The 288358-nt window shown below is 34.4% G+C and overlaps 6 protein-coding genes, 1 long non-coding RNA gene, 1 other non-coding gene and 1 pseudogene across 8 annotated transcripts; 6 read left to right on the forward strand and 3 right to left on the reverse strand.

The window, feature by feature from the left end:
- Nucleotides 1-32697: 32697 nt before the first annotated feature.
- On the reverse strand, nucleotides 32698-34600 carry LOC139867057 (pentatricopeptide repeat-containing protein At5g61370, mitochondrial-like). The gene has a single exon (XM_071855383.1). It carries the CDS (start codon nucleotides 34212-34214, stop codon nucleotides 32721-32723), a length of 1494 nt encoding a protein of 497 aa, XP_071711484.1. The 5' UTR covers nucleotides 34215-34600; the 3' UTR covers nucleotides 32698-32720.
- A 13465-nt stretch (nucleotides 34601-48065) lies between these two features.
- On the forward strand, nucleotides 48066-49942 carry LOC139866335 (probable xyloglucan 6-xylosyltransferase 3). The gene is given in 2 exon segments (XM_071854550.1): nucleotides 48066-48401; nucleotides 48403-49942. Coding segments are annotated over 2 exon segments (1344 nt in total). The 5' UTR covers nucleotides 48066-48375; the 3' UTR covers nucleotides 49721-49942.
- Nucleotides 49943-51485: 1543 nt separating this feature from the next.
- On the reverse strand, nucleotides 51486-60110 carry LOC139866330 (formin-like protein 20). Its single transcript, XM_071854546.1, has 17 exons — nucleotides 59617-60110; nucleotides 58322-59025; nucleotides 57278-57493; nucleotides 55220-57174; nucleotides 54956-55079; nucleotides 54724-54795; nucleotides 54472-54570; nucleotides 54295-54336; nucleotides 54089-54169; nucleotides 53928-53978; nucleotides 53759-53840; nucleotides 53419-53513; nucleotides 52937-53008; nucleotides 52712-52828; nucleotides 52556-52624; nucleotides 52384-52450; nucleotides 51486-52237 (listed from the first exon to the last, which is right to left on the reverse strand). The coding sequence occupies exons 1-17, from the start codon at nucleotides 59687-59689 to the stop codon at nucleotides 52086-52088; spliced, it is 4071 nt and encodes a 1356-aa protein (XP_071710647.1). The 5' UTR covers nucleotides 59690-60110; the 3' UTR covers nucleotides 51486-52085.
- Nucleotides 60111-66960: 6850 nt separating this feature from the next.
- LOC139865802 (uncharacterized) lies at nucleotides 66961-68108 on the forward strand. Its single transcript, XR_011765110.1, has 3 exons — nucleotides 66961-67285; nucleotides 67529-67574; nucleotides 68045-68108. It is a non-coding gene; the product is annotated as an uncharacterized lncRNA (long non-coding RNA).
- Nucleotides 68109-68936: 828 nt separating this feature from the next.
- On the forward strand, nucleotides 68937-70327 carry LOC139868111 (endo-1,4-beta-xylanase 5-like). Its single transcript, XM_071856447.1, has 5 exons — nucleotides 68937-68987; nucleotides 69100-69163; nucleotides 69261-69325; nucleotides 69512-69670; nucleotides 70055-70327. The coding sequence occupies exons 1-5, from the start codon at nucleotides 68937-68939 to the stop codon at nucleotides 70325-70327; spliced, it is 612 nt and encodes a 203-aa protein (XP_071712548.1).
- Nucleotides 70328-88707: 18380 nt separating this feature from the next.
- Nucleotides 88708-237659, forward strand: LOC139868113 (uncharacterized). The gene is made up of 3 exons (XM_071856448.1): nucleotides 88708-88944; nucleotides 168124-169782; nucleotides 237621-237659. The coding sequence occupies exons 1-3, from the start codon at nucleotides 88708-88710 to the stop codon at nucleotides 237657-237659; spliced, it is 1935 nt and encodes a 644-aa protein (XP_071712549.1).
- On the forward strand, nucleotides 106233-106339 carry LOC139869756 (small nucleolar RNA R71). The gene has a single exon (XR_011766337.1). It is a non-coding gene; the product is annotated as a small nucleolar RNA R71 (small nucleolar RNA).
- A 9339-nt stretch (nucleotides 237660-246998) lies between the features above and the next one.
- Nucleotides 246999-247628, reverse strand: LOC139868114 (uncharacterized). Its single transcript, XM_071856449.1, has 2 exons — nucleotides 247521-247628; nucleotides 246999-247415 (listed from the first exon to the last, which is right to left on the reverse strand). The coding sequence occupies exons 1-2, from the start codon at nucleotides 247626-247628 to the stop codon at nucleotides 246999-247001; spliced, it is 525 nt and encodes a 174-aa protein (XP_071712550.1).
- A 901-nt stretch (nucleotides 247629-248529) lies between these two features.
- On the forward strand, nucleotides 248530-248643 carry LOC139869522 (small nucleolar RNA R71; annotated as a pseudogene).
- The last annotated feature ends 39715 nt before the right edge of the window (nucleotides 248644-288358 follow it).

Here is a 288358-nt window from a genome sequence, read left to right on the forward strand (position 1 = left end):
GAAAGCTCCGATCTAGGAAGAAGAAGCTCGGTTCCCACCAAGCTCGAGAGTTAAAGTTGTTCATCACGTTCTTGGCTATGTTTTGGTAGTATTGGTAAGCTCTAACTTCGAATTTAATTGTTAAGATTCTTGTTCATAATTAGGGTTTGAGCTAGTTTGAGTTATAAACCCCATTTCTCATGAATTTGGGGGTTTTGCTTTATGTATTGTGTAAGTAAACCCGGTTATTGTGGGCTTAGGGTTGAGGATGAATTTGGTCATGGTTTGGGTGTTAAATCACTAGATTGTAAGTGTGTTAGTGTTTAGATGTTCATAAGAACTTGTTTGTATGACCAAATGGGTGTTAACCTTGATTTGGTGTCAAACTAAGTTATGGGTCAAGATTTGATGAATCGAGTGTTTAAATGATTGAATCAAGTGTTAATTGGTGTTTTGGAAAGTAATCACTAGCCGTTAGTGATTTTGGGCGTTTTTGGGACTTATGTCAAAATGAGTTGACTTTGATTGGGTCAAATTTGGTAATGGCACTAGTTTTGGCCAAATGGATGTTTAAACTTTTGTATTAAGTATTAAATGATGTTTTTGAAGGTAATTACTCGCGAGAAGTAATTTTGGGTTAAAGTGATATTTTAACATAAGTCAAAGGTAGTCAAAAGCAATATGGGTCACTATTGCACGTGTTGGAGTTTTGGTGTATTTGGCTTTTGAAATGATTACTACCTAAGTAGCAATTTAATGTTAAGACCTAGGTTTGGTCTAATTGGTGTAAAGTATGATTTAGGTTAAATTGTACTTTGTTGTGTTGGTTTGAATTACCACCCGAAGTGGTAATTGGTTTGTGTCCATTAGGTGATTAAATGGGCGGGATTTGGCGAGCAAGGTGTGATCCCTCGGCTAAGGGATGTTTGTGTCGAGTTCTCTTTTAGAGAATGGCTATTTATGTGTATATTGTACCTATGTGTGATATAGGTGGTTACTTGCTCGGATTTGAGGACGAAGATCATGTTGTACATGACTTGTGCGGGCATTCCAAGGTGAGTGGAATAATTATGCGTGTACGTATATAATGTATTTATTTGTGTAGTATGAATGTGGCATTGTCGCGGTGTTTAAGACACCACATTCTAAGTAACGAGTAGTATTGTCGCGGTGTTTAAGACACTACTCATGGTTGATTGACATGTGGTAGTGTCGCGGTGTTTAAGACGCCACATTGTCATGGGAGTGGAATTGTCGCGGTGTTTAAGACACCACTCATTGTTTTGATTGACGTGTGGATTCGTCGCGGTGTTTAAGACGCCACATTGTCATGGGAGTGGAATTGTCGTGGTGTTTAAGACACCACTCATTGTTTTGATTGACGTGTGGATTCGTCGCGGTGTTTAAGACGCCACGTTGTCATGAGGGTGAATTAGTCGCGGTGTTTAAGACATCACCCGGGGGAATTAGTGATTACGCGGTGTTTAAGTAACACTAATGGATGTTATGAACTCCGGCGGTCTTTCGAGTACCGTTCCCTTGTATGATCGGGTAACCATGGTTATGTGTTGTAGTTTTAGCATATTAAATTGTGAACTATATGCTTTTGGCGATGCTAGCTTATTGTGAATTGCGGATATTTAGTATGCATTGTGATTGCATGTTTGTTGAGTTGCTAGCTCGTATGCGGTATTTGTGTAAGTGTTTACAAGTAAGTAGATTATATATGTATTTGTATAATTATTGCATTCACTAAGCGTTAAGCTTACCCCTCTCGTTGTTTACCTTTTTACAGGTACTGTTGAAATGTCCCGTTCTTATTGATTAAAAACGTTCCATATTAATTGATTTCGTTGCGAGGTTTTGACCTCTATATGAGACGTTTTTCAAAGACTGCATTCATTTTAAAACAAACCATAACCTTTGTTTCATCAATAAAGGTTTAAAAAGCTTTATGTAGATTACCAAATAATGATAATCTAAAATATCATGTTTACACACGACCATTACATAATGGTTTACAATACAAATATGTTACAACAAAATAAGTTTCTTGAATGCAGTTTTTACACAATATCATACAAGCATGGACTCCAAATCTCGTCCTTATTTAAGTATGCGATAGCGGAAGCTCTTAATAATCACCTGAGAATAAACATGCTTAAAACGTCAACAAAAATGTTGGTGAGTTATAGGTTTAACCTATATATATCAAATCGTAACAATAGACCACAAGATTTCATATTTCAATACACATCCCATACATAGAGATAAAAATCATTCATATGGTGAACACCTGGTAACCGACATTAACAAGATGCATATATAAGAATATCCCCATCATTCCGGGACACCCTTCGGATATGATATAAATTTCGAAGTACTAAAGCATCCGGTACTTTGGATGGGGTTTGTTAGGCCCAATAGATCTATCTTTAGGATTCGCGTCAATTAGGGTGTCTGTTCCCAAATTCTTAGATTACCAGACTTAATAAAAAGGGGCATATTCGATTTCGATAATTCAACCATAGAATGTAGTTTCACGTACTTGTGTCTATTTTGTAAATCATTTATAAAACTTGCATGTATTCTCATCCCAAAAATATTAGATTTTAAAAGTGGGACTATAACTCACTTTCACAGATTTTTACTTCGTCGGGAAGTAAGACTTGGCCACTGGTTGATTCACGAACCTATAACAATATATACATATATATCAAAGTATGTTCAAAATATATTTACAACACTTTTAATATATTTTGATGTTTTAAGTTTATTAAGTCAGCTGTCCTCGTTAGTAACCTACAATTAGTTGTCCACAGTTAGATGTACAGAAATAAATCGATAAATATTATCTTGAATCAATCCACGACCCAGTGTATACGTATCTCAGTATTGATCACAACTCAAACTATATATATTTTGGAATCAACCTCAACCCTGTATAGCTAACTCCAACATTCACATATAGAGTGTCTATGGTTGTTCCGAAATATATATAGATGTGTCGACATGATAGGTCGAAACATTGTATACGTGTCTATGGTATCTCAAGATTACATAATATACAATACAAGTTGATTAAGTTATGGTTGGAATAGATTTGTTACCAATTTTCACGTAGCTAAAATGAGAAAAATTATCCAATCTTGTTTTACCCATAACTTCTTCATTTTAAATCCGTTTTGAGTGAATCAAATTGATATGGTTTCATATTGAAATTTATTTTATGAATCTAAACAGAAAAAGTATAGGTTTATAGTTGGAAAAATAAGTTACAAGTCATTTTTGTAAAGGTAGTCATTTCAGTCGAAAGAACGACGTCTAGATGACCATTTTAGAAAACATACTTCCACTTTGAGTTTAACCATAATTTTTGGATATAGTTTCATGTTCATAATAAAAATCATTTTCTCAGAATAACAACTTTTAAATCAAAGTTTATCATAGTTTTTAATTAACTAACCCAAAACAGCCCGCGGTGTTACTACGACGGCGTAAATCCGGCTTTACGGTGTTTTTCGTGTTTCCAGGTTTTAAATCATTAAGTTAGCATATCATATAGATATAGAACATGTGTTTAGTTAATTTTAAAAGTCAAGTTAGAAGGATTAACTTTTGTTTGCGAACAAGTTTAGAATTAACTAAACTATGTTCTAGTGATTACGAGTTTAAACCTTCGAATAAGATAGTTTTATATATATGAATCGAATGATGTTATGAACATCATTACTACCTCAAGTTTAGTAGGTAAACCTACTAGAAGTGACAAGAAATGATCTAGATTCAAAGGATCTTGGATGGCTTGAAAGTTCTTGAAGTAGGATCATGACACAAAAACAAGTTCAAGTAAGATTTTTACTCGAATTAAGATAGTTTATAGTTATAGAAATTGAATCAAAGTTTGAATATGAATATTACCTTGAATAAGAAAGATAACCTACTGTATATAACAAAGGTTTCTTGATCTTAGATGATTACTTGGAATGGATTAGAAAGCTTGGAAGTAAATTAGTAAACTTGAAGGGATTTTTGAAGTGTTCTTGAAGTGTTCTTCCTATGATGATTATAGCTTGATTCTTGAAGTGATTTTTGATGAATATGATGATTAACTACTGGAAAAATACGTTCATAATAGTGTGTGTGTATTGAGAGAGAATTAGAAAGAGAATTGGAAGTGAAATGGAGTGAATGATGAGTGGTAATTGGTGAGTGGTGAGTGGGGTTAAAAGGAGTTCTAGTTAGTTGACTAGCTCACGGTAGAAGTTAAAATTGATTAGTCATACATGACATAATCAAGAGTGGAATCCCATGCTAGTTCCTATTGGTATATACCCATAGTAAGTACGTTTTGAAGCTGTGTATAATACGGGTAAGAATACGACTAGAATTCTTGATGAAAGAAAAGAATGGGAAAGTAACTGTAACCATTTTCGTTAAGTATGAGTGTTTTGATATATGTCTTGAAGTCTTCCAAAAGTATTTTAATACATCTAAATACACTACATGTATATACATTTTAACTGAGTCGTTAAGTCATCGTTAGTCGTTACATGTAAGTGTTGTTTTGAAACCTTTAAGTTAACGATCTCAATTAATGTTGTTAACCCATTGTTTATTATATCTAATGAGATGTTAAATTATTATATTATCATGATATTATGATATATTAATATATCTTAATATGATATATATACATTTAAATGTCGTTACAACGATAATCGTTACATATATGTCTCGTTTCGAAATCCTTAAGTTAGTAGTCTTGTTTTTATGTATATAACTCATTGTTAATATACTTATGGAGATACTTACTTATCATAATCTCATGTTAACCATATGTATATCCATATATATATATCGTCATGTCGTTTTTACAAGTTTTAACGTTCGTGAATCGCCGGTCAACTTGGGTGGTCAATTGTCTATATGAAACATATTTCAATTAATCAAGTCTTAACAAGTTTGATTGCTTAACATGTTGGAAACATTTAATCATGTAAATATCAATCTCAATTAATATATATAAACATGGAAAAGTTCGGGTCACTACAGTACCTACCCGTTAAATAAATTTCGTCCCGAAATTTTAAGCTGTTGAAGGTGTTGACGAATCTTCTGGAAATAGATGTGGGTATTTCTTCTTTATCTGATCTTCACGCTCCCAGGTGAACTCGGGTCCTCTACGAGCATTCCATCGAACCTTAACAATTGGTATCTTATTTTGCTTAAGTCTTTTAACCTCACGATCCATTATTTCGACGGGTTCTTAGATGAATTGGAGTTTTTCGTTGATTTGGATTTCATCTAACGGAATAGTGAGATCTTCTTTAGCAAAACATTTCTTCAAATTCGAGACGTGGAAAGTGTTATGTACAGCCGTGAGTTGTTGAGGTAACTCAAGTCGGTAAGCTACTGGTCCGACACGATCAATAATCTTGAATGGTCCAATATACCTTAGATTTAATTTCCCTCGTTTACCAAATCGAACAACGCCTTTCCAAGGTGCAACTTTAAGCATGACCATCTCTCCAATTTCAAATTCTATATCTTTTCTTTTAATGTCAGCGTAGCTCTTTTGTCGACTTTGGACGGTTTTCAACCGTTGTTGAATTTGGATGATCTTCTCGATAGTTTCTTGTATAATCTCCGGACCCGTAATCTGTCTATCCCCCACTTCACTCCAACAAATCGGAGACCTGCACTTTCTACCATAAAGTGCTTCAAACGGCGCCATCTCAATGCTTGAATGGTAGCTGTTGTTGTAGGAAAATTCTGCTAACTGTAGATGTTGATCCCAATTGTTTCCGAAATCAATAACACATGCTCGTAGCATGTCTTCAAGCGTTTGTATCGTCCTTTCGCTCTGCCCATCTGTTTGTGGATGATAGGCAGTACTCATGTCTAGACGAGTTCCTAATGCTTGCTGTAATGTCTGCCAGAATCTTGAAATAAATCTGCCATCCCTATCAGAGATAATAGAGATTGGTATTCCATGTCTGGAGACGACTTCCTTCAAATACAGTCGTGCTAACTTCTCCATCTTGTCATCTTCTCTTATTGGTAGGAAGTGTGCTGATTTGGTGAGACGATCAACTATTACCCAAATAGTATCAAAACCACTTGCAGTCCTTGGCAATTTAGTGATGAAATCCATGGTAATGTTTTCCCATTTCCATTCCGGGATTTCGGGTTGTTGAAGTAGACCTGATGGTTTCTGATGCTCAGCTTTGACCTTAGAACACGTCAAACATTCTCCTACGTATTTAGCAACATCGGCTTTCATACCCGGCCACCAAAAATGTTTCTTGAGATCCTTGTACATCTTCCCCGTTCCAGGATGTATTGAGTATCTGGTTTTATGAGCTTCTCTAAGTACCATTTCTCTCATATCTCCAAATTTTGGTACCCAAATCCTTTCAGCCCTATACCGGGTTCCGTCTTCCCGAATATTAAGATGCTTCTCCGATCCTTTGGGTATTTCATCCTTTAAATTTCCCTCTTTTAAAACTCCTTGTTGTGCCTCCTTTATTTGAGTAGTAATGTTATTATGAATCATTATATTCATAGATTTTACTCGAATGGGTTCTCTATCCTTCCTGCTCAAGGCATCGGCTACCACATTTGCCTTCCCCGGGTGGTAACGAATCTCAAAGTCGTAATCATTCAATAATTCAATCCACCTACGCTGCCTCATATTCAGTTATTTCTGATTAAATATGTGTTGAAGACTTTTGTGGTCGGTATATATAATACTTTTGACCCCATATAAGTAGTGCCTCCAAGTCTTTAATGCAAAAACAACCGCGCCTAATTCCAAATCATGCGTCGTATAATTTTGTTCGTGAATCTTCAATTGTCTAGACGCATAAGCAATCACCTTCGTTCGTTGCATTAATACACAACCGAGACCTTGCTTTGATGCATCACAATAAATCACAAAATCATCATTCCCTTCAGGCAATGACAATATAGGTGCCGTAGTTAGCTTTTTATTCAATAACTGAAACGCTTTCTCTTGTTCATCATTCCATTCAAATTTCTTCCCTTTATGCGTTAATGCAGTCAAGGGTTTTGCTATTCTGGAAAAGTCTTGGATGAACCTTCTGTAGTAACCAGCTAGTCCTAAAAACTGGCGTATGTGTTTCGGAGTTTTCGGGGTTTCCCACTTTTCAACAGTTTCTATCTTTGCCGGATCCACCTTAATACCTTCTTTGTTCACTATGTGACCGAGGAATTGAACTTCTTCCAACCAAAATGCACACTTTGAAAACTTAGCGTACAATTCTTCCTTCCTCAATACTTCTAACACCTTTCTCAAATGTTCACCGTGTTCTTGGTCATTCTTTGAGTAAATAAGTATGTCATCAATGAAAACAATGACAAACTTGTCAAGGTATGGTCCACACACTCAGTTCATAAGGTCCATGAACACAGCTGGTGCATTAGTTAAACCAAACGGCATGACCATAAACTCGTAATGACCGTAACGTGTTCTGAAAGCAGTCTTTGGAATATCATCTTCTTTCACCCGCATTTGATGATACCCGAAACGTAAGTCAATCTTTGAATAAACAGACGAGCCTTGTAGTTGATCAAATAAGTCGTCGATTCTCGGTAGTGGGTAGCGGTTCTTGATGGTAAGTTTGTTCAACTCTCGGTAGTCGATACACAACCTGAATGTACCATCTTTCTTCTTGACAAACAAAACAGGAGCTTCCCACGGGGATGTGCTTGGTCGAATGAAACCACGCTCTAAAAGTTCTTGTAATTGGCTTTGCAGTTCTTTCATCTCGCTGGGTGCGAGTCTGTAAGGAGCACGAGCTATTGGTGCAGCTCCTGGTACAAGATCTATTTGAAATTCAACGGATCGATGTGGGGGTAATCCCGGTAATTCTTTCGGAAATACATCGGGAAATTCTTTTGCAATGGGAACATCATTGATACTCTTTTCTTCAGTTTGTACTTTCTCGACGTGTGCTAGAACAGCATAGCAACCTTTTCTTATTAGTTTTTGTGCCTTCAAATTACTAATAAGATGTAGCTTCGTGTTGCCCTTTTCTCCGTACACCATTAAGGGTTTTCCTTTTTCTCATATAATGCGAATTGCATTTTTGTAACAAACGATCTCTACTTTCACTTCTTTCAACCAGTCCATACCGATTATCACATCAAAACTCCCTAACTCTACTGGTATCAAATCAATCTTAAATGTTTCGCTAACCAGTTTAATTTCTCGATTCCGACATATATTATCTGCTGAAATTAATTTACCATTTGCTAATTTGTGTAAAAATTTACAATCCAAAGGCGTCAATGGACAACTTAATTTAGCACAAAAATCTCTACTCATATAGCTTCTATCCGCACCCGAATCAAATAAAACGTAAGCAGATTTATTGTCAATAAGAAACGTACCCGTAACAAGCTCCGGGTCTTCCTGTGCCTCTGCCGCATTAATATTGAAAACTCTTCCGCGGCCTTGTCCATTCCTGTTCTCCTGGTTCGGGCAATTTCTAATAATGTGGCCTGGTTTTCCACATTTATAACAAACTACATTGGCATAACTTGCTCCGACACTACTTGCCCCGTCATTACTCGTTCCGACACCATTTGTTCCTTTCGTTCTATTAACCCCTGGTCCGTAGACCTCACACTTCGCCACGCTATGACCATTTCTTTTACACTTGTTGCAAAATTTGGTGCAGAACCCCGAGTGACACTTTTCACACCTTTGGCATAGCTGCTTCTGATTGTTGTTGTTGTTGCGGTTATTATTGTTGTTGGGATGATTGTTGTAGTTGTTGTTGTTGTTGTTGTTGTTGTTGGGCCGTTTGTTGTAGTTGCGATTGATGTTGCGATTGTTGGGATAATTGTTGCGATTATTGTTGTAATTGCTGTTGTTGTTGTTGTATTGGTGATTCTTATCACCGTTTTCCTCCCACTTTCTTTTGACTTGCTTCACATTGGCCTCTTCAGCAGTCTGTTCTTTAATTCTTTCTTCAATCTGGTTCACTAGTTTGTGAGCCATTCTACATGCCTGTTGTATGGAGGCGGGCTCGTGTGAACTTATATTTTCTTGGATTCTTTCCGGTAATCCTTTCACAAACGCGTCGATCTTCTCTTCCTCATCTTCGAATGCTCCCGGACACAATAGGCACAATTCTGTGAATCGTCTTTTGTACGTGGTAATATCAAATCCTTGGGTTCGTAACCCTCTAAGTTCTGTCTTGAGCTTATTGACCTCGGTTCTGGGACGGTACTTCTCGTTCATCAAGTGCTTGAATGCTGACCACGGTAGTGCGTACGTATCGTCTTGTCCCACTTGCTCTAGATAGGTATTCCACCATGTTAACGCAGAACCTGTAAAGGTATGCGTAGCGTACTTTACTTTGTCCTCTTCAGTACACTTACTTATGGCAAACACCGATTCGACCTTCTCGGTCCACCATTTCAATCTGATCGGTCCTTCGGTTCCATCAAATTCCAAAGGTTTGCAGGCAGTGAATTCTTTGTAGGTGCATCCTACACGATTTCCTGTACTGCTAGATCCAAGGTTATTGTTGGTATGTAGCGCAGCCTGTACTGCGGCTATGTTTGAAGCTAGAAAAGTACGGAATTCCTCTTCATTCATATTCACGGTGTGTCGAGTAGTCGGTGCCATTTCCTTCAAGATAGTCAAATGGAACAAGTAATTCATACAGAATATTAAGAGTAGTTAATAGTATTTCGTAGCATAATATGACCTCATTTATAAAAGCTTTTTCTTCATATTAGCGTTTTATAAGTTTAAATTCGGGTAGTACCTACCCGTTAAGTTCATACTTAGTAGCTAATATACAATTCAACTACTACAATTCTATATGAAAAACTGATTATAATAATATTTCGCGTTCAAACTTTTATACAATATTTTACAAACTTACAATACCGCTTATTTTACATAAAGCATGAAATATAGCACACAATAACTTTGATACAAGATAGTTGTGAAGATAATTCTAGCTAGTACACAAGTCGTTCAGCAAAGGCAATAAAGACACGTAATTCATACGTCCAGAAACAAGTCATGCATTCTGGTTTTACTAGGACTACTTCCCATCCTTGGTCTTGTGGAACATAACCGTTATGGCCGTTGATAAGACAGCGTGTTGTAACGTCGTCAAAGGGACGAGGGTTACGTAATGTCCAACAGTCCCGTAACAATCTAAAAACCTCATTTCTTACCCCAATTACCGACTCCGTCACTTGTGGGAATGTTTTGTTTAATAGTTGTAGGCCGATGTTCTTGTTCTCACTTTGGTGAGAAGAGAACATTACTAATCTGTAAGCATAACATGCTTCTTTATGTTGCATGTTAGCCGCTTTTTCTAAATCACGAAGTCCAATATTCGGATATATTGAGTCAAAATAATTTCTTAACCCATTGTGTAAAATAGCATTTGGGTTCCCCGCAATATATGCGTCAAAGTAAACACATCGTAACTTATGGATTTCCCAATGTGATATCCCCCATCTTTCGAACGAAAGCCTTTTATAAACCAAGGCATACTTGGAACGTTCTTCGAATGTCTTACAAACTGATCTCGCCTTAAATAGTTGTGCCGAAGAATTCTGACCGACTCTAGATAAGATTTCATCAATCATGTCTCCGGGTAGGTCTCTTAAAATATTGGGTTGTCTATCCATTTTGTGTTTTTATACTGTAAAATAGACAAGAGTTAGATTCATAAAAAAAATACTTATTAATACAAGAAATTTTTACATATATCATAAAGCATAAGCACACTATATTACATATATTACACCACACGAATACAACTATCTTATTCCGACTCGCTTGTTTCTTCTTCTTCGGTTTTGGTTGGTTTTGCCAAGTTTCTAGGGATATATGATGTTCCCCTAATACGAGCCGTCGTTTTCCACATTGGTTTAGAAAAACCTGGTGGTTTAGAGGTTCCCGGGTCATTGTTACAACTTAAGGACTTCGGGGGTTGACGATACATATAAAGTTCATCGGGGTTGAAATTAGATTTCTCTATTTTTATGCCCTTTCCCTTATTATTTTCTTTTGCCTTTTTAAATTCAGTTGGGGTAATTTCTATAACATCATCGGAATTCTCGTCGGAATCCGATTCATCGGAGAATTGGTAATCCTCCCAATATTTTGCTTCCTTAGCGGAAACACCATTGACCATAATTAACCTTGGTCGGTTGGTTGAGGATTTTCTTTTACTCAACCGTTTTATTATTTCCCCCACCGGTTCTATTTCTTCATCCGGTTCCGATTCTTCTTCCGGTTCCGATTCTTCTTCTGGTTCCGACTCTTCTTCCGGTTCCTCTTCGGGAACTTGTGAATCAGTCTACGAATCATTCCAATTTATATTTGACTCTTCATTATTATTAGGTGAGTCAATGGGACTTGTTCTAGAGGTAGACATCTATCACATAATATCAAACGCGTTAAGAGATTAATATATCACATAATATTCACATGTTAAAAATATATAGTTTCCAACAAAATTTGTTAAGCAATCATTTTTCAAGTAAACACGGTCGAAGTCCAGACTCACTAATGCATCCTAACAAACTCGATAAGACACACTAATGCAAAATTCTGGTTCTCTAAGACCAACGCTCTGATACCAACTGAAATGTCCCGTTCTTATTGATTAAAAACGTTCCATATTAATTGATTTCGTTGCGAGGTTTTGACCTCTATATGAGACGTTTTTCAAAGACTGCATTCATTTTAAAACAAACCATAACCTTTGTTTCATCAATAAAGGTTTAAAAAGCTTTATGTAGATTATCAAATAATGATAATCTAAAATATCCTGTTTACACACGACCATTACATAATGGTTTACAATACAAATATGTTACAACAAAATAAGTTTCTTGAATGCAGTTTTTACACAATATCATACAAGCATGGACTCCAAATCTCGTCCTTATTTAAGTATGCGATAGCGGAAGCTCTTAATAATCACCTGAGAATAAACATGCTTAAAACGTCAACAAAAATGTTGGTGAGTTATAGGTTTAACCTATATATATCAAATCGTAACAATAGACCACAAGATTTCATATTTCAATACACATCCCATACATAGAGATAAAAATCATTCATATGGTGAACACCTGGTAACCGACATTAACAAGATGCATATATAAGAATATCCCCATCATTCCGGGACACCCTTCGGATATGATATAAATTTCGAAGTACTAAAGCATCCGGTACTTTGGATGGAGTTTGTTAGGCCCAATAGATCTATCTTTAGGATTCGCGTCAATTAGGGTGTCTGTTCCCAAATTCTTAGATTACCAGACTTAATAAAAAGGGGCATATTCGATTTCGATAATTCAACCATAGAATGTAGTTTCACGTACTTGTGTCTATTTTGTAAATCATTTATAAAACCTGCATGTATTCTCATCCCAAAAATATTAGATTTTAAAAGTGGGACTATAACTCACTTTCACAGATTTTTACTTCGTCGAGAAGTAAGACTTGGCCACTGGTTGATTCACGAACCTATAACAATATATACATATATATCAAAGTATGTTCAAAATATATTTATAACACTTTTAATATATTTTGATGTTTTAAGTTTATTAAGTCAGCTGTCCTCGTTAGTAACCTACAATTAGTTGTCCACAGTTAGATGTACAGAAATAAATCGATAAATATTTTCTTGAATCAATCCACGACCCAGTGTATACGTATCTCAGTATTGATCACAACTCAAACTATATATATTTTGGAATCAACCTCAACCCTGTATAGCTAACTCCAACATTCACATATAGAGTGTCTATGGTTGTTCCGAAATATATATAGATGTGTCGACATGATAGGTCGAAACATTGTATACGTGTCTATGGTATCTCAAGATTACATAATATACAATACAAGTTGATTAAGTTATGGTTGGAATAGATTTGTTACCAATTTTCACGTAGCTAAAATGAGAAAAATTATCCAATCTTGTTTTACCCATAACTTCTTCATTTTAAATCCGTTTTGAGTGAATCAAATTGCTATGGTTTCATATTGAACTCTATTTTATGAATCTAAACAGAAAAAGTATAGGTTTATAGTCGGAAAAATAAGTTACAAGTCGTTTTTGTAAAGGTAGTCATTTCAGTCGAAAGAACGACGTCTAGATGACCATTTTAGAAAACATACTTCCACTTTGAGTTTAACCATAATTTTTGGATATAGTTTCATGTTCATAATAAAAATCATTTTCTCAGAATAACAACTTTTAAATCAAAGTTTATCATAGTTTTTAATTAACTAACCCAAAACAGCCAGCGGTGTTACTACGACGGCGTAAATCCGGTTTTACGGTGTTTTTCGTGTTTCCAGGTTTTAAATCATTAAGTTAGCATATCATATAGATATAGAACATGTGTTTAGTTAATTTTAAAAGTCAAGTTAGAAGGATTAACTTTTGTTTGCGAACAAGTTTAGAATTAACTAAACTATGTTCTAGTGATTACGAGTTTAAACCTTCGAATAAGATAGTTTTATATATATGAATCGAATGATGTTATGAACATCATTACTACCTCAAGTTTAGTAGGTAAACCTACTAGAAGTGACAAGAAATGATCTAGCTTCAAAGGATCTTGGATGGCTTGAAAGTTCTTGAAGTAGGATCATGACACAAAAACAAGTTCAAGTAAGATTTTTACTCGAATTAAGATAGTTTATAGTTATAGAAATTGAATCAAAGTTTGAATATGAATATTACCTTGAATAAGAAAGATAACCTACTGTATATAACAAAGGTTTCTTGATCTTAGATGATTACTTGGAATGGATTAGAAAGCTTGGAAGTAAATTAGTAAACTTGAAGGGATTTTTGAAGTGTTCTTGAAGTGTTCTTCCTATGATGATTATAGCTTGATTCTTGAAGTGATTTTTGATGAAGATGATGATTAACTACTGGAAAAATACGTTCATAATAGTGTGTGTGTATTGAGAGAGAATTAGAAAGAGAATTGGAAGTGAAATGGAGTGAATGATGAGTGGTAATTGGTGAGTGGTGAGTGGGGTTAAAAGGAGTTCTAGTTAGTTGACTAGCTCACGGTAGAAGTTAAAATTGATTAGTCATACATGACATAATCAAGAGTGGAATCCCATGCTAGTTCCTATTGGTATATACCCATAGTAAGTACGTTTTGAAGCTGTGTATAATACGGGTAAGAATACGACTAGAATTCTTGATGAAAGAAAAGAATGGGAAAGTAACTGTAACCATTTTCGTTAAGTATGAGTGTTTTGATATATGTCTTGAAGTCTTCCAAAAGTATTTTAATACATCTAAATACACTACATGTATATACATTTTAACTGAGTCGTTAAGTCATCGTTAGTCGTTACATGTAAGTGTTGTTTTGAAACCTTTAAGTTAACGATCTCAATTAATGTTGTTAACCCATTGTTTATTATATCTAATGAGATGTTAAATTATTATATTATCATGATATTATGATATATTAATATATCTTAATATGATATATATACATTTAAATGTCGTTACAACGATAATCGTTACATATATGTCTCGTTTCGAAATCCTTAAGTTAGTAGTCTTGTTTTTATGTATATAACTCATTGTTAATATACTTATGGAGATACTTACTTATCATAATCTCATGTTAACCATATGTATATCCATATATATATATATATATATATATATCGTCATGTCGTTTTTACAAGTTTTAACGTTCGTGAATCGCCGGTCAACTTGGGTGGTCAATTGTCTATATGAAACATATTTCAATTAATCAAGTCTTAACAAGTTTGATTGCTTAACATGTTGGAAACATTTAATCATGTAAATATCAATCTCAATTAATATATATAAACATGGAAAAGTTCGGGTCACTACAACTGTGTTATGAAGTTAGCTAGTTGTTAGACTAGTTGCGTAGGAGCACTTGGGCTCGATGGGGTAGTTATTGGACATTGGACACGGATTGGGGATTTGGTAGATCCTCGGGATTATGCTCTTGGTATCGGGTTGGGCTATTGTGTCTTAACCGTGGTGTTGTGTAAATGTTTCGAGGTCGTATTGTTTGGTTGTGTTGAGTCAAACCTTGTATGTGAAATACATTCTCGTAAGGATGTATGATGTCATTTGTAAACCAAGAGTCGAGATAAAAAGTTAACGTGCTATTATGATAAATTGTATTCGGTTAAATTATTTGAAATGGTTTATGTAAAGTGGATATTTAATGGGACCTATCTTATAAAAAAAAATGTACTCCGTTTTTGGATAAACGGATTGGGGTTGTTACAAGTGGTATCAGAGCATAGTCTAAGGGAATTAGGTGACCTTGGAATAGGTGCCTAGTCTTAGACTTTTGACGGATGTGCGTTATTTGCGGGACTTGTAGGAATACGGGTTGGATTGAGATTTGTTAGTGCCTTAGAGTAGGTGACTAACTAGGACTTGTTTTTGTCCAAAGTGTGATTATGTGGAGCCTTATTTCGTGTGTAAATTAGTGCCTTAGATTACTAGTGCCTAATGTAAGTAGGCGAACTTGGACGTTGTTTTAGTAATAGTCACCTAGGATGTAGGTTGACTTATGGGTGCGGTGTACTTGTGTGCATTTATTATTATATTGTATATAGGTGTATATATACAGGTATCTTTTGTGCGGTATCCTAGGGATGAATCTATTGGAGAGATTTGTATGTTTGGCGGTTTTGAGTGATCAAGTTCATGGTAAGGACTTTGGTCATTCGGGTACTAGGAGTTATCGCGTGTTATTTTGTGTGAATGTTGCGTCAGTCCGGGTAAAGTACCTTGCGTGACCATGTGGAAATGGTAAGGTACGCATTTGTAATAATGACCGATCACCATTATTACGAAAGTGTATCTTGACACTAAGCATGACATGACAAGTACCGAACGGAGGAAACGTGGCATGGTTGGGGTAGAATCGGGATGAGTGAGGAATCTTTTTATGGTTCCTAGGTTATAGTTGTCTCGGGTGATGTGCTTGTTGTCACATCGAGTTCCTTGCGAGTCGAGAAGTGTTACGGTGGATTCGTTTAGCTAAGTGAGTGAGCCAACTCACGAGTTTGGTGCGTGCTTAGTCACCCTAAGTAGTGGGTGCATTATTGAGATTGTGACTAGTTGTAGTTACCCATTGTAACTGGGATGACGGAATTACGCTTGCGTGCGTGCGACGAGGACTTGAATTCCGTAATGGAATGCGACAAGTCTAATGATTGTAGTTTTGGGTTACACTCGGTAGAGTGTGTAGTTAGAGAATCGTGTAAGGATTCTAGTTGTGAGTCGCCTTGGAATTGGCGAATAGGGGAGTCTTTAGGTCATTAAACTCATGTGAGTGGGACCCATATGACAATGGTTGCGTTAGTGTGTTGTGGATTAATGGGGTAACATTCCTAATGAAATATCCCTTGTAGTAGTGATTTTTAACGAGGTGTGAAAGGATGTAAGACTTGGTGTTTCCAAGCATCTCCTTAGTGATTGGATGAAAGGTTTCGTTAGGTTATGTTGTTTTGGCCTTGTGAAAAATTGCGGGTAGCGTGTGATTGCTAGTAGTTTTTGATGAGACAATAACCTGTAAGGTTTGTCGAGTAGGTATGACTTCGGGTCATTGTTGTGGAAAGATGGGTGACATCGGGTGTATGGAACCCAAAGATCGAGTTCCTAAATTTCGGTAGATTGTGGTGGGAGTCTGCATGACACTGCGTTAGGTGCCTCCTTATACTTGCTAGTGTAAGGTCAAACTCCGGTAGCGGTGTGATCACTTTGTGCTTAGGGTTCCCGTGAGATACCCTTGGAAGCAGCAGAGATTACAATAGTGATCGATGGGTGATAGTAATTCGGTGGTTCCGAAAGTCAAAGTTAGAGAGAATTGCGGTAAATACTTCCTACGAAGTGGCGGATGAGCGAATCTGGTTGCTCTTGTGATAGACGGGTGAAGATGACCGGCGAGCCGGTGACGGACTTAATGTTCGGTTAAGACCGAAGGTTATGATGAAGTGTTGATATTGCGGTCGATGCAATTATTGTGTCGGATTGTTCACTCTTCTCTATGAGAGTGAGAATTTGTTGGTAAAGGTTCGTTGAGTGGAAGGTCGGGTGATCTCGACTGAGATGCACGACTGATTTATTGGAGTGACGTATGTTTAGGCATAGAGACGTATGTGGGACTTTGGTGGAGTTCGCTTTGCGAACGATTAAGGCAGTCAATTGTGATTTGTGGTATGAAGGTGCGAAGTCGTCGCGTGTACGACATCTCTGGTAATTTTGTATGAAGGCTCTGAGAACCTAAAGTGAATTTGCAGTAATTCGGTGTTTATGATTAGTGATGAGAATGATCGTGCGTGTTGTGGAATGGTAATTCTGCGGGATGTTATCAACTTTGCGGTAAGAATGTGGAGCTAAATCCTAAGTGGGGGAGTTTTTACTGTCGCCCGAGGAAGCTCCGGTGGTGTTATGAATAAAGAAGTGTTAGAGTGTACCGTGCTAAGCCTCAATAGGTATTTGGAGTTCCTAACGAGGAAGTGTGACGGGTTGTTAATGTCGACTCGAGATCGTGCGTTACGACTGTGAGTTATAATTTCGGAATTTTAAGTGTAGAGTTGTGATGATGGGATCGGATGAAATGTAAGTCTTTTTAAGCAAGGTGGTCGTGTAGTACCAAAGTGCGGTGTGAGACCAAATGCGAAGCTTGAAATCTCGGAGTGAGAGAATGAAGTTGTCGTTGCGGGTGCTCTCATAATGTAAATCTGGGTTGCTATGAAACCCGGATAGTACTATTGAGTAGGTACATGTTAGTATTGTGGTGTTTGTTGTATTTTCCCTGTCGGGAAACGTGATCGTGGAAGTTGTCAGTGGATTATTCCACTTTATGGACGAATGTGAGGCGGGGAATGTCGGTCCTGATTGTCACACATCGATACACGCAGATGTTGTTTGTTTGCGAGGGTGTGTTCCCTAGTGATGTGACCCGTTAGTTGCATTAAAATGTCGAGACCATCCTTAACGGACGGTCTAGGTTGGAGGATTCACCCGGCATTGGTGAATATTTTTGTAGGTCGTGCGGCGAATTGCGAGTTTGTTGTGGTGATAATTCGCTATTGACAGGATTCTAGTACATGAATAGCTTCCATGCTAGTATTAGGAAGCCGTATTGTATGAGCGTGTTGTAGGGTTTAGGGGGAAATCCGGTGTCGAGTGTTGACGTATTGTTTAGCACGTGGTGTATTATTGTTGTCCTGGATTAATCCAGGGACTGATGGTCGTGTGCGGATCGTTTGATGGGAAAGTTGGTGTCCCTAGTGTGATTATTTGGTGATACTAAAATTTCTTTATTGAAGGAATGACCCGGTGGTGGAGACGGGGAAAGTTACTTCTTGATTCAGAGAACATTCTCGATTGGATGGTTTGCGGGTCGTTGATGTACAGAGGTTTGACACGGCATTAATCCTTCTCGATTTAGATTAACGCAATACTTGGTTCACGGCGTAGTGAATTTAGTAGATCGCGTTGGGTGTTATAGTTGTGGATGTAGCTTGTTGCGAGTTGTAGCCGATAGAATTTGAAAGAATGTATGGTGTTTACCGTATGTCCTAAGTGGGCATTTTGGGTGTTGAGTGTACGAGATACCATTTGTTGCGATAATGCACGCTAATGGTTATTAGCGTGTGGTGAGACATTCGGGTTAATGGGAATCGTTGTGGACATCGAGTTTGGATATGTGTCGGAGGACTATAGAGTGTAGGTTCGGATTGGTTAAGTGACTAGGATCACGAGGACGTGATCGAATTTAAGTGGGGGAGAGTTGTAACACCCCGTTTTTCTAAACATGACGCTTGTGCCGTCCTACGGAGCCCAAGAGTGAGTATTTGATAGTTTGGATGTAATGAGTTGACCACGTTGGACTTTGGAATGTTTCAAAAGTGTATAATGATTAAAGTTGGAGGATTCGGGTTTTAAAGTGTTTATCACGCAAATCGTGTTACTTTTCTACATTTTGGAGCCCGTATGTTATCGTGGGTTATATAGGTTGTGGGTATAAGTTCGAATGGTTTAAAGTGCAAGAAAATGTCCAAAATTGAAGTTTGGAATGTGTGAGGCGCGCTAGAAAGGGTGTGAGGCGCGCACGCATGAAGAAAAAGCGGACAGTCAAAAATTACACTAGGTGCGCGGGGCGCACTTTCATGTGCGCGGCTCACAGAATTTACACTTGGTGCGCGGGGCGCGCATTATAGTGTGCGCGGCTCGCACAAATTACACTTGGTGCGCGGGGCGCATATTAAAGTGTGCGCGGCGCGCACACCCCTGTATCAGCATACTTTGTATTTTTTTTTAAAGTTTTTGAAGGTGTTTTGGTCCTTTCACTTTGGGGTCGGGTTTTTGGCCACAAAACTGACCCAAGGCTCACTAGGAGCTCATTTCTTATCCACAAACACTCCCAACATATTCTAGTGAGAGAGGGTGATTTTTAGTGTGAGAAAGCTCCGATCTAGGAAGAAGAAGCTCGGTTCTCACCAAAGCTCGAGAGTTAAAGTTGTTCATCGCGTTCTTGGCTACGTTTTGGTAGTATTGGTAAGCTCTAACTCCGAATTTAATTGTTAAGATTCTTGTTCATAATTAGGGTTTGAGCTAGTTTGGGTTATAAACCCCATTTCTCATGAATTTGGGGGTTTTGCTTTATGTATTGTGTAAGTAAACCCGATTATTGTGGGCTTAGGGTTGAGGATGAATTTGGTCATGGTTTGGGTGTTAAATCACTAGATTGTAAGTGTGTTAGTGTTTAGATGTTCATAAGAACTTGTTTGTATGACCAAATGGGTGTTAACCTTGATTTGGTGTCAAACTAAGTTATGGGTCAAGATTTGATGAATCGAGTGTTTAAATGATTGAATCAAGTGTTAATTGGCGTTTTGGAAAGTAATCACTAGCCGTTAGTGATTTTGGGCGTTTTTGGGACTTATGTCAAAATGAGTTGACTTTGATTGGGTCAAATTTGGTAATGGCACTAGTTTTGGCCAGCTACCTCAACTAGTACAGCCACCGTCTCACATACTGTAACGCAGTAGTTGTATTAGAATCTAGTGCTCTCTGATCATAAAGAACAGCCCTAGTCTTATATACTGACTACCCACTTCTAGTATTGGAATCCGTTGCTTAACTATTTCTTGGTAACAGGCAAATCCAAACGTGCAAGAGCTGGCTCCAAGCAAACCACGGGGGGAATTGCACCAGTCTCAACTGCTGCTCCTGCAAAGGATGTGGCTATGGAACCTGGTGCGTTTCTAGACCATACAGCAGAAAATTCTAACATAATTAAAAATCTTTTATCTGCTGACTTGAAAAATGAATGTGGAGTTCAAGGTATAACCCTGGCTCCCAAGCTGACTGGTTTTAAAACTAGTGTTAAGAAGAGTAGCAACCCATACTCTTCTAGCCAGACACTTCCACATTTTTTAAATTTGAACTTAATGTTATATCCTCTGATGTCAGTATAATCAGCAGAGCACATACCTGACCCCCAAAGAAAACTTGAGCTGGCTCTTCATCGTGTTGAACCAGCTCAGGATACTGCACAGCCATTATGTTACTCGGATCATGCTAAGAATCTCACTCCTACATCATTACCAGCCAGAACTCTTACACTATCTGGGTCAACATGTGTCGCCAATGAGTCAGCAGAGTCACAGCTGTACTTACAGACACCTTATTCTGTCTCATTCGAAGGGCTGACCAAATCACCAGTCTGTCCTCAGAGACCAACAACAGATGCAATTGTTGAGTCAAATTTATTTGGTTCTACAGTTGTTAACATAAACTGTTCCATTGTTTCAGTTCTTAGCAGGGTAGATGAACAGGCAGAGGGGGAGCAAGTTAAAGATGATATTATTTCTACTGAGCAGATTGCTGCCTCTGCTACTGGTATTGGTGCTACTGTTTCTCCTACTGGTGGTGCTGATGCTAGTACTGTTGCTTCTACAGCTGCTGGTAATACTGCTCCCAGTATTGTTGCTTCCACTACTACACCTGAAGTGGAAGATGAAATCATAGTGGATCCTCCTGTTCTTAAAAAGGTAATTGACAATATTGTCAAGGATGTTCTACTTGATGAACCTGTCACTGAACCAAAGGGAGACATTACGTCTGCTGCTGCTAGCGATGCACAAAATGTTATCATGGAAGCTGGTACAAGTGCTACTTTTCCATCTGATGTTATCATGGAAGCTGGTACAAGTGCTACTTTTCCATCTGATGTTATCCTGGATGCTGGTAAAAGTGCTACTTTTCCATCAGATTCTGGTTCACAGGGTGATACTGTTCTGGAGGGTCTTGATTTTGTTAATGCTGGCTATGTTGGCTATGTTCCCACAAAGCCAACGGTGGATACTGATCCTACTACTGGAGATGCTGCTTCTTCACCTACTGCACAGTTACTTACCGATGCTACTGGTTCTACGGAACCCGTTATGGATGTTGGTACCTCTGCTATTGCCACTACTGCCTCTTCTCAGGCTACTGTTTCTGCTGAGAAAAAACCCTATGTGTGCCAGGTGCCAGATCCTGATGAAGTTGTCCCTAACTTCATCTATCGGGGAGCATCTATCACTCCCAGAGTTGCTCTGCTGGTGGATCAGCTAACTTTTGATCCTCAAACTGCCATAGTCTCAGCCAGCAAATTGCCTCGCGAGGAGCTGACTGAACTATTGTCTCAGCTTGATCGACCAGCTAGAGAAGAAGTTTATGAGAGGCTGGCTACTTTAGAACAGATAAACGAGCAGCCATTTTATCATTATTTTGGCATGGCTCCAGCTGCTTCCCCATGGCCTGGTACATGGAGGCCTCTCAAATTCATCAGAGATCCCTCTACTGGTAAATACGTTATGCAGAATATTCCTGATTCATCAGCTTCTTCCTCATCATCTTCTTCTTCTGATGGTGATGCTGATAAAGGTACTGGTAAGGACGAACCAGCCATTCATGATAATGTGACTGGTTCCAAAGACAAACCAGTGGATCTCACAGATGATGCTGATCTTCATGCTGACAAGGATACTAGTGGTTCTAAACCTTCGGGTGAAGGTAAAAATGATGGTGATCATGGTGACGAGTCAGATCATGACCTTCCACCTCCACCACCCCACGGAAGTACTCCCGTGTCAGCTGCTTCTGACCAGCCCTCAACCAGCTATCTTAAATTTAATGCTGATGAGGTGGCTGATATTTCCACCTTCGCTGTGCTTAGGACACTCAGAGAAGTTACACCAGATCTACAAAACACCATTCGCACTGCTATTGATGATAGTGTAACCCAAGCCATCCGGAACGCTGGGCAAGTCACCTCTTCGAATATTGAGGCCCAGCTAGGACAAATTCGTGCTTTTGCTGATCTGGCTGTATCAGCCATTGTCAAGCAAATGGAGGGGGAGGAGGAATTAAAGCAGCGAATCCTTTCTCACAATGAGTACATGGAGGACATTGCTAACCTTAAAGCTGATTTGGAGGCTGTCAATCGCAGAATCCTGTTTCTTAATGAAGAAAATGCTGCTCTACATGAGAGATTGGAATCGCAGGAACAACAAATGGCTAACATGATTCCTGTCTCTGCCTACGTTCAAATGGTGGAGAATATGCAACGCCTGGCTGCTCTACAGGGTGATGTTAGGGCTATGGTTGAACAGATGGCCATGGGTGTTGCAAGGAATGAAGTTAGATCCTCCAACCTTCTCCTTAGACAATTTGGTGTGGATCCTGGTGCCCATCTTACTCCTGAAGTTGCTGATTGGAACAATTTTCCTTTCTCTGTTCCCAACTCAGATAGTGACCTTGATGCACGGGTCTCCCCTGTTCCCTCTCCTGCCCCTGCTGATGACAAAAAGGGGAGAAGAAGAAATCTAAAAGGAAATCTAAAAAGAGAAAACAATCAGAGGGGGAGCATGAGCATGAAAAGGCTCCTAAACAACCAAGGAGGGATGGTGATGGTGATGGTGATGGTCAAGACTCTGGCACTAAGCCCAGCAACGCTCATACTGAAACTGGTGTACAGGCAGCTGGTGGATCTCAACCCAGTGAGTCTGTCACATCAGTGGATGATATTGGTTCTGGCAGTAAGCCCAGTGATGTTTCTGATATGGCTGTTGCTAAAGCTCTTCTTGTCTCTCAGTCTATTGAAAGGAAAATGAAAAGAAAACTTGAGAGATATCAGAAGAGACAGCAAGACTTAAATGATGCCTTCAATGTCAAATGGGATGCCTATGTTGCTCTTAAACGCCACAGAATTGATCATAGGAGATGGCTGACCCAACAAAAGAAGGACATTGATGATGATCTGACTGCCATTGATCTATACAAAAAGGAAGCACGAAAAAGAAATGTCAAGTTCATGATCAAATACGACAAAAAGAGGGCAAAGTTGTATGCTGAGCGTGCAGACAGAATTAAACGAATGACTCCAGAAGAAATGAAAGATTATCTTGCATCTACTGGGTCAGGGGGAGGAGTTAGAGCTGATATTTTTATGAAATGGTTAGATGCTGTGTTAGAAACCAGCTCATCTCCTCGACCAACATCCACTGCTCAGCCAGCTACACAGCAACAACCAGCAGAAACAATCAATCTTGACGATGATGATACTCAGGGGGAGCATCTTGCTATTGTTCCCTATCTGTCTCCACAAGAACCAGTATCAACACAAGAACCATCAGCTGAACCCAAGCCTATTGACAAACAAAGGGTGAAATCCACTCCAAGGGATAACCAGCCCCTCAGGAAAGGACCCCTATTTGAGGCAGCTGATGAAGATACTGTGACAGATGTGCCAGTTGATACTAATCAATCAGCTGGTACTGAAGACTCAGCAAGGAGTGCTGAGAAAGAAGACCCAGCCGGAAGTGTGCTGCTGGGTGACACAAGCGTTGAAGACCCAGCCAAGGTGGTTGAGCTGGGTGCTAAACCAGATGATGATACGGTTGATCCTGCTGACTTTACTGTCTGGGGTAGAGAAGATCACTTATTTGTTCAATCTCCTATCTCTCCTCGGACCCTCACTTATTTTAAAAGAACAAAGGATAACCGTGTCAATCAATTCTCAGTAAGTTCATCTGGCATAGATGAATCAAACATGTATCCTCCATCTTCCCCAAAACGTCATGGTAAACACAGAACCTGGGAAGATGATTCAGTTGCCCATAGTGAGCCGAATCTTTTCAGAATGAATCCAGATGAAAGAGAAGCTTACAGGCTGGAGATCACTGTTCCAGAATTGCTTGAGCAAAGACAAGCAGAGCTTAATGAAAGAATACGCCAAGTCAGATTGCTGCATCATCCTCTTGATCAGCCACTCTACATCGCTGCCTTGAACTTTGGCGTTGATATTGGTGTATATTTGAATAACAGTGGTCGAAAGCTCTCCACTGATAAGGAGAAAGCTCAATTTCATGAAGCTCATCAGCTGGGTATGGATCTGAAAGAGTATCGGGTTGCTCTAAGAACTGAAGATGGAAGAAAAATGATTGAAGCAGTCAGATCTCTAAAAATTAGCCACACTGATTATCTGCTAGGCTTAGTGGCAGAACAGCAAAGAAAAGAGGCTGCTGATGCTGAACTTACTGAGAGATTAAGGCTTCAGGAAATAGAAGACAAGTTGGCTGCCGATAAAAAGGAAGAGGCTGAGTCTCTCAAACTAATTCAAGCCATTGTCAAAGAACAGGATAAGGCACTTGATGAGAAGGAAGCTGCTGAGAAAGCACCTGCTACTTCTCCTATAAAACCTGTCAGTACTATTGAAGTTCCTGATCATTATTACAGGAGCAGATATGGTGATGTAATGAATAGAAGATCAAATCCCAGCAGGATCATCAAAGTGAACAGAGGGTCAAAAAGAGCCTTCAACGTTTTAAGGGAGAATAATGTTCAAGAAAGGATTAACTATGATGAGTTAAGATCCCTTGGATTTAGTGAATGGATGGAGATACAGGAGTATTTTATTGGCAAAGGTGATAGTGCCATCAAAAAGACAATTAAATCTGAACTCCAACAGCTCTTCAACAAAGCCACGAAGTTTGGGAATGCACCAGCAGTAGATGTAGAAGAGGTTCTTTCTCAAAAATTTAAAAGACATCAATCTACTGGTGAAGGACCAACCGGAAAGGGCCCCATCATTCTACCTCCTTTTATCCCTGTTTTTGACCCTGCTGAGATACCTATTCTGTTCTATGAATCCATTGAGAATCAAACAGGAGGAGCTATCTGAAGAAGAACGGGACAAAGATAAAGATAGATAGTCTCCTATATGCTTAAATTGTATCTTTTGTCTAACTCACTTTTCATTCTATTATCACTGTATTTAATGTATATATCCTGTTGTAATGAAAGTGAAATGAGTTTATCTTCAAAATCATATCGAATTATAAGATATAGATAACTCAGCAAAAGATCCCAAAACAAACTTAAAAGGGACAATCTCACTGCATATTCTGATTTGTTCCCTTGTTGCTGGCTTTAGTGTTTTCTATATGTCATAGGTTTTGTCATCATCAAATAGGGGGAGATTGTTGAGTCCCCAAAATAATTAAGGATTTAATTATGACAAAACTGTAGTTTATTTACACTAAAATGTTATGTGCAGCCAGCACAAGTTTGTTTATGTACTGTCAGCTAATATAGCTGTGTCGAGTGTGTAGTATGCTGGCTAATCTACCAGCACAAGGTAGAATGTATTCTTCGAATCAGCACAGGATGAGTACTCAGCTAATTAAGAATATCAAGTGTCTCAGCACATGAAGAACCAGTAGATCTGGATAGCAGCATACAACACAAGACAACCATGCTCCATTACAAGCATGGTAGTTTCCCAGAGTGGTCTACATCAACGCACTATTCAACAGAAGTCGAAGACAAAGTTGAACAGAAAAGGACAGGAGTCGGCGGCTGACAAGTGACCTTACAAGACCACGTGGGAATGCAGAAGTGGAACGCATGTGCAGACATGTGTTATACTTTATTCATACCTAGGGAACACAACATTCCATTTGTTTAAAACAAATGGTAGTGCCAAACCGAATTGGTGTGTTCCTGCAAATAGCTACGTAAGAGGAAAGAAGGAGAGCACACCTTCTGACACAATTGTCCCCACAAGTACAAGGCATCCTATGTACTAGTGGACAATAGATTAATTACACGGACAATAGGACTACTATATAATTGTTGTATTCACTGTTGTATCAACTAGTGGTGTGGGTTTTATTATTTAGAGTCCTAAACGTGTAATAGCTTTTAGTTTACCTCTTAGCTATAATCTAGGTAATCTGTATCAACCAACTATCATTCCGCCAAGGATAGTTGTGATTCTTTGTGATTCAATCAATAAAGAATAACCGTTGGAAATTACCTGTGACTCTATCTAATTTGCATGCTTGAATACATAATCGAGTTTAACTGTTTAGTTAATTGAAAAGAATTTGTATTCACCCCCCCTCTACAATACTCCTGTTGTTATTAAGGGACCAACAGGTATGCTCATGGGTGAGATTACGAAGTTGTGAGGCGAAATGGAGGGGGAGGTCTCCACTATTCACCAAAGCCTCGTGGATTTGCAAACCAACATGAACTATTGTTTGAGATTCATGGCTAGTGGGGGTGGAAACACTGGATGCAATGCTCCGAAGGTGGACGTTCCCAAGCCATCACCGTTCATGGGGAAGCGGGAAGCCCGAGCAGTTGATGATTTTATATGGGAGATGGAACAATACTTGGAGGGAGTCAACATAGTGGATGATGCAATGAAGATCAAGACGGCAACCCGTTACCTGAAGGATACCGCAGCATTATGGTGGCGTCGTCGATATGGAGATATCAAGAAAGGTACGGTTACTATTGATACTTGGGATGATTTCCTTACTGAACTTAAGAATCAATTCTACCCAAAGAATGCTCAAAAGGATGCGATGAGTCGTCTACGTAAATTACATCATTCCGGGACAATTCGGGAGTTTATTAAAGAATTCACGAACCTTAGCCTGGAGGTCCCAGATATTCCCGATGATATTCTTCTCTTCTATTTTCTCGATGGTTTGCAACCTTGGGCTAAAACGGAGCTGGAGAGACAAGGAGTCCAAGACCTTGCCACCGCAATTGCTCAAGCGGAGGCACTAGTCGACCATGCTAATAGGAAAGATTCGTTCAAGTCAAAAGATAAGAAGGTGAGCCATGAGAAAGGTGGGGGAGATAAGCCCTCCCAATCAAAGAATGATAATACACGTAAGCCACCAACCGGGAAGAATAAGAGCATAAAAACTTTTTACAAGAATGATGGATGTTTCATATGTGATGGACCACATAGAGCCCGAGATTGTCCGAAGAAAGCTAGCCTTCATGCTATGGAGGCTCAAAAGGAGGGTTGTCAAGATGAGGAGCGGTGCATGGGATCAATGCATATCCTCAACGCAATCAAGGCCAAGACGGAGATACCCAAGGTAGTGGCTAAAGGACTCCAATTCGTAGATATTAACATTTGTGGAGATCGGGTACGAGCTTTGGTGGATACTGGAGCAACTCATAACTTTATCTCCACCGATGAAGCCAAAAGGCTAGGACTCAAGGAAACAAAAGAGAGTGGCATGATGAAGACGGTGAACACGAGTGCCAAACCGATTAGTGGGGTGGCTAAAGATGTGCAAGTGAAGATTGGAGAATGGGAAGGAACGATTGATCTATCGGTCGTGCCTATAGACGACTTCAAGTTAGTACTTGGGATGGAGTTCCTAGATAAGGTACGCGGTTTCCCTATACCGTTCGCTAACTCACTGTGTATCTTGGATGGTGAGAAGACTTGTATGGTGTCAACCGAACGTGGAAGCAAGAGTGCATCCAAGTCACTTTCGGCCATGCAATTTAAGAAGGGGTACAACAAGAATGAGACATGCTATTTAGCGGTAGCAAAGCAAGAGACGGTCGAAGATAAGGGAAAACTAGAGGTACCCAAGGAAATTGAGAAGGTCCTTGATGAGTTCAAGGATGTCATGCCCAAGGAGTTACCAAAGAAGTTACCACCTAGGAGGGAGGTTGACCATGTGATCGAGTTGGAGCCGGGATCAAAACCACCTTCCAAAGCCCCATACCGAATGCCACCACCCGAGTTAGAGGAGTTGCGAAGACAACTCAAGGAGTTGCTGGATGCGGGATACATCCGACCGTCAAAATCCCCGTATGGTGCTACGGTGCTATTTCAAAGAAAGAAGGATGGGTCCTTGCGGATGTGTATAGATTACCGGGCACTCAACAAGGTAACTATCAAGAACAAATACCCAATCCCACTTATTGCTGATTTGTTCGATCAACTTGGGAAGGCGAGATACTTCTCCAAGTTAGACTTGAGATCGGGATATTATCAAGTCTGAATTACCGAAGGAGATGAGGCTAAGACCACATGCGTGACGAGGTATGGCGCTTATGAATTCCTAGTCATGCCCTTTGGTTTAACCAATGCCCCTGCCACATTTTGTACTTTGATGAACAAATTATTCCACCCGTTCCTCGACAAGTTTGTCGTGGTGTACTTGGATGACATAGTCGTGTATAGCGACACCATGGAAGATCATGTGAGGCACTTGAAGCAAGTATTCCAAGTACTAAGGGACAATGAGTTGTATGTGAAGCTAGAAAAATGTTCATTCGGATTAGAGGAGGTGGATTTTCTTGGACATAGAATTAAAAATGGGAAGTTACTCATGGACGGGGCTAAGGTCAAGGCAATTCAAGAGTGGGAGGCACCAACGAAGGTGACTGATTTACGATCTTTCCTTGGTTTAGTAAACTACTATCGTCGTTTTATCAAGGGATACTCGGCGAAAGCGGCTCCATTGACAGAATTGTTAAAGAAGAATAAAGCTTGGTTGTGGGATGAGAAATGTCAAGCAGCATTCGAGGCGTTGAAAGGAGCTGTCATGGAAGAACCGGTGTTGAGACTTCCGGATGTGACCATTCCGTTTGAGTTACACACAGACGCGTCGGACTTTGCTATTGGAGGAGTTCTAATGCAAGAAGGTCACCCAATCGCGTTCGAAAGTCGAAAACTTAACGAGGCGGAAAGGAAGTACACTGTGCAAGAGAAAGAGATGATAGCGATTATTCATTGTTTGAGGACGTGCAGGCATTATCTTTTGGGATCAAGGTTCGTGATCAAGACGGATAATGTGGCAATTAGTTATTTTCAAACCCAAAAGAAGTTGAGTCCCAAACAAGCTCGTTGGCAAGACTTATTAGCCGAATTTGACTATGTGTTGGAGTATAAGCCTGGGAAAGCCAATGTGGTAGCTGATGCCCTAAGTCGTAAGGCGGAGTTTGCAGCGATCACAAAACCACAATTCTTCCTTCAAGATCGTATAAAGGAGGGATTAGAGCATGATCCTATAGCCAAAAACCTTGTTGGATTGGCTCGAGATAGGAAAACGCGAAGGTTTTGGCTCAAGGGTGATCTATTATTCACCAAAGGAGACCGGATATATGTGCCTAAGTGGGGTGATCTTAGACGGACAATCTTGAAGGAGTGTCATGATTCAAAGTGGGCTGGTCATCCAGGTATCAAGAGGACGCTGGCATTAGTAGAAGGCACTTATTATTGGCCAAGGATGGAAGACGACGTAGAGACGTACGTGCGGACATGCCTAATATGCCAACAAGACAAGATAGAGCAACACCAACCAGGAGGACTATTACAGCCGCTACCTACACCGAAAGGACCATGGGAGAGTGTTTCCATGGATTTCATTACTTGCTTACCCAAGTCGGAAGGGTGTGGGAGTATTATAGTCGTGGTAGACCGGTTTTCTAAGTATGGTACCTTCATAGCCGCATCATCCGAAGTTACCGCAGATGAAACCGCAAAACTATTTTTCAAGAATGTGGTGAAGTATTGGGGGATACCGCATGTGATAGTAAGTGATCGAGATCCGAGGTTCACGGGGCGTTTTTGGACGGAGTTGTTCAAGATCATGGGGACAGACTTGAATTTCTCCACGAGTTTTCATCCCCAAACGGATGGACAGACGGAAATGGTGAATGCACTATTGGAGCTCTATCTTCGACACTATGTAAGTGCAAATCAACATGATTGGGCTAAGCTTCTTGATATTGCTCAGTTCTCTTATAACATGCAAAGGAGTGAGTCCACGGGGAAGAGTCCTTTTGAGTTGGTGACAGGACGCCAACCTTTGACCCCGAATGCTTTGGCCGCTTCATATGATGGAAGCAGCCCAGCCGCTTATAGAACGATGAAGGAGTGGCACGAACAAGCCGACTTGGCGCGAGCATCACTAGATAAGGCGGCCAAGAAAATGAAGAAATGGGCGGATGAGAAAAGACGACATGTTGAGTTCAAAGTTGGGGACCAAGTGATGGTGACGCTTTTACCTCAACAATTCAAAACATTTAGGAAGGTGCACAAAGGATTGATCCGGAGATATGAAGGCCCATTCTCGGTAATTGGACGTGTTGGGAACGTATCTTATCGAGTTCAACTACCGCCCAAGTTAAAGATTCATCCAGTCTTCCACGTAAGTTTTCTAAAATCTTATCATGGGGACGAGGAAGACCCAGAACGAGGAGTTTCCAAACGAGCACCAATGGCAGTTGCGACTTCGTTCGATCGTGAAGTGGAAGATATCTTGTTGCATCGAACGGTACGGAGACGAGGTGTGCCGAGCTATAGAGAATACCTAGTTAAGTGGCGTAACTTGCCCGATAGTGAAGCAAGCTGGGAAGCCGAAGACTTATTGTGGCAGTTCACAGACAAAATCAAGAAGTATCACGAGGATCACACGACGAGGACGTCGCGAGCTTAGGTGGGGGAGAATGTCACAACCCAATAAGTTTGTGGCCCAATCCACTAAGATTATGACCCAATTAAGAGTTTTAACCCAAGAACCTCATGGAAGGCCCAAGAACATCATGGAAGCTCCCTAGAACTTTCCCATGAGTTCTTCCATGGAATGTTATGGAACGTTCATGGAAATATCTATCTCCATGTATATACTTGAAGTTTCTAGTACTTAGATCATAACCATTGATTTAGATTAATCTTAGCCATCCATTTTGTGTTAGGAGTAGTATAAATAGGGGTGGTCTCATTTGACACACCACACCTCAAATCTCAAACATTCTCTCTTGTAAAGCATTCTCAAGCAATATAAGTATTTTCTTCAATTCCACTTGTTCTATAATATTTTCTCTTTTGGTTACTTGAATCATTATAAGGTCCGAGTAAGGCTGACTTAGTAGAGACTAAGTGTCGCACGTGAGCTTATTGAGATAAGTCCGTGACAATAAGTAGAACAAAATTATTACGGAGTATATATTATGTAACTTGATCATTGTGAACTTTTTATTCCTTTAACTAGTTTTATGAGCTCGTTCGTTAAATGGAAATTGTAAATATCACTTTTTAAAATCGTTAATATTCACGACAATCGTAAATGTTATTGATCAAATTTAGACCATAATTAGAAACATTAAAACGTATATAAAATTGAATCGTTACATAATAATCCTCTATATAAGAGCTTGTGGAAGAGCCTGTGCTTTGTGAAGTATTTTTATATTAAATAAGAAATTATTATTAAACATTCTCGTATACTAGCATCTTTTATTTTTTATGTAAAAAGAGGGTTTTTGAAAATTAATTTTAAAATTAAGTTCAATTAGCAATTCACTATTTAATTTTTCTTAACAAATATATACTTAGATATTTAAATTTAATTGATCCAAATATATTTGTAAATATTATATTATCTTCGAGTTCTATTTAAATTAAAGTGAGTACACATATTTATTTTATTTATTTTTTTCAAGAATTTGTATATATGTGTTTATCTAAAAATAACGTCCAATCAGTGACGAATCCAGGATGAAAATGTTATAGGGTCCCAATTGTTTTTCAAAGATAATTATATTTGAAGAGCACTTTAGTAGTTGTTTTACTTTCAAAAACGTCATAAATTTCAAAAATATATGATATTCTATAGTTAAATTTTGCAGTGTAGAATTTAATTTAAAGTGTGCATGGTATAGAAAAATTTCCACAAAAAGTAAGGTCATAGGACCCCACCCCCAATGATCTAAGTTCGCCCATGCGTCCAATACTTGATGATTTGAATTACTCAATATCCATTTTATTTATCTACCACTAATATATATTGTATTTGAATTTGAATTTGATATTGTTGAGCAACAAAATATGGTCTTGATGATTGACTCAATGATCAATTCATCTAGATACCCTTATCTTTGACTCCAGAGAGCTGCAAAACATATGTTGATGTGTTTATTACCTTTGTTCAGGGATATAATAATGCATTAAAAAGTAAAAAAGATCGAGTAAACAAGTTTACAAATTACAAATAACAAACCTGGCATAAAGTATATCATTAATAATATAAAATTTAATAATTAGGAAACCTAGAGTAACTTGCATCTGATATGAGTCGAACTAATTGAGCATGTGCAAAGTGTATGAGGTTCACGTGACTTCAAGAGCATGAGATACTATCATAACAGAAACACAATGACATCATAACTGATCTTGTTAGTGCAGCTGCTATTAGTCATATTGGTAGTTACAGGTCGCTTATGTTAACTATATATCTATGCAGTCAAAAGTACATAAAACTAAAAACAGACGATGAATATATGGACGTATACACTTACAAATCAAGCCGAAGATCCTTTCTTTTTGTTTATCTTCTTAAGTACCGTAAACTTTCGACCTTCCTTTTTAACGATGAATAACTTCTTACCCTTCTTCACATTTATACTCGGCTTCAATTTTTCTGCATTCTTTCGTTTTGGGTTTTCCGTTTCCAAGATGCTAACTTTATTTACCATTTTTCTCGTTGGCTTAAAAACCTCGGTGTTCAAAGGATTCAAAACGTCAATTGAGCATTCAAGTTTGAGTCCCATGGCTTTTGCCTCATCCCAAAGCTCTCTCCCCTTTTCAAACTCGCCATTCGCGCAAAGTTTCGGTATCAGCAAATCATAAACCGTTTCATACCCACCTAACGAGCTTTTCTTCATTAAATCAAACAACTCAAGAGCATAATTTACCCTCTCGACCCCACACAGAACACCAATCAAATCATAGTAAAACTTCCGTTCAGGGACTAAACCGTCTTCAACCATCTTGTCAACCATTTGCTTACCTTTACCAAATCGTCCCGTCAAATACAAAACTCGCGCCACAAGATAATAACTCACCCAATCAGGACAACGCCCTGTTTTCTTCATCGTATTCAAAATCTGAATCGATTCTTTAACCCTTCTAGTTCTACCTAAGCACGATAAAAGTATATTGTAACTTACACTAGTTGGTTCAATTGCATACGTTCTCATTTCAATCATTACATTCAACGCTTCGGGAACAAGCCCAGAAGGATTAGACTTCAAGTTTTTCATACAAACACATTTTAAAAACGTGTTATAACAAAAAAGATCGGGACTGATTCCCGCACCTTTCATGTCCTTCAAGAGTCGTCTCGATTCTTTAACGTTCTCTTGCATACACCACCCGTGAAGTAAATTTCTATAAATTATAAGTTTTACATTCAAGATTTTATCTTTATGATGATAAACGACTCCCTCGGCTCTTTTAACATGCCCTTTTCCGCACAAAGCAGAAACTATGGCAGTAACCGTTGTACCATCATGTGGACACCTTAATTTATCTAAGTTCTTAAATATCCCTAATGCTTCATCTACTCTACCAAGTTTGACTAAAGTCTCAACTACAGTACTAAAAGTCGAGCTCTCCATCGCTCTGTTTTCTCTACCAAGTTTTGCGATTAGCATGTCCAATGCTAAAAAATCCTTCTTCTCTGCAAACACTCTAATAGCATGGTTATAATCTTTGTCATCAAGTCGAACATCAACGTGTTTTTCAGACCATAAAAAGAATCTAAGCAAGCGCCTTGTAGGTGCTACTTTCTTACTTGATTCAAGCACTTGAGTAACGAGTGACGAACAGCAAGAAACATCGAGCTTGTTAAGACTTACTTCTAAGTCATCTAAACTGCCAATCCCATTTGTAACGACATCGCACAACTTTTCAACATCACTTATTGGCTGAGATGTTGAGTAGTAAGATGATGGAAAACGCTTTGCTTTTAAGGTACCAATATTTGGCCACTTGAATTGCAGTAAAGACTTCATGTCCTTTAAAGAGAAAGCGCGCGAACAAGCATAGTCAGATGCTCATTATTCTTTGAAGCATTTCATCGAACACGTGGTGTGCAACAATTAACTTCAAAAATCTTTACCTATGAGGCACTTTAACCAGGAAGTTGAAAAAGTCCGGTGACAGAATTAACGAAAATTGTAATGAAATGAAAGAAACTGGCGCTTCAATCCTGCAACAGTTGCATTAGCAGCAGGCAAGCACCACGGTATGTATCTATTCCAACTCAGTTTACATGTACATAACATAAGGTAATCAAGTTTTATACCCTAAAAAAGGAAAGGGGACCCTTATTATCAACTAGAATAAACAAGTTACTGTAGTTTTTCTATGTCGGTACTGCTTCAGGATGGTAAAACCTCTTTTTCCAAACAAAAAAGGTAAAACCTCTTTTACCTCTTTTTCCATTTCTAAGAAATAGAAAATAGAAATCTGTAGTCTAACATCAATTCAAAGAGTAGTACTAACCAAGGTTGGAGAATTCGAATCTCGGGTAGATCTCGTTTGGACTTTTTTTTGGGAGATCTCGGTATCTCGGAATAATCTCGGGGAGATCTCGGACGTTGACTTCGTTAACTTTATAGTTTTCTTGATAAAAATATACATAAAAACATAAATATGTGTATATTTATATACGTTTTTATGAGATTTTAGAAAAATATCCAAGAAATAAGCGAGAAAATCTTAGAAATTACGAATTTTACAAGAAAATCTTACAATTTAGCAAGAAAATCCGAGAAATCGTGGCTTTGACTAAGTTTGACCCCGTTGATCAAGAAATATCGGGAGATGAATATCTCGTCTCGGTTGCCTTCTAAAAACGAGATCTCGGGGGAGATCTCGGGAGATTTACAACACTGGTACTAACCGAGCACTTTTGGTGCCACGGTATTTCAAAAGGTTAAAAAATCCACCTTTATTTGCCGAAAAGACGAAAACTATATAACCGAGCCCTTTTTCCCGGAAAAAAAAAAAAACTAAACGAAGATTACAAGCTAAAAGTGACCCGGCTCACGAGAACAAAACGCACCTAACAAGTTAAACAAACTAACCAAAGAAAACATAATCATGAGCAAAGACGCTAAAAGCCAAACCTAAAAAAAAAAAAAACAACAACAACGAAACATAGGAGAATACAACAAAACAACAAGCTAACTAACCAAAACAACCAAACCAACTAACTAATTAACGGATTACATCACCACCGACTTACCCTTGTAAGACTTGGAACCCGGATAGCAGTCGAACCATCACCCTAGTTGCCAATGTTGCCGATGATCAGGTTGAACGAGTACGTCAACACATTAGCCGAAGGATCCTGATGAGCGGGCCCGACGACGGCAATATCAAACCCTGTCTCGCTAACCCCTCAAAAAAACTGATTATCTCCTCTTCATTCGGAGGAAGATCAACCGTCTTTTTGCAAAATAAGTTTTAAAACGTTTAACCGACAACTAAATCATCGACATTATCCCGCATCTGAAACGAGACACCCTTAGCTTTCTTGTCCCTTATCTGAACCGTCTTCCTAGCTCCTCTTTTTATCGAAGACACTTTTGCCACAGAAGCCTGGAAGTTCTTGTTATGAGCGGAACCCTCCACTGTAGCCAACCCTCCATTTAACCCATGTTCGACAGCTCCTTCACCGTCACCAATCGGATTCCCAACATCACCAATATCCTCTTGTAGCAATATATCTCGGTTCATAGATAAAACTCACTCCGATGATAAACCATCATTAACCAAACGGTTAAAAAGAATTGGATCATTCAATTCGTTAGCATTTGAATAGACCAAAGCGACCTCAAGTAATTCATGTATGTGTTTTACTGATTGAGATTCAATGAAAACGAAAAGTGAACCTGCATTCCTAATGGATACTAAACAGCTTACAACAAATGTAGCATCGTCGAAATGGTTAGCAATAGTCGAATAATAGTCGAAGCATTATTCTCCGGCAAATAAGCAATCGGAACACCCCGGGTCATTAAAAAATCCACTTTTATAGGGAAATATTTGGACACCTCTAAGGGTCATAGAGTTACTTTCTTCATATTTCAGTTTTCAATGTGATTATTTTATTATTACGATTTTTAAATAGTAGATAGTAGATTATTATTTAAGACTAGGAAGCAATGTCCGTGCGTTGCACGACTTGTCTCAAATTTTACTATTTTGAAATTCGTGTTCTGAATGGTTAGAGTCATGACGGAAGTTGGTTGAAAACATATTAACCTTGAAGTGAAAGTTGATGTTGGTCTCATTATGCAAGTAGTCAAGTAGAATTTTGTGCATATGTTTTGTTTGCCACTATAGAAATCTGCACATTCGGGACATATGTACTAACCATGAAACTATATATAAATAAAAGTTTACTAAAGGTGGTTAAATGGGTTAACAAATAATGCCAAAATACATTATAAAACTTGCATATTGTAGTACGATTCATAATATTAAACCATATATTACATTTACAATTTACCACTAAATTTTTGAAGGTCTTTCTTTATGACTTCATATGTGACAATAAGTAGATACATAATAATTGGAGTAAATAATAAAACTTCTAATATAAACATGACCCGTTACGTATTATTACACCACACAATATAAAACTCGTGAATAGAATAAAATTGGAGATTCATAACATTGAATAACAATTGATATAAAATTAACAATTATTTATTAATTATTATAATAAAGATATGTAACACCACCAAGAGTAGTAACTTTATAAAGTTTTCAATAATTGTTATCTTTTTATTTTCCTTAATTTAACTTTAGTTATAAACATTCATTCATAATAAGTATATTTTATATGTCATAAATTATATGATTAGTTTCAATCTTTTCATTTTCCTTATCATAATTTTGTCATTAATTTAAAATTAAACTATGACATAAATAATAACAATAGTTTCAAACTTTTTATTATTCGTATTTACATTTATAGTTATTGTTGCATATATATATATATATATATATATATATATATATATATATATATATATATATATATATATATATATATATATATATATATATATATATATATATGTATGTATATATGTATATGTATATATATACACATATATATATATATATACATATATATATATATAGGGGCAGGATCAATGGGGAAGTAACCAATCGGGGGGAAGCAAAAAAAAATTCGTTTTTTTTGGAATTTTTTTTTCCGGCATCAAGATCACACGAAAATATGAACATTTAGAAGAGAAACTTCGTGATGAATGTTATTATTTAGGCGGGAAAATGATCGATAAAAATAACATTCAAGATAATATTGTTCGTGAAGAATATGAACGTTTTTTTCTTCTTCATGTTTTGTGAAATAAAATTTAGCCCGATTTAGAGTTTAGAGTTTAGAGTTTAGGGTTTGGTGTTTTGGGTTTATTCCATAAACCTAAAACACCAAACCCTAAACCCTAAATTCTAAATCGTTAGTGTTAAAAACTCAATCTAAATCCTAAATCTAAACCCTAAACCCTAAATTTCTAAACCCTAATATCTAAACCCTATAAACCCTAATATCTAAACCCCAATAGCTAAAACCTCAGCATACGCTCGAAAAACACGATAATTGTTATATATTACTTCTTCGAGCATTTTCCAGCCAAAATAAAAACATTTATCACAAAGTGTTTCTACTAAATGTTCATATTTTCATCCCATCTATAATGTTCGTGAATAAGGTTTTTTCAAAAAACAAAAAAAAAAAGTTTTTGCTTCCCCCCGCTTCCCCCCGATTGGTTACTTCCCTCTTGATCCTACCACTATATATATATATATATATATATATATATATATATGGATTTTAATTAAAATAACATGATCTATATATTTACATGGATAAAAAAACATTACACCTATAATAATCATACTTATGCAAATTATAACTAAAATGTAACAATAATAAAAAATTATAATTATTATTATTAATCATAATCGTAATCATATTTATGAATTGTAGTCATAATAATATCATTGCATATATATATATATATATATATATATATATATATATATATATATATATATATATATATATATATATATATATATATATAATAAAATTATTTATATAAATTAATTAAATAAACATTATCTATATATCTACATGTATAAAAACGTTACACCTATAATAATCATATAGTTATATGAATTATAACTAAAATGTAATAATAATAATAATAAAAATAATAATTGTAATCATATTCATAATAATAGTTATAAATTATAATCATAATAGTAATCATAATCCTAATTATTAATCATATAAGTTATACAAATATACAATATAATAATCATAATAGTAACATTAAAAATAAATCTTCGAATGAATCGATCAAACATAAAGTCAACCACGTTTCTTCTTGCCTTGTCCGCGGTTTACAATATTTTGAAATTGGTGTGTCTTCGATACCTACAAAAACAAACAAATATATATATATATATATATATATATATATATATATACACACACGGACATTTCTTCTTCTTTCCATCTTTAAAAAATCGAGAATACAACATTAGTAATATAGTGTGCTCTTTTGTATGATTGATATGTAAAAATGAAATGGAGATGACATATTTATAGGTTAAAAAAATAACTTACGTTACTTAGAAGATGAAAGGTTTATAAATTTATTGTTCATTAATTAATTGAAATTTATTTATAACGTTTATTTAATGTGGTCTTTATTTGTTTTACCTTTTTACCATAATAATTTTTAACCTTTTTTACCCGTCTATTAATTACATGGAAATTTTATTGAGCGTATTTAATACACCATACTTATAGTTCTAGGACTCAATTACTATATATATATATATATATATATATATATATATATATATATATATATATATATATATATATATATATATATAGTGTTTAACAAGGCAATTATAAAAATCAATTAACTACTCCCTCCGTCACAAATCTATTGTCTCCAGATAAAAAATACATAATTTAAGAAAAAGTACCTGACACATGTACTTTTCTATCCACTTTCCAGTTTTACCTCTTATTTTTTACCCATCTTTTTATCTTACATTTATGAAGTAGGGGTACAAAAGAAATTTATCACATTATTCTTTTTCATTTATGGAAGTGGGTAATTAATTTGGGACATTCATAAAAGGAATAGTGGATAATAGATATGGGACGGAGGGAGTACGAATCAGGAATTTCTAATAGGACAAATTCCATTAAAAGGTAAATTCTTTACCTCAAATCCTATTTTAGGTAATCTACGTTTATTTTGAAGTTTAAATGATTGTTTTATCAAATGTTAATCAAAAAGAGGAGAGGAGTATCGTTACTTTTGAATTAGAACTCCGTAAAAAAAAAATTAACGATACTCCATTATTTTAAGTAAATCATATGCAAGCCTGATCATTGGCGCTTATCTGGGGATATGAAAGACCTCGTGCATGATGATTCTTACGAAATAGATATTTACTTAATTTCCTTTAAGTTCGTATAATGATTAATTTCCTTTAAGTTCGTATAATGACCGTAAAAGATTAATGGCACAAGTATGTGTCAATTATCTGGCTTGCATATGTTCGTTAATTAGTTTTGAATGTGTTTCAATTAAGATTTAGGTGTTACTAAATTTGATAAAAGTGTAGTGTTTGAAATGTTGAAACAATTATGGTATGGATGTACTTATATTGCAGTATACAATACACTGGAGTTACATTATGGTTGGTTTCACCATCCGTGGTATATAAATAAGTAGCACATATGTTAAGCTCAGAATTGGTATTTTCGGTTAAATTATTTAACATTCATTGGTGTTAGGATTCGAGGGTATGGATCTTTGGTCAACAGATAAAAACTTGCAGCTTGTAAGATGATTCTCTGCACTTCAATGAGAATGATCAAAAGTTGAAGAATAACACTTATTTCTTCCGTTATTAACGTAAGACGTCGATGACTGTTTTTAGATTCAAGCAAAAGGAAGGGGAAATTGTGAGTTATAACTTATAAGTTAGTATAAGACCGCCGTTGGTTTCTCTGGTGACACCGCCGCTTCATGAATCCACCGATTAACACCTCTGGTAATCTGTAATCTTCGTACTAGATCTAATTTATTTTAGTTTTCTGCACTACTCTTCTCTGTTTGTCCCACCGTCGTATCTGTTTTTCATCATGTTCAATATTCCTGTGTCCCCATTCACCCCCAAACACCAAAACCCTAAATCGCACCACATACCTGCAACTTCCAGTACTAGCCAACACATCACTTACAGACCGATCAATGAGGGTATATGGGTCGAGGTTAACCGTAACAAACAGCAATCATCCCCTAAAAACCCTAACCCTACACCTCCCAAAAACCCTAACCCTAATTCGCAAAATGTGAAGAACAACCTAAACCGAAACTCCCACAACACTAGACCTAATATCCCAAGATTCAATACCTCTTCCCATCAGATTTACAACAATTTCAAACACAAGGAATCATCCATTAACCTTATCAAACGTTTTGGAAACCCTAACCACGTTTTGGATAACCCTAGCAACCATCGCACCCCTAAAACGGATAACTCTAGCAACCATCGCACCCCTAAAACGATAAATAAGGAACGAATAACATCTTACCTTTTCCACAATTTTCCTGATGAGTGGCGTTCTATAGACTTTTGGGATATATTTAAAAAATATGGAAACATTCATGAGGTATACATCCCAAAGAAGACTCTAAAAAGCGGAAGGAAATTTGGTTTCGTTAGATTCATTGATGTGCCCGATTATCACAAAGACTCTCTTGCAAGAAGACTTAGTCTCATCGTGGTTGGCGATTATATGCTCAAGGTTTATAAGGCTCATGATCCAATCGACAAGAATCATGTTGTGAAACAAAAATCTACTAAAACAGCACCTTATACCAATTCGTCTGCAGCTTTCACTTCACAGGTTGATGACAGGAACTTTCTGGATGTGATTCTTAACAGGCAGGCCACGAAAAACAACATTCCGTCGATCAAGGTAAACTCTAACGCTGAACTTATCCAAATCCTTGGTCAAGCCGTCATCGCTAAGGTAAAAGATCTCGAATATTTAGAATACTTTAATGAAATCTGTGAAAGTGAAAACTTTGGTGGTTTTACAATTAAATATTTGGGGGGTCATGATATTATGCTCATATTTGACGAATCTGAACCGGCTCTCGACTTGATTAATAACTCGGAACACCCTCTTTGGAAATGGCTTGAGGATATTAACCCTTGGGACCCTGAAGTTTATAAATCTTCGGGGCGTTTAGCATATGTCAACATTTTCGGGGTTCCTATTACGTGTTGGTTGGAATCTACTTTTATAGATATTGCAAAGAATTGGGGTGACGTTATTGAAACGATTAATTGTTCCATCACCAACGAAAACAACCAAGATCTCTCACATGGTTCGGTTATCATCAAAACAAGTGATTTCTCCCCGATAAACGGTCAAGCTATTATCAACCCCGGGGACACCAATCAAACCACTGTTTATATCAATGAAGTACAAAATTTTTCTATGTTTAATCTTTACGGAGATTTAGACGACTCATCAAATTGGGATGATGATAGTTTATCGGATGACCAAATTTCGGACGAAGAATCTCATCTTGATTGTGATAACTTTGTTGAAGGTAAGAATAATTTGAATAATCATACATCCTATCACTTCCCCGGTCAATCACATAACGCAAATTCACCCGAAAAACACACGTCTACCAACTCCTCCAAACGAATGGATACCGTACCACTTCAACAAAAAATAGATACCCCACCAAAACAGACATCCAACCTCTCGACATCCATCAATAACGAATACATACAAGATCCCTCAACCCCCATCCATACTCCAAATTCTGGATACTTATCACATAATCACAAACCATCAAGTGAACCCGAAACACATGAACCACCCCCTATACCTATTTTTTCTGATCACGATGAAACGTGCAATCCCCATAATCTAACAGTCGACGCCGAGTCTGTTTATTCTGAAGCTGATACAGACTGTAGCGAAGCTGTTAATGTACCAGAACATGTAACCGATGCAGGTCAATCTCACCTTGGTCCATCAACCTCTAATCCTATCAATCATGGGCCATTTGATTCTCCACAGCCCAATGCTAATGAGCCCAACAACCCTGGTCAAACTTCTAACATCATCGAACATATGCAGTCTGATGTCTCGGCTGGTTTTGATCAAACTACTCCAAAAGGTTGCGAGATACAATCCTCTTCTTACCCTTTAATACATGAGAATACCGCACCAATGGATACTGTTCAAGGTTCAATCGCCCCCCTCTCAACCCTCCAACCTAACTCCCCGTTAAATTTTATGCCCGCACCAAATGACACACAACAAGCAAACTCCGATCCATTCGAGCTTGATGCATTACTTTTCTCCGACAACGTTAAAGCTAAAAAGAAAAAAAGCGTCAACATCGGAACCAATCGCACCAAAACTTCAACGCACGCGTCCACCACCTTTAAAAGGGTTAGCAGAGACGATACTTCCAAAATCCCACGAGACCCCCCCCATGAAACCGAAAAAACTAGACCAAGATCCAATATGCTCTACATTAAACATCTTGCGAGAAGCGGACAAAAACTAAGAATCTCACACTTGGCTAAACGTTGTAAACCCTCATCTATGGTCGGGGGCATCTCATCACACTCTACTAGAGGGATCTCAAACGAACCATTACGCGCCAAAAACACCAGTAAAGCAGGACCCTCCAATAGTAACAGTTTGGATACGAACGAATTCGGAAAAAGTATCGGGATCCGACGCAACATCCAGTGATTTCACCATCCGCTTGCATCGTTTACTGTAAGTTTTTTCTATTTTTCTATTATGTGTACAATCTCTTTAAATATTCGGGGAATTGGACAAACGGGTAAAATAAGCTGGCTCAAACGAATCTGTAATAATGAAAGACCATCGATTTTAGGACTTCAAGAAACCAAATGCGGGCAATCTAGTGAAAACACTATTGAATCTTTCTGGGGAAATTCCGACTTTAAATTCGTCCAAAAGGATTCGGTTGGTGCATCCGGTGGTATCCTAACTATTTGGGATACCAACGTCTTTTCTTTTAAATACGCTATCGAGGGGGAATTTTTCCTTGCAATCTGTGGATCATGGGCGGGTTATGACTCAGATATTTCTCTCATTAACGTATATGGCCCTCACTCCAGTCCTAAAAAGCGAAGATTTTGGACCGAACTTACATCTCTCACCAACTCCCTCACCATCCCCCAAATTATTTTTGGTGATTTTAACGAAGTCCGAAACATATCTGAACGTATGAACACAGAATATAACCAACATTGGGCAGATAATTTCAATAATTTCATTAATAACGCGGGTTTAATTGATCTCCCTTTGGGGGGAAAAAGATTTACAAGAATATGTGAGAAAACAATGAAATTTAGTAAATTAGATCGTTTTCTTGTCTCCGATAGCATATTCACACTTTGGCCTAACACATCTTCCAAAACCCTCGATCGCGATCTCTCTGACCATTGTCCCATCGTCCTTAGAAACAACCCATTTGACTCTGGCCCTAAACCTATACGTGTATTCGACACATGGCTAAACCTTAATGATGCCGACACCGTCATAGAACGTGCTTGGTCGATTCCTCTTTCTGGTAATAGACCTGATTGCATCTTCCGTAATAAACTAAAAAATGTCAAATTTGAACTTAAAAAACATAGCATACAACTTGACAACATTGATTCACAAATTCGCGAACATCAAACCGAATGTAATAACTGGGAACACATTGCGGAAACCAGACCACTACTCGAATCGGAAAAACAAAAATGGATTGAAGAAAAAAAGCAATACCTTGATAAAGAAAAAAAGAAAACTAATATGCTTAAACAAAAATCACGAATTAAATGGACACTCGAGGGTGATGAAAACTCAAAATACTTCCACAACTGCATTAAGCGCCGAACATGTAAAAATAACATCCATGGTCTATCAATAAACGGTACATGGTCCGAAGATCCTACCATTATAAAACAGGAAACATTCTCATACTTTAACAACCTCTTTAAATCTAAACACCTTCGTGATGAATGCCCTTTCGATAACGATCCACACCTCGACTATATCACCTCTTTAGACAATCAAATATTAGAATCTAAATTCAGCGAAAAAGAAATATGGGAAGCTATTTCTAATTGTGATAGTTCAAAGGCACCTGGTCCTGACGGTTTTAATATGAAATTCTTTAAAAAACACTGGGAACTGATCAAAAACGACCTCATAAAATCTCTAGATTGGTTCTGGGATAATTCGGAAATATCCAAAGGATGCAACGCCTCTTTCTTCACCTTAATCCCGAAAAAACCTAATCCTATCGGTCTGCACGAATATCGTCCAATATGCCTAATAAGTAGCTACTATAAAATCCTCACGAAAATTCTCTCCAACCGTCTAGCCAAAGTCATTCATAAAGTCATAGGCTCCGAACAAACCGCCTTCCTCAAGGGCCGCAATATCTTAGATAGCGTACTAATTGCTAACGAAATAATCGATGAATTAAAACGTAAAAAACAAAAAGGCCTAATTTTCAAAGTTGATTTCGAAAAGGCATTTGATTGCATCGAATGGGATTTTCTCTTCAATACCATGCATTTCATGGGCTTTGGCCCTAAATGGATTAGCTTCATTCGTGCATGCCTCTCATCTTCATCCATCTCCATACTAATCAACGGCTCCCCCACAAGAGAATTCACCCCTGAACGGGGAATTCGACAAGGTGATCCCATATCGCCGTTTCTTTTTATCATCGTCGCCGAAGGTCTTAATATCCTCGTCAAAAGAGCACTTTCCAATGGTCATCTGCAAGGCTTAAAAATCGGCCATGACAACCTTGTCATCACACATCTCCAATATGCGGATGATACGATATTCTTTGGTGAGTGGAATAAAAGAAATGCCAAAAATATTTCTAAACTCTTAAAGTGCTTCGAAAACATTTCAGGACTCAAAGTCAATTTTCGCAAAAGTAAACTTTATGGTATTGGAACATCCATCACTGAAACCGAACTAATGGCTAGCTACATAAATTGCTCCGCGGGTTCTACCCCGTTCTCTTATCTCGGCCTCCCTATTGGTGTACCGACATCCCACGCATCTTCTTGGCAACCAATTGTCGAAAAATTCGACAAGAGACTCTCAGATTGGGCTGCCAAATCCATCTCCTTCGGGGGTCGCCTTACGATCATCAAATCCATCCTTAGTAGTATTCCACTATACTACTTCTCACTATTCTATGCACCTACCGATATCCTTAAGATACTTGAATCTAAAAGACGTAAATTTTTCTGGGGAGGTTCTTCAAATGATAACAAAATTAATTGGATTAAATGGGATCAGATTATCTTACCATACGAAAATGGGGGTTTGAATGTGGGGTCTCTTTTTGCTAAAAACATATCACTTCTTTGTAAATGGTGGTGGAGGTTCAAAAATGAACATAATGCTCTATGGGTAAAAATTATAAAAAGTATTTATGGGGCGGGAGGGGGGTTGGATACTAATGTTTTATGCAGGAATATTTCAGGTCGCACCATTTGGAAGGAGATTATCAAGGCCGGAAAAGCTGCGGACAAGTTAGGAACTCACTTCACAACATCAATTTCAAAGCGCATCGGTAATGGCACCTCGATTAGTTTCTGGCACGATATATGGATCGGATCCGATAACCTCAAATCTCTCTTCCATAGACTTTACATGTTGGAATCTCAAAAAGAAGCATCTGTTGCCGACAGAATATCGTATGATAATTCCAAGTCTATTGGAATCTGGGATTGGTCCCGTCCACCTAGCGGCCGGGCATTGGATGATCTGACGGAACTCAACAATTTAATATCATCCGTGTGTATCACAGATCGCCCCGATGCATGGAAATTCACCCTCGACGCCTCTGGCATATTCACTACATCATCATTATCAAATCTGATCAATGCACTCAAATACGGTATCCATTCTCGAAACATTGATATACCTCGCAACAAATTCGTCCCACAAAAAGTCTTCATTTTTACTTGGAGGGTCATACAGCTAAAGATACCTGCTAGAAGTGAACTAGATAAAAAAGGAATTGATCTACACACCATCCTATGTCCCTTATGCGAACATCATATCGAATCCATTGAACACGCGCTGATCACTTGCCCTAAGGTTTCCTCAATCTGGACACAAATACTTGACTGGTGGAATCAAAATAACTATTCAATTTCCGACATAAACGGGGCCATCATCTCCGATCAAGGTTTCCCACAAAACGCCTTTGGATCATCTTTATGGCTTGCCACCAAATGGATAGCATGCTATATTATATGGAAACATAGAAACTTAAAAGTCTTTTCAAATAAAATGTGGAACCCTGCTATGATCATCTCCGAAATTCAATCGCAAAGCTATAGCTGGATCTCAACCCGAACACGGAAGAAAAATCCTATTGAATGGCACCAATGGCTCTTAAACCCTTCGTTTTACTCGGTTCCATCTCCAAATCGCGTGGGAATTGGCTAATTCGAATCCCCAGAAATCGGGTAGTGCCGGAGTTTTTTTCTTTAGCTTATGTGGGTAGATTAAATGGGTTGGTGTTTTGTCAACTTTGTCGCCGCTTGATCGGTACGGTTGCATCCTCCTTCCCCGCTTGTCTCTATCAAGTTCGTTCCCTCATTTTGCTAAGAAGGCTTCGATGCTCCCGATTCCTACTTCAATTGTTTATATTCCAATATGTCCATTCGCTCCGTTATTGTTCATACATTGTATAGGTTGAATGTAGGGCCTTGTAACGATACATTCTATAAGTTATAATAATACTTTTTGCTTTTCAAAAAAAAAAAAAAAAAAAAATAAGTTAGTATAAGACAAATTAGGGACACTTCTTCAAACATTTGATTCGCGGCGTATAGATAACATCATTCATATTGAATTCCCCCTTGTAGGAGTGACAAGTAGCATTCAAATTAAACAAATGATTAAGGTGATACCGAGTACTTTATAAGGAATGTAATCTATGTGATTGCTGAAAATTGAAATTTTTTGTGCTGAAAATAATTTTTTTTGGTCATTGAGTTTATAATGTTGATATATTAATCGAAAAAAATCTATAAAATCTAGGAAAATCTTATCTGGAATCACAATTCAGATAAGGATCGAGTCAGAAAGTCGCAATAATTTGCGAATGACGATGTGGACCTTGCGTGGCCAGACATTCGCAATTCGCAAACTCATTCGCAATTCTCAAAATGACTTGCGAATTATGAGGTTGTTGTGACAACTTATTTTTTCGGGTGAATTATTATAGAATGTTTTGAAACATATAGTTTTAGTTAATATATTTTTAATATTATTGTGCTTAAAACATCAAATTAAGTTTACCAAACAATAAATTGAACATTAGCTAGACAAACATTAATTTATACTATCAGTCCATATTTAACAATCCATCTGTTTTAAGTGGGATGTGAGTATTGATGTGGATGTTTGGGTAATTTATGAAAACCTTAATTATTGCCTTAACCTTTTGCACTTTTGTAATTGGGCTTCATGTCCATTGATGCTCAATCTGCCAGCTGTCCAAAACCAACACAGTCAAAAGTCAGAACACCAGTTGAGTTGAGTTAGGTTACCAAGAAGCTGCGCAACTACATGAAAGATTTACGCGTTTACCGTCGTAACAAACCGATTTATCAAAAATCTAAATTTTTAAATCAATTTATCAATTTCCGATTCAATCACCAAAACAAAAATCACACCCAACTTGGGTGTGACCCATGCATACAAGTCACCTTTGGGTAACACTGTTCAGTATAAAACTATAAACCCAATTTACACGCACTGACACACCACAAAACACACACATAACAGTCGGTGGTGCTACTTCTTGCATCGAACATCTTACTCTCACCCACGTTCTGATTTATTGTAATCTATAATTTACACCCATTAAAAAAGATTAAATCTTTGCCATGACCCAATCACTATTTTCTTGATTTCATTACATTACTTATTGGGGTTTACAATAACCACATAAAAATCTAACCTTTTTTGTTTTTTACTTCAAATAATTAATGGGTCAAGAAGGAGCTCAAAAAAGATGGTACTTCAACACTACCTACTTCCACCGCCGCCAATGGTGGTGTCCGGAGCAGCCGGTCACTCCTGCGCGGCGGCAGCGGCAACCGTCAGATCCATAAAACACTCAACAATATCAAGATCACAATTCTATGTGGGTTAGTTACTATTCTTGTCCTACGTGGCACTATTGGTTTTGGTTCACTTTCTTATGAAAATGATTTAGAAACCCAAGCTATGATTGAAGAAACGAATCGGATCATAGCTGAGATCCGATCCGATTCGGATCCGGATGATCCTGAAGATGGTCAAAGTCAAACCACAATTAATCTTAATGATACTTACTCAATTGGTGCAAAGATCTCAAATTGGGATGAAGAAAGAAATTTGTGGCTTAGTAGAAATCAAGATTTCCCAAATATTGTTAATGGTAAAGCTAGAATCTTGCTTGTTACTGGGTCACCACCAAACCCTTGTGATAATGCTATTGGTGATCATTATTTATTGAAGTCAATTAAGAATAAAATTGATTATTGTAGAATTCATGGTATTGAAATTGTGTATAATATGGCTCATTTAGATAAAGAATTAGCAGGTTATTGGGCGAAATTGCCTTTAATTCGCAGGTTAATGTTATCGCATCCTGAAGTCGAATGGATTTGGTGGATGGATAGTGATGCATTGTTTACTGATATGGTATTCGAGTTGCCATTATCGAAATACAAGAATCATAATATGGTTATTCATGGGTACCCTGATTTGTTATTCAATGAAAAATCTTGGATTGCTTTAAATACCGGTAGTTTTTTGTTTCGAAATTGTCAATGGTCGTTGGATTTGCTCGATGTTTGGGCGCCAATGGGGCCAAAAGGGCCGGTTCGTGAAGAAGCAGGGAAGATTTTGACGGCTAATTTAAAAGGGCGGCCTGCATTCGAAGCGGATGATCAATCGGCTTTGATATATTTGTTAATTACGAAAAGCGAGTGGATGGAAAAGGTTTTTGTTGAAAATCAGTATTTTCTACACGGGTATTGGGTTGGGTTGGTTGATAGATATGAAGAAATGATGGAGAAATATCATCCGGGTTTGGGCGATGAAAGATGGCCTTTTGTGACCCATTTTGTTGGTTGTAAGCCTTGTGGAAGTTATGGTGATTACCCTGTTCAAAGGTGTTTGAGTAGCATGGAACGAGCGTTTAATTTTGCGGATAATCAAGTTTTGAAGTTGTATGGGTTTAGACATAGGGGACTTTTAAGCCCTAAGATTAAGAGGATTAGAAATGAGACTGTGAATCCATTGCAGTTTGTAGATCAGTTTGATATTCGGCATTCGGCTAAGTGACTACTACCAACTGAACCATCAGATGATGATGATGATCAGTAGTTAATGTGGGGTTTTTATTTTTGAACAAGTTATAGGTTTAATTTATTTTTGATTATTATTACCACTGTATTTGATTTGGTTCAAAGCAATGTAGAATTCTTTTGTTGAAAGTTACTATGAAATTTTTGGGATAGTTGGAGTAATCCAATTAAATCCATCAGTGAACTTATAATCATATGCAATTTTGTTGGTATATCTTTCATTTTTGGATGTTACAAGGTTATATTAATGATGTTTGGATGTTTTAATGATGTACCAAATGATTTTTGGATGTTAAACATCAGTGGATCTAATAGAGGATAATGCTTGCTGAAATTTTATGATCTTTTTTGGCAACCATAATAAAGGAGTTGTTAAAGATGATAACTGTACTAGGTCATAAAGAAGGAACGGTTTAAAAAGGTAAGGGTGTTTCGTTTGGTTTGCAGGATAATGGTTACGACTTAGACTTTGGCGAAGCTGTACAAAACTTGTTTTGTGAGAAGCCATGTTGACTACCAAAGTTGCGAGGGAAATGTTGGTTTGTTCGAAGGTCTAACAAGGCGGGGGTTGATTCCTCCTCCACTAGGCACCTTCGTCGGTGATGGTTTGTCAAATGTGTTGACGTATTCTTTTAATCCGGTCATTATCAAAAAGGTTGTTGGCTCGGGTTCTACATACGATTCCAAATCTTGCAAAGGTAAATCGGCGTTCAAATAATTCGGCGTCGGATGGTGGTTCGGTTGGTTTGTTTGTTGGATTCGTTTTGTTTTGTTTTGTTTCTTTTGTCTCGATGTTGTCTCGATGTATTGGTTGGTTTTAAATAGTTAGCGTTTCGGCTCAAGCTTGGTTTGTTTAGTTTTGTTTCCTGTGATTGTTAGGTTTTGGTTTGATGTCTTGAGCTAGCTGCTTATTGTTTGTATCTTTTTTAGTTCTTTCCTTTTTTCAAGAAAATGACTCATTTATATAGTATTCGTTTTTCAGAACAAAAATCAATTCAACTGTATCATATAAATATACTAAAAGTTATGAACTTGATACTTTTCACGATGAAAACCCCCAACTTCGGGGGTTTTCGGTAATTTGACATTTTTTTTATTTTGAATTTTTTTCACTACTTCTTTTTCACTTCCTTTTCATTCGATTATTTTTTAAACGTCCAATTAACCGACCGCTAACCAATCAAAACCACCAACCGTTAACCGATCAAAATCACCCGCAACGAAGGGCAAGATTATTTTCCTCGTTACAACTAAAGACAAAGAAACTAGTGAACTGTCCTAACAGTACTTATTGTTAATACTATTGGGCTACTTCCTGTATTACCAACTCATTTTAGAGTAGAGCAACATATGAATTTATTTGTTGGAACACGTTATTGGGCTAAGTTATCGTCCTAACTATAACCACTGCAGCCCAAAAACGGTTGATGATCTTTGTGTGCAGCTAGTGTTGGCCATAGTATTAAATCCTATTCATTATGCTACATATGGTAGTAATGATGTTTGTTCTTGCTTTCCAATCATACACTCCTTAAGAGTTCAACACGTTCAATTTAAGTATATAAAACGCTTAAGTTTTGGGATTGATCGTAGTCAAGGACTCAGGGTTCAGGTTTTAAGGAATACATAAAACCTTTGACCAACCAAGTCCATGAAAGTTAAGACCAGTTGCCCACCTACAAACTTATACAGCCAGATATACACTTGAAACATTTTAGTGATACATAAATGAATACCAGTAAACAAAAGTGCAACAACAAACACTCTCTCATTCTAAAATTAACAAAACGTGCCTAAATCTGCAATTTATCTCACTTTTTGTTACAACAAAATACAATAACAGTTCACCTGCTCCGAAATTCCTAATGTCTACACCTCTACCTCCTACTATTATTTACAACAAATTTTGCAATCAGTTTCTTGTCAAAAAATCTAAGGTAACCAACTTCTAATATTACAAAGAGAATAATCAAATATCAATGATATAGCTAAACTAAGGGGTTAGAGATGTATATACACGGTTAATGACTATACTCTACATTGTTAGTATAACGCCAGCTCTGGGTCCATTATTTCAAAGACCGAACCCCAATCTGATTTATCACCTTAAGTACAAATTAAGGTCAAATCAGTTTAACACATATTTGGATGAACTTTTAAACACTGAAACCGCATCTTCACCTGTGTATGTATTTACATTCAAGCCATTTGTTAGCGCTTTGCGGTGTGCTTGCAGTCACGGTTTTTTCGGTTCACTTAACTTGTAGCTGTGGCTAGCATCGGGATTGCTTGCATTGACCCGACAATTTGACTTGATCATATGACAACGGGTTCCGTTCAGCCTATTTCTCACCTTTCTTTGTCAAGTTTATACCCTTTGCTTTCTCCATTTCAAGCTCTTTTTGAGCTTTCTTTTTTTCTAGTTCTGCCTGTTTAGAATTCTCTTCATGAGCTTTTCGAAAGAGCCTCACAAAGTTTAACAGAGTCTGAGTCACTGCATAACCATATAGCCAAAATCAAAATATGGCCCATTTAATGGAAGGGTTATAATTGCCCAAATGTGCATACACAAACAAGAAACAACTGAATTTGAAAGAGAAAAAAAATAAGATGTTACGTGAGTGTGTTCTTGATATTTACCTTGTTCGAAAGGGCAACGAGCAGGGTCTTCCCCAAAATATAGGGCTAATGCATCAGCATTTCTACCCTGCAATACAAACAAGTAAAATATTTTTAAAGAAACGAAAGACAACCAAAAAGCAAACTTTGGATGATAATGTAAATACTGAGCATCAATTAAAAGGTTTCTTACCACCACAGAATATAAATTTGTTACAGACATGACTTCTGACTCTGCGAAACCGATGAACTCGTTCAACGTCTAAAAAGAAGAGACCAATAATAAATCATCTGAATCGAATATTTAAGAAAGTAAAAATGAAAAAAATGGAGTAAAATATTTACTTACCTTGTGAAAAACTTCAGATACAGGGCCATCATTTTCAGAAGCAGTTAGTTCCTGCTTAACCTTTTCCAGTCCTTTAATAATGGCTTGCATCTCTTCTGCTAAAGATTTCAATTGTATCTGCAAAAAAAAGGTGTTAAATTTATCTTTTTTTTTTTCCAACCATTTTATGTACCAAAAAAAAATGGTGACTTGGTTCCCGATTTAGTAGAGGATTGTGAACCGAACCTTGGTTGCAGGCTCTAGGCTAACAAGATCCACGTGAAAATCTAAAAGGGCTGGCGACTTATTGGCAAGAACCTGTAAATACAGTGATCGTTTACTTGACTTTTCTCAAAAAGCAAAGCTTATAAACATCAATAAACTGTTATAAAAGTTGGCCGAATCAGCCGACGTATCGGTTTTGGGGACTAGCCCGTCCCAACTTGCCCAAAAACGCCTTAGAAGTCGGTCAACGCTAAAAAGTCAGGTCAAAGTCAGTGAAAGTCGGGCAGAGTCACGTCTGAGTCGGTCAAAGTTAGGTCAAAAGTTATATATTTTTTTAGAATTAGATTTTGTGCCATATCTATGTTTGAAATATTTATGTTTTGTGTAAGATATATTAATGTGTAATATATATACAAAAAGTCAACTTTGGTCAACGACCAACTCGTCCCCGACTCGCAACTTTAACAACCTTGCAGCAATAGTAACAAAAAAGGGACTTGTACCTTGCAGAGATAATGCATTAAAGTCATTTTGCTGTTTGAAGCCCGTGTGTCGGTGAGTTTCAGTAGACTGTCCAACTTAAACCCCACAGCAGAACCTGCATATATTATGTATAGATTGAACTTGTACTTTACTAACCGTTTAAAATGTATGCCAAAAGTTTTAAACTTTTCTAATAATTCAACAACTAAACAGGAAGTGAGGAAGTGAGGAAGTGACATACTTTAAGGTTGAGAAAAGTGCACAAATGACGTATTATAGAGAAAGCATGCAAATTTGTTTACAAAAATTGAGCATAAGAACTATGAATCATCATTAGATATTCAAAAATTATATTTGTACCTCTAGCGGTTCCTTGATTTAAAGTGTTCCCTAAATACAAGATTCTCTTCATAATTTCCTTCAACTTGACAGACGTTCGGACCTATTACCAGCAAAAAAAAAGATGGGATAAGGTAATAGAATAATTAACTAAAGAATCGAAACAGCATTAAGTTGTATATTATAGTACCTCGTCACATGCCGAGTTTACGGTGTTTAAACTTTTCTTAAACTCTGTAAGCTGAAAAGATTGTCAAAATGAGATAAATAAATATAAATATAAACAAAATAGACGAAAGAAATGACATTAAAATGTGAGTAGAACACTTGAATCTAAATGTTAAATCTTACCTGAGTGTTGAATTGAATTTTGAAGAGAAAACACCGTAACTTCGATTCTACACGTGGCACCTTCATGAGCTCCAGGAAAAACTGGGAGATATATTCAAACAAATACAAGATATATGTCACATAAATATTAAAATATAGCAAATAAAAAGTCCCATAATTTTATAAAATACTTAACAAGGCGGGGTAAAAGATAAAATAATGTCTACCTGTTCACACTTGCCTAACATCTCCTTGTCACCTGTATAATTCTGAACAGTTGCAACGCAGAGCATTAATACAAGGTTTTTTTTAAAGCTTAATTTATTTAAAATTGTTGATTGCATTAAACTGCATCTTTCTGACCCAACAAAAAACAAATACAGATGTAGTAAGTATAGTTTTACCTTGAGAAGCTCCATCTCTTCTTTAGTAGGACAGAACTTGATAAGATTTTCTACTTGATCTGCATCTAAGATCGATTCATCCATAGCTAAAGCTGCAGCCTGTACATGTCAAATTGAATTGCTTTTATTCAACTTAATTGAATGACAATGACAATAAACATAATAATATTTGAGGAATTGAACTGATAGGAACGGCATAATGTTGCAAGAAAATAATAAATTAATTCAAAACCAGTCAAGATGTTATGTTACCATCATGTCAGGAAGAGGCATCTTAACCTTAGTGAGCATGATTTCAGTGTTGTTGGCCCTCCTTAGATCAACCTAATAAACAAATTTGCAATACCAAAAAGGTAATGTCAATATAAAATATAAACAAAAGGATATTCTTCAACTTTGGTAATGTATGCCAATTATCTGGTAGAAATAATAGAAATTTCAAGGATAATATTCATAGATTGCAGGCTAATTTAAGTTGCATTACCAAGTGGATTTTCTCAGTTTTTGAACCGGTAGACTTGCGTCGCCCTCCTGCTTTAGAAGTATCTTTCTTTGGGACAATGGCAGAAAAGAGTGTTTCAAGTTCTGACACATCAAAATCTGGTGCACTGCAATTCAGTAATAATGTAATAATATTATACATTATACATACATTATATAAAGAAAAAGGCAAACAAAAGAAAGGAATTAATTACATACATATTGTATATAAAAATATATATGCAAAATGCTGAAGAAAGTGTAATACCTTTGGGGTTCTCCAGGTCTTTGTAATTCTTCCCACAAGCTTCCTTGCAATGCTCGTGTAACTTTGCTCCAATGAAGCGGCTTTAAATTGGCTCTTCGGGGTGCTGGTGCTGCAGCGGGACGCACCAGTCCTCGACCCCGAGGTGGAGGAGGCCCAAAACTTGGAGGTCCAGGTGCACGAGGTCCCCCTGGAGGTGGTGGTGGGCCAACACCTGGAGGTCTTGGTGGTCCAGGTGGTGGTGGAGGTCCGGGTGCACGCACACCAGTTGGAGGTGGTGGTGGTGGTGGTCCGGGTGCACGAGGTCCGGGCGGAGGTGGCGGGGGTGGTCCAGGAGGTCGGCCACCAGGTGGAGGTGGCGGTGGTGGAGGTGATGGTCCGGGTGCTCTGCCTCCGGGTGGTGGTGGCGGAGGCGGTGGTCCGGGTGCTCTGCCTCCGGGTGGTGGTGGCGGAGGCGGTGGTCCGGGTGATCGGGTTCCAGGTGGCGGTGGAGGTGGAGGCGGCGGTCCAGGTGCTCGGCCTCCGGGAGGTGGTGGTGGAGGCGGCGGTGTTCGACCTCCTGGTGGTGGTGGCGGAGGTGGCGTTGTTCGAACTCCTGGTGGCAGTGGCGGTGGCGGCGGTGTTCGACCTCCTGGTGGTGGTGGTGGTGGAGGAGGCGGTGTTCGACCTCCTGGTGGTGGTGGTGGTGGTGGTGGTGGTGGAGGAGGAGGAGGAAGTAAAGTTCCTTGTGAAGGAGGTGGTAGATTAGATGGAGCATCATACATTAAAGGAGATGTCGAACCTACTGATGCAGGTGGGGCTCTGTACATAGGAGGTGGCGGTGGTGGTGGAGGCGGTGGTGCACTGATCCTTTGTGGTGGAGGTGGCGGTGGAGGTGGTGGTGGAGCTCCGTACCTTAAAGGTGGGGGCGGGGGTGGAGGAGGAGGAACAGCTGAGATTGCATGCATTGGCGGTGGTGGTGGAGATTGGGCAGCATACATTGGAGGAGGTGGTGGAGGTGGTGGCGGAGGTGGAGAATACGAGGCTACATGCACTGAAGGAGATTTAATTGCATGAGGTATAGTTGCATACGTTAGAGGCGGTGGCGGTGGAGGCGGCGGCGGCGGCGGTGGCGGCGGTGGAGTAGACGGGGAAACGTATACTGGAGGTGGTGGGGTGGGAGGTGGCGGCAGAGGAGACGGGGAAGTATCCTTTGGAGGTGCAGGCGGTGATGATGGTGGCGGTGATGGTGACGGTGGTGACGTCGGGGGCAGCGGCAGTGTAGCCTTGCTGGTAGTTTTTTCAAGTGGAGGAAAAGGCGGCTTAACTTTTGCAGATTTTTCATCCAATTTAGTAACAAAAGAATCTAAAGGCTTAACAGATGACAAAGATGATTTCGAAGGTACTGAATCAGCCACTTGAGACACTTGTTTCCTCGTTGCACTCTCTGCTTTATTTGTTGTACCTTCAACCGACTTCTTCTCATCCTTCGATTGTGCTAAAACCGGAGGCGCACTATTATACCTTGCATACGGATATTGAACATGCAATGAATTCGTATACGACCCTTTATTAGGCGGTATCCATTTCGACACCACATTCGGTTTCGCAACTCTTACATTCGTCCCAATTTCCGGCTTACCTTTTTGTTTTGAAGGATTTTGATTTTTTTTACTCAATTTCTTGCCATTAGTTTCTTCTTTTTCTTGTTTATTACTATTCATCTCTTCCAATTCCTTTTTAACAATAATAATATCATCTTCATTGGCAACTAGCTTCAAACCACCATTAACATGTTTCAATTCATTAGAATAAGCCTTCGGTTCAAGTTCATCCGATGAGTCTTCACTCGCGTTACTAAAAATCTCTTCGACCTCGAAAAACTCTTCGTGTGTAGGACTACCCGTTTCATTCCCGTCTTCGAATTCTTCTTCTGTGGTGATTATAGATGGTAAAGCATCAGCATCCGAAAAACGTACCTGATACATATACGAGTACACATTCAACTTCCAGAAATTCATAAAAAAAAAAAAAAAAAATTACAATTTTTAACCAAACAAAAAATAAAAAATTGACGGCTACCTCGGCTTTGAAGTTTTTGGGCATCTGGTCACGTACATCCCACATGACGTCAACGTCATCGCGTGTCAACATTAGTACACTGCTTCGCACAAATGTTGTGTGAAACATTACTCTAAATATCATTTCCTCCTTTACATGATCCAAGTGTACGCATTCGAGAACGATATCCCCTTGAACGCGGTGATGAATATCTATTTTTACAAATTCACACTCTTCCTGCATCACAAAATTAATTTTTTATGTATGTATAAAACAAACTCTGCTTATGATTATTTAGGGGTCAAATAAACAGAAATGGAATATTAGTTTTGAGGATAATAAGTTAATAACCACTCTTTTTATCTGAAAGATTTTTACTCGCGTCTCAAAACATATACTGTATAGTATCTTTTTTACTTCCACAAAAATGTCATTTTTTATCACTACAAAACTATTTACTTGAATAATCAGTATTTGTCCTATTTTTCACAATAAACTTTGGTACTAATTACATGAATAATCAGAAGAACCTGAAATAAAACATGAACAACCGATTATCCAGTTACAGCAATTTTGAACAGTAAAAAGCACTTGAAATTGTCAAAACACTATATTTTACAGTCCTAACTATCAAAGATGGCTATTATTTAAAATAGTAATCACATTACACACATATATTCCACTTCTGTAAAAGAAAGCCGACCCCACGTTGGTTCGAGGACTAGCGTGTCCCGGCTCGCCCAAAAACGCCTTAAAAGTCGGTCAACGCTAAACAGTCGGGTCAAAGTCTAGCTGAGTCGGGCTGAGTCGGTCAAAATCAAAGTTAGGACAAAAATTTTATATTTTTAAAATTAGTTTTTGTGCCATAAATATATGTTTGACATATTTACGTCTTATGTTTGATATATTTATGTGTATTATATATATGTTTAATTTATTTATTATTAAAGTCAACATTGGTCAACGCCACTCATCCCCAACTCACAACTTTTACAACCTTGATATATTCCCTAAGAGGGAAAGCAGGTCTCTTTAGCTTTCTTAACTTTAAGGTAGAAAACTTACCGGTTGATAGAAGCGTGCTTGTTTTTTTGTTTTTGCCGACGAGAATAAAAGCTTTGAGCTCCTATTCGCGCTTGATGAAGACGAATCTTGCCCGTAAACCCGAACCACGGGTCGACAACCCGTTTCGCCAAATACAGGGAGGAATCTAAGTATAATACAATCCATAGCTAAAGGCGTATCTGAAGGCGGCCAATCAGAACCTAAGTTTCTTCTAGATATATACTGAAGATACCTTAACTGAGAAGGTTGAGGATTTAACGGTGTTAAAAGATGAAGTAACTCTTTAGGAGCTTGTTTATACACCATTTCAAGAGTCTTTTGTTCACCATTATATTGTTTTCTAAACAACAAAAGAGCTGCAAGCATAAACGCAAGAACCGGCCACCCGCCCCGTTCACAATGCATTAAAAGCACGTTTTGTTGACCCGCTAACGACAGCCAACTTTCACTAGATCTTAAAAAATGGTGGATCATTTCTAGTGGTAGCATCGGACACCCTTCGTATTGACGAGGGTACTCCATAACCGTCATATCGAATTGAGATAATATGTCTGAAATTTGGGTCCTTTTTTCACCGTCTCTAAAGTTGAAAACCATGAAAGAAGAATCGGGATAGTAGTCCTGAAGTTCAGCCACAATGCCACCCATATAAATCTTGTACTCATCTTCTTCAAGTACTTCAGTTGAGAAACAGCAATCAAAAACTGCAAATTATACTCACAACCGTCACACGTAATCAGCACAATCCGCTAATACCACTTCACAAATCCTAAACATTTCAAGCACTTCACATATCGTGACAGTTAATCTAGCATATAGGGGTACAAATTCAGAAACCTAATAAACCAAAGTTCCAGTTTCTCGTACATTACATCGATGAATATTAATGTGTTAATCAAATGTCAATAATATGGCACTACCTAATTAGGGATAAAATTCTCCTGATTGACTTCTACAATCTACAGGTACGCGCAAATTCGATCCCTAACCTAATATCTAACACCCAATCTACTTCACATTATCACCAAATGTATCAAATGCTCATAACATTTTTTTTTTTTTTTTTTCATAATATTCTAATTCTAATTAGCATAATTCCCCCAAATTCAAGTCCAATTTAGTCAACAATTTCTCAAAACAGCTAAAAATGTAACTGAACTAAAGTCTAATGACAGTCAAATTAACACATCCTAAATAACAGCTCAAAATTTCAAACCAGTTAACTAAAATTCAGGAAATAATAAAGTATTACCTTCAAAATTATGTGTTACAAATTAAAACAATAGCTTACATACCGTAAACCCTCTCGGAGATCTCAAGCAACCGATCCGGCGGCTTCCGGTAAAAGAAACGTTTGAACAGCGCCATCTAATGGCGCTGTTACACTCCTGAACCGGATCCAAAATTTTGATCTCTAGTCAATTTATTTCAACCAAATGTTGACTAAATAAATTATAACCTAGATCGAATTATCCGTTGATACTAAGGTACACACCTACCAATCTGATGACGAACAACTGTTGAATTTGAATAATTAAAGTTGTACTGATGAATTGGATCCCTAATTTATGTTGAATTTAAATTAGGTTGTAATTTAGGTAAGTTGATTAAAAAATAAATGAATGTGTAGTTTGTTGTTTGTAGTTAAAGAGATATGGTTTGGGGGGAAGAGGAAACGGAGATCAAAAGAAGGCATGTGAATTTTCTGCGCATTTTGATGATTTAGTAGAATAGAATTCACATGGACAGAAAAAGTGTTGAAAAAGGAAACATGAATTTTAGACTCGAAGTTTTTAGACCAAATTCATAATAAAATGGATCATCAATGCAAAATATTGTGATTTGTGATTGTTTTGTTAGAAACTGTTTTGAGTATGTTGTTGTCAAAGGGGTTACGAAATTTTTTTCGTGCTTGGATTATTGTATACGTACGTACGATTAGTGTTGTCCAATAGCTTCGTTTATTTTTCATTTTTTTCATAGATCTTATTCTTATTATATCTTATATCTTATATCTTATTTATACGCGTTTATAGACGTTTATACTGCATACTACAGTATTTATTTTTATGAAGACATAGAATACAATAATTTATTATTTTGTCTGCCAACTCACAGACTTAGAAATATGTATCTAACTGTTGCAGATGTGATTAAGTTATTTTGCAAACATAAAAACAAACAGTCGTCACTATTTAGCATACAAACCTTTAGGTCACATCTTCTTTATAAGTATGGTTCGCACATCTTCAGACAAAAACATCTTAACAAACAACACCTTAGTCTACGATTTCTTTCGTTTAATCGTTCCGTTCATTCAAATTCAAAAGTTTAGAAGCAATATCTAAAACCAACCGAACCAATGTCCATCACGTGATTAAGGATATGATTTTCGATTTAGCCGAATTTCAGAAGTTCAATACCAAAAATCGAATATTGAATTCAATTTTGTTCATCTAAATCGATTATTAAATTGATGTTGATTTTTAAACGGATTTCACATAATATTATGTAAATTATGTACTAGGTATATGTTATAATTCTAAAAAGAGAAAGTTACACCATTAGTCCTTAATGTTTGTTCAAAGTTTCATGAATCGAACGGTATTTATTTGACGTGGATGACCATAATGTTTGATGTTGAGGCGCTGGTCGCTCGATGTAACACATGTTATTTACCACATTGTTAGTGTCCATCACGTGATGGTTTTTTAGTCATTTACGTATGTAACAGATGTTATTTACTGATGCGATAAATCTGACCATTATATTATGAAACAAAACTAACAACTAAATATTATCACACCACATGCAACTAGTCTTGATCGTTCAGTAATAGGTAATGGTAAGTCCAGTTCGATCCTCAAGTAATAGTGTAATTAAAATTGAATTACAATTAATTAAATTGTGTAAAAAGGGGGTTTTTTCAAAGATGGTTTGATAATCTAAAAACGCGTGATGAAGTGAAACAAATAAGCAGTGGTAAAAGGCAGTGTTCGCTCATTTGATTTCCCTCGACGTGGATTGCATGACAATTAAATCGATTATATTCTTGAAAATGTATATAGTCTTATGACTAATGTCTACTGGCCAATAATCATGAAACCTCAACTAGCAAGAATCAATCAACACTCATCAATCTTTCCTTGTCAATCAAACTATTCCCGTCTAATGATCGTGAGATTCAACCAAGTTCTACTCTCGTAAAACCACAAACCACATCGGTCTCCTAAATACATTTACACAATTATAAAGACCTTAATACCAACCAATCACCAATTACACTTAAACACCGATCTCTCATAAATACTTATGTAATTGTTTATATCACCAGAGGTGTTGGACCATGCAAACTCTGTCATCAACTTCACCTCCAAACCTTCTAAAGTTTGGGTGTAAAATGGTATAGTTTAAAGTAACACGCTACCTTTTCTCTGACTTGTGAATCGTGAACCTACTTTCACAAAATACAATTTCTTCTCCGATCTACATTTCCATCAACTGTCTTTCATTTACTCCATTAAAGGTTAATCCTTTCTTTTATCTGTAACTGTGTAACACCCCGAATTTCTAATGCATCAGAAAATGTTCCTGAAAGTGTCAGTAAATGTGTGCACCAGAAAGCGCCACTAAAAGTCAATTTACATCAGAATCAGAATCTGTCAACTTCAGTCCCTGAACTTCTAAGAACTGGTATCATTGCGTTTTAAGTGGGTATATCGCGTTCCAGTCTGTCGCGGAACGCGACAGACATTACCAAAATGCGACAGGCTTAAATCTTGAGTCCTGGTCACTTCATCACGTTTCATTATGGTTGTCGCGTTTGGGGTGTCGTGAAACGCGACCCGTAGTCGCGAAACGCGACATTTGTGCAGAATGTCCATTTTGAACTCGTTTTTGGGTTTAAAATGGAGGTATTTGTGTCTTTTCACTTGGGGGACGGGTTATATGCTTGAGATCAGTTCCAAATCTTATCTCTAACTCATATCTCACACACACAAACACTCCCAACCATTTTAGAGAGATAAACCCAATTGTAGAGAGAGAGAGAGAGAGAGAGAGAGAGAGAGAGAGCTTGGTTTGAGGTGGAAGAAGGTGAAATCACTCCAAGGTCCAAGTGTTAAAGTTGTTCATCTCGTTCTTGGCTACGTTTTGATAGTGTTGGTAAGTCCTAACTCCGAATTTCATTATTTGATTTGATATTCAAAGTTAGGGTTTGAACTTGATTTGTTGAGAAACTCATTTAAACTCATGAAGTGAGTTTAGTGATGCTAGTAATCGAGTTTTATAGTGTCGTTGGTGGATCTTGGGTTGGTTGATGTTTTGGTCAAGTTTAAGGCTTGTAAAATGGGTTAAATCACTAGGTTTAGCGATTATGGAAGTATTGAAACCCATTTGGGTGTATATGGTTGACTGATGTTGTTCGAGGTGTAGTACGAAATACTATTATTTTTACTACGATATACTATTAAATACGATACAATTTTACACAAGTTATTTATTTATTGAATGGATATACCTAAACCTTGCTACAACACTTATAGGCAGTGTACCTAATCGTAGAGTAATGTAGTTTTTAGTAAGTCCGGTTCGTTCCACAGGGAGCTAGCTGAGTTTAACGCTATATATATTTTAAACTATATTTGTATAAATATATATATATATATATAAGTAATATAGTAGTATTATTATTATAAAAGGGGGTTTTTACCGTTTAATGACCGGTTTGTCGCTTTTCCGTCTTAAGTCACAATTAAAACCTAATGTAAAATATTAAATAAAAATACAACTTAATTTAAAGCGTAAAGTAAATTACGATAAATAAAAATGCGATAAAATAAAAGTACGATAAATAAAATGACGGTAAATAAATAAAATGACGGTAAATAAAATGACGGTAAATAAAAGTACGAAAAGATATAAATTAAAGGAATTATGCTTATTTAAACTTCCGTAATCATGATGTTTGACGTGTTGATTTTAATTTATTACCATGGGTTAATTGTCCTTTGTCCTGGATTATTCGATATGTCCATCTGGTTTTGTCCATAATAGTCCATCGGTCATAATTATAAAGTGCGAGAGTCTTCGCCAAATTAACCTTATACCCGAAGTCAAATATTTCAACTAATTGGGGATTCGAACTGTAACAAGGTCTTAATACTTTGTTTAATGAATACACCAGGTTATCGACTGCGTGTAATCCAAGTTTTTAATACTTTGTTAACAATTACACCAATTACCCTTGAATGTAATCCACTCCTGTTTTAATGAGTCCAGTGACTATTAATCCATTCCCGTGTCCGGTCAAATGAATAATTATTAGTATTTATAGATATTCCGCCCACCGTATCCAGTCAAGCTTATGTGGTTATATATAAACACGTCAAATTATAAATCTCTATATTAAATCAACGAGATATCATTTAATTAATATAAAGCCCATTAGTAGCCCATAGTCCAATTTCCACAAGTGTCGGTCTTTTGTCCAAACCCCAATTATGGTCCAAAACCCAATAACCCAATCTTAATATTTAGTCCAACATCACGATTACTTCGGCTTAAATAAGCATAATAATAATTTAGCTACGAGACATTAATTTAAAAAGGCTGAACATAACTTACAATGAGTATTAATCGCGTAGTGTTACACAGACATAATTTCGACTTACAAACTTAAAACATTCGCCACTATAACCTTATTATTATTATTAACTTAATATTAAAATTAAAATTATAATTAATATATATATATATATATATATATATATATATATATATATATATATATATATATATATATATATATATATATATATATATATATATATATATTGAGAGAGTAAGAGATAAGATTGAATATGGTGTGTGTAACTTGTCACACCCCCAAATAGGGCCTGGGGTATTTGTGACTAATTATATCAAATCATAGTTGTATAAACGAGAACGACTCTATATGAGACGTTTTACTGAGTTTTGCAGCGGAAGATAAATAGATTACATTGTATTTAGAACATTAATTGTCTTTAATTGATATGATATGTAATGAAGACTCCAAGCATAGCAAGCAATCATCATTAAAGCAGCAGATATACAGCGGAAGCATTATTTAAGTACCTGAGAATAAACATGCTTTAAAAAGTCAACACGAGGTTGAGTGAGTTCATAAGTTTGTCATAAATAATGATTTCAGTAATAGATATAGACCACAAGATTTAGTTTAAAGTTGATTGATACCCATCATATCAATCTAAAAAGAGTTGCTGTAGTTTGTAATATCGCGACTAAACAGAATTTTACCCCGAGACACCTTGAACAGTCAGTGTCAGTTTGAATCATTATTATGTAACCAAAGACCAGAGGTCAAATGATTAGAGACGTTACTCTCAATAATGCTATTCATAATAATTAAGTTTGCGTTCACCAAGCAATTAACGATATTACGGCAGGGATTTAGCATGACAAAGCACGTACTCAGCATAAAAGTTTGAGTACTTGTGTCTAACGTAAAACAGTTATAAAAGTTGCGCATGTATTCTCAGCCCAAAAATATATATAAAATGGGAGCAGATGAACTCACGATACGATAGTTTGTAGTAATTATGCGTTTGATGGCACTGAACAAGTGTAGGGTTGTCCACAAAATCACGAACCTATATCAATTATTTATATATTAACACATATATTGAACATATAATGTTAATCAAACCAGTTTGTGTATAATATATTACTTATAGTAATATATTTGTTATTTCAATTATATATGTTTATATATATATGTATGTTATTTTTATATGTTATTTGAAAATAGTACATTAAATATATTTATTATAATTAATTAAGCAGTGTTCATTATAAAAATATAAATATAGTTCTGTTGTAGGTTTTAAATATATTTTTATACAACGAGTATTTATTTAGTAAAATAATATTAATAAGTATAAATATAAAGTTGTATCTTTTTACGATAATAATAATAATAACCTAAATGAATTTTTAATTATAATTTTAATAACAATGTTAATTTTTAATAAAATGATAGTTTTATTAGAAATGATAATTTTGATAACTTTAATTAAAGTGATACTTTTTAATTATAACTATGTTTTAAATATTAATGTTTATAATAACTTTAACATTAGTAGTAGTAATAATATATAAAAAGGTATATTTGATTACGATAATACTTTTAATGATAATACTAATAATAATAATAATAATAATAATAACAAATGATCCTTAATTCTTATTTTAGTAATAATAATAATAATAATAATAATAATAATAATAATAATAATAATAATAATAATAATGATGATGATGATTTTAAAGAGAAAACTACCTCAAAAAGCTTTTCATAAAAAAAATTGCCATGGACGGGACTCGAACTCGCGACCTCTCGCTAAACACAAAACACCCCACACCACTCCACTGCTGACTGTTTTTCTGATTAGAACTCCACTTAATTATATATATATATCCCGTAATACGTCTGTTTCTATTTCTTTATTCTTCTAAATCACAAGATCGGCCAGACTTTAATCTAATTCATAATTTCGAATTACCAAATCGATTTAGGATTTTAAATTAAATTATAAATAACATGAGTTTAGTTAAATCAAACAACAAAACAATAAAAAAATAATAAAAAAAATCAACTGCTGCTGTTGCTTACGGTTAAAAAAATATATAATGATTTTGAGATTGAGAATGTTTTAGCTTGTGAATCCTACATGAAATAGGTTGCAAATCGTTTATAGAAACTATCTGAATCATTAATTTTAACAGAAACTTTAAAACAATTACGAATTTCGCAAAGAACAACTCGGTTGACTTTTTTTTATAAGCTTTGACTCAAAAATTCGAACTCGATAGGAAAAATTGGAATTTGAGATTTTGTAGATAGTTTAGGTATTTGATTTCCAACATATCTGCATTTAAGAATTTTACAATTTGATTCGTAATCGAATTATGGACAAAAAGGAGCTCGTACAGAGTATATCGAGCCTTTATTTATTTTGCGGTTTTTATTTTCAATTTTCATAGACCTGCAACCATTATATAATACTAACGATGTTGTAATTCGAACGTGTAAAGCAGTGATTTTTATTGTTTAATGATAATGGGTTGATGAGGAGGAAATCACGAATCATAAAATAAATAAAAATATAGCAGATAAAAAAAATAATCACGATGTATAAAAGCTGATCACGATGAGTTTAATAAAATTTATAATCAGTTAGTGTCATAACCTAACTGAATCCACTTATACTTAATTTAATATTGGTATTTAATTAATAATAATAATAATAATAATAATTAATAATATTAATACTAATACTAATAAATAATTATTATATCTATCTATATCTATATTATACATTAAAAAAGAAAATACTAATTGAGATATATTAAAATATCAACTTCTAATCTAGACAATTGAATCTAAAAAAAGACAACCATTACCCCTAACTAATCACCATTAAATCTAATCTAATTATAAGCTTATAACCGATCCTTAATCACTTTTATTCCCTCAATACCCCCATTAAAAAAACGCGGCCTAATTAGATTAAAGAAGCAGATTAAAAACACGCATTAGAGATGGATCTCTAATTACGCCTCTTCTGCGACCATCATCTTCAAAAATCGAAGGCGAGAATCACTACTGAACAAGGTCAGCGGGTTGATTTCCATCGTATCAATCGTTATTGTATAAGGATAGCGGGTAGATTTTTCATGATTAATCAATTGCTAAATGATCATCGAAGGTAAGAATCACTATCGAACAAAGTTTTTCTCAATGTACATTGATCATAAATCACGAGCAGAAATCAGGATCGATTCATCATCGATCATAATTCAGGAACGATTCATCAGAAATCGAATCAGATTAGGTTTGCCAAGAAATTAGCGTTCACAAAAGATGTTCACATATAGAGATAAAGCTTGGTAAAGGAAGAGGTTCGTTCTCTTTTGAATTTGGATTTGTTTATGCGTTTTTAAATTTTGATGTTGTTGAATTCTTATTTTAATTAATTGAGTGCTATGCTTCACTGATTCTTTCTACCATTTGTTGAATTTGATGATTGTTTTAAGCTATAATTTATGTTTATCTCTGGTACCCACCAACTGTGCGATGAAATCCTTCAAAGAAAAATGTGTGTTATAAACCACTACTCCGTATAATTTATATTTATGTTTCAGGTTTTACGCACTACGGGATTGTTATCTGTTAAGTAACATTTCACAGGTAATGTTGGTCTGTCCTTTTTTTAACTTTTTGATTATGTTTATCTTTTTATAAGTCTATTTGTTTCAATAGCTGCGTTAGTTTGTTTCTTAAAATCTCAGTTTTGTGTATATTTATTCGATACAGATTATTTTTTTTATGTGTTGTTCATGAATGTCGTTATTTCAGGTATTACATACTACACGGTTTTTTGGTAAGTTTTTATATTTGTTACTTGATTTTTATAATTGCTTTTTTGATATATATGATGATATTGTCGAATGTTTTAATTTACGTTTTTCATTTTTGTTGGACTCGGAACCTTCAGTTTACTATGTTATGCGATTGTTTAAGGCTGCGTTTTGAGTTTTATGTTATGCGATTGTTTATGTGATCGTATTATATCTTTACAAAACACCAATGACACACACTTTTGTTCATTTTTCTCTCATTACAAATTCTTTTCTTAAGAATCTTGTGTCGAATTTCAGATTCCAAGCGTCAAGGTTTTTTTAGGTTTCAAAGAGTTCGTCACTGCTATGGTATGCAGGTATGTCTGATTCATTACATGTTTTATTCTTATTTTGACAGTCTTCGTGTTACTATCTCTCCCAAATCTTATGCCACCCTTTTATTTTGATAACAGTTGCTCTCTCTCGCACAAGCTGGACATGAATTGTAAAGTTTCATTAATTGTATTTCTTATTTTCAGGTTTGGGTTTGGCTGATGCCAATGTGATTAATTTCCATTCAATATTTGACAACTGGTAGGAAGGTGTCGTCAAGGCTAATGAAAGAATGAAAACTCTGAATAGAATACATACAGAACTAACAAACTGCTTTGTTAATTACAAGGTCAGAACAACAACTACTGTTAGTTCTTTCTAGAGGTAATGGTCAGATCTGGGCTTAGACTGAAATGAGTCACTCTTTTGTATCGGTTGAAACAACCCGGACTTTGATGTTGGTCTCTGCTTTCCGTTATGTAAATATAGTTGCTTGCTTTGAATGGGTCAATTTTATTATTGCACTGATTACACATGTCCATAAAGCGGTCCATGTGTCAGCACTTGTTCCTGTTAATAAGTTATGCTTTTCGCTTGCTCAAAACCTTGCCAAACTTACTATATATATAGATGGTGTGTGAGTGTGTATGAAGTGCATATGTGAAGCTTATTTCCTTTATCTTTTTATGTCACATGTATAACCGTTTAAAATTTTGACACTACGTAGGCCTTTATTGATGTTGTGAGAAGGGAGATTTCATCTGTATAAGAGAGTAAGTTATATAATAATCTTCCTATCTATATCTATATCTATATTCTATATTCTATATTCTATATTATATATTAAAAGAAAAGACAAATTGAGATACATTTAATCATGGCTATCTTCATCAATGGCTATCTTCATCCAGCACCAAGACATCATCATGTTAGACCCATCACTTACCGGTAAAGTTTGAAATTTCTTTTATTTTTTTAATACATGACAATTAAAGATCAGGGTTTTGTTAATGTTAGAGTAATTCTAATATTATTCGGAGGGCTTGGTTAAGGAGAGTATTTTAAGAGGGTTTTTGGGTCTGAATTACCCATTAGTTTGCACAGGTTAAAGATGGTTTCTTGGACTCTATCTCTCTTTTCTTCTTTTTTTTTTTTTTTTTTTTTTTTTGTTGCAAATTTTTTTTTCCATATGCATGAGCAGCAGCCATTAAAAGAATATATTCAGTCATGAGAAGATATCCGGGTCAAGTAATTGTGTGGGATGTTGTAAATGAGAATTTACATTTTAACTTTTTTGAAAGTAAACTTGGATGAACAGCTTCGGCGAAATTTTATAAAACTGTTAGGGTTCTTGATAGAAATGCTGCTTTGTTCTTGAATGATTTTAATGGTCTCTAATCGCCTGGGGACCGTGTGTCGTCCCCCGATAGTTACTTATGGAAAATTAAACAGATTCGGGCAGAGGTTTATAACGTGCCATTATCAATCGGGGTAGAAGGTCACTTCAGTAAATGTAACATACCTTATATGAGATCTGCCATTGATAAACTTGCAACTTCAGGACTGCCTATTTGGTTAACTGAAGAAGATGTTCATTATGGCCCAAATCAGGTATCGATTCGTTTTCGTTTTATTTATTACTTCATACACATGAAGTATATATGCATAATTAGACAACATTTCATGGATGATCCCTGTGGTTTGTATCAGATTACACTCATGGCCCATGTGTTTATTTCGTCAATGATGAATCCTGTGATTTGCACTTGAATCGCAGGTGGTCCTTGTCCCTAACGTTCTCACGGACCATCCGTGAGCGTTAAAGGATATAGACATGGACCACCAGAGATTTAAGTGCAAAACCACATGACCATTATTAACGGAAGAAAGCACACAGACATGGGTGTAATCCGATACAAACTACGGGGACCATCCGTGAAATTTTGTTGCATAATTATCATAGATTAGCCCTTAAATCATGAATGTGAATAACAGGCAACAATATTGGAGCAAGTTATAAGAGAAGCTCATGCACATCCATCAGTAAATGGGATAGTTTTATGGTCTGCTTGGGATTCAAAAGGTTGTTACCGAATGTGTTTAACCGATAACAATTTCCGTAATTTCCCAACTGGCGACGTTGTGGATAAGATACTTCGCGAGTTTTTTGGTGCAGTTATTAAAGCCACCACTGACGTTCGTGGTTTTTACAAAACTTCGCTAACTCATGGAGATTATGAAGTTACTGTTCCAGATTTAGATATTTAGTTATTTACCAATCTAGAAAATATGTGAAATCTCCTATAATGCCTCAGTTTTTGAAGGTTGAAGCATTGAACTCTTTCTGAAGAGATCTTACATTTTAAAATAGTAGCTTGAGAATATTAATATAACTACCATTTTTTGTAGTTATTTAGTTGTAATAATTTCAAGCGTAGATTTTTCATATCTTAAATGTAATCGCATCTTGATTATGAATCATAATTATAGTTGACTAAACATTAGTACTTCGTTTCGCCTTGACTATCACATCATTCATTTTATATCAACTGATGAACTTATTCGTAAACTATTGAATAAATCATATGTGAGTAATGTTTACACTAAGATATGTATTATACTTTAATGTGTGTTTCATTGCGGCTCTACAGATCGAGAATTATAAAGTTTGTATTTTGGACATTATATGCAACGTATAATCATTTACTGGAATTATTGCAAGTTCCCAGCTCTAACTTTGAATTGGTTTAGATACTAATTGCTACTTTGCTTTAGCATTAAATGTTGTTCTTTGTATTTTGGAGTATTATGAAAGTCATAGGTAATTGGTAGTGCAAACTAAAAGATAGGGAAAATTGTGAATTGCGGTGGCACTTGCAGACTGAGATGCAAGTGAAATGTCCTACTGAAGATAATAGTAAAGATTTGCAATTTATTGTTCAATTGATTTTTTTATTTTTTTTTGGTTAAAATATTCTTGTCCGAAAATTACCCCTTTTTATGTTTTAAAACGCATATTCAATCGTGAATTTTTGGAGGTTGATATTTTTATCACTAATATATCAATATCAATATACTATAAACTATATGATGTTTTCCATACTATATGATGTTTTCCAGGTAAAAGCTTTAGACTTCACAACTTTGGACCGAAGCTCACTAACTCAGTCAGTTTCATTTACTAAACAAAACAAAAATGAACTACATTTACACGTTAGGCTAGGGCCCGAACCCGGGCAACTAAGGTTGAAATAGAAATTGTCAAATAACGAAGACTCAAAAACATAAATTTTTTGTTTATTTGTAAGATTCATACCAGTAAAAGTAGGAAATCAATGAGATTTGAGAACTGTGTACCATCAAAGATAATTCTTGAATAATTATATTTTATATAGTATTATACATAGAATCAATTACAAAACAGAAAAAGACAAAAAAAAGTTACTATTCCATTAGGCTAAATTCGCAATTAAATCAAAATTGAAGGGTAGTTTGATTTACGATTTTTTTAGTGAATAAATAAAAAGGAAATGTAATGAAATATTAAAATGGAAGTTCGCCTCATTGGTTTGTTGTTGGGTTTGCTGGTCTGCAAGTCATGAGTTCAAAACTAGCTTTACCTTTTTTTTTTTTTTTTTTTGGTGGGCTACAGCAATTGGGCCAGCGTAGCGGGCTGACCCAATTGCTTGTTTGGATCAAATAAGCTTTCAGATTAATAACCGAATACTTTAATGCTCATTTTATAGATGATTGACTTAACCTAACAAATACCATATAAAATATAATTATTCTGACAATTCAATTTTTGATTCGTCCCTAAAAAAACCCGCGAATTCGCGGGTCTTAAGCTAGTTAATAATAATAATAATAATACTTTTAATATTATGAATAATAATAAAAATAATAATAACACTAGTAATAACAAAAATAATGCTAATAAAAAAAATGATGTTGATAATAATAATGATATTTATAATAATTTTAATAATTTTAGTAATTATGACAATACTAATAATATTAATAATGATATTAATATACTAACAATAATAATAATAATATTAATTTAATTCTCAATCATAATAATAATGATATTAATATTATTAATATTGATATTAATATATTAATTATGTGTATCAAATATATTATTATTGAAAATAATAATATTGATATAAATGTTAAGATTTATAATAATAATGAAGGTAATAATAATATGATTATAACAACTATGATTTAACTTGTAATTTGATATATTAATATTGCAAGTTATTATTTATATATTAGGTATATATTACATATTTATTTATAACAATTGTTCGTGAATCGTCGGAATTACATAAAAGTTAGATTTAAATTTTGTCGGAAATTTCCGGGTTGTTATAGTACCTACCCGTTAAAAGAAATTTCGTCACGAAATTTTAGTTGTTGCCATCAGTCGGCGTTGTTTATAAATAGGTGAGGATATTTTCGTTTTATTTTGTTTTCACGTTTCCAGGTATACTCGGGGCCTTACGTGAATTCCAACGAATAGAATATTGTTTTGTTTCGAGCGTTTAAATCTTACGATCCATAAATTTTAAGCAAGTACATTTTATTATTAATGCGGAGGTTATCTAAGGGATTTAACAAGAGTGTCATTGATTAGGTTTTCTCATAAAGAGATGATTACGCTATACAAGCATTTCAATGTACATGAAATGTGTTATGAATAATAGTGAGCTTATTTAAACCTTGAGCGTTTATGCCACAATATTAGGGTAGACAAAATAGAGAGGAGTTCGTGAAAATCACAGTTATGAAATTTGATAGAGATCGTCTTTGTTGACAACAAGAAGGGTGAATATGATTTGAAGAATAGAGTTTTATCAATATTGGGTAATATGAATGAAACGATTCGATTATAGGAAGAGTATAAACGAAGCTATCACAAAAGAGTGAAATGAGGAAATTAAATGTTCGCCTTAACTTTTGACATAGCTAAAGTTGATTTCTGGAATTCAAGGGATTTAAAGAAATCTTCGAAATCTTTATAAGATTTGATTCTCCGGTAATTAAGGAAATTAGGATTTTCTTTGATTAAATGCGGTGAATTGTCTCGATTGATGTGTCTGGAATTTTTGCTATAAATTAACTTCTTCCGTTTCATTATTTTCACCACTTCTATACTTTCTTCCTCAATTCATACTTCCAAAGGATTTGTTAATATGCTTAATCCAGTTCTTGTTCTTGACCTTATATTGGTTATCGCCACAATCATCCTTCTTTTACAACTCCCACCAGAGGAGTCTGTTTACTTCTATTATGCTCTAGGATTTATTGTGTTTTTAGTTCTCCCGTGTCTTTATATTTCTATACGCATTGATATACACGGTTTGTAATTTTGGTGTTTTTATCGGGCTTTATATTTTCCCTTATATGTCGAAGCTTCATGCTTTTGTAAAGCAAGTAATGGTCCAGAATTCGTAGGTATGGAGTTTCGAATGATCATAATATACAAAGTAGAAAGGAAAGGTAATAGCACGATTTGATTTGTCAAATTACCAGAATATCCAGAAAAGACCGAATCATCAAGAAAAATAATTTCTTGATATGTTTAGAGGTTAAATAGAATGAAAGAGTTATGTAACATGGCAAATGATGATTATAAAGTCTATGAATCATCATCTTACATTAAAAATTTAGCATGACTTACTATAATATAATCACGTTGGCCTGACGTCATTATATTATTCTAACTCATGCTTCAATTCCCAACACTACTTCAAATCATTCATAATTTAAATTTTGAATTTTACAGAATATAGAAACTTAAACAGTTTCCTTTATGATGTAATAAAGATATCGCAAAGAGATAATTAATTGCGTACAAGAATCGTTATGAAGATATCTTCAGAAATATTGAGGATATTTATAACGAAAGATACGATGATATCTTAGAATTTCTAAGATCGAATGATAATGAGGAGAATTCTTCTGTAAGAATTTAGAATGCGTAAAGAGATTACATGTCTTCTGTAATTTCCATCAGAAATCGAATCATCTGGATTCCTTGAGTATAGGTTTAGTCCTTGTGATTTGTCTACAGCCTCCTTCATGGGTACCAAGTTTTCTTTTGAGCTTCTCCATTGTACCATTCTTTATTATCAAGCTTTTGGTCATTAAGACTCTCTACAGCTTTTGCTGCTTCGTCAGCATTCTCAAAGTTTAACGAATCTGAATAATTGGTTATAGTTCTAAGGTGTTTTCAAGGATTTTGAATTTGATCGTTGAACGCAGGATGTAACCTGTCAACGAATCTAACGGTTGACGAAGAAATGTTGTACATTTCAAAAGTAATGAATGATAATTTCGGTGGTTTGATGTGATAATTCATCACAGAATACGAATGAATATAATTCATGAGAATCAGAATTGAAGAATGTACAATGTAACATATTAATGTGAGATATAAATATTTCTCGGGTATTACCTACCCGTTAAAATATTTTCACAATTAACAGTTTGTACAAAAGAGTTTTAATTACAGTTTTTATGAAAATATACGTACATATATATTTTCCTTCAGATGTAATCATGGATTTAATGAGTTAATATAATATTAAACTCATTTGATTTACAGTTGAAACGAGAATGAATAATCTCCAAAACCTTAGAGATTTCATAATTGTCGCGAAATATTTCGCTAATGAAGTTATGAATCAATACATTCGTCGTTACTCTTGATTTATTATGAAATGAAGTTTATTGTGCTGAAGCAGTGATTAACAATTGTTAAATCATTAACGAAGGGTGTACATCATAGCATATTAGTGATATGAATTAACCAAGTAGTACTTACTAGTTAAGATTCACACGTAATAGCTTAGTACGACAAGATTTATTATTGTTCCAAATCATATATATATAAAGTATACATATATAATTCTTCACGAAGAATGAGCCAATACATCTTAACTCATTATTGCTAATATTCCTTGGTATCTTTGGGGCGTATGATGTTGATATTCGAGGTACCGAGTGTGATGTTGAGGCGTGGGATGCGGATGTTGTTGTTGGTGGTGATGATGGTACTGGTGGTGCTGGTTATGCTGCTGGTGCTGCTGATGCTTGTAGAATTCGCACCATATTCTCCAGAGCCACCACTCGTGCGCGAAGCTCGTTGACTTCTTCTACTATTCCGAGATGATTGGCGATTGGAATAAGGGGATGAATAAGATCTAGAATTTTAGATATTATATATTCGTGACGGGATACCCTGGAAAGAAGAGAGAAAATGGTGTTTCGGACTGGTTCGCCGGTAAGTGCTTCAGGTTCTTCGCCAAGAGGCGAATTCGCTTGGTGGAAGGGATCACCTTCTTCTTGCCTCCATTGATTGAGTCGACTACGAACCCATCCCTAATTCATCCAGAATAGATGGTGGCTGATTGGTTCGTTTATTCCGGTTACGCTGCCATTGGAGCTCGAGGAGTTCGAGGAATCCATATTATGTGTTTGGAATAGGGTTTGATATGAAATGGGTGTTGGATACTGAATGATATATTCGTCTCCTTGAATACGTATATATAGCAAAAAGATTTCCGTAATTTACAGAGGAAATTTAGGAATAGTATTTAGACAAAGTCTATTGGAATAGATATGATAAGATATGATGTGTCTATACTCCATTCATGTAATAATGGCAGTATGACGTGTCGAGATTTAAAAATGATAAGTATGTAATCAGATAAACTTTCGATTAAAGACTTTCAATTCGCAATGGCCTATTCAGGTCTAGGGGCTTGAGCTATAGGATCTTTTAAATCGGTAATCCAAACCCTTCCATTCTAGAGTTTCATAGATGCCACTAATCAAGAAAATTCAATGATAAAAAATAACGAGAATGCAAAGATTTTGAAAGTAATGAATATGAATAGTAGAGATTTCAAGAATCATGGTTAACATTTCATGTAATACATATGTAATACACAAAACCATGATAGATGACAAAGGAATGTCGAGAATTTCAGAGATCATGGTGTCGTATTTAAATGTGGTGGCAGAATTGGATAGTACTTAGGAAAATGAGCAGAGTTCTTAGATTGGCTTGACATTCTAAGATAAGTAAAGTTTCTAAAGTATAGTGTAACATTTAACAATTAAAGGCAACAATTAATGGCACTACGGTCAGGGAAAGTTGTAGTCCTACATTGCTAAGGTACCTAATTGTATAAGGCATACATAAAATGTAATCCTAGTTCTCTACAACAACCTGGCTCTGATACCAATCTGTCACACCCCCAAATAGGGCCTGGGGTATTTGTGACTAATTATATCAAATCATAGTTGTATAAACGAGAACGACTCTATATGAGACGTTTTACTGAGTTTTACAGCGGAAGATAAAATAGATTACATTGTATTTAGAACATTAATTGCCTTTAATTGATATGATGTGTAATGAAGACTCCAAGCAAAGCAAGCAATCATTATCAAAGTAGCAGATATACAGTGGAAGCAATATTTAAGTACCTGAGAATAAATATGCTTTAAAAAGTCAACACGAGGTTGAGTGAGTTCATAAGTTTGTCATAAATAATGATTTCAGTAATAGATATAGACCACAAGATTTAGTTTAAAGTTGATTGATACCCATCATATCAATCTAAAAAGAGTTGCCGTAGTTTGTAATATCGCGACTAAATAGAATTTTATCCCGAGACACCTTGAACAGTCAGTGTCAGTTTGAATCATTATTATGTAACCAAAGACCAGAGGTCAAATGATTAGAGATGTTACTCTCAATAGCGCTATTCATAATAACTAAGTTTGCGTTCACCAAGCAATTAACGATATTACGGCAGAGATTTAGCATGACAAAGCACATATTCTGCATAAAAGTTTGAATACTTGTGTCTAACGTAAAATAGTTATAAAAGTTGCGCATGTATTCTTAGCCCAAAAATATATATAAAAAGGGAGCAGATGAACTCACGATACGATACGATAGTTTGTAGTAATTATGCGTTTAATGGCACTGAACAAGTGTAGGGTTGTCCACGAAATCACGAACCTATATCAATTATTTATATATTAACACGTATATTGAACATATAATGTTAATCAAACTTTGTGTATAATATATTACTTATAGTAATATATTTGTTATTTCAATTATATATGTTTATATATATATGTATGTTATTTTTATATGTTATTTGAAAATAGTACATTAAATATATTTATTATAATTAATTAAGCAGTGTTCATTATAAAAATATAAATATAGTTCTGTTGTAGGTTTTGAATATATTTTATACAACGAGTATTTATTTAGTAAAATAATATTAATAAGTATAAATATAAAGTTGTATCTTTTTACGATAATAATAATAATAACCTAAATGAATTTTTAATTATAATTTTAATAACAATGTTAATTTTTAATAAAATGATAGTTTTATTAGAAATGATAATTTTGATAACTTTAATTAAAGTGATACTTTTTAATTATAACTATGTTTTAAATATTAATGTTTATAATAACTTTAACATTAGTAGTAGTAATAATATCGATAATATTCTTGTGCATCGTTGACTTGTAATTTTACATCCGTTGCTTCGCGCGTTGATAGTTGGTTCATGTCCCGGTTTCGAATTTTCGAACGTCCTTTCGTACGATTTAATATCGTGTACTTTGCGTTTTGCGGCTTGTACTCTTGTAATTTTTGGACGTTTCTCAGCAATAATTTGAACCACTTGGATTGTACTTTGTACTTTTTAGCATTTTGGTCGTTTGCGTCTTCAAATCGTCGAATTTGTCTTTTGTCTTCACCTTTTATTATTTAAACAAATATTACTTGTAAATAGAACAATTGCAACTAAAAGCTTGTCTTTCTTGAAGGATAATGCTATGAAATATATGTCCGTTTTTAGAAATATTCCCATACTTGAGCGTTGCTTTTCCTCAAGCAATATAGAACTTGAATATAAACTTTACTAGAATCACTTCTTTATTCTTCACACTTTGTACATCAGTGATTTTGATACGGCGGTATGAACAATGATAGTAACATTGTGGTTTACAGTCCCAAATGACTATAAAAATTTAGATCCTTAAGGAAATTGGATCTTTATAAAAACATTTGATCTTTTGAAAATTCAATCTAGTTTTTACCCTAGATAAGTTTTCCGGAATAACCCTTCAGCGGTGTTCGCTAATTGTTTTTGTGGGTTTCAGATTTGAAAATTTTAGCTCAAAACTTGTGGTTTTGTGTCACCCACTTGCTAACCTTGTATTAGGAAAGCAACACGTCAAGTATACTTGCTCCGTATATTACCTTTCAGTAAACTACCGTCCGGTTGTAAAGGAAAGCGTTGAACAAGCAACTGTTAAGGCAATATCTAATGACATGCTTTTGATTATAGTCCACAACGTGTCGGATGCAATTACTATCCTTTGTAGGAGCAATAGTAAAGATCACCCTATAGTTTTTCGGTCTGGCACAAGGTCCTGTATTCGACCATGCTATGCAACCACCGTTCTTACGATTGACACCCATTTGGTTCAGGTGACCTAATGAATTCCAGGTGAATTCCTAGGATTTTAATCTCAATGGTAATGAACGCATTGAAAATGGGTTTTCAGAAAACAAATCGGTTTGTAATTTGATCAAAATATTTTCTCGTTCAAGCTCGAGTTTAGATATCATCGAATTCCATGAGTTTGAATTCTCAATCTTTAAGTTCAATCTCAAGGATTGAGTAATATCAGACTTAAAAGCTGATTTTTAATCTTTAAGGAGATTATCCTTTCTGGGGATCTGATTCATTAGTCTTATAAGCTAATTTGCACGGTGCCCCCCATTGTACGAGACCGATCCTCTCATGGTTAGGATAAGTCTGACCACTTGGCGACCCTGTTTGATGCTGAGGTCCTTGGATTTCCAGCTTATTTTCGAGAAAACTTTTCAAGGTTTTTCGTAGACTCTACAACTGGTCTGGACGACAACTTCCTGACCTAAATCAAGAAGCGCGTGTATTTTTCTCGGAAGACTTTACTTCCTTTTAAATTTTATATTACAATAAACTGGGTAAAACTGATTAATATCGTCCAAAACAAAAGTATCTTCAATTATTTGTACAAAAATATGTGATATATGTTCTAAATAACTTGATAAATTTTTCCCACACTTGGCTTTTATTTTTCTTTCTTTGCCTTTTTATTCTCTTCTATTCCATTTTAAATGAATTCAAGCGTTTTGGGTTATTTCTCAATTTATGTCCTTTCCGAGGTAACAATAATTTCGGTGTTAACACCTAGTTTTATCGTTCATAAATATGTATAAACATGATTTTGAGTTCATTTAGTTGAAATTTTTTTAAAATTTTTTACTAGAAGTGGGTAGTCAGTATATAAGACTAGGGCTGTTCTTTATTATCAGAGAGCACTAGATTCTAATACAACTACTGCGTTACTAGTAAAGTTTAACGGTGGCTATTAAACCAAGTGTATAAGTCAAATTTTTAAAACCGAAAGAATTTAATCCCTTCTCACACTTAAGATCTTGCAATGCCCTCATTTGCAAGAAATCAGTAACAATTTAAATTATTGAGGGTGATTAGCGTAGGAAAATGATTAAATTTTACCAAAGTTTCCAAACATATTGTTGTTTGTTTGAATGATAAATGGTGCACTTCATTTGTTCATTCCTACAGTTGTTATTTCACATATATTTTGCATCTTGTCGTCAAAATTAGTTGCTTTTGCTGAACTTAATGTCACTCTTTGAAAATGCGTTATTTTACCCTGTTGTGTACATGAGATAAAATACATACAATACCAATATAAACATGCATGGTATTTTGAAATGGGACTTAATATCCCACTTTCAAATTATAAAAATGAAATATTAGTACAAAATAATAAAAATGTTAAACATTACATAAAAGTATCAAAATGTTAAATGTTTAACATAAATAGATAAAAATAATAAAAGATAAGAAATCACCAATGGAACACTATTGATTTGGATAGGGATTCCAATTCATATCATCGCTCGGGTTCCATGATTGGTGATAGGTGTCCTGGTAGGCTTAATTGGGGTCATACAGGTCAAAGGATGGTCGCATGTTGGGCTGTTGTGGTGGATAAAAAGCAGGCCGAGTCGGGATGTAGTTATTTGGTACCTGATATGATAGTTGGCTCATGATTTGGTGCTGATGAACTTTCCAGCTATCGTGTTGGCGTCGCCTGGAGTGCTCATACTCATCCGCGGCTCTCCACTGCTCATACTGATGATGCCTAGTCTGGTTATTCATTTCCACCTCATCTACATGCTGGAAGACATCAGTACAACTATCCCTAATGACATCCCTAATGTCATCTGCTTCCTCCATCTCCTCATCCGAACCCCTCTCTACCTGTGGATGGTTGCCCTGATATGGTATTGGCATATTGTGCCTCCATTTTAGTACCTTTGCACCTTGATAAACCTGCAAACCTATAGTATCGGTTTGTTCTTCAACCACCATCATTGGACCCATGTGTTCCTTATCTACACCTAAATACTCTCCAATGAGAGTAACAAAAATGTCTCCTACTGTTATTTCCCCGTCCTGTATTCCTTCCACAACTTTGTACAAATAAAACCCAACACAGTAGGGGATATTAACAAAGCCTCTAGTGTCTCGAATGCACTTAAGGTAGAATAAATCGTTTAGGGTCACTTTCTCCTTTTTTCTACCTCTTTGTGTAATCGAGTTTGCTAAAAATATATGTATTATACGGAGCTCTGCTTTATTAATATCTAAATAGGAGTGTCTTCCACCTCGCGTAAAAACATTAAAATTTGACATACTCCTCCATATGGCGTTAGCGTCAAAATCTCTATCTACCCTCTCACCTTGATAAATTAAAGCTGTACAATCAGGTGATAATAATTCATCGGGGGTGTAAATCTGTAAAGCTCTAGCCATGTCTATCATAGACATCCTGTACATCCTACCTCCAAGTAAAAATCTAAGAAAAGTCTTATCGTCTAACCTATCTACATCCTTATTTAAGGCTATAGTACTCATTAGCTCAACACACCACTCCTTATATACAGGCCTACGAGTGGTAAATAAACGTTCCCAATCAGGAAATGAAGAGTTGCCATACCTTTGGATTAGTAATAGCCTAACTGAGTTAGCTAGGTTGACCCTTTCCAAAGGCTCCCAATCTATTACCCTTGGTACTTCCATATTTTTGGTACAAAAGCTTAAATTTGTTACGTTGGTACGTTGTGTAATCTCTCCAGCTTCTATCAAACCTTAGATTGGGATGTAACTCCTGTTCATGAATTCTTGAGTGTTCTATTACATGGTGAACGGAAAATATTATGTAGACAATAAAAAATTGTGGTTCTGGTTCATAGTATGGCACATGTTTATCACAATGTTGTTGTTGTTCAGGTTGTGGTTCCGGTTGCGGTTCTTGATCAGGTTCTTGTTCAGGTTATTGTTCATGTTGTCTAGACGATGATGCACCGTTCGTATCTGTATTTCTCTGCAAAACACATTTAACACAAAATTTGTGCATCCAAATATGTATTAGTGTTAGCAAAATAACAAATTAAATCAATTTCAATAACATGTTTAATCCATATTAAACTTATATTCATTTTCATATTTTTATCAATTCTACAATTTTTCAAATAAGCATATATGAAAAGGTATACAAAGTTCATAAGCATTCAACTCAAATAACATGTTAAAATAACCATTACTAGCAATTAAACAAGTTTCAAATGGCAATTACATCAATTTTATCAAGTTCATGAATTTTAGACTTAAAAAGTCCACTTTGATGTTCAAAAATCATGTTTAGGATCAAAGTTTGGATCATTTAGCTACCTAAACATATTACACTACTTAATTTAGCAATAATTCATAACAAAAATCGGCCATAACCTGTTTATATCAAAAAGCCCCAAATTACTCAAGAACACAAACCCTAAATTTCTAAAAATTTTGAAGTTTAAAGCTTCAAATCATGATAAATAGCATCAATCTAGGTTATACAAGCATAATATACTAAAAATTTAACTCTAATTAAGCTAGAAATCATCAAAATTAAATTAGGACAATTAATTATAATTATCACAAAAATTAGGAAATTTATGAGTTTAGGGGTGAAATTTTTACTTTTTTGCTTCCCCATCTGAAGAAAGGCATATTTATAGCGGATTATAGCAACAAATTTCGGGAATTTTAGTGAAAAATGGTAAAATTTGAGAGTGTTTTTGAGAGTGTTCGTGTATTTGTGTGAGACAGAGAACCAGCTCGTGGCCTTTTATTCCTGACCAGTTTCAGGCCACCATGCGATCGCATGGTTTTTCTGGGTAAACCCCATGCGATCGCATGGGGTCTATTTTTTTTTTTTATAAATCTTTAACTAATAAAAATAAATAATTAATTAATTTTAAAATTTTGTGTTCCTTGATATTTAGAATGAGGTCGTTTCGGTACGTTTACCTAGTTTGTCCCTCGCCAAAATTTTAAAATTTTCAATTTCAAAAAGATTGTTTTAAAAGCAAAGATTTTTGAGTTTTTAACGTTTTTGGCATACTTTAGATCAATAAAAAAAAATAATGATAATAAAATTTCTCGTCCCTCCCTTGGGTAAAGCAATTTCGGTTCAACGACTTAGTCTTCAACTCACGACGAATTTTAAATATCAAAATTTTAACTTAATGAAATAAAGTAAATTTTTGTTTTTAAATTCACACCAAACTTAAATTTTAAAATGCATAAAATTTCATATAAATATTATTAATATTTATATACATTAATTTTACAAACTTATATTTAAAAACAGGGTAAAAATAAAATAAAAATCTTTTTGGTCTTTTATCCCACTTTAATCAATCAAATATTTACAAAAATATACGTCCCTCTTTTGGGTAAAGTAATTTCGGCTATATTACCTAATTTTATCCTGACGAATTTCTGAAATATTTTGGATTAATTGATTAAAGATATTTATACCTTATGAATAAACGGTAAATTTTGCAGTGATGCATTAAATTTTTGTATGATATCAATAATTTCGGTTTCGCATACCTAATTTTATTGAATATCAATTTAATACTTTATAGCGAATGATTCAGTGTTTATTATCAAAAGGTTAAAAGCAATAAATAAAAATAAAATAAAAATTGTGCATACTTACCTATGAGATAGAATTCTCAGAGACCTGCTTTAGCTGACTCATAGGAGAGTCGTTCGATTTGGTTCTCCATAGCTACATAGGCGTAACCTCAATTTTTCAATAACTTTTCTTCTAAACATATGAACGGTCCTTCTCTGCATAGAGTAACGAACTCGGTATTGGAATGTGTCTGATTGTTCGAACATTTCTCTTCATGTGACCATTTTCCGCATTTATGACATCTTTCAAGGTGTCGTGCTCTTCTTTTTGTTGCGGATTTTGATTATCCTTTACCAAAATATATCTTATTATGATTGTTCCTGAGTTCTTTTCTTACTTCGTCCATTTTGCCTCTTATGAATGATACCAGTTTACTCGGGAAGATGTTATTATTACATTTAGTAATCGTAGCATGTAGTAGTAGACCATGGTTCAAATCAAAGGAATTCTTCATCTCGTAAAACCTAAAAGAAATAAAAATTCAGAAAGGAGGGAGAAGACTAGTTCTTTAGGGTCTGCTAGGGAAAGACCATTCGGATTCCATTCTCGAGAACTACACGAAAACAGAAAATCTAACCCTAGACATCATTATATTATCCTTTAAAACATTTGAATCTCCCTACACTTAGTTAGCTGTGGTATCGAAATTGTGATTAACTTCATTATTAACTTCAATTGGAACATCAACAACTTGCATATCTCTGACTTTTGCTTCAAGCCATTTGTTGATTTCCTCTGTAACATTCACAAATTCAATTAACATCGCCTTTTCTTTAGGCAACAAATTGGATACTAATCGGTTACATAACTTAAAGTTCCCCTTAATCCTAGCATCTCGAATCCGTTTATAAAGTTTCTTCATTGAACTGTTAAAAACGGGTCCATCTAATTTTGTATCAACAACGGAGTTCTTTGTTATCGGGTCATCATTAGGTGTTTCTTCATCTTCCCCACACTTAGGCGTTTTTATTGGTTCAACAGTTTTGGTTGGTGGAGATCTAAACTTTCGGTTCACAAAGGTGACCGATTTATCACCATGCCTAAGTGTCATTCTACCTTCTCTTACATCAAAGAACGCCTCGGTGGTTGCTAAAAATTTGTGACCTAAAATTAGAGGAATATCAAGATCTTCCTCCATATTAATAACTATGAAGTTTGCAGCGAAGGTCAAACTTCCCACTTTAACAAGTAAATTGTTGGCTATTCCAACCGTGTGTTTAATGGTTTGATCAAATAATTGAACACATATTCTGGTTGGTCTTAATTTACCTACACCTAATCTTTTGTATAAGGAAAGAGGCATAACATTTGCACTCGCTCCTAAATCTGCGAGCCCATTATACATAGCACCATCATTAAGCAAGAAAGAAATGATAAATTCACCTGGGTCTCCTACTTTAGTAAGTAGAGTTGGTTTGTTAACCTTTTTCGGGTGATCTTTTCTTGGTTCTTTCACTTCTACTTGAACTTCTTGTTCACATTTTTCTTCGTTTCTTGGAATGGGAGGTTTATATAGAAATTCTTCTTCATCACTCCAATTTGAAGCCTCTCCGTCTTCCAATTTTGGCTTTTCATATGTCGTTGACAACATATTTATGATTTCATTCTGAGAGTTTTCTTGGGTGGTGAAATTATTATTAACTTCATTGTCAATTTCCATCGGATCATGTTTGTAATGTTTAACTCTATGACCATTAACTTTAAATTCAATCCCATTTGAATTTATTAACTCTATTGTTCCGTATGGGAAAAATCTTTTGACTATGAATAGTCCAGACCATCTTGATTTCAACTTTCTAGGAAATAGCTTGAATCGTGAATTGATAATAAGAACTCTATCTCCTTCCTTAAATTCTTTTGAACTTCTGATTCTTTTATCATGCCATTTCTTCGTCCTTTCCTTATAGATTAACAAATTTTCATATGCATCATGTCTTACTTCTTCTAATTCGTTTAGTTGACTTAATCGTAGATGTCCGGCTTCATGTAAATCAAGATTACATGTCTTCAAAGCCCAAAATACTTTGTGCTCAATTTCTACTGAAAGGTGACATGCTTTTCTGTAAACGAGTTTAAAAGGTGTGGTTCCAATTGGAGTTTTGTAGGCTGTTCTAAAAGCCCAGAGTGCATCCTCCAATTTCATGGACCATTCCTTCGGATTTGATCCTACAGTTTTCTCTAGAATACGTTTTAAAGCTCGATTAGTATTTTCAACTTGTCCACTTGTTTGTGGATGATAAGCGGTGGAGATTTTATGAGTTACTCCATATCTTTTGAGAACTTTCTCAAGTTGATTATTACAAAAATGAGTACCCCGATCACTTATTAAAGCTTTCGGTGTTCCGAACCTTGTAAAAAGACGTTTTAAGAAGTTGACTACAACTCGTGCATCATTAGTTGAGAGAACTTGTGCTTCCGCCTATTTAGATACATAATCAATGGCAACGAGAATGTAGAGATTATTATGAGATTTTGGAAATGGTATAACGACCCTCATTTTTCCATTTTATATTTTTCCTTGTTAAATGCCCAAACAATATAATTAAACTAAACGATTAAACTTTAATCAATAATTGTTAAGCGTTTAAAAATTATAAAACGTATAATTAACTTTGTGTGATAAACGACAAGTTAATAAAAGATAAAAAAGGGTTAATAAACCTTTGTGAACAAAATAAATAACCTTAAACTTTGTACATTTAAATAATTAAACTTGGATAATTAGGGAACCATTTAAGCTAAACAAAAGTACAAGGTTTAAAACGAAAATGTTCCACCTCCCTTCACAAAACCCTAGCCGAATTTAGGGCAAGGGAAAAGACCCTTTTGCCCCTCCAAATTTCGGCTCCCTTAAGCCTCTTTACCCCCTCTTCAAGTTTAACTTGTTCCCTAAGTAAACCTAACCCTAACCCTAATTCTAGAATAATTCTAACACTCCTATAAATAGAGGCCTAACCTAAACCTTTTCATTGTACCAAATCACAACAACAATTCTCTCCCAAAAATCTCTCTCCCTCCCTCTTGTTTTCTGCCAAAACCGAAACTATCATCATCATTACCATCGAAAATCATCAACAATCTTCAAGGGTTTTCCAAGTGATCTTCAAGCGTTCTTCGTGTTCTCCAAGAATCTTCAAGGTGTTCTTCAAATTTTTCAAGGCTTTGATCTTCAATCTTCACCGTGTTCATCTTTTCTTTGTTAGTCATCTTCGAATCTTCAAAGGTATAAACATAAACCCTAAACTATTTACCTAAACTTTGTTCAATTCATATTCATGATTATAACTCATTCATAAACATAAATATAAACACACATAGATCTATATATACATGAAAAAGAAAAAAAAAATATATGTATGTATGTCGACTAGAAAAAAAATAGAAAAAGGAAAGTTTGATCTTTAAAACTTAGAAGATTAGATAAAGATTTGTTTGTGTTTAATTAAGGAAACAAAATAACTAAATATATATAAATATACATATCGACATATATATATATATATATATATATATATATATATATATATATATATATATATATATATATATATATATATATATATATATATATGCATGTAAAAATATATTTATATATATACATATATATACGAGTTATATATACATATACATATTAAAACCCTAAACCCTAATTACACCTAAACTATATTACTTTAATTAAAACCCTAACACTACTTTTAACCCTAATCATTACTACATTAATTAAAACCCTAAACCTAACCCTAATTATTAAAAACCCTAATTTATTAAACCCTAATTTATTAAATCCTAGGACATTAATTAAACCCTAGACATTTATTACAAACCCTAATTATTAAAATACTACTTTAATTAATTAACCCTAATTAATTAATGAAACCCTAATATTACTTATACTATTATTTAACATATATACCCTATTACTATAACTAACACTTATAACCTACTACTTATATTATAACACATAAAAACATTTTTGGATATGTATTAGAGATGTATAGATCTTTGAACTTTCTTGACGAATGGTTTCTACGAAACTCTAGGCGGAAGGGTTTGGATTTTCCGATTTAAAGGATCCTATAGCTCAAGCCCCTAGACCTAAAATGGCCATTCGAACGGAAAGGGGTGATTGGAAGCTTATCTAGTACGGCAAGTATCCTAAAATGGAAAACACTCTTAAAGTAGAAACTTTCTAGTTATAGAAACTTACTAAAATAAGGAACCTACTAAAAGTGAAAACATTCTAAAAATAGAAACTTACTAGGAAAGAAAACTTAGTAAAACGAACTATACTTAAAACACTATCATACTTAAACATCTACTTAAACTTGGGCAAAAACACTTACTACTCTTAAATGTCAATAGGTTGACTTTTCTGCTCACTCATCCAACTTTTTATTCCGAGGAATAACTCTCTCTCTCTACTTACTAAGGTGAACTTCATAGCCCCACTTTCTATTGTGCACAACTTATTTACTTTTACTTGAGGTGAGACACATGCTGTTTTTACATTTTACAATTTAGACACAAGTACCAAACTGTTAAACTATGCTATACCCAGCTATGTCTGACTAAGTCCCTACAATGATATTTTTAATTGCTCGTTGATTGCATGCTTAATTATTGGGGGTAGGCCTATCGGGAGTAACGTCCCCGATACATTTGACTAAGTCATTGTATTACTTAATAATGAAATTAAACCGACAAGTATAAACTACAACTTGTCTTTGGGGCAAACTTGAACGTTTAGTCTAAATATCACGCACTGGCATAACTTTTTGATCCTGCGAGATCAACTTTAAAGATCTTTGTGATCTCCTTTAACAACTAAAGATCTGTGTGATCTACTTATGAAAACAAAAATCTTGTGGTCTAAAAACAACGATAACTACTTTTGTTAAACCTATGATTTCACTCAACCTTTTTTGGTTGACACTTTAGCATGTTTTATCTTAGGTGCTGTTTGATTTAAGCTTTCTTTCTTACTGCTTATGTGATACTACTTGGACATAGGATCAAGAGATATCGCATTATTTACTTTTGCATTTGAACATTTACATTATTGTTACTTTCATCATTGTAACGACATTTCATTTTCCGCTGCGTACTCTCAATAAAGATAATTTTATCATTTAGTATTGTTCTCGTTTATTATAATATGTTGGTTTGTTTGATATTAGTAACGTTTCTTCCAGAACCTATCTGGAGGACGTTGCAGAGTGGTATCAGAGCATAACCAGGCTGTTATAGAGAACCAGGATTGAATTTTTATGTGTGCCTTACTTGCTAGCTAGGGTGCCTTAGCAATCTAGAAAACTATAACCTTTCCTGCCTTAGACTTTAAAGCACTTAGGATTTCCTTTAATCTTAAAACTTATGCTTTAACATCCTTATCCTAAAAACTAATCATATCTCTTTCCTAATGACTAGGATGTCAAGCTTTAACAGAATAAACGAAACTACTCTTTTCAAACCAAGCGAAATAATGAATCTTTTCAAGCCAACCAAAAAAGATACTGCAAGTTCATCCACTGAAAGACCAGTCCAAAGCCCACCTTATGGCTATGGTGGTCCTTCCTCACCAAATACTAGCCTAAATACTATTCTAAATTCACATGGGCCTTCTGAATACTATCTAACTCCGAGAAGTAAAGGCAAGGAGAAACGTCTTGAAGAAACCGGCCCGTCAAAGAAAAGATCCCGAACCCCTTCCTACGATGAGGTTGATGCCAAGTACGAGATCATGAATCTGCAAAAAACTACCGATGGCCTAATTCGCCATATTGCAAGGATCAATATTCAAATGAAGGAAAAAGACCTAGCGATCAAGAAGCTCATGGAGGAAAATGCTGAGCTAAAGAAAGAGATAAAGATGGTGAAGTATGAAAGTGATAGAAATGCCCGATGGGGGAAGCAGTCCCTCTCCTACCTAAGAGAAGATGTTGACCTTAGATTGAAGATAGAGGAAAACTGCGTGAATAATCAACTTTCTATAAGGGACCACAAGTACCATGTAATCAACGATGGTGTTTCTAATCTTTATGATAATCTCGAGTTCCTGCATGAGAAACAAAAGGCGAAGAATGAGAAAGTTGAGAAGTTTATGAAGAAGGTTGAGGACGAGAAGAAGAAATATGAAGACTACTTCAATCTTAATATTTCTTAGTTATTTTTCCAATTTCTTATTTATGTAAAGGCTATGCCTTAAACTATTCCTATTTCCAACTCGTGTAATAAAGGCTTATTTAATGCCTCATTCATAATAAAAAGCGTTTCGTTTATATCATATTCATCTTTATCTCGCTCAAAATTTTTCAAAACTTATGACCTATCGGATTTATCAAACTCTATACACCCTTATGTAGTGAAGAATCATGGTTCGTCCAACTGCACCAACCCTTACCACGATGTTTCTCGTCTGACTACGTCCATTTCCTAACTTTCACAACTTCCATAACTTTCAAAGATATGAAAGTTGACCAAGTCTATAAAGACTACAACTTAAAACTAGCCAACCATAGCTCGACAAGTTCGTAACTGTTCTCATAGATGACATTTCGATCTGCTCCAAGAGTGAGAAAGAACATGAGCAACATTTGCAAATTCATTCTTGAACTCTTAAGAAAAAGAACTACTCTAAAACTTTTCCAAGAGAAAGTTTTGGCTTAAAACAGACATATTGTTGATCCAGCTAAGATTACTGCTATCCTTAAAATCATAATTGATCACATATCCTGACCTCATGGGGTGATATTGAAATGGAAATATGAATTAGTGAAATATAATGACGGTGGCCAACGTGATTATATTACGATAATTCATAAAGATATTCCAATATCATTACATATGGAATAGAAAGTAAATCAAGGAAAATTCTCAAGCTATCTGCTCAAAACCCAAATGCAAGGGCATGAAGGGTGAAAAATGATCATCTCAATATTTGTAGATATACGAAAAACTCATCAAACTATCTATCTATCTCATACTCATTTAACAACCTGGATGTGAACAGTCTTACGTTCATTTATCCTAAATGAATATCTCCTGATCATTGATACTTAATTATCACTTGTTACATCCAAATCCTCTCTGCTATTACACTTTTGGTGTAAATTTTCATATGACTTTCAAAAACCCATATCATTTGGACCCTCAAACGTCGATATCACAAACACCATGTTCGCTATTACATTTTCTATGTCGAGGTGGTAAATTTGAAGAATAGAATCTCCATACATGTATCGTTTTGACTATCATAGTCAAGAAACTTCTGCACTCGTGCATTTACTTATAGTAGACAACTTGGCACCATGCAAGTAATGGTGTCATACTCAAACCATAATCGATCATTGTCAACTCGAATATCAAAGGTGAAATACACTATCTCAAGTTGTGGCTTGAGCTAAACTCATCACATCTGAAAAACTGCTGTAACAATTGAAATGATTCCATCATACTTTAACGTATCCTCCTCTCGGGCCAATTAAGGCTGAATTCAAACGATCATTACATAGTTGAAAGTCACTGCGTTAGTATTTATTTATACTTGTCTATGCGACTGCCAGATTATTCATGCCGAGTTCTCGAACTCTCACTATCACTCGAACGACTCAAAGTTGCAAATCTTATTTGAAGTTCTTTCATATATAACTCTAAATCCGAGGGATTTACTCAATTGATGATGATCACATTATCATCCTTCTTACTTCAATGCTAACATTCTGAGTCCAAAGACTCATGCCCTGATAAAAGTCAATTCATTAATTTCACTACCTCAAAACAATTATTTCACAATTATCCCCTGGAATTTTTAAATCTTCAATTAATTTTTCTCAAGCAAATAAACTCTTAAATACAAGTACCCAGTTTTTCCAAAGATTTCTTACACGAGTCCTTATTTTTAAACTATCTCGGAATTTATAAAAATGATTTTTCACTTATGCGATTTATAAAATCTTATACATAAATTTAACTTTACGTACTTTGACTAGTACATATCAAATTATACTTTCGCTTCTACAAATCTCCACTTTGATTAAATCAAAATTACTTTACGTAACCCTAGTTTTACTATGGACATCATTTCGTCACCTTCTCTAAAATTACATTCACTAATTATATAAACACTTTCGCATTTTTATCAAGTTACCTTTGTTTTATCAAATTAAACATTCTTTTAATCAACTATTTTTTCGTATTGTTCAAATTATTTCACGTAAAATAGTACGTGTTGTACGTAACTCAAGTTTTACTAATAGCTCCGTTTCGTTTATATTACATCAAACATCGCAACTTTTTGAAAATTCCTTTGGTTGTTATTAAAACTTTCGTATTATTCTCCAATGTATTTGGATCACCTTTATTCTCATTCTCCGTGCAAGCACGAAACATATCTCTCTACAAACGTCATCTCTTCCTTGCTGTGTTAGTCATTAAGAAGTTTCTACTTCCGGTATTTCACGGCTAAACCACGACGCTCTCGTAAACATTAAATCTATGATCTTTCGAACAAGGAAGCAGAGGTTCCTTCATGATAGAAACAATATATTATAGACAATGATTCACATCTATTCGAATCCGTGTTTAAACTCGTAAGTAAATCATAGACTGACTCGCCATTTGTGCGAAAACACTTTTCCTACTCTAAAGGAGTTACCCTAAACATTTATGAGGACACTCTACCCATTTCTTCCTTCTTGGATTACAACTAGATGATACTCTAGTCAAATTTTAAATTATGGTTCGACATAAAACTAAAACCATAAATCTTAAAGCTACATCCTGAAACTATTACTAACGGCAAGTTCTCATGTATACTGAACGATTTCTTTCATTAAATCCTGAGGACAATGAACCCTCAACTAACATCTCATTTGTCTATTAGACATCACTTGAAAACTAAAGGTATTATGGTTACCATTCGAAACTTGAAGCTGGTATTATCTCCAACAAACACCAGCCACACATCAAACTACGTAACTGAAATCTCTACGTACTTCATTCTATTTATCTGCCCTACTATTATGGCATGAACACTCAAGACTTTAATGAGCTCAACGACACATTTAATGCTGGTATAGCATCATCTTTCCTTTTAAAGGAAAACTAGTCAAACGACACTCTTGTTATTCCTTGGAAAATCTCCACATTTAATGCACTTTGTAAACGACCTATTAAGGTTAAGGATCATGAGATCAAACGTGTAAATAAAATAATATACTTATTGTTAACACTCATTGGAGTTCAAGAAAGGGCCCCGATTGTACCATTGAACGTGAAAATCAAACTCTATTGTTAAAATCCATTGGGATTCGCGTAGCAGCCCTAATTTACATGGGAACGCAGAAACCAAATGATACGGAAATACTTCCATCTCTTCTCAACTGCTGATGCAAATGAGAGCTCTACTTAAAACTTCGGGACGAAGTTTCTAATAACAGGGAGGTACTATAACGACCCTCATTTTTCCATTTTATATTTTTCCTTGTTAAATGCCCAAACAATATAATTAAACTTAACGATTAAACTTTAATCAATAATTGTTAAGCGTTTAAAAATTATAAAACGTATAATTAACTTTGTGTGATAAACGACAAGTTAATAAAAGATAAAAAAAGGGTTAATAAACCTTTGTGAACAAAATAAATAACCTTAAACTTTGTACATTTAAATAATTAAACTTGGATAATTAGGGAACCATTTAAGCTAAACAAAAGTACAAGGTTTAAAACGAAAATGTTCCACCTCCCTTCACAAAACCCTAGCCGAATTTAGGGCAAGGGAAAAGACCCTTTTGCCCCTCCAAATTTTGGCTCCCTTAAGCCTCTTTACCCCCTCTTCAAGTTTAACTTGTTCCCTAAGTAAACCTAACCCTAACCCTAATTCTAGAATAATCCTAACACTCCTATAAATAGAGGCCTAACCTAAACATTTTCATTGTACCAAATCACAACAACAATTCTCTCCCAAAAATCTCTCTCCCTCCCTCTTGTTTTCGGCCAAAACCGAAACCATCATCATCATTACCATCGAAAATCATCAACAATCTTCAAGGGTTTTCCAAGTGATCTTCAAGCGTTCTTCGTGTCTCCAAGAATCTTCAAGGTGTTCTTCAAGTTTTTCAAGGCTTTGATCTTCAATCTTCATCGTGTTCATCTTTTCTTTGTTAGTCATCTTCGAATCTTCAAAGGTATAAACATAAACCCTAAACTATTGACCTAATCTTTGATTTTGTTCAATTCATATTCATTATTATAACTCATTCATAAACATAAACATAAACACACCTAGATCTATATATACATGAAAAAGAAAAAAAAATATATGTATGTATGTATGTCGACTAGAAAAAAAAAGAAAGGAAAGTTTGATCTTTAAAACCTAGAAGATTAGATAAAGATTTGTTTGTGTTTAATTAAGGAAACAAAATAACTACATATATATACATATACATATCGACATATATATATATATATATATATATATATATATATATATATATATATATATATATATATATATATAATATACGAGTTATATATACATATACATATTAAAACCCTAAACCCTAATTACACCTAAACTATATTACTTTAATTAAAACCCTAACACTACTTTTAACCCTAATCATTACATAATCCTTACTACATTAATTAAAATCCTAAACCTAACCCTAATTATTAAAAACCCTAATTTATTAAACCCTAATTTATTAAACCCTAGGACATTAATTAAACCCTAGACATTTATTACAAACCCTAATCATTAAAATACTACTTTAATTAATTAACCCTAATTAATTAATGAAACCCTAATATTACTTATACTATTATTTAACATATATACCCTATTACTATAACTAACACTTATAACCTACTACTTATATTATAACACATAAAAACATTTTTGGATATGTATTAGAGATGTATAGATCTTCGAACTTTCTTGACGAATGGTTTCTACGAAACTCTAGGCGGAAGAGTTTGGATTTTTCGATTTAAAGGATCCTATAGCTCAAGTCCCTAGACCTGAAATGGCCATTCGAAGGGAAAGGGGTGATTGGAAGCTTATCTAGTACGGCAAGTATCCTAAAATGGAAAACACTCTTAAAGTAGAAACTTTCTAGTTATAGAAACTTACTAAAATAAGGAACCTACTAAAAGTGGAAACTTTCTAAAAATAGAAACTTACTAGGAAAGGAAACTTAGTAAAACGAACTATACTTAAAACACTATCATACTTAAACATCTACTTAAACTTGGGCAAAAACACTTACCACTCTTAAATGTCAATAGGTTAACTTTTCTGCTCACTCATCCAACTTTTTATTCCGAGGAATAACTCTCTCTCTCTCTCTCTCTCTCTCTCTCTCTCTCTCTAAATACTAAGGTGAAATTCATAGCCCCACTTTCTATTGTGCACAACTTATTTACTTTTACTTGGGGTGAGACACATGCTGTTTTTACATTTTACAATTTAGACACAAGTACCAAACTATTAAACTATGCTATACCCGGCTATGTCCGACTAAGTCCCTACAGTGATATTTTTAATTGCTCGTTGATTGCATGCTTAATTATTGGGGGTAGGCCTATCGGGAGTAACGTCCCCGATACATTTGACTAAGTCATTGTATTACTTAATAATGAAATTAAACCGACAAGTATAAACTACAATTTGTCTTTGGGGCAAACTTGAATGTTTAGTCTAAATATCACGCACTGGCATAACTTTTTGATCCTGCGAGATCAACTCTAAAGATCTTTGTGATCTCCTTTAACAACTAAAGATCTGTGTGACCTACTTATGAAAACAAAAATCTTGTGGTATAAAAACAACGATAACTACTTTTGTTAAACCTATGATTTCATTCAACCTTTTTTGGTTGACACTTTAGCATGTTTTGTCTCAGGTGCTGTTTGATTCAAGCTTTCTTTCTTACTGCTTATGAGATGCTACTTGGACATAGGATCAAGATATATCGCATTATTTACTTTTGCATTTGAACATTTACATTATTATTACTTTCATCATTGTAACGACATTTCATTTTCCGCTGCGTACTCTCAATAAAGATAATTTTATCATTTAGTATTGTTCTCGTTTATTATAATATGTTGGTTTGTTTGATATTAGTAACGTTTCTTCCAGACCCTATCTGGAGGACGTTACAGAGTGGTATCAGAGCATAACCATGCTGTTATAGAGAACCAGGATTGCATTTTTATGTGTGCCTTACTTGCTAGCTATGGTGCCTTAGCAATCTAGGAAACTATAACCTTTCCTGCCTTAGACTTTAAAGCACTTAGGATTTCCTTTAATCTTAAAACTTATGCTTTGACATCCTTATCCTAAAAACTAATCATATCTCTTTCCTAATGACTAGGATGTCAAGATTTAACCGAACAAACGAAACTACTCTTTTCAAACCAAGCGAAATAATGAATCTTTTCAAGCCAACCGAAAAAGATACTGCAAGTTCATCCACTGAAAGACCAGTCCAAAGCCCACCTTATGGCTATGGTGGTCCTTCCTCACCAAATACTTGCCCAAATACTATTCTAAATTCACATGGGTCTTCTGAATACTATCCAACTCCGAGAAGTAAAGGCAAGGAGAAACGTCTTGAAGAAACTGGCCCGTCAAAGAAAAGATCCCGAACCCCTTCCTACGATGATGTTGATGCCAAGTACGAGATCACGAATCTGCGAAAAACTACCGATGGCCTAATTCGCCATATTGCAAGGATCAATGTTCAAATGAAGGAAAAAGACCTAGCGATCAAGAAGCTCATGGAGGAAAATGCTGAGCTAAAGAAAGAGATAAAGATGGTGAAGTATGAAAGTGATAGAAATGCCCGATGGGGGAAGCAGTCCCTCTCCTATTTAAGAGAAGATGTTGACCTTAGATTGAAGATGGAGGAAAACCGCGTGAATAATCAACTTTCTATAAGGGACCACAAGTACCATGTAATCAACGATGGTGTTTCTAATCTTTATGATAATCTCGAGTTCCAGCATGAGAAACAAAAGGCGAAGAATGAGAAAGTTGAGAAGTTTATGAAGAAGGTTGAGGACGAGAAGAAGAAATATGAAGACTACTTCAATCTTAATATTTCCTAGTTATTTTTCCAATTTCTTATTTATGTAAAGGCTATGCCTTAAACTATTCCTATTTCCAACTCGTGTAATAAAGGCTTATTTAATGCCTCATTCATAATAAAAAGCGTTTCGTTTATATCATATTCATCTTTATCTCGCTCAAAATTTTTCAAAACTTATGACCTATCGGATTTATCAAACTCTATACACCCTTATGTAGTGAAGAATCATGGTTCGTCCAACTGCACCAACCCTTACCACGATGTTTCTCGTCTGACTACGTCCATTTCCTAGCTTTCACAACTTCCATAACTTTCAAAGATATGAAAGTTGACCAAGTCTATAAAGACTGCAACTTAAAACTAGCCAACCATAGCTCGACAAGTTCGTAACTGTTCTCATGGATGACATTTCGATCTGCTCTAAGAGTGAGAAAGAACATGAGCAACATTTGCAAATTCATTCTTGAACTCTTAAGAAAAAGAACAACTCTAAAACTTTTCCAAGTGCAAGTTTTGGCTTAAAACCGACATATTGTTGATCCTGCTAAGATTACTGCTATCCTTAAAATCATCATTAATCACATATCCTGACCTCATGGGGTGATATTGAAATGGAAATATGAATTAGTGAAATATAATGACGGTGGTTATATTACGATAATTCATAAAGATATTCCAATATCATTACATATGGAATAGAAAGTAAATCAAGGAAAATTCTCAAGCTATCTACTCAAAACCCAAATGCAAGGGCATGAAGGGTGAAAAATTATCATCTCAATATTTGTAGATATACGAAAAACTCATCAAACTATCTATCTATCTCATACTAATTTAACAACCTGGATGTGAACAATCTTACATTCATTTATCCTAAATGAATATCTCCTGATAATTGATACTTAATTATCACTTGTTACATCCAAATCCTCTCTGCTATTACACTTTTGGTGTAAATTTTCATATGACTTTCAAAAACCCATATCATTTGGACCCTCAAACGTCGATATCACAAACACCATGTTCGCTATTACATTTTCTATGTCGAGGTGGTAAATTTGAAGAATAGAATCTCCATACGTGTATCGTTTTGACTATCATAGTCAAGAAACTTCTGCACTCATGCATTTACTTATAGTAGACAACTTGGCACCATGCAAGTAATGGTGTCATACTCAAACCATAATCGATCATTGTCAACTCGAATATTAAAGGTGAAATACACTATCTCAAGTTATGGCTTGAGCTAAACTCATCACATCTGAAAAACTGCTGTAACAATTGAAATGATTCCATCATACTTTAACGTATCCTCCTCTCGGGCCAATTAAGGCTGAATTCAAACGATCATTACATAGTTGAAAGTCACTGCATTAGTATTTATTTATACTTGTCTATGCGACTGCCAGATTATTCATGCCGAGTTCTCGAACTCTCACTATCACTCGAACGACTCAAAGTTGCAAATCTTATTTGAAGTTCTTTCATATATAACTCTAAATCCGAGGGATTTACTCAATTGATGATGATCACATTATCATCCTTCTTACTTCAATGCTAACATTCTGAGTCCAAAGACTCATGCCCTGATAAAAGTCAATTCATTAATTTCACTACCTCGAAACAATTATTTCACATTTATCCCCTGGAATTTTTAAATCTTCAATCAATTTTTCTCAAGCAAATAAACTCTTAAATACAAGTACCCTGTTTTTCCAAAGATTTCTTACACGAGTCCTTATTTTAAACTATCTCGGAATTTATAAAAATGATTTTTCACTTATGCGATTTATAAAATCTTATACATAAATTTAACTTTACGTACTTTGACTAGTACATATCAAATTATACTTTCGCTTCTACAAATCTCCACTTTGATTAAATCAAAATTACTTTACGTAACCCTAGTTTTACTATGGACATCATTTCATCACCTTCTCTAAAATTACATTCACTAATTATATAAACACTTTCGCATTTTTATCAAGTTACCTTTGTTTTATCAAATTAAACATTCTTTTAATCAACTATTTTTTCGTATTGTTCAAATTATTTCACGTAAAATAGTACGTGTTGTACATAATTCAAGTTTTACTAATAGCCCCGTTTCGTTTATATTACATCAAACATCGCAACTTTTTGAAAATTCCTTTGGTTGTTATTAAAACTTTCGTATTATTCTCCAATGTATTTGGATCACCTTTATTCTCATTCTCCGTGCAAGCACGAAACATATCTCTCTACAAACGTCATCTCTTCCTTGCTGTGTTAGTCATTAAGAAGTTTCTACTTCCGGTATTTCACGGCTAAACCACGACGCTCTCGTAAACATTAAATCTATGATCTTTCGAACAAGGAAGCAGAGGTTCCTTCATGATAGAAACAATATATTATAGACAATGATTCACATTTATTCGAATCCGTGTTTAAACTCGTAAGTAAATCATAGACTGACTCGCCATTTGTGCGAAAACACTTTTCCTACTCTAAAGGAGTTACCCTAAACATTTATGAGGACACTCTACCCATTTCTTCCTTCTTGGAATACAACTAGATGATACTCTAGTCAAATTTTAAATTATGGTTCGACATAAAACTAAAACCATAAATCTTAAAGCTACATCCTGAAACTATTACTAACGGCAAGTTCTCATGTATACTGAACGATTTCTTTCATTAAATCATGAGGACAATGAACCCTCAAATAACATCTCATTTGTCTATTAGACATCACTTGAAAACTAAAGATATTATGGTTACCATTCGAAACTTGAAGCTGGTATTATCTCCAACAAACATCAGCCACACATCAAACTACGTAACTGAAATCTCTACGTACTTCATTCTATTTATCTGCCCTACTATTATGGCATGAACACTCAAGACTTTAATGAGCTCAACGACACATTTAATGCTGGTATAGCATCATCTTTCCTTTTAAAGGAAAACTAGTCACACGACACTCTTGTTATTCCTTGGAAAATCTTCGCATTTAATGCACTTTGTAAACGACCTATTAAGGTTAAGGATCATGAGATCAAACGTGTAAATAAAATAATATACTTATTGTTAACACTCATTGGAGTTCAAGAAAGGGCCCCGATTGTACCAGGGAATGTGAAAATCAAACTCTATTGTTAAAATCCATTGGGATTCGCGTAGCAGCCCTAAATTACATGGGAACGCAAAAACCAAATGATACGGAAATACTTCCATCTCTTCTCAACTGCTGATGCAAACGAGAGCTCTACTTAAAACTTCGAGACGAAGTTTCTAATAACGGGGAGGTACTATAACGACCCTCATTTTTCCATTTTATATTGTTCCTTGTTAAATGCCCAAACAATATAATTAAACTTAACGATTAAACTTTAATCAATAATTGTTAAGCGTTTAAAAATTATAAAACGTATAATTAATTTTGTGTGATAAACGACAAGTTAATAAAAGATAAAAATAAAGGGTTAATAAACCTTTGTGAACAAAATAAATAACCTTAAACTTTGTACATTTAAACAATTAAACTTGGATAATTAGGGAAAGATTTAAGCAAAACAAAAGTACAAGGTTTAAAATGAAAATGTTCTACCTCCCTTCACAAAACCCTAGCCGAATTTAGGGCAAGGGAAAAGACCCTTTTGCCCCTCCAAATTTTAGCTCCCTTAAGCCTCTTTACCCCCTCTTCAAGTTTATCTTGTTCCCTAAGTAAACCTAACCCTAACCCTAATTCTAGAATAATCCTAACACTCCTATAAATAGAGGCCTAACCTAAACCTTTTCATTGTACCAAATCACAACAACAATTCTCTCCTAAAAATCTCTCTCCCTCCCTCTTGTTTTCGGCCAAAACCGAAACCATCATCATCATCACCATCGAAAATCATCAACAATCTTCAAGGGTTTTCCAAGTGATCTTCAAGCATTCTTCGTGTTCTTCAAGAATCTTCAAGGTGTTCTTCAAGTTTTTAAGGCTTTGATCTTCAATCTTCATCGTGTTCATCTTTTCTTTGTTAGTCATCTTCGAATCTTCAAAGGTATAAACATAAACCCTAAACTATTTACCTAATTTTTGATTTTGTTCAATTCATATTCATGATTATAACTCATTCATAAACATAAACATAAACACTCCTAGATCTATATATACATGAAAAAGAAAAAAAAAATATATGTATGTATGTATGTCGACTAGAAAAAAAGAAAGGAAAGTTTGATCTTTAAAACCTAGAAGATCAGATAAAGATTTGTTTGTGTTTAATTAAGGAAACAAAATAACTACATATATATACATATACATATCGATATATATATATATATATATATATATATATATATATATATATATATATACATACATATATATATATATATATACGAGTTATATATACATATACATATTAAAACCCTAAACCCTAATTACACCTAAAATATATTACTTTAATTAAAACCCTAACACTACTTTTAACCCTAATCATTACCTAATCATTACTTCATTAATTAAAACCCTAAACCTAACCCTAATTATTAAAAACCCTAATTTATTAAACCCTAATTTATTAAACCCTAGGACATTAATTAAACCCTAGACATTTATTACAAACCCTAATCATTAAAATACTACTTTAATTAATTAACCCTAATTAATTAATGAAACCCTAATATTACTTATACTATTATTTAACATATATACCCTATTACTATAACTAACACTTATAACCTACTACTTATATTATAACACATAAAAACATTTTTGGATATGTATTAGAGATGTATAGATCTTCGAACTTTCTTGACGAATGGTTTCTACGAAACTCTAGGCGGAAGAGTTTGGATTTTTCGATTTAAAGGATCCTATAGCTCAAGTCCCTAGACCTGAAATGGCCATTCGAAGGGAAAGGGGTGATTGGAAGCTTATCTAGTATGGCAAGTATCCTAAAATGGAAAACACTCTTAAAGTAGAAACTTTCTAGTTATAGAAACTTACTAAAATAAGGAACCTACTAAAAGTGGAAACTTTCTAAAAATAGAAACTTACTAGGAAAGGAAACTTAGTAAAACGAACTATACTTAAAATACTATCATACTTAAACATCTACTTAAACTTGGGCAAAAACACTTACTACTCTTAAATGTCAATAGGTTGACTTTTCTGCTCACTCATCCAACTTTTTATTCCGAGGAATAACTCTCTCTCTCTCTCTAAATACTAAGGTGAACTTCATAGCCCCACTTTCTATTGTGCACAACTTATTTACTTTTACTTGGGGTGAGACACATGCTGTTTTTACATTTTACAATCTAGACACAAGTACCAAACTGTTAAACTATGCTATACCCAGCTATGTCCGACTAAGTCCCTACAGTGATATTTTTAATTGCTCGTTGATTGCATGCTTAATTATTGGGGGTAGGCCTATTGGGAGTAACGTCCCCTATACATTTGACTAAGTCATTGTATTACTTAATAATGAAATTAAACCGATAAGTATAAACTACAACTTGTCTTTGGGGCAAACTTGAACGTTTAGTCTAAATATCACGCACTGGCATAACTTTTTGATCCTGCGAGATCAACTCTAAAGATCTTTGTGATCTCCTTTAACAACTAAAGATCTGTGTGATCTACTTATGAAAACGAAAATCTTGTGGTCTAAAAACAACGATAACTACTTTTGTTAAACCTATGATTTCACTCAACCTTTTTTGGTTGACACTTTAGCATGTTTTGTCTCAGGTGCTGTTTGATTCAAGCTTTCTTTCTTACTGCTTATGTGATGCTACTTAGACATAGGATCAAGAGATACACATTATTTACTTTTGCATTTGAACATTTACATTATTGTTACTTCCATCATTGTAACGACATTTCATTTTCCGCTGCGTACTCTCAATAAAGATAATTTTATCATTTAGTATTGTTCTTGTTTATTATAATATGGTGGTTTGTTTGATATTAGTAACATTTCTTCCAGACCCTATCTGGAGGACGTTACAAATGGACCCATAAAGTCAATACCCCAAAGGTCAAATACTTCACATACTTGAATGACATTTTGTGGCATTTCATCACGTTGACTTATTTTTACAGCCCTTTGACATGCATCACAGGATTTACAAAGAAGGTGTGAGTCTTTGAAAATTGTAGGAAATAGAATCCAGCATCGTAGACTTTCCTTGCTGTAAGTTGAGGCCTATAATTCCCTCCTGTTGGTCCTGTGTGACAATTGTTTAAGATTTGACTAGCTTCATCCCCGAATACACATCGGCTTATTATTCCATCGGGACAACTTTTAAACAAATGTGGATCTTCCCAGAAATAGTGTTTTATATCACTAAAGAATTTCTTTCGTTTTTGGTACGACAACCCTTTTTCAAGGAATCTACATACTAAGTAGTTTGCATAGTCTGCAAACCATGCAATTTCATTATAATCGATTTTCAATAGATATTCGTCAGGAAAGTTCTCTTGTTTGGCCGGTTCATTTAGAACTTCTAATTCGGAATTTTCAAGGCGAGAAAGATGATCAGCGGCGAGATTTTCTGCTCCCTTTTTGTCTCGAATTTCAATATCGAACTCTTATAAGAGTAAGATCCAACGGATTAATCGTGGTTTGGCATCTTGTTTTGAAAATAGGTATCTAAGAGCAGAATGGTCGGTATAGACCACCATTTTAGCTAGAACGAGATATGAATGAAATTTGTCAAAAGCAAAGACAATAGCAAGGAGTTCTTTTTCAGTAGTTGTATAGTTCGTTTGTGCTCCTTGTAATGTGTTACTACCGTAATAGATAGGTTGAAATCGTTTTTCAATCCTTTGACCTAAAATGGCTCCCATTGCAAAATTACTTGCATCGCACATGAGTTCAAATGGTAGATTTCAATTTGGAGTTATCATGATCGGCGCATTAGTGAGTTTTTCTTTAAGAATATTAAAAGATTTGATGCATTCATCTGAAAAGATGAATGGAGCATCCTTTTCTAGGAGTTTATTCATAGGAGTGGCAATTTTAGGAAAGTCTTTTATGAAACGTCGGTAAAAACCGGCATGCCCTAGAAAACTCCTAACTCCTCTAACATTGGTGGGATGTGGAAGTTTAGCAATTACATCTGCTTTAGCTCTATCCACTTCAATTCCTTCCTTTGAAATTTTATGACCAAGAACGATGCCTTCTCTAACCATGAAATGGCATTTCTCCCAATTAAGAACTAGATTTGATTGCTCGCATCTAATAAGCATTCGTTCAAGATTAACTAGAAATGTTTCAAAAGTATCACCGAAGACTGAAAAGTCATCCATGAAAACTTCCACGCATTCTTCTATCATGTCGTGAAAAATCGCCATCATGCACCTTTGAAAGGTTGCAGGGGCGTTGCATAGTCCAAATGGCATGTGTTTGTAAGCAAAAGTACCATAAGGGCACGTGAAGGTGGTTTTCTCTTGGTCTTCGGGTGCGATTGGAATTTGAAAGTATCCGGAGAAACCGTCAAGAAAACAATAGTAACTGTTTCCGGCTAATCTTTCCAACATTTGATTAATGAAAGGTAAAGGAAAGTGATCTTTTCTGGTAGCGTCATTTAATTTTCTATAATCAATACAAACACGCCATCCCGTTACAGTCCTATTAGGAATAAGCTTATCTTTTTCATTTGTGATGACAGTCATGCCACCCTTCTTAGGTACACATTGAACTGGGCTTACCCATGGACTATCAGAGATTGTATAAATTAAACCTGCATTTAGCAGTTTAATTATTTCTTTCTTAACAACATCTTGCATATTAGGATTTAGTCTTCGTTGGCGTTGCACATATGTTTTATGACCTTCTTCCATAAGAATTTTATGTGTGTAATACGAAGGACTTATGCCTTTAATGTCATGAATCTTCCATGTAATAGCTGGTTTATGAGCTTTTAGCACAGAAATGAGTTGAGATTTTTCATTTTCCGTAAGAGAAGATGATATTATTACAGGTAATTCAGATTCACCATGTAAATAAGCATATTCCAAATGGTTTGGAAGTGGCTTTAACTCTAATATCGGTGGTTCTTCTATCGATGATTTGTATCGATATCTGTCTTCCTCTTTTAGTACTTGAAGTTCTTCTTTTGTTGGTTCGTATTCATTAGCCATAAGTGTAGCTGACATTTCAGCTTCATCAATTGGTTCAGTTCCTTCTCCTAAAGAACATTCTCATGTTCCTTGTAATTCTGAAAATTCTTGTAACAATTCTGCATGTGAATCTATAGTTTGAATATAATAACATGTATCATCTGCAGATTGCGGTTGTTGCATGGCTCTATTAACAGAAAAGGTAACACTCTCGTCCTCTATACTTAAGGTCAATTTCTTACCAAACACGTCTATTATTGCTTTAGCCGTGTTTAAGAATGGTCTTCCTAATATGAGAGGAACTCGAGAATCTTCTTCCATGTCCAGAATAACAAAGTCTACTGGAAATACTAAAGTACCAACTTTAACTAGCATGTTTTCCATTATCCCTCTAGGATATTTTACTGATCGATCGGCTAGTTGTATGCTTATTCGTGTTGGTTTCAATTCTCCAAGGTCTAGTTTAGCCTATAATGAATATGGCATTAGATTTATACTAGCACATAAGTCTGCCAGTGCTTCTATTGAACTAAGACTACCCAAAAAATATGAAATTGTGAAACTTCCTGGATCAGAGAGTTTTTCTGGTAGCTTATTCAACAGCACTGCAGAACAATTAGCATTTATTGTAACAGCCGAGAGTTCTTCCATTTTCTTTCTATTCGTGATAAGATCTTTCAGGAATTTAGCATATCTTGGCATTCCTGAAATCACATCAATGAAAGGAAGATTGACATTTATTTGTTTAAACATATCCAAGAATTTGGATTGCTCGGCTTCAAGTCTTACTTTTCTCATTTTACTCGGGTAAGGAAGCGGTGGTTGGTATGGTTTAACATAAGGCTTTGCCTTAACTGTGTTATCTTCATTAACCTTTTTAACTACCGGTTCTTTTTCCTTATCTTGCTGAGATTGTGGTGCCTGTGTAGTAGGAATAGAGTCATCAGAAATTACAGGCATTTCAGGTGGTTTGAGTGTAATACCACTTCTTGTGGTAATGGCTTTAGCTGTTTTATTTTGGGAGTTATTATTTGTATCGCTAGGTAGACTCCCTGGTTTTCTTTCTCCAATTAATCTGGCTAGGTTACTCACTTCTTGTTCCAGATTTTGAATAGAAGCTTGTTGATTTCTAAATGCTTGAGCATTTAGTTCATTGGTTTGTTTCTGAGATGTGAAAAACTGCGTTTGAGATTCAACTAGCTTCGACATCATGTCTTCTAAATTTGGCTTTTTATCATCGGTTTGTGGTGGTTTATTTTGAAAAATAGGTCTTTGCTGGTTGTAAGTATTGTTAGATACTTGTTGATTACTAGGACCTTGTTGGTTGTTGTATGGAACATTTCGGTTATAATTCTGATTGTAGTTTGGTCTTGGCGGTTGATAATTATTCTGATAATTATTTCCAGGCCTTTGGTTCATGTATGAAACATTCTCTCTTTGTTCCATTGTTTGTTCAATGCTGAGATAATCTTTTGTCAAATGTGGTCCTCCACACTGCTCACAACTAATTCGTATTGCGTGAATATCCTTAGTCATCTTTTCCATTCGTCTCTCGAAAGCATCTAACTTTGCGGAAATGGAATCAAAGTCATGGCTAGAATCAGCTCTAGCCGCTTTAGATGATCTAACAATGTCTTTTTCTTGATGCCACTCATGTGAGTGGGAGGCTGTGTTATCAATAATTTTGTAAGCTTCAGTTGCGGTTTTCTTCATAATGGAACCAGTTGTTATGTCGATGTCTTTTCGTGTAGTAATGTCGCATCCTTGGTAGAATATTTGTACTATTTGATAAGTGTCTAAACCATGTTGAGGACATCCTCTCAACAACTTTCCGAATCTTGTCCATGCCTCATATAGAGTTTCATTTGGCTTCTGTGTGAACGTAACAATTTCTCCTTGAAGTCTCACGGCTTTGGATGCCGGAAAGAATCTTTTAAGAAATTTCTCAACTAAGACATCCCATGTATCAATCGCCCCTTCAGGTAACGATTCTAACCAATCTTTGGCTTCTCCCTTTTAAGTCCAGGGAAATAACATGAGATAGATTTGTTCATCCTCAACTTCTCTGTTTTTAAATAAAGTACAGATCCTATTAAAGGTACGGAGATCTTCGTTTGGATCTTCCTTCGGCGTACCACTAAATTGGCATTGATTAGTTACCATGTGTAGGATTTGTCCTTTGATTTCATAATCTGGCGCATTAATATCCGGTTGAGTAATTGCACGACCTTGGCCCGTGCGTGTGGCTCTCATTCGATCTTCCATACTTAGAGGTTCCTGATTTTCCATGATTGAAATTGTTTAATCTGAATCACTAGGGGATTCTGATTTAATGGTTTCTTCCTCGACAATATATGGATGAGTGATTTGTGGTTCAGGAGGAATAATTAGTGGTTCAGGATCTCTGAATTGTCCTTGAATATCCTCCGGGTTCTCAATTGTGAGGTCGGTTTCAAAAAATGGATTATCGAAAATTTGAATTGGAGTACTTGGTCGACTAGATGACGATTCTAAAGAAAAATCAATGGCGACAATATTTGCAAGATGTCTTGATCGAGTTACAGGTGGTGAACGTATGAAAGGTGGTGAACGTTTTGCTCGGTGCATTCACTGAATATCCTATTAGTTATAAAAAAAATAAAAAATTATATAAGTTATCAAATTAATAGACTTTTCTGATTTTGCCCACGTTTCGAATAGCCAATTGATGCAGCAGGTAGCCAAGACCCTTTAAATCGGAAGCCCACAACTCACCACTAACAAATCCAACTATTACTACGAACCAAAAAATTTTGGATGTCTATCAATTTAACCGCTTAAAATAATTTTTCGTCAAAATTTTGAAGATAAAATCTATGTCCTAAAAACTAGAGCGTCGAGAAATAAGAGGAAGAAAAAGAGTGCGTCGAAAAATGTCGAAAAATAATAATAAGAAAGTAAAGCGTCGAAACTTAAAAGTTTAAAAACTAAATATTAAAAATTGTGTCTAAAGGAATTAAAGCTTAAAAGGAATTCTATATCTAAAACAGCAATAACTTAATTAGACACTAAAATCTATTTAAAACTAAAGCGATAAGTGACGTTGTAAAATTCTAAAGCGCCTAAATCTTAATCTAAAGAAAAAGCACTTAAGGGATTTTACGGCAAAGCCTAAAAATCTAGAAATATAAATTAACTAAGGCAAAAACTAAGTTTAAAACTAATTACGAATGAAAAATATACAATATACGAATAAACGATTAAAAAGATATAAATATAAAAAGAAACTAAATTGATAAAAAATACAATTTTATAAAAATATTAATTTTATCTTAGTATTATATAAAAGTATTAATTTATGTAGTTAATAAAACTAATTAAATCTTAAAACTTAAAATACAAATTTAATTAAAACTAAAACTAATTAATATTTAATTAAAACCCTAAATAACTAATTAATAATAATAATAATAATAATAAACCGTAACCCTAATCCGTACGTCAGAGGTACCAGGTCTGTCACATCACCTCATGCGATTGTATGAGGTTGTGATCGAATTCCATGCGTTCGTATGGAGTTGGTTACCAGGCCTGGATTGATTGGGCTGCTATAGTTTCGGCCCGTATACTAATTTTAATTATTTTTTTTTTGAGTTTAATATATATAAAATATAAATATAAACTTATTAGTTTTATAAAAAATATTACTTATTAGTTTTATAATTGATAATGCTAAAAACGAACACATATTTCATAGCATTATCCTTCAAGAAAGACAAGCTTTTAGTTGCAATTGTTCTATTTACAAGTGATATTCGTTTAAAAAATAAAAGGTGAAGACAAAAGACAGATTCGACGATTTGAAGACGCAAACGACCAAAATGCTAAAGAGTACAAAGTACAATCCAAGTGGTTCAATTTATTGATGAGAAACGTCTCAAAATTACAAGAGTACAAGCCGCAAAATGCAAAGTACAAGATATTAAATCGTACGCAAGGACGTTCGAAAATCCGGAATCGGGACATGAACGAACTATCAACGCACGACGCAACGGAGCTAAAATTACAAGTCAACTATGCACACGAATATAATATAGTATATAAATAATTCTATAAATTATTTATATATTATATTTATATTAAAAACCGTCGGCAAATAAGAAAACAAAAGTACCTGAGCTGTAAAAGGGGGCCATGCGATCACATGGCCTGGAGGCACAAAAACCATGCGATCGCATGGCAGTAAAGTTGTGGTCAGGTCTATAAATTGCAACAAATTCTGGCCGATTTACACACACCATATCATATATCTTACTCTCTCTCAATATATTTATATTTATAATTTTAATTTTAATTTTAAGTTAATAATAATAAGGTTATAGTGGCGAATGTTTTAAGTTTGTAAGTCGAAATTCTGTCCTTGTAAAACTACGCGATTAATACTCATTGTAAGTTATGTTCAACCTTTTTAAATTAATGTCTCGTAGCTAAGTTATTATTATGCTTATTTAAATCGAAGTAATCGTGATGTTGGGCTAAATATTAAAGACGGGGTTATTGGACTTTGTACCATAATTGGGGTTTGGATAAAAGATCGACACTTATGGAAATTAGACTATGGGCTATTAATGGGCTTTATATTAACTAAATGATACCTCGTTAATTTAATATAAAGGTTACAATTTGACGTATCTATATATAACCACATACGCTTAATCGGGTACGGTGGGCGGGATATTTATAAATACGAATTATTGTTCATTTGACCGGACACGGGGATGGATTAATAGTCATTGGACTCATTAAAACAGGGGTGGATTACATTCAAGGGTAATTGGTGTAATTGTTAACAAAGTATTAAAACCTTGGATTACACGCAGTCGATAACCTGGTGTATTCATTAAACAAAGTATTAAGACCTTGTTACAGTTCGAATCCCCAATTAGTTGGAATATTTTACTTCGGATAATAAGATTAATTTGACGAAGACTCTCGCACTTTATAATTATGACCAATGGACTATTATGGACAAAACCAGATGGACATATCGAATAATTCAGGACAAAGGACAATTAACCCATGGTAATAAATTAAAATCAACACGTCGAATATCATGATTACGGAAGTTTAAATAAGCATAATTCCTTTAATTTATATCTCATCGCACTTTTATTTACTGTCATTTTATTTATTGAACTTTTAATTAGCGTACTTTTAATTATCGCATTTTTATTTATCGTCATTTACTTTACGCTTTAAATTAAGTTATATTTATATTTAATATTTTACATTAGGTTTTAATTGTGACTTAAGACATAAAATCGACAAACCGGTCATTGAACGGTAAAACCCCCTTTTAATAATAATACTACTTATATATATATATATATATATATATATATATATATATATATATATTTATATACAAATATAGTTTAAAATATAATATAGCATTAAATTTAGTTGTTTCCCTGTGGAACGAACGAGACTTACTAAAAACTACACTACTCTACGATTAGGTACACTGCTTATAAGTGTTGTAGCAAGGTTTAGGTATATCCATTCTATAAATAAATAAATAACTTGTGTAAAATTGTAGCGTATTTAATAGTATCTCGCAATAAAAATATAACTATTTCGTATACACCTCGCATAACATCAAGTATTTTTGGCGCCGCTGCCGGGGAACTTCAACAACGCCGAAAGCAAAACGCTATATATATATATATATATATATATATATATATATATATATATATATATATATATATATATATATATATATATATAATATTAGTTTTTAAGCTATTTTTGTAAAAATATAATTTTATATAAGTTTTAAAATACAAAAATATAAAAGAAAAATTATTTCTATTTAATTTAAAAAGTTTATATTTTTATTTTTCTTTTGTTAAAAATTAAAACTAATAAGTAATTTTTTAAAAAAATATAAGTTTTTATTACATATTTTTTTATATATAAATTTAAAAATAGAAAAAAATAAATTAAAAGTATTCGGGCCAAGTACTGTAGAAGCCCAAACAAACAGGCCTGAAATCCGAAGCCATGCGATCGCATGGTCCAGGAGCATAAAACTAATGCGACCGCATGAGGGCTTCTAACATGTCTGATACATGGTACGTTAGGATCAGGGTTAGTTTAATTTAATTATTATTATTATTATTAACCTAATTATGGTTATATTTAATATAATTAGTTTTTAGTTTTATTTAATTTGTATTTTTAAGTTTCAAATTAGTTTTATTATTTATAAAATTAATACTTTTATAAAATAATAATATAAAAATAATATTTTTATAAAATTGTAATTTTATCATTTTTTTAGTATTTTTATAAATTGTATTTTTTTTAAACATTTAATTTGTAATATTTATCGTTCGTAATTAGTTCGTAACTTAGTATTTTTCCGTAGTTAATTTATATTTCTATATTTTTAAGCTTTGCCGTAAAATTCCTTAAGTACTTTTTCTTTAGAATAAGATTTAGACGCTTTAGAATTTTACGACGTTACTTATCGCTTTAGTTTTAAATAAATTTTAGTGCCTATTAAGTTATTGCCGTTTTAGATATAGAATTCCTTTAAGCTTTAATACCTTTAGACGCAAATTTTTAATATTTAGTTTTTAGACTTTTAAGTTTCGACGCTTTACTTTCTTATTATTATTTTTTGACTTTTATTTTTCGACGCTTATTTTTTGACCTCTTATTTTTCGACGCGCTTTTCTTTTTCATTTCGACGCTCTAGTTTTTAGGACATAGATTATATCTTCTTTAAATTTCGACGAAAAAATTATTTTAAGCAGTTAAATTGATAGACATCCAAAATTTTCTGGTTCGTAGTAATAGTTGGATTTGTTAGTGGCGAGTTGTAAAGGGTCCTGGCTACCTGCTGCATCTATTGGCTATTCGAAACGTGGGTAAAATCAGAAAAGTCTATTAATTTGATAACTTATATAATTTTTATCTTTTATAACTAATAGGATATTCAGTGAATGCACCGAGCAAAACGTTCACCACCTTTCATACGTTCACCACCTGTAACTCGATCAAGACATCTAGCCAACATTGTCGCCATTGATTTTTCTTTAGAATCGTCATCTAGTCGACCAAGTACTCCAATTCAAATTTTCGATAATCCATTTTTTGAACCCGACCTCATAATTGAGAATCCGGAGGATATTCAGGGACAATTCAGAGATCCTGAACCACTAATCATTCCTCCTGAACCACAAATTACTCATCCAGAGATTGTCGAGGAAGAAACCATTAAGTCAGAATCCTCTAGTGATTCAGATTCAACAAATTCAATCATGAAAAATCTGGAACCTCTAAGTATGGAAGACCGAATGAGGGCTAAACGCACTGGCCAAGGTCATGCCATTACTCAACCAGACATTAATGCGCCAGATTATGAAATCAAAGGACAAATCCTACACATGGTAACTAATCAATGCCAATTTAGTGATGCGCCGAAGGAAGATCCAAACGAACATCTTCGTACCTTTAATATGATCTGTACTCTATTCAAAATCAGAGAAGTTGAGGATGAACAGATCTATCTCATGTTATTTCCCTGGACTTTAAAGGGAGAAACCAAAGATTGGTTAGAATCGTTACCTGAAGGGGAGATTGATACATGGGATGTCTTAGTTGAAAAATTTCTTAAACAATTCTTTCCAGCATCTAAAGCTGTGAGACTTCAAGGAAAAATTGTTACGTTCACGCAAAAGCCAAATGAAACTCTATATGAGGCGTGGACAAGATTTGGAAAGTTGTTGAGAGGATGTCCTCAACATGGTTTAGACACTTATCAAATAGTATAAATACTCTACCAAGGATGCGATATTACTATACGAAAAGACATAGATATAGCAGCTGGTGGTTCCATTATGAAGAAAACCACAACTGAAGCTTACAAAATTATTGATAACACTGCTTCCCACTCACATGAGTGGCATCAAGAAAAAGACATCGTTAGATCATCTAAAGCGGCTAGAGCCGATTCTAGCCATGACTTTGATTCCATTTCTGCAAAGTTAGATGCTTTCGAGAGACGAATGGAAAAGATGACTAAAGATATTCACACTATACGAATTAGTTGTGAGCAGTGTGGAGGACCACATTTGACAAAAGATTGTCTCAGTATTGAACAAACAATGGAACAACGAGAGAATGTTTCATACATGAACCAAAGGCCTGGAAATAATTATCAAAGTTATTATCAACCGCCAAGACCAAACTACAATCAGAATTATAACCGAAATGTTCCATACAACAACCAACAAGGTCCTAGTAATCAACAAGTATCTAACAATACTTACAACCAGCAAAGACCTATTTTTCAAAATAAACCACCACAAACCGATGATAAAAAGCCAAATTTAGAAGACATGATGTCGAAGCTAGTTGAATCTCAAACTCAGTTTTTCACATCTCAGAAACAAACCAATGAACAAAATGCTCAAGCATTTAGAAATCAACAAGCTTCTATTCAAAATCTGGAACAAGAAGTGAGTAATCTAGCCAGATTAATTGGAGAAAGAAACCCAGGGAGTCTACCTAGCGATACAAATACTAACTCCCAAAATGAAACAGCTAAAGCCATTACCACAAGAAGTGGTATTACACTCAAATCACCTGAAATGCCTGTAATTTCTGATGACTTTATTCCTACAACACAGGCACCACAGCCTGAACAAGATAAGGAATTAGAACCGGTAGTTGAAAAGGTTAATGAAGATAACACAGTTAAGGCTAAACCTTATGTTAAACCACACCAACCACCACTTCCTTACCCAAATAAAATGAGAAAAGAAAGACTTGAAGCCGAGCAATCCAAATTTTTGGATATGTTTAAACAAATAAATGTAAATCTTCCTTTCATTGATGTGATTTCAGGAATGCCTAGATATGCTAAATTTCTGAAAGATCTACTCAGAAATAGAAAGAAAATGGAAGAACTTTCGGCTGTCACAATGAATGCTAATTGTTCTGCAGTGCTGTTGAATAAACTACCAGAAAAACTCTCTGATCCAGGAAGTTTCACAATTCCATGTTTTCTGGGTAGTCTTAGTTCAATAGAAGCATTGGCAGACTTAGGTGCTAGTATAAATTTAATGCCGTATTCACTATACGCTAAACTAGACCTTGGAGAATTGAAACCAACACGAATAAGCATACAACTAGCCGATCGATCAGTAAAATATCCTAGAGGGATAATGGAGAACATGCTAGTTAAAGTTGGTACTTTAGTATTTCGAGTAGATTTTGTTATTCTGGACATGGAAGAAGATTCTCGAGTTCCTCTCATACTAGGAAGACCATTCTTAAACACGGCTAAAGCAATAATAGACGTGTTCGGTAAGAAACTGACCCTAAGTATAGAAGACGAGAGTGTTACCTATTCTGTTGATAGAGCTATGCAACAACCACAATCTGCAGATGATACATGTTATTATATTCAAACTATAGATTCACATGCAGAATTGTTAGAAGAATTTCCAGAATTACAAGGAACAGGAGAATGTTCTTTAGGAGAAGGAACTCAACCAATTGATGAAGCTGAAATATTAGCTACACTTATGGCTAATGATTACGAACCAACAACAGAAGAACTTCAAATGCTAAAAGAAGAAGACAGATATCGATACAAATCATCGATAGAAGAACCACTGACATTAGAGTTAAAGCCACTTCCAAACCATTTGGAATACGCTTATTTACATGGTGAATCTGAATTACCTGTAATAATATCGTCTTCTCTTATGGAAAATGAAAAATCTCAACTCATTTCTGTGCTAAAAGCTCATAAACCAGCTATTGCATGGAAAATTCATGACATTAAAGGCATAAGTCCTTCGTATTGCACACATAAAATTCTTATGGAAGAAGGTCATAAAACCTATGTGCAACGCCAACGAAGGCTAAATCCTAATATGAAAGATGTTGTTAAGAAAGAAATTATTAAACTGCTAGATGTTGGTTTAATTTATCCAATCTCTGATAGTCCATGGGTAAGCCCAGTTCAATGCGTACCTAAGAAGGGTGGCATAACTGTCATCACAAATGAAAAAGATGAGCTTATTCCTACAAGGACTGTAAAAGGATGGCGTGTCTGTGTTGATTATAGAAAATTAAATGACGCCACCAGAAAAGATCACTTTCCCTTACCTTTCATTAATCAAATGTTGGAAAGGATAGCCGGGAATAGTTACTATTATTTTCTTGACGGTTTCTCCGGATACTTTCAAATTCTAATCGCACCGAGGACCAAGAGAAAACCACATTCACGTGCCCTTATGGTACTTTTACTTACAAACGCATGCCATTTGGACTTTGCAACGCCCCTGCAACCTTTCAAAGGTGCATGATGGCGATTTTTCTCGACATGATAGAAGAATGCATGGAAGTTTTCATGGATGACTTTTCAGTCTTCGGTGATACATTTGAATCATGTCTAGTTAATCTTGAATGAATGCTTATTAGATGCGAGCAATCAAATCTAGTTCTTAATTGGGAGAAATGCCATTTCATGGTTAAAGAAGGCATCGTTCTTGGTCATAAAATTTCAAAGGAAGGAATTGAAGTGGATAGAGCTAAAGTAGATGTAATTGCTAAACTTCCACATCCCACCAATGTTAGAGGAGTTAAGAGTTTTCTAGGGCATGCCAGTTTTTACCGATGTTTCATAAAAGATTTTTCTAAAATTGCCACTCCTATGAATAAACTCCTAGAAAAGGATGCTCCATTCATCTTTTCGGATGGATGCATAAAATCTTTTAATATTCTTTAAGAAAAACTCACTAATGCGCCGATCATGATAACTCCAAATTGAAATTTACCATTTGAACTCATGTGCGATGCAAGTGATTTTGCAATGGGAGCCGTTTTAGGACAAAGGATTGAAAAACGATTTCAACCTATTTATTACGCTAGTAAGACGTTATAAGGAGCACAAACGAATTACACAACTACTGAAAAAGAACTCCTTGCTATTGTCTTTGCTTTTGACAAATTTCGTTCATATCTCGTTCTAGCTAAAACGGTGGTCTATACCGACCATTCTGCTCTTAGATACCTATTTTCAAAACAAGATGCCAAACCACGATTAATCTGTTGGATCTTACTCTTACAAGAGTTCGATATTGAGATCCGAGACAAAAAAGGAGCAGAAAATCTCGCCGCTGATCATCTTTCTCGTCTTGAAAATCCCGAATTAGAAGTTCTAAATGAATCGGCTATACAAGACAACTTTCCTGATGAATGTCTTTTGATGATCGATTATAATGAAATTCCATGGTGTGCAGACTATGTAAACTACTTAGTATGTGGATTCCTTGAAAAAGGGTTGTCGTACCAAAAATGAAAGAATTTCTTTAGTGATATAAAACACTATTTTTGGGAAGATCCACATTTATTTAAAAGTTGTCCCGATGGAAAAATACATCGATGAGTATTCGGAGATGAAGCTAGTCAAATCTTAAACCATTGTCACATAGAACCAACAGGAGGGCATTATGGGCCTCAACTCACAGCAAGGAAAGTCTATGATAATTGTAGTGACCCGAACTTTTCCATGTTTATATATATTAATTGAGATTGATATTTACATGATTAAATGTTTCCAACATGTTAAGCAATCAAACTTGTTAAGACTTGATTAATTGAAATATGTTTCATATAGACAATTGACCACCCAAGTTGACCGGCGATTCACGAACGTTAAAACTTGTAAAAACGACATGACGATGTATATATGGATATACATATGGTTAACATGAGATTATGATAAGTAAGTATCCCCATAAGTATATTAACAATGAGTTATATACATATAAACAAGACTACTAACTTAAGGATTTCGAAACGAGACATATATGTAACGATTATCATTGTAACGAAATTTAAATGTATATATATATATCATATTAAGATATATTAATATATCATGATATCATGATAATATAATAATTTAACATCTCATTAGATATAATAAACAATGGGTTAACAACATTAATTGAGATCGTTAACTTAAAGGTTTCAAAACAACACTTACATGTAACGACTAACGATGACTTAACGACTCAGTTAAAATGTATATACATGTAGTGTATTTAGATGTATTAAAATACTTTTGGAAGACTTCAAGACATATATCAAAACACTCATACTTAACGAAAATGGTTACAGTTACTTTCCCATTCTTTTCTTTCATCAAGAATTCTAGTCGTATTTTTACCCGTATTATACACAGCTTCAAAACGTACTTACTATGGGTATATACCAATAGGAACTAGCATGGGATTCCACTCTTGATTATTTCATGTATGACTAATCAATTTTAACTTCTACCATGAGCTAGTCAACTAACTAGAACTCCTTTTAACCCCACTCACCACTCACCAATTACCACTCATCATTCACTCCATTTCACTTCCAATTCTCTTTCTAATTCTCTCTCAACACACCCACACTATTATGAACGTATTTTTCCAGTAGTTAATCATCATCTTCATCAAAAATCACTTCAAGAATCAAGCTATAATAATCATAGGAAGAACACTTCAAGAACACTTCAAAAATCCCTTCAAGTTTACTAATTTACTTCCAAGCTTTCTAATCCATTCCAAGTAATCATCTAAGATCAAGAAACCTTTGTTATATACAGTAGGTTATCTTTCTTATTCAAGGTAATATTCATATTCAAACTTTGATACAATTTCTATAACTATAAACTATCTTAATTCGAGTAAAAATCTTACTTGAACTTGTTTTTGTGTCATGATCCTACTTCAAGAACTTTCAAGCCATCTAAGATCCTTTGAAGCTAGATCATTTCTTGTCACTTCCAGTAGGTTTACCTACTAAACTTGAGGTAGTAATGATGTTCATAACATCATTCAATTCATATATATAAAACTATCTTATTCGAAGGTTTAAACTCGTAATCACTAGAACATAGTTTAGTTAATTCTAAACTTGTTCGCAAACAAAAGTTAATCCTTCTAACTTGACTTTTAAAATTAACTAAACACATGTTCTATATCTATATGATATGCTAACTTAATGATTTAAAACCTGGAAACACGAAAAACACCGTAAAACCGGATTTACGCCGTCGTAGTAACACCGCGGGCTGTTTTGGGTTAGTTAATTAAAAACTATGATAAACTTTGATTTAAAAGTTTTTATTCTGAGAAAATAATTTTTATTATGAACATGAAACTATATCCAAAAATTATGGTTAAACTCAAAGTGGAATTATGTTTTCTAAAATGGTCATCTAGACGTCGTTCTTTCGACTGAAATGACTACCTTTACAAAAACGACTTGTAACTTATTTTTCCGACTATAAACCTATACTTTTTCTGTTTAGATTCATAAAATAGAGTTCAATATGAAACCATAGCAATTTGATTCACTCAAAACGGATTTAAAATGAAGAAGTTATGGGTAAAACAAGATTGGATAATTTTTCTCATTTTAGCTACGTGAAAATTGGTAACAAATCTATTCCAACCATAACTTAATCAACTTGTATTGTATATTATGTAATCTTGAGATACCATAGACACGTATACAATGTTTCGACCTATCATGTCGACACATCTATATATATTTCGGAACAACCATAGACACTCTATATGTGAATGTTGGAGTTAGCTATACAGGGTTGAGGTTGATTCCAAAATATATATAGTTTGAGTTGTGATCAATACTGAGATACGTATACAATGGGTCGTGGATTGATTCAAGATAATATTTATCGATTTATTTCTGTACATCTAACTGTGGACAACTAGTTGTAGGTTACTAACGAGGACAGCTGACTTAATAAAATTAAAACATCAAAATATATTAAAAGTGTTGTAAATATATTTTGAACATACTTTAATATATATGTATATATTGTTATAGGTTCTTGAATCAACAGTGGCCAAGTCTTACTTCTCGACGAAGTAAAAATCTGTGAAAGTGAGTTATAGTCCCACTTTTAAAATCTAATATTTTTGGGATGAGAATACATGCAGGTTTTATAAATGATTTACAAATAGACACAAGTACGTGAAACTACATTCTATGGTTGAATTATCGAAATCGAATATGCCCCTTTTTATTAAGTCTGGTAATCTAAGAATTAGGGATCAGACACCCTAATTGACACGAATCCTAAAGATAGATCTATTGGGCCTAACAAACCCCATCCAAAGTACCGGATGCTTTAGTACTTCGAAATTTATATCATATCCGAAGGGTGTCCCGGAATGATGGGGATATTCTTATATATGCATCTTGTTAATGTCGGTTACCAGGTGTTCACCATATGAATGATTTTTATCTCTATGTATGGGATGTGTATTGAAATATGAAATCTTGTGGTCTATTATTATGATTTGATATATATAGGTTAAACCTATAACTCACCAACATTTTTGTTGACGTTTTAAGCATGTTTATTCTCAGGTGATTATTAAGAGCTTCCGCTGTCGCATACTTAAATAAGGACGAGATTTGGAGTCCATGCTTGTATGATATTGTGTAAAAACTGCATTCAAGAAACTTATTTTGTTGTAACATATTTGTATTGTAAACCATTATGTAATGGTCGTGTGTAAACAGGATATTTTAGATTATCATTATTTGATAATCTACGTAAAGTTTTTTTAAAACCTTTATCTATGAAATAAAGGTTATGGTTTGTTTTAAAAATGAATGCAGTCTTTGAAAAACGTCTCATATAGAGGTCAAAACCTCGCAACGAAATCAATTAATATGGAACGTTTTTAATCAATAAGAACGGGACATTTCAGTTGGTATCCGAGCATTGGTCTTAGAGAACCAGAATTTTGCATTAGTGTGTCTTATCGAGTTTGTTAGGATGCATTAGTGAGTCTGGACTTCGACCGTGTTTACTTGAAAAATGATTGCTTAACAAATTTTGTTGGAAATTATATATTTTTAACATGTGAATATTATGTGATATATTAATCTCTTAACGCGTTTGATATTATGTGATAGATGTCTACCTCTAGAACAAGTCCCATTGACTCACCTAATAATAATGAAGAGTCAAATGTAAATTGGAATGATTCGTGGACTGATTCACAAGTTCCCGAAGAGGAACCAGAAGAAGAGTCGGAACCGGAAGAAGAATCAGAACCGGAAGAGGAGGAACCGGATGAAGAAATAGAACCGGTGGGGGAAATAATAAAACGGCTAAGTAAAAGAAAATCCTCAACCAATCGACCAAGGTTAATTATGGTCAATGGTGTTTTCGCCAAGGAGGCAAAATATTGGGAGGATTACCAATTCTCTGATGAATCGGATTCCGACGAGAATTCCGATGATGTTATAGAAATTACCCCAATTGAATTTAAAAAGGCAAAAGAAAATAATAAGAGAAAGGGCATAAAAATAGAGAAATCTAATTCCAACCCCGATGAACTTTATATGTATCGTCAACCCCCGAAGTCCTTAAGTTGTAACAATGACCCGGGAACCTCTAAACCACCAGGTTTTTCTAAACCAATGTGGAAAATTACGGCTCGTATTAGGGGAACATCATATATCCCTAGAAACTTGGCAAAATGAACCAAAACCGAAGAAGAAGAAACAAGCGAGTCGGAATAAGATAGTTGTATTCGTGTGGTGTAATATATGTAATATAGTGTGCTTATGCTTTATGATATATGTAAAAATTGCTTGTATTAATATGTATTTTTTTTATGAATCTAACTCTTGTCTATTTTACAGTATAAAAACACAAAATGGATAGACAACCCAATATTTTAAGAGACCTACCCGGAGACATGATTGATGAAATCTTGTCTAGAGTCGGTCAGAATTCTTCGGCATAACTATTTAAGGCGAGATCAGTTTGTAAGACATTCGAAGAACGTTCCAAGAATGCCTTGGTTTATAAAAGGCTTTCGTTCGAAAGATGGGGGATATCACATTGGGAAATCCATAAGTTACGATGTGTTTACTTTGACGCATATATTGCGGGGAACCCAAATGCTATTTTACGCAATGGGTTAAGAAATTATTTTGACTCAATATATCCGAATATTGGACTTCTTGATTTAGAAAAAGCGGCTAACATGCAACATAAAGAAGCATGTTATGCTTACGGATTAGTAATGTTCGCTTCTCACCAAAGTGAGAACAAGAACATCGGCCTACAACTATTAAACAAAACGTTCCCACACGTGATGGAGTCGGTAATTGGGGTAAGAAATGAGGTTTTTAGATTGTTACGGGACTGTTGGACATTACGTAACCCTTGTCCCTTTGACGACATTACAACACGCTGTCTTATCAACGGCCATAACGGTTATGTTCTACAAGACCAAGGATGGGAAGTAGTCCTAGTAAAATCAGAATGCATGACTTATTTCTGGACGTATGAATTACGTGTCTTTATTGCCTTTGCTGAACGACTTGTGTACTAGCTAGAATTATCTTCACAACTATCTTGTATCAAAGTTATTGTGTGCTATATTTCATGCTTTATGTAAAATAAGCGGTATTGTAAGTTTGTAAAATATTGTATAAAAGTTTGAACGCGAAATATTATTATAATCAGTTTTTCATATAGAATTGTAGTAGCTGAATTGTATATTAGCTATTAAGTATGAACTTAACGGGTTGGTACTACCCGAATTTAAACTTATAAAACGCTAATATGAAGAAAAAGCTTTTATAAATGAGTTCATATTATGCTACGAAATACTATTAACTACTCTTAATATTCTGTATGATTAACTTGTTCCATTTGACTATTTTGAAGGAAATGGCACCGACTACTCGACACACCGTGAATATGAATGAAGAGGAATTCCGTACTTTTCTAGCTTCAAACATAGCCGCAGTACAGGCTGTGCTACATACCAACAATAACCTTGGATCTAGCAGTACAGGAAATCGTGTAGATGCACCTACAAAGAATTCACTGCCTGCAAACCTTTGGAATTTGATGGAACCGAAGGACCGATCGGATTGAAACGGTGGACCGAGAAGGTCGAATCGGTGTTTGCCATAAGTAAGTGTACTGAAGAGGACAAAGTGAAGTACGCTACGCATACCTTCACAGGTTCTGCGTTAACATGGTGGAATACCTATCTAGAGCAAGTGGGACAAGACGATGCGTACGCACTACCGTGGTCAGCATTCAAGCACTTGATGAACGAGAAGTACCGTCTCAGAACCGAGGTCAATAAGCTCAAGACAGAACTTAGAGGGTTATGAATCCAAGGATTTGATATTACCACGTACGAAAGACGATTCACAGAATTGTGCCTATTGTGTCCTGGAGCATTCGAAGATGAAGAAGAGAAGATCGACGCGTTTGTGAAAGGATTACCGGAAAGAATCCAAGAAGATATAAGTTCACACGAGCCCGCCTCCATACAACAGGCATGTAGAATGGCTCACAAACTATTGAACCAAATTGAAGAAAGAATTAAAGAACAGACTGCTGAAGAGGCCAATGTGAAGCAAGTCAAAAGAAAGTGGGAGGAAAACGGTGATATGAATCACCAATACAACAACAACAGCAATTACAATAATAATCGCAACAATTATCCCAACAATCGCAATGTCAATCGCAACTACAACAAACGGCCCAACAACAACAACAACAACAACAACAACAACAGCAACTACAACAATTATCCCAACAACAATAATAACCGCAACAACAACAACAATAAGAAGCAGCTATGCCAAAGGTGTGAAAAGTATCACTCGGGGTTCTGCACCAAATTTTGCAACAAGTGTAAAAGAAATGGCCATAGCGCGGCGAAATGTGAGGTCTACGGACCAGGGGTTAATAGAACGAAAGGAACAAATGGTGTCGGAACGAGTAATGGCAGAGCAAGTAGTGTCGGAGCAAGTTATGCCAATGTAGTTTGTTATAAATGTGGAAAACCGGGCCACATTATTAGAAATTGCCCGAACCAGGAGAACACGAATGGACAAGGCCGCGGAAGAGTTTTCAATATTAATGCGGCAGAGGCACAGGAAGACCCGGAGCTTGTTACGGGTACGTTTCTTATTGACAATAAATCTGCTTATGTTTTATTTGATTCGGGTGCGGATAGAAGCTATATGAGTAGAGATTTTTGTGCTAAATTAAGTTGTCCATTGACGCCTTTGGATAGTAAATTTTTACTCGAATTAGCAAATGGTAAATTAATTTTAGCAGATAATATATGTCGGAATCGAGAAATTAAACTGGTTAGCGAAACATTTAAGATTGACTTGATACCAGTAGAGTTAGGAAGTTTTGATGTGATAATCGGTATGGACTGGTTGAAAGAAGTGAAAGCAGAGATAGTTTGTTACAAAAATGTAATTCGGATTATACGAGAAAAAGGAAAACCCTTAATGGTGTACGGAGAAAAGGGCAACACGAAGCTACATCTTATTAGTAATTTGAAGGCACAAAAACTAATAAGAAAAGGTTGCTATGCTGTTCTAGCACACGTCGAGAAAGTACAAACTGATGAAAAGAGCATCAATGATGTTCCCGTAGAAAAAGAATTTCCCGATGTATTTCCGAAAGAATTACCGGGATTACCCCCACATCGATCCGTTGAATTTCAAATAGATCTTGTACCAGGAGCTGCACCAATAGCTCGTGCTCCTTACAGACTCGCACCCAGTGAGATGAAAGAACTGCAAAGCCAATTACAAGAACTTGTAGAGCATGGTTTCATTCGACCAAGCACATCACCGTGGGGAGCTCCTGTTTTGTTTGTCAAGAAGAAAGATGGTACATTCAGGTTGTGTATCGACTACCGAGAGTTGAACAAACTTACCATCAAGAACCGCTACCCACTACCGAGAATCGACGACTTATTTAATCAACTACAAGGCTCTTCTGTTTATTCAAAGATTGACTTACGTTCCGGGTATCATCAAATGCGGGTGAAAGAAGATGATATTCCAAAGACTGCTTTCAGAACACGTTACGGTCATTATGAGTTTATGGTCATGCCGTTTGGTTTAACTAATGCACCAGCTGTGTTCATGGACCTTATGAACCGAGTGTGTGGACCATACCTTGACAAGTTTGTCATTGTTTTCATTGATGACATACTTATTTACTCAAAGAATGACCAAGAACACGGTGAACATTTGAGAAAAGTGTTAGAAGTATTGAGGAAGGAAAAATTGTACGCTAAATTTTCAAAGTGTGCATTTTGGTTGGAAGAAGTTCAATTCCTCGGTCACATAGTGAACAAAAAAGGTATTAAGGTGGATCCGGAAAAGATAGAAACTGTTGAAAAGTGGGAAACCCCGAAAACTCTGAAACACATACGCCAGTTTTTAGGACTAGCTGGTTACTACAGAAGGTTCATCCAAGACTTTTCCAGAATAGCAAAACCCTTGACTGCATTAACGCATAAAGGGAAGAAATTTGAATGGAAGGATGAACAAGAGAAAGCGTTTCAGTTATTGAAGAAAAAGCTAACTACGGCACCTATATTGTCATTGCCTGAAGGGAATGATGATTTTGTGATTTATTATGACGCATCAAAGCAAGGTCTCGGTTGTGTATTAATGCAACGAACGAAGGTGATTGCTTATGCGTCTAGACAATTGAAGATTCACGAGCAAAATTATACGACGCATGATTTGGAATTAGGCGCGGTTGTTTTTGCATTAAAGACTTGGAGGCACTACTTATATGGGGTCAAAAGTATTATATATACCGACTACAAAAGTCTTCAACACATATTTAATCAGAAACAACTGAATATGAGGCAGCGTAGGTGGATTGAATTGTTGAATGATTACGACTTTGAGATCCGTTACCACCCGGGGAAGGCAAATGTGGTAGCCGATGCCTTAAGCAGGAAGGACAGATAACCCATTCGAGTAAAATCTATGAATATAATGATTCATAATAACCTTACTACTCAAATAAAGGAGGCGCAACAAGGAGTTTTAAAAGAGGGAAATTTAAAGGATGAAATACCCAAAGGATCGGAGCAGCATCTTAATATTCGGGAAGACGGAACCCGGTATAGGGCTGAAAGGATTTGGGTACCAAAATTTGGAGATATGAGAGAAATGGTACTTAGAGAAGCTCATAAAACCAGATACTCAATACATCCTGGAACGGGGAAGATGTACAAGGATCTCAAGAAACATTTTTGATGGCCGGGTATGAAAGCCGATGTTGCTAAATATGTAGGAGAATGTTTGGCGTGTTCTAAGGTCAAAGCTGAGCATCAGAAACCATCAGGTCTACTTCAACAACCCGAAATCCCAGAATGGAAATGGGAAAACATTACCATGGATTTCATCACTAAATTGCCAAGGACTGCAAGTGGTTTTGATACTATTTGGGTAATAGTTGATCGTCTCACCAAATCAGCACACTTCCTTCCAATAAGAGAAGATGACAAGATGGAGAAGTTAGCACGACTGTATTTGAAGGAAGTCGTCTCCAGACATGGAATACCAATCTCTATTATCTCTGATAGGGATGACAGATTTATTTCAAGATTCTGGCAGACATTACAGCAAGCATTAGGAACTCGTCTAGACATGAGTACTGCCTATCATCCACAAACTGATGGGCAGAGCGAAAGGACGATACAAACGCTTGAAGACATGCTACGAGCATGTGTTATTGATTTCGGAAACAGTTGGGATCGACATCTACCGTTAGCAGAATTTTCCTACAACAACAGCTACTATTCAAGCATTGAGATGGCGCCGTTTGAAGCACTTTATGGTAGAAAGTGCAGGTCTCCGATTTGTTGGAGTGAAGTGGGGGATAGACAGATTACGGGTCCGGAGATTATACAAGAAACTACCGAGAAGATCATCCAAATTCAACAACGGTTGAAAACCGCCCAAAGTCGACAAAAGAGCTACGCTGACATTAAAAGAAAAGATATAGAATTTGAAATTGGAGAGATGGTCATGCTTAAATTTGCACCTTGGAAAGGCGTTGTTCGATTTGGTAAACGAGGGAAATTAAATCCAAGGTATATTGGACCATTCAAGATTATTGATCGTGTCAGACCAGTAGCTTACCGACTTGAGTTACCTCAACAACTCGCGGCTGTACATAACACTTTCCACGTCTCGAATTTGAAGAAATGTTTTGCTAAAGAAGATCTCACTATTCCGTTAGATGAAATCCAAATCAACGAAAAACTCCAATTCATCGAAGAACCCGTCGAAATAATGGATCTTGAGGTTAAAAGACTTAAGCAAAACAAGATACCAATTATTAAGGTTCGATGGAATGTTCGTAGAGGACCCGAGTTCACCTGGGAGCATGAAGATCAGATGAAGAAGAAATACCCGCATCTATTTCCAGAAGATTCGTTAACACATTCAACAGCTTAAAATTTCGGGACGAAATTTATTTAACGGGTAGGTACTGTAGTGACCTGAACTTTTCCATGTTTATATATATTAATTGAGATTGATATTTACATGATTAAATGTTTCCAACATGTTAAGCAATCAAACTTTTTAAGACTTGATTAATTGAAATATGTTTCATATAGACAATTGACCACCCAAGTTGACCGGCGATTCACGAACGTTAAAACTTGTAAAAACGACATGATGATATATATATGGATATACATATGGTTAAAATGAGATTATGATAAGTAAGTATCCCCATAAGTATATTAACAATGAGTTATATACATATAAACAAGACTACTAACTTAAGGATTTCGAAACGAGACATATATGTAACGATTATCATTGTAACGACATTTAAATGTATATATATCATATTAAGATATATTAATATATCATGATATCATGATAATATAATAATTTAACATCTCATTAGATATAATAAACAATGGGTTAACAACATTAATTGAGATCGTTAACTTAAAGGTTTCAAAACAACACTTACATGTAACGACTAACGATGACTTAACGACTAAGTTAAAATGTATATACATGTAGTGTATTTAGATGTATTAAAATACTTTTGGAAGACTTCAAGACATATATCAAAACACTCATACTTAACGAAAATGGTTACAGTTACTTTCCCATTCTTTTCTTTCATCAAGAATTCCAGTCGTATTTTTACCCGTATTATACACAGCTTCAAAACGTACTTACTATGGGTATATACCAATAGGAACTAGCATGGGATTCCACTCTTGATTATGTCATGTATGACTAATCAATTTTAACTTCTACCATGAGCTAGTCAACTAACTAGAACTCCTTTTAACCCCACTCACCACTCACCAATTACCACTCATCATTCACTCCATTTCACTTCCAATTCTCTTTCTAATTCTCTCTCAACACACCCACACTATTATGAACGTATTTTTCCAGTAGTTAATCATCATCTTCATCAAAAATCACTTCAAGAATCAAGCTATAATCATCATAGGAAGAACACTTCAAGAACACTTCAAAAATCCCTTCAAGTTTACTAATTTACTTCCAAGCTTTCTAATCCATTCCAAGTAATCATCTAAGATCAAGAAACCTTTGTTATATACAGTAGGTTATCTTTCTTATTCAAGGTAATATTCATATTCAAACTTTGATTCAATTTCTATAACTATAAACTATCTTAATTCGAGTAAAAATCTTACTTGAACTTGTTTTTGTGTCATGATCCTACTTCAAGAACTTTCAAGCCATCCAAGATCCTTTGAAGCTAGATCATTTCTTGTCACTTCCAGTAGGTTTACCTACTAAACTTTAGGTAGTAATGATGTTCATAACATCATTCGATTCATATATATAAAACTATCTTATTCGAAGGTTTAAACTCGTAATCACTAGAACATAGTTTAGTTAATTCTAAACTTGTTCGCAAACAAAAGTTAATCCTTCTAACTTGACTTTTAAAATTAACTAAACACATGTTCTATATCTATATGATATGCTAACTTAATGATTTAAAACCTGGAAACACGAAAAACACCGTAAAACTGGATTTACGCCGTCGTAGTAACACCGCGGGCTGTTTTGGGTTAGTTAATTAAAAACTATGATAAACTTTGATTTAAAAGTTGTTATTCTGAGAAAATGATTTTTATTATGAACATGAAACTATATCCAAAAATTATGGTTAAACTCAAAGTGGAATTATGTTTTCTAAAATGGTCATCTAGACGTCGTTCTTTCGACTGAAATGACTACCTTTACAAAAACGACTTGTAACTTATTTTTCTGACTATAAACCTATACTTTTTCTATTTAGATTCATAAAATAGAGTTCAATATGAAACCATAGCAGTTTGATTCACTCAAAACGGATTTAAAATGAAGAAGTTATGGGTAAAACAAGATTGGATAATTTTTCTCATTTTAGCTACGTGAAAATTGGTAACAAATCTATTCCAACCATAACTTAATCAACTTGTATTGTATATTATGTAATCTTGAGATACCATAGACACGTATACAATGTTTCGACCTATCATGTCGACACATCTATATATATTTCGGAACAACCATAGACACTCTATATGTGAATGTTGGAGTTAGCTATACAGGGTTGAGGTTGATTCTAAAATATATATAGTTTGAGTTGTGATCAATACTGAGATACGTATACAATGGTTCGTGGATTGATTCAAGATAATATTTATCGATTTATTTCTGTACATCTAACTGTGGACAACTAGTTGTAGGTTACTAATGAGGACAGCAGACTTAATAAACTTAAAACATCAAAATATATTAAAAGTGTTGTAAATATATTTTGAACATACTTTAATATATATGTATATATTGTTATAGGTTCTTGAATCAACAGTGGCCAAGTCTTACTTCTCGACGAAGTAAAAATCTATGAAAGTGAGTTATAGTCCCACTTTTAAAATCTAATATTTTTGGGATGAGAATACATGCAGGTTTTATAAATGATTTACAAAATAGACACAAGTACGTGAAACTACATTCTATGGTTGAATTATCGAAATCGAATATGCCCCTTTTTATTAAGTCTGGTAATCTAAGAATTAGGGAACAGACACCCTAATTGACGCGAATCCTAAAGATAGATCTATTGGGCCTAACAAACCCCATCCAAAGTACCGGATGCTTTAGTACTTCGAAATTTATATCATATCCGAAGGGTGTCCCGGAATGATGGGGATATTCTTATATATGCATCTTGTTAATGTCGGTTACCAGGTGTTCACCATATGAATGATTTTTATCTCTATGTATGGGATGTGTATTGAAATATGAAATCTTGTGGTCTATTATTATGATTTGATATATATAGGTTAAACCTCTAACTCACCAACATTTTTGTTGACGTTTTAAGCATGTTTATTCTCAGGTGATTATTAAGAGCTTCTGCTGTCGCATACTTAAATAAGGACGAGATTTGGAGTCCATGCTTGTATGATATTGTGTAAAAACTGCATTCAAGAAACTTATTTTGTTGTAACATATTTGTATTGTAAACCATTATGTAATGGTCGTGTGTAAACAGGATATTTTAGATTATCATTATTTGATAATCTACGTAAAGTTTTTTTAAAATCTTTATCTATAAAATAAAGGTTATGGTTTGTTTTAAAAATGAATGCAGTCTTTGAAAAACGTCTCATATAGAGGTCAAAACCTCGCAACGAAATCAATTAATATGGAACGTTTTTAATCAATAAGAACGGGACATTTCAATAATGCTAAAAACGAACATATATTTCATAGCATTATTCCTCAAGAAAGACAAGCTTTTAGTTGCAATTGTTTTATTTACAAGTGATATGCGTTTAAATAATAAAAGGTAAAGACAAAAGACAGATTCGACGAATTGAAGACGCAAACGACCAAAAAGCTCAAAAGTATAAAATACAATCAAAGAGGTTCCAATTATTGATAAGAAACGTCTCGAAATTACAAGAGTACAAGATTCAAAACGCAAAGTACAAGATATAAAATAGTACGCAAGGACGTTCGAAAATTCGGAACCGGGACCAGAGTCAACTCTCAACGCTCGACGCAACGGACTAAAAATTACAAGTTAACTATGTATATAAATATAATATAATATATAATTAATTATATAAATTATATATATATTATATTATATAATAACCGTCGGCAGACTAAGATCCAATTTGGAGTGAGCTGGAATTTCAAACTCCGCGACTCGCGGAGTTTGAAGAGCAAACATGCCGCGAGTCGCGGAGCCCCAAATTTAGAAACTGCCTATAAAGCTCGCGCATTCTGATTGTAAAAAAACCAACATATATATCCATCCATCTATCTAAACGTAATATTTATATTTATAATTTATATTTTAATTTTAATCCTAATAATAAGGGTATGTTAGCGAATGTTGTAAGGGTGTAAGTCAAAATTTTGTCCGTGTAACGCTACGCTATTTTTAATCATTGTAAGTTATGTTCAACCTTTTTAATTTAATGTCTCGTAGCTAAGTTATTATTATGCTTATTTAATCTGAAGTAATCATGATGTTGGGCTAATTACTAAAATTGGGTAATTGGGCTTTGTACCATAATTGGGGTTTGGACAAAAGAACGACACTTGTGGAAATTAGACTATGGGCTATTAATGGGCTTTATATTTGTTTAACTAAATGATAGTTTGTTAATGTTAATATAAAGATTTACAATTGGGCGTCCGTATAAATTACCATATACACTCGATCAGACACGATGGGCGGGGTATTTATGTGTACGAATAATCGTTCATTTAACCGGACACGGGAATGGATTAATAGCCACTAGAATAATTAAAACAAGGGTGAAATTATGTACAAGGACACTTGGTATAATTGATAACAAAATATTAAAACCTTGGGTTACACTTAGTCGACATCCTGGTGTAATTATTAAACAAAGTATTAAAATCTTGTTACAGTTTAAGTCCCCAATTAGTTGGAATATTTAACTTCGGGTATAAGGATAATTTGACGAGGACACTCGCACTTTATATTTATGACTGATGGACTGTTATGGACAAAAACCAGACGGACATATTAAATAATCCAGGACAAAGGACAATTAACCCATGGGCATAAAACTAAAATCAACACGTCAAACATCATGGTTACGGAAGTTTAAATAAGAATAATTCTTTTATTTCATATTTAATTTCCTTTATTTTATATTTAATTGCACTTCTAATTATCGCATTTTTATTGTTATTGTATTTAATTGCACTTTTAATTATCGTACTTTTTAATTATTGCAAGTTTATTTTATCGCACTTTTATTATTCGCAATTTCATTATCGTTATTTACTTTACGCTTTAAATTAAGTCTTGTATTTATTTATTATTTTACATTTGGTTTTAACTGCGACTAAAGTTTTAAAATCGACAAGCCGGTCATTAAACGGTAAAAACCCCCCCTTTATAATAATAATATTACTTATATATATATTTGTATTTTTATAAAAGTAAACTAATATAGCGTTAAGCTTTGTTTAAAGATTTTCCCTGTGGAACGAACCGCCTTACTAAAAACTACACTACTGTACGATTAGGTATACTGCCTATAAGTGTTGTAGCAAGGTTTAAGTATATCCATTCTCTAAATAAATAAATATCTTGTGTAAAATTGTATCGTATTTAATAGTATTTCCTGCTAAAATATAAAGCTATTTTATATACACCTCGCATAACTATCAAGTATTTTTGGCGCCGCTACCGGGGATTGAACCCGGGTCACCCGCGTGACAGGCGGGAATACTTACCACTATACTACAACCTACTCCACAAGAACCACAACCTAATCAAGATAAGGAAAAAGAACTGGTAGTTGAAAAGGTTAATGAAGATAACACAATTAAGGATAAACCTTATGTTAAACCATACCAACCACCACTTCCTTACCCGAGTAAAATGAAGAAAGAGAAACTTGAAGCCGAGCAATCCAAATTCTTGGATATGTTTAAACAGATAAATGTAAATCTTCCTTTCATTGATGTGATTTCAGGAATGCCTAGATATGCTAAATTCTTGAAAGATCTAATCTCAAATAGAAAGAAAAAGGAAGAACTCTCGGCTGTTACCATGAATGCTAATTGTTCAGCAGTGCTATTGAATAAGATACCAGAAAAACTATCTGATCCAGGAAGTTTCACAATTCCATGTTTTCTGGGTAGTCTTAGTTCAATAGAAGCATTGGCAGACTTAGGTGCTAGTATAAATCTAATGCCATATTCACTATACGCTAAACTAGATCTTGGAGAATTGAAACCAACCAGAATAAGCATACAACTAGCCGATAGATCAATAAAATATCCTAGAGGGATAATGGAGAACATGCTAGTTAAAGTTGGTACTTTAGTATTTCCAGTAGATTTTGTTGTTCTGGACATGGAAGAAGATTCTCAAGTTCCTCTCATATTAGGAAGACCATTCTTAAACACGACTAAAGCAATGATAGACGTGTTCGGTAAGAAATTGACCCTAAGTATAGAGGATGAGAGTGTTACCTTTTCAGTTGATAGAGCAATGCAACAACCACAATCTGCAGATGATACATGTTATTATATTCAAACTATAGATGCACATGCAGAATTATTAGAAGAATTTCCAGAATTACAAGGAACAGAAGAATGTTCTTTAGGAGAAGGTAATGAACCAATTGATGAAGTTGAAATGTTAACTACACTTATAGCTAATGGATATGAACCAATAACAGAAGAAATTCAAATGCTAAAAGAAGAAGACAGATATCGATATAAATCATCGATAGAAGAACCACCGAAATTAGAGTTAAAGCCACTTCCAAACCATTTGGAATACGCTTATTTACATGGTGAATCTGAATTACCTGTAATAATATCGTCTTCTCTTACTGAAAATGAGAAATCACAACTCATTTCTGTGTTAAAAGCTCATAAACCAGCCATTGCATGGAAGATTCATGATATTAAAGGAATACGTCCTTCGTATTGCACACATAAAATCCTTATGGAAGAAGGTCATAAAACGTATGTGCAACGCCAACGAAGACTAAATCCTAATATGCAAGATGTAGTTAAGAAAGAGATTATTAAACTGCTAGATGCAGGTCTAATTTATCCAATCTCTGATAGTCCATGGGTAAGCCCAGTTCAATGCGTGCCTAAGAAGGGTGGCATGACTGTCATTACAAATGAGAAAAATGAGCTTATTCCTACTAGGACTGTAACAGGATGGCGTGTATGTATTGATTATAGAAAATTAAATGACGCCACCAGAAAAGATCACTTTCCCTTACCTTTCATAGATCAAATGTTGGAAAGATTAGCCGGAAATAGTTACTATTGTTTTCTAGATGGATTTTCCGGATATTTTCAAATTCCAATAGCACCCGAGGACCAAGAGAAAACCACATTCACGTGCCCTTATGGTACTTTTGCTTACAAACGCATGCCATTTGGACTTTGCAACGCCCCTGCAACCTTTCAAAGGTGTATGATGGCGATTTTTCATGACATGATAGAAGAATGCATGGAAGTTTTCATGGATGACTTTTCAGTCTTCGGTGATACATTTGAAACATGTCTAGCTAATCTTAAACGAATGCTTATTAGATGCGAACAATCAAATCTAGTACTTAATTGGGAGAAATGCCATTTCATGGTTAAAGAGGGCATCGTTCTTGGTCATAAAATTTCAAAAGAAGGAATTGAAGTGGATAGAGCTAAAGTAGATGTAATTGCTAAACTTCCACATCCCACCAATGTTAGAGGAGTTAGGAGTTTTCTAGGGCATGCCGGTTTTTACCGACGTTTCATAAAAGATTTTTCTAAAATTACCACTCCTATGAATAAACTCCTAGAAAAGGATGCTCCATTCATCTTTTCAGATGAATGTATCAAATCTTTTAATATTCTTAAAGAGAAACTCACTAATGCGCCGATCATGATAACACCAAATTGGAATCTACCATTTGAACTAATGTGCAATGCAAGTGATTTTGCAATGGGAGCCGTTTTAGGACAAAGGATTGAAAAACGATTTCAACCTATATATTATGCTAGTAAGATGTTACAAGGAGCACAAACGAACTATACAACTACTGAAAAAGAACTCCTTGCTATTGTCTTTGCTTTTGACAAATTTCGATCATATCTCGTTCTAGCAAAAACGGTGGTCTATACCGACCATTCTGCTCTTAGATACCTATTTTCAAAACAAGATGCTAAACCAAGATTAATCCGTTGGATCTTACTCTTACAAGAGTTTGATATTGAAATCCGAGATAAAAGAGGAGCAGAAAATCTCGCCGCTGATCATCTTTCTCGTCTTGAAAATCCCGAATTAGAAGTTCTAAATGAATCGGCCATGCAAGACAACTTTCCTGATGAATATCTATTGAAGATAGATTATAAAGAAATTCCATGGTTTGCAGACTATGCAAACTACTTAGTTTGTGGATTCCTTGAAAAAGGATTATCGTACCAAAGACGAAAGAAATTCTTCAGTGATATAAAACACTATTTTTGGGAAGATCCACATTTGTTTAAAAGTTGTTGATGATGTAGCGTGAGGGTACGAAATAGTATTATTTTTACTAGGAAATACTACAAAATATGACACAAGTTTTATTAATTTACGGATGGGATATACCTAAACCTTGCTACAACACTATAGGCAGTGTACCTAATCGTAGAGTAGTGTAGTTTTTAGTAAGTCCGGTTCGTTCCACAGGGAGCTGGTGATACTTACTATATTTTTAATAACTATATTTATACAAAATATATATAATTATATAAGTAGTAATATTATTATAAAAGGGGGGTTTTACCGTTTAATGACCGGTTTGTCGATTCTATATTTTAAGCGTAAAGATAAATGACGATAATTAAAGTGCGTAAAATAATGACAATAAATAAAATGACAGTAAATAAAATTGCGAGTAATAAAATGACAGTAAATAAAGATACGATGAGAAATATAATAAAAGAATTATGCTTATTTAAACTTCCGTAATCATGATGTTTGACGTGTTGATTTTAATTTATTACCATGGGTTAATTGTCCTTTGTCCTGGTTTATTTGATACGTCTATCTGGTTTTTGTCCATAATAGTCCATCGGTCATAAATATAAAGTGCGAGTATCCTCGTCAAATTACCCTTATACCCGAAGTCAAATATTCCAACTGATTAAGGATTTAAACTGTGACGCAGTTATCACTTCTGTCAACAATTACATCAGTTATCACTGTATGTAATCCACCCCTGTTTTAATTAGTTTATGAATATTAATTCATCCACTTGATCAGAATGAATAATCAATTACCCAACCCAATTGATTAATTAAATGATTATAACAGATTCCATATGAACATCACTAAATAGGACAACCATAATCATTATTAATTATTAGGTTAATTAATTTGAAGATAGGTTCGACAGACTCCAATGAGTTGTCACTCAATTAGACAATACCCCCCATCTATTAATAGCCCATAGTTCAATTTCCACAAGTGTCGTTCTTTTGTTCAAACCCCAATTATGGTACAAAGCTCAATTACCCAATTTTAGTAATTAGCCCAACATCATGATTACTTCATTTTAAATAAGCATAATAACGACTTAGCTACGAGACATTAATGTAAAAAGGTTGAACATAACTTACAATGATTAAAAATAGCGTAGCGTTACACGGACAGAATTTCGACTTACACACTCAAACGATCTCTATCATAAATCTTATTATTATCATAATTTAAAATTAAAATTAAGATTATTGTTATATCTGATTACATTAACATTATGATAGAGAATTATCAATATAGATATTGATATTTGATATAGAAAAATAAGAAAAAAAAGATAGAAAGAAAAAAAGATCGAAAAAATATCTTCTACATTTCATCGTTACATATCATTCGTTTTATAGGTGAAATTATAAATTGAATTTTCATTTACGACCCCTGAACTATGCTCAATTAACAACTTTTTATTATTTAATATTATTCTTATTATGAATTATTTAAATATTATATTTTATTCTTGTGCATAGTTCACTTGTAATTTTTACACCGTTGCGTCGAGCGTTGAGAGTTGGTTCATGCCTCGGTTCTGGATTTTCGAACGTCCTTTCGTATAATTTAATATCTTGTACTTTGCGTTTTGTAACTTGTACTCTTGTCATTTTTAGACGTTCTTCATCAATAATTTGAACCTTTTTGACTGTATCTTGTACTTTTGAGCTTTTTGGACGTTTTGGTCTTTCAAATCTTCGTTTTTGTCTTTAAATCTTCATTTTCGAGCGATTTGCGTCTTTCGTCTTCGCACTTATTTATTTAACTATTACAACTAAAAATAAGGAAATTACATTTAAAAACTTTACATATTGGAACGATATTGCTACTAAATATATGTTCATTTGGAGCACTATCAAATATCCCCACACTTGAGCGTTGCTTGTCCTCAAGCAATACAGAACTTAAAATAAAAACATACATGAATCACTTTTTTATTCATCACATTTTGTATATCAGTGATTTTGATATAGCGGTATAAACAATGACAGTAATGATGGTTAAAGGTGGGTGTGTCATCCACAGTTGCCTCGGGTTTAGGTCAACGACACTTGCAATCAAATAGCCGATTTACTTTCGGTTTCCAAAGCAAAGTGCACATTTGAAAGGTGGTTTACAGTCCCACATGACTATTAAAATGTAGATCCTTAAGGAAATTGGATCTTTATGAAAACATTTGATCTTTTTGAAAATTTAATCTAGCTTTTACCCTAGATAAGTTTTCCGGAATAACCCTTCACCGGTGTTTGCAAAATATTTTTGTGGGTTGTGTGGGTTTCAGATTTGAAACTTTTAGCTCAACACTTGTGGTTTTGTGTTACCCACTTGCTAACCTTGTATTAGGAAAGCAACACGTCCAGTTTACTTGTCCCGTATATTACCTTTCGGCAAACTACCGTCCGGTTGTAAAGGAAAGCGATGAACAAGAAACTGTTAAGGCAATGTCCCGTGACATGCAGTTGATTATGGTCTTATTAACGTGTCGGATGCTAGAACTATCCTTGGTAGGAGCGATAGTAAAGATCATCCTATAATTTTTCGGTCTGGCACAAGGTCCTGTCTCCGACCATGCTATGCAACCACCGTTCTTACGGTTGACACCCGATTTGGTTCAGGTGACCTAACGAATTCCAGGTGAATTCCTAGGATTTTACGTTCAATGGTAATGAACGCATTGAAAATGGGTTTTCAGAAAACAAATCGGTTTGTATTTTTGATCAAAATATTTTCTCGTTCAAGCTCGAGTTTAGATATCATTGAATTCCATGAGTTTGAATTCTCAATCTTTAAGGTCAATCTCTAGGATTGAGTAATATCAGTCTTAAAAGCTGATTTTTAATCTTTAAGGAGATTATCCTTTCTGGGGATCTGATTCATTAGTCTTATCAAGCTAATTTTCACGGTGCCTCCCCATTGTACGAGATAAATCCTTCTCATGGTTAGGATAAATCTGACCACATGGCGACCCTGTTTGATGCTGAGGTCCGTGGATTTCCTGCTGATTTTAGAGATGACTTTTCTAGATTTTTCGTCAACCTACAGCTGGTCTGGACGACAACTTCTTGACCTAAATCAAGAAGCGCGTGTCTTTTTCGGAAGACTTTACTTCCTTTTAATGATGGAATTGATTCATCGTGTAGATCCATCTTTCTTTCAAATGTATTACAGTAAACCGGGTAAAACTGATTAGTATCGTCCAAAGCAAAAGTACCTGCAATAATCTTGTACAAAAATATGTGATATTTGTTTTAAATTGAATAACTTGGTACATTCTTCCCACACTTAGTTTCTTTCTTTGCCTTTTTATTTTCTTTTATTTCATTTTAAATGAATTCAAGCGTTTTAGGGTGTTTCTCAATTTATGTCCTTTCCGAGGTAACGATAATTTCGGTATTATCACCTAGTTTTCACCGTTCATAAATATGTATAAACATGATTTTGACTTCATTTAATTGAAAATTTTTCAAATTTTCACAAAATTTGGCAAATAAACTAAGTGTAAACCCGAGAGAATTTATAACCCTTCCCCACACTTAAGATCATGCAATGCCCTCATTTGCATGAAATCAGACTATAATTTAAATTCATGAGGGTGATTAGCGTAGAAAAGTGATTAAAAATACCGAGTTTGTAATTACAAAGCTCGTCGAATGATAGATGGCGCCTCATCGTTCATTCCTTCATTTGTTATATCATATTTGTTGTTTTGCGTCTTGTCGTCAAAATTAGTACCTTTTGCTTAACTTTAATGACAGTCTTTGAAAGTGCATTGTTTTACTCTATTTTGTACATAAGATAAAATACAAACATATATATATATATGTATATATATTTTTGAAGTTTGGTTTATAACCCCACTTTTCAAAAATTTATAAAGTATAATATTTTTGGCATACTTTAAATCAATAAAATTAAAAATAATGATAACAAAATTTGTCGCCTCGCCCTCGGGTAAAGTAATTTCGGCTCTATGACCTAGTCTTCAACTTACGACGAATTTTATAAATCATTTTTTTTTTTTTCAACTTAATGAAATAAAGTAAATTTTGTTTTTAAATATCACACAAAACTTAAAAGCATATTAATTTCATATAAAACCTAAAAAAACAAAAATTCAGAATGGGGGGAGAAAACTAGTTCTTTAGTGTCTGCTAGCGGAAAAGACCAATCGGATTCCATTCTCGGAACTACACGAGAACAGAACAACTAACTCTAGATAACATTTTCTTAGAACATTTGAATCTCCCCACACTTAGGTAGCTGTGGTGTCGAAATTGTGATTAACTTCATCGTCAATTTCTTTTGGTCCATAATCAACTTGCCTATCTGTGACTTTTTCTTTAAGCCAGTGCCCGGCTTCTTCCGTAATATCCCAAAATTCAACTAGTTTCGCCTTTTCTTTAGGCGACAGATTGGATACTAACCGGTTACATAACTTAAAGTTCCCCTTACTTCTAGCATCGATAGCCCGTTTAAAAAGTTTCTTCATTGAACTGTTAATAACGGGGTCATTTAATTTCGTATCAACAACGGGGTTCTTTGTTATCAGGTCATCATTAGGTGTTACTTCATTTTCCCCACACTTAGGCGTTTTATTATTATTAAGCACTACCGTTGGAGTTGGTAAAACAACATGGTTATTACCAATCGTTTTTATTGGTTCAACGGCTTTGGTTGGTGGAGGTTTAGATTTTCGAATCATAAAGGTGATCGATTTGTCACCACTTTTAAGTGTCATTCTTCCATTTCCTACATCAAATAACGCCCCGGTGGACGCTAAGAATGGTCGACCTAAAATTAGAGGAATGTTTGGGTCTTCTTCTATGTCTATGACAATGAATTCGACTAGAAACGTTAAATTGCCTACTTGAATGGGTAGGTTGTCAGCAATTCCAACTGGGTGCTTAATGGTTTGATCAAAGAGTCGAACACTCATATCCGTTGGAGTTAACTCACCTACACCTAATCTCTTATATAAGGAAAGAGGCATAACACTCACACTTGCACCTAAATCTGCTAGTGCATCATACATGACACAATCACTAAGTAGACAAGGAACAATAAATTCACCCGGATCACCTACCCTAGGTGGAGGTTTTGGTGGAACTGTCTTCACCGGGTTTATATTTACGGCTTTTGTTTCTTGCACTTTTTTATTCTTTTTCTTCTTCTTCTTTCCAGAGGTATCACAATCTTTATTACCTATTACTTGCTCATACTCAACTCCTTTTCTTGGAAACGGGATGGGTGGTCTGTATGGTGCCACCACTGGCTTTACATACTCTGGTGGTGGTGGTGTAACTTCTTCATTTTTATTCTCATCTAAAACCTTCCCATCTTCCGGAGCTGGTTTTTCAGAATTTGTTGAAACCATGTTAACATTCTCATTCCGAGGATTTACTTCAGTATTACTCGGTAGCTTTCCTTGTTCCCTCTCACTCATCATGCTAGCAAGAGTACCTACGTGTTTTTCTAGATTCAAAATGGAAGCTTGTTGAGTTCTTAATGACTGATCAAACCTCTCGTTCGTTTGGGTTTGAGATGTAATGAATTGTGTTTGAGATTCAATCAGCTTTGCCATCATTTCTTCTAGATTTGGCTTTTTCTCTTCGGGTTGTTGTGGTGGTTTATACAAGCTAGGTCTTTGTTGATTGAAAGTGTTGTTTTGAGTTGGTTGGTTATTCGGACCTTGTTGGTTATACCAGTTATTTTCGGGTCCTTTTGGATTGTAAAGAATGTTTTGATTTCGATTTAAGTTTAGCCTTGGCGGTTGATAATTATTTTGATAATTATTTCCCGGCCTTTGGTTCATATAGGAAACATTCTCTCGTTGTTCCATCGTTGGTTCAATGTGACAATCTTTCAATAAGTGTGGTCCACCGCATTGCTCACAACTGATTCGTATTGCGTGAATATCTTTATTCATCTTTTCCATTCGTCTTTCGAAAGCATCTATTTTTGCGGAAACGGAATCAAAGTCAGGGCTAGAATCGGCTCTAGCCGCTTTAGATGATCGAAAGATATCTTTTTCTTGGTGCCACTCATGCGAGTGGGAGGCTGTGTTATCAATAATTTTGTAAGCTTCAGTTGCGGTTTTCTTCATAATGGATCCACCAGCGGTTATGTCGATGTCTTTTCGTGTGGCGATGTCTACGCCTTTATAGAAGATTTGTACTATTTGAAAAGTATCTAATCCGTGTTGAGGACATCCTCTCAACATCCTTCCGAATCTTGTCCACGCCTCATATAATGTTTCATTTGGATTTTGCGCGAACGTAACAATTTCTCCTTGAAGTCTCACGGCTTTGGATGCCGGAAAGAATCGTTTAAGAAATTTTTCAACTAAAACATCCCATGTATCAATCGCCCCTTCAGGTAACGATTCTAACCAATCTTTGGCTTCTCCCTTTAAAGTCCAGGGAAATAACATGAGATAGATCTGCTCATCTTCCACTTCTCGGATTTTGAATAGTGTACAAATTCTTTTAAACGTACGAAGGTGTTCGTTAGGATCTTCATTCGGTGCACCACTGAATTGGCATTGGTTAGTTACCATGTGTAGAATTTGTCCTTTGATTTCATAATCTGGCGCATTAACTTCTGGTTTAATAATGGCATGACCTTGGCCCGTGCGTGTGGCTCTCATTCGTTCTTCCATACTTAGAGGTTCTAGATTTTCCATGATTGGATTTGTTGTATCCGAATCACTAGAGGATTCTGATTTAACGGTTTGGTGTTCAGGATCTTGGAATTGTCCTTTTATATCTTCCGGGTTCTTAGTTGTGAAATCGGGTTCAAAAGATGGATTATCGGAAATTTGAATTGGAGTACTTGGTCGACTAGATGACGATTCTAAAGAAAAATCAACGGCGACAATATTGGCTAGATGTCTTGATCGAGTTACAGGCGGTGAACGTATGAAAGGTGGTGAACGTTTTGCTCGGTGCATTCACTGAATATCCTATTAGTTTTTAAAAAGGAAAGAAAAATTATAATAAGTTATCCAACCAATAGACTTTTCTGATTTTGCCCACGTTTCGAATAGCCAAAAGATGCAGCAGAGGGGCAGGATTCGTTTGGTCTCAATATAATTGAGGACTGTTTGGCTCCAATAACCCGGTCCACGTACAAATCCAACTATTACTACGAACCAGAAAATTTTGATGTCTATCAATTTAACCACTTAAAATAAATTTTCGTAATTTTAAGAAATTTAGAGAAGAAGTAGAAAAAAATTCTAAGTCCTAAAAACTAGAATGGCGAGAAATAAGAAAGAAATAGATTGCGCGTCGAAAAATGTCGAAAAATAAAAGGTCGAAAAATAGGCGTCGAAAAATAAAAATAAGAAAGTAGTGCGAAATACGGCGTCGTAAAATTCTAAAGCACCTAAAACTTAGTCTAAGGAATAAGCACTTAAGGGATTTTACGGCAAAGCCTAAAAATTCTAGAAGTAAAAATAACTATGGCAAAACTAAACTTAATACTAAAAGTTGCGACTATAGTCTAAAAATCTAAAGGTAATAAAACTAAAAAAAACATTTTTTTTTTATAGACAAAATTTTAAAAATATATATATATTTTTTTTTTTTAAAAATTTTTTTTTTTTTTTTTTTTTTTTTTTTACGTTTTTTTTTTTTTTTTTTTTTTTTTTTTTTTTACGTTTTTGTTTTTTTTTTTTTTTTTTACGTTTTTTTTTTTTTTTTTTTTTTTTTTTTTTAAATTTTTTTTTTTTTAAAAAAAAAAACGATTTTTTTTTTTACAAATTTTTTTTTTTTTTTTTTTTTTTTTTTTATTAAAAAACGATTTTTTTTTACAAATTAATAATTTTTTTATAATTATAATTTTTTCTTAAAACTTTTTTTTTTTTTTTTTTTTTTTTTAATTCATTTACTATTCATGAATAGTAAATGAAAATAAATTAATTAATTTACTATTCACATGAAAGCGACATGATAGCAATTATTAATTATAAGTTACATAATATACCCCTGAAGTATTTAATAAATACGACTTTTTTTTTTAAAAATTTACGTAAAGATTCTTAAATATTTTTATATTATTATATTCTATTTCAATATTATTATATTATTATATTCTATTTCAATATTATTATAATTAAAAATATAGCGTTTTAGCGCTCCCCGGCAGCGGCGCCAAAAACTTGTTGATGTAGCGTGAGGGTACGAAATAGTATTATTTTTACTAGGAAATACTACAAAATATGACACAAGTTTTATTAATTTACGGATGGGATATACCTAAACCTTGCTACAACACTATAGGCAGTGTACCTAATCGTAGAGTAGTGTAGTTTTTAGTAAGTCCGGTTCGTTCCACAGGGAGCTGGTGATACTTACTATATTTTTAATAACTATATTTATACAAAATATATATAATTATATAAGTAGTAATATTATTATAAAAGGGGGGTTTTACCGTTTAATGACCGGTTTGTCGATTCTATATTTTAAGCGTAAAGATAAATGACGATAATTAAAGTGCGTAAAATAATGACAATAAATAAAATGACAGTAAATAAAATTGCGAGTAATAAAATGACAGTAAATAAAGATACGATGAGAAATATAATAAAAGAATTATGCTTATTTAAACTTCCGTAATCATGATGTTTGACGTGTTGATTTTAATTTATTACCATGGGTTAATTGTCCTTTGTCCTGGTTTATTTGATACGTCTATCTGGTTTTTGTCCATAATAGTCCATCGGTCATAAATATAAAGTGCGAGTATCCTCGTCAAATTACCCTTATACCCGAAGTCAAATATTCCAACTGATTAAGGATTTAAACTGTGACGCAGTTATCACTTCTGTCAACAATTACATCAGTTATCACTGTATGTAATCCACCCCTGTTTTAATTAGTTTATGAATATTAATTCATCCACTTGATCAGAATGAATAATCAATTACCCAACCCAATTGATTAATTAAATGATTATAACAGATTCCATATGAACATCACTAAATAGGACAACCATAATCATTATTAATTATTAGGTTAATTAATTTGAAGATAGGTTCGACAGACTCCAATGAGTTGTCACTCAATTAGACAATACCCCCCCATCTATTAATAGCCCATAGTTCAATTTCCACAAGTGTCGTTCTTTTGTTCAAACCCCAATTATGGTACAAAGCTCAATTACCCAATTTTAGTAATTAGCCCAACATCATGATTACTTCATTTTAAATAAGCATAATAACGACTTAGCTACGAGACATTAATGTAAAAAGGTTGAACATAACTTACAATGATTAAAAATAGCGTAGCGTTACACGGACAGAATTTCGACTTACACACTCAAACGATCTCTATCATAAATCTTATTATTATCATAATTTAAAATTAAAATTAAGATTATTGTTATATCTGATTACATTAACATTATGATAGAGAATTATCAATATAGATATTGATATTTGATATAGAAAAATAAGAAAAAAAAGATAGAAAGAAAAAAAGATCGAAAAAATATCTTCTACATTTCATCGTTACATATCATTCGTTTTATAGGTGAAATTATAAATTGAATTTTCATTTACGACCCCTGAACTATGCTCAATTAACAACTTTTTATTATTTAATATTATTCTTATTATGAATTATTTAAATATTATATTTTATTCTTGTGCATAGTTCATTTGGAGCACTATCAGTTGTCCAGATGGAATAATACGCCAATGTGTATTCGGAGATGAAGCCAGTAAAATATTAAACCATTGTCACACAGGACCAACAGGAGGGCATTATGGGCCTCAACTAACAGCAAGAAAAGTTTATGATGCTGGATTCTATTGGCCTACAATTTACAAAGACTCACACCTTCTTTGCAAATCCTGTGATGCTTGTCAAAGGGCCGGAAAAATAAGTCAACGTGATGAAATGCCACCAAATGTCATACAAGTATGTGAAGTATTTGACATTTGGGGTATTGACTTTATGGGTCCATTTCCAAAATCTCATAATAATCTATATATTCTCGTAGCCATTGATTATGTATCTAAATGGGCGGAAGCACAAGCTCTCCCAACTAACGATGCACGAGTTGTAGTCAACTTTTTAAAACGTCTTTTTGCAAGGTTTGGAACACCGAAAGCTTTAATAAGTGATCGGGGTACTCATTTCTGTAATAATCAACTTGAGAAAGTTCTTAAAAGATATGGAGTAACTCATAAAATCTCCACCGCATATCATCCACAAACAAGTGGACAAGTTGAAAATACCAACCGAGCTTTAAAACGTATTCTAGAGAAAACTGTAGGATCAAATTCGAAGGAATGGTCCATTAAATTGGAGGATGCACTCTGGGCTTTTAGAACAGCCTACAAAACTCCAATTGGAACCACACCTTTTAGACTTGTTTATGGAAAAGCATGTCATCTTCCAGTAGAAATTGAACACAAAGCATTTTGGGCTTTGAAGACATGTAATCTTGATATACATGAAGCTGGACGTCTACGATTAAGTCAACTAAACGAATTAGAAGAGTTAAGACATGAAGCATACGAAAATTCATTAATCTATAAAGAAAAAACGAAGAAATGGCATGATAAAAGAATCAGAAGTTTAAAAGAATTTAAAGAAGGAGACAGAGTTCTTCTTTTCAATTCACGATTCAAGCTATTTCCTGGAAAATTGAAATCAAGATGGTCTGGACCATTCATAGTCAAAAGAGTTTTCCCATACAGAACGATAGAATTAATAAATTCAAATGGGATTGAATTTAAAGTTAATGGTCACAGAGTTAAACATTACATACATGGTCCGATGGAAGAAGACAATGAAGTTAATCACAATTTCGATACCACAGCTAACTAAATATAGGGAGTTTATGTATTTCTGTTAGAATTAGATTGTCTGTTTTAGTGTAGTTCTCGAAAATGGAACCCGAACGATCTTTCCCTAGCAGACCCTAAAGAACTAGCCTTCTCCCCCCATTCTGAATTTTTATTTTTTTTAGGAAATGAAGGCTGCCTGTGAACTAAACCATGGTCTAATGCTACACGCTTTGATCACTAAACGTAATAATGACACACTACCAAGTGAAATAGTATCAGTAATCAGAGAAAGATTGGACGGAGTAAGAAAAGAATCCAGATGCGAAGATAATAAGTTACAATTTGGTAAAGGAAAATCAAAATCCGCAGCGAAAAGAAGAACACGACACCTAGAAAGATGTCACAAATGCGGAAAATGGTCACATGGAGGTAAATGTTCAAATAATCAAACCTATTCAAACACCGAATTTGTTACTTTATGCAGAGACGGACCGTTCATATGTTTAGAAGAAAAAACACTGAATGCTCGAGGTTATGCCTATGTAGCCATGGAAAACCAATTAAACCGACTATCTTATGAATGGGATAGATCATATAACTAAGAAATCTATTTCACAGGTATGTTTGTACAGTTTTTATTTTTTTTATTTTTATTTTTAACCTTTTGATAATAAACGCTAATTTGTTCGCTATAAAGTATTAAATTGGTATTGAATAAAATTAGGTTTGGCGACCGAAATTATTGATATCATTCAAAAATTTATTACATCACTGCGAAATTTAACGTTTATTCTTAAGGTATAAATATCTTTAATCAATCAACCCAAAATATTTCAAAAATTCGTCATGAGTTAAATTAGATCTTGGAACCGAAATTACTTTACCGAAAAGAGGGGCGCATATTTTTGATAATATTTGATTGATTAAAGTGGGATAAAAAGCCAAAAAGATTTTTAATTTTATTTTTACCATGTTTTTAAAATTTATATATAAATCTTAAATTAATATTGTAAACTTTGTAAAATCAATATATTTAAAATTGTAAATATTTGAAAAATTAATATAAGTTTGGTGTGAATTTATAATATGAATTTTTAAATTAAATTTGGTGTGAATTTTTAATTTTTAAAATATGAATTTTATTTTTATGCATTTTAAATTGTAAGTTTGGTGTGAATTTTTAATATTAATTTTGAATTTTATATTTAAATTGTGTGAATTTAAAAACAAAAATTTACTTTATCTCATTAAGTTAAAAATATGATTTTTAAAATTCGTCGTAAGTTGAAGACTAGGTCTTTGAACCGAAATTGCTTTACCCAAGGGAGGGACGAGAACTTTTATTATCATTATTTTTAATCTTATTGAATTAAAGTATGCCAAAAACATTTAAAAAACCCCAAAAATCTTAGCTTTTAAAACAATCGCTACAAAAAGACAAATTTTAAAATTTTGTTGAAGGACGGACTAGGACATCAATCCGAAACGACCTCGTCCTAAATAACAAGGGAAACAAAATTTTAAAATTAATTACTTAATTGTTTTAATTAGTATAAGATGTTAAAAAAAAAAATATACAAACTCCGCGACTCGCGGAGTTTGAAGGTTCAAACACCGCGACTCGCGGAGGGACCAAAACCCAGAAAAAAAATAAAACGTAAAGAGCAGTTCATTTGCACACCACAACACAAATAAAACCCGAAAATACTGCGCAAAAACCCGAGAAAACACCCCCAAAATCACAATTTTTAACCGTTAATCATCAAATCTTTTACTAAAATCATGTTGAGAAGGATGCTATCAAGGAATTACTCAAGAAAAACGTTAAATTTCTACACCTAAACACCATTTAATCCGAAAATTAGTGTTCTTGAGCAATTTTTTCCCCAATTTGATTTTGATGCTTTTTAGTGTAATTATGCTTAAATTGTTTATGTATTATGCTTGTATAACCTAGATTGATGCTATTTAACATGATTAGAAGCCTTAAACTTCAAATTTTGAGTAATCTAGGGTTTGTGTTCTTCAGCAAATTTGGGGCTTTTTGATATAAACAGGTTATGGCCGATTTTTGTCATGAATTGTTGCTAAATTAAGTGTAACATGTTTAGGTAGTTAAATGATCCAAACTTTGAGCCTAAACATGATTTTGAGAATTAAAGTGGACTTTTTCAAGTCTAAAATTCATGAACTTGATTTTTGAGAGATAATGCCATTTGAAACTTGTTTAATTGCTAGTAATGATTATTTTGACATGTTATTTGAGTTGAATGCTTATGAACTTGACGAACATTTTCGTATATGCTTATTTGAAAAAATGTAGATTTGATAAAAATATGAAAATGAGCTTAAGTTTGATATAAATTGATCATGTCATTGTAATTATTTTGATTGATGATTTTGCTGACACTAATGCATATTTGGATGCATAAAAATTGTGTTTGATGTGTTTTGCAGACTGAAAGGGGTGAATCTTCATCCCAAACTCGCAATGCTCCTGCTGAGAATGCGGAACAACAGGAGGTGGATAGCTACTACAAACAAGATATACCTCATCCAGTCATGACATTTTCTGATATGCACTTGGAAGATTTGCACCCGAACCTGAGATTTGACAGACTTTGGATAGATTATCCAAAATACTAAAGGGGTTTGCATACTCTTCATTCTAAAGTTGTTGAGGTACCTAGGGTCATAGAATGGGGACCATTAGAAGCTGTAGAATTGGCTGGGCCAATTAGGGAATTACTTGCACAGAGGTATGGTAATTCTACTTTTAACGACTGGGTACGTTTATTCACCATGCGTAGACCTGTATATAAAGTATGGTGTGAAGAATTGTTGTGTAGTATAGAATTAAATGATCGGGTAGCTAGTTTAACCGATCGATCTTTTATTAGATTTTTGTTAGGAGGTTCGATGCGCCACATTTCTTTACTAGACATGGCTCAGGCTTTACGTATATATACGCCTGAGGAGTTAGCATCTGCCGATTGTAGAGGGTTGATACTAAATGGTAGAAAGATAGATGAAAATTTTGATACACATGGTGTATGGAGTCAAATGACAAGCCATCACCGATTTAAAGGGGGAAATTACTCTTATTTGGATATAGATAGAGCTGAATTAAGAGTAATTCATAGGTTTTTAGCTAATTCGATTACACAAAGAGGTAAGAACAAGGAAAAGGTAAATGAACAGGATTTGTTTTACCATATGTGTATTCGAGACCCACAAAGCACTGTAAGTATACCTTATTGTGTGGGTTATTATTTATCAGCTATGGTTAGGGGAATGAGACCGCATAGCATAATAGGAGGTGGTATATTTATTACTTTGATTGCTGAATATCTCGGTGTGGATATAATTCGGGGGGGATTATTAGTCGAAGAACCAGAACCCCGCGATACAATAGGTTTAAATGTATACCATGGTGCGAAAGTTTTGAAGAGGCAAAATAACGCCGCAGTACAATACCATGGTAGACATCCACAGGTTGAGAGAAACCAACAGCAAGGTAATGTAGGAGGGGGAAATGAAATGCAAGAAATGCAAAGGTTTATAGCTTCACAGGAGTACGAAAATGCTAGACATAGAGCATTTGAAGATTGGCAGGTTCATCAAAACCAAATCATAGCTTATTGCCAACATATAGGTAGAAACTATATTCCTACTACAATGCCCATATTCCCTCCCTGGTCTATAGAGATTCAACCACCGTATCCTACGTATAACCCAGCCGAAGCATTTTATAGCACCTATGGTTATGCATGGAACCCCTACTGGTATCAGTATCATCCCTAGTCTACTTAGTTTTATTTATTTTGTAATTTGTAATGTTGATACGTTTAATACTTATGTTAATATTGTAATAGTTTTTATAATTTTCTAACTTTTATTCTTAGATTTTAATAATTTTTGAATGTGGGGTAATATACCAAACTTCAAAAATATGTATATATGTTTGCAGTTTATCTTATGTACACAACAGGGTAAAACAACGCATTTTCAAAGACTGGCATTAAGTTCAGCAAAAGCAACTAATTTTGACGACAAGATGCAAAATATATGTGAAATAACAACAATACGGAATGAACGAATGATATGCACCATTTATCATTCAGCAAGCAAACACAAATATGTTTGGAAACTTTGGTAAAATTTAATCATTTTCACACAAATCACCCTCAATAATTTAAATTGTTACTGATTTCTTGCAAATGAGGGCATTGCAAGATCTTAAGTGTGGGAAGGGGTTAAATTCTTTCGGATTTTTAAAATTTTTATCTTAAACACTTGGTTACCATTAAAAATACTAGTAACGTAGTAGTTGTATTAGAATCTAGTGCTCTCTGATGATAAAGAACAGCCCTAGTCTTATATACTGACTACCCAATTCTAGTAAAATTTTTCAAAATTTTCAATTAAATGAACTCAAAATCATGTTTATACATATTTATGAACGATAAAACTAGGTGTTAACACCGAAATTATTGTTACCTCAGAAAGGACATAAATTGAGAAACAAACCAAAATGTTAAAATTCATTTAAAATGGAATAGAGGACAATAAAAAGGAAAATAAAAGCCAAGTGTGGGAAAATTCTCCAAGATATTCAAAACATATGTCACATATTTTTGTACAAATAACTGAAAATACTTTTGCTTTGGACTAAATTAACTGTTTTACCCAATGAAAGAAAAGAAGAGATGGATCTACACGATGAATCAATTCCATCATTAAAAGGAAGTAAAGTCTTCCGAAAAAGAAAGGCGCTTCTTGATTTAGGTCAGGAAGTTGTCGTCCAGACCAGCTGTAGGTTGACGAAAAATCTAGAAAAGTCATCACTAAAATCAGCAGGAAATCCACGAACCTCAGCATTAAACAGGGTCGCCAAGTGGTCAGATTTATCCTAACCATGAGAAGGATTTATCTCGTACAATGGGGGGGGCACCATGCAAATTAGCTGGATAAGACTAATGAATCAAATCCCCAGAAAGGATAATCTCCTTAAAAGATCAAAAATCAGCTTTTAAGCCTGATATTACTCAATCCTTGAGATTGACCTTAAAGATTGAGAATTACAAACTCATGGAATTCAATGATATCTAAACTCGAGCCTGAACGAGAAAATATTTTGATCAAAATTACAAACCGATTTATTTTCTAAAAACCTATTTTCAATGCGTTCATTACCATTGAACGTAAAATCCTAGGAATTCACCTGAAATTCATTAGGTCATCTGAACCAAATCGGGTGTCAACCGTAAGAACGGTGGTTGCATAGCATGGTTAAAGACAGGACCTTGTGCCAGACCGAAAAATCATAAGGGTGAGCTTTACTATTGCTCCTACCAAGGATAGTAATTGCGTCCGACACGTTATAGACCATAATTAAAAGCATGTCAGGGGACATTGCCTTAACAGTTGCTTGTTCAACACTTTCCTTTACAACCGGACGGTAGTTTACCGAAAGGTAATATACGGGACAAGTAAACTGGACGTGTTGCTTTCCAAATACAAGGTTAGCAAGTGGGTGACACAAAACCATAAGTTTTGAGCTAAAATTTCCAAATCTGAAACCCACCAAACCCACAAAAATATTTTGCAAACACCGGTGAAGGGTTATTCCGGAAAACTTATCTAGGGTAAAAACTAGATTTAATTTTCAAAAGATCAAATGTTTTCATAAAGATCCAATTTCCTTAATAGATCTAAATTTTTATAGTCATGTGGGACTGTAAACCATATCGTTACTACCATTGTTTATACCACCGTATAGAAATCACTGAAGTACAAAGTGTGAAGAATAAAGAAGTGATTCTAGTATTTCAAGATGATATTGCTTGAGGACAAGCAACGCTCAAGTGTGGGAATATTTGATAATGCTAAAAACCAACATATATTTCAAAGGTGCATGATGGCGATTTTTCACGACATGATAGAAGAATGCATGGAAGTTTTCATGGATGACTTTTCAGTCTTCGGTGATACATTTGAATCATGTCTAGTTAATCTTGAATGAATGCTTATTAGATGCGAGCAATCAAATCTAGTTCTTAATTGGGAGAAATGCCATTTCATGGTTAAAGAAGGCATCGTTCTTGGTCATAAAATTTCAAAGGAAGGAATTGAAGTGGATAGAGCTAAAGTAGATGTAATTGCTAAACTTCCACATCCCACCAATGTTAGAGGAGTTAAGAGTTTTCTAGGGCATGCCATTTTTTACCGATGTTTCATAAAAGATTTTTCTAAAATTGCCACTCCTATGAATAAACTCCTAGAAAAGGATGCTCCATTCATCTTTTCGGATGAATGCATAAAATCTTTTAATATTCTTTAAGAAAAACTCACTAATGCGCCGATCATGATAACTCCAAATTGAAATTTACCATTTGAACTCATGTGCGATGCAAGTGATTTTGCAATGGGAGCCGTTTTAGGACAAAGGATTGAAAAACGATTTCAACCTATTTATTACGCTAGTAAGACGTTATAAGGAGCACAAACGAATTACACAACTACTGAAAAATAACTCCTTGCTATTGTCTTTGCTTTTGACAAATTTCGTTCATATCTCGTTCTAGCTAAAACGGTGGTCTATACCGACCATTCTGCTCTTAGATACCTATTTTCAAAACAAGATGCCAAACCACGATTAATCTGTTGGATCTTACTCTTACAAGAGTTCGATATTGAGATCCAAGACAAAAAAGGAGCAGAAAATCTCGCCGCTGATCATCTTTCTCGTCTTGAAAATCCCGAATTAGAAGTTCTAAATGAATCGGCTATACAAGACAACTTTCCTGATGAATGTCTTTTGATGATCGATTATAATGAAATTCCATGGTGTGCAGACTATGTAAACTACTTAGTATGTGGATTCCTTGAAAAAGGGTTGTCGTACCAAAAATGAAAGAATTTCTTTAGTGATATAAAACACTATTTTTGGGAAGATCCACATTTATTTAAAAGTTGTCCCGATGGAAAAATACGTCGATGTGTATTCGGAGATGAAGCTAGTCAAATCTTAAACCATTGTCACATAGAACCAACAGGAGGGCATTATGGGCCTCAACTCACAGCAAGGAAAGTCTATGATAATGCTAAAAACGAACATATATTTCATAGCATTATTCCTCAAGAAAGACAAGCTTTTAGTTGCAATTGTTCTATTTACAAGTGATATTCGTTTAAATAATAAAAGGTAAAGACAAAAGACAGATTCGACGAATTGAAGACGCAAACGACCAAAAAGCTCAAAAGTACAAAATACAATCAAAGAGGTTCCAATTATTGATAAGAAACGTCTCGAAATTACAAGAGTACAAGATTCAAAACGCAAAGTACGAGATATAAAATAGTACGCAAGGACGTTCGAAAATTCGGAACCGGGACCAGAGTCAACTCTCAACGCTCGACGCAACGGACTAAAAATTACAAGTTAACTATGTATATAAATATAATATAATATATAATTAATTATATAAATTATATATATATATATTATATTATATAATAAACCGTCGGCAGACTAAGATCCAATTTGGAGTGAGCTGGAATTTGAAACTCCGCGACTCGCGGAGTTTGAAGAGCAAAAATTCCGCGAGTCGCGGAGCCCCAAATTTAGAAACTGCCTATAAAGCTCGCGCATTCTGATCGTAAAAAAACCAACATATATATCCATCCATCTATCTAAACGTAATATTTATATTTATAATTTATATATTAATTTTAATTTTAATTTTAATCCTAATAATAAGGGTATGTTAGCGAATGTTGTAAGGGTGTAAGTCGAAATTCTGTCCGTGTAACGCTACGCTATTTTTAATCATTGTAAGTTATGTTCAACCTTTTTAATTTAATGTTTCGTAGCTAAGTTATTATTATGCTTATTTAATCCGAAGTAATCATGATGTTGGGCTAATTACTAAAATTGGGTAATTGGGCTTTGTACCATAATTGGGGTTTGGACAAAAGAACGACACTTGTGGAAATTAGACTATGGGCTATTAATGGGCTTTATATTTGTTTAACTAAATGATAGTTTGTTAATGTTAATATAAAGATTTACAATTGGGCGTCCCTATAAATTACCATATACACTCGATCGGACACGATGGGCGGGGTATTTATGTGTACGAATAATCGTTCATTTAACCGGACACGGGAATGGATTAATAGCCACTAGAATAATTAAAACAGGGGTGAAATTATGTACAAGGACACTTGGTATAATTGATAACAAAATATTAAAACCTTGGGTTACACTCAGTCGACATCCTGGTGTAATTATTAAACAAAGTATTAAAATCTTGTTACAGTTTAAGTCCCCAAATAGTTGGAATATTTAACTTCGGGTATAAGGATAATTTGACGAGGACACTCGCACTTTATATTTATGACTGATGGACTGTTATGGACAAAAACCAGATGGACATATTAAATAATCCAGGACAAAGGACAATTAACCCATGGGCATAAAACTAAAATCAACACGTCAAACATCATGGTTACGGAAGTTTAAATAAGCATAATTCTTTTATTTCATATTTAATTTCCTTTATTTTATATTTAATTGCACTTCTAATTATCGCATTTTTATTGTTATTGTATTTAATTGCACTTTTAATTATCGTACTTTTTAATTATCGCAAGTTTATTTTATCGCACTTTTATTATTCGCAATTTCATTATCGTTATTTACTTTACGCTTTAAATTAAGTCTTGTATTTATTTATTATTTTACATTTGGTTTTAACTGCGACTAAAGTTTTAAAATCGACAAACCGGTCATTAAACGGTAAAAACCCCCCCTTTATAATAATAATATTACTTATATATATATATTTGTATTTTTATAAAAGTAAACTAATATAGCGTTAAGCTTTGTTTAAAGATTTTCCCTGTGGAACGAACCAGACTTACTAAAAACTACACTACTGTACGATTAGGTACACTACTTATAAGTGTTGTAGCAAGGTTTAAGTATATCCATTCTCTAAATAAATAAATATCTTGTGTAAAATTGTATCGTATTTAATAGTATTTCCTGCTAAAATATAAAGCTATTTTATATATACCTCGCATAACTATCAGTCTACGATGCTGGATTTTATTGGCTTGCAATTTTCAAAGACGCACACCTTCTTTGTAAATCCTGTGATGCTTGTCAAAGGGAAGGAAAAATAAGTCAGCGTGATAAAATGCCACAAAATGTTATTCAAGTATGTGAAGTATTTGACATTTGGGGTATTGACTTTATGGATCCATTTCCAAATTCTCATAATAATCTCTACATTCTCGTTGCCATTGATTATGTATCTAAATGGGCGGAAGCACAAGCTCTCCCAACTAACGATACACGAGTTGTAGTCAACTTTTTAAAACATCTTTTTGCTAGGTTCGGAACACCGAAAGCTTTAATAAGTGATCGAGGTACTCATTTTTGTAATAATCAACTTGAGAAAGTTCTCAAAAGATATGGAGTAACTCATAAAATCTCAACCGCTTATCATCCATAAACAAGTGGACAAGTTGAAAATACCAACCGAGCATTAAAACGTATTCTAGAAAAAATCGTAGGATCAAATCCGAAGGAATGGTCCATGAAATTGGAGGATGCACTCTGGGCTTTTAGAACAGCCTACAAAACTCCAATTGGAACCACACCTTTTAAACTCGTTTACGGAAAGTAGAAATTGAGCACAAAGCATTTTGGGCTTTGAAGACATGTAATCTTGATTTGCATGAAGCCGGACGTCTACGGTTAAGTCAATTAAACGAATTAGAAGAATTAAGACATGAAGCATATGAAAATTCGTTAATCTATAAAGAAAAAACGAAGAAATGACATGATAAAAGAATCAGAAGTTCAAAAGAATTTAAAGAAGGAGATAGAGTTCTTCTTTTCGATTCACGATTCAAGCTATTTCCTGGAAAATTGAAATCAAGATGGTCTGGACCATTCATAGTCAAAAGAGTTTTTCTATATGGAACAATAGAGTTGATAAATTCAAATGGGATTGAAATTAAAGTTAATGGTCACAGAGTTAAACATTACATACACGGTCCAATAAAAGTTAACAATGAAGTCAATCATAATTTCACCACCCAAGAAAACCCTCCGAATGAAAACATAAATATGTTATCAACAACATATGAAAAACCAAAATTGGAAGACGGGGAAGCTTCAAATTAGAGTGATGAAGAAGAATTCCTATACAAACCTCCCATTCCAAGAAACGAAGAAAAATGTGAACAAGAAGTTCAAGTAGAAGTGAAAGAACCAAGAAAAGATCACCCGAAATAGGTTAACAAACCAACTCTACTTACTAAAGTAGGAGACCTAGGTGAATTTATCATTTCTTGCTTGCTTAATGATGGTGCTATGTATAATGGACTCGCAGATTTAGGAGCAAGTGCAAATGTTATGCCTCTTTTCTTATACAAAAGATTAGGTATGGGTAAATTAAGACCAACCAGCATATGTGTTCAATTATTTGACCAAACCATTAAACACCCGGTTGGAATAGCCAAGAATTTAATTATTATTATTATTATTAACCTAATTTTGGTTATATTTAATATAATTAGTTTTTAGTTTTATTTAATTTGTATTTTTAAGTTTCAAATTAGTTTTATTATTTATAAAATTAATACTTTTATAAAATAATAATATAAAAATAATATTTTTATAAAATTGTAATTTTATCATTTTTTTAGTATTTTTATAAATTGTATTTTTTTAAACATTTAATTTGTAATATTTATCGTTCGTAATTAGTTCGTAACTTAGTATTTTGCCGTAGTTAATTTATATTTCTATATTTTTAAGCTTTGCCGTAAAATTCCTTAAGTACTTTTTCTTTAGAATAAGATTTAGACGCTTTAGAATTTTACGACGTTACTTATCGCTTTAGTTTTAAATAAATTTTAGTGCCTATTAAGTTATTGCCGTTTTAGATATAGAATTCCTTTAAGCTTTAATACCTTTAGACGCAAATTTTTAATATTTAGTTTTTAGACTTTTAAGTTTCGACGCTTTACTTTCTTATTATTATTTTTTGACTTTTATTTTTCGACGCTTATTTTTTGACCTCTTATTTTTCGACGCGCTTTTCTTTTTCATTTCGACGCTCTAGTTTTTAGGACATAGATTATATCTTCTTTAAATTTCGACGAAAAAATTATTTTAAGCGGTTAAATTGATAGACATCCAAAATTTTCTGGTTCGTAGTAATAGTTGGATTTGTTAGTGGCGAGTTGTAAAGGGTCCTGGCTACCTGCTGCATCTATTGGCTATTCGAAACGTGGGTAAAATCAGAAAAGTCTATTAATTTGATAACTTATATAATTTTTATCTTTTATAACTAATAGGATATTCAATGAATGCACCGAGCAAAACGTTCACCACCTTTCATACGTTCACCACCTGTAACTCGATCAAGACATCTAGCCAACATTGTCGCCATTGATTTTTCTTTAGAATCGTCATCTAGTCGACCAAGTACTCCAATTCAAATTTTCGATAATCCATTTTTTGAACCCGACCTCATAATTGAGAATCCGGAGGATATTCAGGGACAATTCAGAGATCCTGAACCACTAATCATTCCTCCTGAACCACAAATTACTCATCCAGAGATTGTCGAGGAAGAAACCATTAAGTCAGAATCCTCTAGTGATTCAGATTCAACAAATTCAATCATGGAAAATCTGGAACCTCTAAGTATGGAAGACCGAATGAGGGCTAAACGCACTGGCCAAGGTCATGCCATTACTCAACCAGACATTAATGCGCCAGATTATGAAATCAAAGGACAAATCCTACACATGGTAACTAATCAATGCCAATTTAGTGATGCGCCAAAGGAAGATCCAAACGAACATCTTCGTACCTTTAATATGATCTGTACTCTATTCAAAATCAGAGAAGTTGAGGATGAACAGATCTATCTCATGCTATTTCCCTGGACTTTAAAGGGAGAAGCCAAAGATTGGTTAGAATCGTTACCTGAAGGGGAGATTGATACATGGGATGTCTTAGTTGAAAAATTTCTTAAACAATTCTTTCCAACATCTAAAGCTGTGAGACTTCAAGGAGAAATTGTTACGTTCACGCAAAAGCCAAATGAAACTCTATATGAGGCGTGGACAAGATTTGGAAAGTTGTTGAGAGGATGTCCTCAACATGGTTTAGACACTTATCAAATAGTACAAATATTCTACCAAGGATGCGATATTACTATACGAAAAGACATAGATATAGCAGCTGGTGGTTCCATTATGAAGAAAACCGCAACTGAAGCTTACAAAATTATTGATAACACTGCTTCCCACTCACATGAGTGGCATCAAGAAAAAGACATCGTTAGATCATCTAAAGCGGCTAGAGCCGATTCTAGCCATGACTTTGATTCCATTTATGCAAAGTTAGATACTTTCGAGAGACGAATGGAAAAGATGACTAAAGATATTCACGCTATACGAATTAGTTGTGAGCAGTGTGGAGGACCACATTTGACAAAAGATTGTCTCAGTATTGAACAAGCAATGGAACAACGAGAGAATGTTTCATACATGAACCAAAGGCCTGGAAATAATTATCAAAGTTATTATCAATCGCCAAGACCAAACTACAATCAGAATTATAACCGAAATGTTCCATACAACAAACCAACAAGGTCCTAGTAATCAACAAGTATCTAACAATTCTTACAACCAGCAAAGACCTATTTTTCAAAATAAACCACCACAAATCGATGATAAAAAGCCAAATTTAGAAGACATGATGTCGAAGCTAGTTGAATCTCAAACTCAGTTTTTCACATCTCAGAAACAAACCAATGAACAAAATGCTCAAGCATTTAGAAATCAACAAGCTTCTATTCAAAATCTGGAACAAGAAGTGAGTAACCTAGCCATATTAATTGGAGAAAGAAACCCAGGGAGTCTACCTAGCGATACAAATACTAACTCCCAAAATGAAACAGCTAAAGCCATTACCACAAGAAGTGGTATTACACTCAAATCACCTGAAATGCCTGTAATTTCTAATGACTCTATTCCTACTACACAGGCACCACAGCCTGAACAAGAGAAGGAATTAGAACCGGTAGTTGAAAAGGTTAATGAAGATAACACAGTTAAGGCTAAACCTTATGTTAAACCATACCAACCACCACTTCCTTACCCAAGTAAAATGAGAAAAGAAAGACTTGAAGCCGAGCAATCCAAATTTTTGGATATGTTTAAACAAATAAATGTAAATCTTCCTTTCATTGATGTGATTTCAGGAATGCCTAGATATGCTAAATTTCTGAAAGATCTAATCACAAATAGAAAGAAAATGGAAGAACTTTCGGCTGTCACAATGAATGCTAATTGTTCTGCAGTGCTGTTGAATAAACTACCAGAAAAACTCTCTGATCCAGGAAGTTTCACAATTCCATGTTTTCTGGGTAGTCTTAGTTCAATAGAAGCATTGGCAGACTTAGATGCTAGTATAAATTTAATGCCGTATTCACTATACGCTAAACTAGACCTTGGAGAATTGAAACCAACACGAATAAGCATACAACTAGCCGATCGATCAGTAAAATATCCTAGAGGGATAATGGAGAACATGCTAGTTAAAGTTGGTACTTTAGTATTTCGAGTAGATTTTGTTATTCTGGACATGGAAGAAGATTATCGAGTTCCTCTCATACTAGGAAGACCATTCTTAAACACGACTAAAGCAATAATAGACGTGTTCGGTAAGAAACTGACCCTAAGTATAGAGGACGAGAGTGTTACCTATTCTGTTGATAGAGCTATGCAACAACCACAATCTGCAGATGATACATGTTATTATATTCAAACTATAGATTCACATGCAGAATTGTTAGAAGAATTTCCAGAATTACAAGGAACAGGAGAATGTTCTTTAGGAGAAGGAACTCAACCAATTGATGAAGCTGAAATATTATCTACACTTATGGCTAATGATTACGAACCAACAACAGAAGAACTTCAAATGCTAAAAGAAGAAGACAGATATCGATACAAATCATCGATAGAAGAACCACCGACATTAGAGTTAAAGCCACTTCTAGACCATTTGGAATACGCTTATTTACATGGTGAATCTAAATTACCTGTAATAATATCGTCTTCTCTTATGGAAAATGAAAAATCTCAACTCATTTCTGTGCTAAAAGCTCATAAACCAGCTATTGCATGGAAAATTCATGACATTAAAGGCATAAGTCCTTCGTATTGCACACATAAAATTCTTATCGAAGAAGGTCATAAAACCTATGTGCAACGCCAACGAAGGCTAAATCCTAATATGCAAGATGTTGTTAAGAAAGAAATTATTAAACTGCTAGATGTTGGTTTAATTTATCCAATCTCTGATAGTCCATGGGTAAGCCCAGTTCAATGCGTACCTAAGAAGGGTGGCATGACTGTCATCACAAATGAAAAAGATGAGCTTATTCCTACTAGGACTGTAAAAGGATGGTGTGTCTGTATTGATTATAGAAAATTAAATGGCTCCACCAGAAAAGATCACTTTCCCTTACCTTTCATTAATCAAATGTTGGAAAGGATAGCCGGGAATAGTTACTATTATTTTCTTGACGGTTTCTTCGGATACTTTCAAATTCCAATCGCACCCGAGGACCAAGAAAAAACCACATTCACGTGCCCTTATGGTACTTTTACTTACAAACGCATGTCATTTGGTCTTTGCAACGCCCCTGCAACCTTTCAAAGGTGCATGATGGCGATTTTTCACGACATGATAGAAGAATGCATGGAAGTTTTCATGGATGACTTTTCAGTCTTCGGTGATACATTTGAATCATGTCTAGTTAATCTTGAATGAATGCTTATTAGATGCGAGCAATCAAATCTAGTTCTTAATTGGGAGAAATGCCATTTCATGGTTAAAGAAGGCATCGTTCTTGGTCATAAAATTTCAAAGGAAGGAATTGAAGTGGATAGAGCTAAAGTAGATGTAATTGCTAAACTTCCACATCCCACCAATGTTAGAGGAGTTAAGAGTTTTCTAGGGCATACCAGTTTTTACCGATGTTTCATAAAAGATTTTTCTAAAATTGCCACTCCTATGAATAAACTCCTAGAAAAGGATGCTCCATTCATCTTTTCGGATGAATGCATAAAATCTTTTAATATTCTTTAAGAAAAACTCACTAATGCGCCGATCATGATAACTCCAAATTGAAATTTACCATTTGAACTCATGTGCGATGCAAGTGATTTTGCAATGGGAGCCGTTTTAGGACAAAGGATTAAAAAATGATTTCAACCTATTTATTACGCTAGTAAGACGTTATAAGGAGCACAAACGAATTACACAACTACTGAAAAAGAACTCCTTGCTATTGTCTTTGCTTTTGACAAATTTCGTTCATATCTCGTTCTAGCTAAAACGGTGGTCTATACCGACCATTCTGCTCTTAGATACCTATTTTCAAAACAAGATGCCAAACCACGATTAATCTGTTGGATCTTACTCTTACAAGAGTTCGATATTGAGATCCGAGACAAAAAAGGAGCAGAAAATCTCGCCGCTGATCATCTTTCTCGTCTTGAAAATCCCGAATTAGAAGTTCTAAATGAATCGACTATACAAGACAACTTTCCTGATGAATGTCTTTTGATGATCGATTATAATGAAATTCCATGGTGTGCAGACTTTGTAAACTACTTAGTATGTGGATTCCTTGAAAAAGGGTTGTCGTACCAAAAATGAAAGAATTTCTTTAGTGATATAAAACACAATTTTTGGGAAGATCCACATTTATTTAAAAGTTGTCCCGATGGAAAATTATGTCGATGTGTATTCGGAGATGAAGCTAGTCAAATCTTAAACCATTGTCACACAGAAACAACAGGAGGGCATTATGGGCCTAAACTCACAGCAAGGAAAGTCTACGATGCTGGATTTTATTAGCCTGCAATTTTCAAAGACGCACACCTTCTTTGTAAATCCTGTGATGCTTGTCAAAGGGAAGGAAAAATAAGTCAGCGTGATAAAATATCACAAAATGTCATTCAAGTATGTGAAGTATTTGACATTTGGGGTATTGACTTTAAGGATCCATTTCCAAAATCTCATAATAATCTCTACATTCTCGTTGCCATTGATTATGTATCTAAATGGGCGGAAGCACAAGTTCTCCCAACTAACGATACACGAGTTGTAGTCAACTTTTTAAAATGTCTTTTTGCTAGGTTCGGAACACCGAAAGCTTTAATAAGTAATCGAGGTACTCATTTTTGTAATAATCAACTTGAGAAAGTTCTCAAAAGATATGAAGTAACTCATAAAATCTCAACCGCTTATCATCCACAAACAAGTGGACAAGTTGAAAATACCAACCGAGCATTAAAACGTATTCTAGAAAAAACCGTAGGATCAAATCCGAAGGAATGGTCCATGAAATTGGAGGATGCACTCTGGGCTTTTAGAACAGCCTACAAAACTCCAATTGGAACCACACCTTTTAAACTCGTTTACGGAAAGTAGAAATTGAGCACAAAGCATTTTGGGCTTTGAAGACATGTAATCTTGATTTGCATGAAGCCGGACGTCTACGGTTAAGTCAATTAAATGAATTAGAAGAATTAAGACATGAAGCATATGAAAATTCGTTAATCTATAAAGAAAGAACGAAGAAATGACATGATAAAAGAATCAGAAGTTCAAAAGAATTTAAAGAAGGAGATATAGTTCTTCTTTTCAATTCACGATTCAAGCTATTTCCTGGAAAATTGAAATCAAGATGGTCTGGACCATTCATAGTCAAAAGAGTTTTTCCATATGGAACAATAGAGTTGATAAATTCAAATGGGATTGAATTTAAAGTTAATGGTCACAGAGTTAAACATTACATACACGGTCCAATGAAAGTTGACAATGAAGTCAATCATAATTTCACCACCCAAGAAAACCCTCCGAATGAAAACATAAATATGTTATCAACAACATATGAAAAACCAAAATTGGAAGACGGGGAAGCTTCAAATTGGAGTGATGAAGAAGAATTCCTATACAAACCTCCCATTCCAAGAAATGAAGAAAAATGTGAACAAGAAGTTCAAGTAGAAGTGAAAGAACCAAGAAAAGATCACCCGAAATAGGTTAACAAACCAACTCTACTTACTAAAGTAGGAGACCTAGGTGAATTTATCATTTCTTGCTTGCTTAATGATGGTGCTATGTATAATGGACTCACGGATTTAGGAGCAAGTGCAAATGTTATGCCTCTTTCCTTATACAAAAGATTAGGTATGGGTAAATTAAGACCAACCAGCATATGTGTTCAATTATTTGACCAAACCATTAAATACCCGGTTGGAATAGCCAAGAATTTACTTGTTAAAGTGGGAAGTTTGACCTTTTTTACAAACTTCATAGTTATTAATATGGAGAAAGACCTTGATATTCCTCTAATTTTAGGTCGCCCATTTTTAGCAACCACCGAAGCATTCATTGATGTAAGAGAAGGTAGAATGATACTTAGGGATGGTGACAAATCGGTTACCTTTGTGAACCAAAAGTTTAGATCTCCACCAACCAAAACTGTTGAACCCATAAAAATGCCTATGTGTGGGAAAGATGAAGAAACACCTAATGATAACCCGATAACAAAGAACCTCGTTATTGATATGAAATTAGATGAACCCGTTTTCAACAGTTTAACGAAGAAACTTTATAAACAGATTCAAGATGTTAGGATTAAGGGGCACTTTAAGTTATGTAACCGATTAGTATCCAATTTGTCGCCTAAAGAAAAGGTGATGTTAATTGAATTTTTGAATGTTACAGAGGAAATCAACAAATGGCTTGAAGCAAAAGTCAGAGATATGCAAGTTGTTGATGTTCCAATTGAAGTTAATAATGAAGTTAATCACAATTTCGATACCTCAGCTAGCTAAATGTGGGGAGATTCAAATGTTTTAAAGGATAATATGAATTTCTGTCTAGAGTTAGATTTTTCTATTTTCGTGTAGTTCTCGAGAATGGAATCCGAATGGTCTTTCCCTAGCAGACCCTAAAGAACTAGTCTTCTCCCTCCATTCTGAATTTTTATTTTTTTTAGGTTTTACAAGATGAAGAATTCCTTTGATTTGAACCATGGTCTACTACTACACGCTTTGATTACTAAACGTAATAATGACACACTCCCGAGTGAAGTGGTATAATTCATAAGAGGAAAAATGGACGAAGTGAGAAAAGAACTCAGGAAAGATCATCATAAGAAAGGAAAATCAAAATCCGCAACAAAAAGAAGAGCACGACACCTTGAAAGATGTCATAAATGCGGAAAATGGTCACACGAAGGTAAATATTCAAACAATCAAATATATTCAAATACCGAATTTGTTACTCTATGCAGAGAAGGACCGTTCATATGTTTAGAAGAAAAGTTATTGAAAAATTGAGGCCACGCCTATGTAGCTATGGAAAACCAAATCACACGACTCTCCTATGAGTCAACTAAAGCAGGTCTTTGAGAATTCTATCTCACAGGTAGGTATGTACAGTTTTTATTTATTGCTTTTAACCTTTTGATAATAAACACTGAATCGTTCGCTATAAAGTATTAAATTGATATTCAATAAAATTAGGAATGCGAAACCGAAATTATTGATATCATACAAAAATTTAATTCATCACTGCGAAATTTTCCGTTTATTCATAAGGTATAAATATCTTTAATCAATCAATCCAAAATATTTTAAAAATTCGTCAGGAGTAAAACTAGGTAAAATAGCCGAAATTACTTTACCCAAATGAGGGACGTATATTTTTGGTAATATTTGATTGATTAAAGTGGGATAAAAGACCAAAAAGATTTTAATTTTATTTTTACCATGTTTTTAAAATTAATATTGTAAATTTTTAAAATCAATATATTTAAGTTTGTAAATATTTAAAAAAATCTAATATTTTTAATATAAGTTTGTAAAATTAATATATATAAATATTAATAATATTTATATGAAATCTTATGCATTTTAAATTTAAGTTTGGTGTGAATTTAAAAACAAAAATTTACTTTATTTCATTAAGTTAAAAAATTGATTTCAAAAATTCGTCGTAAGTTGAAGACTAGGTCGATGAACCGAAATTGCTTTACCCGAGGGTGGGACGAGAAATTTTGCTATCATTATTTTTAATCTTATTGATTTAAAGTATGCCAAAAACATTAAAAAACCCAAAAATCTTTGCTTTTAAAACAATCGCTTTAAAAATGACAAATTTTAAAATTTTGTCGAGGGACGAACTAGGTAAACTTACCGAAACGACCCCAGTCTAAAAAGAAACAAAATTTTAAAATAAATTAATTAATTGTTTTATTAGTTGAAGTTTTTTATTTATTTAAAAAAAATAAAAAAAATAATAAAAAATAAAACCTACACCCCATGCGATCGCATGGGGTCTACACTATAAACTCATGCGGTCGTATGGGTTAGAAAAGCTGGACAGAATAAAAAAAACCCCAGTCGACTGCATCTGTCTCCACTTATACACACACAAACACGCAAATACTCTCAAATCCCTCTCAAAAATCTTCAATTTTTCATCAAATCACTCGAAATTTCGTGCTACAAATCACTCTAAACATGCCTTTTCTTGGAATTGGAAGGAAGAAGATATCAAAATTCACTCCTAAACTCTTTAATTCATATTATTAGTGTTCTTGAGCTAAAGTTTACCTAATTTAATTTTGATAATTTCTAGTGTAATTAGAGTTAAATTGTTAGTATATTATGCTTGTATAACCTAGATTGATGCTATTTGTTATGATTTGAAGCCTTAAACTTCAAAATTTTTAGAAATCTAGGGTTTGTGTTCTTGAGCAATTTGGGGCTTTTTGATATAAACAGGTTATGGACGATTTTTGTTATGGATTATTGCTAAATTAAGTAGTGTGACATGTTTAGGTAGCTAAATGATCAAAACTTTGATCCTAAACATGATATTTGAGCATCAAAGTGGACTTTTTAAGTCTAAAATTAACGAACTTGATTATTTTGATATAAATGCCATTTGAAACTTGTTTAATTGCTAGTAATGATTATTTTGACATGTTATTTGAGTTGAATGCTTATGAACTTTGTATGCATTTTCATATGTGCTTATTTGAAAAATTGTAGAATTGATAAAAATATGAAAATGAGTATAAGTTTAATATGGATTAAACATGTTATTGTAATTGTTTTAATTTGTTATTTTGCTAACACTAATGCATATTTGGATGCACAAATTTTGTGTTTAATGTGTTTTGCATAGAAATACAGATACGGACGGTGCATCATCGTCTAGACGACCTGAACAAGAACCTGATCCGGAAACACAGCTAGAGATGCAATATCACGAACCGGAGTAACAACAGGAACAATAACAACAACATTATGATCAACACATGCCATACTATGAGCCGGAGCCACAATTTTTTACCGCCTACGTAGTATTTCCCGTTCACCATGTAATAGAACACTCGAGAATTCATGAACAGGAGTTACACCCCAATCTAAGGTTTGATAGAAGTTGGAGAGATTACCCGACGTACCAAAGTAACAAATTTAAGCTTTGGACCAAAAATGTAGAAGTACCAAGGGTAATAGATGGGGAGCCTTTGGAAAGGGTTCACCTGGCTAACCCAGTTAGGCAGCATCTAATCCAAAGGTATGACAGCTCTTCTTTTACTGATTGGGAACGTTTATTTACCACTCGTAGGCCTGTATATAAGGAGTGGTGTGTTGAGCTAATGAGTACCGTAGCCTTAAATAAGAATGTAGATAGGTTAGACGATAAGAGTTTTCTTAGGATTTTACTTGGAGGTAGGATGTACAGTGTAGCGACCCAACAAAATCGTCATTGACGGCGCCATCTACTTAGGTCCCGTTACGTGGTCATATGTCTTTAAAACAACGTTTGACCCAAAATATGTCGCATTCATTTCAAATGTAAGGATGTTTCAAGTTTACAAAAGTAGTTCAACGACTATTTACATTATAACGTTTAAAGTACAAATGAAACCTATGCGACACAAAGTAAAGTAAGTCAACAGACGCCCATATATGCATGTATACTCGACATCCAAGCAAGTATCAAAAAGAGTGCGGAAGCATGTATCACATAGCGTTCAAGGACCTGAGAAAACATATAGAAAACTGTCAACGAAAAACGTTGGTGAAATCATAGGTGTATTAGTAAACGTTATATTTGAACCACAAGATTTAATATAGTTGATTATCCAAATAGTTTGCAGTCCAAAGTTATTGTTTATATCACGAGCACCCAATTATCAAGACTTAACTGTTTTGTACCCTGTTACGTAGTGTTAGAACATACACTATACTCGAAAATATATTTCATCCGCTAACGGTAGCGAACCGTCCGAATGAGGCTCGTCAAGCCCATGTGATCACATAATATAAGTTCACATTTACACCCTGCAAGTGTAACTAATGATAATTGAATTGAGGCTTTTTGTTCAAACTCGCACGTGGAATGTTTGATTTCGTACTTGTGTTCAAAGTATAAAAGTATGATACGTATATGTTTCTCATCCCATAGTTTAAAGCGTAAAAGTTGTTGAAAAGGTGGGACTATGATCTCACCTTGAGTGCACGAGTAAAATAAGGTACTTCACTAAGTAACGTGTGCAAGAACGGATGCTAGTCTTGACCTAAACAAGTAGGTCGTGTCAATAACGGTAAACACGATTGGTCAAAGATGTTCAATTAGTCCTATGGGTCATTACGACTCGATTATATAGCATGTGAATCAAGTTGGCAAGTTTCATGCAAGAATCAAGTATACAAGAAGATTGGAACGGTTTAAACAAGTATTTGGTTAAGTTTGACTAAAAGTCAAACTTGGTCAAAGTCAAAGTCAACGGGGTCGGGTCAGGTATCCGACAATTTTTCTTCAATTAGTAATCATATATAAACATGTTGGCCAAGTTTCATGTTAATCGGAGTTGCGAGTAAGCGGGGATGAATTTGTGAAAACAAAAAATAAGTTGGTCTACGTTTTCAGCACAGGAGCGACGCACCAAAACCAGGAGCGGCGCTCTTGAGGACCAGAAGCGGCGCTCTTGTTTTCAGGAGCGGCGCTCCTGATGTCTGATGAAAAACTCCACAAAAATGCCTACCAGGAGCGGCGCTCTTAGTTCAGGAGCGTCGCTCCTGTACCTGGGAAATGCTGTTTCTGAGTTTTATCAAGTGCACGGACCAAACTTCAAACAAGCATAACTCATGAACCGTAAACATTCAAAACAAGTATCTTATATCATTGGAAAGGTATTTCGACATTCATCAAACAAGTTCATCATTTACCACAACAAAAACCTCGTCGAATGATCGTTAAATGTTCATAATCAAAGGTTCAAGTTCTAAAAATGCATTTCATGATTTGGGCAACCAATTTACATGTATGATATGCTGTTTCGAAGGTAATTAAACATACAATACAACTAAACACTTACTAACAACATCTCATGTCATTCAAGGAATCAAAAGTTCATTTTAAAGTTCATCAAACCTTAACCCAAAATCACAAAATCAATAATCATGTTTATGAAGTTTTCTCAATCAACCTACACATCAAATTGAAGCTAATGATGCTAGTAACACATTTAATACATGAACTTTTAACATCTAACAACATTTAATCATCCAAAATCCAAGATTAAACACACCCATTTGATAAGTTCATGCTAGTTACTCAAAACAACGAAATCGAACATACAAATCATATATTCATGTTAGACTTGAGCCACAGACACTAACTAACACTTTTATAAGTCAAAAACATCAAGAACAAGAAATCTAGTGATTTTATAAAGTTACCCAAAATTGATGAAATCGGTATACAATCGATGAGGAAGTTGCAAGGATTCCAAAAATGTAATTTGTTTTCCCTGACCCTTAAATTTCTCTTCTCCATAACCTAACTTTTCTGTAGCCAACCTTACTGTAAAATTTCTATTTGGTTTTCATAACTTAAACTTTTATGCTGTTTGTCTTTTTTTTACGCCTTTACAACCTGTGCTTTCCCCGTATTACGAGTAATATTTTTGTAGCTATAGTATATTAAGTTTCCATCTAATAGATTTTTTATAAATTTATTAAGTATTTTCCATTGGGTATAAATTCTTCTTATATATACATATATATATATATATTTTTTTCCTTTCTTTCTCTCCTATTTGACTATATTGGATTATATATTATTCTTATATTGATATACCGCCTAGTTGTAATTTATATTATAGTATAACTTACATTTATATATCCCTTTTTAGTTCTAAATATTATAATTTACAATTTATACGAATTTATCTTATTCATATTGTTTAGCTTGTACTTGGTCATCTTTTTAGTGCACAAAGTAATATAGATCCTTCACATAGTTATGGTCACTTGAGGTCATGTTCTCCTGTTTTAGGGGCGGGTAGGCCTAGAGGGGTTAGAGGAGGTTGTAGGGTAGCCACCGTTGGTAGGATTAGAGTGGGTAGTTGGAATATAGGAACCTTGACTGGTAAGAGGATTGAGCTCGTTGATACCTTCCTTAAGAGTAAGGTAGACATAGTGTGTGTTCAAGAGACTAGATGGAAGGGTGAAGAGGCGATAGAGATTCAGGACTATAAGTTGTGGTACTCGGGTTCTAGGATAGCACGGAACGGGGTAGGTATCTTTTTAGGAAAACTACATAAAGATAACGTTGTTGACGTGGGCAGGTTTAGCGATAGGATTATGTCGGTTAGTTTAATTATTAAGGAGGAGACTTTCACGGTCATTAGTGCATACACACCTCATGCGGGTTTAGGTGATGCGGAAAAGAAGAGTTTTTGGGAATTGTTAGATGAGGTGGTGAGGGGGTGCCCAGCCGACCATCGACTGATTATAGGTGGTGATCTGAATGGACATATAGGAGTGGAGGCAGAAGGTTATGAGGGAGCCCATGGTGGCTTTGGGTTTGGTCCTAGAAATGAAGAGGGGCGCTCAATTCTTGAGTTTGCCATTGCCCACGAGTTGGTGGTAGCAAACTCTTTCTTCAAGAAGAGGGATGCTCAGTTAGCCACATTCCATAGCGGGGGTCGCAGCACCCAGATTGACTTTTTGCTTCTTCGTAAAGGGGAACTTAGGACATGTAGGGACTGTAAGGTCCTTCCAGCTTTGACGTGCTCCTCCCAGCACAGATTGCTGGTCATGGACCTAGTCACTAGGGGAAGAGTTGGCAGGAGGGCTAGGGCTGTACAACTTAGAATCCTTTGGAAGAACCTCTATGGAGCAAATGCGGAGACTTTTAGAGCGATTGTTGTTAATAGATTGAGTGTAGAAGAGGATTACGTTGCCCCTACGGACGTAGACCAGATATGGAATCGCATGGCGTCCACTATCAGAGATGTGGCAAAAGAGACCTTAGGAGTGGCTATAGGGACATCGAGAGCCCATAAGAGTAGAAGAGAGTCGTGGTGGCTTAGTGACGATGTCCAATCGAAAGTCGCGTTAAAGCAGACGAGGTTTAGGGAGCTCATTACTCTTGGAGAAGGGACACCTGAAAAGAGAACTAGGGTAGAAGAAAGATATAAAGAAGCTAGAAGAGAAGCTAAGAAGGCCATAGCAATTGCAAAAGACAAAGCATATGAAGACTTATATAGAAAACTAGACTCTAAAGAGGGAGCTAATGACATATATAGGATAGCCAAAGCTAGGGAGCGAGGAAGGAGGAACTTAGGTAACATCAAATATATCAAGGATGTAGCAGGGCAAAGTATAGTGAGAGAAGACCTTATTAGGAAAAGATGGGAAGAATATTTTGCATCCCTTTTCGGTAGGGGAAGACCAGAGCGGAATGGTGAACCCCACGAGGTTCAGGAGTTTCAAAACAACTGTTTCTGCACGAGGATTAATCAGGAGGAAGTTAGATTGGCCCTACGAAAGATGGGGAGAAACAAAGCAGTAGGACCAGACAAAATTCCGATTGAGGCGTGGAAGTTCCTAGGAGGTGACGGGGTTAGATGGTTGACAAACCTTTTCAACACGACGTTTAGAAGTGCAAATATGCCTATGGAATGGAGACTCAGTGAGGTTATTCCCATTTACAAGAACAAGAGAGATGCGCAATTATGTAGTAACTATAGAGGTATAAAGTTACTCAGTCATACTATGAAGCTTTGGGAAAGAGTGATCGAGATGAGGCTCAGACGCGAGACAAAGGTTTCAGAGAACCAATTCGGCTTCATGCCAGGACGCTCGTCGATGGAAGCGATTCACATAGTTAGAAGCCTTATGGAGAAGTATAGGGAAAAGCAAAAGAACCTACACATGGCGTTCTTAGACTTGGAAAAAGCTTATGACTGTGTCCCGCGTGCGCTGATTTGGAAGACTCTTAATGCTAGGGGAGTCCCAAGTAGATATATAAGATCTATTAGAGATATGTACGAGGGGGCGAAGACTCTTGTACGTACGACGGTAGGAAACACAGAGTTTTTCCCGGTAGAGGCTGGTTTACATCAGGGATCTGCCCTTAGCCCTTATCTTTTCGCTTTGATCCTAGACGAGTTGACTCATAGGATACAAGACAACATCCCATGGTGCCTGATTTTTGCCGACTATATTGTATTAGTTTCGGATTCTCAGGATGAGCTTAACAGGAGGCTAGAGCAATGGAGGATCGCCTTAGAATCAAATGGCCTTCGGATTAGCAGACTTAAATCGGAGTACCTTAGATGCGATTTCAAGGGGGGCGAAGAGGAACACGATGATATAGTGGATATCAGAATTGGGGATCAGATTCTACCCCCGCAAGAGTCCTTTAGATATTTAGGCTCGATGCTTCACATTTTGGGAAGGATAGATGAAGATGTGACGCATCGTATACGAGTAGGATGGTTGAAGTGGAGGGCTGCGAAAGGGGTGTTGTGCGACAAGAAGGTCCAACTTAAACTGAAAGGTAAATTCTTTAAGGTGGCAATTAGACCAGCCATGTTGTACGGATCAGAGTGTTGGCCAATGACGAAGGCCCAAGAGAGGAGGATGGAGGTGGCAGAAATGAGGATGCTTAGATGGACGTGTGGTAAGACCATGCTAGATATGATACCAAATGGAGTGTTTAGGGAGAAATTGGAAGTTGGGAACATCATCAACAAACTTAGGGAAGGACGACTTAGATGGTTTGGGCATGTTAGGAGGCGCCCACTTTTAGCCCCAGTTAGGAGAGTCGAGACCCTCGCCGTTGGCGGCGTAAGGAGAAGGGGTAGACCTAGACGTAGGATGGAGGATAGATTAAAGCTTGACATGAAAGAGCTCCTACTGACGGAGGACATGACTTCTGATAGGAGCCTGTGGAGGAGTAGAATTAGAATTATTGAGTAGGTTTTTTTTTTTTTTTTTTTTTTCATTGTGTTAGTTACTTTTATTATACAACTACATATATAACTATAACCAGATATTCAATAACCACACTATTTATACCCCTACATGGTTTATATGCCTTTGTATCTATGTATATGTTTTTAGGCTATATATATGTACCGATGTATATGTTTGTATCTATATATATATCTAAGTGCATGTATTGGTGTATGTATGTTTGTCTGTCTTGTATCTGTACCTAGGTATATATATCTACGAATGTATCTATATGTATTTATGTTTAAGCATGAGTTTTTTTTTTTTCATGCTTTCGTGTGGTATATATATATATCGGTGTGTGTGTGTCTGTGTGGGTGGGTATATATATATATATATATGTATATGTATATGTATATGTATATGTATATGTATATGTATATGTATATGTATATGTATATGTATGTGTATATATTTTGTTTGTCTGTATGTCTACCTGAAATTAATGGTTATGTGCACTATTTTATTCATGCTCTTTGCCCTACTGTTGTGCATTACTGCTATATGTGTCCCCTTTATGGTTACTGTGTATGGTTGCTTCTTGCTAGGTGCTCATTACTCGTACAGGCACGTATCATTTGCCCTCTCTATTTCGTTCTTATGAGCTCTTCGGGCCGGAGGTCCTTTAGGAAGCAATCTCTTTTGCGCTAGAGTAGAGGGAGGGACGACCTTATCTAGGCGCGGGTTCTATACCCGCGGGTGGAGTAGTGACTTCCTTCTAATCTAGGGTACGAGGAATGATTGTCTACACTCACCTCCCCCATACCCCATGATGTGGTAGCGTGGGGGTACGTGATAGTACTATATTTTACTACGAAATACGTTACAATTTACACAAGTTTTAATTATTTATTTACAAATGGGATATACCTAAACCTTGCTACAACACTATAGGCAGTATACCTAATCGTACAGTAGTGTAGTTTTTAGTAAGTCCGGTTCGTTCCACATGGAGCGGGCTTATTGCACACTATATTTTTTAAACAATTATATTTGTACAAAATATATTATATTAATAATATATAAAAGGGGGTTTACCGTTTAATGACCGGTTTGTCGATTTTATATTTTAAGCGAAGCGTAAAGTAAATGACGATATTTAACCAATATAAAATAAATAACAATAATTAAAATGACAATAAATAAAAGTACGAGGAAATATGAAATAAAATATATTATGCTTATTTAAACTTCCGTAACTATGATATTTGACGTTTTGATTTTAATTTATTGTCCTGGGTTAATTGTCCTTTGTCCTGGATGTATTTGAAACCTATCTGGTTTTTGTCCACAATAGTTCATCGATCATAATTATAAAATGCTCGGCAAATTTAACCTTATGCCCGAAGTCAAATATTCCAACTAACTGGGGATTCGAACTGTAACAAGGTCTTAATACTTTGTTTAATGAATACACCAGGTTATCGACTGTGTGTAATCCAAGGTTTTAATACTTTGTTAACAATTACACCAATTACCCTTGAATGTAATCCACCCCTGTTTTAATGAGTCCATTGACTATTAATCCATCCCCGTGTCCGGTCAAATGAACAATTATTAGTATTTATAGATATCCCGCCCATCGTGTCCGATCGAGCGTATGTGGTTATTTATATCTAGGTCAAATTGTAAATCTCTATATTAATTTAATGAGGTATCATTTAGTTAATATAAATCCCATTAATAGCCCATAGTCTAATTTCCACAAGTGTCGTTCTTTTGTCCAAACCCCAATTATGGTACAAAGCCCAATAACCCCATCTTTAATATTTAGCCCAACATCATAATTACTTCGGCTCAAATAAGCATAATAATAACTTAGTTACGAGACATTAATTTAAAAAGGAGAACATAACTTACATTGAGTATTTATCGCGTAGTGTTACACGGACAGAATTTCGACTTCAAAAACCCGTAAAATAACCTTTACATAACCCAAACTAATCTAATATAAAACTATCCTATACTATATATATATATATATATATATATATATATATATATATATATATATATATATATATATATATATATATATATATATTATATATTACAGAGTATTATTATTATTATGTATATATATATTTTTTTAAAATTGCAGAAGCTCGTGGCCTTTTATAGGCATTTTGGAATCTGGCTGCTCCGCGAGTCGTGGCCTTCAAACTCCGCGAGTCGTGGAGTTTGATTTTTCAGCTCACAATTTTTTGGATCTTAGCTTGTCGACATAATTTATATATAAATATAAAATATAAATAATTAATATAATTATTTATATATTATATTATATTCTTGTGCATAGTAGACTTGTAATTTTTAGTCCGTTGCGTCGGGCGTTGATAGTTGACTCATGTCCCGGTTCCGGATTTTCGAACGTCCTTTCGTATAATTTAATATCTTGTACTTTGCGTTCCGCAACTTGTACTTTTGTCATTTTTAGACGTTTCTTATCAATAAATTGAACCACTTGGATTGTATCTTGTACATTTGAGCTTTTTGGTCATTTGCATCTTCAAATCGTCGTTTTCGCCTTTTGTCTTCGCACTTATTTAATATAAACGATTACAACTTAAAATAGGAAAATTACAACTAAATAATTTACATGTTGGGAGGATATTGCTACTAAATATATGTTCATTTGGAGCACTATCAAATATCCCCACACTTGAATGTTGCTTGTCCTCAAGCAATACAGAACTTGAAATATAATACATCACACGAATCACTTCTTTATTCTTCACACTTTATACATTAGTGATTTTGAGATGGCGGTATGAACAATAGTAATAACGATGTGGTTTACAGTCCCACATGACTATAAAAATTTAGATCCTTTAGGAAATTAGATCTTTATGAAAACATTTGATCTTTTGAAAATTCATTCTAGCTTTTATCCTAGATAAGTTTTCCGGAATAACCCTTCACCGGTGTTTGCAAAATGTTTTTGTGGGTTTTGTGGGTTTCAGATTTGAAAATTTTAGCTCAAAACTTATGGTTTTGTGTCACCCACTTGCTAACCTTGTATTAGAAAAGCAACACGTCCAGTATACTTGCTCCGTATATTACCTTTCGGTAAACTACCGTCCGGTTGTAAAGGAAAGCGATGAACAAGAAACTGTTAAGGCAATGTCTAATGACATGCATTTGATTATGGTCCAAAACGTGTCGGATGCTATTACTATCCTTTGTAGGAGCAATAGTAAGATCATCCTATAATTTTTCGGTCTGGCACAAGGTCATGTCTCCGACCATGCTATGCAACCACCGTTCTTACGGTTGACACCCGATTTGGTTCAGGTGACCTAATGAATTCCAGGTGAATTCCTAGGATTTTACGTTCAATGGTAATGAACGCATTTAAAATGGGTTTTCAGAAAACAAATCGGTTTGTAATTTTGATCAAAATATTTTCTCGTTCAAGCTTGAGTTTAGATATCATTGAATTCCATGAGTTTGAATTCTCAATCTTTAAGGTCAATCTCAATGATTGAGTAATATCAGTCTTAAAAGCTGATTTTTAATCTTTAAGGAGATTATCCTTTCTGGGGATCTGATTCATTAGTCTTATCAAGCTAATTTGCACGGTGCCCCCCATTGTACGAGATAAATCCTTCTCATGGTTAGGATAAATCTGACCACTTGGCGACCCTGTTTCATGCTGAGGTCCGTGGATTTCCTGCTGATTTTAGAGATGACTTTTCTAGATTTTTCGTCAACCTACAGCTGGTCTGGACAACAACTTCCTGACCTAAATCAAGAAGCGCGTTTCTTTTTCGGAAGACTTTACTTCCTTTTAATGATGGAATTGATTCATTGTGTAGATCCATCTTTTCTTTCAAATGTATTACAGTAAATCGGGTAAAACTGTCAATTTAGTCCAAAACAAAAGCACCTGCAATAACTTTACAGAAACATGTGATAGATAGTTTTTAATTGAATAACTTGGTACATTCTCCCCACACTTGGCTTTTTTCATGCGTCTTTTTATATCTTAATAAATAAATTCAAGCGTTTTAGGGTGTTTCTCAATTTATGTCCTTTCCGAGGTAACGATAATTTCGGTATTAACACCTAATTTTTACCGTTCATAAATATATATAAACATGATTTTAAATTCATTTAGTTGAAATTTTTTCAAATTTTCATAAAATTTGGCGTATAAACCCGAGAGAATTTATAACCCTTCCCCACACTTGAGATCATGCAATGCCCTCATTTGCATGAAATCAGACTCTAATTATAAATTCATGAGGGTGATTAGTGTAGAAAAGTGATTGAAAATACCCAGTTTGTAATTACAAAGCTCGTCAAATGATAGATGGCGCGCCTCATCGTTCATTCCTTCTTGTTTTATCACCTATGTTTTTTTTTCCTTCAAAAATGGTTGCTTTTCTGAACTGTTTGCTAATCTTTAAAAATGCGTTTTTTACCCTAATTTATTATGCATGTTTATTAACGAGTTATGCACTAACCCGAACCCCTAATTTAACGTTAAGTGGGGTTAAACTTCTCCACACTTAGCTGACGACATGTGAAGTCGGTAGAATAAGTTCCACGAATTAAAATAGTGAGCCAGTTATTTACATCTCGGGTGGTGTATAATATATCAATGGGTTTAAAGTTTAGACTCACCCGATCGTCACTACTTAATTCTTTTTTAAGTGTAGCTTTTAGTAAATGGATATGTCTCTTTTCTGGTTCTTGGTCAAATGGATCGATATACACCGACATACATATTATAGGGTGGACAATTCCTAACATTTCCTTCCGATCATTCTCGGGATAAAAGTTTTCACCTCTATTACCCAATTGGGTAAAATCCGAGGTGTCAATATCTATTACAGCTCGTAGTTCATCTTTGGTAGATGACTCGTCTATTGAGAATATTGGGTTGGAAGGTTGTGTAATGGTGAAGTTCGGTTTGGCCTCGGGGGTAAAATTTTCAACGTTATCGTTTTCTCAAGAGTACCAATTTGTCACCCTTACTTCTTCTTCATCATCCATTGATGGATTGATGATTTCGTCGGTAGAGGCTAATGTGTCATTATGTTGTGAAATTGGTAAGACTGAATAAAAAGTATCATCGGGATAGTTGGTGATTTCGGAGCTCTCGAATTCATCAAAATTCGATGATATGAGATTTTCTTGTACAATACTCCTCAGATCAATAGGTGTGTAGTCTGATAGAGTTTCAGCTTGCCAGTTTACAAACTCTCTCATTTGTTCATTTTGAGCATTGAGTTCTTCGAGTTTGATTTTCATATTGTCTAATAAATTTTCAGACACGTAATTTTCCTCGTCTACTGGTTGTTGAGTTTGGAAATATTCTTGGGAATAATCCCAATTTGAATTGTATTCTTCATAATCATTCCATTCAGGTTTCGTGGGTGCGTAATTTTCCATAGGAACCTAATAATAACATTCCCATGTTGAGTGATAATCTCTACAGATTTCACAACCAGTTATTGTTTCGTCATTCGTGATCCAAGATTGACCGAACGAATTGTCATCAACACTCGGTTGAGAGTATTGATTTCGTAAGTCGTAAAGAGTTTCCAAAATATCTTCGAGACTTTTCATAATGCGCTTATTACCAAATTTTAATTATCCTATTAGTTATAAATATAAAAATTATATAAGTTATCAAATTAATAGACTTTTCTGCTTTTGCCCACGTTTCGAATAGCCAATAGATGCAGCAGGGAGCTAGAACCCTTTAAATCGGAAGCTCACAACTCAGCCACTAACAAATCCAACTATTACTACGAAGCAGAAAATTTGGATGTCTATCAATTTAACCACTTAAAATAAATTTTCGTTTGGAATTATTAGAGAAGAAGTAGAGAAAATTTCGAAGTCCTAAAACTAGCGTGGCGAGAAATAAGAAAGAAAAAGAAGCGCGTCGAAAAATATCGAGAAATAAAAATAAGAAAGTAGCGCGTCGTGACTTAAAAGGCACTAAAATTTTAAAATCGTCGCAAAATTCTAAATCACCTAAATCTTAGTCTAAAGAAATAGCACTTAAGGGATTTTACGGCAAAGCCTAAAAATCTAAAAATAAAAATACTACGGCAAAACTAAATTTAAAATTAACTACGAACGATAAAAATATTACGGTTACACTAAATAAAAGGATACAAAATATAAAAATAAAAAGTGATAAAATTACTTATTTTTATAAAAATATTATTTTTATATTTATTTTATAAAAGTATTAATTTATATATATAAATAAAACTAATTAAAATTTAAAATACAATTTAATTAAAAATTAAAACTAATTATATTAAACTAATAAAGTAATTAGGGTTTAAAAATAATAATAAATAATATTACTTCGTAATTAAAGCGAAAATAGGGTTTCTGTCAGCGCGTCAGGGCGGCTTCGCGAGTCGTGGTGTTTTAAGCCTGCAAACTCCGCGAGTCGTGGAGTTTTCATTTTCGGTTTTTTTTATATTGTTTTTCTAAAAATATATATAAATATATTTATACAAAAATAAATTAAAAATATAGAGTTTCGCCGACTTCCCCGGCTGTGGCGCCAAAAACTTAATGTGGAAGCGTGGGGGTACGTGATAGTACTATATTTTACTAAGAAATACGTTACAATTTACACAAGTTTTAATTATTTATTTACAAATGGGATATACCTAAACCATGCTACAACACTATAGGCAGTGTACCTAATCGTACAGTAGTGTAGTTTTTAGTAAGTTCGGTTCGTTCCACAGGGAGCGGGCTTATTGCACACTATATTTTTTAAACAATTATATTTGTACAAAATATATTATATTAATAATATATAAAAGGGGGTTTACCGTTTAATGACCGGTTTATCGATTTTATATTTTAAGCGAAGCGTAAAGTAAATGACGATATTTAACCAATATAAAATAAATAACAATAATTAAAATGATAATAAATAAAAATACGAGGAAATATGAAATAAAATATATTATGCTTATTTAAACTTCCGTAACTATGATATTTGACGTTTTGATTTTAATTTATTATCCTGGGTTAATTGTCCTTTGTCCTGGATGTATTTGAAACCTATCTGGTTTTTGTCCACAATAGTTCATCGATCATAATTATAAAATGCTCGGCAAATTTAACCTTATGCCCGAAGTCAAATATTCCAACTAACTGGGGATTCGAACTGTAACAAGGTCTTAATACTTTGTTTAATGAATACACCAGGTTATCGACTGTGTGTAATCCAAAGTTTTAATACTTTGTTAACAATTACACCAATTACCCTTGAATGTAATCCACCCCTGTTTTAATGAGTCCATTGACTATTAATCCATCCCCGTGTCCGGTCAAATGAACAATTATTAGTATTTATAGATATCCCGCCCATCGTGTCCGATCGAGCGTATGTGGTTATTTATATCTATGTTAAATTGTAAATCTCTATATTAATTTAATGAGGTATCATTTAGTTAATATAAATCCCATTAATAGCCCATAGTCTAATTTCCATAAGTGTCGTTCTTTTGTCCAAACCCCAATTATGGTACAAAGCCCAATAACCCCATCTTTAATATTTAGCCCAACATCATAATTACTTCGGCTCAAATAAGCATAATAATAACTTAGTTACGAGACATTAATTTAAAAAGGAGAACATAACTTATATTGAGTATTTATCGCGTAGTGTTACACGGACAGAATTTCGACTTCAAAAACCCGTAAAATAACCTTTACATAACCCAAACTAATCTAATATAAAACTAACCTATACTATATATATATATATATATATATATATATATATATATATATATATATATATATATATATATATATATATATATATATATATATATATATTTATTATATATTACAGAGTATTATTATTATTATGTATATATATATTTTTTTAAAACTGCAGAAGCTCGTGGCCTTTTATAGGCATTTTGGAATCAGGCTGCTCCGCGAGTCGTGGAGTTTTTGGCCTTCAAACTCCGCGAGTCGTGGAGTTTGATTTTTCAGCTCACAATTTTTTGGACTTAGCTTGTCGACATAATTTATATATAAATATAAAATATAAATAATTAATATAATTATTTATATAATATATTATATTCTTGTGCATAGTAGACTTGTAATTTTTAGTCCGTTGCGTTGGGCGTTGATAGTTGACTCACGTCCCGGTTCCGGATTTTCGAACGTCCTTTCGTATAATTTAATATCTTGTACTTTGCGTTCCGTAACTTGTACTTTTGTCATTTTTAGACGTTTCTTATCAATAAATTGAATCACTTGGATTGTATCTTGTACATTTGAGCTTTTTGGTCATTTGCGTCTTCAAATCGTCGTTTTTGCCTTTTGTCTTCGCACTTATTTAATCTAAACGATTACAACTTAAAATAGGACAATTACAACTAAATAATTTACATGTTAGGAGGATATTGCTACTAAATATATGTTCATTTGGAGCACTATCACCCCACTTTCGTTGGATTGGGTATTGTTGTTGTGATGAATCTTTGGATTGGTGTTTGAGAGAATTTAGTGAAAGTATTAAAGAAAATGGAAATGAAATGGATAATGAAAGGAGGTGGGTGTTGACTAGTCCATCTAGTCACATCTTTGATCAATTGGCAAAACTAGTCCCTCGAGTTCGGTTGCGGGTGCGTGAATTACCTAAACGAGATAATTTAGAAACGCGTATTAACGAAAGGTGTTATAATTATATAATGGACTTTAGAATAATTAAACAGAAAGTAAATGGAAAAAGGCGAGATGTTACATTACCTACTCCTTAAAAGAAATTTCGTCCAGAAATTTAAGTAAGCATAGTGGTCGTTGTTTCTTCCTCGAGATCTTGCGTTTCCAAATCCGTGAATAAATGAGGGTATTTCCTTTGCATTTGATCTTGTCTTTCCCAAGTAAACTCGGGTCCCCTTTTGGCATTCCAACGGACTTTAACGATAGGGATTCTACTTTGTTTTAGTGTCTTGATGGAGGTGTCCACAATTTCAACCGGTTCCTCCACAAAATGAAGTTTGTCATCAATAGTAAGCTCCTCGAGAGGGATGACGACATCGGGTTCGGCAAGACACTTCTTCAAGTTTGACACATGAAAGGTAGGGAGAACGGAGCTCAATTGAGGCGGGAGATCTAAACGATAAGCAACGGTTCCAACACGCTCCAAGATTTCGAAAGGACCAATATACCGCGGATTTAGCTTCCCGCGTTTCCCAAAACGGATTACACCTTTCCAAGGTGCAACTTTTAACATTACGCGCTCACCGACTTGAAATTCAAGGTCGTTGCGTCTTTTGTCGGTATAGCTATTTTGACGACTCCGGGCCGTCCTAAGCCTATCTCAAATTTGAACGATCTTCTCGGTTGTTTCATGAATGAGTTCGGGTCCGGTGATTTGTGCGTCGCCAACTTCGGCCCAACAAAGAGGAGAACGACATTTTCGGCCATATAACGCTTCAAAAGGTGCGGCTTTAATACTCGCGTGGTAACTATTGTTGTAAGAGAATTCGGCGAGAGGTAAGTGCTTGTCCCAAGCTTTTACAAAATGGACAACACAAGCTCGTAACATGTCTTCCAAGGTTTGGATTGTGCGTTCGCTTTTTCCATCGGTCTCCTTCATGCCGATGAAATGTGCGGATTTGGTAAGACGGTCAACAATAACCCAAATAGTATCATAACCGCCCACCGTCTTTGGTAGCTTGGTGATAAAATCCATCGTTATCCTTTCCCACTTCCATTGTGGGATCTCGGGTTGTTGAAGTAGTCCGGACGGTCTTTGATGTTCGGCTTTGACTTTGGAGCAAGTTAGGCACTTTCCAACATAAGTAGCAACGTCCCTCTTAATGTTCGGCCACCAATATTGTTCCTTGAGGTCGTGGTACATCTTATTGGCACTGGGGTGGATCGAATATATTGACTTATGGGCTTCGTCTAAAATAAGGCTTCGTAGGTCTCCCTAACTAGGTACCCAAATTCTTCCGTCGAAATATCGGAGTCCGGTTTCTTTAACTTCAAATCGAGAGGTGAGGACGTTCAAGTATTCAAGAGAGATGTTTTCATCCTTGAGAGCCTCATCTTGGGCTACACGAATTTGACTATTAAGGTTGGTGTGGATGGTGATGTTTAAGGCTCGGACACGTAGAGGCACCATTCTTTCCTTTCAACTTAAGGCATCGGCTACTACATTCGCTTTCCCGGGATGGTAACGAAGTTCACAATCGTAGTCGTTCAAAGTTTCAATCCACCTTCGTTGTCTCATGTTTAGTTGTTTTTGATCGAAGATGTGTTGGAGGCTTTGTGATCGGTGAAGATAGTACTCTTGGTTCCATAAAGGTAGTGTCTCCACATTTTAAGTGCAAAGACAACGACTCCGAGTTCGAGATCATGTGTCGTATAGTTTCGTTCATGAATTTTCAATTGTCGAGAGGCATAAGCAATGGCTTTCTTTTGTTGCATCAATACACACCTAAAACCATGTTTCAAGGTGTAGTGACCCGAACTTTTCCATGTTTATATATATTAATTGAGATGATATTTACATGATTAAATGTTTCCAACATGTTAAGCAATCAAACTTGTTAAGACTTGATTAATTGAAATATGTTTCATATAGACAATTGACCACCCAAGTTGACCGGTGATTCACGAACGTTAAAACTTGTAAAAACTATATGATGACATATATATGGATATATATATAGTTAACATGATACTATGATAAGTAAACATATCATTAAGTATATTAACAATGAACTACATATGTAAAAACAAGACTACTAACTTAATGATTTTTATACGACACATATATGTAACGATTATTGTTGTAAAGATATTTAATGTATATATATCATATTAGGAGATATTCATACATGATAATATCATGATAATATAATAATTTAAAATCACATTTGATATTATAAACATTGGGTTAACAACATTTAACAAGATCGTTAACCTAAAGGTTTCAAAACAACACTTACATGTAACGACTAACGATGACTTAACGACTCAGTTAAAATGTATATACTTGTAGTGTTTTAATATGTATTTATACACTTTTGAAAGACTTCAATACACTTATCAAAATACTTCTACTTAACAAAAATGCTTACAATTACATCCTCGTTCAGTTTCATCAACAATTCTACTCGTATGCACCCGTATTCGTACTCGTACAATACACAGCTTTTAGATGTATGTACTATTGGTATATACACTCCAATGATCAGCTATTAGCAGCCCATGTGAGTCACCTAACACATGTGGGAACCATCATTTGACAACTAGCATGAAATATCTCATAAAATTACAAAAATATGAGTAATCATTCATGACTTATTTACATGAAAACAAAATTACATATCCTTTATATCTAATCCATACACCAACGACCAAAAACACCTACAAACACTTTCATTCTTCAATTTTCTTCATCTAATTGATCTCTCTCAAGTTCTATCTTCAAGTTCTAAGTGTTCTTCATATATTCTACAAGTTCTAGTTACATAAAATCAAGAATACTTTCAAGTTTGCTAGCTCACTTCCAATCTTGTAAGGTGATCATCCAACCTCAAGAAATCTTTGTTTCTTACAGTAGGTTATCATTCTAATACAAGGTAATAATCATATTCAAACTTTGGTTCAATTTCTATAACTATAACAATCTTATTTCAAGTGATGATCTTACTTGAACTTGTTTTCGTGTCATGATTCTGCTTCAAGAACTTCGAGCCATCCAAGGATCCGTTGAAGCTAGATCCATTTTTCACTTTTCCAGTAGGTTTATCCAAGGAACTTAAGGTAGTAATGATGTTCATAACATCATTCAATTCATATATATAAAGCTATCTTATTCGAAGGTTTAAACTTGTAATCACTAGAACATAGTTTAGTTAATTCTAAACTTGTTCGCAAACAAAAGTTAATCCTTATAACTTGACTTTTAAAATCAACTAAACACATGTTCTATATCTATATTATATGCTAACTTAACGATTTAAAACCTGGAAACACGAAAAACACCGTAAAACCGGATTTACGCCGTCGTAGTAACACCGCGGGCTGTTTTGGGTTAGTTAATTAAAAACTATGATAAAATTTGATTTAAAAGTTGTTATTCTGAGAAAATGATTTTTATTATGAACATGAAACTATATCCAAAAATTATGGTTAAACTCAAAGTGGAAGTATTTTTTTTTAAAATGGTCATATAGACGTCGTTCTTTCGACTGAAATGACTACCTTTACAAAAACGACTTGTAACTTATTTTTCCGACTATAAACCTATACTTTTTCTGTTTAGATTTATAAAATAGAGTTCAATATGAAACCATAGCAATTTGATTCACTCAAAACGGATTTAAAATAAAGAAGTTATGGGTAAAACAAGATTGGATAATTTTTCTCATTTTAGCTACGTGAAAATTGGTAACAAAAATCTATTCCAACCATAACTTAATCAACTTGTATTGTATATTATGTAATCTTGAGATACCATAGACACGTATACAATGTTTCGACCTATCATGTCGACACATCTATATATATTTCGGAACAACCATAGACACTCTATATGCGAATGTTGGAGTTAGCTATACATGGTTGAGGTTGATTCCAAAATATATATAGTTTGAGTTGTGATCAATACTGAGATACGTATACACTGGGTCGTGGATTGATTCAAGATAATATTTATCGATTTATTTCTGTACATCTAATTGTGGACAACTAGTTGTAGGTTGCTAACGAGGACAGCTGACTTAATAAACTTAAAACATCAAAATATATTAAAAGTGTTGTAAATATATTTTGAACATACTTTGATATATATGTATATATTGTTATAGGTTCGTGAATTAACCAGTGGCCAAGTCTTACTTTCCGACGAAGTAAAAATCTGTGAAAGTGAGTTATAGTCCTACTTTTAAAATCTAATATTTTTGGGATGAGAATACATGCAGGTTTTATAAATGATTTACAAAATAGACACAAGTACGTGAAACTACATTCTATGGTTGAATTATCGAAATCGAATATGCCCCTTTTTATTAAGTCTGGTAATCTAAGAATTAGGGAACAGACACCCTAATTGACGCGAATCCTAAAGATAGATCTATTGGGCCTAACAAACCCCATCCAAAGTACCAGATGCTTTAGTACTTCGAAATTTATATCATATCCGAAGGGTGTCCCGGAATGATGGGGATATTCTTATATATGCATCTTGTTAATGTCGGTTACCAGGGGTTCACCATATGAATGATTTTTATCTCTATGTATGGGATGTGTATTGAAATATGAAATCTTGTGGTCTATTATTATGATTTGATATATATAGGTTAAACCTATAACTCACCAACATTTTTGTTGACGTTTTAAGCATGTTTATTCTCAGGTGATTATTAAGAGCTTCCGCTATTGCATACTTAAATAAGGACGAGATTTGGAGTCCATGCTTGTATGATATTGTGTAAAAACTGCATTCAATAAACTTATTTTGTTGTAACATATTTGTATTGTAAACCATTATGTAATGGTCGTGTGTAAACAGGATATTTTAGATTATCATTATTTGATAATCTACGCAAAGCTTTTTAAAACCTTTATCTATGAAATAAAGGTTATGGTTTGTTTTAAAAATGAATGCAGTCTTTGAAAAACGTCTCATATAGAGGTCAAAACCTCGCAACGAAATCAATTAATATGGAACGTTTTTGATCAATAAGAACGGGACATTTCAGTTGGTATCAGAGCGTTGGTCTTAGAGAACCAGAATTTTGCATTAGTGTGTCTTATCGAGTTTGTTAGGATGCATTAGTGAGTCTGGACTTCGACCGTGTTTACTTGAAAAATGATTGCTTAACAAATTTTGTTGGAAACTATATATTTTTAACATGTGAACATTATGTGATATATTAATCTCTTAACGCGTTTGATATTATGTGATAGATGTCTACCTCTAGAACAAGTCCCATTGACTCACCTAATAATAATGAAGAGTCAAATGTAAATTGGAATGATTCGTGGACTGATTCACAAGTTCCCGAAGAGGAACCGGAAGAAGAGTCGGAACCGGAAGAAGAATCGGAACCGAAAGAAGAATCGGAACCGGATGAAGAAATAGAACCGGTGGGGGAAATAATAAAATGGTTAAGTAAAAGAAAATCATCAACCAACCGACCAAGGTTAATTATGGTCAATGGTGTTTCCGCCAAGGAAGCAAAATATTGGGAGGATTACCAATTCTCCGATGAATCGGATTCCGACGAGAATTCCGATGATGTTATAGAAATTACCCCAACTGAATTTAAAAAGGCAAAAGAAAATAATAAGGGAAAAGGCATAAAAAATAGAGAAATCTAATTCCAACCCCGATGAACTTTATATGTATCGTCAACCCCCGAAGTCCTTAAGTTGTAACAATGACCCGGGAACCTCTAAACCACCAGGTTTTTCTAAACCAATGTAGAAAACGACGGCTCAAATTAGGGGAACATCATATATCCCTAGAAACTTGGCAAAACGAACCAAAACCGAAGAAGAAGAAACAAGCGAGTCGGAATAAGATAGTTGTATTCGTGTGGTGTAATATATGTAATATAGTGTGCTTATGCTTTATGATATATGTAAAAAAATTGCTTGTATTAATAAGTATTTTTTTTATGAATCTAACTCTTGTCTATTTTACAGTATAAAAACACAAAATGGATAGACAACCCAATATTTTAAGAGACCTACCCGGAGACATGATTGATGAAATCTTGTCTAGAGTCAGTCAGAATTCTTCAGCACAACTATTTAAGGCGAGATCAGTTTGTAAGACATTCGAAGAATGTTCCAAGAATGCCTTGGTTTATAAAAGGCTTTTGTTCGAAAGATGGGGGATATCACATTGGGAAATCCATAAGTTACGATGTGTTTACTTTAACGCATATATTGCGGGGAACCCAAATGCTATTTTACGCAATGGGTTAAGAAATTATTTTGACTCAATATATCCGAATATTGGACTTCGTGACTTAGAAAAAGCGGCTAACATGCAACATAAAGAAGCAAGTTATGCTTACGGATTAGTAATGTTCGCTTCTCACCAAAGTGAGAACAAGAACATCGGGCTACAACTATTAAACAAAACGTTCCCACAAGTGACGGAGTCGGTAATTGGGGTAAGAAATGAGGTTTTTAGGTTATTACGAGACTGTTGGTCATTACGTAACCCTCGTCCCTTTGACTACGTTACAACACGCTGTCTTATCAGCGGCCATAACGGTTATGTTCCACAAGACCAAGGATGGGAAGTAGTCCTAGTAAAACCAGAATGCATGACTTGTTTCTGGACGTATGAATTACGTGTCTTTATTGCCTTTGCTGAACGACTTGTGTACTAGCTAGAATTATCTTCACAACTATCTTGTATCAAAGTTATTGTGTGCTATATTTCATGCTTTATGTAAAATAAGCGGTATTGTAAGTTTGTAAAATATTGTATAAAAGTTTGAACGCGAAATATTATTATAATCAGTTTTTCATATAGAATTGTAGTAGTTGAATTGTATATTAGCTACTAAGTATGAACTTAACGGGTAGGTACTACCCGAATTTAAACTTATAAAACGCTAATATGAAGAAAAAGCTTTTATAAATGAGTTCATATTATGCTACGAAATACTATTAACTACTCTTAATATTCTGTATGATTAACTTGTTCCATTTGACTATCTTGAAGGAAATGGCACCGACTACTCGACACACCATGAATATGAATGAAGAGGAATTCCGTACTTTTCTAGCTTCAAACATAGCCGCAGTACAGGCTGCGCTACATACCAACAATAACCTTGGATCTAGCAGTACAGGAAATCGTGTAGGATGCACCTACAAAGAATTCACTGCCTACAAACCTTTGGAATTTGATGGAACCGAAGGACCGATCGGATTGAAACGGTGGACCGAGAAGGTCGAATCGGTGTTTGCCATAAGTAAGTGTACTGAAGAGGACAAAGTGAAGTACGCTACGCATACCTTCACAGGTTCTGCGTTAACATGGTGGAATACCTATCTAGAGCAAGTGGGACAAGACGATGCGTACGCACTACCGTGGTCAGCATTCAAGCACTTGATGAACGAGAAGTACTGTCCCAGAACCGAGGTCAATAAGCTCAAGACAGAACTTAGAGGGTTACGAACCCAAGGATTTGATATTACCACGTACGAAAGACGATTCACAAAATTGTGCCTATTGTGTCCGGGAGCATTCGAAGATGAGGAAGAGAAGATCGACGCGTTTGTGAAAGGATTACCGGAAAGAATCCAAGAAGATATAAGTTCACACGAGCCCGCCTCCATACAACAGGCATGTAGAATGGCTCACAAACTAGTGAACCAGATTGAAGAAAGAATTAAAGAACAGACTGCTGAAGAGGCCAATGTGAAGCAAGTCAAAAGAAAGTGGGAGGAAAACGGTGATAAGAATCACCAATACAACAACAACAGCAATTACAACAATAATCGCAACAATTATCCCAACAATCGCAACATCAATCGCAACTACAACAAATGGCCCAACAACAACAACAACAACAACAACAACAACAAGAACTACAACAATCATCCCAACAACAATAATAACCGCAACAACAACAACAATCAGAAGCAGCTATGCCAAAGGTGTGAAAAGTATCACTCGGGATTCTACACCAAATTTTGCAACAAGTGTAAAAGAAATGGTCATAGCACGGCGAAGTGTGAGGTCTACGGACCAGGGGTTAATAGAACGAAAGGAAAAAATGGTGTCGGAACGAGTAATGGCGGAGCAAGTAGTGTCGGAGCAAGTTATGCCAATGTAGTTTGTTATAAATGTGGAAAACCGGGCCACATTATTAGAAATTGCCCGAACCAGGAGAACACGAATGGACAAGGCCGCGGAAGAGTTTTCAATATTAATGCGGCAGAGGCACAGGAAGACCCGGAGCTTGTTACGGGTACGTTTCTTATTGACAATAATTACGTTTTATTTGATTCGGGTGCGGATAGAAGCTATATGAGTAGAGATTTTTGTGCTAAATTAAGTTATCCATTGACTCCTTTGGATAGTAAATTTTTACTCGAATTAGCAAATGGTAAATTAATTTCAGCAGATAATATATGTCGGAATCGAGAAATTAAACTGGTTAGCGAAACATTTAAGATTGATTTGATACCAGTAGAGTTAGGGAGTTTTGATGTGATAATCGGTATGGACTGGTTGAAAGAAGTGAAAGCAGAGATCATTTGTTACAAAAATGCAATTCGCATTATACGAGAAAAATGAAAACCCTTAATGGTGTACGGAGAAAAGGGCAACACGAAGCTACATCTTATTAGTAATTTGAAGGCACAAAAACTAATAAGAAAAGGTTGCTATGCTGTTCTAGCACACGTCGAGAAACTACAAACTGAAGAAAAGAGCATCAATGATGTTCCCATTGCAAAAGAATTTCCCGATGTATTTCCGAAAGAATTACCGGGATTACCCCCACATCGATCCGTTGAATTTCAAATAGATCTTGTACCAGGAGCTGCACCAATAGCTCGTGCTCCTTACAGACTCGCACCCAGCGAGATGAAAGAACTGCAAAGCCAATTACAAGAACTTTTAGAGCGTGGTTTCATTCGACCAAGCACATCACCGTGGGGAGCTCCTGTTTTGTTTGTCAAGAAGAAAGATGGTACATTCAGGTTGTGTATCGACTACCGAGAGTTGAACAAACTTACCATTAAGAATCGCTACCCACTACCGAGAATCGACGACTTATTTGATCAACTACAAGGCTCATCTATTTATTCAAAGATTGACTTACGTTTCGGGTATCATCAAATGCGGGTGAAAGAAGATGATATTCCAAAGACTGCTTTCAGAACACATTACGGTCATTACGAGTTTATGGTCATGCCGTTTGGTTTAACTAATGCACCAGCTGTGTTCATGGACCTTATGAACCGAGTGTGTGGACCATACCTTGACAAGTTTGTCATTGTTTTCATTGATGACATACTTATTTACTCAAAGAATGACCAAGAACACGGTGAACATTTGAGAAAGGTGTTAGAAGTATTGAGGAAGGAAGAATTGTACGCTAAGTTTTCAAAGTGTGCATTTTGGTTGGAAGAAGTTCAATTCCTCGGTCACATAGTGAACAAAGAAGGTATTAAGGTAGATCCGGCAAAGATAGAAACTGTTGAAAAGTGGGAAACCCCGAAAACTCCGAAACACATACGCCAGTTTTTAGGACTAGCTGGTTACTACAGAAGGTTCATCCAAGACTTTTCCAGAATAGCAAAACCCTTGACTGCATTAACGCATAAAGGGAAGAAATTTGAATGGAATGATGAACAAGAGAAAGCGTTTCAGTTATTGAAGAAAAAGCTAACTACGGCACCTATATTGTCATTGCCTGAAGGGAATGATGATTTTGTGATTTATTGTGACGCATCAAAGCAAGGTCTCGGTTGTGTATTAATGCAACGAACGAAGGTGATTGCTTATGGGTCTAGACAATTGAAGATTCACGAACAAAATTATACGACGCATGATTTGGAATTAGGCACGGTTGTTTTTGCATTAAAGACTTGGAGGCACTACTTATATGGGGTCAAAAGTATTATATATACCGACCACAAAAGTCTTCAACGCATATTTAATCAGAAACAACTGAATATGAGGCAGCGTAGGTGGATTGAATTGTTGAATGATTACGACTTTGAGATTCGTTACCACCCGGGGAAGGCAAATGTGGTAGCCGACGCCTTGAGCAGAAAGGACAGAGAACCCATTCGAGTAAAATCTATGAATATAATGATTCACACTAACCTTACTACTCAAATAAAGGAGGCGCAACAAGGAGTTTTAAAAGAGGAAAATTTAAAGGATGAAATACCCAAAGGATCGGAAAAGCATCTTAATATTCGGGAAGATGGAACCCGGTATAGGGTTGAAAGAATTTGGGTACCAAAATTTGGGGATATGAGAGAAATGGTACTTAGAGAAGCTCATAAAACCATATACTCAATACATCCTGGAACGGGGAAGATGTACAAGGATCTTAAGAAACATTTTTGGTGGCCAGGTATGAAAGCCGATATTGCTAAATATGTAGGAGAATGTTTGACGTGTTCTAAGGTCAAAGCTGAACATCAGAAACCATCATGTCTACTACAATAACCTGAAATCCCGAAATGGAAATGGGAAAACATTACCATGGATTTCATTACTAAATTGCCAAGGACTGCAAGTGGTTATGATACTATTTGGGTAATAGTTGATCGTCTCACCAAGTCAGCACACTTCCTACCAATAAGAGAAGATGATAAGATGAAGAAGTTAGCACGACTGTATTTGAATGAAGTCGTCTCCAGACATGGAATACCAATCTCTATTATCTCTGATAGGGATGGCAGATTTATTTCAAGATTTCGGCAGACATTACAGCAAGCATTGGGAACTCGTCTAGACATGAGTACTGCCTATCATCCACAAACTGATTGGCAGAGCGAAATGACGATACAAACGCTTGAAGACATGCTACGAGCTTGTGTTATTGATTTTGGAAACAGTTGGGATCGACATCTACCGTTAGCAGAATTTTTCTACAACAACAGCTACCATTCAAGCATTGAGATGGCGCCGTTTGAAGCACTTTATGGTAGAAAGTGCAGGTCTCCGATTTGTTGGAGTGAAGTGGGGGATAGATAGATTACGGGTCCGGAGATAATACAAGAAACTACCGAGAAAATCATCCAAATTCAACAAAGATTGAAAATCGCCCAGAGTCGACAAAAGAGCTACGCGGACAGTAAAAGAAAAGATATAGAGTTTGAAATTGGAGAAATGGTCATGCTTAAGGTTTCACCTTAGAAAGGCGTTGTTCGATTTGGTAAACGGGGGAAACTAAATCCAAGGTACATTGGACCATTCAAGATTATAGATCGTGTCGGACCAGTAGCTTACCAACTGGAGCTACCTCAACAACTCGCGGCTGTACATAACACTTTCCACGTCTCAAATTTGAAGAAATGTTTTACCAAAGAAGATCTCACTATTCCGTTGGACAAAATCCAAATCAATGAAAAACTTCAATTCATTGAAGAACCCGTCGAAATAATGGATCGTGAGGTTAAGAGACTTAAACAAAACAAGATACCGATTGTTAAGGTTCGATGGAATGCTCGTAGAGGACCCGAGTTCACCTGGGAGCGTGAAGATCAGATGAAGAAGAAATACCCGCATTTATTTCTAGAAGATACGTCAACACCTCCAATTGCTTAAAATTTCGGGACGAAATTTATTTAACGGGTAGGTACTGTAGTGACCCAAACTTTTCCATGTTTATATATATTAATTGAGATGATATTTACATGATTAAATGTTTCCAACATGTTAAGCAATCAAACTTGTTAAGACTTGATTAATTGAAATATGTTTCATATAGACAATTGACCACCCAAGTTGACCGGTGATTCACGAACGTTAAAACTTGTAAAAACTATATGATGACATATATATGGATATATATATATATATATATATATATATATATATATATATATATATATATATATATATATATATATATGTATATATATAGTTAACATGATACTATGATAAGTAAACATATCATTAAGTATATTAACAACGAACTACATATGTAAAAACAAGACTACTAACTTAATGATTTTTAAACGAGACATATATGTAATGATTATCGTTGTAAAGACATTTAATGTATATATATCATATTAAGAGATATTCATACATGATAATATCATGATAATATAATAATTTAAATTCTCATTTGATATTATAAACATTGGGTTAACAATATTTAACAAGATCGTTAACCTAAAGGTTTCAAAACAACACTTACATGTAACGACTAACGATGACTTAATGACTCAGTTAAAATGTATATACATGTAGTGTTTTAATATGTATTTATACACTTTTGAAAGACTTTAATACACTTATCAAAATACTTCTACTTAACAAAAATGCTTACAATTACATCCTCATTCAGTTTCATCAACAATTCTACTCGTATGCACCCGTATTCGTACTCGTACAATACACAGCTTTTAGATGTATGTACTATTGGTATATACACTCCAATGATCAGCTCTTAGCAGCCCATGTGAGTCACCTAACACATGTGGGAACCATAATTTGACAACTAGCATGAAATATCTCATAAAATTACAAAAATATGAGTAATCATTCATGACTTATTTACATGAAAACAAAATTACATATCCTTTATATCTAATCCATACACCAACGACCAAAAACACCTACAAACACTTTCATTCTTCAATTTTCTTCATCTAATTGATCTCTCTCAAGTTCTATCTTCAAGTTCTAAGTGTTCTTCATATATTCTACAAGTTCTAGTTACATAAAATCAAGAATACTTTCAAGTTTGCTAGCTCACATCCAATCTTGTAAGGTGATCATCCAACCTCAAGAAATCTTTGTTTCTTACAGTAGGTTATCATTCTAATACAAGGTAATAATCATATTCAAACTTTGGTTCAATTTCTATAACTATAACAATCTTATTTCAAGTGATGATCTTACTTGAACTTGTTTTCGTGTCATGATTCTGCTTCAAGATCTTCGAGCCATCCAAGGATCCGTTGAAGCTAGATCCATTTTTCTCTTTTCCAGTAGGTTTATCCAAGGAACTTAAGGTAGTAATGATGTTCATAACATCATTCGATTCATATATATAAAGCTATCTTATTCGAAGGTTTAAACTTGTAATCACTAGAACATAGTTTAGTTAATTCTAAACTTGTTCGCAAACAAAAGTTAATCCTTCTAACTTGACTTTTAAAATCAACTAAACACATGTTCTATATCTATATGATATGCTAACTTAATGATTTAAAACCTGGAAACACGAAAAACACCGTAAAACCGGATTTACGCCGTCGTAGTAACACCGCGGGCTGTTTTGGGTTAGTTAGTTAAAAACTATGATAAACTTTGATTTAAAAGTTGTTATTGTGAGAAAATGATTTTTATTATGAACATGAAACTATATCCAAAAATTATGGTTAAACTCAAAGTGGAAGTATGTTTTCTAAAATGGTCATCTAGACGTCGTTCTTTCGACTGAAATGACTACCTTTACAAAAATGACTTGTAACTTATTTTTCTGACTATAAACCTATACTTTTTCTGTTTAGATTCATAAAATAGAGTTCAATATGAAACCATAGCAATTTGATTCACTCAAAACGGATTTAAAATGAAGAAGTTATGGGTAAAACAAGATTGGATAATTTTTCTCATTTTAGCTACGTGAAAATTGGTAACAAATCTATTCCAACCATAACTTAATCAACTTGTATTGTATATTATGTAATCTTGAGATACCATAGACATGTATACAATGTTTTGACCTATCATGTCGACACATCTATATATATTTCGGAACAACCATAGACACTCTATATGTGAATGTTGGAGTTAGCTATACAGGGTTGAGGTTGATTCCAAAATATATATAGTTTGAGTTGTGATCAATACTGAGATACGTATACACTGGGTCGTGGATTGATTCAAGATAATATTTATCGATTTATTTCTGTACATCTAACTGTGGACAACTAGTTGTAGGTTGCTAACGAGGACAGCTGACTTAATAAACTTAAAACATCAAAATATATTAAAAGTGTTGTAAATATATTTTGAACATACTTTGATATATATGTATATATTGTTATAGGTTCGTGAATCAACCAGTGGCCAAGTCTTACTTCCCGACGAAGTAAAAATCTGTGAAAGCGAGTTATAGTCCCACTTTTAAAATCTAATATTTTTGGGATGAGAATACATGCAGGTTTTATAAATGATTTATAAAATAGACACAAGTACGTGAAACTACATTCTATGGTTGAATTATCGAAATCGAATATGCCCCTTTTTATTAAGTCTGGTAATCTAAGAATTAGGGAACAGACACCCTAATTGACGCGAATCCTAAAGATAGATCTATTGGGCCTAACAAACCCCATCCAAAGTACCGGATGCTTTAGTACTTCGAAATTTATATCATATCCGAAGGGTGTCCCGGAATGATGGGGATATTCTTATATATGCATCTTGTTAATGTCGGTTACCAGGTGTTCACCATATGAATGATTTTTATCTCTATGTATGGGATGTGTATTGAAATATGAAATCTTGTGGTCTATTACTATGATTTGATATATATAGGTTAAACCTATAACTCACCAACATTTTTGTTGACGTTTTAAGCATGTTTATTCTCAGGTGATTATTAAGAGCTTCCGCTATCGCATACTTAAATAAGGACGAGATTTGGAGTCCATGCTTGTATGATATTGTGTAAAAACTGCATTCAAGAAACTTATTTTGTTGTAACATATTTGTATTGTAAACCATTATGTAATGGTCGTGTGTAAACAGGATATTTTAGATTATCATTATTTGATAATCTACGTAAAGCTTTTTAAAACCTTTATCTATGAAATAAAGGTTATGGTTTGTTTTAAAAATGAATGCAGTCTTTGAAAAACGTCTCATATAGAGGTCAAAACCTCGCAACGAAATCAATTAATATGGAACGTTTTTGATCAATAAGAACGGGACATTTCACAAGGCATCACAATATACAACAAAATCATCATTGCCTTCGAGAAGTGACAAGATAGGAGTAGTGGTTAGCTTTATCTTCAAGATTTGAAAAGCAGATTCTTGCTCAGTCGCCCAAATGAATTTCTTTCCCTTGTGATTTAACGCGGTTAGAGGAAGAGCAACCAAAGAGAAGTTTTCGATGAATCTACGATAGTATCCGACGAGACCCAAGAATTAACGTATGTAAATAGGAGTAGTAGGAGTTTCCCATTTGCTAATGGCTTCGATTTTTGAAGGATCGACCTTAATACCTTGATCGCTTACAACATGACCAAGAAATTGAACTTCCTTCAACCAAAATTCACACTTGGAGAATTTGGCGTAGAGTCGTTCTTGTCTAAGAAGTTCGAGTACGAGTCGAAGGTGTTGTTCATGTTCTTCTTCGCTTTTAGAATAGACCAAAATATCATCGATAACGAATTTATCGAGGTATGGTTTGCACACACGGCTCATGAGGTCCATGAACACCGCCGGTGTGTTAGTTAGACCAAATGGCATTACAAGAAATTCATAACTACCATAACGAGTCCGAAAAGTGGTTTTGGAGACATCTTCCCCCTTAACCCTTAGTTGATGATAACCCGAACGAAGATCGATTTTTGAATACATACAAGACCCTTGTAGTTGATCAAAGAGGTCATTGATGCGTGGAAGAGGATATCGGTTCTTAACCGTCAATTTATTTAGTTCACGATAATCAATGCACATTCGTAGGGATCCATCTTTCTTCTTAACGGACAAAATCGGAGCGCCCCATGGTGAATGGCTAGGTTGGATAAAACCACGGTTAAGTAGTTCTTGGATTTAACTTTGCAATTCTTGCATTTTGGAGGGAGTAAGTCTATACGGTGCACGTGCTATGGGTGCGGCTCCCGGAATAAGATCGATATGGAATTCTACCGGTTGATGAGGTGGAAGACCCGGCAATTCGTGGGGAAATACATCGAAAAAGTCAAGAACAATTGGCACATCATTGATATGCTTCTCATCGGACTTGACTTTCTTAACGTGAGCAAGGATCGCAGAACAACCCTTACGGAGTAGCTTTCTAAATTTAAGGCATGAGACGAGGTTGAGTCCGGTGCAACTCTTATCGCCATAAACAATCAAAGGTTCACCATTCTCGATAGGAATTCGGATTGTGTTAAGATCACAAAGGATGTGAGATTTTGTTTTTGCTAACCAATTCATACCAATTATTACATCAAAGCTCCCCAGTTCCATAGGTATCAAGTCAATTTCAAACTCTTTACCCAATAAGTTTAACGTACACCCCCGGTAATATTCGTCGGTACTCAATAGTTTTCTGTTGGCCACCTCAATAGTATAAATAGTATCTAGGGGGAGTGGTGGTGTAACGACCCTACTTTTTCCGTTATCTTTTACCGTTAATTATTTAACGACCGTTAACTATTATTCGTGCCACGTCATTTCTATGACCTATATTATTATTTTTGTAATAATATATTAATTATTATGTGTTATATGAATATTTGTATTCATATCTTTAATTTTACGTTTCTACGTGTCGCGGATTTCTATCCGGCGAATATTCTCGATTTTCAAACCAACGGTCGAGTTTTTGGGATTTTAAAACCTAATTATTTTAAATATGATATTTTAAGATCATGTTATTATATAGAGTATTTATATTTATTTTTTTGTCGCGCGTTTGTTATCTTTCCGAATAATTAATGGCGTAGTAGCGTTTTCGCGTTTCGGGCTTCGATCGGGCGTTCGGGCTAAAAGCAATTACCCAAATATGAAGTTGGCCCACCATGGGGCCCACCCCAAGCCAAATTCAGCCGAACCCTTGTAGAGGGGGGGAGCCTTGCCTTTTTTTTTGTCATTCCACATTTACACTTCAAAATTTATTTCCATTTCATTAAACCTAACAACTTTCTCTCAAAGTTTTCTTCTCCTCTTCTCCCTTTTGTGGCTACCACTTTCACATCACCATTATCATCAATTGATCATCTTCTAGTACTTGGGTCAAGGGGCTTTTTGCATAATCGGATTCATCTCTTCAATCTCTACGCGTACATATTCATCAATTCTTGATTTGGGTATAAACCCTAACCCTAGATTTTCAATTTTTCAATTATTTTTCTGTTATTACATGTTATATTGATGGTATGATGATTATATGTTATTGTATTGATGATTGTATGCATAGAAATGCTCAAATATATATGTTTTCGGTTTGATTGAATTGAGACAGCAGCATATTCGTTCATTTTTGGTTATGTAACTGATATAAAAGTGAAATTAAAGTATCTATATGAGTTCCTCTTATCAAGACATTAATTTTAGACTCCGGATTCATGTCATTTCGATTCCCGGAGCCCTAAATATGATCAAAGTGGCATTTTGTTAAGATTGAAATGTGATTTTGGTATGAACCAGGTTTGGTCCGACTTTGTGACCATATTTGGTGACTTTAGGGTGTGTTAATGTGTTAGGACTAATGGTGGGGAGAACTTTCATGTTCGGGTCATCTCAATCCGAGCCACGAATCACCCGTTACGTCTAAAACACGTTTTGATTGAATTGAAGTTCCAAGTAGTGTAAGGGCTGTACATCACGACTTGTGGACTGTTCTTGGGGTGTTATTGAGTGTATCAAAGTGTCGGGTGGTTTGCTTAGGCGGAGATATATGTAAGGCTCGCCGAAAACCGACACCCGGGGCTCAGGATATGACCCGATGAACTTTTGATTTAAAACTTGTGACAAATTATTAAACTTATGATATAAATAATGGATTTCATTATCATTTAATTACTTATGATAAAAAAATAATTATTATTATTTAAGACTTATGATACATATTTATTATATCATTTAATTAATACTTATGATTTAATTAACATTTTAATAATAATTTTATTATTAATGGAAAATACTTATGATAAGTATTAAACTTATATTATGAGATTACTATTATAAGACTTATAATAAGGATTAATTAATTATTTAATTATTATAAGGCTTAGTTATTATTTAATTATAATTTAATTATTAAATATTTATGATTTAATAATTATAATTAGAAAATTATGATATGATTAATAATTCATTATTAATTAATAATACTTATGATATGATTTAAAATTTATTATTAATTAATAATATTTATATTATGACTAATATTTAATTAATTAATTAAATACTTATGTTATATTAATTATATCATTTAAACTTATATTAACTTTAATAATTCATTTTAATTTAATTAAACTTATGTTATGACATAATTAGACATATTTAACTTTAATAAATGTTATAAGTTATATTATTATTATAACTTACACTTTTAAAATTTACATTGACCATGTTTGACCAAGGTTGACTTTTGAGTTGACTTTCGGTTGACTTTGACTTTCAGTTGACTTTTGTTGACTTTCTAATTAAGGAAACTTTCCTAACTTATAAACTTTCCTAAAATAGCAACTTTCTAAATTTGGAAACTTTCCAAAAATAGAAACTTTCCAAAAATAGAAACTTTCCAAAAATAGAAATTTTCCAAAAATGGAAACCTGCTAAAAATAGAAACTTTCTAAAAATAGAAAGTGTGTGTTCGTAAGCTGTTCTGATCAAATCGATGCATATTGAGTATTGTTCTATGACTACTTGCAACATGTACAATAGCTATCATACTAAGACTTGACCTAAGTTAGTTATTTATATCGACCTGCTTTATTTATAGGTCGACGTTGTGATCATTCCTGATCACTGTACTACATTTGCTGTTCATTTAATTGTGTTGGTTACTTCGTTACTATTAAGGTGAGTTATAGTCCCATTTTTCTATTTTTAATCTTTGGGATGAGAATACATGCAATTTATTTTATATTTTGGACAAGTGGAAGTTGGTTTAAATTATTCATTGTGAGTTGAATAAAAATATTCTCTAGTCTGGTAACTGTAATCACTGGTTTCTACTGGTGAACGCGAATCCTACGGATAGATCTATCGGGTTTGACAACCCCATTTCGAGCTAGTCGCGCTAGCAATTTATAATCGGAATGTTTAGTACTTCGTATTTTGTTGTAGATACACTTGTTCGGTGTATATTATTTATTGTGTTTGGCAAGGGTAAATAAAGGGTTAAGTGGTTACCAGGTGGCTCACGGAAAATAGAATAATGTTTTATTATATGTTTTCTAGCATATAATTTTGTAGTCCAAAAAGGAGTTTTTATGTTTTCAAACATAAATTTTTATGATTTAAATTAAATATTGTTTGTAATATTAAACCTATAATTCACTCAACATTTTTGTTGACAGTTACTCGCATGTTTTATTCTCAGGTTCATGATTGATTGCTTTCGCTGTGCTTAGAGAGTCTGCATATTTATGATGGCAGCTTTTGTTAAACATTAACTTGCATTCTATTTTGATACATTTAATAGTGAATGTTGTTGACTTTGTTTAGGTCAACTTTTGGTTAAGTAATAATGTATGGTTTTTCTAAACTTACATATTTTGATAGGTTTCCTTTATAGGAAATCATTTTTAAATAAAGAATGCAAGGTTATTTATTAAATTCATATAGAGTTATGATCAAGCTGTGGGACCAAGATAACGATGGTCGTCAAGTGTACTTTGACGGGTCGTTAAAGTTGGTATCAGAGCTCTGGTTGTAGGGAATTAGGCTACATTGATGTCGTTACCCGAGTCAATAGGGTGCATTAGTGAGTCTAGTCTACAGCCCGACCTATAATATATTATTATATGTGATTATTTATATCGTATTGGTATGCATATTGTTATCATACATAAATCTCTATTATGTTCTGAATCCGGGAGGAACTCCCATTCCGATTTAAACGTATTCTCTGACTCATGCGAACTTATCCTTATAAGAACACATCGGGTAGTGAAACCGAGGGGCGTCATTCTTGACTTCTGAAATTCGCGACATTTCTATGTCATCTATTATGGTTATGTATATATAATGTTTGAGTTATCTTACGCGAGATGTCATTCTTGACTTCTAAATGCTCAGCATTTCAATGTCAGCTATTATGTTTAGGTATATAACATTCTTGTTATATTACGTGCCTTTGTGCCGTTGTGCCTATGTGCTTTGGTTTTTGAAATGGAAGACGTCATTCTTGACTTTTAGAGATTTTTGGCACTTCGAAGACATTTCTATGTCATCGTTACTCTTATTTGTTACTTATGATGTTTTGTCTCGTGTGCTATCCTTAGCACGTTGTTTAAGAAAATGTTTGAGAGAAATTTTGTGGAAATCCGAAGTTGATCGCGTGTCCTGACCTTATGTAGTGCTATTGGAATGGAGATATGAATTAGTGAAATATAATGGCGTCAGGCCAACGTGATTATATTACGTTAATTCATAAAGAAGTCCCAATATTGTGACATGAGGAATAGAAAGCGAGTCAAAGAAAATTTTTACACTACTCATTCAGAAATTCCGATGTATTACATGGGTAGGGATGATATTCATTATCTTATTTGTCGATATACGAGAAGCTCGTTTTAACCAGATTATCTATCTCATGCCCAATCCTCCATAACTCACTTGTTAGCAACTGCTTCGCTCGGGAACAGTTTTGGCCCAAGGACTTCTGTCCTGATAATAGTCAAAATAACATTTAACTCATTGGTTTTTATGACCTTGTAACATTTGTTGGTCAAATGTCGCATGACGATACAAGTCATTTACTCGATCTTTCACGATCTTACTTCAACTTGTAACCTCTGAAATACAGATACTCTGTTTATCATCGGAAGTTTTACACATTTGTTTAATTGGGCGGTTCTCACGGGATTTATGGGTGAATAGAAGTAATGAAATATTTTGTCATGTATACAATTTATAAAATCATATATGTACGTATGGATTCAAATGAATAAGTTTACCTTAACCTATTTTGATTAGTACATACTAAATTGTACCTTCAAAATTATTTTAAAACCACACCTTTATTGAGTGGTTTAATTAAGTCAAATTATTTTTTATATAAAATGGTACACATTGTACATACTTCTAAATTTCTAAGAACTTCGTTCCGTTTATGTTGTTACATCAAACATTTAAAGCTTTTTCAAAACTCCTTTGATTAATTTTATCAACTTTTCGCATTACCCTACAGAGTGTCTGGATCACAGTTCTTCTCATCCTCCGTTTAAGGATGAAACTTACCATTAAGTTCATTGATAGAAACTCTTACGCCACTTTGGATGCCGGTTTTATAAAATTTGTTGGAAAGTCTTTGCGTTCATAAAATTTTCCCTCTTATGGTTGGACATGGCTGAAACGCGGACCGATAAATCAATTTTCTAGGGTACACTCTGTAGTGACCCGAACTTTTCCATGTTTATATATATTAATTGAGATTGATATTTACATGATTAAATGTTTCCAACATGTTAAGCAATCAAACTTGTTAAGACTTGATTAATTGAAATATGTTTCATATAGACAATTGACCACCCAAGTTAACCGGTGATTCACAAACGTTAAAACTTGTAAAAACTATATGATGACATATATATATGGATATATATATATATAGTTAACATGATACTATGATAAGTAAACATATCATTAAGTATATTAACAATGAACTACATATGTAAAAACAAGACTACTAACTTAATGATTTTTAAACGAGACATATATGTAACGATTATCGTTGTAAAGACATTTAATGTATATATATCATATTAAGAGATATTCATACATGATAATATCATGATAATATAATAATTTAAAATCTCAGTTTATATTATAAACATTGGGTTAACAACATTTAACAAGATCGTTAACCTAAAGGTTTCAAAACAACACTTACATGTAACGACTAACGATGACTTAACGACTCAGTTAAAATGTATATACATGTAGTGTTTTAATATGTATTTATACACTTTTGAAAGACTTCAATACACTTATCAAAATACTTCTACTTAACAAAAATGCTTACAATTACATCCTCGTTCAGTTTCATCAACAATTCTACTCGTATGCACCCGTATTCGTACTCGTACAATACACATCTTTTAGATGTATGTACTATTGGTATATACACTCCAATGATCAGCTCTTAGCAGCCCATGTGAGTTACCTAACACATGTAGGAACCATCATTTGGCAACTAGCATGAAATATCTCATAAAATTACAAAAATATGAGTAATCATTCATGACTTATTTACATGAAAACAAAATTACATATCCTTTATATCTAATCCATACACCAACGACCAAAAACACCTACAAACACTTTCATTCTTCAATTTTCTTCATCTAATTGATCTCTCTCAAGTTCTATCTTCAAGTTCTAAGTGTTCTTCATAAATTCCAAAAGTTCTAGTTTCATAAAATCAAGAATACTTTCAAGTTTGCTAGCTCACTTCCAATCTTGTAAGGTGATCATCCAACCTCAAGAAATCTTTGTTTCTTACAGTAGGTTATCATTCTAATACAAGGTAATAATCATATTCAAACTTTGGTTCAATTTCTATAACTATAACAATCTTATTTCAAGTGATGATCTTACTTGAACTTGTTTTCGTGTCATGATTCTGCTTCAAGAACTTCGAGCCATCCAAGGATCCGTTGAAGCTAAATCCATTTTTCTATTTTCCAGTAGGTTTATCCAAGGAACTTAAGGTAGTAATGATGTTCATAACATCATTCGATTCATACATATAAAGCTATCTTATTCGAAGGTTTAAACTTGTAATCACTAGAACATAGTTTAGTTAATTCTAAACTTGTTCGCAAACAAAAGTTAATCTTTCTAACTTGACTTTTAAAATCAACTAAACACATGTTCTATATCTATATGATATGCTACCTTAATGATTTAAAACCTGGAAACACGAAAAACACCGTAAAACCGGATTTACGCCGTCGTAGTAACACCGCGGGCTGTTTTGGGTTAGTTAATTAAAAACTATGATAAACTTTGATTTAAAATTTGTTATTCTGAGAAAATGATTTTTATTATGAACATGAAACTATATCCAAAAATTATGGTTAAACTCAAAGTGGAAGTATGTTTTCTAAAATGGTCATCTAGACGTCGTTCTTTCGACTGAAATGACTACCTTTACAAAAATGACTTGTAACTTATTTTTCCGACTATAAACCTATACTTTTTCTGTTTAGATTCATAAAATAGAGTTCAATATGAAACCATAGAAATTTGATTCACTCAAAACGGATTTAAAATGAAGAAGTTATGGGTAAAACAAGATTGGATAATTTTTCTCATTTTAGCTACGTGAAAATTGGTAACAAATCTATTCCAACCATAACTTAATCAACTTGTATTGTATATTATGTAATCTTGAGATACCATAGACACATATACAATGATACCATAGACACATATACAATGCTTCGACCTATCATGTCGACACATCTATATATATTTCGGAACAACCATAGACACTCTATATGTGAATGTTGGAGTTAGCTATACAGGGTTGAGGTTGATTCCAAAATATATATAGTTTGAGTTGTGATCAATACTGAGATACGTATACACTGGGTCGTGGATTGATTCAAGATAATATTTATCGATTTATTTTTGTACATCTAACTGTGGACAACTAGTTGTAGGTTACTAACGAGGACAGCTGACTTAATAAACTTAAAACATCAAAATATATTAAAAGTGTTGTAAATATATTTTGAACATACTTTGATATATATGTATATATTGTTATAGGTTCGTGAATCAACCAGTGGCCAAGTCTTACTTCCCGACGAAGTAAAAATCTGTGAAAGTGAGTTATAGTCCCACTTTTAAAATCTAATATTTTTGGGATGAGAATACATGCAGGTTTTATAAATGATTTATAAAATAGACACAAGTACGTGAAACTACATTCTATGGTTGAATTATCGAAATCGAATATGCCCCTTTTTATTAAGTCTGGTAATCTAAGAATTAGGGAACAGACACCCTAATTGACGCGAATCCTAAAGATAGATCTATTGGGCCTAACAAACCCCATCCAAAGCACCGGATGCTTTAGTACTTCAAAATTTATATCATATCCGAAGGGTGTCCCGGAATGATGGGGATATTCTTATATATGCATCTTGTTAATGTCGGTTACCAGGTGTTCACCATATGAATGATTTTTATCTCTATGTATGGGATGTGTATTGAAATATGAAATCTTGTGGTCTATTATTATGATTTGATATATATAGGTTAAACCTATAACTCACCAACATTTTTGTTGACGTTTTAAGCATGTTTATTCTCAGGTGATTATTAAGAGCTTCCGCTATCGCATACTTAAATAAGGACGAGATTTGGAGTCCATGCTTGTATGATATTGTGTAAAAACTGCATTTAAGAAACTTATTTTGTTGTAACATATTTGTATTGTAAACCATTATGTAATGGTCGTGTGTAAACAGGATATTTTAGATTATCATTATTTGATAATCTACGTAAAGCTTTTTAAACCTTTATTGATGAAATAAAGGTTATGGTTTGTTTTAAAATGAATGCAGTCTTTGAAAAACGTCTCATATAGAGGTCAAAACCTCGCAACGAAATCAATTAATATGGAACGTTTTTAATCAATAAGAACGGGACATTTCAGTTGGTATCAGAGCGTTGGTCTTAGAGAACCAGAATTTTGCATTAGTGTGTCTTATCGAGTTTGTTAGGATGCATTAGTGAGTCTGGACTTCGACCGTGTTTACTTGAAAAATGATTGCTTAACAAATTTTGTTGGAAACTATATATTTTTAACATGTGAATATTATGTGATATATTAATCTCTTAACGCGTTTGATATTATGTGATAGATGTCTACCTCTAGAACAAGTCCCATTGACTCACCTAATAATAATGAAGAGTCAAATGTAAATTGGAATGATTCGTGGACTGATTCACAAGTTCCCGAAGAGGAACCGGAAGAAGAGTCGGAACCGGAAGAAGAGTCGGAACCGGAAGAAGAATCGGAACCGGATGAAGAAATAGAACCGGTGGGGAAAATAATAAAACGGTTAAGTAAAAGAAAATCCTCAACCAACCGACCAAGGTTAATTATGGTCAATGGTGTTTCCGCCAAGGAAGCAAAATATTGGGAGGATTACCAATTCTCCGATGAATCGGATTCCGACGAGAATTCCGATGATGTTATAGAAATTACCCCAACTGAATTTAAAAAGGCAAAAGAAAATAATAAGGGAAAGGGCATAAAAATAGAGAAATCTAATTCCAACCCCGATGAACTTTATATGTATCGTCAACCCCCGAAGTCCTTAAGTTGTAACAATGACCCGGGAACCTCTAAACCACCTGGTTTTTCTAAACCAATGTGGAAAATTACGGCTCGTATTAGGGGAACATCATATATCCCTAGAAACTTGGCAAAACGAACCAAAATCGAAGAAGAAGAAACAAGCGAGTCGGAATAAGATAGTTGTATTCGTGTGGTGTAATATATGTAATATAGTGTGCTTATGCTTTATGATATATGTAAAAATTGCTTGTATTAATAAGTAAATTTTTTTTATGAATCTAACTCTTGTCTATTTTACAGTATAAAAACACAAAATGGATAGACAACCCAATATTTTAAGAGACCTACCCGGAGACATGATTGATGAAATTTTGTCTAGAGTCGGTCAGAATTCTTCGGCACAACTATTTAAGGCGAGATCAGTTTGTAAGACATTCGAAGAACGTTCCAAGAATGCCTTGGTTTATAAAAGGCTTTCGTTCGAAAGATGGGGGATATCACATTGGGAAATCCATAAGTTACTATGTGTTTACTTTGACGCATATATTGCGGGGAACCCAAATGCTATTTTACGCAATGGGTTAAGAAATTATTTTGATTCAATATATCCGAATATTGGACTTCGTGATTTAGAAAAAGCGGCTAACATGCAACATAAAGAAGCATGTTATGCTTAATGAATAGTAATGTTCGCTTCTCACCAAAGTGAGAACAAGAACATCGGCTTACAACTATTAAACAAAACGTTCCCACAAGTGACGAAGTCGGTAATTGGGGTAAGAAATGAGGTTTTTAGATTGTTACGGGACTGTTGGACATTACGTAACCCTCGTCCCTTTGACAACATTACAACACGCTGTCTTATCAACGGCCATAACGGTTATGTTCCACAAGACCAAGGATGGGAAGTAATCCTAGTAAAACCAGAATGCATGACTTGTTTCTGGACGTATGAATTACGTGTCTTTATTGCCTTTGCTGAACGACTTGTGTACTAGCTAGAATTATCTTCACAACCATCTTGTATCAAATTTATTGTGTGCTATATTTCATGCTATATGTAAAATAAGCGGTATTGTAAGTTTGTAAAATATTGTGTAAAAGTTTGAACGCGAAATATTACTATAATCAGTTTTTCATATAGAATTGTAGTAGTTGAATTGTATATTAGCTACTAAGTATGAACTTAACGGGTAGGTACTACCCGAATTTAAACTTATAAAACGCTAATATGAAGAAAAAGCTTTTATAAATGAGTTCATATTATGCTACGAAATACTATTAACTACTCTTAATATTCTGTATGATTAACTTGTTCCATTTGACTATTTTAAAGGAAATGGCACCGACTACTCGACACACCGTGAATATGAATGAAGAGGAATTCCGTACTTTTCTAGCTTCAAACATAGCCGCAGTACAGGCTGCGCTACATACCAACAATAACCTTGGATCTAGCAGTACAGGAAATCGTGTAGGATGCACCTACAAAGAATTCACTGCCTGCAAACCTTTGGAATTTGATGGAACTGAAGGACCAATCGGATTGAAACGGTGGACTGAGAAGGTCGAATCGGTGTTTGCCATAAGTAAGTGTACTGAAGAGGACAAAGTGAAGTACGCTACGCATAACTTCACAGGTTCTGCGTTAATATGGTGGAATACCTATCTAGAGCAAGTGGGACAAGACGATGCGTACGCACTACCGTGGTCAGCATTCAAGCACTTGATGAACGAGAAGTACCGTCCCAGAACCGAGGTCAATAAGCTCAAGACAGAACTTAGAGGGTTACGAACCCAAGGATTTGATATTACCACATACGAAAGACGATTCACAGAATTGTGCCTATTGTGTCCGGGAGCATTCGAAGACGAGGAAGAGAAGATCGACGCATTTGTGAAAGGATTACCGGAAAGAATCCAAGAAGATATAAGTTCACACGAGCCCGCCTCCATACAACAGGTATGTAGAATGGCTCATAAACTAGTGAACCAGATTGAAGAAAGAATTAAAGAACAGACTGCTGAAGAGACCAATGTGAAGCAAGTCAAAAGAAAGTGGGAGGAAAACGGTGATAAGAATCACCAATACAACAACAACAGCAATTACAACAATAATCGCAACAATTATCCCAACAATCGCAACATCAATCGCAACTACAACAAACGGCCCAACAACAACAACAACAACAACAGCAACTACAACAATCATCCCAACAACAATAATAACCGCAACAACAATAACAATCAGAAGCAGCTATGCCAAAGGTGTGAAAAGTATCACTCGGGGTTCTGCACCAAATTTTGCAACAAGTGTAAAAGAAATGGTCATAGCGCGGCGAAGTGTGAGGTCTACGGACCAGGGATTAATAGAACGAAAGGAACAAATGGTGTCAGAACGAGTAATGGCGGAGCAAGTAGTGTCGGAGCAAGTTATGCCAATGTAATTTGTTATAAATGTGGAAAACCGGACCACATTATTAGAAATTGCCCGAACCAGGAGAACACGAATGGACAAGGCCGCGGAAGACTTTTCAATATTAATGCGGCAGAGGCACAGGAAGACCCAGAGCTTGTTACGGGTACGTTTCTTATTGACAATAAATCTGCTTACGTTTTATTTGATTCGGGTGTGGATAGAAGCTATATGAGTAGAGATTTTTGTGCTAAATTAAGTTGTCCATTGACGCCTTTGGATAGTAAATTTTTACTCGAATTAGCAAATGGTAAATTAATTTCAGCAGATAATATATGTCGGAATCGAGAAATTAAACTGGTTAGCGAAACATTTAAGATTGACTTGATACCAGTAGAGTTAGGGAGTTTTGATGTGATAATCGGTATGGACTGGTTGAAAGAAGTGAAAACAGAGATCGTTTGTTACAAAAATGCAATTCGCATTATACGAGAAAAAGGAAAACCCTTAATGGTGTACGGAGAAAAGGGCAACACGAAGCTACATCTTATTAGTAATTTGAAGGCACAAAAACTAATAAGAAAAGGTTGCTATGCTGTTCTAGCACACGTCGAGAAAGTACAAACTGAAGAAAAGAGCATCAATGATGTTCCCATTGCAAAAGAATTTCCCGATGTATTTCCGAAAGAATTACCGGGATTACCCCCACATCGATCCGTTGAATTTCAAATAGATCTTGTACCAGGAGCTGCACCAATAGCTCGTGCTCCTTACAGACTCGCACCCAGCGAGATGAAAGAACTGCAAAGCCAATTACAAGAACTTTTAGAGTGTGGTTTCATTCGACCAAGCACATCACCGTGGGGAGCTCCTGTTTTGTTTGTCAAGAAGAAAGATGGTACATTCAGGTTGTGTATCGACTACCGAGATTTGAACAAACTTACCATCAAGAACCGCTACCCACTACCGAGAATCGACGACTTATTTGATCAACTACAAGGCTCGTCTATTTATTCAAAGATTGACTTACGTTCTGGGTATCATCAAATGCGGGTGAAAGAAGATGATATTCCAAAGACTTCTTTCAAAACACGTTACGGTCATTACGAGTTTATGGTCATGCCGTTTGGTTTAACTAATGCACCAGCTGTGTTCATGGACCTTATGAACCGAGTGTGTGGACCATACCTTGACAAGTTTGTCATTGTTTTCATTGATGACATACTTATTTACTCAAAGAATGACCAAGGACACGGTGAACATTTGAGAAAGGTGTTAGAAGTATTGAGGAAGGAAGAATTGTATGCTAAGTTTTCAAAGTGTGCATTTTGGTTGGAAGAAGTTCAATTCCTCGGTCACATAGTGAACAAAGAAGGTATTAAGGTGGATCCGGCAAAGATAGAAACTGTTGAAAAGTGGGAAACCCCGAAAACTCCGAAACACATACGCCAGTTTTTAGGACTAGCTGGTTACTACAGAAGGTTCATCCAAGACTTTTCCAGAATAGCAAAACCCTTGACTGCATTAACGCATAAAGGGAAGAAATTTGAATGGAATGATGAACAAGAGAAAGCGTTTCAGTTATTGAAGAAGAAGCTAACTACGGCACCTATATTGTCATTGCCTGAAGGGAATGATGATTTTGTGATTTATTGTGACGCATCAAAGCAAGGTCTCGGTTGTGTATTAATGCAACGAACGAAGGTGATTGCTTATGCGTCTAGACAATTGAAGATTCACGAACAAAATTATACGACGCATGATTTGGAATTAGGCGCGGTTGTTTTTGCATTAAAGACTTGGAGGCACTACTTATATGGGGTCAAAAGTATTATATATACCGACCACAAAAGTCTTCAACACATATTTAATCAGAAACAACTGAATATGAGGCAGCGTAGGTGGATTGAATTGTTGAATGATTACGACTTTGAGATTCGTTACCACCCGGGGAAGGCAAATGTGGTAGCCGATGCCTTGAGCAGGAAGGACAGAGAACCCATTCGAGTAAAATCTATGAATATAATGATTCATAATAACCTTACTACTCAAATAAAGGAGGCGCAACAAGGAGTTTTAAAAGAGGGAAATTTAAAGGATGAAATACCCAAAGGATCGGAGAAGCATCTTAATATTCGGGAAGACGGAACCCGGTATAGGGCTGAAAGGATTTGGGTACCACAATTTGGAGATATGAGAGAAATGGTACTTAGAGAAGCTCATAAAACCAGATACTCAATACATCCTGGAACGGGGAAGATGTACAAGGATCTCAAGAAACATTTTTGGTGGCCGGGTATGAAAGCCGATGTTGCTAAATACGTAGGAGAATGTTTGACGTGTTCTAAGGTCAAAGCTGAGCATCAGAAACCATCAGGTCTACTTCAACAACCCGAAATCCCGGAATGGAAATGGGAAAACATTACCATGGATTTCATCACTAAATTGCCAAGGACTGCAAGTGGTTTTGATACTATTTGGGTAATAGTTGATCGTCTCACCAAATCAGCACACTTCCTGCCAATAAGAGAAGATGACAAGATGGAGAAGTTAGCACGACTGTATTTGAAGGAAGTCGTCTCCAGACATGGAATACCAATCTCTATTATCTCTGATAGGGATGGCAGATTTATTTCAAGATTCTGGCAGACATTGCAGCAAGCATTAGGAACTCGTCTAGACATGAGTACTGCCTATCATCCACAAACTGATGGGCAGAGCGAAAGGACGATACAAATGCTTGAAGACATGCTACGAGCATGTGTTATTGATTTCGGAAACAGTTGGGATCGACATCTACCGTTAGCAGAATTTTCCTACAACAACAGCTACCATTCAAGCATTGAGATGGCGCCGTTTGAAGCACTTTATGGTAGAAAGTGCAGGTCTCCGATTTGTTGGAGTGAAGTGGGGGATAGACAGATTACGGGTCCGGAGATTATACAAGAAACTACCGAGAAGATCATCCAAATTCAACAACGGTTGAAAACCGCCCAAAGTCGACAAAAGAGCTACGCTGACATTAAAAGAAAAGATATAGAATTTGAAATTGGAGAGATGGTCATGCTTAAAGTTGCACCTTGGAAAGGCGTTGTTCGATTTGGTAAACGAGGGAAATTAAATCTAAGGTATATTGGACCATTCAAGATTATTGATCGTGTCGGACCAGTAGCTTACCGACTTGAGTTACCTCAACAACTCGCGGCTGTACATAACACTTTCCACGTCTCGAATTTGAAGAAATGTTTTGCTAAAGAAGATCTCACTATTTCGTTAGATGAAATCCAAATCAACGAAAAACTCCAATTCATCGAAGAACCCGTTGAAATAATGGATCGTGAGGTTAAAAGACTTAAGCAAAACAAGATACCAATTGTTAAGGTTAGATGGAATGCTCGTAGAGGACCCGAGTTCACCTGGGTGCGTGAAGATCAGATGAAGAAGAAAAACCCGCATCTATTTCCAGAAGATTCGTCAACACCTTCAACAGCTTAAAATTTCGAGACGAAATTTATTTAACGGGTAGGTACTGTAGTGACCCGAACTTTTCCATGTTTATATATATTAATTGAGATTGATATTTACATGATTAAATGTTTCCAACATGTTAAGCAATCAAACTTGTTAAGACTTGACTAATTGAAATATGTTTCATATAGACAATTGACCACCCAAGTTAACCGGTGATTCACAAACGTTAAAACTTGTAAAAACTATATGATGACATATATATGGATATATATATATAGTTAACATGATACTATGATAATTAAACATATCATTAAGTATATTAACAATGAACTACATATGTAAAAACAAGACTACTAACTTAATGATTTTTAAACGAGACATATATGTAACGATTATCGTTGTAAAGACATTTAATGTATATATATATCATATTAAGAGATATTCATACATGATAATATCATGATAATATAATAATTTAAAATCTCATTTTATATTATAAACATTGGGTTAACAACATTTAACAAGATCGTTAACCTAAAGGTTTCAAAACAACACTTACATGTAACGACTAACGATGACTTAACGACTCAGTTAAAATGTATATACATGTAGTGTTTTAATATGTATTTATACACTTTTTAAAGACTTCAATACACTTATCAAAATACTTCTACTTAACAAAAATGCTTACAATTACATCCTCGTTCAGTTTCATCAACAATTCTACTCGTATGCACCCGTATTCGTACTCGTACAATACACAGCTTTTAGATGTATGTACTATTGGTATATACACTCCAATGATCAGCTCTTAGCAGCCCATGTGAGTCATATAACACATGTGGGAACCATCATTTGGCAACTAGCATGAAATATCTCATAAAATTACAAAAATATGAGTAATCATTCATGACTTATTTACATGAAAACAAAATTACATATCCTTTATATCTAATCCATACACCAATGACCAAAAACACCTACAAACACTTTCATTCTTCAATTTTCTTCATCTAATTGATCTCTCTCAAGTTCTATCTTCAAGTTCTAAGTGTTCTTCATAAATTCCAAAAGTTCTAGTTTCATAAAATCAAGAATACTTTCAAGTTTGCTAGCTCACTTCCAATCTTGTAAGGTGATCATCCAACCTCAAGAAATCTTTGTTTCTTACAGTAGGTTATCATTCTAATACAAGGTAATAATCATATTCAAACTTTGGTTCAATTTCTATAACTATAACAATCTTATTTCAAGTGATGATCTTACTTGAACTTGTTTTCGTGTCATGATTCTGCTTCAAGAACTTCGAGCCATCCAAGGATCCGTTGAAGCTAAATCCATTTTTCTCTTTTCCAGTAGGTTTATCCAAGGAACTTAAGGTAGTAATGATGTTCATAACATCATTCGATTCATACATATAAAGCTATCTTATTCGAAGGTTTAAACTTGTAATCACTAGAACATAGTTTAGTTAATTCTAAACTTGTTCGCAAACAAAAGTTAATCTTTCTAACTTGACTTTTAAAATCAACTAAACACATGTTATATATCTATATGATATGCTACCTTAATGATTTAAAACCTGGAAACACGAAAAACACCGTAAAACCGGATTTACGCCGTCGTAGTAACACCGCGGGCTGTTTTGGGTTAGTTAATTAAAAACTATGATAAACTTTGATTTAAAAGTTGTTATTCTGAGAAAATGATTTTTATTATGAACATGAAACTATATCCAAAAATTATGGTTAAACTCAAAGTGGAAGTATGTTTTCTAAAATGGTCATCTAGACGTCGTTCTTTCGACTGAAATGACTACCTTTACAAAAATGACTTGTAACTTATTTTTCCGACTATAAACCTATACTTTTTCTGTTTAGATTCATAAAATAGAGTTCAATATGAAACCATATAAATTTGATTCACTCAAAACGGATTTAAAATGAAGAAGTTATGTGTAAAACAAGATTGGATAATTTTTCTCATTTTAGCTACGTGAAAATTGGTAACAAATCTATTCCAACCATAACTTAATCAACTTGTATTGTATATTATGTAATCTTGAGATACCATAGACACGTATACAATGCTTCGACCTATCATGTCGACACATCTATATATATTTCGGAACAACCATAGACACTCTATATGTGAATGTTGGAGTTAGCTATACAGGGTTGAGGTTGATTCCAAAATATATATAGTTTGAGTTGTGATCAATACTGAGATACGTATACACTGGGTCGTGGATTGATTCAAGATAATATTTATCGATTTATTTCTGTACATCTAACTGTGGACAACTAGTTGTAGGTTACTAACGAGGACAGCTGACTTAATAAACTTAAAACATCAAAATATATTAAAAGTGTTGTAAATATATTTTGAACATACTTTGATATATATGTATATATTGTTATAGGTTCGTGAATCAACCAGTGGCCAAGTCTTACTTCCCGACGAAGTAAAAATCTGTGAAAGTGAGTTATAGTCCCACTTTTAAAATCTAATATTTTTGGGATGAGAATACATGCAGGTTTTATAAATGATTTACAAAATAGACACAAGTACGTGAAACTACATTCTATGGTTGAATTATCGAAATCGAATATGCCCCTTTTTATTAAGTCTGGTAATCTAAGAATTAGGGAACAGACACCCTAATTGACGCGAATCCTAAAGATAGATCTATTGGGCCTAACAAACCCCATCCAAAGTACCGAATGCTTTAGTACTTCGAAATTTATATCATATCCGAAGGGTGTCCCGGAATGATGGGGATATTCTTATATATGCATCTTGTTAATGTCGGTTACCAGGTGTTCACCATATGAATGATTTTTATCTCTATGTATGGGATGTGTATTGAAATATGAAATCTTGTGGTCTATTATTATGATTTGATATATATAGGTTAAACCTATAACTCACCAACATTTTTGTTGACGTTTTAAGCATGTTTATTCTCAGGTGATTATTAAGAGCTTCCGCTGTCGCATACTTAAATAAGGACGAGATTTGGAGTCCATGCTTGTATGATATTGTGTAAAAATTGCATTTAAGAAACTTATTTTGTTGTAACATATTTGTATTGTAAACCATTATGTAATGGTCGTGTGTAAACAGGATATTTTAGATTATCATTATTTGATAATCTACGTAAAGCTTTTTAAACCTTTATTGATGAAATAAAGGTTATGGTTTGTTTTAAAATGAATGTAGTCTTTGAAAAACGTCTCATATAGAGGTCAAAACCTTGCAACGAAATCAATTAATATGGAACGTTTTTAATCAATAAGAACGGGACATTTCACACTCGGTGGTCACCCTATTGTAGAAAAGGCGCTAGGTGGGTTTCTACCCCAACTGTAGTTATAGTGGGTATCATGGATATATATTACACTAGACCGTTTGAGGAGTTTCTACTCTCAATATTCGCTGTCAACCGCAACACCCTCGTAAACATCAATCCTAGGATTCAATAATTTGAGGTGCACGAAATTATTTTTGGAGATTCATCTCACCTGGAGTCGGCCTTTCCTTATAGTCCACGATTCACGTTTCCTTTCATCCGCATATAAGTTTAAGAATATGGATGAATCCTAGATTTCCTTGCTCATTGTACAAGGAAGTTCACTCTCGTTGAAATATCACACCTTTCGTACGTCTTCCTTTCGGAAATGTAATGAAAATTTACTTTGAAGTCCATGATCCTCGTTATCTCCCTTGAGAGAATTGCCTTATATATCTATGCCACCGATGTGACTACTCTATATATTTCTTCCTTCGTTGTTGCAACTATATTTCATTCGTCCCAGTTCGTCCCCTTGGGGAGCTCCTGTTTTGTTTATTAAGAAGAAAGATGGTTCGTTTCGGATGAGCATTGATTATCGTGAATTGAACAAGCTTACGGTTAAGAATCGTTACCCTCTTCCGAGAATTGATGATCTGTTCGATCAACTTCAAGGTTCGTCCATTTATTCTAAGATTGATTTTCGTTCCGATTATCACCAACTGCGGGCTAAAGAAACTGATATTCCGAAAGCCGCTTTATGTACCCGTTATGGTCACTGCGAATTTCCTTGTTATGCAGTTCGGATTGACAAACGCACCTGCTGTGTTCATGGACCTCATGAACCGTGTGTGTAGACCCTATCTGGATAAGTTCGTTATTGTTTTCATCGACGACATCCTTATTTATTCCAAGAGTGATGAAGAGCACGAAGAACATTTGAAGTTACTGCTTGATTTATTGAGAAAAGAAGAGTTGTACGCTAAGTTCTCTAAGTGTGCTTTCTAGTTAAGAGAAGTTCAATTCCTTGGACATATTCTTAGTGAACAGGAAATACAAGTTGATCCTGCTAAGATTGAGGCAATTGAAAGGTGGGAAACTCCTAAAACTCTTACTCAGATTCGTCAGTTCCTAGGATTAGCAGGTTAATATCGAAGGTTCATTCAAGATTTCTCTCGTATAGCGAAACCTCTGACTGCTTTAACGCATAAGGGGAAGAAGTATGAGTGGAAGGATGAACAAGAGGCTGCTTTTCAGATTTTAAAGAGGAAGTTGACTACCGCTTCGATATTATCACTACCTGAGGGTAATGATGATTTTGTTATTTATTGTGATGCTTCGTGCCAAGACTTTGGTTGTGTTATGATGCAACGAAAGAAAGTCATTACTTACACGTTGCGTCAGTTGAAGATTCATGAACATAATTATACAACCCATGATTTAGAATTGGGAGCGGTTGTGTTCGCACTCAAGAATTGGAGCCATTACTTATATGGGGTCAAATGTACAGTGTACAGTGATCACAAAAGTCTTCAACATATCCTTGATCAGAAACAGTTGAATATGAGGTAACGAAGATGGATTGAGACGTTGAATGATTATGATTGTGAACTTTTATATCATCCGGGAAGGCTAATGTTGTGGCCGATACGTTAAGTCGTAAAGAGAGAACTGAACCTCATAGGTTTAGGGCCTTTAATATGACCATTTGAACAAACCTCGCAAGGCAGATTCTTGCAGATCAACAAGAAGCCTTGAAGGAAGAGAATTTTGTAACGGGAAGGTCAGAGGCTTGAGTAAACAGTTAGATGTACGAACCAATGGTACTCGGTATTTTATGAGACATATTTGGGTTCCGGAGTTTGGTAATCTACGACAACTTGTTTTAGATGAGGCTCATAAGTCTAGGTACTCTATTCATCCTGGTTCAGGAAAGATGTATCATGATCTTAAGGAGCTGTATTGGTGGCCTAATTTGAAAGCTGATGTGGCTACGTATGTGGCTAAGTGTTTGATCTGTGCTAAGGTTAAAGCTGAACATCAGAAACCGTCTGGAATTTTGGTGCAACATGATATTCTCGAGTGGAAGTGGGAAGGTATTACAACGGATTTTATTACGAAGTTACTGAGAGTTGGGGGTGGTTATGATACCATTTGGGTGATTGTTGACCGACTCACAAAATCAGCTCATTTCTTACCGATTAAAGAAACAGATTCGAAGGAGAAGCTTACTCGTTTGTATTTGAAGGAGATTGTTTCTAGACATGGTGTTCCCGTATCTATTATTTCGGACCGAGACAGTCGATTTACATCGAGGTTTTGGCAGTCCTTACAAGATGCTTTGGGGACTAAATTAGATATGAGCACCGCTTATCACCCACAGTCGGATGGTCAGAATGAAAGGACCATCCAAACGTTGAAAGGCATGTTGAGGGCATGCAAAATTGATTTTGGTAATGGTTGGGATAGATACTTACCGTTGGCTAAATTTTCTTATAACAACAAGTTCTCATGGAAGTATTAAAGCCGCACTGTTTGAAGCTCTGCATGGTAGGAAGTGTAGGTCTCCTGTCTATTGGAATGAGGTTGGGGATGCTCAACTCACAGGTCCAGAAATTATTCATGAGACTACCGAGGAGATTGTATAGATTAAGGAGAGATTGAAAACCACCAGGAGTTGGCAAAAGAGTTACGCCGATGTTAGAAGGAACGATATTGAATTTCAGGTTGGTGATCGTGTTATGTTGAGGGTATCACCTTGAAAGGGCGTAATACGTTTTGGTAAAAGGGGAAAGTGAATCCTCATTTTGTTGGACCGTTTGAGATTATTGAGAGAGTTAGACCCGTGGCTTATCGTTTGAAATTGCCACAAGAACTCAGTGCTGTTCATAACGTTTTTCATGTATCGAACTTAAAGAAGTGTTTGGTCGAGGCCAATAAGACTATTCCTCTGGAGGAGCTTCATGTTGTTAAGCAACTACATTTTATTGAGGAACTTGTTGAAATTATGGGTCGAGATGTTAAGACTCTCAAGCAGAACAGAATTCCTATTGTTCGAGTTAGATAGAACGCCAGACGCTGTCCCGGGTTCACTTAGGAGCGTGAAGATCAGATGAGGTAGAAGTACCCGCATTTTTTCTCAGATGCCGAGTCAACCCCTGCACCTGCTTAAATTTCGGGACGAAATTTCCGTAACGGGAAGGTACTGTAACGACCCTACTTTTTCCGTTAATTATTTAACGACCGTTAACTGTTATTCGTGCCACGTCATTTCTATGACCTATATTATTATTTTTGTAATAATATATTAATTATTATGTGTTATATGAATATTTGTATTCATATCTTTAATTTTACGTTTCTACGTGTCGCGAATTTCTATCCGGCGAATATTCTCGATTTTCAAACCAACAGTCGAGTTTTTGGGATTTTAAAACCTAGTTATTTTAAATATGATATTTTAAGATCATGTTATTATATAGAGTATTTATATTTATTTTTCCGTCGCGCGTTTGTTATCTTTCCGAATAATTAATCGCGTAGTAGCGTTTTCGGGTTTCGGGCTTCGATCGGGCATTCGGGCTAAAAGCAATTACCCAAATTATGAAGTTGGCCCACCATGGGGCCCACCCATGCCAAATTCGGCCGAACCCTTGTAGAGGGGGGGAGCCTTGCCTTTTTTTTTGTCATTCCACATTTACACTTCAAAATTTATTTCCATTTCATTAAACCTAACAACTTTCTCTCAAAGTTTTCTTCTCCTCTTCTCCCTTTTGTGGCTGCCACTTTCACATCACCATTATCATCAATTGATCATCTTCTAGTACTTGGGTCAAGGGGCTTTTTGCATAATCGGATTCATCTCTTCAATCTCTACGCGTACATATTCATCAATTCTTGATTTGGGTATAAACCCTAACCCTAGATTATTCAATTTTTCAATTATTTTTCTGTTATTACATGTTATATTGATGGTATGATGATTATATGTTATTGTATTGATGATTGTATGCATAGAAATGCTCAAATATATATGTTTTCGGTTTCATTGAATTGGGACAGCAGCATATTCGTTCATTTATGGTTATGTAACTGATATAAAAGTGAAATTAAAGTATCTAGATGAGTTCCTCTCATCAAGACATTAATTTTAGACTCCGGATTCATGTCATTTCGATTCCCGGAGCCCTAAATATGATCAAAGTGGTATTTTGTTAAGATTGAAATGTGATTTTGGTATGAACCAGGTTTGGTCCGACTTTGTGACCATATTTGGTGACTTTATGGTGTGTTAATGTGTTTTGACTGATGGTGGGGAGAACTTTCATGTTCGGGTCATCTCAATCCGAGCCACGAATCACCCGTTACGTCTAAAACACGTTTTTGATTGAATTGAAGTTCCAAGTAGTGTAAGGGCTGTACATCACGACTTGTGGACTATTCTTGGGGTGTTCTTGAGTGTATCAAAGTGTCAGGTGATTTGCTTAGGCGGAGATATATGTAAGGCTCGCCGAAAACCGACACCCGGGGCTCAGGATACGACCCGATGAACTTTTGATTTAAAACTTGTGACAAATTATTAAACTTATGATATAAATAATGGATTTCATTATCATTTAATTACTTATGATAAAAAAATAATTATTATTATTTAAGACTTATGATATATATTTATTATATCATTTAATTAATACTTATGATTTAATTAACATTTTAATAATACTTTTATTATTAATGGAAAATACTTATGATAAGTATTAAACTTATATTATGAGATTACTATTATAAGACTTATAATAAGGATTAATTAATTATTTAATTATTATAAGGCTTTGTCATAACCCGACCTTAACCATAAGGACGAATATAATAACATATGATTTCATCGCGAGGTATTGACCTCTATATGCGACATTCTTCAAAAACTGCATTCGTTTTTACAATACAAACCATAGCTTTTATTACAAATACAAGGTTTAAACAACTTAATAATGATTATCGTTTAGTGATAATCTTAGACTTACAAACTTTACATGTGATAATAACAATACGACCTTCAACATATTTTACATTACAAATCCTCCGATATGCAGTTTTATTTTTGACACAAATATGCATACTCAAGATCTTGCTTAAATTCAACATGTTGCAGCGGAAGCTTTTAGTTATCACCTGAGAATAAACATGCTTAAAACGTCAACATAAAGTTGGTGAGATATAGGTTTAATGCCGGCAGCGTTATAAATATAGACCACAAGGTTTCATATATAAACGTTTTAATAAAAATATTCTAAGTTGTTGAGCACTTGATAACCATACTTAATATTTAATCAACGTCGCATATTCCCTTTATTATGAAATCTTACTACACCGTACCAAGTGTAGTCACCGAAACGAAGTACTGTGCAACCGTTGAATACTGGTCGTCTAGTCCGGTTGGGGTTGTCAGGCCCGATAGATCTATCAACAGGATTCACGTTTACAATACCTCATGTAAATAATAGTTACCAAGTTACAGGGAAGTATGCCAGTGGTACAACTCAACGTAGAATATATATTTTAATCACTTGTGTCCATAACGTAAATCATAAAATGCATGTATTCTCATCCCGAAATATTTAGAGTTTAAAAGTGGGACTATATACTCACTTTTGCCTTGAAGGTAATAAACACGACTTGGTCTCCGATTGATATCACAAACCTAACCATATATATAATATATCAACATATTTTCTTTTCAAGTAATCGTTACATATATATATTCTTTTAATACTTTTAATATTTTCTTAGTCCGTAGTTAGCAGTCCGATGTTAGTGGTCCACAATTAGTTGCTTAAATAAAATAAATAAAGACCCCATCGTATTCGTATTGATCAGAATTAATCTCGACCCATGGTACCATGTTGTCAAGTGACGTTTTGCGTACATAAAGTACCGTGTTGTCAAATGACGTGTTGCTTACAATCATGAGGTCTTATGATTAATCTTCTCGTGTTGTTTACGGGTGGTCCTGAAATATATAAAATCAAATCATAAGTAAATATATATTAAATATTATGTTAATTAGCCAAGATATGATTAATCCGATTTTGTCATAATATGATATATTACAGGTCTTGAAGTGTTTTTTAAAAATCAAATTAGAAGGATCTATTTAGTTTGCGAACAAGTTTGAAATCACTCAAACTATGTTCTTGTTGTTAAAATTTTACAACACAAAATAAGATAGCTATATAAATATGAATCGAATAAGGTTATGAATAAGGTTACTACCTCAAGCTACTTGGACAAAGCTACTGGAAAAGGTAAGAAAAATCTTGGAATCAAAAGAGTGGTGGAGTGGGATTGAAAGATTGGAGTAATCTCCTTGAAATCAGATGACTATATTGATAGGTTCTTGAGTAGGTAAATGAAGAGAGATTAGGGAGTGAATTAACTTGAAAGAAAATTGGAAATGAAATTGTATGTGTGTGTGTGCAAAATAGCATGATTATGGAATGGATATATAGGAGATTTAGTTTGTTTTCTTGCACAAAAGTCACACATGAGGTTAAATGGCTGGTTCCCACATGTAACATCATGTCTAGTGGCTGATCATTGAAGTTTATTGTTGGTATCTACCAATAGTAAATACGTATAGAAGCTGGGTATGATACGGTTACATATACCCTAGATATACTTGTAGAAATTTTGAGGAATCGGAACGAGAATTCAAATATGGACGGGTTTATAACTGTAAAAGAGGCTCAAAACTGGGCTTTTATTTTTGGGTCAAACCGGGCCAAAATAAAATTTTAAGACATTTTTAATAAAGCAATGTTACCCCAGCCAGGGGCTCTGCCCCTTGGACCCCGCCAGGGGTTGCCACCCCTTGGACCCCGCTTATCGGGGGTGCTGCCCCCGAACCCCCGTCATAATCAAGATAAGTTCAAACAAGTGTGCACTCCACACTTCCCCAAACTTGATCGATATTTATCAAGATTATTTTGGTTACAAATTAATCCCATTACACTTAAATCATATTGGTGACATAGATCACCAACACATTATAGATTGTAAGTATATATGTCAAAGAACGTTACATATAGTTATCGTTTTGAAAACTTAAGTTAGTGGTCTCAAAGTATACTTATAACTTATTGTTGTTAGTTCACAATGAAATGTTAAACCATCCTTAAATCATGTTAAATATGTATAGATATGTACATCTACATAATCGTATAATTATCGTGTGTTATATAGTTCGTGATATCATCGGTCAAATTGGACGGTCAAACGTTGTGTGAAACTCTTTTCAAAAACATAAGTCTCAACAGTTTGGATTGCTTATCATGTTGGTAAGGTTTATTTTATGTAAATATTAATCTCATAAGTATAAAATGATCGGAAAAATCCGGGTCGTTACAGGCTTAGTTATTATTTAATTATAATTTAATTATTAAATATTTATGATTTAATAATTATAATTAGAAACTTATGATATGATTAATAATTCATTATTAATTAATAATACTTATGATATGATTTAAAATTTATTATTAATTAATAATATTTATATTATGACTAATATTTAATTAATTAATTAAAAACTTATGTTATATTAATTATATCATTTAAACTTATATTAACTTTAATAATTCATTTTAATTTAATTAAACTTATGTTATGACATAATTAGACATATTTAACTTTAATAAACGTTATAACTTATATTATTATTATAACTTACACTTTTAAAATTTACATTGACCATGTTTGACCAAGATTGACTTTTGAGTTGACTTTCGGTTGACTTTGACTTTCAGTTGACTTTTGTTGACTTTCTAATTAAGGAAACTTTCCTAACTTATAAACTTTCCTAAAATAGCAACTTTTTAAATTTGGAAACTTTCCAAAAATAGAAACTTTCCAAAAATAGAAACTTTTCAAAAATAGAAACTTTTCAAAAATAGAAGTTTTCCAAAAATGGAAACCTGCTAAAAATAGAAACTTTCTAAAAATAGAAAGTGTGTGTCCGTAAGCTGTTCCGATCAAACCGATGCATATTGAGTATTGTTCTATGACTACTTGCAACATGTACAATAGCTATCATACTAAGACTTGACCTAAGTTAGTTATTTATATCGACCTGCTTTATTTATAGGTCGACGTTGTGATCATTCCTGATCACTGTACTACATTTGCTGTTTGCTTAATTGTGTTGGTTACTTCGTTACTATTAAGGTGAGTTATAGTCCCATTTTTCTATTTTTAATCTTTAGGATGAGAATACATGCAATTTATTTTATATTTTGGACAAGTGGAAGTTGGTTTAAATTATTCATTGTGAGTTGAACAAAAATATTCCCTACTCTGGTAACTGTAATCACTGGTTTCTACTGGTGAACGCGAATCCTACGGATAGATCTATCGGGTTTGACAACCCCATTTCGAGCTAGTCGCGCTAGCAATTTATAATCGGAATGTTTAGTACTTCGTATTTTGTTGTAGATACACTTGTTCGGTGTATATTATTTATTATGTTTGGCAAGGGTAAATAAAGGGTTAAGTGGTTACCAGGTGGCTCACGGAAAATGGAATAATGTTTTATTATATGTTTTCTAGCATATAATTTTGTGGTCCAAAAAGGAGTTTTTATGTTTTCAAACATAAATTTTTATGATTTAAATTAAATATTGTTTGTAATATTAAACCTATAATTCACTCAACATTTTTGTTGACAGTTACTCGCATGTTTTATTCTCAGGTTCATGATTGATTGCTTCCGCTGTGCTTAGAGAGTCTGCATATTTATGATGGCAGCTTTTGTTAAACATTAACTTGCATTCTATTTTGATACATTTAATAGTGGATGTTGTTGACTTTGTTTAGGTCAACTTTTGGTTAAGTAATAATGTATGGTTTTTCTAAACTTACATATTTTGATAGGTTTCCTTTATAGGAAATTATTTTTAAATAAAGAATGCAAGGTTATTTATTAAATTCATATAGAGTTATGATCAAGCTGTGGGACCAAGATAACGATGGTCGTCAAGTGTACTTTGACGGGTCGTTAAAGGTGGAGTTGAAAAGCGTGAGTTAAAGTCTTGGATACAAAACTCTTATCGGCACCCGAATCGAATAAACAAGTAACATAAGTGTTGTTGAGAAGAAAGGTACCCGTGACTAGTTCATTGTCATCTCGGGCCTCCGCGGCATTAATGTTGAAGGATCGGCCACGTGCGTTGGGGTTGGCTTTCTTCTTCGGGCATGCATTCCTAAAATGACCCGGTAGACCACATTTAAAACAAACACCCGTCTTTGGTGCGTTGGGTCCTTTTTGAGCGACGGCAGCGGCACTTCTACAATCATTGGCCACATGGCCACTCCTTTGACACCGGTGGCAGAACGGCTTACCACATTCTCCATAATGATGCTTGTGGCATTTGTTGCAAAAAGGTTGAGTTCCGGCATAACTTTTCTTGCTGTCGGAAGTGAAAGGCTTTTTGGTGAAGGTGTTGTTGCTGTAGTTGTTTGATGGGGTGGCTTCTCATTTTCTCTTGTTGCCACCCGATTTATCCTCGGCCTTAGGTGCCGGTACTACGATTTCATCCACCGTTTCTATCAATTTGCGGGCCATATTCAAAGCTTCTTGGTGATTAGTGGGTTTAGATGACATTACCCTGTGTTTGATGCTCTTAGGGAGGCCATCCATGTAAAGTTCGACTCGGAGGGATTCGGGAGTCACGAGAGCCGGACACATTAAGGCTAGTTCGAAAAACAGTTAATTATAAGCTTTGAGGTCGTTTCCAACCGCTTTTAGAGTTCTTAGCTCTTGCTCGAGCTTGCGAGTCTCTTCATGTGGGAAGTATTCGGTGATAAACTTTTCCCTTAGATCGGCGCAAGAGAGTGCGTGAGCTTCATCGGTACCCACCGATTGTACATAAGTGTTCCACCATGTGAGAGCGACACCGGCGAAAATGTGGGTGGAGTATTTGACCTTATCTTGGTCCCGACAATCGCTAATGCTAAAGACGGCTTCCGTTTGCTCAAACCATCGGGTGAGCACTACCGGTCCCCCAGTTCCATCAAAAGTGTGAGGTTTGCACCCCATGAAGGATTTGTAGGAGCACCCTTTGCTTGAGTTACCGGCTCCTTGATTGTTGTTGTTGTGGTGGTTGTTATTGTTGTTATTGGAGGAGTGACCGGCCATGGCCGCATCCACGGCAGTGGCTATCATTCGTTGAAGAGCTTGTTTGGGAGTCTCCTTGCGTGGCACACGGCGAGGAGGCATTGTTCCTTCAAAATACAAGAATATCGTTGATTAGTATTCTTAATAATACTAACCGTGATATGGAATAAGGATAGAGAGAAAATTTTCCTTGACTCGCCTTAAATTCTTTCTGTCATAATGTCAGAATGTTCATATGAGTCACCATAATATAATCCCGTCAATTATATTATCCTAATTCATATGTGCATTCGACATTATTTCATATAGTCAAGGTGGCGTGTCAATCAAATTAAACGACGTGAGATTAAGTTGAAAATAAGAGTTAGATATGAATAGAAATTTTCGAGTATAATGCACAAGTAGTCACGTAGTTCCTACTTCAAGTCTATATGCCGGTTGTAGTCTAGGCTCACTAATGTACCCTATGACTCGGGGCTGATACCAATGAACTCTAAATCCCTACAACCAATACTCTGATACCATCTGTAGTGACCCGACAAAATCGTCATTGATGGCGCCGTCTACTTAGGTCCCGTTACGTGGTCATAAGTCTTTAAAACAACGTTTGACCCAAAATATGTCGCATTCATTTCAAATGTAAGGATGTTTCAAGTTTACAAAAGTAGTTCAACGACTATTTACATTACAATGTTTAAAGTACAAATGAAACCTATGCGACACAAAGTAAAGTAAGTCAAAAGACGCCCATATATGCATGTATACTCGACATCCAAGCAAGTATAAAAAAGAGTGCGGAAGCATGTATCACATAGTGTTCAAGGACCTGAGAAAACATATAGAAAACTGTCAACGAAAAACGTTGGTGAAATCATAGGTGTATTAGTAAACGTTATATTTGAACCACAAGATTTAATATACTTGATTATCTAAATCGTTTGCATTCCAAAGTTATTGTTTGTATCACGAGCACCCAATTATCAAGACTTAACTGTTTTGTACCCTGTTACGTAGTGTTAGAACATACACTATACTCGAAAATATATTTCATCGTTGACGGTAGCGAACCATCCGAATGAGGCTCGTCAAGCCCATGTAATCACATAATATAAGTTCACGTTTACACCCTGCAAGTGTAACTAATGAAAATTGAATTGAGGCTTTTTGTTCAAACTCGCACGTGGAATGTTTGTTTTCGTACTTGTGTTCAAAGTATAAAAGTATGATACGTATATGTTTCTCATCCCATAGTTTAAAGCGTAAAAGTTGTTGAAAAGGTGGGACTATGATCTCACCTTGAGTGCACGAGTAAAATAAGGTACTTCACAAAGTAATGTGTGCAATAACGGATGCAAGTCTTGACCTAAACAAGTAGGTCGTATCAATAACGGTAAATACGATTGGTCAAAGATGTTCAATTAGTCCTATCGCTCATTACGACTCCATTATATAGCATGTGAATCAAGTTGGAAAGTTTCATGCAAGAATCAAGTATACAAGAAGATTAGAACGGTTTAAACAAGTATTTGGTTAAGTTTGACTAAAAGTCAAACTTGGTCAAAGTCAAAGTCAACGTCAACGGGGTCGGGTCAGGTATCCGACAATTTTTCTTCAATTAGTAATCGTATATAAACATGTTGGCCAAGTTTCATGTTAATCGGAGTTGCGAGTAAGCGGGAATGAATTTGTGAAAACACAAAATAAGTTGGTCTACGTTTTCAGCAGAGGAGCGGCGCACCAAAACCAGGAGCGGTGCTCTTGAGGACCAGAAGCAGCGCTCTTGTTTTCAGGAGCAGTGCACCTGATGTCTGATGAAAAACTCCACAAAAAGGCCTACCAGGGGCGGCGCTCTTAGTTCAGGAGCGTCGCTCCTGTACCTGGGAAATGCTGTTTCTGAGTTTTATCAAGTGCACGAACCAAACTTCAAACAAGCATAACTCATGAACCGTAAACATTCAAAAAAGTATCTTATATCGTTGGAAAGGTATTTCAACAAAGAACACAACTAAACACATTTCATCAAACAAGTTCATCATTTACCACAACAAAAAACTCATCGAAAGATCATTAAATGTTCATATTTAAAGTTTCAAGTTCTAAAAATGCATTTCATGATTTGGGCAACCAATTTACTTGTATGATATGCCGTTTCGAAGGTAATTAAACATACAATACAACTAAACACTTACTAACAATAACTCATGTCATTCAAGGAATTAAAAGTTCATTTTAAAGTTCATCAAACCCTAACCCAAAATCACAAAATCAATAATCATGTTTATGAAGTTTTCTCAATCAACCTACACATCATATTGAAGCTAATGATGCTAGTAACACATTTAATACATGAAATTTTAACATCTAACAACATTTAATCATCCAAAATCCAAGATTAAACACACCCATTTGATAAGTTCATGCTAGTTACTCAAAACAACGAATCGAACATACAAATCATATATTCATGTTAGACTTGAGCCATAGACACTAATAACACTTTTATAAGTCAAAAACATCAAGAACAAGAAATCTAGTGATTTTAGAAAGTTACCCAAACTTTATGAAATTGGTATACAATCGAAGAGGAAGTTGCAAGGATTCCAAAAATATAATTTGTTTGAATTGATGCTTGCTAGATTTGATTTAGATGATGAATCTTTGGATTGGTGTTTGAGAGAATTTAGTGAAAGTATTAAAGAAAATGGAAATGAAATGGATAATGAAAGGAGGTGGGTGTTGACTAGTCCATCTAGTCACATATTTGATCAATTGGTGAAACTAGTCCCTCGAGTTCGGTTGCGGGTGTGTGAATTACTTAAACGAGATAATTTAGAAACACGTATTAACGGAAGGTGTTATAATTATATAACGGACTTTAGAATAATTAAACGAAAAGTAAACGGAAAAAGACGGGATGTTACATACAGGATGTCTATGATAGACATGGCTAGAGCTTTACAGATTTACACCCCCACTGAATTATTATCACCTGATTGTACAACTTTAATTTATCACGGTGAAAGGGTAGATAGAGATTTTGACGCTAACGCCATATGGAGGCGTATGTCAAATTTTAATGTTTTTACTCGGGGAGGAAGACACTCCTATTTAGATATTAATAGAGCCGAGCTCCGTATAATACATAGATTTTTAGCTAACTTGATTAAAGAGGTAAAAACAAGGAGAAAATGACTCTAAACGATTTATTTTACCTTAAGTGCATTCGAGACACTAGAGGCTTTGTTAATATTCCCTACTGTGTTGGGTTTTATTTGTCCAAAGTTGTGGAAGGAATATAGGACGGGGGAATAATAGGAGGAGGTATTTTTGTTACTCTCATTGGAGAGTACTTAGGTGTAGATAGGGAACACGGCGGTCCAATGATGGTAGTTGAGGAACAAACCGATCCTATAGGTTTGCAGGTTTATCAGGGTACAAAGGTACTAAAACGGAGGCATAATATGCCAATACCATATCATGGCACCCATCCACAGGTAGAGAGGGGTTCGGATGAGGAGATAGAGGAAGCAGATGACATCAGGGATGTCATTAGGGATAGTTTCACTGACGTTTTCCAGCGTGTAGATGAGGTGGAAATGAATAACGAGGCTAGGCATCATCAGTATGAGCAGTGGCAAGCCGCGAATGAGTATGAGCGATCCAGGCAATGCCAACACGATAGCTGGCAAGTTCATCAGCATCAAATCATGAGCCAGCTATCATATCAGGTACCAAATAACTACATCCCGACTCGACCTGCTTACTATCCACCACATCAGCCCGACATGCTACCACCCTTTAACCTGTACGACCCCAACCAAGCCTACCAGGACACCTATCACCAACCATGGAACCCGAACGTTGATATGAACTGGAATCCCTATCCAAATCAGTAGTGTTCCATTGATGATTTCTTATCTTTTATTATTTTTATCTATTTATGTTAAACATTTAACATTTTGATACTTTAATGTAATGTTTAATATTTTTATTATTTTGTACTAATATTTCATTTTTGTAATTTGAAAGTGGGATATTAAGTTCCATTTCAAATTACCATGCATGTTTATATTTGTATTGTATGTATTTTATGTACACAACAGGTTAAAACAGCGCATTTTCAAAGACTGGCATTAAGTTCAGCAAAAGCAACTAATTTTGATGACAAGATGAAAAATAAATGTGAAATAACAACTGCAGGAATGAACAAATGATGTGCACCATTTATTATTCAAAACAAACAACAATATGTTTAGGAACTTTGGTAAAATTTAATCATTTTTCTACGCTAATCACACTCAATAATTTAAATTGCTACTGATTTCTTGCAAATGAGGGCATTGCAAGATCTTAAGTGTGGGAAGAGATTAAATTATTTTGGTTTTAAATTTTTTTCTGACTTATACAGTTGGTTTAATAGCCACCGTTAAACTTTACTAGTAACGCAATAGTTGTATTAGAATCTAGTGCTCTCTGATAATAAAGAACAACCATAGTCCTATATACTCACTACCCATTTCTAGTATAATTTTTTAAAATTTTTAACTAAATGAACTCAAAATCATGTTTATACATATTTATGAACGATAAAACTAGGTGTTAACACCGAAATTATTGTTACCTCGGAAAGGACATAAATTGAAAAACAACTCAAAACGCTTGAATTCATTTAAAATGGAATAGGGGAGAATAAAAAGGCAAAGAAAGAAAATAAAAGTCAAGTATGGGAAAAATTTACCAAGTTATTTAGAACATATATCACATATTTTTGTACAAATAATTGAAAATACTTTTGTTTTGGACGATATTAATCAGTTTTACTCAGTTTATTGTAATATAAATAGAATTTATAAGGAAGTACAGTCTTCCGAGAAAAAGACACGCACTTATTGATTTAGGTCAGGAAGTTGTCGTCCAGACCAGTTGTAGAGTCTACGAAAAACCTTGAAAAGTTTTCTCGAAAATCAGCTGAAAATCCACGGACCTCAGCATCAAACAGGGTCGCCAAGTGGTCAGACTTATCCTAACCATGAGAGGATCTGTCTCGTACAATGGGGGCACCGTGTAAATTAGCTTATAAGACTAATGAATCAAATCCCCAGAAAGGATAATCTCCTTAAAGATCAAAAATTAGCTTTTAAGCCTGATATTACTCAATCCTTGAGATTGACCTTAAAGATTGAGAATTCAAACTCATGGAATTCGATGATATCTAAACTCGAGCTTGAACGAGAAAATATTTTGATCAAATTACAAACTAATTTGTTTTCTGAAAACCCATTTTCAATACGTTCATTACCATTGAACGTAAAATCATAGGAATTCACCTGGAATTTTATTAGGTCACCTGAACCAAATCGAGTGTCAACCTTAAGAACGGTGGTTGCATAGCATGGTCGAAGACAGGACCTTGTGCCAGACCAAAAAATTATAGGGTGATCTTTACTATTGCTCCTACAAAGGATAGTAATTGCATCCGACACGTTATAGACCATAATCAAAAGCATGTCATTAGACATTGCCTTAACAGTTGCTTGTTCAACGCTTTCCTTTACAACCGGACGATAGTTTACCGAAAGGTAATATACGGAGCAAGTATACTGGACCTGTTGCTTTCTCAATACAAGGTTAGTAAGTGGGTGACACAAAACCATAAGTTTTGAGCTAAAATTTTCAAATCTGAAACCCACAAAACCCACAAAAATATTTTGCAAACACAGGTGAAGGGTTATTCCGGAAAACTTATGTAGGGTAAAAGCTAGATTTAATTTTCAAAAGATCAAATGTTTTCATAAAGATCCAATTTCCTAAAGGATATAAATATTTATAGTCATGTGGGACTGTAAACCACATCGTTACTATCATTGTTCATACCACTATATTAAAATCACTGATGTACAAAGTGTGAAGAATAAAGAAGTGATTCAAGTATGTTTTTATTTCAAGTTCTATATTGCTTGAGGACAAGCAACACTCAAGTGTGAGAATATTTGATAATGCTAAAAACGAGCACATATTTCATAGCATTATCCTTCAAGAAAGACAAGCTTTTAGTTGCAATTGTTCTATTTACAAGTGATATTCGTTTAAAAAATAAAAGGTGAAGACAAAAGATAGATTCGACGATTTGAAGACGCAAACTACCAAAACGCTAAAGAGTACAAAGTACAATCCAAGTGGTTCAATTTATTGATGAGAAACGTCTCAAAATTACAAGAGTACAAGCCGCAAAACGCAAAGTACAAGATATTAAATCGTACGCAAGGACGTTCGAAAATCCGGAACCGGGACATGAACCAACTATCAACGCGCGACGCAACGGAGCTAAAATTACAAGTCAACTATGCACACGAATATTACAAGTCAACTATCAACGCGCGACGCAACGGAGCTAAAATTACAACTTGTGCATCGTTGGCTTGTAATTTTAGGTCCGTTGCGTCGTGCGTTGATAGTTGGTTCATGTCCCGGTTTCGAATTTTTGAACGTCCTTTCGTACGATTTAATATCGTGTACTATGCGTTTTGCGGCTTGTACTCTTGTAAATTTTGGACGTTTCTCAGCAATAATTTAAACCACTTGGATTGTACTTTGTACTTTTTAGCATTTTGGTCGTTTGCGTCTTCAAATTGTCGAATCTGTCTTTTGTCTTCACCTTTTATTATTTAAACAAATATCACTTGTAAATAGAACAATTGCAACTAAAAGCTTGTCTTTCTTGAAGGATAATGCTATGAAATATATGTTCATTTTTAGCATTATAATTGACTAATTTTAAAATGGATCAAAATTTGGGTTTATATGTCAAATTGGGTAAGATAAGTGTTTAACACTTATGATTTGGTTTAATTGTTGTATTAGGACCATTTTCACTAATGTGGGTGATTATTTGTAAGTTTGGGCATGGATTGTGTTTGAAAGTGCAATTGGGTCGAAATTGCACTAAGTGTCAATTTGGGTTGGTTTGTAAATCCACCCTAATTGTGTTGTTTGTTATGCGATAAATGGAATAGATACGTTCTATTGGCGATTGTGGATTTTGGTTTTTGCATCCATCAAGATTTCAAGGTGAGTGTCAATATACTATGTGCATATGTATGTATAGGATGGGTGCGGGTTGGGTGAAGTGAACCTCGGCTATAGAGCTCACTTCACATATAGGTGGATTTGGTGGACTTGTGTAATAGGTCCAAATGGGCACGGTTGTGCGTTTTGGTTGACCATCTTTGGCGAGGTGCGCACTATGTGTGTACGATATCACATGGTCTTGTGATATGGATAATCCCGATGGCGTGGGATTGGTATTGGAGATGCGGTTGAGTAACACCGATGATATGAATTTTTATAATCCCGATGGCGTGGGTTTTGATTTGGGAGGTGAATCACTTGTGGTGCGAATTCACGATGACGCGTGTAGATTCGGTCATCTTATTGAGGTAGTGGTCACGTGCGGAGCGGATTCACTAAGGTTCGTGTAGTTTCAGCCAACCTCGATGTTGTTGTGGTATTGAAGATAGTAGTCGCGTGTGGTGAGGATTTACTAAGGCTCGTGTAGTTTTGGCCAATCTTCATTTTGGAATTTGGTATTTAGCTTTTGGTATTGGGTTAAGGGGTTAACCTTGGGCGGTTTACGCGTTGTTATATATATAGATATATGATCGATGTCGAAGGGTCGACCAAAAATAACCTAATTACTCTAACTTAGCTAGGGTAAGCAGGGTTCGTTCCACGGGAAGTTATGGTTAACAAGCAAGCAATTTCTAGATTGAGTTGTTGGTTTCACTAAAGACTACTTAGATTAATCGCTACTTAAAACTTAAACTTAAACTAGCGTGCAGTTGAAAAGATTGAAATGTAAACAATGAGAGTAAAGCCTTTATCCTTTCACAATCCCAATTTAACATGCATTCATTCAAACAAGCATTATGTTTATCAATTGTTGATCAAATCTCATAGACAGACTTCTTGAGTTCAATAATTCTATTATCTTGGGTTTAAACTATGCAATCTAGACAAAGTGTCTTTATCCCTAATCTAATTAACACTAAGTTGAATCAAGAACACGCTGTTAAATCACAATAATTTAACTTGCAATAACAAACATAGAACTTGCATTAATCAAAAATCAACTTGATTCATAACATCATAATCCAAAAGTATTAAACATCACAATTCACATAATCTTGAATGAAATTATACATGATTCAATTGTTCATGGAAAGGATAAAGTTTAGAAAACTAGCCAAGCATGTTGGTGATGATAATCAATGAGTTTCTTGATGAACCACACCTTGATCTTGACTTGAATCCTTGAATAATGATGATTGGATGGTGTTTTGAGGTATTTGGGAATGTCTTCTGCTGCCAAAACTGATGGAAAAAGTGTTTTTTTCATAACCCTAGAGCTCCCTTTAAATAGGGGTTAGAAAACTTGGCCACAAAGCTAATTTTCGTATTTCCCAGCACCAATTTTTCTGGCCTGGCATATTTTACGCCAATACAAAAACTCCTGGGCGTATTTTTACGCCTGAAATTGGATTTTGTTCTGGATTGACCTGAGCTGTGGCGTATTTTACGCCAAAATGGCGTATTTTATGAAATGTCCCGTTCTTATTGATTAAAAACGTTCCATATTAATTGATTTCGTTGCGAGGTTTTGACCTCTATATGAGACGTTTTTCAAAGACTGCATTCATTTTTAAAACAAACCATAACCTTTATTTCATAAATAAAGGTTTAAAAGCTTTACGTGGATTATCAAATAATGATAATCTAAAATATCCTGTTTACACACGACCATTACATAATGGTTTACAATACAAATATGTTACATCGAAATCAGTTTCTTGAATGCAGTTTTTACACAATATCATACAAACATGGACTCCAAATCTTGTCCTTATTTTAGTATGCAACAGCGGAAGCTCTTAATATTCACCTGAGAATAAACATGCTTTAAACGTCAACAAAAATGTTGGTGAGTTATAGGTTTAACCTATATATATCAAATCGTAACAATAGACCACAAGATTTCATATTTCAATACACATCCCATACATAGAGATAAAAATCATTCATATGGTGAACACCTGGTAACCGACAATAACAAGATGCATATATAAGAATATCCCCATCATTCCGGGACACCCTTCGGATATGATATAAATTTCGAAGTACTAAAGCATCCGGTACTTTGGATGGGGTTTGTTAGGCCCAATAGATCTATCTTTAGGATTCGCGTCAATTAGGGTGTCTGTTCCCTAATTCTTAGATTACCAGACTTAATAAAAAGGGGCATATTCGATTTCGATAATTCAACCATAGAATGTAGTTTCACGTACTTGTGTCTATTTTGTAAATCATTTATAAAACCTGCATGTATTCTCATCCCAAAAATATTAGATTTTAAAAGTGGGACTATAACTCACTTTCACAGATTTTTACTTCGTCGGGAAGTAAGACTTGGCCACTGGTTGATTCACGAACCTATAACAATATATACATATATATCAAAGTATGTTCAAAATATATTTACAACACTTTTAATATATTTTGATGTTTTAAGTTTATTAAGTCAGCTGTCCTCGTTAGTAACCTACAACTAGTTGTCCACAGTTAGATGTACAGAAATAAATCGATAAATATTATCTTGAATCAATCCACGACCCAGTGTATACGTATCTCAGTATTGATCACAACTCAAACTATATATATTTTGGAATCAACCTCAACCCTGTATAGCTAACTCCAACATTCACATATAGAGTGTCTATGGTTGTTCCGAAATATATATAGATGTGTCGACATGATAGGTCGAAATGTTGTATACGTGTCTATGGTATCTCAAGATTACATAATATACAATACAAGTTGATTAAGTTATGGTTGGAATAGATTTGTTACCAATTTTCACGTAGCTAAAATGAGAAAAATTATCCAATCTTGTTTTACCCATAACTTCTTCATTTTAAATCCGTTTTGAGTGAATCAAATTGCTATAGTTTCATATTGAACTCTATTTTATGAATCTAAACAGAAAAAGTATAGGTTTATAGTCGGAAAAATAAGTTACAAGTCGTTTTTGTAAAGGTAGTCATTTCAGTCGAAAGAACGACGTCTAGATGACCATTTTAGAAAACATACTTCCACTTTGAGTTTAACCATAATTTTTGGATATAGTTTCATGTTCATAATAAAAATCATTTTCTCAGAATAACAACTTTTAAATCAAAGTTTATCATAGTTTTTAATTAACTAACCCAAAACAGCCCGCGGTGTTACTACGACGGCGTAAATCCGGTTTTACGGTGTTTTTCGTGTTTCCAGGTTTTAAATCATTAAGTTAGCATATCATATAGATATAGAACATGTGTTTAGTTGATTTTAAAAGTCAAGTTAGAAGGATTAACTTTTGTTTGCGAACAAGTTTAGAATTAACTAAACTATGTTCTAGTGATTACAAGTTTAAACCTTTGAATAAGATAGCTTTATATGTATGAATCGAATGATGTTATGAACATCATTACTACCTTAATTTCCTTGGATAAACCTACTGGAAAATAGAAAAATGGATCTAGCTTCAATGGATCCTTGGATGGCTCGAAGTTCTTGAAGCAGAATCATGACACGAAAACAAGTTCAAGTAAGATCATCACTTGAAATAAGATTGTTATAGTTATAGAAATTGAACCAAAGTTTGAATATGATTATTACCTTGTATTAGAATGATAACCTACTGTAAGAAACAAAGATTTCTTGAGGTTGGATGATCACCTTACAAGATTGGAAGTGAGCTAGCAAACTTGAAAGTATTCTTGATTTTATGAAACTAGAACTTTTGGAATTTATGAAGAACACTTAGAACTTGAAGATAGAACTTGAGAGAGATCAATTAGATGAAGAAAATTGAAGAATGAAAGTGTTTGTAGGTGTTTTTGGTCGTTGGTGTATGGATTAGATATAAAGGATATGTAATTTTGTTTTCATGTAAATAAGTCATGAATGATTACTCATATTTTTGTAATTTTATGAGATATTTCATGCTAGTTGCCAAATGATGGTTCCCACATGTGTTAGGTGACTCACATGGGCTGCTAAGAGCTGATCATTGGAGTGTATATACCAATAGTACATACATCTAAAAGCTGTGTATTGTACGAGTACGAATACGGGTGCATACGAGTAGAATTGTTGATGAAACTGAACGAGGATGTAATTGTAAGCATTTTTGTTAAGTAGAAGTATTTTGATAAGTGTATTGAAGTCTTTCAAAAGTGTATAAATACATATTAAAACACTACATGTATATACATTTTAACTGAGTCGTTAAGTCATCGTTAGTCGTTACATGTAAGTGTTGTTTTGAAACCTTTAGGTTAACGATCTTGTTAAATGTTGTTAACCCAATGTTTATAATATCAAATGAGATTTTAAATTATTATATTATCATGATATTATCATGTATGAATATCTCTTAATATGATATATATACATTAAATGTCTTTACAACGATAATCGTTACATATATGTCTCGTTTAAAAATCATTAAGTTAGTAGTCTTGTTTTTACATATGTAGTTCATTGTTAATATACTTTATGATATGTTTTCTTATCATAGTATCATGTTAACTATATATATATCCATATATATGTCATCATATAGTTTTTACAAGTTTTAACGTTCGTGAATCACCGATCAACTTGGGTGGTCAATTGTCTATATGAAACATATTTCAATTAATCAAGTCTTAACAAGTTTGATTGCTTAACATGTTGGAAACATTTAATCATGTAAATATCAATATCAATTAATATATATAAACATGGAAAAGTTCGGGTCACTACATTTTACGCCAAAAATGGCGTATTTTACGCCAGTACAAATTTCCTGATCACTCTTTAAGCTCTCAAATCTTGTCCATAATCCACTTTAAACCGCTGTTTTGTACCACATTTCGCGCCAACATCTTTCTTACCTGTAAAACATAAAACCACATCAAAGTATCTCCTTTTTCACTCACACATAGTTAATTTTACGTATTTAAACATAAATAATCGTGACAAGTAAGGAACGATCAAACCCCCCACACTTGGCTTTTGCTTGTCCTCAAGCAAATCTGTTTTTAACTACGAGACAACAAAACCTAGGCGGCATTAACTCAAATAATTTTTCGCAAACAAAATTAACTATTAATCAAGATGTAAGGACGATATGGGCCAAACACTCAAAACCTCAAGAAAAAACTTTTAACCTCTAACACCTTCAATCATGAACTTCTTTTCACAAAATACTTCCTTAGTTCAACAATTCCAACGCTAGTCATATCATCATAAACCTCAAATATTTCCCCGAATCATCAAATGGATCAATACTTAGACTAAGTTAAACAGCTATGCTTCACAACTTTTATGATCCACACTTACCCTTTTAATCAACAATATAAAAGCATCTAAGTAACATGTGAAAAGAAACACCAAGCGGGTTTAATTACATCCGGAGTGATTGTATAAGGGTTAGTCATGACTCAAATAAAAATAGGTGTAAAGCGGTTACGAATGTCGAACCAATCAAACTTTATAAGGTTTAGAGATTTTAACGTGACCCTCATTCGTACTAAGATAAATTAATTTAAATCGGAATGTCCACTAAAACTAGAAACATACATATGTTTGTGTTCTTATCCTCCTTAACTTTTCAACTAGCCAAACTCATGCCCTTGTCTACACTAGTACTAAGTGCATAGCTTCTAAGTCCCGACACCAATGAACCCCCTAAGTCTAATTGGAAATACCCCATACCATAAGCTCGGTGAAGTAGATTTTGGTTACATTGCCCATTGATACGAGGCATCACATGAAAGGTGTAGGTACTTTGTAAGGTTATAAGGAGTTTTGCATTCTTGACTTGACATTTCATCGAGAACGAATTTTATGCCTCAGTGGTCCATGCTTTTTAAAGCACTCGTTTCACAATTTTTGGCATACTCTTCTTCTACTCTCTTTTTATTATTCATTTTTTCTTTTTCTTTTTTCTATGCCTCGGTGGTCCATGCTTTTTAAAGCAATCGTTTCACAATTTTTGGCATATATCATTTTCAAATTCGTCTCTTTCACTTCCTCCTTTTTTTTTTTTTTTTTTTTTTTTTGTGATAGCACACAGCATATAGCATATTAAGAACATTTGGGTTGTAAGGGTGAATATGTGGTGATGGTGACAATGATATATAGATATATGTGTGCAATGTAGATAATGGTTGTTGGGTGTATATCATTGTCATAGCTTGTGATATAAAGTACCCCCTTTCGACCTTTGCCTAGGGAAGAGTAAACTCTACAAGTGTTGCATTGGTGACTATCATCATTATTATGCACTTTCATACTAGTGAGTAAATCGTGAAATCCATTGTGGAACCTCGAAAACCACTCTAAGTCAAACTAATTAAAAAGCCACAAACACTATAACATAATAGCTAGTTATAATTGCCATGCTAATTTAAACCAATTATGTCTTAGCAAAAATGAGTTGCATTGTCACCTAATGTTACCAAAATCTAAACAAGATAAAGGAAGATTAAATTCGACATCAATAACCAAAAATAAGGGTAGGAATGGGAAGTTGGTTTTTCTCTTTTGTTTTTTCTAAGGCTTAGGCTGCTAATGGCCACTACTTGATTCTAGCACACAATTGTGTACTAACGACCTGGATAGACTAGCTGCAAAATAAAAATAATTGGTTTAAAAAGAAAATCCTAAAGTGTTTCTTTATCATTCATGCTACTTAGCATACAACAATGGGATCTCATTTTCAACCGTCTTTTCTCCATAAGAGTACATTTACTTAAAGTTAACTAGTCAAGGTCAACAAGGTCAAATGCCTAACACTATCATTCCTCACCGGCCAAGTCCAAAAACTTCCAAGTTAATTCTTAATCACTACGGATACTCTCATGGGTCAACATCTTGATTATAGCTTATATGCATTAAAAATTTTTACCACCTAGGCCATTAAAATCATTTATGTCATAAAACCTTTAAACAACAAGCATTTTCAAGCTAAGCAAAATGAGCAAATTTCCTTCCTCCCCCCACACTTAAGTCATGCTACTTCCTCGTATGCATGTTTAAAAGTTATGTTAGACCAAAGTGAGGAAATTTAACAAGGAGAAAGAAGAAAAAGAACAATATTACCCGGGATTAAAAGCAACTTCCATAACAATTTTCACAATCATACCAACTCCAATTCACCACACAACATGTTCCTTCCATCCAACTTTATTCTTACAAAACAAAAACAAAGAAAAACATAAAAACTAACTAGCCCATTTTCGGAGGGATCCCGCTTTAAACCACCCGATTCCCTCGGGTGGACGAGTTTTGTCTCGTGAGGGCTTGCAGTGAACATACCCACAAAGTTCATTTAACTACTTAAATAAAAATAAGAAAAATAAAATAAAATAAGAAAAATAAAAGAAAAGAAAAGTGTACATGTTATTACAGACGGAGCACATGACCTGATTAAAATCAGAGAGGCTCATCCCATTCGGGGATCAGGACCAAATATACTATCAAATAAGCTCCTCGATAACAGTGCAATGTCGAACACCGACTTCCTGCCCTCTTCTCTAGCTCTCTCCATATCCGGTGGTAGTGATGTGGGTTGCTGATAAAACAATGATGGTGCTACAGATGGTGCGGGTGGTTCAACATACTCCACCCCTGGTGCAAACCCAGAAGCATAAGTCGAATAATCAATCGGCTCATAATACTATGTAACCGGCCGATTCGGCAACATATCCTCATACTGACGCCTTCGGTTATCCCTTTCAAAAACATCTTGTTGATATCGCTCAGTCAGGTAAAGCTGAGCCATAGCTGCATCAAGAAGGGTACTCTGTTGCTCCTCCATTCTAGTCAACCTTTGTTCATCCACCTGAACATATCTCCTACCTCTACTCGATCCTTCACCTTAAAGGTTGTAGTCCGGATCATCCCTATCATGTATATTCTTAACAGTTCGGATAATTCGCTCGGCCGACGCTGTTGAATCATAATCTTCTTCTTCTTCAGGAAGCTCATCATCCTTTACCCCGAAAGAATAGCTCTCCAAATAAGCTGGATTCTTGATTACATAACCATCCCCTTGTCGCATAAACTCTAACCCGGGAACCTTTTCTTTCACTTTCTTAATTTCTTCTCTTTTTCCCTTGGGATTATTCGAAATCCCTCCATTCCTCCACAAAAAGAAAGACAAAAACCGCATATAGGGGATCACCGCCCTTTGTTTCAATTATTCTCGACATTCCCAAATCCAAGTCATCATAACAAATTGTAGTGAAGGTACCGTTGCGTTGGTTACCATGGCATACAACAAAGGTAGCTCGTGCATTCGAACCAACATAAGATCGCTTTTTCTCTGAAGTATATTGTAATTAATCACCGTTGACAACAATCTTGGAATTATTTTTAGCTTGTTTCTTGAAAGCTCAAAGTTCTCAACATCAGGTCGATCAACGTGAAATAGCGTTCTCACCACCATAGCATATCTATCAGCCGGTACTTCAAACAACCCTTTTGCAGTCGGATAATCATACCCATTCTTCCCCTCAATTCTTATCCATGCATCATATGGTAGGTCTGGGTGTGCTAACTGATTAAAAGTCTCTAATCTCATTGGAATCACAGTGTTTCCCACTTTACCTTCTAATACCAATGTATGTGGAAATTTATCCCCTGGGACCCACTTTAACGTTGACATCCAATTAAAAACCTGTGTGGGATAAGTCATCTCCCATGAGCAATTCAGCTGTGTGCTCGAAAAACCCATTTGGACTGGTTAAAGTGCAGCTTCCCATCCCCAGTCTGAAAATACCTGAAAAAACCCCATATTTTCTCCACACACTTACAGTTATACACCTTTCGCAGAAAGCGTTTCTCAAGAGTTGTTCCTTCTTTTCTGTATACAAATGAACCTTCCAATCATAAGGTAGTTCACTCAACCACTTCTTATCCATCCAATTTGGAGATTCTCCTTGATTGCTACGGCTTCTCTTACCTCTTCTCAACATTTTCTGCAATTACACAATCTCAACAAACAATTTAGGACTTCAACAAAACAATTTACATGTCGTTGCTCAATATATCACATGATAAACTTTTAGCAATACATGCAAATCCTAACCTCATGCACTAAATCAACACATCAATCTTATATACCTCGTTTAACCACAAGACACTTAATTTAACATGTTATACATTATCATCACCATTAATCACCCCATTGTTCAAGTAAACTTCATATGACATTGTAATCATCATTCCAAAGAAAACTACAAACTCTATTATCTAACAATATTGCATTGACTCTTAACAAACACCAATTTAAACATTAAACATTGAAAACTCACATTCAAGTCACAAACATTACCAATTTTCAGTCAAAGTCAACCCTAGTCAACTACTTGGAGGCAATTAACAAGTTTTAACCTAAACTTTCAAATTGGTCATGCATACATATCCTACTAACAAATCTAAGCACAATTAACAATAGATAGAACAAAAACAGTGCTTAAACATAATTATTTCGAATTAACCCTAGCACATAAACATGAAAGTAGCAAAAACCCTAAATTGATAATCAAAAACAATGAAAAACACAAGAATGATAATTACCCACAAATCAAAACCCCCAAACTTAGGTTTTAGCCAAGAACACAAATCAACACCCAATTTGAATGATTTTGTAAGGATTTGGATATTTTTGTGAAGTGTTATGAAGAATTGATGATGTTTTAAGCTTCGATTTGGTGTTTAAATGATGAAAAATTAGGGTTTAGAGTGATGGTGGTCGTGGTTAATGGCTGCACATGAGTTATATATAAATATATAATTTTCCCCATTTTAAACCCCTAAAACCGGCACCAGCAAAATTACACGGGCGTAAAATACACCGTTTCTGGCGTAAATTACGCCAATGCAATACGCCAAAACATAGGCATAAAATACGCCAATGCAATACGCCAATGCAATACATAAAATGCAATAAATAGGCATAAAATACGCCAAAACTGGCGTAAATTACGCCAGTACTCAGGTTCCAAAAAAAATTTTAAATTTCCATTTTTCACATTCTTTTCGCACAAAACGTTTTTGGGACTAAAAACCTTGACCCCCTCCCACACTTTGAGCATTGCATTATCCTCAATACACAAAGTTAGAGATAGCCCTTTAAACCAATCCCATTTTAAGCCTCAAAAATGGTACTTTACCCCGCCCGTATGTACAAAACAAACTAAAACACCTACAACTTACAAACTTTACAAAGGTGTGCGGATTTTGATGGAGTCGCGCACTCGACTCCTCTTCCGAATTAGCATTCGTCCAGATCATCGGCCCCGTTGTTGCTAGAACCGAATCCATCTTCCATACAGAGCGTGATCATGTTATCTTCATCTTTAATTATCAAAGTCCCCGTATCAAAATCTAGTGACATCCTTGCGGTTGCTAGAAATCCTCGTCCCAATACGATTGGAGTGTTTACATCCGGTTCACAATCCATAATGAAGAAATCTTCTTTGTAACCAATACCATGGATAATGAAAAGAAAACCTTCTGCAACCCCAATTGGGTCATCAACCGTTTGATTGCCAAATCGAATACTCGTATTAGTTCGAACCAACTCCCGGATGCCTATTGATTTTTCAACCTTAGTTGGCATCATATTAACACTTGCACCTGAATCTAGCAAAGCCCTGTAAGTCTTCTTCTTTTTAAATTGACACATAACCGAAAACTCACCCGGATCTCTATACTTAATGCGAGGTTTGAATTCACATTTTGGTTTGGATTCACTTTTTGGTTTGGACTCAACGTATTCAACTTCAATTGTCCACCCCTCATCATCAACAAAAGATGTTTTGGTGTTGTTCATGAATCTTTCCTTGTTTTCTTTTCCTGACATACTTTCAAGCGTCTTACGAATCTCCTCTACATCCACATCCGGTTCTTTTTCTACTTCGGATGTTTCCGTAACTGTGTTAACACAAATGGTTTCATCTTTGCTCGAACCCTCATCACTCTTCCTCTTCAATTTTCTTTCCAAGTAGAGATGAAAAGACTTTTCTTCTTCAATTATTTCTAGAAGTACTTCACGTTCTTCCGGACTTAACTCGAACAACATCTTCTCGGTTAACTTGTGGTCGCTCCTAGCTTTCTTGAACTCCTTATACTTTCGTTTCATGGAGTCATACATAATTTCAGCTCGTTCATCTTTGCTTAACTCGGAGTCTAAGCGTTGATCGAAGCAAATACCCCCACACTCAACACTTTGATAGATTTCGTCCATGTCTATAGTATCCTCTACCATTTCTTCACTAACTACTTCATTTGTGTTAACCTCTTGTATCCCAAGCATCATACAATAACCCTCATCAAATTCTCTCTCAACTATATATGCCGAAGGAAAACGCATATTTTCCGAATTACAAAATCTAAAAGTTTCGTTTCCTCCTTCAAAAGTGATAGAACCTGCCCCCGGGTCTATTTTACAATCCGCGGTTGCAATGAATCCACGCCCGACTAACGATGGAACATCTTCATCCGTAGGCATATCGAAAATGGTGAATGGTACTTCAAGAAAAACACCTTTCACACTAACCATCACATCACGAAGTACACCAAGTGCCTGACACTTAGTATTGTTGCCAAATGTGATGATCGCATCGGATTTAGTCAACGAACATAAAGAACATTTGTCATAAAATAATTGCTTGTACATCACGTATGACATGATATTAATTGTAGACCCCGTATCGGCAATCTCCTTGAATTCACGATGATCGTTAGCAAAGTGGGGTAAGACCCCAATGAAACTCAATTCGAACAATACTTCCCCTGGATCTTCTTCTTGACGACGGAACTCCGGCCTTCCCTTAACATTTTCTTCCAATGATAACTTTTCATCAAACTCATCAAAACATTCATCTGACATAACCTCAGATATCTCATCCTCGGGTGCATCATCAAATCGCCCATCATCATCCCAAACGTCACAATTGGGCATACGACTAATAGTAACATTTTGATCAAGCCACGCATCAATGTTCTCTTTACTAACATAATTCTTTGATTCATTCACCCGAATTGTTCTAAGTTGATGGACTTTCATGGGTTCAAACCGAATTGTTTCAACTACCCTAGCATCATCAAGCGACGAACCGGAAGCAATTTTCAATCGTTGCCCATTAACTAAGAACGGTTCCCCACCTTTTGGATCTTTTATTTCAATTTCCCCATACGGAGTAACCTTGGTAACCACATAGGGACCGTTAACTTTAGCCTTGAATTAAACAACCACGCACTTTGCCCCACTTCAAACGTTCGCCTTACGATTTGCTTATCATGAAACGCTTTCATTTTCTCTTTGTAAATTTTTGAACTTTCATAAGCATCGCGTCTCAACTCATCCAACGCCGATAGGTCTAACTTTCTTGCTTTTTCTGCCTCATCCATGTTCATGTTCACTTATTTAATAGCCCACTCTGCACGATGCTCAATTTCAACAGGTAAGTGACATGCCTTCCCATAAACAAGTCGATAAGGTGAAGTACCAGTAGGGGTTTTATAAGCTGTCCGGTAAGCCCAAAGCACCTCGTCTAGTCTTAAAGACCAATCTTTGCGATTAGGATTTACGGTTTTTTCTAAAATCCTTTTTAATTCCCTATTATATACTTCCACTTGCCCACTTGTTTGGGGATGGTAAGGCGTAGCAATTCGGTGATTTACCCCATAATCCCTTAAAAGTTTAGTAAAATGCGAGTTCTTAAAGTGCAAACCCCCATCACTAATTATGGCCTTAGGTACACCATGACGACAAAAAATATTTTTCTTAACAAACTTTAGGACAACTTTGTGGTCATTGGTCCGAGTAGCCTCAGCCTCCACTTACTTGGAAACATAATCAACGGCTACTAGTTTATACTCAAACCCAAAAAAAAGTGGAAAGGGTCCTATAAAATCTATGCCCCAAACATCAAAGATTTCACAAACCAAAATTGGGTTCATGGGCATTTCATTACGCTTATAGATTCCCCCCATCCTTTGACACCTAGCACAATTTTTAACATACTCACATGCGTCTTTAAAAATAGTAGGCCAAAAGAAACCTGAGTCGAGTACTTTATACCCGGTTTTCTTGACTCCGTAGTGTCCTCCACATGCAAACATATGACAATGAGCTAGAATGTCCTTATGCTCATCTTCCGCCACACATCTTCTTATGATTTGATCGGGTCCAATCAGGTAAAGAATTGGGTCCTCCCAAATGTAACGCTTAACCTGTGAGAAAAAGTAATCCTTCTTGTGTTTGTTCCAATGCTCCGGTACTTTTTTAGTCACCAAATAGTTAACAATATGAGCGAACCAAGGTACCTGCACAACACTAGACAAACACTCGTCCGGGAAATTCTCTTGGATCGGTTTAGCAGGGTCAAACGGTGGCGGGGGTATCCTAGATAAATGGTCGGCTACCACATTCTCTATACCCTTTTTATCCCTTATTTCCAAATCAAACTCTTGTAGCAACAAAATCCACCTAATCAATCTAGGCTTAGACTCTTTCTTCTCAAGCAAGTGCCTTAGGGCACTATGGTCCAAAAAGACAACTACGTTAGACCCCCACAAATACGATCTAAATTTGTCTAAGGCAAACACTACTGCTAATAATTCTTTCTCGGTTGTGGTATAATTCACCTGGGCATCCGAGAACGTCTTACTAGCATAATAGATAACAACTGGTTTCCTATCAACTCTTTGACCCAAAACAGCCCCAGTCGCAAAATCACTAGCGTCACACATAATTTCAAAAGGTTTGGTCCAATCGGGTGATTGCAAAATGGGTGCTTCGGTCAACTTATGCTTAAGGGTGTTAAAGGCCTCCTTACATTGGTTATCAAAGTCAAAAGGTGTGTCTTTTAATAACAAATTACACAATGGTTTAGAAATAACGCTAAAATCTTTGATAAACCTACGATAGAATCCCGCATGTCTCAAAAATGATCTTACCCCCTTAACATTGGTTGGTGGAGGTAATGTGGAAATAAGTTGCACTTTTGCCTTATCAACTTCGAATCCCCGTTCAGACACAATGTGTCCCAAAACCACCCCTTCCCTTACCATAAAGTGGCTCTTTTCCCAACTAAGGACAAGGTTGGTCTCGGTACACCTCTTTAAAACTTTTTCCAATATATTCAAACACGACTCAAAAGACTTGCCAAATATTGAAAAATCATCCATGAAAATTTCTAAAGACTCGCCTATTAACTCTGAGAAAATACTCATCATACACCTTTGAAAGGTAGCAGGTGCATTACATAAACCAAAAGGCATTCGTCTAAAAGCATAAGTTCCATAAGGACAAGTAAAAGTCATTTTTTCTTGGTCATTAGGGTGAATAGGTATTTGATTATATCCCGAATACCCATTTAAGAAACAATAAAATTTTTGACCTGACAACTTTTCGATGATTTGATTAATAAAAGGCAAGGGAAAGTGATCTTTTGAAGTCGCAGCATTCAGCTTCCTGTAATCAATACATACCCGCCAACCCGTCACGGGCCGGGTTGTGATCTTTTCACCTTCCTCAGTTTCCATTACCGTTATTCCAGCTTTCTTTGGCACTGTTTGCATGGGGCTTACCCACTGACTATGTGAAATAGGGAAAATAATCCCTGCATCTAACCACTTGAGAACTTCCTTTTTAACAACTTCCTGCATATTCGGGTTTAACCTGCGTTGCGTATCATGAGCAGGTTTAACTTCCGGATCTGTAACTATCCTATGCATACACACTGAGGGACTTATCCCTATCAAATTAGCTATCGTCTACCCTACTGCAGCCTTGTACTTATGAAGCACTTCCATCAAGGGTTTTTCCTGCACACCTGTCAAATCTGAAGCAATAATAACTGGCAAAGTGTCGTCAGTACCTAAAAATGCATACTTCAAATGAGAAGGTAAGGGTTTTAACTCAAGAGTCGGTGGTGACTCTAGTGAAGGTCTCGTATTAGTATCAATGGATTTAGGGAGTGGCTCATATTTATGAGTCCATGGTGGCAACCTAGCATCCATTGTACTTGCTACTGCTAATTCTACTGCCTTGACCTCTTCACACTCAACATCCTCCTCGTCATCTAAGCAAAATATTTCTACTGGGTCGTTGGTTATTAGGTGAGAAGTATGTTTTTCCACTAATTCATCAATCACATCTATCCGATAGCATTCATGGACATCCGGTGTATGAAGAGAATTAAAGATATTAACCCTCATCTTGCGATTACCGAAAGATATGTCCATAGCTCCCGTTCGACAATTAATGTGAGCATTAATGGTGGCCAAGAACTGGCATCCCAAAATTATAGTGGGTTGGGCATCTCTATTCCTAGGTTCAATATCCATAACAACAAAGTCAACTGGGTAATAGAAATCCTCCACTTTTACTATCACATCTTCTAATATCCCCCTAGGCGTTTTGATTGACTAGTCCGCTAGTTGAATAATTATTTCTGTTCTTTTCATTAAACCCAATTCAAATCGGTCAACTAGACAAAAAGGTAAAATATTTATGCTAGCTCCTAGGTCCAATAACGCCTTTTTCACATTCACATTTCCTACAGTCACAGCTATCAATGGGGTCCCTGGGTCCTTAAACTTAGGTGGAAGTGTACCCGAGACAACAGCACTTAGGTGCTCGGTTAGCTCCACCTTTTTGGGTAAAGTTGCCCTTTGCTTCCTCTTTTGAGTGCAAAGGTCCTTTAAAAATTTAGCATAAGACGGGACTTGCCTAATAGCATCGAGGAGGGGTAAATTTATCTTAACCTGTTTAAATGTTTCCCACATGTCCTCTGGTTGTGGTCCCTTTTTCCCATAAGGGAATTGGTTTGGGGACTCTAAGGCCTTGGGAAATGGGACAGATTTTTATTCCGTCTCCAGTTTCCCGGTCTCATTAACAATTGGATCCTTATTTTTCACCCCTTTTCCCTGGTCATCAACTTCACTTACCTCTTCCTCATCAAGAACAATAGGAGACTTACTTGAATCTGGTTGTACTACCTCTTTTTCACCAACCTTATTGTCATACTTCTTTCCGCTTCTCAAGGTACCCACCATGCTAACGCTATGCCCTTTTCCTTAATCCTTATGATTTGGATTTAGAACCATGTAGCTTGGAATTGTACCTGGTTCCCTATTTCCCTTACTTTCCGCTACATTGCCGATCTCCTTAGCCAATGCACCAATCAACTTATTTTGCACTTCTATCATTTTTCGCATTTCAGAGATGAACGCATCCATCTTAGCATCCGAGCAAGATGGTTGATTAGTTGAAGTACTGTTTTGATTTTGGTTTTGGTTTTGGCCTTGGTTTTGATAATTGTTTTGGTTTTGGTTTCGGTTGTTGGGATAAGGATTTTGATAGTTTCTTTGGTAGTTGCCTTGGTTCTGAAAGTTACCCTGGTTTTGAAAGTTGTTTTGTGGTCGAAGTTGGTTCCCTTGGTTAGCATTCAGAGCATTTTTATTGCTCCAACTGAAATTAGGATGATTTCTCCAACCCGGATTATACGTGTTGGAGTATGGATCATATCTCCGTCCCTGAACCTCGTTAACTTGTTCTTCCACTATGTGATGATTTATCGGTGGAATCCCATTTCTACATCCGTATGCAAAGTGAGAAGGATCTCCACAAATCTCACATACTTCCTGAACCTACGAAATATTACAAGCAAGACCCTGGTTTGGGTTGTTAAATATAAGCATTTTCAAATCATCAAATTCCTGCTCTAAGTTCCTAGATGAACCGCTCGAATCAGAAACATGATTCACTCGGGAGGTACTAGGTTGTTTACGATTAACCGAAGCTTGGGTTTTTGAACCCTTGCTTAACTGTTCAAAGAAAGTCCGCTCATCATCACTAGACTGAGTTAAGAATGCCCCACCACTAGCCGCCAAAAGAAACTGCCTGTTTTGGGAATCTAAACTATCATAGAAAACTTTAACCAATTCCCACTTGGGTATCTCATGGTGTGGGCATGCTCTAAGTAACTCCTTTAGACGTTCATACGCTTCATGAAATAATTCACCCGGTAATTATTTAAAAGATTTTATTTGCGTACGCATGTCTGAAGTTTTACTTATGGGGTAAAATTCCTCTAAAAATCATTTTTTTATTTCCGCCCAAGTATTAATACTCCGGGCGGGCAAGGAGAGAAACCATCTTTTTGTCTTATCCTTAAGTGAATAAGGAAATAATCGAAGACGTACCTCATCATCAGTGAAACCATTTACCTGATTAGTAGCACATATCCCATTAAATTCAGTGATGTGTTCATATGGCTCCTCATTAGCCATACCTCGGTAGGTTGGCAAGATCGAAATGAGTTAAGGTCGGACCTCAAATCGTCGGTTGTTTCCTCCTGCCGGTGCAGGATAAACAATGGGTGAATGATCCTCAAAATCACCAGGTTGGTAGTAGGTGTCTACTCCTCTTGGTCGTTCGGCCATCTCATCTCGTTGATCAAAAACTTCCTCTTCAGTGTCAGACTCTGATTTAGGAGAGTTTGGTGGAACAATCGATGCTGAAGCCACTGTCGAGCCCTTTAAGATTCTTGTAGCTTTTTGATTAGCTTTTGCGGATTTCTCGATTTTCGGGTCTAAAGGCTTAAGATTTTGATCTCCCGAACTCCGAGTTTGCATACACTAACCTGCAATTCAACAAAAACAAGAACACCGAGCGTAAAACTGACAAAAACAAAATAAACAAAACACTATTTTTGGATTTTTATTGAATTTATAATTTTTATGGTTTTTTTCTAATCAACAAAAAAGCAATAAAATAAGAGCTTGCAAATCAAGCGCACACCTCCCCGGCAGCGGCGCCAAAATTTGATCGATGTCGAAGGGTCGACCAAAAATAACCTAATTACTCTAACTTAGCTAGGGTAAGCAGGGTTCGTTCTACGGGAAGTTATGGTTAACAAGCAAGCAATTTCCAGATTGAGTTGTTGGTTTAACTAAAGACTACTTAGATTAATCGCTACTTAAAACTTAAACTTAAACTAGCGTGCAGTTGAAAAGATTGAAATGTAAACAATGAGAGTAAAGCCTTTATCCTTTCACAATCCCAATTTAACATGCATTCATTCAAACAAGCATTATGTTTATCAATTGTTGATCAAATCTCATAGACAAGACTTCTTGAGTTCAATAATTCTATTATCTTGGGTTTAAACTATGCAATCTGGACAAAGTTTCTTTATCCCTAATCTAATTAACACTAAGTTGGATCAAGAACACGCTGTTAAATCACAATAATTTAACTTGCAATAACAAACATAGAACTTGCATTAATCAAAAATCAACTTGATTCATAACATCATAATCCAAAAGTATTAAACATCACAAATCACATAATCTTGAATGAAATTATACATGATTCAATTGTTCATGGAAAGGATAAAGTTTAGAAAACTAGCCACGCATGTTGGTGATGACAATCAATGAGTTTCTTGATGATTGCATGATGAACCACACCTTGATCTTGACTTGAATCCTTGAATAATGATGATTGGATGGTGTTTTGAGGTGTTTGGGAATGTTTTCTGCTGCCAAAACTGATGGAAAAAGTGTATGTTTCGTAACCCTAGAGCTCCCTTTAAATAGGGGTTAGAAAACTTGGCCACAAAGCTAATTTTCGTATTTCCCGGCACCAGTTTTTCTGGCCTGGCGTATTTTACGCCAGGTATGGCGTATTTTACGCCAATACAAAAACTCCAAGGCGTATTTTTACGCCTGAAATTGGATTTTGTTCTGGATTGACCTGAGCTGTGGCGTATTTTACGCCAAAAATGGCGTATTTTACGCCAATACAAATTTCCTGATCACTCTTTAAGCTCTCAAATCTTGTCTATAATCCACTTTAAACTGCTGTTTTGTACCACATTTCGCGCCAACATCTTTCTTACCAGTAAAACATAAAACCACATCAAAGTATCTCCTTTTTCACTCACACATAGTTAATTTTGCGTATTTAAACATAAATAATCTTGACAAATAAGGAACGATCAATATATATTGTTGTGTTGTTGTGATGTAGCTAACCCTCTGGGTGTAGCTTGATGGCATTGTTGGTGTACTTACATTGTTGATATTATTAGCTTGATGTATAGCGATCATACGGTATGCTTAGATTAGCTTTCCTTTATGGTTGGATGCTCTGGTATGTGCTATTTGATTATTATTGTGTGGCGTGTCCTTTTTATGCATATATAAGTATGTAGTATATTCTCACTCACTAAGCGTTAGCTTACCCTCTCGTTGACTTTATTTTTATAGGTTCGCATGATGGCGGAAAGGTAAGTACCGGGACTAGTGAGCTAGCTTGTGATGATTAGAAGACTCGGATTTTGGATTTCATAGGATTGGGTAGATCGTTCCCAATCACCATGCTCGGTCTTTTTGTTGGAAAACTTACTAGCGTCTTTTGGTTATGTCAAACGGGTCTTGGGTTGTATGCCCGTTTTGTATTTCAACTTATGTAGTGTATGTTTTAAAGTTGATTAAACCTACTATTGTAATTGAAGCGACCCGTCCTAATCCATAAGGACGAATACAATAACATATGGTACATTGCGAGGTATTTGACCTCTATATGATACGTTTTACAAACATTGCATTCGTTGAAAGACAACTCATTTCAAAATATAACCTTTCGATACAAATGATATATGATTCTCCTAATATGAATGACTAATCTTTTATAACAGTCTTTTTGAACTCAATGACTTGAATGCAACGTCTTTTGAAATATACCATGAACGACTCCAAGTAATATCTTTAAAATGAGCAAATGCACAGCGGAAGATTTTTTTTTAATACCTGAGAATAAACATGCTTAAAAGTGTCAACCAATAGGTTGGTGAGTTCATTTGTTTATCATAATCAATCATTTCCATAATTTTAATAGACCACAAGATTTCATTTTCATAGTTAACTGCAGGAACACTTATCTACAAAAATCATTCATATGGTGAACACCTGGTAACCGACATTAACAAAATGCATCTAGAATACCCCCAAATATACAGGTACACTCATCTGTATATAAAAATTGAAGTACTAAAGCATCCATAACCAGGATGGGGCTTGTTGGGCCCGATAGATCTATCTTTAGGATTCACGTCAATTTGGGGGTCTGTTCCAAAATTCTTCGGCTACCAAGCTAAAAAGGGTGATATCCGGTATAATAATCCAGCCATAGAATGTAGTTTCAAGTACTTGTGTCTATTTCGTAAAACATTTATAAAAGCAGCGCATGTATTCTCAGCCCAATATATATATATATATATATATATATATATATATATATATATATATATATATATATATATATATATATATATATATATATATATATATATATATATATATATATATATATATATATATATATATATTGCAAAAGCATTTAAAAAGGGAGCAAATAAAACTCACGATACTGTATTTTGTAGTAAAAATACATATGACGACATTGAACAATGCAAGGTTGGCTTTGTATTCACGAACCTATATTAAGTATATATATTTATATAATGGTCAATATCTATCTAACAATTTAGGTCAAGTCATAGTGTATCACAATCCTAATGCTCGAGATTATCATGCAAAAGTCAATAAAAGTCAACTTGACCTAAAATGACTTCCAAAATCTATACATGTTTATATATAACATAAATAAAGTCGTTTTATATATTTAAATATATTTATTAGATTTTATTAAAGTAAATAATACAAGTCATTTATTAATAAATAAAAATTTATATTAAAATTTATATATGATAAAAATATATATTTTTTTATATATCTCAAGTAATAAAATTTATTAAGTTCACTTAATATCATAAAAATATAGTGGTATGTATTATTAATGTAATTATATTACGTGTGGTAAAAATATCTTTGTATCACATATTTATTCGATAAAATAATATTGATAATAGTAATGAGTAAAAGTTGTATTATTTTGTAATAATAATAATTATTATTATTATTCTACTAATAATAACAATAACAATATTTATATTTACTAATGATGATATTAATTATAATAAAATGATTATTCTAATCATGATAATTTTAATAATAACGATACTTTTTATTATTAACTGTAATAATAATAATATTTTATAATAATAATAATTCTATTCAAAATGATAATTTTTAATAATAATAATACTAAAATAATAATAATAATATTTAATAATGATTATGATATTTCTATTAAAATCATAATTTTAATAAATATGATAGTTTTAATATTAATGATACTTTTAATAATAATAATAACGATAAAAATAATAAAATGATAGTTTTGATAAAAATATTAATTATTTTAATAATAATAATAAAAATAATAATAATAATAATAATATTGATTATTAGATAATAATAATAATGACGATAATAACAACGATAACGATAACGAAAACGATAACGATAACAATAACGATAACGACGATAGTAATAATAATAATTATTTTAATAATAATAATACTAAAATTAATAATAATTCATTTGACCATATCTTTTAATCCGTTCATCGAAACCATAAGCTTTCTAAATGAAAAGTTATTAATTCTTCTCCAGCTTTGCAATGACATGCATATCATATACCTTATCCTAGTAGCATATGTATTAAATTCATGATTTATCATAAACTATCTAATGACAAAATTAAGCATACAAGCCTGCATAAACATATATACTCGAGCACTACTCAGGGATACACTATTAATATGTAAAAGATAAGATATGAATGCTCACGTATCAATATTATAATTCAATATTGCAGGAAGGTACGTAGACGCAACGGAAATGATAAACACTAGTTTATGTGACGACCCGGAAATTTCCGACCAAATTTAAACTTGATCTTTATATGTTTCCGACACGATAAGCAAAGTCTATAATGTTGAGTCTCAAAAAAATTTGTAAACTATATTCATAATATCATTTGACCTTTGACTACTCCCGAACGATTCACGAATAACTATTTCGTAAATAGATATATATAATTTGAAATATTATTTGAAATAATATATGATTTAATTTAATTGTTAGAAATAATTATATAAAATAATATTAGTATATTTAATATTATTAATTTAATATATAATATATAGATATGCATATAATTATATATATATATATATATATATATATATATATATTATAAAAAGAAATATTATATATTGTAATTGTTGTAATCAATGTTGAAAAATAATAATAATAAATAATTATTATTATTTAAAGAGTATATATATATATATATATATATATAAATAAAGTATATAGAATATATATTTTGTGATTTCGAAGTTATTTAATAAACGAAGGTAACGCTCAATTGTCATTCGATAGATAGTAAACGAGTTAAAAAGGAACTTAGGTGATTTTAAAATAAACGGTGAACCAAAAATGGGTTTTATAAATTATAGGCTTAGTAAAAATGTATTTAGGAGCTATTTATTAAATTTTAAAACTTTTTATATTTTACTCGAGATATCTGCCTCTGTTTTAATTTAAAAATTACTCCGTATTATATTTATTAATTATATTATTATTATTATTATTATTAAGATTAATATTATTATTAATCTTATTATTATTAGTAGTATTTGTATTATTATTAGTATTATACATAAAATACTACGACGAGGTCATGAGCGTGTCACTTTCAAAATAGTTTTATGAGCCGGATAAAGCTAAGGAAATTATGGGTTATTGCCAAGGAGGTTATGGGTAATATTCATGGGTATTATTTGCAAGTCAAACCTAGTGTTATCATCTCCGTTACGTCTACGTACTTTTCTACAATATTGAATCTCAATATTGATATGTAAGTACTTATATTTTATCTTTTATATAATAATTGTGTATACATGTCTAGTGCTCGAGTATATATATTTATACATGCTTGTATGCTAAATTTCCTTGTTAAACAGTTTATTATGTACCACGAATTAAATACATATATTACTGGTAAAAGATATATGATATACATGTTTTTGGAAAGCTGACGAAAAATCAATAACTTTTCATTTAGATATCAAATAATTTCGATGAACGGATTAAAAGATATGAGCAACTGAATTATGATTGAAGTTAATTGAAATTGCTTTTGAATCTACAATTAAGATTTAAACAACTTGTTTATGAGATTGATAAATTGGATTTTTGAATATTACCAACCGAGTAAATGAATCCTTATATAAGGTACGTCTCGTTTTGTTAAACTATTGTCAAAATTGACTTTTTGAAACAACATTAGATAACTTTTGTATGTCAATATCGAGCATTAGGATTGTGATACACTATGACCTGACCTAGCTTGATAGACATTTATTGACCAACATATGTTCTCTAGGTTGAGATCTACGGTTATTTGGTAATCCGTGTTTCGATCACATTTTGGTGAACGACTTTATATGCTGCTAAGGTGAGTTTCATTGATTCCTTTTTAATTGCTTTTGCAATATATATTTTTGGGCTGAGAATACATGCAATTTATTTTAAACGCAATGGATACAAGTACATACTTAATTCTACACTGAGTTTGAACCGAAAATCCCTTAGCTTTGGTAACTAGTAGCTGCCAGTACATAGGATATGGACTGGTGGGTGCGGATAACAGTATATGGATCCATTGGGCATGACATCCCCGTCCGAGCTAGAGCGCTAGCCTTTTAACGAACGTGTGTTATTTGAGTTTAGGACACGTTGGTTTGCGTGTATTAAAACGAATGGGGTATTTATCATTATAACGTTAAAGCTTAGTTACCAGGGTGCTCTGTTACGTAGAATCTATTGACAAACTTTTGATAAACGTTTCTGGATGAAACAACTGAAATCTTGTGATCCACCTTTATATAAAGATTATGCGCAACATTAAAACTATGAACTCACCAACCTTTGTGTTGACACTTGTTAGCATGTTTATTCTCAGGTTTCCTAGAAGTCTTCCGCTGTTTGCTTAGATGTTAAACAAGCTATGTGCATGGAGTCTTACATGACATATTTTTCAAAGAGACATTGCATTCACCAAATCATCACCATGTATCTTATTTTGACTGCATTGTCAACGGAAATACTGTTGTAAACTATTATTTATGGTGATTGTCTATATGTAGAAATCATCATATGTCGAAAACCTTTGATTTAAATATTCATTTATGGTGTGCCTTTTCAAAAGAATGCAATGTTTACAAAATGTATCATATAGAGGTCAAATACCTCGCAATGAAATCAATGAATGACGCGTTCGTCCATGTGGATTTGGAGCGATTGTCACAAGTTGATTAGGAAACTATGTATACAGAATGATTGAATGATAAAGATGATAGTGATGAGGCAAGATAATGATACGGTGATCATACTTAAATATTTATACTAGGCATTATTATTAGTGTTGGTAACCTGTTTAATTGATTAGGGATAATGGAGAATGACGTATTGTTGATGTGGTTGTATTATCAGGCGAACCCCACACCCTCTAATCCATCGAACGTTTATTTTAGTCATGTTATTGGGCTGGCCATTTGGGCTTCCAAATCCTAAATAGGCTTTTGTTAAATTGGGTTGCTATAATTAATTATCTTGGGCCGAAGTCCATTATGTGTTTCTTTTGGGTCGAATGATGTGATAATAAAATGAGGGAATAATTATGTTTATGATATAAAGAAAATGATAGACGATAACTGATGATGAGAATATTATGGTACGAGATGATGATGACGATGGTATATATGTTATGAGTATGAGTATGATAATGATTTAGGATGAATTTTAAATGAGAAGTGATGATGAGAAGATGATGTTAGATTAGTTTAAGAGGATGATGAGGTTATGATATAGTAATGGTGATTATGATGCTGTTGATGATTTACGTTTAAGATGATGATGATTACGGCTAGGTAATGGAAAAGTGATGATGTTGTCACAAAGATGAAAAAGATGATGATGAATGGTTGTTACAGCCGCTGCAACTCGCGTTTCCATTATTTTTAACATAACCAGAAAACCTCACTTCAACATATTAAACCACGCTTTTGGATCGGTTTATATATATATTCTTTTGATTATCGGACTGAAAGATCTTACACCCAAATAACCACATCCAATTCATCTTAAAACAGGTCTACTGGACCTTGTAATTACCGTTGGGCCGATGTATGTTGGGCTGTGACCCAATATGCAAGCAGGCTACTGTTAACCGGGTTATATAGAAATAAGCTAGGAGTTAAATTAGATAAACAAGTTAGCTTGGATGGTTTGGGATGTTGTTGAGTTATCAATAGGTCGTGGGTTCAAACCCTGCTGGTGGAATTTTTTTAATCATATTCTTTTGAGGTATAACTTCTTTTAGTATTATTATTATTATTATTATTATTATTATTATTATTATTATTATTATTATTATTATTATTATTATTATTATTATTATTATTATTATTATTATTATTATTGTTATTATTATTAGTGTTATTGTTATTATTGTTATTGTTAATGTTATAATTATTATTATTAACATTTTTATTATTACTATCATTATTAGAAAACTTATTATTTTTATTATTACTATTATTAAAAGTATATTAGCATTATTATTAGTATTAACATTACTTTTTTTATTATTTTTAACAGAATTATTTTTTTTACACTTTTACTACTAGAATCATTATTATTATTATTAAAATTATATTATTATTATTATCAATATTACTATCATTATTATTACAATAAAAGTTAGTTATATAAAAATATATTTTATAAAACTATATTATATAAATTATTTATTTAGAGTATGTAAAATATATATATCTAAATTATTAATGAAACATATAATTTACTAAGATAACAATTATAATAAACAAAACTGTTCGATTACAATGTGTTAATAAAAATAATTGATATAGGTTCGTGAATCCAAGGCCAACCCTGCATTGTTCAGTGTCATCGTATGAATATTTTTACTACAAAATATTGGATGGTGAGTTTCATTTGCTCTCTTTTTAAATGCTTTTGAAATATATATTTTTGGGACTGAGAATACATGCGCTTTTATAAATATTTGACGAAATAGACACAAGTAATTAAAACTACATTATATGGTTGAATGATAGAAGCCGAATATGCCCCTTTTGATTGGTAGCCTAAGAATTAGTAAACCGGTCTACTAATTGACGCGAATCCTAAAGATAGATCTATTGGGCCTAACAAACCCCATCCAAAGTACCGGATGCTTTAGTACTTCGATGTTGTTTTTATCATGTCCGATGGATGTCTCGGAATGATAGGGGATATTCTTATATACATCTTGTTAATGTCGGTTACCAGGTGTTCAATCCATATGAATGATTATTTTTGTCTCTATGCATGGGACGTATTTTTATGAGAAATGGAAATGAAAATCTTGTGGTCTATTAAAAATGATGGAAATGAATATTTATGATAAACTAATGAACTCACCAACTTTTTGGTTGACACTTGAAAGCATGTTTATTCTCAGGTATAACAGAAATCTTCCGCTGTGCATTTGCTCATATTAGAGATATTACTTGGAGTCATTCATGACATATTTCAAAAGACGTTGCATTCGAGTCATCGAATTTATCAAGATTATTATTAAGTCAATTATAGTTGGATATATTATGAAATGGTATGCATGCCATCAACTTTCGATGAAATGGAAGTTTGTCTTTTAAAAACGAATGCAATGTTTGTAAAATGTATCATATAGAGGTCAAGTACCTCGCGATGTAATCAACTATTATGAGTCATTTATAATTGATATGAACGGGTTCTTTCAGTTGATATCAGAGCGGTGGTCTTAGCAAACCAGGTCTTGCATTAGTGTATCTAACTGATAGTTGTTTAGATGCATTAGTGGGTCTGGACTTCGACCGTGTCTGCATGTCAAAAGTTTTGCTTATCATTTAGTGTCGAAAATTATTTGCTTATCATCCTTAAAGTTTAGACACGTCTTACTACCTCTATTGCATAGACAGTGTATAGATAAATTCATATCTTAGCGTATCTGTTATTGTTACCTTTGCCTGACAGCTTCCGTAGATTCCTCCTTAACTTATGGGATTTTAGTATTATATATGCATATGTAAATTATGTATTACAGGGTACTAATCTACATCCTATAATCTATTTCTTATCGAAAATCCTTCATCTGATCGTACGAGATGAATCCCTCAACCAGTTCAAGGCCCTCAGATTTCTATAGCTATTCCGATAGTTATTCCGACAGCTATTCTGACATGGATATTCATATAAGCTCTGAAAGCAATGTAAATGAAATGAATCAACCAATCAGCCATCCCTAATTCATCTGATGGGTTCGTAGTCTATTAAATCATTGGAGATAAGAAGAAGGCGATCCCTTCCATCCACCACATTCCCCTCTTGACGAAGAACCTGAAGCACTTACCGGCGAACCTATCCGAAATACCATTTTCAGCCTCATTCCCAGAGTAACTAGTCACGATTATATTCTATTTATAATTCAAAACCTTATTCATCCGCTCGTTCCGACCAACAATTATCCCGGAATAATAGAAGAAGTCAACAAACTTCTCGATCGAGTAATCAATTTGGAAAACGTGGTGCAAAACCTACCAGCTTCAGCAACAGCACCGGCAACACCAGTATCACCAACAACTCAAGTTTCAACATCACATGCCTCAACATCTCATTCTGTACCTCGAGTATAATCATCGTTCTACGTATCGTTCTACATCAATTATCTTTGTTCTTCATGGCGATGATGTAATCTCTAATGTTTTAGAGATTATGTATTCTAGTTTTGACGGTAAACCAAATGAGTTTAATACTATATTAACTCATTAAATCCATGATTACATCTGAAGAAAATATATATGTATATATGTTTTCATAAAGATTGTAATTAAAAATTCTTTTGTACAACCAGTTAATGGTGAAAATATTTTAACGGGTAGGTAATACCCGAGGAATATTTAGATTTCACATTAATAAGTTACACTGTACATTCTTTGAATCTGATTCAATAGTCATTTACTATCCTACTTACAACCACAGAAGTACGAATCCGTTCATCACAGAATAACCATTTTCATTCAATTTCATATTTGGATTTTGACCTATCAGAATCCAACAAGTGGCATAATGAAGAAAACATTGGACAAAATAAAATTTGTTAGAAACAAACAAATTAACTATGAGAAAAATTTTGTTAAGAATCCACACTAACTGTTCCTAGCTAACTGATCGCAATTTATTTATTGCAATTTATATTCTCGCAATTTTATTTATCATCATTTAATTTCTGTTATTTATTTTACGCACTTTAAATATCGGGACACGTATACAAGGTTTTGACATATCATATCGACGCATCTATATATATTATTTGGAATAACCATAGACACTCTATATACTGTAATGATTGAGTTCGCTATACAGGGTTGAGGTTGATTCTCAAATTATATATATACTTTGAGTTGTGATCGAGTCTGAGACATGTATATAATAGGTCACGACATGTATTAATTAATTCCAATATAATATATTAAACTATATATGAATTGTTGAATTACCAATTGTGGACTGCTAACTGTGGACTAAAAACATTGGACAATTAAAATGAATTAAAATATTGATTATAACATATGAAACTAAACAATTCTTCAAGCTTGCCACTTGATTTCATCTTAAACCTCATTGGTATCTTGACGATTACAATCTGCATTCAAACCTTTCATGATTCTTGAAAACATCTCAATCGAGAAGATGAAGCAACCACACTTCATCTAAGGAAGAAAATATTGATGCATATAGTTATGCACCTGAAAACACTCGGGACCCAAGTAAACGTTTAACACGTATCTATGCTAGCTCCTTTAGCATTGTTATTTCCGAAAATAACAATGCCATTTCTTTCCAAATTAGCCAATTTTGTCACAGCTTCAGCAAATCAATTTCGATTTTCATTCGAAACAACCTTATTATAACCGTGATATATAAGTTTGCCTTTCGTCATCATTACCGGAGAACCGTATACACCCCATCACATTAGCAAAAAACTTACCAGCAACTTCATTACTCATTGGCTTAAGTCTCTCCGAAAACCCATTATATTTATTCATTAAAACCTTATCATATACTTATCCACGTCTTATAACGAGAGTTGCCATATCAATTACCGAGAATTAGCAATCAGTATTTCAAATCTCGCAGCGTTTCTATATCAATAGTTATATGTATACATATAACATTTATCTCTTAGATTTATGATTTTCCATTCTGAAATTCTGAAAAGCACCCAGTCTACGAATCAATACTCGGAATGTTGAAAATGCTGATGAAGCAGCAAAAACTGTAAACGACCTGAACAGTCAAAAGTTTGATGATAAAGAATAGTATGTTGGCAAAGCTCAGAAATGTTGGAACTGGAAAACGAATTGAGCAAACTATGAAGGAGGCTGTGGACAAATCACAAGGAATAAATCTGCCTTCAAAAAATCCAAATGATTCAGTATCTGTTGAAGTCATTAACGAATATCTTGTTCCTGACTCTAAACCTTTACGGACAAATCTTCTTCATCATCCTTCGATATTAAAAATTCTAAGATATCATCGTATCTTTCATTATAAATATCTTCCATATTTCTGAAGATATTTTCATAACTACTCTTATCTGAAATCATTTATCTCTTTGCGATATCAGTGTTACATCAGAAGGGAAACTGTTTTAGTTTTTAAATTCAGAAACTTTTGAGTTTAAAGTATGAATGTTTTTGAAGTAGTGATGGGAGCTGAAGCATGAGTTAGTATAATATAATGACACTTGATCAACGTGATTATATTACAGTAAGTCATGCCGAGTTTCTAATGAAACGTGATGATTCACAGACCATAACGTCATCATATATATATATATATATATATATATATATATATATATATATATATATATATATATATATATATATATATATATATGTGTGTGTGTGTGTGTGTGTGTGTGTGTGTGTGTGTATGTGTGCGCGCGCGCCATGTTACACGACTCTTACATTCTATCTAATATATAAACATCTCAAGAACATAGTTTCTTGATAGTTCTGTCTTTTCTCTTGAATTCTGGTAATTTAACGATCAAGATCGTGTCATTAAAATTTCTCCCTTAGAACATTAGCCATATTCAATCGAAACTCCATATCTACGAATTCTGGACCATTACTTGTGAAGAGAAAACAAAAGCATGAAGTTTCAAAATAGAAATGGGAGTATGAAAACAAGGAAATGGAGAGAGTGATTTTTAGAGAAATATCCGACAGAGCAATCAAAACAGATTATCAGATTTAATCGATGAAAATCCTAATTTCCTTAATTATAGAATAACTAAATCATATTCCAAAGATTTCCTCTAAATTCCTTGAATTCCAGAATTCAACAGTTACCATGTCAAAAGTTAAACATTTCACTCTTTTGCGATAGCTTCACTCGTACTCTTCACATAAACAAATTGTTTTATCCATATAACTCAATAACGATAAAACTTTAATTTCTAGCTCGTATGCATCATGAAAACATACTTATTGTCAATCATGACTATTCAAATCAAATTTTGGCACGAAATTTCTTTAACGGGTAGGTACTGTGACGACCCGGAAATTTCCGACCAAATTTAAACTTCATCTTTATATGTTTCCGACACAATAAGCAAAGTCTATAATGTTGAGTCTCAAAAAAATTTGTAAACTATATTCATAATATCATTTGACCTTTGACTACTCCCGAACGATTCACGAACAACTATTTCATAAATAGATATATATATAATTTGAAATATTATTTGAAATAATATATGATTTAATTTAATGGTTAGAAATAATTATATAAAATAATATTAGTATATTTAATTTTATTAATTTAATATATAATATATAGATATGCATATAATTATATATATATATATATATATATATATATATATATATATATATATATATATATATATATATATATATATATATATATATATATATATATATATATATATATATATATATGTGTGTGTGTATATTATAAAAAGAAATATTATATATTGTAATTGTTATAATCAATGTTGAAAAATAATAATATATAATAATAATTATTTAAAGAGTATATATATATATATATATATATATATATATATATATATATAAAGTATATAGAATATATATTTTGTGATTTTGAAGTTATTTAATAAACGACGGTAACTCTCAATTGTCATTCATAGATAGTAAACGAGTTAAAAAGGAACTTAGGTGATTTTAAAATAAACGGTGATCCAAAAATGGGTTTTATAAATTATAGGCTTTGTAAAAATGTATTTAGAAGCTATTTATTAAATTTTAAAACTTTTTATATTTTAATTGGGATTGGGAGTGAATAATTAATGTATTTTTTATTTAATAAATTAATGATTGAATTTTATACTATAATAACCAAAATAAATAAATATATTTAATTTAAAAATTTGGGATTTTTAGGAACACTTTTAAATATTAACTGTTTAGCAATGGACCACGAAATAATGTTTGAAAAATGTGGATGTCGACAAATTTCCTGATGGCTTACTATACATGATATTTTGATTTCATCTTTTAGTATTATATTATTTATTACTATTAAAATTATTAATAATTATTAATATTATATTTATATTACTTATAAATATATACATAGTTATAGAGATAGATATCGATGGATTTACTCCCTTCTCCCCATTCGGTAACCACCACCTCTCTCTTCTTCTCTCTCTCTCTATTTATTTTTCATGAACTCACCATCATCAACCTTAAAACCCAACCAAACTGCTGCTGCTATTTGCTTCTGCCCTTATTCTGCTTGTGTTCGAAATCTCAACCAACTCCTATCACTAGTTGTGTTCACTACTATTGTCGAGCACCAACACAAACCCAGAACATCAATGAATTACTAATTATCTACTGCTTCAATCGTAAACCCACAACCATAACAAACGATCACCATCCCTTCCATTCAATCAACCCATATCGTCACCCATTTAACCATCACTACTAGAATATCATCGAGAATCACTATAAATCACCATCACATTTTCACTCAGTTGTGAGAAACCAAACCAAGCATCATCGAACACCTTTGATCTTCCTAATTAAATCTTTTCATTAACACCGACAATGAAATCACTGTTACTTTCATCTTCAATATGTTCTTAAGGATCAAATTCAATATCAACTTCAGGTACCCATACTTTGACTATATTTTTTATAGCCGATCATTGTATCAATCTGTTTAGCTTCTTTAACTTCCAAGAACAAAACCAGCTTGTGATTTTAAACTCACGATTTCCACGATCACCCTTCACTCACTTTTCTTCTTCTCCAACCATCACAACCGGTCAGCACTAGAAAAGCCACAACGTGCTTACCACTATATTGTTTCTGTTTTAATTCAAGTCGACACCACAAAACCATCATAATCCCATTGGTTGCAATAGTTAACATCAGCTGCTGCAATATTTGTTTCTTTCTTCCTGTTTCTTTCTTCCTGTTTCTTTTATCTTCTTGATTAACCAAACACCAATATCACCATTTCGATTCCCTTTTTCTGTTACAAAAGATTTCTGTGATCTGTTCATGCTGCTGTTATGACTATTGTACAGCGAAATTAAAAATATACAATATATAGAGATGATGATAATGAAGTTGATTAGGAAGCTATGTATACCGAATGATTGAATGATAAAGATGATAGTGATGAGGTAAGATAATGATACGGTGATCATACTTAAATATTTATACTAGGCATTATTATTAGTGTCGGTAACCTATTTAATTGATTAAGGATAATGGAGAATGACGTATTGTTGATGTGGTTGTATTATCAGGTGAACCCCACACCCTCTAATCCATCGAACGTTTATTTTAGTCATGTTATTGGGCTGGCCATTTGGGCTTCCAAATCCTAAATAGACTTTTGTTAAATTGGGTTGCTATAATTAATTGTCTTGGGCCGAAGTCCATTATGTGTTTCTTTTGGGTCGAATGGTGTGATAATAAAACGAGGGAATAATTATGTTTATGATATAAAGAAAATGATAGACGATAACTGATGATGAGATTATTATGGTACGGGATGATGATGATGATGGTATATATGTTATGAGTATGAGTATGATAATGATTTAGGATGAATTTTAAACGAGAAGTGGTGATGAGAAGATGATGTTAGATTAGTTTAAGAGGATGATGAGGTTATGATATAGTAATGGTGATTATGATGCTGTTGATGATTTACGTTTAAGATGATGATGATTACGGCTAGGTAATGGAAAAGTGATGATGTTGTCACAAAGATGAAAAATATGATGATGAATGGTTGTTACAGCCGCTGCAACTCGTGTTTCCATTATTTTTAACATAACCAGAAAACCCCACTTCAACATATTAAACCACGCTTTTGGATCGGTTTATATATATATTCTTTTGATTATCGGACTGGAAGATCTTACACCCAAATAACGACAATCAATTCATCCTAAAACAGGTCTATTGGACCTTGTAATTACTGTTGGGCCGATGTATGTTGGGCTGTTACCCAATATGCAAGTAGGCTACTGTTAACCAGGTTATATAGAAATAAGCTAGGAGTTAAATCAGATAAACAAGTTAGCTTGGATGGTTTGAGATGTTGTTGAGTTATCAATAGGTCGTGGGTTCAAACCCTGCTGGTGGAATTTTTTTAATCCTATTCTTTTGAGGTATAACTTCTTTTCATATTATTATTATTATTATTATTATTATTATTATTATTATTATTATTATTATTATTATTATTATTATTATTATTATTATTATTATTATTATTATTATTATTATTATTATTATTGTTATTATTATTAGTGTTATTGTTATTATTGTTATTGTTAATGTTATAATTATTATTGTTAACATTTTTATTTTTACTATCATTATTAGAAAACTTATTATTTTTATTATAACTATTATTGAAAGTATCATTAGCATTATTATTAGTATTAACATTACTTTTATTATTAATTTTAACAGAATTATTATTATTATTATTTTACACTTTTACTACTAGAATCATTATTATTATTATTATTAAAACTATATTATTATTATTATTATTATTATCAATATTACTATCATTATTATTACAATAAAAGTTAGTTATATAAAAATATATTTTATAAAACTATATTATATAAATTATTTATTTAGAGTATGTAAACGAGATATATCTAAATTATTAATGAAACATATAATTTACTAAGATAACAATTATAATAAACAAAACTATTCGATTACAATGTATTAATAAAAATAATTGATATAGGTTCGTGAATCCAAAGCCAACCCTGCATTGTTCAGTATCATCGCATGAATATTTTTACTACAAAATATTGGATGGTGAGTTTCATTTGCTCCCTTTTTAAATGCTTTAGCAATATATATTTTTGGGACTGAGAATACATGCGCTTTTATAAATATTTGACAAAATAGACACAAGTAATTAAAACTACATTATATGGTTGAATGATCGAAGCCGAATATGCACTTTTTGCTTGGTAGCCTAAGAATTAGTAAACCAATCTACTAATTGACGCGAATCTTAAAGATAGATCTATTGGGCCTAACAAACCCCATCCAAAGTACCGGATGCTTTAGTACTTCGATGTTATTTTTATCATGTCCGATGGATGTCCCAGAATGATAGGGGATATTCTTATATGCATCTTGTTAATGTCGGTTACCAGGTGTTCAATCCATATGAATGATTATTTTTGTCTCTGTGCATGGGACGTATTTTTATGAGAAATGGAAATGAAAATCTTGTGGTCTATTAAAAATGATGGAAATGAATATTTATGATAAACTAATGAACTCACCAACCTTTTGGTTGACACTTGAAAGCATGTTTATTCTCAGGTATAAAAGAAATCTTTCGCTGTGCATTTGCTCATATTAGAGATATTACTTGGAGTCATTCATGACATATTTCAAAAGATGTTGCATTCGAGTCGTCGAATTTATCAAGATTATTATTAAGTCAATTATATTTGGATATATTATGAAATGGTATGCCTGCCATCAAGTTTCGATGAAATGGAAGTTTTTCTGTTAAAAATGAATGCAATGTTTATAAAATGTATCATATAGAGGTCAAGTACCTCGCGATGTAATCAACTATTATGAGTCGTTTATAATCGATATGAACGGGTCCTTTCAGTTTGACCTCGCGAGCTATACCACCGAACCATACCCATATCCTCCATAGCTATAACCCATAATTTCCTTAGCTCTATCCCGCTCGAAAAAACCCATTTTTAGATAACCCGAACATGACTTCGTCGTAGTATTTTATGTATAATAATACTAATAACACTACTAAATATTATTAATATTAATAAACTTAATATTAATAATCTTAATATTAATAATAATAATATTTATAATATATATTTATGTTTATAATGAATGTTAGAATGAAACTGAATCATCCGAAAACCATTTCGCTCTGTTTATAAGGATGTTAGCAGCCACCTACCCCTTATGCGCTCGCATGTGGTTGTGACGGTGGGCTCATGCTATCGCATAAGGCCTTCATCCAGCTCATAAACACGATTTCATGTTGCCAACACATTATTTATATATTATTTAATTTATAATATATTTAATCTTTAGAATTAATTAAATATTATATTATATTCTCGTGCATAGTTAACTTGTAAATTTAGTTCCAAAGACTTGTACGTTGTCTCCCGATTAGTGTCCCGGTTCCAGTTTCTCGAACGCATTTTCGTACGCTTAGAAAACTGGTACTTTATGTTTCGTGTATTGTACCTTTATACATAACAAGACTCAAATCAATGAAAAACTATCCCACTCAAAGTGTAACTTATTCATTTGAGTGTTTTGGTCATTTGCTTCTATAAATCAACGTCTCGTTGTATATATATATATATATATATATATATATATATATATATATATATATATATATATATATATATATATATATATATATATATATATATATATAATAGTATCATTTTAACTCAAAACATTTTATAACTAAATTAATATTAAATTTTATTACATTGTAATATATATATATATATATATATATATATATATATATATATATATATTCATTTCGAAATATATATTTGAAATATTTATTTAACAATATAATATATAGTTTTTCAAAACTAATTATATTTCAAAGTTCATTATATAATTTAAAATCATTTCGAAATTATTATTTAGTAATACTTTTTCCTTTTTGAAACAATAAAATATATTAGTAAATTTACAACATAAAGCTTTAATTAAGTTCTTCAAATTTTTATATACATAAACAAGTTACCTTATAAAACATTTTAATAATAAAGTTATTTTTAAACTGAAAGCGTTTTAGTACATTTGAAACTAAATCAAATAAATATGAAACTTTTGTTTTCCAAAACTAAATATATTTAAGAATCATTTTGTCAAAAGGTTAAAATAATGAGAATCGTTATATCATAACATGTTTTAGAAAAGTAAAGTCATATATGACACATAATAGGTTTCAAGTTTCTGAATCATCGTTTGATGGTGAAGCATAGAATAAAGTCCGATAGTTAATTAAATGTATGAAATCATCTTAATGTAAAATGTCGATTTACTTAACTTGTCGGTATCCAACATCTAAGTTATTTACACTTCACTTTCTTACTTTCACATGAAAGTTTAAAATAATTATCTTATCCAAGTCACGGGGAAAATATTGTAAAGCATGAATTGTAAATCAAATAGGAATTTCCACTAACTTTTGTCTAACATTCGTTATTTGACACTTTGTTCCTACTTGTAGATCACATTACCATTTTCCGAATGTTGTTAACATGGACAAATTTCTTAATTCATAGTGGACCTCACAACAGAGACCCGTAATCATATCACAATGTATCTGATAATTCAATCAATTGAATTATCTTTTAATTCCGTCGATAAACATTTATTGAAAAAAATACGTTCATCTAAAATATCATACATTTAATACTTTGTTAACATTTTCAAATTATAATATATATATATATATATATATATATATATATATATATATATATATATATATATATATATATATATATATATATATATATATATATATATATATATATCCATTTATATAATGGTTCGTGAATCGTCGGAATTTGGTCGAGGTTAAATGAATGTATGAACACAGTTTAAAATCCTTGAGATTCAACTTAACAAACTTTGCTTATCGTGTTGGAATAATATAAAGATAAAGTTTAAATTTGGTCGAAAATTTCCGGGTTGTCACAGTAATGAAATTGTTTTTGAAAACATAATTGGGACCTTACTGTTAATAAAATTAATGTATTATGAAAGAAAAATTTTTATGGGCCGTAAAATGACGGGTTGGGTCGTTTCAAACTGCCAATCACTCTCTCAAAAACTCTTGCGTACATTTTGTTTCCTCCACCGTGAACCTCTTTTTCGGCCACCGGCACCTCGTCAGTGGTCTGATGGCTTTCCTTTATTGTTTTTTTTTTCTTATCCCCTTCTTATCTCTTCATATCCGGTTACCCTCTTGGTTCTCTCTAGTTTTTTTTTGACGATTTTGCTTCCAGCGGTGGTGGACGCCGCCGCCACCACCACCACCACGCCGCCGCTGCCGCTGCCGCCGCCGGCGCCGCCGCCACCACCACCACCACTACTACTACGTATTAATTTTTATATTATATTATATTATATTATATTATATTATATTATATTATATTATAGATGTGCGTTACATGTTTGCTTGGTTGTTTATCAAATTATTAATATTATTAATTATTAATATAAAATAATTATGTTAAATTTATGATTGAACTGAAACGCCCTAGCATAAGTTTTTTCTTATTTTAACAGGTTGACACTGGACCACGTTATACTGCGTGGCGCCGCAATAATCTGCTTGGCGCCGCACTAATCTGCGTGGCGCGCAGTATAACTAAGACTGACATCTTCAAACTTTTAAGCTATTGACTTCAATTCACATTGTACTGCGCGACGCACACACAATCTGTGCGGCTCACAGTAAACCAAACTCTAAGAGTGCACAAAACAAAACTAGTTTTGATCCACAACACATCATACTATGACTCCAAATTCTTTTAGCTTCTATAGATAATCATCGTACAACAACCAAACAATGTACACATTAGTTATAACTAGTTTTTAACAAAACAACCCGCATTGACTACATAGTAACAAACAATGTATGTAGATCGAAATATACGTCCATACATATCACAATCATTTGACAACAAAAATATGGCGTTTACACTTGAAGTGGTTCATTTCCTTGCGGCGATAGAACAACGAACATCCACTTACCCAAAACGTGAATTCTTTCAGCTAGCTAGTCAAACTTTCTCCTTACCCTTCGTGTTAGCTCCAACTTCACCTAAACAAACACAATCAATCAAATGAGTAAGCAATAAACTTAGTGAATATACAAGTGTGTAAATAGCTAAACAACTAAGCATAACATAATCGCATGATCAAGTAGTAACACTTACTACAATTAACACTAACGGATCTAAAGTGTAATGAAATTGTGACAATCGCACTATGGCTTATTGTCACCTAAGCATACTAGCTTATGATAGTCAACTAAACACAGTTGGTATAAATCCACATCCACATCACATGTCATTACTTGCTTAATTGCAAGTCATTAACATGTGACCCATTTACAACCTATATACTCACCTTATAAGACAAGCTTCCACAACTTTAGCACAAATAAGAAATAAGCTCCTTAGCAACCTAGTAACATAAAACATGCATACACATATTACTTTCTAAACTCATCTACTAATCGTTCTCGCATTCAAAATGTGAACCTTCATTACAATATTAACCCTCCCCTAAATTGATACTTATCAAAGTGTGACGCCCCAAAAGTCGAGGTAATTGTATTCATCTTTTATGTTATATTCTAAGTTAAATGAATTAAATAACCATAAATTAAATGTGAATGGAAAAAGGACTAAGATTACCAAGTTAAGAAATGTTAAGGCTAGTTGATGAGATTGGGACTACTTAAGTTATGTTGAGGAGGGACTTAGGTTGTCAAACTAAGAAAGTTAATTAAATAAAAGCAACGGAGATGAAAAGCTGGTAATTTTGGTATCCAGATACTTAAAAAAAAAAAACACTCACACTCATACGCGATTTTATCTGATTTCAAATTAGGGTTCATCAGTTGTAAAGTTAATATCAATTGAAGCTCGTAATCAAGTGATTAAGGTTGTCTAAATCCTAAAAGAAGTAAGTAATTAGCAATCTATTCATCTTTATCTTTTAGTTCAAATTAGGGTTTGAGATATAAGTTTGTATAATTGAAGTTTTACTTATGTTTATACTTAATTAAGATGTATCCTATGAATTTTACTATGAATTGAGTATGAATGAGTAAAAAACGAATTTAGGACTTGAAGTGTATGTGAAATGGGTTTTTATGAATGGAAAGGGAAGTATAAGATTTAAATTATGATGGGTTTATAATATGGTTATGTATAAATGTTATTCTTGTTGTGTTATGACTTGTAAGTGAATGAAATTTGTAAAAGAATGGTAAAATAAGAAGTAAGTATTAACATAGGTGGTGGAATGGGATAAAATTAAGTTATGCACATTAAATGTTCGGTATAATGCTTGAATGAGTATATGATATGATTTTGAGATAATAAATTTGATGAGAATAGCCTAAGTATGATATGCTAATATATATAAGTAGTTAAAGAATTCGTAAATGATTAATTAGTTGATAAGTTAAATAATGATATAGGTGCTAATACAAGGAGGGAACAAGAAAGGCTAGTGAGCACCAAAGAAAGTCAAGGTGAGTTGTATATGTGGTAATATGGGTGGGCATGATGGGTTATAAGTGTCCAGATTGCATACGTGCGAGAGGTCACTTATGATCATGCGGAAATGAATTGATAATGTGATTATGTAACATTGTGTAATGATACATAGAGCGTGCTACTGATCAAGTGATAAGTTTGGCTAATCACTTGTACGAGAAAAGATAGAAAAGATGCAAGTGATGGATTGACCATTTCTTGTACGGAAAAAGATAGAAAAGATGCAAGTGAAAGGTTTGATCAATCACTTGTACATGCAAAAGAATAAGTATACTAGTATACTCAAAATGGTGTTATAGCCATGATTAAATGGGGATCTGATATCTGCTAAAAAGTCACATTTTTACCTCGATATTAGAGCCCAAAAGTGATAAAGTTCCAAGCTTTGTAGGCAAAATATTCACTTTGTCGGTTAATTTTGTAGAATTCATAACTACGAAGACGATGCAAAAAGAATCAGGAGAACCGGAGCTAAAACGAAGATTCTAGAGCGAAAACGGTGAAAGACAAGCTACGACCCAAGAAACCAAGTTACGATCTAGGAAATGTAGCTGACCAGGGCAGGCCATACGGCTTGCCATACGGCTTGCCATACGGCCTGCCAGTATGTAAAATGGCCTGCCATACGACTGTAGTGACCCGAACTTTTCCATGTTTATATATATTAATTGAGATTGATATTTACATGATTAAATGTTTCCAACATGTTAAGCAATCAAACTTGTTAAGACTTGATTAATTGAAATATGTTTCATATAGACAATTGACCACCCAAGTTGACCGGTGATTCACGAACGTTAAAACTTGTAAAAACTATATGATGACATATATATGGATATATATATAGTTAACATGATACTATGATAAGTAAACATATCATTAAGTATATTAACAATGAACTACATATGTAAAACAAGACTACTAACTTAATGATTTTTAAACGAGACATATATGTAACGATTATCGTTGTAACGACATTTAATGCATATATATCATATTAAGAGATATTCGTACATCATAATATCATGATAATATAATAATTTAAAATCTCATTTAATATTATAAACATTAGGTTAACAACATTTAACAAGATCGTTAACCTAAAGGTTTCAAAACAACACTTACATGTAACGGCTAACGATGACTTAACGACTCAGTTAAAATGTATATACATGTAGTGTTTTAATATGTATTCATACACTTTTGAAAGACTTCAAGACACTTATCAAAATACTTCTACTTAACAAAAATGCTTACAATTACATCCTCGTTCAGTTTCATCAACAATTCTACTCGTATGCACCCGTATTCGTACTCGTATAATACACAGCTTTTAGATGTATGTACTATTGGTATATACACTCCAATGATCAGCTCTTAGCAGCCCATGTGAGTCACCTAACACATGTGAGAACCATAATTTGGCAACTAGCATGAAATATCTCATAAAATTACAAAAATATGAGTAATCATTCATGACTTATTTACATGAAAATAAAATTACATATCCTTTATATCTAATCCATACACCAACGACCAAAAACATCTACAAACACTTTCATTCTTCAATTTTCTTCATCTAATTGATCTCTCTCAAGTTCTATCTTCAAGTTCTAAGTGTTCTTCATAAATTCCAAAAGTTCTAGTTTCATAAAATCAAGAATACTTTCAAGTTTGCTAGCTCACTTCCAATCTTGTAAGGTGATCATCCAACCTCAAGAAATCTTTGTTTCTTACAGTAGGTTATCATTCTAATACAAGGTAATAATCATATTCAAACTTTGGTTCAATTTCTATAATTATAACAATCTTATTTCAAGTGATGATCTTACTTGAACTTGTTTTCGTGTCATGATTCTGCTTCAAGAACTTCGAGCCATCCAAGGATCCATTGAAGCTAGATCCACTTTTCTCTTTTCCAGTAGGTTTATCCAAGGAACTTAAGGTAGTAATGATGTTCATAACATCATTCGATTCATACATATAAAGCTATCTTATTCGAAGGTTTAAACTTGTAATCACTAGAACATAGCTTAGTTAATTCTAAACTTGTTCGCAAACAAAAGTTAATCCTTCTAACTTGACTTTTAAAATCAACTAAACACATGTTCTATATCTATATGATATGTTAACTTAATGATTTAAAACCTGGAAACACGAAAAACACCGTAAAACCGGATTTACGCCGTCGTAGTAACACCGCGGGCTGTTTTGGGTTAGTTAATTAAAAACTATGATAAGCTTTGATTTAAAAGTTGTTATTCTGAAAAAATGATTTTTATTATGAACATGAAACTATATCCAAAAATTATGGTTAAACTCAAAGTAGAAGTATGTTTTCTAAAATGGTCATCTAGACGTCGTTCTTTCGACTGAAATGACTACCTTTACAAAAACGACTTGTAACTTATTTTTCCGACTATAAACCTATACTTTTTCTGTTTAGATTCATAAAATAGAGTTCAATATGAAACCATAGCAATTTGATTCACTCAAAACGGATTTAAAATGAAGAAGTTATGGGTAAAACAAGATTGGATAATTTTTCTCATTTTAGCTACGTGAAAATTGGTAACAAATCTATTCCAACCATAACTTAATCAACTTGTATTGTATATTATGTAATCTTGAGATACCATAGACAAGTATACAATGTTTCGACCTATCATGTCGACACATCTATATATATTTCGGAACAACCATAGACACTCTATATGTGAATGTTGGAGTTAGCTATACAGGGTTGAGGTTGATTCCAAAATATATATAGTTTGAGTTGTGATCAATACTGAGATACGTATACACTGGGTCGTGGATTGATTCAAGATAATATTTATCGATTTATTTCTGTACATCTAACTGTGGACAACTAGTTGTAGGTTACTAACGAGGACAGCTGACTTAATAAACTTAAAACATCAAAATATATTAAAAGTGTTATAAATATATTTTGAACATACTTTGATATATATGTATATATTGTTATAGGTTCGTGAATCAACCAGTGGCCAAGTCTTACTTCCCGACGAAGTAAAAATCTGTGAAAGTGAGTTATAGTCCCACTTTTAAAATCTAATATTTTTGGGATGAGAATACATGCAGGTTTTATAAATGATTTACAAAATAGACACAAGTACGTGAAACTACATTCTATAGTTGAATTATCGAAATCGAATATGCCCCTTTTTATTAAGTCTGGTAATCTAAGAATTAGGGAACAGACACCCTAATTGACGCGAATCCTAAAGATAGATCTATTGGGCCTAACAAACCCCATCCAAAGTACCGGATGCTTTAGTACTTCGAAATTTATATCATATCCGAAGGGTGTCCCGGAATGATGGGGATATTCTTATATATGCATCTTGTTAATGTCGGTTACCAGGTGTTCACCATATGAATGATTTTTATCTCTATGTATGGGATGTATATTGAAATATGAAATCTTGTGGTCTATTGTTACGATTTGATATATATAGGTTAAACCTATAACTCACCAACATTTTTGTTGACGTTTAAAGCATGTTTATTCTCTGGTGAATACTAAGAGCTTCCGCTGTTGCATACTAAAATAAGGACAAGATTTGGAGTCCATGTTTGTATGATACTGTGTAAAAACTGCATTCAAGAAAATGATTTCGATGTAACATATTTGTATTGTAAACCATTATGTAATGGTCGTGTGTAAACAGGATATTTTAGATTATCATTATTTGATAATCTACGTAAAGTTTTTTAAACCTTTATTTATGAAATAAAGGTTATGGTTTGTTTTAAAAATGAATGCAGTCTTTGAAAAACGTCTCATATAGAGGTCAAAACCTCGCAACGAAATCAATTAATATGGAACGTTTTTAATCAATAAGAACGGGACATTTCAGTTGGTATCAGAGCGTTGGTCTTAGAGAACCGGAATTTTACATTAGTGTGTCTTATCGAGTTTGTTAGGATACATTAGTGAGTCTGGACTTCGACCGTGTTTACTTGAAAAATGATTGCTTAACAAATTTTGTTGGAAACTATATATTTTTAACATGTGAATATTATGTGATATATTAATCTCTTAACATGTTTGATATTGTGTGATAGATGTCTACATCTAGCACAAATTCCATTGACTCACCTAATAATAATGAAGAGTCGAATATATATTGGACTGATTCACAAGTTCCCGAAGAAGAACCGGAAGAAGAATCAGAACCGGAAGAAGAATCAGAACCGGAAGAGGAGGAACCGGAGGAGGAAATAGAACCGGTGGGGGAAATAATAAAACGGTTAAGTAAAAGAAAATCCTCAACCAACCGACCAAGGTTAATTATGGTCAATGGTGTTTCCGCCAAGGAAGCAAAATATTGGGAGGATTACCAATTCTCCGATGAATCGGATTCCGACGAGAATTCCGATGATGTTATAGAAATTACCCCAACTGAATTTAAAAAGGCAAAAGAAAATAATAAGGGAAAGGGCATAAAAATAGAGAAATCTAATTCCAACCCCGATGAACTTTATATGTATCGTCAACCCCCGAAGTCCTTAAGTTGTAACAATGACCCGGGAACCTCTAAACCACCAGGTTTTTCTAAACCAATGTGGAAAACGACGGCTCGTATTAGGGGAACATCATATATCCCTAGTAACTTGGCAAAACGAACCAAAACCGAAGAAGAAGAAATGAGCGAGTCGGAATAAGATAGTTGTATTTGTTTGGTGTAATATATGTAATATAGTGTGCTTATGCTTTATGATATATGTAAAAAAAAATTGCTTGTATTAATAAGTATTTTTTTATGAATCTAACTCTTGTCTATTTTACAGTATAAAAATACAAAATGGATAGACAACCCAATATTTTAAGAGACCTACCCGGAGACATGATTGATGAAATCTTGTCTAGAGTCGGTCAGAATTCTTCGGCACAACTATTTAAGGCGAGATCAGTTTGTAAGACATTCGAAGAACGTTCCAAGAATGTCTTGGTTTATAAAAGGCTTTCGTTCGAAAGATGGGGGATATCACATTGGGAAATCCATAAGTTACGATGTGTTTACTTTGACGCATATATTGCGGGGAACCCAAATGCTATTTTACGCAATGGGTTAAGAAATTATTTTGACTCAATATATCCGAATATTGGACTTCGTGATTTAGAAAAAGCGGCTAACATGCAACATAAAGAAGCATGTTATGCTTACGGATTAGTAATGTTCGCTTCTCACCAAAGTGAGAACAAGAACATCGGGCTACAACTATTAAACAAAACGTTCCCACAAGTGACGGAGTCGGTAATTGGGGTAAGAAATGAGGTTTTTAGATTATTACGGGACTGTTGGACATTACGTAACCCTCGTCCCTTTGACGACGTTACAACACACTGTCTTATCAACGGCCATAACGGTTATGTTCCACAAGACCAAGGATGGGAAGTAGTCCTAGTAAAACCAGAATGCATGACTTGTTTCTGGACGTATGAACTGCGTGTCTTTATTGCCTTTGCTGAACGACTTGTGTACTAGCTAGAATTATCTTCACAACCATCTTGTATCAAATTTATTGTGTGCTATATTTCATGCTATATGTAAAATAAGCGATATTGTAAGTTTGTAAAATATTTTGTAAAAGTTTGAACGCGAAATATTATTATAATCAGTTTTTCATATAGAATTGTAGTAGTTGAATTGTATATTAGCTACTAAGTATGAACTTAACGGGTAGGTACTACCCGAATTTAAACTTATAAAACGCTAATATGAAGAAAAAGCTTTTATAAATGAGTTCATATTATGCTACGAAATACTATTAACTACTCTTAATATTCTGTATGATTAACTTGTTCCATTTGACTATTTTGAAGGAAATGGCACCGACTACTCGACACACCGTGAATATGAATGAAGAGGAATTCCGTACTTTTCTAGCTTCAAACATAGCCGCAGTAGAGGCTGCGCTACATACCAACAATAACCTTGGATCTAGCAGTACAGGAAATCGTGTAGGATGCACCTACAAAGAATTCACTGCCTGCAAATCTTTGGAATTTGATGGAACCGAAGGACCGATCGGATTGAAATGGTGGACCGAGAAGGTCGAATCGGTGTTTGCCATAAGTAAGTGTACTGAAGAGGACAAAGTGAAGTACGCTACGCATACCTTCACATGTTCTGCGTTAACATGGTGGAATACCTATCTAGAGCAAGTGGGACAAGACGATGCGTACGCACTACCGTGGTCAGCATTCAAGCACTTGATGAATGAAAAGTACCGTCCCAGAACCGAGGTCAATAAGCTCAAGACAGAACTTAGAGGGTTACGAACCCAAGGATTTGATATTACCACGTACAAAAGACGATTCACAGAATTGTGCCTATTGTGTCCGGGAGCGTTCGAAGATGAGGAAGAGAAGATCGACGCGTTTGTGAAAGGATTACCGGAAAGAATCCAAGAAGATATAAGTTCACACGAGCCCGCCTCCATACAACAGGCATGTAAAATGGCTCACAAACTAGTGAACCAGATTGAAGAAATAATTAAAGAACAGACTACTGAAGAGGCCAATGTGAAGCAAGTCAAAAGAAAGTGGGAGGAAAACGGTGATAAGAATCACCAATACAACAACAACAACAATTACAACAATAATCGCAACAATTATCCCAACAATCGCAACATCAATCGCAACTACAACAAACGGCCCAACAACAACAACAACAACAACAACAACAACAACAACAAAAACAACAACAACAACAACAACAACAACAACAACAACAACAATCATCCCAATAACAATAATAACCGCAACAACAACAACAATCAGAAGCAGCTATGCCAAAGGTGTGAAAAGTATCACTCGGGGTTCTGCACCAAATTTTGCAACAAGTGTAAAAGAAATGGTCATAGCGCGGCGAAGTGTGAGGTCTACGGACCAGGGGTTAATAGAACGAAAGGAACAAATGGTGTCGGAACGAGTAATTGTGGAGCAAGTAGTGTCGGAGCAAGTTATGCCAATGTAGTTTGTTATAAATATGGGAAAGCAGGCCACATTATTAGAAATTGCCAGAACCAGGAGAACACGAATGGACAAGGCCGCGGAAGAGTTTTCAATATTAATGCGGCAGAGGCACAGGAAGACCCGGAGCTTGTTACGGGTACGTTTCTTATTGACAATAAATCTACTTACGTTTTATTTGATTCCGGTGCGGATAGAAGCTATATGAGTAGAGATTTTTGTGCTAAATTAAGTTGTCCATTGACGCCTTTGGATAGTAAATTTTTACTCGAATTAGCAAATGGTAAATTAATTTCAGCAGATAATATATGTCGGAATCGAGAAATTAAACTGGTTAGCGAAACATTTAAGATTGATTTGATACCAGTAGAGTTAGGGAGTTTTGATGTGATAATCGGTATGGACTGGTTGAAAGAAGTGAAAGCAGAGATCATTTGTTACAAAAATGTAATTCGTATTATACGAGAAAAAGGAAAACCCTTAATGGTGTACGGAGAAAAGGGCAACACGAAGCTACATCTTATTAGTAATTTGAAGGCACAAAAACTAATAAGAAAAGGTTGCTATGCTGTTCTAGCACACGTCGAGAAAGTACAAACTGAAGAAAAGAGCATCAATGATGTTCCCGTTGCAAAAGAATTTCCCGATGTATTTCCGAAAGAATTACCGGGATTACCCCCACATCGATCCGTAGAATTTCAAATAGATCTTATACCAGGAGCTGCACCAATAGCTCGTGCTCCTTACAGACTCACACCCAGCGAGATGAAAGAACTGCAAAGCCAATTACAAGAACTTTTAGAGCGTGGTTTCATTCGACCAAGCACATCACCGTGGGGAGCTCCTGTTTTGTTTGTCAAGAAGAAAGATGGTACATTCAGGTTGTGTATCGACTACCGAGAGTTGAACAAACTTACCATCAAGAACCGCTACCCACTACCGAGAATCGACGACTTATTTGATCAACTACAAGGCTCGTCTGTTTATTCAAAGATTGACTTACGTTCCTGGTATCATCAAATGCGGGTGAAAGAAGATGATATTCCAAAGACTGCTTTCAGAACACGTTACAGTCATTACGAGTTTATGGTCATGCCGTTTGGTTTAACTAATGCACCAGCTGTGTTCATGGACCTTATGAACCGAGTGTGTGGACCATACCTTGACAAGTTTGTCATTGTTTTCATTGATGACATACTTATTTACTCAAAGAATGACCAAGAACACAGTGAACATTTAAGACAGGTGTTAGAAGTATTGAGGAAGGAAGAATTGTACGCTAAGTTTTCAAAGTGTGCATTTTGGTTGGAAGAAGTTCAATTCCTCGGTCACATAGTGAACAAAGAAGGTATTAAGGTGGATCCGGCAAAGATAGAAACTTTTGAAAAGTGGGAAACCCCGAAAACTCCGAAACACATACGCCAGTTTTTAGGACTAGCTGGTTACTACAGAAGGTTCATCCAAGACTTTTCCAGAATAGCAAAACCCTTGACTGCATTAATGCATAAAGGGAAGAAATTTGAATGGAATGATGAACAAGAGAAAGCGTTTCAGTTATTGAAGAAAAAGCTAACTACGGAAACTATATTGTCATTGCCTGAAGGGAATGATGATTTTGTGATTTATTGTGATGCATCAAAGCAAGGTCTCGGTTGTGTATTAATGCAACGAACGAAGGTGATTGCTTATGCGTCTAGACAATTGAGGATTCACGAACAAAATTATACGACGCATGATTTGGAATTAGGCGCGGTTGTTTTTGCATTAAAGACTTGGAGGCACTACTTATATGGGGTCAAAAGTATTATATATACCGACCACAAAAGTCTTCAACACATATTTAATCAGAAACAACTGAATATGAGGCAGCGTAGGTGGATTGAATTGTTGAATGATTACGACTTTGAGATTCGTTACCACCCGGGGAAGGCAAATGTGGTAGCCGACGCCTTGAGCAGAAAGGACAGAGAACCCATTCGAGTAAAATCAATGAATATAATGATTCACACTAACCTTACTACTCAAATAAAGGAGGCGCAACAAGGAGTTTTGAAAGAGGGAAATTTAAAGGATGAAATACCCAAAGGATCGGAGAAGCATCTTAATATTCGGGAAGACAGAACCCGGTATAGGGCTGAAAGAATTTGGGTACCAAAATTTGGAAATATGAGAGAAATGGTACTTAGAGAAGCTCATAAAACTAGATACTCAATACATCCTGGAACGGGGAAGATGTACAAGGATCTCAAGAAACATTTTTGGTGGCCGGGTATGAAAGCCGATGTTGCTAAATACGTAGGAGAATGTTTGACGTGTTCTAAGGTCAAAGCTGAGCATCAAAAACCATCAGGTCTACTTCAACAACCCGAAATCCCGGAATGGAAATGGGAAAACATTACCATGGATTTCATCACTAAATTGCCAAGGACTGCAAGTGGTTTTGATACTATTTGGGTAATAGTTGATCGTCTCACCAAATCAGCACACTTCCTGCCAATAAAAGAAGATGACAAGATGGAGAAGTTAGCACGACTGTATTTGAAGGAAGTCGTCTCCAGACATGGAATACCAATCTCTATTATCTCTGATAGGGATGGAAGATTTATTTCAAGATTCTGGCAGACATTACAGCAAGCATTAGGAACTCGTCTAGACATGAGTACTGCCTATCATCCACAAACTGATGGGCAGAGCGAAAGGACGATACAAACACTTGAAGACATGCTACGAGCATGTGTTATTGATTTCGGAAACAGTTGGGATCGACATCTACCGTTAGCAGAATTTTCCTACAACAACAGCTACCATTCAAGCATTGAGATGGCGCCATTTGAAGCACTTTATGGTAGAAAGTGCAGGTCTCCGATTTGTTGGAGTGAAGTGGGGGATAGACAGATTACGGGTCCGGAGATTATACAAGAAACTACCGAGAAGATCATCCAAATTCAACAACGGTTGAAAACCGCCCAAAGTCGACAAAAGAGCTACGCTGACATTAAAAGAAAAGATATAGAATTTGAAATTGGAGAGATGGTCATGCTTAAAGTTGCACCTTGGAAAGGCGTTGTTCGATTTGGTAAACGATGGAAATTAAATCCAAGGTATATTGGACCATTCAAGATAATTGATCGTGTCGGACCAGTAGCTTACCGACTTGAGTTACCTCAACAACTCGCGGCTGTACATAACACTTTCCACGTCTCGAATTTGAAGAAATGTTTTGCTAAAGAAGATCTCACTATTCCGTTAGATGAAATTCAAATCAACGAAAAACTTCAATTCATCGAAGAACCCGTCGAAATAATGGATCGTGAGGTTAAAAGACTTAAGCAAAACAAGATACTAATTGTTAAGGTTCGATGGAATGCTCGTAGAGGACCCGAGTTCACCTGGGAGCATGAAGATCAGATGAAGAAGAAATACCCGCATCTATTTCCAGAAGATTCGTCAACACCTTCAACAGCTTAAAATTTCGGGACGAAATTTATTTAACGGGTAGGTACTGTAGTGACCCGAACTTTTCCATGTTTATATATATTAATTGAGATTGATATTTACATGATTAAATGTTTCCAACATGTTAAGCAATCAAACTTGTTAAGACTTGATTAATTGAAATATGTTTCATATAGACAATTGACCACCCAAGTTGACCGGTGATTCACGAACGTTAAAACTTGTAAAAACTATATGATGACATATATATGGTTATATATATAGTTAACATGATACTATGATAAGTAAACATATCATTAAGTATATTAACAATGAACTACATATGTAAAAACAAGACTACTAACTTAATGATTTTTAAACGAGACATATATGTAACGATTATCGTTGTAACGACATTTAATGTATATATATCATATTAAGAGATATTCGTACATCATAATATCATGATAATATAATAATTTAAAATCTCATTTAATATTATAAACATTGGGTTAACAACATTTAACAAGATCGTTAACCTAAAGGTTTCAAAACAACACTTACATGTAACGGCTAACGATGACTTAACGACTCAGTTAAAATGTATATACATGTAGTGTTTTAATATGTATTCATACACTTTTGAAAGACTTCAAGATACTTATCAAAATACTTCTACTTAACAAAAATGCTTACAATTACATCCTCGTTCAGTTTCATCAACAATTCTACTCGTATGCACCCGTATTCGTACTCGTATAATACACAGCTTTTAGATGTATGTACTATTGGTATATACACTCCAATGATCAGCTCTTAGCAGCCCATTTGAGTCAACTAACACATGTGGGAACCATCATTTGGCAACTAGCATGAAATATCTCATAAAATTACAAAAATATGAGTAATCATTCATGACTTATTTACATGAAAACAAAATTACATATCCTTTATATCTAATCCATACACCAACGACCAAAAACACCTACAAACACTTTCATTCTTCAATTTTCTTCATCTAATTAATCTCTCTCAAGTTTTATCTTCAAGTTCTAAGTGTTCTTCATAAATTCCAAAAGTTCTAGTTTCATATAATCAAGAATACTTTCAAGTTTGCTAGCTCACTTCCAATCTTGTAAGGTGATCATCCAACCTCAAGAAATCTTTTTTTCTTACAGTAGGTTATCATTCTAATACAAGGTAATAATCATATTCAAACTTTGGTTCAATTTCTATAACTATAACAATCTTATTTCAAGTGATGATCTTACTTGAACTTGTTTTCGTGTCATGATTCTGCTTCAAGAACTTCGAGCCATCCAAGGATCCATTGAAGCTAGATCCACTTTTCTCTTTTCCAGTAGGTTTATCCAAGGAACTTAAGGTAGTAATGATGTTCATAACATCATTCGATTCATACATATAAAGCTATCTTATTCGAAGGTTTAAACTTGTAATCACTAGAACATAGTTTAGTTAATTCTAAACTTGTTCGCAAACAAAAGTTAATCCTTCTAACTTGAATTTTAAAATCAACTAAACACATGTTCTATATCTATATGATATGCTAACTTAATGATTTAAAACCTGGAAACACGAAAAACACCGTAAAACCGGATTTACGCCGTCGTAGTAACACCGCGGGCTGTTTTGGGTTAGTTAATTAAAAACTATGATAAGCTTTGATTTAAAAGTTGTTATTCTGAGAAAATGATTTTTATTATGAACATGAAACTATATCCAAAAATTATGGTTAAACTCAAAGTGGAAGTATGTTTTCTAAAATGGTCATCTAGACGTCGTTCTTTCGACTGAAATGACTACCTTTACAAAAACGACTTGTAACTTATTTTTCCGACTATAAACCTATACTTTTTCTATTTAGATTCATAAAATAGAGTTCAATATGAAACCATAGCAATTTGATTCACTCAAAACGGATTTAAAATGAAGAAGTTATGGGTAAAACAAGATTGGATAATTTTTCTCATTTTAGCTACGTGAAAATTGGTAACAAATCTATTCCAACCATAACTTAATCAACTTGTATTGTATATTATGTAATCTTGAGATACCATAGACACGTATACAATGTTTCGACCTATCATGTCGACACATCTATATATATTTCGGAACAACCATAGACACTCTATATGTGAATGTTGGAGTTAGCTATACAGGGTTGAGGTTGATTCCAAAATATATATAGTTTGAGTTGTGATCAATACTAAGATACGTATACACTGGGTCGTGGAATGATTTAAGATAATATTTATCGATTTATTTCTGTACATCTAACTGTGGATAACTAGTTGTAGGTTACTAACGAGGACAGCTGACTTAATAAACTTAAAACATCAAAATATATTAAAAGTGTTATAAATATATTTTGAACATACTTTGATATATATGTATATATTGTTATAGGTTCGTGAATCAACCAGTGGCCAAGTCTTACTTCCCGACGAAGTAAAAATCTGTGAAAGTGAGTTATAGTCCCACTTTTAAAATCTAATATTTTTGGGATGAGAATACATGCAGGTTTTATAAATGATTTATAAAATAGACACAAGTACGTGAAACTACATTCTATGGTTGAATTATCGAAATCGATTATGCCCCTTTTTATTAAGTCTGGTAATCTAAGAATTAGGGAACAGACACCCTAATTGACGCGAATCCTAAAGATAGATCTATTGGGCCTAACAAACCCCATCCAAAGTACCGGATGCTTTAGTACTTCGAAATTTATATCATATCCGAAGTGTGTCCCGGAATGATGGGGATATTCTTATATATGCATCTTGTTAATGTCGGTTACCAGGTGTTCACCATATGAATGATTTTTATCTCTATGTATGGGATGTATATTGAAATATGAAATCTTGTGGTCTATTGTTACGATTTGATATATATAGGTTAAACCTATAACTCACCAACATTTTTGTTGACGTTTAAAGCATGTTTATTCTCAGGTGAATACTAAGAGCTTCCGCTGTTGCATACTAAAATAAGGACAAGATTTGGAGTCCATGTTTGTATGATACTGTGTAAAAACTGCATTCAAGAAAATGATTTCGATGTAACATATTTGTATTGTAAACCATTATGTAATGGTCGTGTGTAAACAGGATATTTTAGATTATCATTATTTGATAATCTACGTAAAGTTTTTTAAACCTTTATTTATGAAATAAAGGTTATGGTTTGTTTTAAAAATGAATGCAGTCTTTGAAAAACGTCTCATATAGAGGTCAAAACCTCGCAACGAAATCAATTAATATGGAACGTTTTTAATCAATAAGAACGGGACATTTCAACGACCTTGGCAAATGGGCATACAAAACGGCTTGCCTGGCCATACGGCCTGCCAGCCGTATGCAGGAAAATTTCAAGTCTATTTAAGGAGCTTTTGTCATCCATTTTTCACACACCTCTTTTCACTCTATCACTACAATACACTTTCTCTCACTAGAGCTTTCAAGTCCTTCTCACCTTCGAGCGGGAATTTAATTACCCGAAGGCGAACGCCGAAGATTGCACTAGGAGTTGTCTAGAGGATGTCAGCACTTGTAAAGGTCCAGATCTCGTTTGTAAATGGTGAACGCTTTCCTTAATCTAATAAAGTTATCTTGTTACTTTAAGTTGCTTTCATCTTGCATGTTAATCTTTCTGTTGCAAATGTTTATTACATATTAAATATCTTACTTGAAACTTATGCTATTGTTATGCCGAAACCTTGACGGTTTAGAACTCTAATTTACGGATCACCCTTTCCACTTATTCACGTGGCTATAACATAGTATTAGGACCTGATCAACCCTAGTATACAAGGTAAGTAGTTATGTGTTCTTAACGTCACAATAGGGATATAGTACCTACGTACGGTTAATCATTTATCCGTCAAAGAAGAGCTGCCCATTTAGGTTGTGATTAGAGTAGGCAATGTAGAGTTCAGTGAACACTGGCTTACTCAAAAGCATGATTCGCGTCAGAAGTAACGTTCTTGAGATATTGTAAGATGATCCCGGGTTGAGTAAGTGATCGCAAAGGAGAGACCTCTAATCTAATTATCAGTACCTTAGAATATCTAAGATTGCACATCTGTTAATGTTAAGACATAGCTTAGTATTAGGTGGAGGAATGTTACTGTAGTTAAACCAACTAGGATTAAGAAAAGCTGAGACTTTCCTTTAGGGATATACCACTTTATTCATGTACTTAGGATTCTATCCATAAGGTCGTTTAAACCCTCCAAGGTTAACGTTGGGAGTAGGGACATCCGTCTTAGCCATAATCTTCAAAGCCTAAACTCTTAGTGACAAATTGATTAGGTTCATAACCCAATTGATTGAGGTTTAGTGTTCATTCAAGGAAGTTAAACTCTTGTAATAGTTCTCCTTCGGTATTCTATTCTTCATACATATCCCTTTTATCCTTTATAGTTTACGTTACCTTAGTTAATCTTGTTCTATCACCACTTGTCGCTAGGGTTAACTATTTAGGCACTTTCATCCCACATTACTGAGCAAACATACAAAAATATGAACCTGATTATACTTACCACTTACTCATAAAAAGGAAGACAAGTAGGTGAATTATAGCTAGAAAACCCAGCTAAATATAAATAATAAAATTATTACTCCCCCTTGGTAACTGTTTCTGACGTTTTGCGACCTAACGACACCGCACAAATAAACCGTCCGTTTTGGCCATATCATAGGAAGAGTAAGTTTTTGGCGCCGCTGCCGGGGATCGAATTTTCTGTTTGTTAAGGTAATCGTTGATTCTGACAAGAGATCTGAGATTCTTGAGTGGTGTCTAAGAAAGACAATTATACACGGACTTGGTTGTTAGATTTTCTGAACAGTCTCTAATTATATTGGAACCAAAGAGATCCCGCCTCTCTGTTGTCAGCCTGGCCACTTGTCTCAAAGATAAATTGGTAAAAAACACATATGCTTAATGAGCAGATAGTTTGTAGGTATAGGATTTAAAGTCACCATTATAGTAAACCCTTTTAAAACTACAAAATCAAAATATTAATTATGGTATTAATTTCTGTAGATTCCAGTTTAAACTTAACCGATTACGAAGAAAGTACGAAAGGCAGTTGCTCTCCCACAACTTCGGAAACCGGAGAAGTTTTCCTTTATAAAAATAAAATGAGTCTAAACCCTAATGAGTCTCATCAAGAATTAATTCTTGATCCTTGTAGTCCAAGAAGCCGGATAACTACATCCGACTTAGAGATTTCATTGCTTTTGGATAAGTTTTACTCAAATGAACCAGGATTCAACCCTCTTCACGGTCCGAAAGGGAGGCTCATTCTTAATGAACTCCTCATTATGGAAGATGAAATACGGGAAGAATACCCAACTATTTTCAAATATCCAGACTTGTTTGAATATATTTCGAAAGAGAAACGACGCGTTGATAACTCAAATCCTCCATTTACTGGAAATGTGTTAAATCCTAGCAGAAAGTTAGACGTCTATAGAGAATTCATTAGGCACCTCTATTCCTCGAATTTCCCGTTTTTGAAATTTCAATTAAATCTATTAAAAGAGCTGCGTAGTCAAGTTCGTTTTCTTCACAAACTGTTAAAGGAATGTGGGGATGATATTTTTGTCAAGTATCGGGATGCAGAAATTGACGTCAAATTTGATTTAGAGTCATTTGTCAGTTTTCTACCTCATATTGATGATAAGGAGTTTTCTCAAATTCATATCAACCGTTATGTCGCCACAATGATTTATGAATTAGAATTTTGGATTGAAAGCAAAAAACCTAACCCTATTTCAAAATATGGAGATCGAGATTTCTGTTACTTTGATCCAACATCATTTCTCATCAAAAGATTAATCGAAGTTTTTCCGGATTCAACCGAGGAAAGAATACATCAGAATTTCTTCGCAAAAAGAAAGGAAATATATTCTGAACTCGTGCAAATCCTCACTATGTCAAAATTTCCATTTACAACTGCACAAAGAAAGGTCATTCGAGAAATATCTGATAATTTTAAATTTGCTATCGGTGATTCTGACTCCGCAGAAGATCTTTTGTTTCAAGACACAGTGTCAAAACTTGTTTTCGAACTTAATTATCGAGATACTGGACCTAGGGATGGAATTTCAAATATTAAAAAAGTTAGAAGGGCTTTGGTTAAACTTATGGACGACATCGGGGATCTACAAAAGCGAGAGCCTAAAATGCTAAGTGATTTTGAAATATTCTCAATACACTCCGCTGATTTACTCTGGATGGTCAAAGAAGCTTTAAATTTATCTTTCTTTTCACGTCATTTATGGAACTTAGTTGTGGAACCTATGTAATTTGTGTTATTAATAAAAATAAGAATTTTTATTTTACTCT

Source organism: Rutidosis leptorrhynchoides, chromosome 9 (assembly GCF_046630445.1).
Source record: "Rutidosis leptorrhynchoides isolate AG116_Rl617_1_P2 chromosome 9, CSIRO_AGI_Rlap_v1, whole genome shotgun sequence".
NCBI classification, from domain to species: Eukaryota; Viridiplantae; Streptophyta; class Magnoliopsida; order Asterales; family Asteraceae; genus Rutidosis; species Rutidosis leptorrhynchoides.

Coding starts and splice junctions, on each gene's coding strand:
- LOC139867057 (XM_071855383.1), bottom strand. CDS start 34,214: ATGAAGTCTTTACTGCAATTCAAGTGGCCAAATATTGGTACCTTAAAA.
- LOC139866330 (XM_071854546.1), bottom strand. CDS start 59,689: ATGGCGCTGTTCAAACGTTTCTTTTACCGGAAGCCGCCGGATCGGTTG. Junction 57,494..58,321: donor AAGCACGCTTCTATCAACCG/GTAAGTTTTCTA, acceptor TTTGTGATGCAG/GAAGAGTGTGAATTTGTAAA. Junction 52,451..52,555: donor CAAATTTATATTCTGTGGTG/GTAAGAAACCTT, acceptor TTTGTATTGCAG/GGTAGAAATGCTGATGCATT.
- LOC139868111 (XM_071856447.1), top strand. CDS start 68,937: ATGGCTATCTTCATCAATGGCTATCTTCATCCAGCACCAAGACATCAT. Junction 68,988..69,099: donor CAGCACCAAGACATCATCAT/GTTAGACCCATC, acceptor TATTATTCGGAG/GGCTTGGTTAAGGAGAGTAT. Junction 69,164..69,260: donor TTACCCATTAGTTTGCACAG/GTTAAAGATGGT, acceptor ATGCATGAGCAG/CAGCCATTAAAAGAATATAT.
- LOC139868113 (XM_071856448.1), top strand. CDS start 88,708: ATGAATCTTTTCAAGCCAACCAAAAAAGATACTGCAAGTTCATCCACT. Junction 88,945..168,123: donor GAACCCCTTCCTACGATGAG/GTTGATGCCAAG, acceptor CATATTGTTTAG/CTTGTACTTGGTCATCTTTT. Junction 169,783..237,620: donor AGTTCCTAGGAGGTGACGGG/GTTAGATGGTTG, acceptor TTTTTGTGATAG/CACACAGCATATAGCATATT.
- LOC139868114 (XM_071856449.1), bottom strand. CDS start 247,628: ATGGTGGGTACCTTGAGAAGCGGAAAGAAGTATGACAATAAGGTTGGT. Junction 247,416..247,520: donor TTGTTCTTGATGAGGAAGAG/GTAAGTGAAGTT, acceptor CCATTTCCCAAG/GCCTTAGAGTCCCCAAACCA.